This window comes from Papio anubis, chromosome 3 (assembly GCF_008728515.1).
Source record: "Papio anubis isolate 15944 chromosome 3, Panubis1.0, whole genome shotgun sequence".
Taxonomy (NCBI): domain Eukaryota; kingdom Metazoa; phylum Chordata; class Mammalia; order Primates; family Cercopithecidae; genus Papio; species Papio anubis.
In genome coordinates this window covers 126,524,222-126,731,000 of record NC_044978.1, presented here as the reverse complement: position 1 = coordinate 126,731,000, position 206,779 = coordinate 126,524,222, and the positions used below count along the sequence as shown (strand labels likewise).

General features: G+C 43.7%; 1 protein-coding gene and 2 pseudogenes across 2 annotated transcripts; 2 read left to right on the top strand and 1 right to left on the bottom strand.

Moving 5' to 3' along the window:
- Positions 1-13,029: 13,029 nt before the first annotated feature.
- On the top strand, positions 13,030-179,773 carry SCD5 (stearoyl-CoA desaturase 5). Its single transcript, XM_017958729.3, has 5 exons — positions 13,030-13,723; positions 104,398-104,528; positions 129,143-129,348; positions 174,057-174,289; positions 179,385-179,773. The coding sequence occupies exons 1-5, from the start codon at positions 13,492-13,494 to the stop codon at positions 179,573-179,575; spliced, it is 993 nt and encodes a 330-aa protein (XP_017814218.1). The 5' UTR covers positions 13,030-13,491; the 3' UTR covers positions 179,576-179,773.
- On the bottom strand, positions 117,253-123,354 carry LOC116274105 (annotated as a pseudogene).
- A 521-nt stretch (positions 179,774-180,294) lies between the features above and the next one.
- Positions 180,295-181,505, top strand: LOC103884361 (annotated as a pseudogene). The gene has a single exon (XR_004182787.1). The product of XR_004182787.1 is annotated as an uncharacterized LOC103884361 (transcript).
- The last annotated feature ends 25,274 nt before the right edge of the window (positions 181,506-206,779 follow it).

The window sequence follows — 206,779 nt, the reverse complement described above, 5'->3', positions numbered from 1 at the left end:
AGTCCCAGCGACTGGGGAGGCTGAGGCAGGAGAATCGTTTGAACGTAGAGACGGAGGTTGCAGTGAGCCAAGATCGTGCCACTGCACTCCAGCCTGGCAACAGAGTGAGACTCTGTCTCAAAACAAACAAACAAACAAACAAACAAGAAGTCATCAGGAAATGTGGGAAGGGTCTTAAGCAATAAGGCTGGTGTCTTTGTTAAAGGAAAACCCTTCGCTCTTTTTCTCATCTAGAGCAATAGAAACATTCATTTTAGAGGACCAGGTCTCCCATCATCCACTGCTATATAAACTCTCAATGGGGAATTTTTCCAATCTATTTAGTACAGAAAGAGGGACACCAACCCTCCTGGGACTGGAGGAAGCAGAGAAGACTGATTTTCTTCTAAGCCATGGTGTTGCTGTATCTCAAAACCAATCTTCCTGTAATCTTGAAGGCTAACTTCCCAACTTTATGCTTCACTGGAATCATTCTGATATAAAGCTTGTGAGTGATGATCTCACACTGTGAGCACAAAGATTGTTTAAACTTGAAGCTGTTCTTCAAACTTGAAGCTGTTCTTCATGACCCTTAACCGAGAGGCAACCTCCTTCCCCTTTAAAGTCACAAGAGCCGCAGAGCTGATTCCTTTCTTGTGCCAAAGGAGTTGCCTTTAATGATTACCTCTGTAAAACCAAAGCAGATGATTTTTTTTCACAGTTCCCTTCAAAGCATGCCAATCCTGGCCCTGCTAGAATTCATTCCTTCAAGGTCTGAATCCCTGTAGCCTACTCAGTTATGCCTCTCTTCACAGTCTGGGACCCCCAGGAGCATCCTGGCTTTCTGGTCAGGCAGGTTTTTATAACTGCATTCAGTCCATCTCTCTAGAATGATTAAAAATAATAATAAAATGGCCGGGCACGGTGGCTCATGCCTGTAATCCCAGCACTTTGGGAGGCCGAGACGGGCGGATCACGAGGTCAGGAGATCGAGACCATCCTGGCGAACACGGTGAAACCCCGTCTCCACTAAAAATACAAAAATTAGCCGTTCGTGGTGGCGGGCGCCTGTAGTTCCAGCTACACTGGAGGGTGAGGCAGGAGAATGGCGTGAACCCGGGAGGCGGAGCTTGCAGTGAGTGGAGATCACGCCACTGCACTCCAGCCTGGGCGACAGAGCGAGACTCCGTCTCAAAAAAATAAAATAAAATAAAATAAAATAATAATAATAATAATAATAATAATAATAAAATAAGTGGTTCACACTTATTAGGTACCAAACTCTACAAAGTTCTGTTCCTGTGAAATGTGTGGTATTATCTCCATTTTGCACATAAAAATACTGATGTTGAGCTTATTGGTACTTTGCATGGAAAGGATTACCAGCATAGATCTGTCTTAATTCCCAAAATATATAGGATGAAATTGAAGATCTGAAAGAGACTCATTGTCCCCAAATCACACAGTACTCAGATGTGCTGATTCAGAGTGGGAGGGCCAGACTTCAACCCAGTCTTTTTTTATTGTTAATTTTTAATTTTTGTGGGTACGTAGTGGGTATACATGTTTATGGGGTACATGAGATATTCTGATACAGGCATGCAATGCATAATAACCACATCAGGGTAAATGGTGTATCCATTACCTCAAGCATTTATCATTCTTTGTGTTACAAACAATCCAGTTATACTGCTTTAGTTATTTTTAAATGTACAATAAATTATTGTTGACTGCAGTCACCTTGCTGTGCAATCAAATACTATATATATATTTATTATTATTATTATTATTTTTGAGTTGGAGTCTTGCTCTGTTGCCCAGGCTGGAGGGTACTGGCGTGATCTCAGCTCACTGCAACTTCCGCCTCCTGGGTTCAAGCAATTCTCTGCCTCAGCCTCCCGAGTAGCTGGAATTACAGGTGTTTGCCACCATGCCTGGCTAATTTTTTAGTATTTTTAGTAGAGACAGGGTTTCACCATCTTGGCCAGGCTGGTCTTGAACCCCTGACCTTGTGATCCACCCGCCTTGGCCTCCCAAAGTGCTAGGATTACAGGTGTGAGCCACCGTGCCTTGCCAAATACTATATTGATTCTATCTATATATATATATATACACACACACACACACACACATTTCATATATATATATATATATATATATTATATTTTTTTTTTTTTTTTAAATGGAGTCTCACTCTGTCACCCAGGCTAGAGTGCAGTGGCATGATCTCGGCTCACGGCAAGCAATTCTCTGCCTCAGCCTCCTGAGTAGCTGGAATTACAGGCGCCCGCCACCACACCTGGCTAATTTTTTTTGTATTTTTAGTAGAGACAGAGTTTCACCATGTTAGCCAGAACGGTCTGGATCTTCTGACCTCATGATCCGCCCACCTCGGCCTCCCAAAGTGCTGGGATTATAGGCGTGAACCACCACGCCCGGCATATCTAACTATATTTTTGTACCCATTAACCATCCCCCTTTCTCCCCTGCCACACTTTCTTTCCCAACTGCGCTTCCCTTCCCTGGTAACCATTGTCCTACTATCTCCATGAGTTCAGTCGTTTTAATTCTTAGCTCCCACAAATGCATGACATGTCAAGTTTGTCTTTCTGTGCCTGGCTTATGTCATTTAACATAATGACCTCAAGTTTCATTCATGTTATTGCAAAGGATAGGATCCCATTCTTTTTTATGGCTGAATCGTACTCCATTGAGTGTATGTACCACATTTTCTTTTCTTTTTTTTTTTTTTGAGACGGAGTCTCGCTCTGTCGCCCAGGCTGGAGTGCAGTGGCCGGATCTCAGCTCACTGCAAGCTCCGCCTCCCGGGTTCACGCCATTCTCCTGCCTCAGCCTCCCGAGTAGCTGGGACTACAGGCGCCCGCCACCTCGCCCGGCTAGTTTTTTGTATTTTTTTTTAGTAGAGACGGGGTTTCACCGTGTTCGCCAGGATGGTCTCGATCTCCTGACCTCGTGATCCGCCCGTCTCGGCCTCCCAAAGTGCTGGGATTACAGGCTTGAGCCACCGCGCCCGGCCCACATTTTCTTTATCCATGTGGACACTTAGGTTGCTTCTAAATCTTGGCTATTGTGACTAGTGCTGCAATAAACACGGGAGTACAGATACCTCTTCCGTAGACTGATTTCCTTTCTTTTGGGTATGTACCTAGCCGTGAGATTGCTGGGTCATATAAATATATTTATATTTTATATATTATATATTTATATTTTATAAACATATATACAATAAATATTTCTGGAATATTCTATGAAGAAATGGGTGAATAAACCTTGAATACAATGCTTCAACCACTTCACATTTTTAAACTATTAGTTTTGAAGTAATTATTTATTCATATACAGTTGTAAGAAATCATAGAGAAATTGTACCTTTTACTCAGAGTCCTCAATGATATTAATAATAATTTCCATTTCCACCAACAGTGTATGAAGGTTCTCTTTTCTCCATATCCTCACCAGTATTCGTTATTGTCTGTCTTTTGGATAAAAGCCATTTTAACCAAGGTGAACTAATATGTCATTGTAGTTTTGATTTGCATTTCTCTGATGCTAATGATGTTCAGCATTGTATCATACACCTGTTTGTCATTTGTATGTCTTCTTTTGAGGAATGTCTGTTCAGATCTTTTGCCCATTTTATTTTATTTCATTTTTTTAATTTTATTTTTTTTGAGACGGAGTCTCGCTCTGTCGCCCAGGCTGGAGTGCAGTGGCCGGATCTCAGCTCACTGCAAGCTCCGCCTCCCGGGTTCACGCCATTCTCCTGCCTCAGCCTCCCGAGTAGCTGGGACTACAGGTGCCCGCCACCTCGCCCGGCTAGTTTTTTGTATTTTTTTTTTCAGTAGAGACGGGGTTTCACCATGTTAGCCAGGATGGTCTGGATCTCCTGACTTCGTGATCCGCCCGTCTCGGCCTCCCAAAGTGCTGGGATTACAGGCTTGAGCCACCGCGCCCGGCCCTGCCCATTTTAAAATCAGATATTATATTTTTTTCCTGTAGCGTTTGAACTTCTTATATATTTTGGTTATTAATCACTTGCCAGATGGGTAGTTTGCAAATATTTTCTCCCATTCTGTGGGTTGCATATTCACTTTATTGACTGTTTCCTGTGCTGTGCATAAGTTTTTTAACTTGATGTGATCCCATTTGTCCACTTTTGCTTTGGTTGCCTGTGCTTGTGGGGTATTATTCAAGAAATCTGACTGGGCACAGTGGCTCACGCCTGTAATCCCAGCACTTTGGGAGGCCAAGGTGGGCAGATCACCTGAGGTCAGGAGTTTGAGACCAGCCTGGCCAACATGGTGAAACCCTGGACCCTACTAAAAATACAAAATTAGCCAGGTGTGGTGGAGCACACTTGTAATCCCAGCTACTCGGGAGGCTGAGGCAGGAGAATCGCTGGAACCCGGGAGGCAGAAGTTACAGTAAGCTGAGATTGTGCCATTGCACTCCAGCCTGGGTGACAAGAGTGAAACTCTGTCTCAAAAAAAAAAAGAAAAAAAAGAAAAAAAGTCTTTGCCCAGTCCAATGTCCTGGAGAGTTTCTCCCAATGTTTTCTTATAGTACTTTGATAGTCTGAGGTCTTAGATTTAAGTCTGCAATCCATTTTGATTTTTTATACAGTAAGAGATAGGGGTCTAGTTTTGTTCTTCTGACTATGAATATCCAGTTTCCCCAGCACCATTTACTGAAGAGACTGTCCTTTATCTAATGTATGCCTTTGGCACCTTTGTCGAAAATGAGTTCACTGTAGATATATACATTTGTTTCTGGGTTCTCTATTCTGTTCCATTTGACTATATGTCTGTTTTTATGCCAGCATCATGCTGTGTTGGTTACTATGGCTTTGTAAGTCAAGTAATGTGATTTCTCCAGTTTTATTCTTTTTGCTCCGGATAGCTTTGGCTATTCTGTGCCTTTTGTGGTTTCATATACATTTTAGGACTGTCTTTTCTATTTTTGTGAAGAATGTCATTGGTATTTTGATGAGGATTGCATTGAACCTGTAGATTGCTTTGGGTAGTATGGACATTTTAACAGTATTGATTCTTCCAATCCATGTACATGCAAACCCAGGTTTTAGACTGCCAAGCCTAGATCATTTTCACAAGACTGTAATTTTGTCCTGTAGACAAAATCTACATTTTTTTTGAGAAATGCATAGATGTGAGAATCATTGTAAATTTTTAACTTCAAGAATGGACCTTTTCTTGCTCTTCCCTCCCTCCCTAAAACCTGCATTTTCTCCACAGGTTCTTGCTCTGTCACCCAGGCTGGAGTGCAGTGGCACAATCATGACTCACTGTAGCTTTGACCTCCCAGTCTCAGGTGATCCTCCCACCTCAGCCTCCCAAGTAGCTGGGATTACAGGTGCACACCACCACACCCAGCTAATTTTTTGTATTTCTTGTAGAGACAGACAGGATTTTGCCATGTTGCCCAGGCTAATCTGAAAGTCTTGGGCTCAGGTGATCCACCCACCTCGGCCTTCCAAAGTGCTGGGATTACAGGCGTGAGACACTGTGCCTGGCCAAAATACAACCTTATCTAAGTGCTAGGTGTTTTGCTAGGCTCATCCCCATATCTAAGCTTTTTCTTAGGCTATTATCCAAGTGGGGGTCTCTGCAAAATCACCTATCTTCCAGGGCCTTGTTTGCTGCCACCTCCTCCATGAAGCCCTCCTGATCATACCAGACCACATGCCTCATCATGTTTCTCTCTCACACACACAGTTTTTGTAGGTAGCATTAACATATAATACTTTTTGTCTTATTTCTATCCTATCTACCAGAAGCAACTTCTACTCCAAGGTATGCACTACTGGCCAGAATCCAGGAATTCTGGCTGTGATGGTCTTGTCCTCATACATCTCAGAGCTGCTAGTTTGTATTTAGAATCTTCTAACTGTTCATTGACATTTGAAAGCTGTTACTTGTCTTTCTTTAGGAAGTCCCCTTGGGCTCCCAGCTCACAATCTTCTCCAGCTAAATCCGGATGCAGCCCTATGATTTCAACCCCCTTTGGAGGTCCTGTCCATAATACTTCATCTTCCTCATTTCCAGGAACTGCCAACCCTCCACTATAATCCTGTGGCCTCACCTTGGAGCTTATCATTGGAAACTCTTTCACAACCATAGGTCTCAAGTCTCGGATCCCACTCTTGGGGCACAATGGCCATTACTTCCTTTATTCTCATTCCCTAACAAATTTTCTCTTCAATTTCTTCAAAACCTTAGTTCCCTTGATTCCTCCACTATTTATAACATCTTAGCTTCCTTCTACTCATATTTCCACAAGTACCTGGATCCTTTGTCCTCCCGTCAAACCCACCCTACAACTTCAATATGGATATTCCATCAGACCGCTGAAGGAGGCTGTGTAACCACAACAGTGCAGAGTAAGCCAGTTTAAGCTTGTGGCAACCATTCTTAGTTGGGCCCTTAATTTGGCCAGGCAACCTTTTAAATGTTCTTGATCAGCTTCCTCTCTCATTTTCCTCAACAGCTCTTGGAGGCCTTCTTCACTTTTTCCCAACTCTTTATCAAATTTCCACTCTGCTTGCCCAGCAGACACCTGATCTTCCCTTCAGAGCAAACAGGCCATCATGGCATCCTCCCTCACTTTATTGGCCCACGCTGCAAGCTCTCCTCATCCTCATTTCCTTCCAGTCTCCAAGGAAAAGCTGTTCCTCTGCTCTAAGTTAGCCCAACCATCTGTTCACCTGATCCCATCCAGCCCTAGAAAGCACACACTCAACTTTGTTTCTCTATCCCTCTCCTCTTTACTGCCAAGCACCTAGAAAAATTAACTTACATATGCATTCTATGCTTATCTCCTCCCTCTTTATCTTAAAGTCACCTCTGTGCAAGGTCTGTTCCCATCACTCGTTGAAAAGGCCTCAACAAATGTCAGCCATGACCTTTGTATACAGTGAGCTCTTCATTCCCCTTCTTTCCGGGCCTTTCCATAACATTTTCGACATTGTGAATCGTGCTCTCCCACACTCTGCTGATTCTTCCACTTCTCTCATTTTTCCTTCTCAGTTCACACCACTGGCTTCTTTTTCTTTGCTGTGTTCATAAATAGTGGTTCACTAGGATTCTATCCTGAGCCCTTTTCTCTTCTTCCCTTTCCTGGCCAACTGTTTCTACTGACATGGATTTTACTATATTGAACCATGACTAAATTGTTATTTTCAGTCTAGACTTTTTGCCAAGCTCCAGGCACCTATATATTCAAACATCCACCCAAAGTTTCACTTGAATGTCTAAAACAGGAATTCCTTTTCTTCTTTAATTTACTTATTCAGTTCCTATCTCAAAAATGATTATAATGATTATGGTGATAATACTTACTAATTCCTTACTATGTGCCAGGCACTGTTCTAATCACTTCATGGATATTGACTTTAGTTGTCACAGGAATACTATAAGGTAGGTATTATTTTCACTTTACAAGAGAGGAAATACATGCAAACTTAGTATTTCAGTGAGCGACATTGTTCTTCAGCTGAATACCCAGTCCAGAGACCCCAAAAGAATCTAGATTTTTCTTCCTCCTTCTTTATGTTTAATCCAGCATCAGATGTCTTTGACTCTTCCATTTGAGTTTCTCTGGCTTGATTCCATCCTCTCTATTTATTGTTCTCCAGAATCTGTGCCCTTGCCTTAATTCAGGCCCTCATCATTACTCAACAGATTCTTAAAATAGTGTCCTAACTGAGCTTCACATCTTCAATCTTAGCTCTCTGCACCCCCAATGCAATCATTCCCCACTCTCTTCTAGAGTGGTCTTCCTGCAGTGCAAACTTGATCCCAGTACTGTGCTACATAAAGGCTTTCTGTGGCTCCCCTCACCTACCTCATAGCTCTGTCTGCACGGCACTCAAGACACCCACCTACCCTCATCTGCTGCCCACTGCATGGCATTTCAGTTTCATCTCCCACGCTTCCCTACCTTCACTTCAGATATTCCATATACCTCCCTGAATGCCAAGTGCAAAAACTTTACTCACGCTCTTTTCTCTGCCTGGAACATCCCTTACCCTTTCTTTGAACTATTCATACTTCAACAGTGCTGTCTTATATGACAGCCATTAGCCATATGTGGCTACAAGCACTTGTCGTTAATCTGAATTAAGGTGTGTTGTGTTGTAAGTGGAAACATGGACTTTTGAGACATAGTATGAAAAAAGTATAAAATGTGTCAATAATTTTATACTGATTTTACATTGAAAAGATAATATTTTGGATATATTGAGTTAAATAAAATATATCATTAAAGTTTTTTTTTTGTTTCTTTCTACCTTTTTAATGTGGCTACATTAAAATTACACATGTGGCTTGAATTTGTGGCTCATGATATATTTTTATTAGACAACAATCTTTCAAAATCCTTACCCAGTAAATTTAACCAATAAGGCAAAAGACTTGTACACTGAAAACTACAAAATGCTGCTGAGAAATTAAGGAAGACATAAATAAGTGAAAAGATATGCTATGTTCATGGATTGGAAGACTTAATATCATTAACATGAAAATACTAATTAAAGTTATATACAGATTCACTGCAATCCCTATCAAAATCTCAATATCATTTTTTGCTGAACTAAAAAGATCCTGAAACTGGTATGGAATCTCAGTAAGCCCTGAATAGCCAAAACAATCTTGAAAAAAAAAAAAAAGAGAGAGAACAAAGTTGGAAGTCTCAAACTTCCTGATTTCAAAAGTTTTTACAAAGCTGCAATAATTTAAACAATGTGGTACTGGCATAAAGACAGACATACAGACCAATGGAGTGAAATAGCCAAAAAAAAGAAAAAAAAAAAAAACTCTTATATATACGGTCAACTGATCTTCAAACTTCCTAATATCAAAAGTTTTTACAAAGGTACAATAATTCAAACAATGTGGTACTGGCATAAAGACAGACATATAGACCAGTGGAGTGATATAGCCAAAAAAAAGAAAAAAAACCTCTCATATATGCGGTCAACTGATCTTCAACAGGGGTGCCAAGACCATCCAATGGGAAAAGGACAGTCTCTTCAACAAATGGTGCTAGGAAGACTAGATAACTACATGTAAAAGAATGAAGCTGGGCATTTACCTTATACAATACACAAAAATTAACTCAAAGTATATTGAATACCTAAATGTAAGTTGTATAGCTAAAACTGTAAAGCTCTTAAAAGAAACTATAGAGGAAAAGCTTCATGACACTGGATTTGGCAATGATTTCTTGTATATGACATCAAAAGCACAAGCACAAACAATAAAAGTAAAAATAGATAAACTGGACTACATCAAAATTTAAAATGTCAGTGCATCAAAGAACACAATCAACAGAGTGAAAAAGGAAACCTACAGAATGGAAGAAAATATTTGCAAATCATATATCTGATAGGTTGATATTCAGAATATATAAAGAACTCCTACAACTCAACAACCACAACAACAAAAACCTTATTTAAAAATAGAGGACTTGAATAGACCTTTCTTCAAAGAGGGTATACAAATGACCAACAAGCACATGAAAAGATGCTCAATATCACTAATTATTAAGGAAAGGCCATCAAAACTACAATGAGATATCACTCCTTACCCACTAGGATGGCTATTACCTAAAAAACAGAAAAAGTATCAGTGGGGATTTGGAGAAATTGGAACCCCTGGGCACTGTTGGTAGAAATATGAAACGGTGCAGCCACTATGGAAAACAGTATGACAGTTCCTCAAAAAATTAAACATAGAATTACCATAAGATCCAGCAATACCACTTCTGGATAAACATATATATCCAAAAGAATTGAAACCAGGGTCCTGAAGAGATCTTTGTACATCCATGTTCATAGCAACATTTATTTCCAGGAGCCAAAAGGTGGCGCAACCCAAATGTCCACTGATGGATGAATGGATAAATCAATAAAATTCATATCCATACAATAGAATATTATTCAGTCTTAAAAGGAAGGGAATTCTAATACATACAACCTGGATGAGCTTTGAAAACATTCTGCTAAATGCAATAAGTCAGTCACAGAAAGACAAATCCTCGGCCGGGCGCGGTGGCTCACGCCTGTAATCCCAGCACTTTGGGAGGCCGAGGCAGGTGGATCACGAGGTCAGGAGATCGAGACCATCCTGGCTAACATGGTGAAAACCCGTATTTACTAAAAATACAAAAAATTAGCCGGGCGTGGTGGCGGGCGCCTGTAGTCCCAGCTACTCAGGAGGCTGAGGCAGGAGAATGGTGTGAACCCGGGAGGAGGAGCTTGCAATGAGCCGAGATCGCGCCACTGCACTCCAGCCTGGATGACACAGCAAGACTCCATCTCAAAAAAAAAAAAAGACAAATGCTCTATTATTTCACTTATGTGATGTATCTAGAGTAGTCAAACTAATTGAAACAAAGTAGCACAGTGGTTGCTAGGGTCTGGATGGAGATTGAAAGGGGAGTTTAATGAGAATAAAGTTTCAGTTTTGCAAGATGATAAAGTCCTGAAGATGGGTTGCACAATAATGTGCATATAGTTAACACGACTGAACTGTACATTTAAAAATGGTTACAACGGTAAATTTTGTTACATATATTTTATGTTACATGTATTTTACCACAATTAAATATTTTTAAAAAATCCTTCCCCAGGTATCACTCCCCCTCCTCCCTGCTCCTGTGTGAATTAACAACTCCCTCCTTTGCACCTCTACATTATCTTGCGTATACCACCATTATGGCTCTTATCACACTTTTGGTAATTATGTGTTTGACAGGATAAGGGTTACTGTCCCATTTGCCCCCATCCTGGGACAGGTGAATACTCATTCACTCCTGGGGTCCTGACCAGAAGCTAAGAAACTATACTAGGGTCTTTGGCAAGACAGAGAAAAGAGGCAGTGACCCCGGTTGCATAATAGGCTAAAGGGGACCGTCATTATTAGCAAGAGTGTATCTTGTATCTTGCAGATGTTTCACTCTGAGGCTGGACCTGGAAGGACCATTTTTCTTCAACAATCCTTTTATAGGCAGGCTCTGAAAAACCGAAATAACACTTCTTTCCTCCCTCAACACACAGAAACATCTTCTCCATTATGAGGACAGCCAGCTGAAACGATTGGCCATACCTGGTCTGACCCACTGGAGGGAAGCAAGGAAGATGTTCATTCAAGATGGATTCAAGTTAGAGTAGCTGACCTGATAAACAAGGTTCGGGGTTGCGGGGTGAGGGGTGCAATAAAGAACTATTTTGCTGCTTCCCCTGGACTCTTTGTAAGTAAGTTTGATGCCTAATTAAATTTTTTTTTCTGATAATGGACTGTAACTTTCTGCCCTTCCAAGGTGATAGTCAAGAGGTTACATTTGTTTGATCCATCTTTGCTCCTAGATGGGAGCTCCTTTAGGGGCGGGACCATACCTCATTCTTCCTTGGATCCCCTGTGCCCACTAGTCCTGGCAAATAGCAGATGCCCAATAAATGTCAAATAAATGATTGAATGGTTAGAACGAGGGTCTTTACAGCATCGAGCCTTTCCAATAACCTGGAGAGAGGCTTTTGGCCGGGCAACTAGTCTACCACAGAGAGAAAGGACAGTCTGAACTAGAGAGCCACAGGGAGTACGAAGGTCTGCTGGGTATGGGGAGCAGAGGGAGTATGAGAAGAAAAAGTGATTAATTACATAGCCCAGGCTGAGCAGGCTGATGAAATTCGCACCCTCCAGCTTCATGTTCCATTGTCTCACTGGTCATTATATAGCGCTGACATTTATCTGGTCTCCAGGCAAATTCTATAATTTCAGCTCCATCTGAAGCAACACAGTAACACCGACTCAGTGGCCTGGATTCCACAAGTGCCACATACCTTGCTTCAGCTTAAATCGGGCATTGTTTTGTCTGGCTGCTAGGACTGGCTCAGATCTGCTAACAATAAGATGCTTATACATGGCCCTTTCATGCAGTCAGTATTTAATTTTTTTCCCCTCTCTTGAAATCCTGAAAATGATTCCTAACAACGGTTAATCTAAAAATAAGCAGGTTTTGGTCAACATAATGGCGCCCCTTCTAACTCACATTCATGGAATATGCAAGCTGGAAGTAAGAGTAGAAACTAGTTCTGCTCAGGTAAGGAAATCTGTGCCCAGAGAGTTGGGCTGGGTTCCAGCCAGTTAAAACTAGAACTCAGAGCTGCGGTCCTGAGCCCTTTTCCTTCTGCCGCCTGCCCGCAAGTGTGGTCACACCTGCTTCAGACACTTCCAGCTCAACCCTCCCTCCATTTTCTGTGCAACTAGGGTCCTCTCTGGAGAGTTCGTAAACCATCAGCTTTAGGAGAGAAGTGGGCAGACACAAATCTTTCACAGGTTAATTTTCCTTGGAACGTTCTGGGTGATTTTTTTTAAAGCCCGATTCTCAATGGTGTTGATTTCAAGGTAGTGTTCCTCACTGGGAGCTAAGGAGACGGTGCAGAAGTGCGCTGATTAGCTAGAATTGACCATAAACAGAGTGGCGCGGCTGATGGGCCGAGCGGGTTGGCAGGGCACCGATGGCAGCGAACTGGCCTAAATCATCTGTGCATCACCTAACAAGCACCAACTGAGCACTTACTGTGTGTCTGGGTCATCCACAGCTGCCTAATTCAGAACCAGCAGCTGCCCTCCAACCCTCCCCTGGCCTGAGGAGCCCTCCTAACTGGCAGACTCAGGGACTTCTGATTCTCATCGTCGGCCTGGCCTTAACTAGTGTCGCGACTCCAAGCAAGTATTTAAAATTCTCCAACCCAGGTGGCCTGAGGCTTGAGAAGAAATAAAAGGCTTCTCAAAGGGATGATAGTTTCAGGAAGTTTTTTTGTTTTGTTTTGTTTTGTTTTTTTGTCAGGGGGAGGGACTGGAAAAATACCATAAAAGGCATTTTGGGGGTCACACACACACAAAAGCAGAAGCGCTGTGAGCCGCCCTGCAGGCTCCCTGTCCCGGGAGCTACCTCCCACCCGCCCCCGGGCGGAGGCGGCCAACCCCAGCCTAATGGGCTCCCCAGTTCGGCCCAGAAGAGCCCGGCCGCGGAGGCCGGGGGGCGCCTTTCTCTTTAAGAGCCGCACGGGCGCTCCTGATTGGCTGTAGCTATGCAGGGTTTTCTTCCACGCTCCCTCGGAGCGCTCCCTTCAGCGTCACCGGTCCAGCTCCGTTTCCACAGCACCCCTCCCCGGCCGCGCGCCCTTCCCGCCCCGCGCGCGCCTGCTCTTTCTCGCCGCCGAGTTCAGCCCGGGCAGCCGTATGGGGGATACGCCAGCAACAGATGCCGGCCGCCAAGATCTGCATTCCTAGGCCACGCTAAGACCCTGGGGGAGAGTGCAGGAGTCCGGGAGAAGGGCTGGAAGGAGGGGACAGGACGTGCGGAGAATTCCCCCCTAAAAGGCAGAAGCCCCCGCCCCCACCCTCGATCTCCGCTCGGGCCGAGCGCCTGCCTGCCTGCTGCTGCTGCGGGCGCCCACCTCGCCCAGCCATGCCAGGCCCGGCCACCGACGCGGGGAAGATCCCCTTCTGCGACGCCAAGGAAGAAATCCGTGCCGGGCTCGAAAGCTCGGAGGGCGGCGGCGGCCCGGAGAGGCCAGGCGCGCGCGGGCAGCGGCAGAACATCGTCTGGAGGAACGTCGTCCTGATGAGCCTGCTCCACTTGGGGGCCGTGTACTCCCTGGTGCTCATCCCCAAAGCCAAGCCGCTCACTCTGCTCTGGGGTAAGTCCCGCCGTCGCCCCCTGCGCCCCGGGCTTAGTGGCCAGGCCGCGCTGGGGCGCGCGAGGTCGCCGCTGGCCCCTCGGCTGCGGGAGGTGCGCAGCGACCCCCGGTCTCTCCTCGCCTCCCGCTGCGCGCCCCGGGCCCCCTTGGCATCCAGTTCTCCGTCCCTTGGGACGGGCAGGTGTTTTTGTTCCGGTATTTTCAACTTCCGCGCCCCCCTACCCCGCCGCGGTCTGCGTAAGGAAGCGCATTTGCCGGCTTCCCTATGGAGAGCCTAGGGGACCCGGAGTCCTGCGGCGCCACAGCTGGCGCAGAGGCGCGCGAAAGGAGAGGCTCGGCACAGGCTGAATCGGTTCTCAGTGAGAGAGGACGGGCGGGTGGTTGTTTAACCCGTGCGGTCCATGGGTCTCTCCTATCCCCGTCTCCCTCCCCCATCACCTCCGCGGGCCACGGACCTTGGGGGCTGAGATGAGGACAAGAAAGGGAGTTGGACCAGGGAGGAGAGACCCGGCACAGGATAGAATCTTGGTTTACGCGCACCAGATGGAAGATACCGGTTCCCCTCTTGCCTCTCCAAGGCCCCTGTCCCTGCTCCCACCGCAATCTTCTATGCCCATTTGCAGTTCTTCGGAAGTTTCTCAGTGAGCAAACCGAGCCCATGGCGAGAGCGGTCTGACCCTAGCACGAAGCTCCGACTGTGGCTGTGCAGAGCCTTCTCCAAACCCTGTTACCATCTGGCCAGTGCGGGTCTGTTCCGCACCTGTGGCTCTCCTGGTACCCTCCTTCCGTACACCCCCACTCCTGCCAGTAGGGAAGGCAGCCCAGGCACCGACCACTATTCCCCTTCCCCTAGGCTCCAGGGGCTCCGTGCCCACCCTGCACGACCCCAGTCGTTGATCTTTGAACCACTTCGCAGCCGCCCTGGCCGCAATAACTGGTTTTGGCCTCCTTTACTGAAGCGGCAGTAGCCAGGACAAAAGGCACAGGCATTGATATGCTGAGTGAGAATTTGACGAGGTAATTCAAGATGCCCTTCCAGCTCCCGTTTCCCTGATCTCTAAGAAACACAACCTACTTTTATTTCCATAGGGGAAGAAGAAGAAAATAAGACCTCTTTCTACAAGGCTTTTTTTGGCATGGTGCCAGCTGCAAATGCCTAGGTAGATAATGGGGCCACTATGGTTCCAAGCCTTCCTTTGAAACCCTGCAGTCCCTGCTCTTGGAAGCAAACCCATCCAGAAGTGGGTACCTCTTAGGGGGTGTGGCTCAGGGAGGGCACAGCAGAGTTGAGGGATGGTTAGAGAGGTAGGATCTTTCGGGATCCCTAAAGCCTTTAAAGTCTCCCCAAAGCTCTGGGAAATCTGCTGCTTTATCTTTCCTTCTCTCAGTGCACCTCCTCATTTCTGTGTCCTTTTTACCATCACCTTTATGTGTTGGTTTAATTCTTCAACTGACTAGACTATGAGGTTCTGCTGTTGCTTCATGAACACTCCCACGCTGCCAACCAAAGCCCTTATTGCCCAGAGTTCTCCAGCAAGCGCCCTCCCCCCACCTCCGCCCGGGCAGGGCTGGGCTTGGTCCTCAGAGCCCGGCGGCCTCTAGGGGATTGAGGCTTATCTTTAATAGCTGTGGTGTTCAGAGAGTGCTCAGGGAACAGTGAGCACTTAAAATATTATCTTACATGCCTAGGGCTCACAGGCTCCACTCCTTACAGCCTCTGAGCCCCAAGACCCTGGCGTGGGTCCAGGAGCCACAAGGACAAGGCCCTTCTCTCCAAGTTTGCCAGGTCACCCCTTTCCGGACCGCACTCTGTGGTGAAGATAGTACCTTTGTTCTGAAAGACTGTGGCTTAGAGGACACCTCCCAGGCCCAGGTCTCCTCTAGCTTCCTTAGAGAAGTTAACAAACTGAAGGAATCCGGTTTCCCCTTTGTGATGCATGTCCCAAACCCCATCCCATACCTCCCTGGATAAATTCTGCCTTTGCTTCATCTGCTACTTCCTAAGTCTTTTTTTTTTTTTTTTTTGTTTGAGACAGAGTCTCGCTCTGTTGCCCAGGCTGGAGTACAGTGATGCGATCTCGGCTCACTGCAAGCTCCCCCTCCTGGGTTCAGGCCATTCTCCTGCCTCAGCCTCCCAAGTAGCTGGGACTACAGGCGCCCGCCACCACGCCCGGCTAATTTTTTGTATTTTTAGTACAGACAGGGTTTCACCATGTTAGCCAGGATGGTCTTGATCTCCTGACCTCGTGATCCGCCCTCCTTGGTCTCCCAAACTGCTGGGATTAAGGGCGTGAGCCACTGCGCCCAGCCCCTAAATCTTAATTCTCTCCCCACCTTCATTGCCTCCCTAAAAAAAAAGAAAAATAGCAGACAATGGTAGATATTAGAGTTTTAAGGTCCAAAATTGTGACTTAGAAACGTTCCAAACAATGGGTCTTATCTGATGAATAGCTACTGCTTCTGCTGCCTTTTTTTTTTTTTTTTTTTTGGTGAGACAGGGTCTTGCTGGAGTGCAGCGGCACGATCATAGCTCACTGCAGTCTCAGTCTCCTGGGCTCAAGCAATGCTCCCACTGCAGCCTCTCAAGTAGTTGGGACTACAGATGTGCACCACCACACCTGGCTATTTTATTTTTCATTTCTTTTTGTAGCAATGGGGTCTCACCATGTTGCCCAGGCCGGTCTTGAATTCCTGGGCTCAAGCAGTCCTCCCAAAGTACTGGGATTACAGGCGTGAGCCACTGTACCCAGTCTCATGAATAGCTCTGAGGGAAGAAATGAGGGACAATCAGAGACCAGCTAAGATCAGTTGTGCTCATGGCTAGGCTACATAGGGTAAGCAGAGGGACTAGGCAGACGACTGACTCAGGGTTATTTTCAGTGAAAGCCCTGGTGCCTTGATCCACAAATGTCCACCGCACTGAAGGCCCTTTTTCATCACCTCCCTACCAGTTATGTGTAGCATTAGAGCCAAGCTCATGCCCTAGTGGTCTGCTCATGCACTTCAAGGACCTGACTTGTAGAGGAAAAAGGTCAGCCTGTCCATTGCTTGCCACCCCCCACACCAGATGAGGTTGCGCTGGAAAGGGGAGGCCTCTATGCAGTGCACCCAGCAGGGGATGTGTTGGATGTGCAGTGTGCGGAGAGTAATTCGCGTGGTGGTAAAATGTCATCCGTGAAAGAGCCATCAAATTGTTAGTTCATCAAGTTGTTAGTTCTCCCTGGGGCCAGAGCATGTTGTTTTCCTTTTTTATCCTTTTTGTTTTATGAGTGGGCAGGCGGTCAGAACAGAATGCTCTTGGTGCCCCTAGGTCCTCAGCAATGAGTTCATGACTTTCAAGGACCGAAAGCAAACTCCAACTAGACGAAAAACCTGCATCTGAAGGCTTGAGCTCACAAAAATGCCTGCTTGGGAGTTTCTTGCCAAAGGGACAGTTAGTCAATGCCCTGAATCCCAAGATGGGTAGAGCAGGGAGTGATGCCTTGCAGTTACCGTGTGGAGGTGTGAGTCCTGGGGCTGCTTCCCAGCGGAGCCTCCCCTGATGGCCTCCAGACATCTGGCTGATGCCTCCCAGAAACATCAGGGCCTTTTCTGTTTTTTCCCTAAATGTCATCCGAGTCCCCTAAATGTGTCCCATAGTGACATCATCACTATTTTCCTCATAACTTCAGTGACAGCACCAGGCATGCAAAGCAGTAATTTTCCCTGTTTCCTTTGATAGATCAGCCATCCTTCTATCCTGTCTTGGGGCAAACGTGACTATTGTTAAGGCAGATATAGGGTTCTCTGGTGCCCTGCTGGATTCTTGGAGCATCTGCACCATCCTATGTGGGATTCAGTATATGCCAAGGAAGCTGAGAAGTGGTGGAGATTAACAAGGCAGTGTGGGGTGATGAGGTGGTCAGTAGAAGCTGGGGCTTGGAAGGTGCTGGTCCACTAGTCACATTCTGAAATGTGCCCAAAGATGAGCTGTCTTCCGTTGGGCATCAGGTAACCTGTATCTGGTCCTGATGTCTTCACTGGGTTGTGCTTCTTTTCCATCAAGTCCCTCAGGTTGTTGAGGAGCCCCAAGAATGCATGGTCATGGACTTCTGTCTTGCCCCAAGGTTTTCTAGAGTAAGCAAGGCTCAGTAGACAGGCAGATCTGAATGTGAATCCCTGCTCTTCTACTTACTTACCAGGTGAATGGCCTTGGACAAATTTACATCTCTGAAGCAGTTTTCTCACCTTTAAAATGGATATGTTAATACTGTTTGTTCCTAAAGTTGTGAGAATCAAATTAGATGATGTTTGTAAATCACTGAGCACAGTGCCTGGCTCTTGGTTGGTGTTAATTATTCACTGTCATTATTATTGGTCCTAATACTGGCCCTTTTTCTTTAGCAGAAGAAAAAAAACTCTTCCGGAAGCACAATAAATTCCACAATGCTGGCACAGAACTTGGCTTCAGTGCCTCTCTTGCATAGAAAAAAGATAGATTTGGCCTTGGAAATAAGGGCTCTTTCTCAACGTTCCAAAGAGAGATGAACACAAATCCCTTCTGTACTTCCTCCCTCCTTCATGCCCTTCTCTTTCATTCCATCTTCCTCCTATATTCCTCCAAAAGATCATTGTTTTGTAGCTGGGATCTTTTTGTTCAGCTGACAACTCAGCTGGTCTTTAGCATTTTCTTTGGGATTTTTGAGCACAGCAGTTACAATTGCTACAGAAACAGGGCCACATCATTTCTCTGAATCTCTTAGAGTCTCAGTTTTGACTTGTTTTTCTCCCTCCCTCTTCCTTTGACTCATCATTTTAAAAAATCTTTAATGCTCAATTAAACTACTAAAAATCTAAGAAAAGTGAATGACTCTTCCTTTCAAACCCTGTAATTCCAAGCCCATTGTTGTTACAACTCTTGCATTTTTAACAAATGGGCAAGCATTAAGAGCCTTACCCAAGCCTGGATTGCAGCTAGACCGCAGAGAATAGAGTGTGCTTTTGCTAATAGTCCCAACAAGTATGAACATAGATTGAGGTTAACATTATTGACTCAATTTTAAAACAAACAAACTGATCAAGGTCACTGCAGACGGCACTGTGACCATGAAATGAGAAAGAGAGCTGCAGAGTAGAAACTGGTGCGAAGCCTGACATTGCTAAGTTCAACTTCAGACTCGTTTCTTTACAGTTTGTGAGCCTCAGTTTCCTCATCTGTAAAATGGATACAGTAATACTGAGTTGACAGTTATTTGAGAATTGGGGCATATGTATTTTCTTTGAGACAAGGTCTTGCTGTGTCACTTAGGTTGGAGGGCAGCGGTGCCATCATGGCTCACTGCAGTCTCAACCTCCTGGGTTCAAGTGATCCTCCCACCTCAGCCTCCCAAGTAGCCAGGGCTAGAAATGTGTGCCACTGCACCCAGCTTTTTTGTAGAGATGGGGTCTCACTATGTTGCTAGTGCTGGTCTTGAACTCCTGGGCTCCAGCGATCCTCCTGCCTTGGCCTCCCAAAGTGCTGGGATTACAGGCATGAGCCACTGTGCCTGGATAGGGCATATGCTAAAGGCCCTGCTAAAGAGTAGACGCTCAATGCTATCTACTATTATTACCTCCCAAGGTAGGGGCCTGGTCATGAAACCTGCACTGGCTTACTGGTCTGTCTCAGACTTGGAGTACTTGTGACTCAAATGTAAGGCACAGCATTTTTTTTTCGAGATGGAGTTTCGTTCTTGTTGCCCAGGCTGGAGTGCAAGTGCAATGGCATGATTTCAGCTCACTGTAACCTCTGCCTTCCGGGTTCAAGCGATTCTCCTGCCTCAGCCTCCCCAGTAGCTGGGATTACAGGCATGCACCGCCATACCTGGCCAATTTTGTATTTTTAGTAGAGACAGGGTTTCTTCATGTTGGTCAGGCTGGTCTCAAACTCCTGACCTCAGGTGACTTGCACGCCTGGGCCTACCAAAGTGCTGGGATTACAGGCGTGAGCCACCGTGCCTGGCCAGGCACAGCTTTTAAATCCAAATATTTAATCATGACCTTGCTATTTTAGTTTTCACCTTACCTAGTTTTGTGTGTGGCATAAAATTATAATAGTTGCTTTGAAGAAGTCAGTGATAGATTTGCAAAAGGGTGACACAGCCGTGGTGTTTTTTTTTTTTTTTTTTTTTTTCTGTTGTTGTTTTAAGGATCTATAAAAGTGTCTTTGAGTAGCATTTTTTTTTCATTGAATATTTATTTTGAAATTCTGTATTCTCTGGAATGCAGTCTACCCATTCCTTTGTCCCATGTTTCTTTGGAAGTGCTACAACCTTGGGTGTAATAAGAGTACAACCAGCATTAGGCTGTACCTGGAATCAAATGAAACAGTGCAGTAAGTAGCTTGCCTGGAAGTCGGCACAGAGTAAATGTTAGCCTTCCTTTTCCATCCACACATTTCCTTAGTGTTTCTCTTCGCTCATTCCCTCTGTTCAGCTCTCTTCCTTTGGAGGGCGAGACAGTCTAGCCAGCCCACTGGATAAAGAAAGCTCCGTGGTTATCAGGAAGCCCTGGTCCTGGGTAAAGGCAGGTTTTTTTTTTTTGTTTTTGTTTTTCCCCCAATTGTATTTCCCCTGACAATGGATTGGTGGCCACAACAACAGGTACCAGCTGTTTTCCCTCACAAATGCCTGTTGTTTGTTCATTACATGTGTGAATGGCCACAAGAGAGATCCTCACAGTCGTGCATGCAGGCACATATTCATTCATCCACTAATCTTTTTTTATTTCTTTTTTTTTTGAGACGGAGTCTTGCTCTGTCGCCTAGGCTGGAGTGCAGTGGCGCGATATCGGCTCACTGCAACCTCCGCCTCCCAGGTTCAAACGATTCTCCTGCTTCAGCCTCCTGAGTAGCTGGGACTACAGGTGCATGCCACCACAGCAGGCTAATTTTTGTATTTTTAGTAGAGATGGGGTTTCACTGTGTTGGCCAGGATGGTCTCAGTCTCCTGACCTCATGATCCACCCGCCTCGGCCTCCCAAAGTGCTGGGATTATGGGCGTGAACTACCACGCCCAGCCCACTAATCATTTTTTACATTCCAATGATTGTCAGAAATAGTGGCAGATCAGAATCACTTGGGTAGCTTTTAAAATTATCAGAAGCCTGGGCCTTTCTTTACCTAGGCCTGATGAATTGGAATGTCTAAAAGAGATGCCCTGGCTTTTTCTTTATTTTAAGCTATTCAGGTGTTTCTAATGCACAGCGGGCTGAGAACCATTATTCAATTTCCTTATTCAACAGTACTTATTACTTACTCATTACCTGCCAAGTGCTGGCACCATCCTTGACTTCATGGCACTTACAGGCCAGTTGGAGAAACAGGTGCACAGGTGACACCCCTCAAGGCACCATCCATACTCGGGTGCTGTGGGACCGAGAAGCAGTGCCAGCTTAGGGGGAATTGGGAGGCTCCCCAAAGGCAGGAGCCAAGTGGAGCCTGGCAGGTACAGGGATGGTTGTGGAGAGGCTGGGTGAGCTGGCATCACAGCCTGAGCAAAGGTCCCGAGGAAAGAGAGACAGGGCAGGGCAGCTCAAGAACTCAGTTGTTCAGCATGGCTGGTGAGTAGAGTGGAGAGAGAGGAACATGACGTGGAGAGGGAGACGCGCTGGAGGTCTCTTCTCAGAGGTGAGAAGATTCAGCAGACCTCATCTGGTTTGTGGAAAGAGAGGCTGCCCAGAGCTCCCTGCAGCCTTCCCACCGGCTCTCACTTCCTCCTCTCAGCCCATTGCACGTACCCATGGTTTCTAGTGTGGAGGAACAGTCTCAAGCCCAATTTCTAGACCAGCACTTGTCGGTGGGATGTGTGAAGTTGTTCAGGAAAGACGCTGGGACAAACATGTCATTGGTTGCGAGTGTCCCTGACTCTTAAGTGGGCTTAAAGTGGGGCTGGGCGCCTGCCTCAGGCTGCATGGAGCTGAGGGGAGGCTTGGAATAAAATCTCAGTTGGGGATTTGATTTCACAGACTCAGACTCAGTCCTGGGGGAAAAATTACTAACAAACAAATACACTAACAACAACAACAAAACCCTAAGGCTATCACAAACTCAGACCAAACCCAGAGCCCGTCCTCCTTCCCCTTCCTTCCTTTATCCTGTACTCTTTCTCCTGTTTCTAAAAGGTACATGTGTGGAGAGGGGGTTGTTCCCATTCCCCTTCATTCTTTCTTTGAAACTACCTTTTAGCAGCTGATTCCCACGACCCACGTTCCAGGGAAGAAGGATCTGTCCTCCTCCATCTCGCTCCCCATTTTTGCAGGTGTTGGGGCTACTGCAGGGCCTGCTGCTTACTAGGAAGGTTGGAGGACTCTGTGGGTCTTGGCACGTTGCTGGTTTCTCTCTGGAGACATTCCAGAGCTTTAGAACAAACATGGAGACAGTCTTACAGCTGCAGTTGCCTGAGCCTTAAGGGCCTTGCTACTCAAAGTGTGGTCCTCGGACCACCAGCATCAGCATCACCTGGGAGCTTGTTAGAGAAAACAAATCCCAGACCTCACCGACCCCACAGAATCACTATCTGCATTTTAACGATATCTCCAGGTGATTCATCTGCACACGAGTTCAATCACAGGCTGACCATTTAGAGAAGCTGGACTTGAGTGGGATTTTGCAGTTTTTCCTTTTGATGGCCTCCTCCCCTTTGCTTCCCGTCCTACTCTTCTGACTTCTTGTAGCTTATTTTAGAACATGTCAGCATCCTGCTTCTCTGTCAACAAAAGGCTGTTGTTAAAATCTTTCAGCCGGCAGCAGCAATGTTTAATTCATGGACTAGAAAATTAATTTTATTTTCACGTATAGAGCTGAGGAAAAATAGCAAGGAGACTGTGCATGGCCCTTGGGAATCCAGCTTGTCTGTTTAACAGATGAACGGGCAACAGTGGGGAGGCCTGAGGGGAGGGCTGCCTTCTGCAAACTTGTGTAGCAAATTGTATTAGGATGCTTTTGGCTGCAGGTATCACAAAATTCAGCTTCAGATGGCTTAAAAGGAAAATTTCTAATTTCACTGATAAAAAATCTTGAGATAGGGCACTTTTAGGATTACCCAGCAATGCCATCAAATAGCCTGTTTGTTTTCGCCATGGTCGCTTGTCGCATTCAGTTTTCCTCATGGTTACAAGGTGGCTGCCAGAGTTCCAGGCAGCACGTGGAGTTATAACAATGCCCTATGGAAGGAGAAAGAGGTGGCCCCTTCCTGAAATTTCATTTTATCGGAGACAAAATCTTTCCTGGTTACCTCACAGCTGATCCTCACAGCTGGTGTCCTCTTAAATCTCACTTGTGGCCGGGCACAATGGCTCATGCCTGAAATCCCACCACTTTGGGAGACAGAGATGGGTGGATCACTTGAGGCCAGGAGTTCCAGACCAGCCTGGCCAATATAACGAAACCCCATCTCTACTAAAAATACAAAAATTAGCTGGGAGTGATCATGAACACTTGTAATCCCAGTTACTCGGGAGGCTAAGGCACGAGAATTGCTTGAACCCAGGAGGCAGAGGTTACAGTGAGCCGAGATCATGCCACTGCACTCTAGCCTGGGTGACGGAGCAAGACTGTCAAAAAAAGATTTTTTAAAAAAGTCTCACTTGTAGGATTGTGTCATGTGTCCCTTGTTAAACCAATTATTGGGAAGGGGATGGATTACTATGGGTGGTTCAGCCTGATCAGGGTTGGACACTTTCTTCATCTGTTCAGGATACTATAACAGAATACCACAAACTGGGTGGCTTTTAAACAGAAGAAATTTATTTCTGAGTTCTGGAGGCTGGGAAGTCCACAAACAATGCATCGGTAGATTGGTGTCTGGTAAGGACCCACTTCCTTATTCATATATGGTGCCTTCTTGCTGTGTCTTCACATGGCAAAAGGGGTGAAAGGTCTCTTCTCTCTCCAGCCTTTTAAAAATGATTGATTGATTGGTTGATTGATTGACAGGGTCTTGTTCTGTGGCCTAGGCTGGAGTACCGTGGTGTACTCACAGCTCACTCTAACCACAAACTCCTGGAATCAAGGGATCCTCCTACCCCAGCCTCCCAAGTAGCTAGGACTATAGGGGCACACTACCGTACCTGGTTAATTTTTTACGTTATTATTTTTGTAGAGAATGGGGATCTTTTTATGTTGTCCAGGCTGGTCTCAAACTCCTAGCCTCAAGTGATCCTTCCACTTCAGCCTCCCAAAGTGTTCGACTTACAGGCATGAGTCACTGAGTCTAGCTCAGCAGCCTTTCCTTAGTGCCTTAGAGGGCACTAATCCCATTCCTGATGGTTCCATCCTCATGACCTAATCACCTCCCCAAAGCCCCACCTCCTAATACCACTACCTTGAAGGTAAGGATTTCAACATAGGAATTTTGGAGGGAAGACAAACATTCAGACCATAGCAGCCACTGAGTCACATGAGGCTAGGGCAAAAGAGCCAAACGAAACAGAGGCTCTGGCTTGAAGGAAGTGGAGGGCGTGGCTGCTGAGACAGCCAACACCTCTTCTCCATGGCCTTCCTTGGTGTTGCCTCCATTCCCTGGAAAGGTCTGGCTTCTGTGTTTTACATTTCAGTGTGCTTTTCTCAGTACAGTGGTAGGTTACTCTGGGCACAGGGAATTTTTAAACACCCTTGTAAGAGGGTTCCTGGAACTGAATTAGAAAAAAAAAAAAAAAAAGAGGGAAAACCAGTGACTTAGAATGGGTTCTTTACCAAGGTTCTCCATGGTGACATACTTTCCCCAGACTGATCGTTTTCTTGGTTGGTCATTTTCCACATCTTTCAAGTGACAAAGAATCTCACTGATGAAGTCACAATCAGATTTCTGTTCTCTTGCCTCAGATTTTGCTTAAAAAGGGAGTATTTATAAGGCCAGCGCATCCTCACTTAACCTCACACAGCAGGTACTTTTTATTTGCACAAACAATCTAGGAACAAAGATCTTGCTTAGGAGGAGGGCGTACTGTGTGAAACAAAACAATAGCTTTTGGCTGGAGAGGACGGAAAACCTTACTTTAAAGGGCAGATGTCAGAAAAAATGTGTAGAGCGGGAATGTGGCATAGCCATTGTATAAAACCTTTCAGTCAAACAAAGCATGTAAAGTGCCTACTTAAGGTAATGCTTGATCTGTGTTGCTCCTGGTGGCTGTTGGGTCTTCTGGGGTGGAAGTTTTTGAATATTGCCTTTTTTTTTTTTTTTTTTTTTTTTAAGGTGAAGTCTCGCTCTTGTCCCCCAGGCTGGAATGCAATGGTGTGATCTCGGTTCACTGCAACCTCCACCTTCCGGGTTCAAGTGATTCTACTGCCTCAGCCTCCCCAGTAACTGAGACTACAGGCATGCACCACCAAGCCCGGCTAATTTTTGTATTTTTAGTAGAGATGGGGTTTCACCTTGTTGGCCAGGCTGGTCTCGATCTCCTGACCTCAGGTGATCCACCTGCCTTGGCCTCCCAAAGTGCTGGGATTACAAGCGTGAGCCACTGCGCCTGGCCAAAGATTGCCTCTTAAATAGAGAAAAAAATCAAATGCCAATGAGCTTGAAAATGAAACAAGACATGAATAGAGTTTAGAAATCAGGTTTACATTTATTTTTTTCCTGTATCCCTACCTGTTCTATGAACATTGTCACACACTTGCTATTTGGGCTGTGTTGGTTTTAGCTTGGTTCTCTGAAGAGACAATGGCTTACAAATGCAGCCTATGACCTAAGTTGGAAAGGCCATCTCTAACAGCACCCTCCTCTTTAACATCAAAAAGCATTTATTAAGCAAATATTTAATTACTTACAGCCTGGGGCACCCATTGTGTAAGAAAACAAAGAGCAGGTCTCTACCCTTCTCCCTTTCATTACTGAAAGGAACAGCTGTAATTTCCCCCAGTACCCTAACCAACTTACTGTTCTTTAGGCAGAGGTAGATAATGGAAAATATTCTTACTTTCAAACTTCCATGCATGAAGTTAGAAATGAATTTCTAAAATGTAATTGTCCCGTGGAGTAGTTTATCAACCCACTCCTCTAATAGGTTCATAAGAAGCTTTTGCAGATGGTTACAGTAAAGCTCATCTCTATTCTCAGCCTATGACTCACTTGAGTGTCCCCAGAAACATTCGTTTTGCCCTGGAGTCTCTATTAGCCAAAGGAGATATTTATTAGTAAGTGTGAATAATGCATACATATCTCCCCCCTTTCACCTCTCACCCCCAAATCCATTGTTTGGCTCTGTAGCAATTGAAAAGTGGGTGAGTCATTAGCATTTTTTTTAGCTATACTCAAGTTACTTTAGACTCTGTAGAGGGAGAAAAAATAATTTTCTCTCCACCCTTTGTCATTTTTAGCAGGGACAGACCCCCTGTAGCAAAAGACAGACTAGCAAGAGAAAAACAAATGGAAGTTTATGGACATACATACCTCAGGTATACATGAGAGAGAACCAGGGAACGAGTAATTCTCAAGGAGGTGACTTTGCATTTAGGCTTGCGTACCATTTTCAACAAAGAACAGTAAATTTATAAAGAAGTGACAGGACAAACAAAAAGGACTTTGAGTCTGGAGGGAAGGCAAATTGATAAAGGGTAGTTAGTAAGGCTTGTTATGTAGGTTCCTTTGATGTCTCAAGGCTGCTAGGGGTCTGACTTTGTCTTCCATGGTCATCCTTTGCTTTTCCTGGTAAAAAGGGGAGGAAGACCCTTTTGCCTTTGTAAATTTATGTCCCGCTTTTAGGCAAATAAGGGGAGGGCAGAGAGCTCTTCTTGTATCTGCTTCTTTTCAGTTGCTTTCAGCTCAGAATAATCCTTATGCCAGAGTAGCATATTTTGGAGCGGCATATTCTGGTTTCCTAAGCGTCATCTGGAGCTGGGAGGGGGGTGGGGGGCGGCGAGAGAAGCCACTACCCTGTAAGTATAGATGGGATCTGCACTTAACTTGGCAGAGCTCCCATGAGAGTTGGAACAAGCCACAGCTATTAGAACTACTATTCCCTACGGACAGAGCTGTGCCACTGTGTGTGCACAGTGTGTGCCACTGTGGCCCTACTAGTTGTTAAAATATTGAAATAGTGAATAGCTGCTGCCTTCCCTGGTACTCCTGGAATCGTCAACAATCCAGGAGCTAAAGGGTTAATGCCTGGACCAGCTGCAGGGCTTAAATCTACATCTGTTCTGACTGTTTTTGATTGGCTGGTGCCCTGTGGGTTGTCAAATGTTTTTAATATCACCTCTGCATTTGCATCCTCTTCTTACATAATCCATATAATCTTCAGCTTCTATCCCTTTCACAGTTCTAATTTAATGAGAACTTAAAAAAATCAGTCTGTTATTCTGGCTTAAATTTATGTCCCAAAACCATGTAAAGAAAGGCATTAGAGCACTGTCTAAATTCTGGGGCTTTCACTCACTTGTCTTAATAGAAACTCCTTTTGCGATAGAGGCAATGTGTATCTAAAATGTGATTTTATTTTCTGGTTTACAATTGCCTTTGCATAAGATTTCCTCCCCCCGAAAAGAATTGATATTAATTTTATCATCAGAGAGAAATAACACCATAAAGATAAAATGGTGAAGCTATTTCTTTTTGGTGTTAGGGGTTGGGAATATGATGTGGAAGATGGCACTGCAGATTTAGGTGTACTCCTCACTCACAATTCATTTTCCCATGAGGCTGTAAATTGTGTCTAGGTTCTCCAGCTAGCCTGGGGTGAGCATCACTCAAACCATCACCTGAAGCCTGGTATAGGTAATTTTTTTTTTAATTATAGAAAGTGTTAAACATATACAAAATAAAGAGAATAAAGTCTGTTACCGCTGCCTCACATGCACCTGGGGATTTTTTTTCTTTGTAACTGTTTTACTTTGATGTGTAATTTCAAGCTCATAGAACAGTTGTTAAGAATAGTACCAGGAACTCCCGTAGACTCTATCCACATTCACCAGTTGACATCTTGCCCCATGTGCTTTATCATTTCCTCTATGTATGTATATAGGTGTGTGTGTGTATATATATATATATATTTTTCTGAACCATTTAAGAATAAATTGGAGACATCTGTCCTTTTATCTCTAAATATTTTAGTGTATATTTTCTGAGAACAAGAATATAACCACAGCACAGTTATCAAAATCTGGACATTCTTTCTTTTTAAAATCTTTTTCCTTTTTTTAATTTTAATTTTTTTCCTTTTTTTTTTTTTTTGAGACAGAGTTTCGCTCTTGTTGCCCAAGCTGGAGTGCAATGGCGCAATCTTGGCTCATGGCAAAATCTTGGCTCATGGCAACCTCCGCCTCCCAGGTTCAAGCGATTCTCCTGCCTAGCCTCCCAAGTAGCTGGGATTACAGGCATACGCCACCATGCCTGGCTAATTTTGTATTTTTAATAGAGATGGGGTTTCTCCATGTTGGTTAGGCTGGTCTTGAACTCCCAACCTCAAGTGATCCATCCACCTCGGCCTCCCAAAGTACTGGGATTACAGGTGTCAGCCACTGCGCCTGGCCAGTTTTTTTTCCTTTTTAAATCTGGCCTTGCTGAGTAAAAAAATCTGCATATTTACTTTTGATATTCTCTACTGCACAGTGGAAAGTCTAATGCCATCAGGCATCTTTGCCATGTCCTCTTTAGCTATTTTTTTCACCCTTTGGATTAGATTGAAGCAAATTCCAGGCAATTGTATCTGTAAATTACTAAGTGTCAAGTATTGGCAGAGGTCATTCTGGCTACAATGTCCACATGGAAAACTTTGGGGGCAACATCTTCCCTACTAACTCCCTGGTCCTGGGGATAAACAGCTGTGAGAGGCTGCAGATGGGTGGAAACAGAGAAGCAGGAATTGGTCATGACTGAGTCGTACTGAAGTGCACAGTGTGGTCTATGGCTGTCTGCATCGGAGTCATCTGAGTTGCATGTTGAATATGCAGATTTCAGGGCTCCATCCAGACCTACAGAATTAGTATCTCTGGGGGCCAGACCCAGGAATCTGCATTTTATCAAGTGTTGCTGGTGGTTCTTACACTTCTTACACCCAGGGGATTAGAGACATTCAGGCCCAGGAGCAGGTGGCCTGGGAGTGATGCTGTGTCCCCATCAGTTGGACATCACCCATCTCCCACCTCAGTGTTGTGTGGCTCTCCTTAGAGTGACTGAAATTCCAGCCCAGATTCCTTAGGGTTGACGAGAGGCACAATTTTAGGAATGTGAATAGCTGTGGGTGTATTCCTTCCATAGGAATCCACACGTTGGTGTGAAGTGCTTTCAGCACCTATTTTCTTCCAACACAGGGCTGACACCTTGAGGGAATGGGAGTTTCACAGGAGCAGGGAGAGTATTAGGACCTGGAATACTTTATAGGGGTGGAGTAACTTGTTTTCTGGGGGCGCATGGGGGTGGGGAAGGGAATAGGTACTTGGATCGTCCCTTAGATGTCTGGGGAAAAGCTGTTAGGAAATAAGAGGTGAAAAAGGACCCTGGAGAAAGCCTCAAATAAGTAGCTTTGGGCAGAAAACTTAACCTGCACCTTGGGTGAGGAACAGGAAACCTTCTTTTCTAGGATTGGTGTGAGGACTAAATTAGGTGCAGCAGCTGCTTCCCAGGAAGGACCAGCCCTGCTATGGGAGCAGTTATTACCCCCAGAACCAGATAAGCACACTGGTGCTGCCATTCCACTGTATTTCTGGATTTCCGCTGTATTTCTGGATTTCTGCTGTATGTCTGTATTCTAACAAATTTGTTAATTCTAAATATGGAGGTTCATAGTGCTCTTCTCTAAGGTCCCTTTTTCTCTCTGGGGACTTTATTTTTTTTTTTTTTTTTTTTTTTTTTTTTGAGACGGAGTCTCGCGATGTGTCACCCAGGCTGGAGTGCAGTGGCGCGATCTCAGCTCACTGCAAGCTCCGCCTCCCAGGTTCACGCCATTCTCCTGCCTCAGCCTCCGAGTAGCTGGGACCACAGGCGCCCGCCACCTCGCCCGGCTAGCTTTTTGTATTTTTAGTAGAGACGGGGTTTCACCATGTTAGCCAGGATGGTCTCGATCTCTTGACCTCGTGATCCACCCGCCTCGGCCTCCCAAAGTGCTGGGATTACAGGCTTGAGCCACCGCGCCCGGCCTTCTGGGGACTTTATAATCACCTCATTTGGAGAGGAGCAGACACTTCCCTCCATCAATCGTGCCCCTTTTTCAGGCAGGCCGGAGACACAGTGCAGTTCTTTAGAGAACTAAATTGTCTTTAGGGGCATTCTAGAGCTAGTCTCCTCTGCGACCCACGATACAAGGGCCCTTTGTAAATGTTTCTGCCACTGACAAATGGGCGGAAAGACAGCCAGGCTCTAGATGTTAAATGCAACTGAGGGGTGGGGAGGACTTAATCCTCACCTGCATCCTGTCGACAGTGGCCACATGACATAGGTGATTTTGCTCACCCACAGGGTGATGAGGGCTGATGACCACCCTCACCTAGGACAGTAATCTGTCTTAGTCTGTTTTGTGCTGCTATATCAGAATACTACTGGGTAACTTAAAATGAACAGAAATTTATTTTCCATAATACTGGAAGCTGGGAAGTCCAAGATTGAGGGGCTGATATTTGGTGAGGGCCTTCTTGTTGCATCATCCTATGGTGGAAGGGCAATGAGAGGGAGAGAGAGAGAGCAAGAGGGAGCCCAACTCATCCTTTTATAACTAGTCCACTCCCGCAATAATGGCATTAATTCCGTCATAAGGGCAGTGGCCCAGTAACCCAAACACCTCCCATTAGTCCTACCTCCCAACACTGTGGCACTGGAAATCAAGTTTCCAACACATGAACTTAGGGAGACACATTCAAACCACAGCCTAACCCAAGTGGATGTTTCCATTCCTTCTGCTGTTGGATCTCTCCCCTCCCTTCTCTTGAAAAGGAGATGCACTTTCCAAGTCCTTTTTTCTTTCTTTCTTTTTTTTTTTTTTTGAGATGGAGTCTCACTCTGTTGCCCAGGCTGGAGTGCAGTGGCGTGATCCTAGCTCACTGCAACCTCTGCCTCCTGGGTTCAAGTGATTCTCCTGCCTTAGCCTCCCGAGTAGCTGGGACTACAGGTGCTTGCCACAGTGCCTGGTTAATTTTTTGTATTTTAGTAGAGATAGGGTTTCACCCTGTTGCCCAGGCTGGTGTCGAACTCCTGAGCTCAGACAATCCACCTGCCTCAGCCTCCCAAAGTGCTGGAATTACAGGCATGAGCCACCGCACCAGCGCTCAAGTCTTTTTTTCTTTTAGTGTGAATGATTCTCAAGCCCTAGCTGGTACTTGTTTAAATTTTAAGGCTTTTCCAGCCTTCCTCTGGGGGCCCTGCTCCGTTTCTCTCCCTCTCAATTATGTGAGTGTGAGGAGGCTGGTGGGAGCCCTCTAGACTTAGCCAGGGTCCACCTCTAACTGTTGGTGTCTTCATAGGGAAGAGGAAATGCAAAGCACTGTGAAAGCAAAGCCGCCCCTTGGCCCTGTGCCCAGACCTCCCAGATGCTGTGGAAGCAGCAGGCCCTGGAGAAGCAGCGGTCCAGGCTGGCCCCCTGGGGCCTCCTGGGGTGGCCAGGTGTTTCTTCGGTCTAAGGGTTGAAGGGAGAGATTTTGGACTCAGATACATTTTTGCTGAATAGCTGAAGTGTTAATTAATCTCCTAAGTCTCCCCTTGGCCAGGGCCATTTCTGGTGGATATTAATTGGGTTTATGAGACAGATGAAGTATTTTAAGGTGCCAAAGAAGTTCTCCAGGCACTGTTGTGATGATGCTGAATATGCATATTGGTGTTTTTAATCTCTGTCAAGATTCAAGGGCAGCGAGGGAGCCGTTTTTGGGATGTGCTTTTCTGCACCTGCTTGGAGACTGGCAGACTGAGAGATTTAGGTGTCTGATTAAATTCCATTTTCCACACATTTGTGGACATGGGCCCAGTGTGTGCTAAGTGCTAAGAATACACAGGTAAGCAAGCTATCATTGCTACCCACGAGATCTAGAAGGGGAGATGGACCTAGGCCAGTTATAGTTCAGTGTGATGAATGCCAGCAGAGAAGTAGGCCTGCGGTGCAGGCATGACTAGAGGAGTGGTCAAGGACACCTGCATGGTGGGGGTGACACTGAGTCACCTTTGAATAGGCAAATGGGAGTTCTCCAGGCAGAAACACCAGGGAAAATGCATTCCCAACAGCTGTAACAGCACATGCTACACAGAGAATGTGGAACTGTACAAGAAAATTGGCTACAGATGTTCCTAAACGTGCTTTCTGTGCATCAGGCATGGGCCTAAGTGCTTCCTGTATTGTAACTCTTTTAATCCACATAATAACTCTATGAAGTAATTATCAGGCCACAGTATCCTTGCTGTAGTTATGAACAACAACAATAATTTTGAGAACAAAAGTTATTTTATAACTAATTTAGATTCACTTGACCCAGTGAATCCATTTAGTGGCAAAAACTGACCTATTTAGTCTGAATAGTCGTATTGTGTTTGATGACAGACTCACTGTGGGCATTACTGTAGTGCAAATGCACTATTTAAAATCTGAAAAATTCTGCACCTTGAAGCACATCTGACCCCAAGGTTTTGGATGAGGAACTACGGCCTTGTCCTGGTGTCATCCACATTTTACATTTGAGAAAATAAAGAGACAGGGAGGAGTGATTTGCCCAAGGTCACAGAGCTGGTAAGGGGCCGTCAGGGTTTGCACAGAGGTAGTTCTGGTTCCTGAGCCCTGCCTAACTCCTTAGGCAACACAGCCCTGAAGGTTCTGACTTCCTACAGAGGAGTGATTTGAGCACTCCATGTGTGGGCAGCTCTGGGACAGCATTGCCCACTGATGCATTCCTCGTGGCTGAGCCCTGACAACTTTCAGCAGCACAAATTTATTATTTCCCACAGATTGGAAACCTGACCTAGGTTTCACTGGACTAAAATCAAAGTGTTGACATTCAGGAGGCCCTCGTGGGGAATCTGTTTCCTTGCCTTTTTCACTTGGTAGAGGCTGCGTGCTGTCCTTGGCTGATGGGCCCTTCCTCCATCTTCAAAGCCAGCAAGAGCATGTTGAGTCCTTCTCACATGACATCACACTGGCCTCCTCCTCTGCTTCTCTTTCACTTTTAAGGACTCTCATTATTACATTAAGCACACCCACATAGTTGAGGATACTATCGGTAGTTTAAGATTAGCTAGTTGGCGGCCGATCGCGGTGATGGTGGGTGGATCACTTGAGGTCGGGAGTTCGAGACCAGCCTGACCAACATGGAGAAACCCCCATCTCTACTAAAAATACAAAATTAGCTGGGTGTAGTTTCACATGCCTATAATCCCAGCTACTCAGGAGGCTGAGACAGGAGAATCACTTGAACCTGGGAGTCGCAGGTTGCCAAGAGCCAAGATAGCACCATTGCACTCTAGCCTGAGCAGCAAGAGTGAAACTCTGTCTCAAAAAAAAAAAAAAAAAAAAAAGGCCGGGTGCGGTGGCTCAAGCCTGTAATCCCAGCACTTTGGGAGGCCAAGACGGGCGGATCACAAGGTCAGGAGATTGAGACCATCCTGGCTAACACGGTGAAAACCCGTCTCTACTAAAAAATACAAAAAACTAACCGGGCGAGGTGGCAGGCGCCTGTAGTCCCAGCTACTGGGGAGGCTGAGGCAGGAGAATGGCGTAAACCCGGGAGGCGGAGCTTGCAGTGAGCCGAGATCCGGCCACTGCACTCCGCCCTGGGGGACAGAGCCAGACTCCGTCTCAAAAAAAAAAAAAAAAAAAAAAAGATTAGCTAGTTGGCAAACTTAATTCCACCGGTGAGCTTAACTACCTTCTCCTCTGTAATGTAATACATTCACAGATACCAGTATGTGGGCATCTCTGGGAGCTGTTATTCTGCTTACCATACCCAGACACTGAGGAAAGCTAATCTGCATTGGTTCCTGTAGTTATCATAGGTACTACCTGGACAGAAACGCTGTTATTTTAAAGCCTTTCTTTGAGGAGAGCTTGTTCTTCTTCTTTTTTTTTTTTTTTTTTTTTTTTAGCTGGAGTCTCGCTCTGTCGCCCAGGCTGGAGTGCAGTGGCGCGATCTCGGCTCACTGCAAGCTCTGCCTCCCGGGTTCACGCCATTCTCCTGCCTCAGCCTCCCGAGTAGCTGGGAGTACAGGCGCCCGCCACCTCGCCCAGCTAGTTTTTTGTATTTTTTAGTAGAGACGGGGTTTCACCGTGTCAGCCAGGGTCTCGATCTCACAGCCTTGTCCGCCCGTCGGCCTCCCAAAAGTGCTGGGATTACAGGCTTTGAGAGCCACAGCACTTGACCAGAGGCTTGTTGCTGAAGGGGACATCAAGGAATTATGGGTGACTTGGGGTGCCATCCTCCCCTCCCTGGGGGATGGTCTGGCCAGCTCACAGATTGAGGTCCACTGGCCAGGAATAGCCCCCAGAGCATGCGGCCCTTGTAGGGACTTTCCAAAGGTCTACTAAAAATCCAGGGATCTACTAAAAATCCTTCTAAGAATTGCAGCCCCGGCCGGTAGCGGTGGCTCAAGCCTGTAATCCCAGCACTTTGGGAGGCGAGGGCAGAGGCCCGAGATCGAGGTCAGGAGGTCCCGAGACCATCTGGCTGACAGGGTGAAACCCGTCTCTACTAAAAATGTCTAAAAAACTAGCGAGGAGGCGGTGGCGGAGCCTGTAGTCCCAGCTTCTCGGGAGGCTAGAGGCAGAATGGCGTGAACCTGGGGAGGCCCGGAGCTTGCAGTGAGCTGAGATCCGGCCACTGCCTCCAGCCTGGGCGACAGAGGCTGAGACTCCAGTCTCAAAAAAGAGAATTGCAAGCATGAAAGCCACACCTGGCTCAGGCTTCTAATCTGTAGAACTGTAATAATACATGTTTGTTGCTGTAAGTTACTAACTTTGTGACAGTTCATTACAGTAGCAATAGGTGTCAGTGTTTGAGCACAGGTCCCTGGGGTGACAGGTTAGCAAAATATGGCTGGAGGCAGGGTGGGTTCTGGAGGCTGTTGACCTATTGACCCGTCCTCTGAGTTCCTTCCCTTCACCCCCTATCCTCCAACGGGCCCTGGTGTGTGATGTTCCCCTCCCTGTGTTCATGTGTTTTCATTGTCCAACTCCCACTTACCAGTGAGAACATGTGGTGTTTGATTTTCTGTTCCTGTGTTAGTTTGCTGAGGTTGATGGTTTCCAACTTCATCTATGTCCTTGCAAAGGACATGATCTCATTCCTTTTTTTGGCTGCATAGTATTCCATAGTGCATATGTACCACATTTTCTTTATCCAGTCTATTATTGATGGGCATTTGGGTTGGTTCCATGACTTTGCTATTGTAAATAGGGGGCTAGGGTTTTGAGGGGGAAATGTCTCAAGGGCGCAGCATCAGCTTTCAAAGGGGGAGCGTTGCTCAGTGAGGAGACTTTATTGTTTAGTTGTATGAATTTGGGGCTTCTGTTTTGTTTCGGTTTCAAACACTGGCCGAGAAAACATCCCTTACTAAGACTATATGGAGTCCTGGCCCCACAGGAAGCCCCGTGGATGGGAATGGGGAATGCAGGGAGGCGACAAAGATACTTTCCCAGAAGCAGGACCAGCTACATAATTTATAGGGCCCAGTACAAAATGAAAATGTAGCACCCCTGTTCAATGATTATTAAGAATTTCAAGATGGTGATAGCAGCACATTTAACCATGCATGAGGCCCTGCTAAGGATGGGGCCCTGTGTCACTACACCAGTCACACACCTATTAAGCTGTCCTTGACCAGAAATTATGTACCCTGTGTGTGTCCTCAGCACTCTCCGATGTCATGAATGTTTTCAATGCTTGTTTCCCTGGGAATTGACTAAACCATAGGCCTCAGCCCTGAGGACTCACTTTCTTATCACAAAACTTGCGTTGATTGCACTGGATATCTGATGCTGTTTGAAAGATACTTTGCTCAATTCTTGGGGAGAAACCACATTCCAGGGTTGGGAAGGGAGAGGAGGCCGAGGAGGGGAAACTTGACACTTTCTCAGAGACTTTCTGGCTGTGTGACCTGGGACAAGCAACTTAGATTCTTGCCATCTCAGTTCTTCATCTGTACAATGGAGATCATGTTGCTGACCCCAACGTGATGTCATGGGGCTAATTAAGGTGCTCAGAGAGAGGGCCACTGTCTGGCACGTAGGAGCTAAAAGGAGGGCTCTCTGGCTCCTCATCCATCCAGTTTTCTGCCCAGAACGAGTGGTCAGAAGTCTGCAGAAGAGCATGGGTGCAGCGTGTAGTTTAGCACAGCTCCCCAGATAAGTTTGGTTTTGTGTTTTTCAGCACAATGTATGTTGTTAAAATCTCCAAGCTACAGGGTTAGCTTTAGGAAACACATATAACCTGTGTGGCAAAGTCAGCCCCAACAATCCACTCCCAAATGGATTTCTCAGATTAACATAAATATGTATCCCTAGTTAACTTTCTTATTTCTGAATTCTAGAACACATAAAACATACCATTGTCACACAGACAAAATAAAGCGTAGACTTTTCCCATACTTTGTGGAACTTCTTCCTCTTGTGAGACTCCCACAAAGTTTCTAGAAATGCCTCTGGTGTCTTGGACTTTTCTATCCATAGAGAAACGCACCAGAGAAAGATGCGCATTGGAAGAGGCTGGCTCACCGCAGGCCAACTCCAAGCAGGAGGTTGAGGATCTGCATATGAATCCTTGAGTATTCATGGCTCTTGGGTATGGCCTAGGAGGGCATTGGCATAGGTGTAGGTGAGGTGTATGTGTGTTGAGGGCAGATAAGGGAAAGCGGGGGAGTAAGAACATCTGGGGCTCAAGTCCTCACTTGCAAGATGACAGAGAAAGAGGAAACAATGGTTGGCTCGGCGTGGTGGCTCACGCCTGTAATCGCAGCACAGTGGGAGGCCGAGACAGGCAGATCACGAGGTCAGGAGATCGAGACCATCCTGGCTAACACGGTGAAACCCCGTCTCTACTAAAATTGCAAAAAATTAGCCAGGCGTGGCGGCGGACGCCTGTAGTCCCAGCTACTTGGGAGGCTGAGGCAGGAGAATGGCATGAACCTGGGAGGCGGAGCTCGCAGTGAGCCGAGATCGCACCACTGCACTCCAGCCTGGGCGACTGAGCGAGACTCCGTCTCAAAAAAAAAAAAAAAGAAACAACAGTCATGCCCAAAAGGGCCATGCCATGTGCAACCTATTTGCTGCATGAACTGCACCTGATGCATGTTCAAGGATGAGGCTATTAAGAAGTTTGTGGCCAGGTGTGGTGGCTCATGTCTGTAATCCCAGCAGTTTGGAAGGCTGAGATAGGAGGATCACTTTAGGCCAGGAGTTTTGAAGCTGTCCAGGTCATGCATTTCCTAGGAAAGCCTCCAGCAGGGGTATGAACACCTTTAAGTCACTTCCTAATGTGCTCCTCGCTCAACCATGTTCAGTTTTTCCCTAGTCTCCTAGACAATCTTCACCTATTTTTAGGATACTAACTTAAATTCGGTCAGGTCAAATTAACACAACATTCACAGATGCCTAAATGACCTTTTTTTCACACAGCTGTGCAAACTGGGGAGGTCAAGAATATATTGCAGAAGAGTTAAGGTTTAATGTTCGTGGATAAGCTTTCTTCCCCATGAAAACACTATGTGGCACTTTAGGCTAGAGTGCTTGGTCTAACACACACAAACTCCCCACCATATCTGGCACAGATACGCTCCACATGCTATATTAAGTATAATTTCCATTTTTTTCTCCCAAAAATAGTTTTTCTTTATTCCTTAAGGACTCAGCTTCATCCCAGCACTTTGGGAGGCCGAGGTGGGTGGATCATGAGGTCAGGAGATCGAGACCATCCTGGCTAACACAGTGAAACTCTGTTTCTACTAAAAATACAAAAAATTAGCCGGGCGTGGTGGCAGGCACCTGTAGTCCCAGTTACTCAGGAGGCTGAGGCAGGAGAATGGCGTGAACCCAGGAGGCGGAGCTTGCAGTGAGCGGAGATCACACCGCTGCACTCCAGCCTGGGTGACAGAGTCTCGCTCTGTCTCAAAAAAAAAAAAAAAAAAGGACTCAGCTTCTTACATGGGCTTTCATGGAGGTTGTGGAGCAGCACGTGCAGATGTAAATCGGGGTGGGGTGTTCGATTCTTGGTCCTTTCGGCCTTCATGAGATAAATTCTTGACTACCTTGCTGTGAATGGCACAATTGACACAGTGATGTAGCTTCACATACAACTTAGAAAGCACATAGGCGTCGAAGATGCTTGCTTCAGAAATGTCTCTGAAAGCTGCAGCCTCTACCATGTTTCAAATGATGAACTTTTTTTTTTTTTTTTTTTTTTTTTTTTTGACAGGGCCTCTCTCTGTCACCCAGGCTGGAGTGCAGTGGCATGATCACAGCTCACTGCAGCCTCAACCTCCCAGACTCAAGTGATCCACCAGCCTCAGTCTCCTGAGTAACTGGGACCATCGACATGTGCTACCATGCCTGGCTAATTTTTAAATTTTTTCTAGAGACAGAGTCTATGTTGCCCAGGCTGCTCTTGAACTCCTGGCCTAAAGTGATCCTCCTGTCAGCCTCCCAAACTGCTGGGATTACAGACATGAGCCACCACACCTGGCCACAAACTTCTTAAGAGCTTCCTTGAACATACATCAGGTGCAGTTCGTGCAGCAAATAGGTTGCACATGGCATGGCCCTTTTGGGCATGACCGTTGTTTCTTCTTTCTGTGTCATCTTGGAAGTGAGGACTTGAGCCCCAGATGTTCTTACTCCCCTGCTTTCCCTTATCTACCCTCAACACGCATACACCTCACCTACACCTATGCCGATGCCCTCCTAGGCCATACCCAAGAGCCACTGAACAAGCCATTGAACTGAGCTTCCATAGCCCCAGCCTTGCTCAGAATCCATGCCTACAAGCAGCTCCCAGCCAGGGTGTGAGTGAAATAAGGAGTGAACAGGGGAGGGAAGCAACTGTGGTCCAGTGAATCCGGGGGATATCCACAAACTCATCCCGACCAATGCTTGCCTCCTCTTTCCCAGCAGGCTGTTCGCTAGCAAGAGGCAGAAGCAATGGCTTTGCTTCTGTCCACCCTGTCCTGGCTGAGCTGGAGGTGCTAATTAGCAGTGAAGTGGCAGGCTGTAGGGAAGAGGAAGGGAGCCAATGGTCTGAACTCCCTGGCCTAGAGAATCTGGAACAAGCCAGAGGAAAGACTGGCCGCTGCAGAGAGTGGGTCGTTGGTGAGCTGAGGACAGTCAGGCAGGGCAGGTTTAGTTCCAGGGAATGGGTTTAAGGACTTCTCCTTCCCTGTTGGTGCCTCTAAAGCTTTGCTGATGGTCGAATTCCAAATTCCTCCATCAGTCTCAAAGCTGGTATCAGTCACTTTAATTGGAATCCGGAGAAGACAGAGTGGGTGGAAGAGAAGCGGGCAGGGTGGGAGAGAAATAGAACCGAGAGACTTTGGGTCTGTGTAACAGTTTTCTTCAGGCAGTAAGTTCCTCTTACGTGCTGGGAGGAGCAAAGGCTGGGGGAAGAGGGAAGGCCACTTTTCTCCCAGGGAGAGGTGGTTTGTGGGTTTCTGTGCTCAAAACCTGAGGCTACTCTTTCTTTTCGAGGAATTTTATCTTACATTTTATAAATTAAGCAGTACTTGTTCATTGTTGACAGCCTAGGAAACACAAGCAAGCAAAAGAAAAAGAAAAAAGTTACTTGTATCTCCCCATTTTAGAGATTGCTATTATTAACAGTTTGGGCTGTAGCCTTTCATCCTTTTTTCTCTAGGCATAATTTGTCTCTCTGTCTGCAATTATACTATGATCTTGTTATCTGTTTTTTTATTTGTATGCATCGTAGACATCTTTTCATGTCCATAGATGTGGATCATGGGTTGTTTTTTTAATGGCAGTATCATACTCCAAGGTTTAGATGTACTTAACGCCCTATTGTTGAAATTTTAGGGTTTTTTTTTGTTGTTGTTGCAGTGTTGATGTTATCAAGCTACATCCTTGTAGCTTCATCTTCATGCACATCCTTAATAATTTCCTCAGAATAAATTTCTAGATGCATTTCCATAAGATATATTTCTATGTGCTTTTTTGTTTGTTTGTTTGTTTTTGAGATGGAGTCTCATTTTATTGCCCAGGCTGGAGTGCAGTGGCATGATCTTGGCTCACTGCAACCTCTGCTGCCTGGGTTCAAGCAATTCTCCTGCCTCAGCCTCCCGAGTAGCTGGGATTACAGGGATGTGCTACCATGCCAGGCTAATTTTTGTATTTTTAGTAGAGACAAAGTTTCACCATGTTGGTTAGGCTGGTCTCAAACTCCTGACCTCAAGTGATCCACCTGCCTCAGCCTCCCAAAGTGCTGGGATGAGCCACCATGCCCGGCCTCTATGTGCATTTTCAAGGCTTTATACCGGTGCTCTCAACCAGGACTGAGCCCTCACCCCCAAAAGGCATTTGGCAATGTCTAAAAATGTGTTTGAGTGTCACAACTGGAGGGGGAGGTTGCTGCTAGCATCTAGTGAATATCACTGGGGCCATCTGTCTATGGACATCTGGGCTGTTGTGTAGATTAGAACATGCCTCAGAGGATGAGAGAATAGGAGGCATTTATCCACCCAACTCTGTCCACCATTGGCTCATGGATGCTGTCAGGGCATTATCAAACCAGCTCTCTGTTTTGCCTCCTGTACTGGGAAAAGCTCTCAGGCAGAGAATCAGAAGAGCTTGCGGTAAGAAGCCATTGGCACAGTTAGGAACGGTGAGAGCCAAGGGGACGTGTGCAGAGCCCTGGCAGCCTTGGCTACACTGCCTTTTTGCTGAAATGATATTCTTCATTCCCATACTTATTATTTCTTATACTTAACAAATATTTCTCTGAATAATGAGGATTAGAAATAAAATGCAAGTGGGCTGTTTTCTATTATCACTATGAATGGATAAAATCTCTAGAAATGCAACTGCTTGCTTACTGTACTCTGGAAGTATAGTAAGAGCAGCAACAGAACTATCAGCAGTGGTTAAGCGGATGATCAGCTGCAACTCGTCAACCCTTAGGGCTTTCGGGTACTCCTGCTCCGACAATCACAGCTATCAAAGAGAAGGGAGATGGGGAAGGGAAAAATAAGTGGGGAAAAATGTCATGAATATTCTCTTTTAAATTAGGGTGTGACAGGAAGTTTACAGAAAGGGTGTGGGAGGGAAAAACAAATGCATTTCAGTTAGGTATTTTTCTGAGCATTTTTTGGTTTGTTTCTGTAAGTTTTTATTTTGATATAGTTTTAAACTTATAGAAAAGTTGCAAGAATAGTAAAAGGAACTCTCTTATACCCAGAAACGTCCTTTATCTAGATTAACCGTCTATTTCCAATTGCCCCCCTCCCTCCCTCTCACTCTGTAGTACTTAGGTATAAATACATATTTTTAAGTCATTCAGAGTAAGTTGGAGACAATGGTAAAGACCCTTTACCATTAAATACTTACAGATGTATTTCCTAAGAGCAAGAATATTCTTTTATATAACCATATTCAGTTATTTCTGAGCATTTTTAACCACTTTGCAGTATTTTCAAGTGACTTTCAACTGCAGGAAATTCTTTACCAAAAAAGAAAAAAATGCATCAATATGGACTGAATCAGTACACTTGTCAAGTTTCCCCCAGTTCGATACTGAAAGGCAGGTTAAAGCTTATGGACTACCAAAATTTTATTGATTTTTGTATCAATTTACTAAAAAAAAAAAATCTCTAATCCTCTGTAAATTGGTGAAACATTATGGACTCTGGAAAACACTACCTACTTGGCTAATTTTTTTTCCCCGAATAGTCTACTGCAATGTGATGGCCCTTTTTAAATTATTAACTATCAGAGTCCTATTAAAGGACAGAGTATTATAGCTGGAGGGGCTCTTAGGGATTCCTCTAGTCCCACTTTACAGTTAAGCAAACTGAGGATCGCAAAGGCATTGCCCTCACAATCTCAGGGCAGTGGCTGGGAATGGAGTTCAGAGATATGCACTCTAGACTCAGAAGACCCTTCAGGGAGAATCAGTCTAATGTGCTTGAGGGGAGACCATGGGGGCTCCTAGGGACCTGCTGAGACCCAGAGTGGGAGATGGTGAGTTGGGGAGAAAGAGACCTCAGCCTCCAACCTGCAGCCCCCATCAGACAGTCCTCTTTTCTTCTCTGTTTCATATGTTGAACATAAGGTTTTCTGTGAAAAGGGGGCCTTACTACTTTAAAAAAAAAAAAAAAAAAGTCTTAGAGAGGTTTCAAGACAGGCTCGGTATTACCTGAAAAGTTGATGCCAGACCGGGGCTCAGGCCTGAGCCTTCCACCTTCACACTACACCTCTCATAATCTGCCTGCACCTCTTCTTTCAAAGGAAAAATCAATGCCCTGGGGGACTAGAGGCAAAAACTCATTTAAAAAATTCATCCTATCGGCTGGGCGCGGTGGCTCAAGCCTGTAATCCCAGCACTTTGGGAGGCCAAGACGGGCGGATCACGAGGTCAGGAGATCGAGACCATCCTGGCTAACACGGTGAAACCCCGTCTCTACTAAAAAATACAAAAAACTAGCCGGGCGAGGTGTCGGGCGCCTGTAGTCCCAGCTACTCAGGAGGCTGAGGCAGGAGAATGGCGTGAACCCGGGAGGCGGAGCTTGCAGTGAGCTGAGATCCCGCCACTGCACTCCAGCCTGGGCGACAGAGCGAGACTCCGTCTCAAAAAAAAAAAAAAAAAATTCATCCTATCAAAGGATGATTTCATTTTTCTAAAGCCCCCTCTCTACCATTCGTTCTTCTTTGACTCCCACCTTGACTTTACGCTCAGCAAGATGCCACACATAGCTCCACTGATGTTTTCCAGAGCCAGGACACTAATCTTACTCTCCCTAGATGATCAGTGGTCTTATAATTTTAATTGCAAATAATGCATTTCATTACAGATAATTCACATAACTCTAGCTCTGATTTGTAATGCCAAGATCATCAACTTTGCCTTACCTCCACCCTTCACTAACTCACTTAATAAAAGATGAGGTCTTATTTTCATTACTTTTTTGTTCCTAATTTTTGGTCAGACTTTTTTTTTTAACTTACTAGAATATTGTTCCCTATTTTGAAAATTATTATCCTATTAGTTATTTTAGGCCAATGTTATTTTTCCTCTCTCAGGCAACAGTGTTTTCAATTTATCAGATCACTCCTATGTATAATGGAGTTTAGTGCCAAACAGACTTAGGTTTCTATTTCTGTCATAAGCCAGCAAGTGTCCGTTAATAAGTCTTCAATCTCAGTTCCCTCATCTATAAGTGGGAATGATAATTGTGGTATTTATTTTATGGGATTACTTTGATTACTAAATTGTAATTTATACGAAGTACTGAGAATGAGTATCTGATATGTAATGAATATTTGCTAGTTATTATTTTTATATAGGAGAAATTTTTGATTAATTTCAGTTAGCCAAATAAATGAGACAGGTGTGATCTTTAAAATTTAGTTTTTTTTTTCTTGTAAGTTGACACTTGAGTCATATAATATGCATAAAATTATTATTATTTTCCTTCAAAAAGAGGACAAGTGGGAGTATGTTTATGCCTCATGCTGTGGGTAGCCCAGTAGAACCAGAGGGTCCTCTGTAGCATGCATGTGAACATGTCAGCCTGATCAAAGTGTCATTATTATCTTGTGATGTGGGTTTTTAGTGTGGCATTCCTTTCCATGTATCTTTAGTTTTTAGTATTTATCAAGAAATGTAGAGGAAAAGAAAATGTATCAAAGACTATTTTAAATAAAAGAAGTTAAGAGAAAAAGGGAAAAAGCCAGACACATGACAGAAAGTTGTAGAAACACTTTCCAGCAAAATTCTCTGGAGACAATATAGGTTTCTGCTTCCAGCCAAGATGGAGTAACAGGGCCTGGATTTATCATTCTGTCTGAAACAACTAAAAAAACTAGACAAAATATATGAAAGATGGGTTTTCAGATATTGGACATCAGGCAGAACAGGACAGAGACCTCCAAGAAAGGAGATGCAAACAAGGTGAGCCTACAATTGCCCTGATTGACTTCCTAGAGAGAGTTTTCAGGCTGCAATGCCAAGCAGAGCTCAGCCATGTCCTTGGGTCGAGGAGACGGAGCTAGAAGTTTGGGGAGGCCAAAATGGCTAGAGTTCACAAAGAAGAGTTCCAGAGAGAAGACAGCTGCAGAGAGAGGTGGAGAAAAGAGCTGCAGCAGATAGAGTGAGCTACAAGAGGAGACACACAGAGAGAGAGAGAGAGAGAGAGAGAGAGAGAGAGAAAGAGAGAGAAATGCTGTGGAGATGTGCAGAGAGTCTCCTTCAAGTATTTTAGGTAGTACTACTCAGTGCATGCATGTGAGAAAACTGCCCAATGTCAGGGAAATAACCATTCAAAAGGAACAGAGGGAACAACCCCACAGGACTGGGAAGATTGTATTCTCACTAGCCAGAATGGAAAAACCTCATAATTCATGGGGCATTGGATAGAGTACTCAGAAGGATATTGCCTTAGTATTTGGGTAAAATTATCCCTAGAATTGGCCAGGCATGGTGGCTCATGCCTGTAATCCCAGCACTTTGGGAGGTTGAGGTGGGCAGATCACCTGAGGTCAGGAGTTTGAGACCAGCCTGGCTAGCATGGTGAAACCCCGTCTCTACTAAAAATACAAAAATTAGCTGGGTGTGGTGGCACATGCCTGTAGTCCCTGCTACTCTGGAGGCTGAAAAAACTTTTAAAATAAGCCTTGAGAGAATCAAAGTATTTTCGAGTAACTTAACTGCATTCCAGAACAAAGCTCAACAATCTTTATAGGAACACAAAAAACATGCAGCACTCAACCATGCAAAATTCACAGTGTCTGACATCCAATAAAAAATTACAAGGTATGCAAAGAAGCAGGAAGATACAACCCATATTGAAGAGAAAAAGCAGTCAATAGAAACAGAGTCAGAAATGACACTTATGAAAAAATTAGTGGACAAGACCACTAAAGCAATTAGGATAATTATATTTTATGTGTTAAGAAAGTAGAGGAAAATTGAGCATGAAAAGTAGAGACGTGGAAGTTATTAAAAAAAAAAAAAAGACCCAAATCAAGCTTCTAGAGATGGAAAATACAATATCTGAGATGAAAATACATTGGATAGGATTTATTTACACACTGCAAAAAAAAAAAAGTTATTTTGAATACAAAGCAATAGAAATTATCTATAAAAAGCACACAGAGGGGAAAACACTGGGAAAAAAAAAAAAAAAAAAAAAACAGCAAGTACCAGTGAGCTGTGAGACAACATCAAATGGCTTAATATGAGTGTAATAGAGTCCACAGAATGGTGGTGGGAAAAAAAATATTTGAAGAAACACTGGCCAAAATATTTTCAAATTAGATTTTTAAAATTCCACTTATTCAAGAAGCTCAACAAACTACAAATACAAGTAATATGAAGAAAACCACACCAATGTACACAAGAATAAAATTGCTTAAAGCCAGTGATAAAGAGAAAATCTTAAAATAACCAGAGAGAAAAGAACAGTATAGTTGGCCCTCTGTATTCATGGGTTCTGCATCCATGGATTCAATCAACTGCAGATCAAAAATATTTGGTGGGGACATGCACAGTGGCTCATCCCTGTAATCCCAGCACTTTGGGAGGCCAAGGCAGGCAGATCATTTGAGGCCAGGAGTATGAGACTAGTCTGGCCACCATGGTGAAACCCTGCCTCTACTAAAACTACAAAAATTAGCCAGGTGTGATGGCAGTGCACACCTGTAGTCCCAGCTACTCAGGCAGCTGAGGCACGAGAATCACTTGAACCTGGAAGGCAGAGGTTGCAGTGAGCCAAGATCACACTGCTGCACTCCAGCCTGGGTGACAGAGCAAGACTCTGTCTCAAAAAAAAAAAAAAAAAAAGGAAAAATAACAATGAAACAATAAATAATATAAAAAGCAATATAGTATAACAATTATTTACATAGCATTTACATTGTATTAGGTATAAGTAATCGGGATAATTTAAAGTATATGGCAGGATGTCTGTAGGTTATATGCAAATACTATGCCATTTTATCTAAGTGATTTGGGTATCCTTAAGGAGTCCTGGAACCGATTCACTGTGGATACTAAGGGAAGACTATACTGTAGACAGAGGAAAAATACAAGGATGATGACAGCAGACTTCTTGTTGGAAACAATGCAAGCCAGAAGGCGGTGGAGTAATATCTTTAATGCACTGAAAGAAAAACATCCTATCAACTGAGAATTCTATATCCAACAAAAATATCTTCCAAAAATGAGGATAAAATCCTTTTCAGACATACAAAAATGGAAAGAATTCATTTCCAGTAGACATGCACTATAACAAACATTAAAGGAAGTCCTTCAATTAAAAGGAAAATCTACCAGCTGAAAATCTTGATCAAAATAAAGAATTAAACAGCAACAGAAATGGTAAATTGTAGATAAATATAAAATAAATTTTCGTATTTTAAAAATATCTTAGCCAGGCATGGTGGTTCATGACTGTATTCCCAGCAATTTGGGAGGCCAAGGTGGGTGGATCACCTGAGATCAGGAGTTTGAGACTAGCCTGACCAACATGGTGAAACATTGTCTTTACTAAAAATACAAAAATTAGCCAGGCCTGGTGGCACATGCCTGTAATTCCTGCTACTTGGGAGGCTGAGGTAGGAGAATTCCTTGAACCCAGGAGGTGGAGGTTGCAGTGAGCCAAGATTGCACTATTGCACTGTAGCCTGGGCAACAAGAGTGAAACTCCATCTCAAAAAAAAAAAAGAAAGAAAATCTTTAAAAGATAGTGTTTAAAGCAAAAATAGTAGCAGTGTATTTTGAGGTTTTTAGATATAAAATATTTGAAGTAATTTCACAAATGCCAAGAAGGGGAAAATGAAGTAGATTGTTGTAAGATTCTTATATGATATATGAAGTAGTATAGTATTACTTGAAGGTAGATGATAATAAGTTAAAGATACATACTATGAGCCCTAAAACAACCACTAAAAACAAAGAGTTGTCATTAATAAGCCAGTAAAGGCAATAAAATGGAATCATGAAAAATGCTCAACTAATTCACAGAAAGCAGAAAAGGATGAAGATATGAAAAAGAACAATTAGACAAAAAGAAAATATGTAGCAAAATGATAGATTTAAACAGCCATATTAATAATAGCACCAAATGTAAATGATCTAAACCAGGGCTGTCCAATAGAACTTCCTGTGATGATGTGACTGTTCTTTTTGTCTGTGTTCTTTTATACTTAGTCACATGTGGCTCTTGAGCACTTGAAGTATGGCTTGTGAACTGAATTTTTAATTTTATTAAATTAATTTAAATTTACATAGTTGTAGGAGGCTAGTGATGTAATGGACAGTAGAGTTCTAATACCCCAGTTAAAAGGCAGAGATTGTCAGCTGGTTAAAAAAGCGAGACCCAATGATAAGTTGGCAAAAGAAACTCTCTTTAAACTTAAAGACACAAACATTAAAAATAGGAGGATGGAAAAAGATACCACATGCAACATCAGTCAAAGAAGGCTGGAGTAGCTCTATTAATATCAAAGTAGATATCAAGAGGACATAACCACTCATCTGGAGATAAACATTTGATGTAGTCATCCTTGGGATTATATTGTTGCTGCTGGGGGCAGCTGAGGATAAAAGGGAATTGTATTGGTTTGCTAGGGCTACTTTAACAAAATACCACAGACTGCATGGGTTAAATAAAGAGATGTGTCTCACAGTTCTGGAGGCTGGACGTCCAAGGTCAAGATGTGGGAAGGCTGGCTTGCTGGGAGGCCTCTCCTTGGCTTGCAGATGGCTGCCCTCTTGCTGCTGCTTCATGTGGTCTTTCCTCTGTTCCTGCACACCCCTAGGTCTCTCTGTGTGTCTACATTTCTCCTCTTACAATGCCAGTCAGGTTGGGTGAGATTTCACCTTAACACCTAATTTTAACTTTTTTTTTCTTTTTTTTTTTTTGAGATGGAGTCTCGCTTTTTCACCCAGGCTGGAGTGAAGTGGCGCGATCTCAGCTCACTGCACCCTCCGCCTCCTGGATTCAAAGGATTCTCCTGTCTCAGCCTCCTGAGTAGCTGGGACTACAGGCGTGCACCACCACGCCCGGCTAATTTTTGTATTTTTAGTAGAGACAGGGTTTCGCCATGTTGGCCAGGCTGGTCTTGAACCCCTGACCTCAGGTGATCCACCTACCTTGGCCTCCCAAAGTGCTGGGATTACAGGTGTGAGTCACCACGCCTGGCCACTTAATCACTTCTTAAAAGGCCCTATCTCCAAATACAAAACAGTCACATTCTGAGGTACTGAGGTTAGGCTTCAGCATATGAGTTGGGCGGGAACACAGTTCAGCCGGTAACAGATAGGGACATTGTCTATCACAGCTGTCCTCACCAGGAATGGTGCCTTGGGGCTCCTGTGGTGTGCTGTAATTATTGGGCAGCAGGCTGTGCCTCCCCGACCTCATGATGACAGTGAGGCATGGAGAGCCCTCAGAGGGGGACCGGGAAGGCTATGGGGCTGTGCTCCACCGCTCGAGAGAGTTGTGGAGGGAAGTAGAATGGGGAGGAAGGGAATCCGCGTCCACCCAGAATCCTGAGTTGCTGCTACTGTCTCTGTTGAAACTTCTGACAACACATTCGTGCCTCTCAGATATATCCTTTTTGTTAATTAAAGTGTCACTATATGTTTTTTTCCTTTTGAATTAATGAAAGATGAACTCCAAGTAAACAGTGTTGTTTCTTCAGATACCCAGGAGAACCACTGCCTGCAAACACTGACGCTTCCTCAAACCCACCAACTCGCTCCACCCAGAAGTGGCCTCTTACTGTCATGGCAACATTTGTTTTTATCTAATGTGGAGGTCCTAGTCTGGCTTTGCTTTGCCGAACATTAGGAGACTGGACCTAAGTCATCAATTTAGCCCCTAGAGGCTGGATGCAATGGCTCGTGCCTGTAATCCCAGCACTTTGGGAGGCCGTGGCAGATGGATCACCTAAGGTTGGGCGTTCGAGACCAACCTGGCCAACATGGTGAAACCTTGTCTCTACTAAAAATACAAAAATACCTGGATGTGGTGGTGCATGCCTGCAATCCCAGCTATTTGGGAGGCTGAGGCGGGAGAATGGCTTGAACTCAGGAGGCGGAGGTTGCAGTGAGCCGAGATCAGACCACTGCACACCAGACTGGGTGACACAGTGAGACTCCATCTAAAAAAAAAATTAGCCCTTAGAGTGTAAGGTCTCTCCTCTCCTCTCCCTCTTCTGTCCTCTCCCTCTCCTCTCCCCTCCTCCCCTCTCCTCCCCTCCCCTCTCCTCTCCTCTTCTTTTGAGACAGGGTCTCACTCTCACCCAGGCTGGAGTGCAGTGGCGTGATCTTGGCTCACTGCAGCCTCCACTCCTCAGGCACAAGCAATCCTATCACCTCAGTCCCCCATGTTGCTGGGACCACAGGCACATACCACTACTCCTGGCTAATTTTTGTATTTTTTTGTAGAGATGGGGCCTTGCCATGTTGCCCAGGCTAGTCTCAAACTCCTGAGCTCTAGCAATCTGCCCTTCTTGGCCTCCCAAAATGCTGGGATTACAGGCATGAGTCACTACACCTGGCCATGGAGTGTAAAGTTTCTAGGTGAGGTTTGAAATTTGGAAGAGAGATTAGAAATGAGGCTGGGAGAAGGTGCTGTGGGAATGGAGGCTTCAGGGGCCCTGAGCTACATGATCTGTAAAAGAAGTTAGGATGAGTCTATAGAGCAATCTAAAACAGATGGCTTTCCTGAAATCACCACTGTCTCCATGGCAACAGCTCAGCTGGCTCTGTCAGTTGCTATGAAGTGTTCTCTCCTTGGTGTGGACAGAATCTTGTTGTTAGTGGAGGAAGAGGACCCAGGACAGAACATATTGGACTAACCTTAGAAGGGAGAAGACAAGATTTGGGTTAGCTATTAGAGGCTTAGAAAGATTCTCCCAAGTGTTGGGGAGATGCCAGATGTTGCCTGGTCTAATGATTTTTATGAGAATAGTGGCAGCAGTCTTGAAGTTGGAAGGCTTTGGCACCTTTCTTCCTGCTGCTAGACTTTGATAACCAGAGGACACCTGCCAACCTGTAATTGATTCCTTTGATGAAACTTTTATAGAGTACCTAGCATTGGATTATGTCAAAAGCATTCATCATGCTGGTGAAATACATGCCTGTCCCTGTGAATGTCCATTCCTTATGTTTCCTGTGATAGATTTGCCACAAATAAAGGCTAATATTCTGAATTCTCCCAATGGCCAACTGCTTATTTTCACCCACACTCTTGTTATGTGTGTGCTATGCTCAGGGCACTGTGTTAGGTGTTGAAGTTATAAAAAGGAATGAACCAGGCACAGGCCCTTCCTTGGGAAGCTGATGGTCTAGATAGGGGTATGAACTGTGGTGTGTCAAGAATGAATGGCAATACAAGGTGGCCTATGCCCCAAATTAATGGTCCAGACGATGAGCTCCACAGGAATCCAAAAGGGCAGGCTTGCTTCCAGGGATGGGGGAGGTTCTAATGGAGATCAGGCTTGAATGGGCTTGACTGAGGGCAGGACTTGGGTAGGGAGAGTGGTAGGGTCTTGAAAACAAGTGAGTTAGAGACCAGCCTGGGCAACATGGTGAAACCCTGTCTCTACAAAAAATACAAAAATTAGCTGGGTGTGGTGGTGCACCTGTAGAACCAGCTACTCGGGAGGCTGAGGTGGGAGAGTCACTTGAACCCGAGAGGCAAAGGTTGCAGTAGCCAAGATTGTGCCACTGCATTTCAGTCTGGGCAACAGACAGATTCCGCCTCAAGACAAAACAAAACGGGTGAGAAGGAGAGTGGCAGGAGAAGAAGTACAGTGACTGGAGTGAGTGTAGGTGGCTGTTCAGGGGAAAGGAGCAGACTTACTCAGGGGAAAGGAGAAGAAGGGTTCAGGGCATGGATAGTGGAAAATCAAATCAGCAAGGGAAGGTAGGGGCTCAGGTTGTCAGGACTATGAAGGTTAACACAGGGAGTTTAGACGATCCTGTAGGCAGTGGAGGACCGAGAAAGGTTTTAGAGCGGACTACAGGTGTGCACCACCATGCCTGGCTACTTTTTTTTTTAGTTTTTGGAGAGACAGGGATCTTGATATATTGCCCAGTCTGGCGTTCAACTCCTGGCCTCAAGTGGTCTTCCCACCTTGGCCCCCCAAAGTGTTGGGATTACAAGCGTGAGACACGGCATCCCACTGGTTGTAGAGTTCTGTGGGCCTCCCACTCTCCCGGGAGGTGAACAGCTTGCTCTGGATTCACTGTCATCCTCTGAACATCTCCAGAGTCCTCCAGACTGTTTCCACCTGCTCCTTACAGAGATGCACGCACTAACCCAGTCCCTTGGAAATGGGGTGCAGTCACCCCACCAGCTGATCTGTTTTCTGTTGCTTACTTTTTTGACTTCTCCAGAGCAGCCAAATGAACATCATCTTCAAAATTATCTTGGCATAGCCATTAATGGATTCTGCACTGGAAAAGTGTTAAAGCCAGTGGCCATACTTTAAAAAAATGCATCCTGTTGGTATTTTTCATTTGTTAGGACTCTCTTATCCTGAAGTTTATACAGGGCTTAGGATGTTCCAGGTACAAAGCTAAGGACCATATGTTAGTTTTGTTCATTCTTCATAATGCCTCTGACGGAGGTACTAAAATCATCCCCACTTTGCAGATGAGGCTCTACAAGATAAGTGAGTTGACCGAGGTCACATGACCAGTAAGTACGGGAGCCAGGATATGTACCCAGCACTTTCACTCCAGAGTCCATGTTCTTAACCACCTCGCCCACAATAATAGACTTGGGTTTGAATACCAGTGCAGTCACTTACTAGCTGTGTGGCTTCAGGCAGTATAATTCCTGTCTCTGGATTTTGGCTTCCTCAGCTGTAAAATGAGAATAGAAAGACCTGCCCCACGGGGCGATTCAGTTCAGTTCAACAACCCACCGCCTGTGCAGTGGCCCCATGCTAGGCACTGAGGGTCTAAAGATGTGAGAGATGAGCCCCGCCCTTAAGGCCCAGAGGGTCTCAGCGTGTTTGGGTGAGTGTGAAATGCACAGGGCTATGGGAACCCAGGGTAAAGAGCCTGCCTGGGTTTGGGGTCCTGGGAAGTCATCTGAAGGAAATTATGACTAGATTGGGACCTAAAGGACTTTTCCACAGAAGAACCACACAGATAAAGGCATAGAACTTTGCAACAGCAGGATGGAGATGGATTGCAGCTCAGTGTAACCAGAGTGTGATGGGAAAGGAGAGGGGAGAGGAGGGACTGAAAGCGAGGTTGGAGAGAGGGTGGGAAAGGCTCCTTATGTATCACACTAAGAAGTTTGGGTTTTAAACTCTGTGGAAGGTGAGGTGCCATGGAAGGGTTTTAAGAATGGGAGTGGGGTCACATGTAGTGGCTCACGCCTATAATCCCAGCACTTTGGGAGGTCAAGGTGGGAGGATGACCTGAGCCCAGGAGGCAGAGGCTGTGGTGAGCCCAGACTGCGCCACAACACTCCAGCCTGGGTGACAGAGCGAGACCCTATCTCAACAAAAACAACAACAACAGTTTGGTTTCATGTCTTGATACACTGTGGTGGCTCTGTGGAGGATGGATTTGAGAGGGGCAAGACTATAGACAAGGAGACCAAGGAGGGAGATGTTGTGTTGGTTCTAGTGAGAGATGGTGAGGGCTACAAGTAGGAAAGAGCCTGGAATGGAGAGGACTTTGAACTTGACAGGCCCTGATAATTGCATGGACGGGGGTTGGTGGGGGGCGGGTGAGGAACAGGAAGTCTTAGCTAATGCTGCCTCAGCTTCCCGAGTAACTGGGATTACAGGCGCACACCACCACACCCAGCTAATTTTGTATTTTTAGTAGAGATGGGGTTTCACCATGTTGGCCAGGCTGGTCTTGAACTCCTGACCTCAAGTGATCCACCTGCCTCAGCCTCCCAAAGTGCGGGGATTACAGGTGTGAGCCACCTTGCCTGGCCTAAAGAGGTTTTATAGATAAGAAAGTTGAGGCATAGAGAGGCTAAGTTACTTGGCCCAAGGGCACATGGCTAGCAAGTGACCAACTGGGACTTACAGCCATGTAGTTTAACTCCAGCGCCTGCTCTCATCATCACTGTGCCATGCCTGTCCTGACGGGTCCAGGGGGGCAGGAGAGGGAGTCTTGATGACCCACCATCCCCACCACTGCTGCCACCAGTGGGAATTTTACTTGGGTGACCAAGTGGGTGATGGTGCCATTGACTGAGGATTCTAGAAGGGAGTGGAGAGAGATACTGGTTTACATATTACACCTGCTTAGTGTGAGGTGCCTGTGGACACCCAGAGGAAGAAGCTTCCTCAGGCTGTGCCCTTCCTCCTGGAGCCTCTTGTCACTGAGCCACAGGGCCTCTAAACCAACACTAAATCACTATACTGCTTTCCATTTAGATGACAATTTGATTAAAACAAATTCTGGTGGTGCAAGGCCTAAAATTTTTCATAATCTAAAGTGATTTTTCTCAGTTTTCAGTCCCCTGACTGGATGGCAGATTAAAATGTAAGGGTTTGACAAAAAAATAATGGAGCTGTGCCAACCTTGAGTGTTTCAGGCATAAAATTAAATTTAACATGCTATTATGCATTTGAAGACTTGTCATCATAAGGCTGGCCAGACAAATATGATTTAGAGGGTGAGGTTTTGAGAAATGAGTAGGAGAAATAAAATATGAAATATGATAATAGTGGAGACTAGACACATTTTGAAAAGCATTATCTGATGGTGTTAAGGCACCTTTTTGAGCGCATTGTTTAATGCTGCCTTCTTTTCTGCCTGTTTGACCAAGGGATGCTGATGTGTTGGACAGGTTCCACTACTGAAATATGCAAATTTAACATTCCCTCTCCCCACACCCACACCACCACTTTCTTTCTTTCTTTTTTGTTTTTTGAGACAGAGTCTTGGCTCTGTCACCCAGGCTGGAGTGCAGTGGTGTGATCTCAGATCACTGCAACCTCCATCTCCCAGGTTCAAATGATTCCCCCACCTCAGTCTCCCAAGTAGCTGGAATTACAGGCATGTGCCACCATGCCTGGTTAATTTTTGTATTTTTAGTAGAGACTGGGTTTTCCCTTGTTGGCCAGGTTGGTCTCAAACTCCTGGCCTCAAGTGCTTTGCCCACCTCAGCCTCCCAAAGTGCTAGGATTACAGGCATAAGCCACCATGCCTGGCCCCTTTCTTTCATCTCTCCGAATTTTCTCGACATTCTCCTACCCATTTTCTCCTTTCCTGGGCTTTCAATTTGTACCCACCTCCACCCCCATCTTGTTAGTTGCATAGTTTGACCTGGCTATAGACTTTCCAAGTTCTAAAGGTAAAACTAACATCGGGTTCTTCCCATCTGGTCTACCCGAGTGCACCCTGCACCCCTCACCTAGGTACTCTGGCACCTTCTGTTTTAGCCGCTGTCTCTGTCCGTGGTGGGGGCTTGGTGTCTTCTTGCTTCTGTTGCTCTGAGTGAAGTGTTCAAAGCCTCAGACTCCTGAGGCTCAGCTCTGTGCCCTGGCCTTCGCGGCTTGTCACTTCTGTCGATAGAAGAAATGAAATATAGGTCAGCCTCACAGATCCCAGTGTTAAAAATGAAAGCTTCATCCCCCAGCTCTGCAGGCCTGTAGATTGGCATGGGTTCCCCCACTTCGCAGCAGCCACCCTTCTAAATTGCTTCTTGGAGCTCAGTACTGATGCCATCCACTCTGCAAGAGGGAACCTGAAAATAGAAGAGGAGCTGAGATGTCTCCCTTGGCAAACGCCATTCCAAAATGTGAAGAGTGCCTGAGTGAAAATTGTAAATGGCAGCACTAAGCCGGTTTCCTCCCTGTCGGGTTAGGAGGGTGGGCTGCTGGTGAGGGGAGGGTGGGTCCTGGGGGAGCCTGGAAGGAGTCCCTCTCCCTCGTAGGACCACCCAGAGCCCCCTCCTGTGGCAGCCAAGTGAGCACAGACTAAGATTCCTCAATATTTTGATGAAAGGACCCCTCCTCCATCTCTCTGCTGTCCCGTTCCTAGTCCTTGCATTTGAGCTTTCTTAGAGGATTTAGCTGCTTTTCTGTGATATGAAAACCCAGGAGGGGAAAAGCAAGGCCTTTGAATTTATTTTTAATATCCGCACATTTCTCTCCTCCTGCATTCTCTCACTTTCTTCTCTCCCTTCTGCTTTCTCTTCTGATTTCCCGCTTTCTCTCCCTGAACTGTCATTCCCTTTTGCCCTTCTTAACTCCTGCAAAACCGGGAGATAAGTTTTCCTCCACATAAGAAGCCAGGGCCTCTGAGAAGCTTGTCTTTGAACAGATGCCGCACCCTTGCCCCTTTCTCAGGTCTCACTTTTCGGGCAAGTCTGTACTTGACAAGAGACTGCGTTATCTTGTGGGAGGACCCTAAGGAGCCAGAGTACTGGACATTTAAAGCTTTTCATAAACAGTGTCTTCAGTGCCTGGCAAACCTTGAACCCTCCCAGCTGGCAGCAGCGAGGCTTTCTCATCGGGACTGGCTCAGCCTCGGATGTGACATTTTCCCAGGGCCTCAAGGAAATGGAATACACCCTGTCTGCCTTTTAATCCCTCTCAGTTGGATTTTCACAGACTTCTGTCAGGGGGGTGTGTGCTGGCTGCTTTTCCTGTACACTGGAGTCAGGGGAAAGGGGGAAGATGGCTGAGCGGGGAGGCAAATATGGATGCATTTAATACACATTTGGCAGGTCAAGCAGAAATATCATTGGTTACATAGTTTTTTGACGCTATCCTCCAGGTCACATTAAATGACTTCTTTGGGAGTAGAGAAGGGCTTAAAAACAGTGATTTGGGTGACCCCCTATGAACATTCTAACCCCTCCCCACAGGTGACTCGGCCCACAAAGAGCCACACTCCTGGCAGATGTGGCAAATGGACACTACCACTGTCAGAGTCCACCCACGTGAAGGAGCCTGGGGCACACTGCTTTGTGCCTTGAAATTCAGCCCTGCCACTGGCTTGTGTTATCACCTTGGGCTAGTTACTCAGGCTGTTTGCAAAATGGGCTAGTTGGACAGGAGCAGTGCCACTCTACTCTGGCCATAAACAGAACCTCCCACCCCCACCCCAGGGAGCTTTTAACACACATCGACATCTAGAGAATGTGGATTCATTTGGTCTCAGGTGAGGCTTGGGTGGCTGTAAAAGCTCCCCAGGTGATTCTCACGTGAAGCAGATGAGACATGCTCCCTAGACACATGTCTCTGAAACTGGAATGTGCACAGGAATCACATAGGATCTTGCTAAAATGCAGACTCCAGTCCTGTGGTTTTCAGTGGGGCTGGAGATTCTTCTCTTCCAATGTGCTCCTGGGCAAAGCTGATGGTGCGAGTCCCCAGAATACACTCTGCACAGCCAAAGCCTGGATGGTCGTTAAGGTCCCTACAGTTCTGATATTATATGGTTCCTTACTGAGTTTTCTTGGTGAGCAGAGGGCAGGGAATTAAGTAAAAGATATATTTTAATGGTAGCAGAGAGGATACCTCCCTTTTATCCCTGGGGTAAAGTGATGTCATTTTTAGGAAAATGTGATGCAGTATTTGGTGGGTAGGGTTCAATTTGTATCCATTTTCAACCCTGGAGTAGGTTTATTTAGGGAGAAAAAGGGAAACAGATGTAGCTGTGTGTGTGAAGAGTGGGGAAGAGGAGAGCACGGAAGAACTGAGTGGATGTGTGTGTGCTCACAGGGTGAGGGTTCCATGCAGACAAATACATAGGCTTCTCCAGGTCCAGTTTTGGTGAGGAGACAGGAAAAGAGGCATAATTTATTCAGCTGGGATTTAAGGTGAAGATCATGCTCCCTGGAACAACCCAAAGGCTAGAAGATTCCATCTCCTCAGCCCCATCTCATTCTGGAGCTAAGCAGCCATTTGCTCCAATTATCCTTGAATTATAGTGACAGCTTTTGGTTTATGCAGGCCTTCAAATCATCCTAACCTAGTAGAGGAAGAAAATGATGCCTTTCTCGGCCAGAACATTTCAGCTGGCTGCTTTCAAAAGACTCCCTTCTTCCCACCTATTCCCACGTCCCCACGCTTCCCCCTCACTAAAAGCCACAGACACCACTTTGGAGTGTCAAGATCTTACCTGATTCTGCATATATATATATATAAATAATTTTTAAAAATTCAAGGTCAACTTTGAGAGATATTGCTTGTATTCTGCCTTCTGCTTTCCCTAATCCTTATAGAACTACAAATTCCCATACATGAGCAGATTCTCCTGGTTTAAAATTGTATTTAACTAAAGTTAAATACTTCAGGCCTTGTGGTAGTGATTCTCCTGCCCACAGACTTACGGGGATTTCTTTTGCTTTAAAGCAGGTCTTTAACAGGGCAGTATTTCTTGCTAAAATCCACAATCCAGGATTTTGTCACTGTTCTATTTTTAGAAATTCTTCCAATTTGTAGTCTAAAGGAGAAGAATTTTTTTCTAACAAAGATATTTTCCAATCTAGAGAAAAGAGGCCGGGCGCGGTGGCTCACGCCTGTAATTCCAGCACTTTGGGAGGCCGAGACTGGCAGATCACGAGGTCAGGAGATCAAGAGCAGCCTGGTCAACACGGTGAAACCCTATCTCTACTAAAAATACAAAAACTAGCTTGGCGTGGTGGCACGTGCCTGTAATCCCAGCTACTCGGGAGGCTGAGGCAGGAGAATTGCTTGAACCAGGGAGTCAAAGGTTGCAGTGAGCCGAGATCACGCCAGTGAACTCCAGCCTGGTGACAGAGCAAGACTCCGTCTCAAAAAATAAATAACGAAATAAATAAAAGTAAAAGATTCAAAATATTTTAAAGTTACTAATCCTTGTGCTCTGTAACTTGAAAACAGCATATATAGGGACCTTACCTCCCTAACTGATGTACATAGGGTTTGGCTTTTCTCAGTCCTAAGAGATTTAAAGATTTAGTGAAACATAAAGAACATATTTTAAGCAATATCAATACGCAGGCCCAATGTAAATGTCCCCATGAAATGTTGGACACAAGTAGTCAGTCCTCAAACTCCTCTTCTCTTAGCCGGGATGGTGCATGCCTGTAGTCCCAGCTACTAAGGAGGCTGATGTGAGAGGATTGCTTGAGGCCAGGAGTTAGAGGCTGCAGTGAGCTATGATCACACCACTGCACTCCAGCCTGAGTGATAGAGTGAGACTCTGTCTCTAAAATACAAGTTAAATGAAAAACTCCTGTTCTGTGTCACACATTTGTTGATTTTGTTCATTTGTTTATTCCACTGATATTTATTATGGGCTTATTGTATGCTTTATGATGGGTTTACACAGCTCTTTGTGAAGCTCTGGAGATACCCTGGAAAACAAAAACAGACCTTGTTCTCATGAAATTGGAAGACTGGGGAGGAAGACATAGTCACAGAGGTTAATACGTAAGTGCTGTGAGAGGAGGGAACACGAATCTGAGAGCATATAACCAAGAAACCAGCCTAGCCTGGGCTGACTTGCTGAATGTTTCACTAGTCAGGGATCTCTGGGAAAGACAAGTTCTTTGGCGTTTGCTGCCAAGGTTTAGAGGAACTCTGTGCTAGAGAGCCCTTGGCAAACAATTTCACTTTGGTCTTAAACATGAGATTCACTACATGTAAAATGGACTTCTGAGCCCTCCCTACCTGTCCACATAGCAGACCATTTTGTCAGAGCTTCGTCTTCTCCTACAGTGCTTTCTTTTAAACAGACATAATGAACTGCCTTTTGGTTTCACTTTTTTTTGCTACAAGCAGCTCTCTTGCGGCTGGCAAAAGTAAAGCCGTATTCTCAAGGACTCAAAAGACTCTCTCTGACTTCCCTGGATCTTTAAGGACATTTTTCTGGAAGTAATTTTATTAGCCTGGGTGAACACTTACAGTCATTGTCACCATTACATTCTTTCTTCTTTTTTTTTTTTTAGACAGAGTCTCGCTCTGTTGCCCAGGCTGGAGTGCCGTGGTGCAGTCTTGGCTCACTGCAAGCTCTGCCTCCTGAATTCAAGCAATTCTCCTGCCTCAGCCTCCTGAGTAGCTGGGATTACAGGCACATGCCACCACGCCCAGCTAATTTTTGTGTTTTTAGTAGAGATGGGGTTTCACCGTGTTGGTCAGGCTGGTCTCAAACTCCTGACCTTGTGATCCACCCGCCTTGGCCTCCCAAAGTGCTGGGATTACAGGCGGAAGCCACCACACCCGGCCACCATTACATTCTTAATCTTTACAAAGTGTGCTTATTTGCTTCTAATTTTGAATGTCTTTTTATTCCCTTTACCGCTTGCATGTGTGAAGAAGTCATTGTTACACAGACGTTTTGGAGATAGTGTTTGGTCCTGTGTTACTCCTGCAGGGTGTAGGCAGCTCCTCCTCGTCCTCAGTCTGTTCACTCATCTACTTTAAACACAGAGGATGGGGAGATGGATCTCAAAATTATCAACGTGGGAAAACATGTCTGTAAGTGCCCCGGTCCTCCCAATGGCCATCCCATGCCAACTCTGGCTCTCAGCGTCCTTACTTGATAATATTAATGAAAGCAAATATTTTTGTGGGCAGACTGCATGCAATCCATTGAGTTGTGTACTTTATGGACTATTTTGTATAATCCCCACTACAGTTGTTCACAGTAAATCCTCTTAATATTCCCACTTTTCTCGATAAGGAAATCAAGGCACAGGGAAGTAACTTGCTACAGTTATACAGCTAATAAATGTAGAGCTGGGATTTGAACCCATGAAGTCTGATTCCAGAGTTCTTACTCTTAGCCACTATACTTAACATTGCCTCTGAAATAAATATAAAATGTGCTTGGGGTATAAAGCCTAAAGTCCTTTCAGATAAGTAACTCCCAAATCAGCATGAGACTAGTTGACAGCTTTAAACAGCATATAGTTCTTTAATGACTCTAAGGCAATGATTTCTAATGTGTTAGTATTGCAACTGTCCTTCAATGGAATCTGTGAAATAGTTGGATGATTTAGAGTGAAGTTGTATAATGTTGGCATCTGAGACTATTTCTCTGAGTCTGGTATCATGATATGGTTTCTGTCCACCAAGTGGGATGTGTGTTTTTGTAATATGAAGACACTAAGCTGTTTCTAAGAAGGAACATTGCCCATTTGGCCCAACTTGTGTTGTTGTTTACTTTTCTATTTATGTAGATGTTTTACTTCTTAAATAGTAAAGGAGTGAAGGATGTGTCATCTCCAAATATCCCATTTGGTGTATTCATTATTTTGATCTAAAAACATTGGAGAAATTGTAGTTTTTAAGAAAAGGCTAGCTGGCCTATATTTTCCTGCCTGTAGCCATAAAGATTCTTTTGGGAGGGGTACCTTTTCCCTGCCAGGGTGAGAGACTATTCCTAATCACCTGGGACTGGGATTTGGTGTTGCAACAGGCCTGAATAAATAGACTTTCTGAAGTAACCCCTGTATTCCACTAGCTTTATACCCTCCATATAGCTCCTAGTGACTCCCTAGAGCTTACTGTCTCTATCCAGAGCCCCTTGTCATTTCCTCACAAATGTATCATTCTTTGTCTCAGAAGTATAAAACTAGCTTGCCTTGGTCACTTCTTTGGACTTTGCTGTCTTGTGAAGAGCCTCATGTACAAGTAAAACTAATAAATACTTGTATGCTTTTCTCGTTCACCTGCCCTGTGTCAGGCTGGTTCCCAGACCTAGATGAATTGCCCCCATGAGAGCTCAGGGGAGAAGGAGGTGATCTTTTTCTCCCCCACAGTACACTGTAAGCTGCTTGAACATGGTGTCATTCAGGGACTCACACACTGTGGTGAAGAATACTCATCGGTGATGGTGACAAAGATAGAGCCACTGCTGTCTTCTTCCCCTGGCCTTTTCCACTGAAGTTCAGAGTACATGACTGGATGCCCCACTAAACCGGACCAGTTCTGCAGTCTCCTGATCAATGTAGCAAATTGAATTCTTTGTTTCTCCTCATTTTGTTTTCTTCTTCCCCTAACTTCTGTAAACTCACTTGTACCGTTTCTTGGGCCTCAGGGTTGTTTAGGACCATCCATAGTGGGTAACCATCTGCAGACTTAAGAACATACTCTTTAATTCCTCTTTTCTGGAGTAATAAAGATGCTTTGCAACTTTTTTGCCCTTGTGCCTCAGGGATTGCAGCAGATGTGTCAAGTCTCAGCTGGGCAGGTGTTAAGACTAAACACCATTGCCCATTGATTATTTAAACTTACATTTAAAATCCTGGCATGCTTGGCTTGGCTAAGTAGAAATAAACACAGCTGAATGGATGTCCTCATCCAGCTGGTCCGAAGAAACACTGGGTAGAAATAGTGAAGCTTCTTTTGAGTGTCCCCTCCCCCATGTCTCTCCTGTGCCCTGTGCTTGCTCAAAGTCGAGACACGCTTAGGCCTGAGCCTGTCATTTCTCCCAGGGGCGAGTGTTTCCCTCTTGTTTCTGGACAGTGGATGGGCCCTTTTCATCGTTTCCCTTTCCCTGCTTTGACTCTGTTGAGATTCTAGTTCCCATTTAAGACTTGAAATTAATTGATTCTCTTTTAGGTTAAAATGGGCTCAAGGAACTGATTAAATTCCTCCCAGCCCTAAGTCCTCTGCTCTTCTGTGGGACTACTGCTTCATACAGCAACATGAACAAAGGCTTTCACTTAAATCCCCCAAGTAATTCATTTTTTCCTCAGCAGTAATCTTCCTGCCTTCCACAGTTGATTAAATTTGTCCTTTTTGAGAATAGCTCAACTGTGGTCTCAAAAATCAGCTCTTCCTCTCTCTTCCTGATTCCATAGATCTGAACCGCAGCCTTTCTGTGGCTGCTGGTTTCCTTGTTTTAACCCTACTATTCCAAGCTTTTGCCCTCTGTGATTCTTGTTTTCTCCTAGTGCCAATGGCAGGAATGAAGTACTATGGGAAATCCTTTTTAGAAAGAGAAGTGCAAAGACAGTTGGCCAATGGCGTATTGATGACTGCCTGATCTGCTGATTGTAATCCATAATGTTTGCAATTATAGGAAGCCTTGCAAGGGCTGGCATAACAAAAATAACAGCTGGTATCTATTTGATCACTTACTATGTGCCAGCCGCAATTTTAAATACCTTAATAAATATCTCATTTAATTTTCACAAAATCCTGTGAGGAAGCTACTGTTATCACTCCCATTTTATGTAAGAGGAACATAAGTGAGGTTTGGAGAAGTTAAGTAGTTAATATGTGGTAGAGCTGGAATTTAGACCCAACGGGTCTTGTTCTAAAACCTTTGTAGCAGTGGGTAAGAGAAAGGGATGAGCTTTGGAGCCAGGAGTCTAAGTCTGAGCGCTGGCTCTAACATTTATTAGCTGTGAGACTGAGGCAGGCTTTAACTTTCCCAAGTGCCAGTTTCCTCATTTGCATTTATAAAGAATATCATCTATCCTTCAGAGTCCTTTTCCCCCTCGCAGGGAGTGTGACAGGAGTGATGGACAGTGAGACGGATGGGGAGCCAGAAGCAGGACATGGAGTGGGAAGGTGGTCTTCCCTGGAGTCAGGCTGCTAGGCGGCCAGACTCTTCTCTGACTGCCCCCAGTCGAACTCTCCTTGGCACCTGTGTCGTTCTGCCGTTGTTGGTCTGCTGGTATCTGTTGGTGTCTTCCTCTGTTCCTCTTGATGCCCAGCCTCTTGTGTCTGTGTCCGCTTAAGGTCTCGGGTTTATATGGGCACAGGATTGGGGGTGTGGCAGGCCAGAGTGGTCTTGGAAAATGCAACATTTGGGTGTAAGAGCAGGAGTGCCTGTTCTCACTTGGGTCCATGGGGCACAGGCCTGAGGGTGGAGCCCTTGCCAGGGACCCCGCTTTTCTCTACTCAGCACTTCCTTTGCTCTTTCTCGTATCAGTGTTACTTCTGCTTGGATATTGACTCTTTCCATTTACTCTATCATATCTTCTTCAAATGTCTTCAAAACCTTTAGTCTCTTGCCTCTACCTCATCAGTCACCTTTTGTTTGTCCAGACTTCGGTGGAATAGAGAAAAATATCTGAAGGAAGGGCTTGTGGTATGGGATGCAATAATCAATTGGTGCAGCTGATACGCTTCAAGAAATTAAGACAAGGACCTGATTGATCTGAAGAGAGAAAATTCAGGTTTAACTAGAGGACAAAAATATGTCATCATGGTCTCAGATGAAAGCCAAAGAGAGAAAAAAAGGCAAAGTGTACATCAGACAATGAGAATTCTCTCCGGGAAAGACGTATTTATGGCGTCTCATCTCATCAAAAACACTTTTCCTCTTAATTGGCTGAAAACCACTCCTCAGCCTAAGAGAGCTCTAGCCTGGTCATCTGGGATGTCCTTTTGAATATTTTCCTCTGGTTCCCGTTTTCCTGCAATCTGGTATTGCTTCCATAATTTTTTAATTCAGTGACACTGGAAACCATTCAGTCCTCCACTTTCTCTCCTGTACTGCTCAGCATGTGTGACTCCAGTTGTCATAGCGTCTCAGTTCTGGTATTTTGGACTGTGGGTAACAGTTTCATAAAGCAATTTTAAGAAAAATGAAAACTCATATAGCACTTATTGTGAGCCAGGCACTGCTCTATGCCCTTTATAGATATTAAGTCATTTAATTTTTAGAACAACCCTAGGAGACGGGTACTATACTTTTTGCCATTTTGCAAACAAAGAAACTGAAGCATGGAGAGATTCAATAACTTGCCCAAGGTGATATGGCCAGTATTTGGCAAAGTGAGAATTTGACTCTACTTAGCCCGCATTTAGTGTCCAGTCTCTTAACCACCACTCTCTACTGCCTCTTACCTACCTCAGTGATATGCAGTATTCTCTGATACTTTCTATTCTAGTCCATACTCTATACTTTTAATTTTTAAAATGGTATCTGGGTGTGATTCATGAAATGATCTCACCGCTTTATAATGGGTACCAACACAAAGTTTAAAAATCATTGGGCAGGAGTGGGAGGAGGGAGAGGATTGGGAAGGATAGCTAATGGGTGCTGGTCTTAATACTTAGGTCATGATCTGTGCAGCAGACCACCATGGCACACATTTTAACTATGTAACAGACCTGCACATCCTACACATGTACCCCTGAACTTAAAGTTGGGAAAAAAAACAAACATTGGGTTAGACCCTCTCTGTTGTGAGATGGACACATCAGCCTGCCTTTGTCTAGTGCCTGAAACATTCCATTCATGTCTCTCCTTGTTCTGAGCCATGCTCACCCAGCAAGTCAGTGCTTAGGATTTGGCCTCGCACTGAGGACTGCCTGCAGGGTAATAATGCATTGGTTACATGGACTTTTGAGTCTCCTGGTGAATTCGAAAACCATCTCTCTGGTTTAGGCTGTGAGGCTGGATAATGTGAATCTGCCCCAAGAAATGGCTCCTTGAGAAATGGAGTCACCTGATCAGACATCATTGCCAGTGAGGCTAAGGACTGTGAGGACCTTGAAGATTTTGTCAAGGTCCACCCTGTGACATCTTTTGTAGGATAGCTTGCAAGATTTCTTCCTGGGGTGGTGAATCCTAGCCCTGAGGACTGACTGTGGGAGCATGATTTAAATGACTACAGCACTTAGCATTTGCTCCATAGCCAGAAATAGGGCTCAATACTCCTGTTTTTTCTCCCTGTCCTCGTTTACTCACGTATCTTTCTACAGAAAAGAAATTGGTGTTACTTTCCCACCTCAGCTTTATTATACTGCATGAATAAATGCAACACATCACCTCCAAATAATTGATTGAAATGCAATCCTTTTCCCTCTCACTCCAGCCAGTCTCTCTCCTAAGATGGTATCTGGTGGGGCCATGTCTTCACGCATTATGCATCTCTATGATTATGCATTAACTTCTCGAGAACTAGCAAGTGATACCTAAATTCTTCAAGCATGTTTGGTTATGCTAAATAATTGATTACATCTTTTATTTATAAAAATTTGCTTCCTGGAAGTTCAGACATAAGTTCTGCCAATGCATCTTATCTATCAGATTTCAACTTCCCAGCATGAAGTCTGAAAACTCACCTACAGATTTCAGTCTATGAAAGCCCTTAGGCAGGCAGCCAGAATGAAGTTGGGCATTCCAGACAAGTGACACTGGCTTTAAGCCAACAGGTACCTGTACTGACCTCTTCCCACGGTCGTGGAGATACAGCTTGCCAAGGCCTTAAGTGCCTGGGGAAACCTATTTCCAATTTCAAGGCCTTAGTAACTGCTGTGTCCTAAATGATAAGCAGTTAGGGACTCTTTGTACCTGAGTAAATGTAATCAGGTGATTGGAGAAGTTATTAAACCCTCCTAGTTTGTATGAGTGGGAGGATAATATCAGTAAAAAGAATTATGCGTAACCGTCTGGGGAACAGACTGCACAATGAAAACATTTTGTTTTGTCTTTTAAAACATATTTGGGGTAAATTACAAACAGACAAAATAAATGTAACTATCATGGTCAACAAACACAATTATTGATGTAATCAAGATACAACTTTTTTCAGCCAGGCGCCATGGCTCACACCTGTAATCCCAGCAATTTGGGAGGCTGAGGCAGGTGGACCAGTTGAGCTTAGAACTTTAAGACCAGCCTGGGCAACATGGAGAGACCCCGTCTCTACTAAAAATAGAAAAATTAGCCAGGTGTGGTGGTGCGTGCCTGTAGTCGCAGCTACTCAGGAGGCTGAAGTGGGAAGATGGCTTGAACCTGGGAGTGTTGCAGTGAGCCGAGATGGTGCCACTGCAACCCAGCTTGGGTCACAGAGCCAGACCTTGTCTCAACAATGACAGCAACAACAAAGAAGTTAGTGGCCGGGTGTGGTCATGCCTGTAATCTCAGCACTTTGGGAGACCAAGGCGGGGTATTGCTTGAGGCTAGGAGTTCAAGACCAGCCTGGGCAACATAGTGAGACCCTGTCTCTACATAAACATTTAAAAATTAGCCAGGCATGGTGGCACGTGCCTGTAGTCCCAGCTACTTGGGAGGCTGAGGTGGGAGGGTCTCTCAAGCCTGGGAGGTAGAAGTTGCGGTGAGCCCATGATTGCACCACTGCACTCCAGCCTGGGTGACAGATTGAGACATATCTAAAATATATATATATATATAAAACTTGTTTCCTGTTGCCCTTTTATACTTTAATAGGCTGGAATGCAGTGGCATAATCACAGCTCACTGCAGCCTTGACCTCCTGGGCTCGAGAGATCCTCCTGCCTCACCCTTCTGAGTAGCTGGGACTACAGGTCTGAGCCACTATACCCCACTAATTTTTATTTTTTAATTTTTGTAGATACGGGCATCTCACTGTGTTGCCCAGGCTGGTCTTGAACCCCTGACTTCAAGCAGTCCTCCCACCTCGGCCTCCCAAAGTGCTGGGAGTGCAGGTGTGAGCCACTGAGCCTGGCTCAACTCTTTTTTAGGAAATAAACTATCCTCCTGTCACTCTAAGTTATAAGCTCAGTCTCAGTCCAGAAATTAGAATGACCAGCCCAAGCTGATAATCCAGCCTTTGAACTTGATTTAGTGTTTATCATCCCCTTTCTCATCTCAGGCCTGGATCCGACTGGGAGTCTCAGTGGGAAGGGCTGGGGGCTAAGTGGGAGGCTCTCTGTAGCTTCTCTCTGTTTATGCATGTTTCTCTCCTTACACATTCTCAGTGTGCTAGCTAGTTTCTGAATCCTCAGGATTCAAGTAGGTAGGGAGTTAGGGATAAGGGAACTAGAAAGGTTGGCTTTCCACTCCCTGAGCCTGGCCGGCGTTTGACATGTTGGACATTGTGGTGGGTTCTTCAGAGACCCCCATCATTGGTGATCTCTCGTCTGTAATTGTCTGGACATATAAAGATGTGTGTTGCGTGTTTTTTTGTTTGTTTGTTTTCTGTTTTGTTTTGTTTTGTTTTGAGACAGAGTCTCACTGGAGTGCAGTGGCACAATCTCGGCTCACGGCAACCTCCGCCTCTTAGGTTCAAGAGATTCTCATGCCTCAGCCACCTGAGTAGCTGGGATTACAGGCATAAGCCAGCACGCCCAGCTAATTTTTGCATTTTTAGTAGAGGTGGGGTTTCGCCATGTTGGCCAGGCTGTTCTCGAACTCCTGGCCTCAAGTGATCCACCCACCTTGGCCTCCCAAAGTGCTGGGATTACAGGTGCAAGGCACCATGCCTGGCCAGAAAGATGCATCTTTATTTCAGTGGTCTCTGGGGATTTATTCTAAGACCCCAGCAATCCTGTGCCCACCTCAAGTTCTTGCTGCTGGGGTCTCTCTTCCCCTCCAGTAGGTGGCCCTGTGAGACAGGATCCAGTCTGACCTCACATTAGCTCTCTGTTCTGAGTGGCCACCTTTGGTGCCCACAGTACACTCTACTCAGGAAAACCCAGAAAGGCAGACTAGCTCCCGCATGCCCCTCTATCCTGCTGTCATGGCCCACTCTGGGTGTCACAGGCTTGCCTCTGGGACCTGTATGTCTGCTGGTTCCAGCTGTAGTGAAACTGCTTTAAAGCTCTCCAAGTGGTCCACACAACCTGCCTGACTGGACTTGGAACGAAGAAGATACAACTTTTGCCCATCTTTCTTTTTTTTTTGAGGCAGAGTCTCGCTCTGTCACCCAGGCTGGAGTGCAGTGGGGTGATCTCGGCTCACTGCAAGCTCCGCCTCCCGGGTTCATGCTGTTCTCCCACCTCAGCCTCCCGAGTAGCTGGGACTACAGGCGCACCCATCTTTCTTTGGGGGATTTTAAGGGGGACACTACAGCTCATTAACAGCTCCCCCAACAAAAGTTCTTCACGTATCTGCCCCCCACTCCCCACACTCTGACCCCTTTTCATATCCTTGATCTGGAGGAGACATCCAAGAGTGACGGAGCCAGGTCTCAATAATTTCCTTTGTGAATTCTGTGTAAGGGGGTCTGTTTCACAGTCATGTGGGTATCTGATATCTATCATATTGGTGCCTCAATTGAAATGGAGGCAGAAAGAGTCCCATTCTAATATCTCATTCCATAAACAATAGAGAAAAGCAAAAGTGTGTGCTTTAGTTCTCTCTTGTTGTCTACCAGCCAGAAATGGAGTGGTTTAAAACACATTGATAGACTATTTCTCATGATTCTTTGCTGGCTGGTCAGCTTCTCTGCTGGTCTCACCTGGGCTGGCTGGCACAGCTGCCGTCACTCACACGGCTGGGGGTCGGCACTGACTGTTGGTTGGGCGCCTTGGTTTTCTTTCTTATGGCTTCTCATTCCCTGGTAGGCAACAATGGTTTCCTTTCAGAACAAGCATGGCAGTGTTTCAAGGGACCAACGTGCAAGCTCCAAGGCCTCTCAAGGCCCAGGCTCTGAAAGTTACACAGCATCACTTTCATACAGTCTATCAGCCGAACAAAACCACAAGACCAGCCTAGATATAAGAAGTGGGAAAAGAGGCTGGGCACAGTTGTTCATGCCTGTAATCCCAGCACTTTGGAAGCCGAGGCGGGCAGATTGCTTGGGCCCAGGAGTTTGAGACCAGCCTAGGCAACATGGCAAAACTCTCTACCAAAAAAAAAAAGATTAGCTGGCACACACCTGTAGTCCCAACTACTTGGGAGGTTGAGGTGGGAGGATGACTTGGGCCTGGGGCCTGGAAGGCAGAGGCTGCACCACTGCACTCCAGCCTGGGTGACAGAGACCCTGTCTCCAAAGGTAAAGAAAGAGAATTGGGAAAAGAGACTCCACCTTAGTCTTAGTCTTTCACCCTCCCCTGTAGTTTACAACACAGAATTCTGCCTCTGTCAGTTCTGATTCTAGACTTTTTCTGAGCAGATTTGGGGTAAAGGATTAGGGGAAGAATTAAAAGTTATCTCTACATTGGTTTACATTTTGCTTACATTTGGAAGGGTAGAAGGAAGAGAAAAGAAAGTTTCAGAAGTTGAGAGAAGGGAGGAGAGAAAGTAGAGCAAACTGTGGCTGACCTTGGAAAAGCACTCCAGGGGACAGACCACAGATTGGGAACTGGGAGTCCTTGGTTTACAGAATAGGGTTCCAGGCCAGGCAGGTGCTTTCATTAATGAAGTTATGAGTAAGTCAATATGTCTGTCTGAGTTGGGTGAATGACACCCTCCAAAGCTTATCGTGAAAATGAACTTCACTATAGATTGGTTTCCCCCTTGGGGCCTGGCTAAAGCCACACTATGAGATGTTAGCCTGATACTGCTCCATAATGCCCAAACCCAGCCTGAGATCCTCCCCGTCCACCTGCCCCAGCGGACAAACCTTGCACTCCCATCCTTTCTCCTCTCTGACGTTTGTGCTCCTAGGAAAGGTGATCAACAGCAAGGCAAGGTGCTGGTTGCTGGCAAAACAACCTCGCCTTCAGGTTCCAGGTTTTTGAAAGAGTGACAGAAGCAAGGGAATCAAGTTGATTATTTCCTCCATGTCTCTGCTCTGCTTTGGGCTCTACATTCAAAGCTTAGGTTTTTCATTTTTAAAATAATTGCTAAAGTCCTTAGGGGGTGGATGCTTTATGTGTGTTTATCTTGAGTTTAAGTTGAAAGGACCTGTGTTTCCCATCAGATGCCCCCAGCAGGAATGGCATTGGAGGCTGGTGATATTGGAAGGGCAGGTCAGATTGCTGAAACATGAAGTGCTCGGGGCTGGTGTTGAGCCGACACAGGTGAGCAGGCTCAGGCTGCAGATTGTTGAAGCAGATAAGCACGTGGTGGGGATGGAGAGGGGTTGGGACCTGCGCTCACTTTAGATTTTAAACACATCAAGTCCAAGGAAGAATTTATTTTCTACTTTCAGAGAACTGATATATGCCTCTCTTTAAGAGAATATTCTGTGCTAAAAAAATTATTAAGTTTTCGTTGTGGCTTTTCATGATCAACATGGCTAAAGCAGTAGAAGGCTGTCCAGGCGTGTCTAACTCTACGTACTGTAATCCTCTTGTCTTCTTACAAGCCTTGGCCCATCTGAATCCTAGTGCATTTCTTTCAGCACACACATGGCAATAGATACTTTAGAACAGGGTTGGGGTGAGTTTGGGGTGCGTGGAAGCCTGTGCCCTGGCCTGGGCCACCCCCGCATAGGACCAACAGGCGGAGTGCGGCTCTACCAGCCACGACCTCCTTCCAGGGCAGTGCAGGGAGGCCACCGGCAGGGGGTGCTGCGCCCACACCGCTGGCACCAGTACGTGGGCATTATCAGGCTTCATAAATTGCTGGAAATTTAAAGCTGGAGGGGATGTTAGAAACCGTATCATCCACTGGTTTCCATTTGCTCGTGAGGAATCTATGATCCCAAGAGTTGAGTTTGTGGTGGAAATGGAGCTAAAATAGAGCCTTCTCAGCTTCCAGGCCAGGACCTCCACCTTTCACATCCCCACTGCCTTCTCCTGGCGTGACTACAAATGTCTTCCCAGTGTTGAGAGGGAAATGATTTGCATGTAGAAGAATCAGCAAGAACAAGAACAGGTACTTAGTGCTATTTGCCTGGAAAATCGCAGATTCAGGCTTTTTGCATTTGGCCCCAAATAACAGTCAACTCGCAACTAATAGGGGTAAGATGATTATTTTTTAATGATATTTAAAAATAGCACACTTGTGGATAAAATTACAATTTGCTACAAATCATCAAAACATTAGCCCATCCTCTGAGAGGCCATATGTTGTAGTGTCAGTCCTCACCTCTGTTATTACTAACTGGGTGATCTTGGCCAAATTTCCAAACTCCATTTTGCCTCATCTGTAAAATGGGATTGGTGAAGAGCAAATGAGATAAGACATAGAAAGTGCTTTTTTGGGTCACAGCATATCCGAAGTACTCAACAAGTGCCAACTGTAATACTAATAGGAGCCAATTGGCATTTATAACTTGGAACTGCCATGTAGTTGTATCTGCTACAATGGAGAAATGTTCTGTCTCACCAGTTGGATATGTAGCTGTTGGGTGTAGCTTCTCTATGGTCTACCAGGATCCTCTCCAGAGACCATAGTCGGGGTTTCACTATGTCGGCCAGGATGGTCAGTCTCCATCTCTTGACCTTGTGATCCACCCGCGTAGGCCTCTCAAAATGCTGGGACTACAGGCGTGAGCCACTGGGCCCAGCTGTGATAACTTTTTTTAAGGTAGAAATCTTTTGGTTCTTTTTTTTTTTACCAAGTATTTTATATGATGCTTACAGAATACATTTATTAAGTATTTTGTATGGCTCTTACTTTTTGTTGTAGTTTTACAATTTGGGTGATGCGTGCAAAAGGTAGATATAATTCTAGATAGTAGATTTTTTTTTTAGCTAATTAGATTGGCCTCAGGTCCAATCTGTAATGTGTTTCAAATACTTAAATTTTGTTTAGATTTGTTTAATCTTATCCATGACCTTTTTTGCCCCCCAGCCCTCCTAACTCATTGTGCCATTGATATCAACTTGACTTTGGTTTCTTCTCTTTTCATAGTTTGATCCAGTGGTTGTAAAATGCTTTCAGATCACGACATGAAACTCTGTCTTAACAGAAAGGCACAATATAAATCAGAGATGGCCAGAAAGGCAAGCATGAAAATAGTATCCCTGATTTTTTTTCCAGTAGCACATGATACAAAATTGAATAATTGCTGGGTATATTTGACAAATTGGGAATACAGTTCATTAGGGAGCTGGGGAACTTAAAAATCAGCCTGTCTTCAGGAAAATTGATGAGGGGATTACAGTGTGCAGCCACCAGAAAATGGGGCAGCAGGAACCTCGGCTGGATTGATGATCTGCCTGAGTGGGAGCTGCATCCATTGAGCAAAACTTTCTTTAGTCAAAGTGACTTAGAAGGAAAATTGTGATCAATAGCATGAATGAAAAAAAATTAACATCCTGAATATCTAGAGAATGGAATTAAATCCACAAGGGCAATACTATTTCTACTGCATTAATAGGCAAAAATAATCTGAACATGTTCTTCACATAAGCAACATTACAACTAGAAAACAAATCCTTGGAAAAGGACTCAGCCTCCTTAGTAATTATAAGAAGTTAAAACACAAAACCATGCAATGCCGTCAAACTGGCAAATTATAATTATAAAATCAAAGCCTGGCAAGGCTTTTGAGAAATGTATATCCTCATACTAACATAAATTAGTACAATATTTCTGGAAAGCAACATGGAAAAGTGTAATAAACCATGAAACATCATATCCTTTGAGCTAGTGTATGTTTGAGACTACATCCTGGAGAAACAAAGAAAGAAAAATGGAAAAAAAAAAACCCTAAAAATTATTTTAAAAAATTAAAAACAAACTATGGTCTGGCATGGTGGCTTACACCTGTAATCCCAACACTTTGAAAGGCTGAGGTGGGAGGATCACTTGAGCCCAGGAGTTTTGAGACTAGCCTGGGCAACATGGCAAGACCTCATGTCTACAAAATTTTTTTTAAAAATTGGCTGGGCACGGTGGCATACACCTGTAGTTCTAGCTGCTCAGGAGGCTGAGGTGGGAAGATCTCTTGAGCCCAGAAGGTCGAGGCTACAGTGAGCTGAGGGCATCACTGCACTCCAGCCTGGGCAACAGAGCAAGACCGTGTCTCAGAAAAAAAACCCAAAATTACGGTGTAAAATGAACTATAATATTACTATTAAGAATGATTTTTTTTTTTTTTTTTTTTGAGGCAAAGTCTCACTCTTGTCCCCCAGGCTGGAGTGTAGTGGTATGATCTTGGCTTACTGCAACCTCTGCCTCCCGGGTTCAAGCGATTCTCCTGCCTCAGCCTCCTGAGTAGCTGGGATTACAGGCACCTGCCACCATGCCCGGCTAATTTTTGTTATTTTCAGTAGAGACGGAGTTTCACCATGTTGACCAGGCTGGTCTTGTACTTCTTATCTCAGGTGATCCACCACCTTGGCCTCCCAAAGTGCTGGGATTGTAGATGTGAGCCACCGCGCCCGGCTGAGAATGATAGTTGTTGTTGTTTTTTGTTTTTTTTTTCTTAGACAGAGTCTCACTCTGTCACCCAGGCTGGAGTGCAGTGACACAATCTCATCTCACTGCAACTCCTGCCTCCTGGGCTCAAGTGATCCTCCCACCTCAGCCTCCAGAGTAGCTGGGACTTCAGGTGCACACCACCACGCCCTGCTAATTTTTAAATATTTTTTGTAGAGATGGTGTTTCGCTATGTTGCCCAGGCTGGTCTCGAACTCCTGGGATCAAGTGATCTGCCCACCTTGGTCTCCTAAAGTGCTGGGATTACAGGCCTGAGCCACTGTGCATGGCCAAGAATGATAAATTTGTGTGTTAAAAAAACAAGTAGAAAGGTTGATATTGACAAGTTCTTGGAAACTGTGCCTTTAAGTGAAACGATGGATAGTGAAGCCAGTTTAACGAAGGGCTAATTGATGTAAATACAGAAATAAATTCCTACGACTATTTCTAGTCAGGAAAACATCACCACATTTCTAGATTAAGACCCAAAACACTTCTATTAAAAATGGAAATAACTGTGAGCTATACATGCATTTCAGAAAGATTAATAAAAACAAGTAAGATAATTTTTTACCCAGTTTTTGGTGAATCAGTGAGTGACAGCAGTCACGTGGTGGATAAGTCAAGGAATAAGTGTTTGCGATGAGAAAACTGTCAGGAGCCCTTCTTCCACCATGCAGTTGAAAAACGAGCAGTAACAAATGTGGTGGCTCCTTGAGCACTTTCGCACTGCATCGTTTATTGTCGTGTATCTGTAGAATTATTCCCTACCTTACACATTTTTATTTTCCTGTAATTTGTATTCATTTATTACCCAACCAGCTTATTCCACTTCAGAGTGGGAGGTAGGCAGAGCCTATCCCCAGAAACTCAAGGCACAAGGTGGTACCCAACCTTGGACAGGACGCCGTTCCACCATAGGGCCCACACACTCACACACACACAGTCGCTCGGATCTGGACCGTGTAGACACGCCAACATGTACAACACACGTCTTTGGGATGTGGAAGGAAACCAGAGTTCCCAGGGAAAGCCCACACAGACATGGGGAGAACTTGCAAACCGCACAGACAGTGGCCCCGGCTGGGAATCAATTTTTTAAAATCTCATCAACATTATAACAAAACCATGTTGATCAAAATGACACTTTTTTGAGGACCTGCTATAATGCTAAATGAAAAATAGTTGAGCTCAGGCTGGGCGTGGTGGCTCACGCCTGTTATCCCAGCACTTTGGGAGGCTGAGGCAGGCGGATTGCCTGAGCTCAGGAGTTCGAGACCTGCCTGGGCAACATGATGAAACCCAGCCTGGGCAACATGATGAAGTCTCTACTAAAAAAAATACAAAAAGTAGCTGGGTGTGGTGGCACACACCTGTAATCCCAGCACTTTGGGAGGCTGAGGCACAAGGATTGCTTGAGCCCAGGAGGCAGAGGTTGCAGTGAGCCGAGATCATGCCACTGCACTCCAGCCTGAGCATTAAAGTGAGACCCTGCCTCAAAAAAAAAAAAAAAAAAAAGTTGAGCTCAACTTTATAAATATTGACTATAGGCTTGTTTAAAAAAAAAAAAAGCACAAGCAACAATACAGCTAAAAAGAGATAATTTGTTACATGGCAGGATGAGAGGTTAATTTGATTTTTCTGTTGCTTTCATGTTTTGTATTTATCTCTCATTACAAAATTGGTTAAAAGCACAGTTTTAAAGGCAGCACTATATATTGTTAAACATCAAGGACAGAAAAAAGGTAAACCCTTGCATCCCCATTGTGTGGTTTCTCACAGCTGTGCGGATCTGAAACACAAGCTAGAACAGCACAAAAACTGCATCTCGGAGCTGCGCAAATTTCCTCCCAATTATACTTAGAGGAAAAGTGTGATTACCAAGAGCTTTGAGTGGATGTCAGAGAAAATCATGTCGGGTTAACTATGTGGTTGGCTCGTCTGATGACAGAGCTTTACCCACTTGGATCTGATGCTGGGATTGTTTTGTTTTGTTTGGGTTTCTTTGGAAGTGAGGGAGGCCAGTATCGGATACAGGAAAGAGGCAAAGCATTGACTCCTTTCCACTAGGAAGCATTTACTTTCTTCATCAAGCCAATGCCACATTTCCACATCCTTCAGCTTCCTTCTTCTGGTCTGATCCTTCTTGCCCCATAAGCTTGGCATTCTCTGATGGTTTTTTTTTTTTTTTTTTTTTTGGCTGTGTTATCTACCTCTAACAGCAATAGTAATCTTAATAAAATATAGTCTCGCATTTCCTCCAAGTAGCTAGATGTTCTTAAGGCTTTAGACACAGCCTTCATTGTATGTAATAGTAGCCGTTTTTCTTTTTGTCCTTGCACCTGTGTAAGCAGAACACTAAATCTAGTAAGTCTCGCCCCGATCTGCCTCTTTACAGCAGCAAAGACACCTGAGTCTCTGTACTTTGACACAGATTTCTGCTTACATCGGGCAGTTGTGAGTCAGAGGGTGGTGGGCCTGAGTCAACACCATCTGCTTTCATCAACCATGTTCCCGAGACCCAGAGTGGGGAGCTTCCCGTGGCCCCATTGAGGCACACACAGAGGCTTCATGAGCATGTGCTTCCCCAGCAGAGGTGAGAATGGCACAGGGACCCTTGTGAATTTTTACTGGAGAAACGGTTACAGAATTCGCAGGCTGTTGTTGCTGAATTCTTTCTTCCCTCTCTTCTCTTTCCCGTATTTTTCTTTGTTCCCCTCCAGACATTAGAAGGCTTCAAGATAATAAGGTAATATTCATTGGGCACATGATGTGTATCAGGCACACTTATGCATATTAACCTGTTTAATCTTCACAACCACCCTATGAGGTAGTTGGATACAGCTATTATCCTCATTTTACAGCCAGTGAAATAGGCAGAGAGGGTAACTTCTCCGAGCTCACCACATGGGAGAAGCAAGCTTCAAACCCAAGGAGTTGGCCCAGAGTGCAGGCTGTGGGCCACTGTGCTCTGTGCATCGTAACAGGGAACCAGGCCTAGCTTGCCTGTGCTCTGGGGAGGGCGCTGATGTGAAGGAGACCACAGCTAGAGTGAAGAGTGAGGTGTGGGAGTGCGTGCTGGTGGTGTGTGGGGCATGTGCGTGGAGAGCCTGACCTGTTGTCCTGTCATCCTGTCATTTACTCTGTGAATATGCCCAGTTACTTAACCTCTTTGCTTCTCAGTTTCCTCGTTCGTAAAATTTCAGGAATATGAATAGCGCTTAACCCCTCATAGGGTTGTTGTGATGATTAAATGTGTTAATGAAGTCCCTAGGACAGTGGCTGGTCCATGAATGTTAACCATTATCATCAGCATCATCATTAATTTGGGAACCACTCTACCTCCTCTTTCTCCTAGACTGGTAGTGACAAAAATAGCATTTCTAGCAAGTTCCAGGTGGTGCCGATGCTTCCTGTCTGGGAATCACACTTTGAGAACCACTGAGGTGGAGGATCTGGAAGTTCTTCCTTTCTTAGCACCCCACATTCCATTTCTTTCCCTGAGCTCTGTCCCTGGGTTATTTTCACTTTCTGTCTTTACCTAGAGTGGCCAGCTTGCATGGCAATCAATAACCAGTGAGAGGAACGTCCCTGGAACCTCGCATTGACTCCTTTCAATGAATACTGTAATTTGTATTCATTTATTACCCAACCCGCTTATTCCACTTCAGGGTGGGAGGTAGCCGGAGCCTATCCCCAGCAACTCAAGGCACAAGGTGGTACCCAACCTTGGACAGGACACCGGCTTTCAGCAGGATCTGATGGGTAGGCCTGTTTCCACGAGAGACAGATGCAAGCCAGTGAAAAGACAGAGGTTAGCAAGTGTTGAATGCGTAGTAGGCACAGAAACATACCTGAGTGAGTGGATCCATGAATAAAGACAGCAGATGATTTTGAAAGTAATAGAAGGCCAGGCGTGGTGCCTCATGCCTGTAATCCAAGCACTTTGGGAGGTCAAGGTAGGCGGATTGCTTGAGGTTGGGAGTTTGAGACAGGTTTGGCCAATTTGGTGAAACCCTGTCTAAAAAATACAAAAATTAGCCAAACATATAGTTGTAGTCCGAGCTACTCAGGAGGCTGAGGCAGGAGAATCACTTGAACTCAGGAGGCAGAAGTTGCATTGAGCTGAGATCACACCACTGCACTTCAGCCTGGGTGACAGAGCAAGACTCCATCTCAAAAAAAAAAAAAAAAAAAAAGTAATAGAAAAGTAGAGAAAAGAATCTTCCTCCCTGGAAGAATGCGACCTTTGAGCAAAGGTAATGGAGGAAAGTGGGGAGAAGAGAGAAAGGGGCCCTAATGATCACGTTCATGGTTGGAATTGTGAGGTTGTAAGAAGCAAAGGCTACAGGCACCCTGGTCTGACCCAGACAGATGACAGCTTGCCTTTCACAAAGTAAAAGGTAATAGTGTATAAATGAGGACAAAGTATGAGTTCCAGTCACTTTACTACCTCTGGGGAGGGGAGGGAATGGGGAGCAGGCCTGGGGTTCAGTATTCGTGTGACTGCTGACTTCAGAGGTCTGAATTCTGTCCAGCTCACTTGCTGTCTCAGTGGGTGGGGTGTGAGGGGACTTCCCCTCCAGGACCCTAAACTCTAGAATCCATCCTCATAAGAACTGTGCTGCTTCTGAGCACCTGGGCAAGCTCTGTGTGGGATGCAGGTACTCTGCGAAATAAGGGCTCTGCATCTTTTAGGCTGCAAGAGCAGAACTGGGATGTGAATTCAAGCCCAGGGCATTTTGTACCCTGAATCTGGTTTATGCTCTTACTTGCTACAACTGTGATGGTGACTATTTCCCCGGGGTCTCCCAGCCCAAGCCTGGTCCCGGAGACTTGCTCACACCAAGTCTCATTGCCCCGAGGCAGGAAGGCTGCAGAGAAAGTTACCCCTGGAGTAGGGAGAGAGGAGGGGAAGCCAGTGCTCTCTTCAAGTGGCCTGCTCTGTGTTCACAGGCCCAATGGGCTCCCCAAGGCTGTCCTGGCTGGGCTGGATCTGTGCCAGGCGTTGGCCCAGCAGCTGTGTTCCATACGTTGGATTCCTGACAAAGGCAAAATAATTGCTGCTTCCAGCTACAACCAGCTGGCTACCAGGAGAAGTCACCAGGGAGAGCTCTGCTATATCCTCTCTGCCCCTACCCCCAGCTTGCTGTTCTCAAGAATGACACTTTGTTGGTCCTCTGCATGTCAGTCCCAGAGTTGGAAATGAAAACAGGAATTGAAAAAAACTAAAATATCATAATGAGGTGGTGCATTTCAGAATGGTTGTTGATGAGTCTGGGGGTTTCCTGTGCACCCCAAGCAGGAAGTTTCGACTTGTTTTGAGACTGTCAGCTCTTGATTGGAGCCTTCCCTGGAAGAAGCAGTCGTTCAAGAGTGTGAGCTCTTTGTGTTTGTGGAAGAGAAAAAAATACGTATATTTTCCTTTGGGAGGCCAGAGTGGGCAGATCACAAGCAGGAGATCGAGACCATCTTGGCTAACACGGTGAAACCTCGTTTCTACTAAAAATACAAAAAATTAGCCGGGCATAGTGGCACGCACCTGTAATACCAGCTACTCGGGAGTCTGAGGCAGGAGAACTGCTTGAACCCGGGAGGTGGAGGTTGCAGTGAGCCAAGCCACTGGACTCCAGCCTGGGTGACAGAGTGAGACTCCGCCCCAAAAAATACATACATATAAATATATATTATTAATATAAAAATATAATATAATATATAAAATATATAATACATATTATATTATATAAAATATATAAATATATAATATATATTATATAAAATATATATATATTATATTATATAAAATATATAAATATATAATATATTATATTATATAAAATATATAAATATATAATATATATTATATTATATAAAAATATAAATATATAATATATATTATATTATATAAAATATATAAATATATTATATATTATATTATATAAATATATAATATATATTATATTATATAAAAAATATATAAATATATATTATATTATATAAAATATATAAATATATATTATATATTATATAAAATATATAAATATATAATATATATTATATAAAAATATATATTATATTATATAAAATATATAAATATATATTATATTATATATAAAATATATAAATATATATAATATATTATATTATATAAAATATAAATATATAATATATATTATATTATATAAAATATAAATATATAATATATATTATATTATATATAAAATATATAAATATATAATATATATTATATATAAAATATATAAATATACAGGAGTATATAAAATAGGCAGGTACAGGAAATAAGCAGGTGGCCTTTCCCTTTATCCTCCTAGGTTCCCTCAGCTGGAACTTGTAAACTGGGGATTGACAAAAGATACTAATAAGAGAAGCATAAACAAGTTTATTAACATGCACATCACAAATACACACGGGGGCACTCAGAGATGAGTAACTCAAAGGGGTGGTTACACCTTGGCTTATATAGCATCTTAAAAGAACAGTAAAGTTTTAGAGAAATGACAAAGACAAAGGAAAAGGACTTTGAGTTTCTAAGGCAGCAAGTTGTGGGAAGGTAAATATGTGGGGGAGCTAATGGAAGATAAGGGCTAGTTGGGAAGGTTAGTTGTACAGATTCCTCTGGTGCCCTCTCTGGGCTGATAAGGGTCTAGAGTTATCTCTGGTGATTCACTTCTGTCCTTCCTGGTAGAGAGGGGAGGACAGACACATTTACGGATTTATGTTCTGCTTTTAGGTAAATAGGGGGAGGGCCAAGAGCTCTTTTGTGTCTGCTGCTGTGTATTGCCTTCAGCTCAAAATAATCTTTACCCTAAAAAGGCATATTTTGCGGTAGCATGTTCTGCTATCCTTCATGTTCAAGAAGATATGTTAAAAATTCTTTCTCTTAAACATATCCCTTCCCCCTTTTCCATCAATTCAGAAAATATTTACTATTCCATTGACAAACTTGTATTTGGTTAGACTTATGGGATGCAGAGCTGTGTGCTGGGGGATACTGCGGGGAGGGTGAAATCCAGAGCTGAGTGCTGCTCTCAGGAGGCTTATAGTTGAGCTTCTCAGTCAAGGTGTAAACACAAGAAAGCATCACTGACTGTAATCCTCACCAGCCCAACCTCTAGCTCCAGGCCAGCCTCCCTTCTCCTCCAGAAGTCCTTGGCCCTCCTCACCACCATAGGTACAACCACTCCTTCCTTCTGGGGAAACCCTTCCTGACCCTTCCATCCCAAAACGTTTGCCTTCTCAGCAACCTACTTGTCTTCACAGACTTTGTAGTTTACCACAAACCCTTGGAATGCCTCTTGGTGACTTGGAGTCTTTAATTTTGGTGTTGCCATTTCAACTTTTGGAGGCTCAAAGAAGGCTTCTTCAACTTGTGAGGTGGTTTGGTGAGGCTGGCCACACATAGAACTTCTGTCCTTTCTCCAAATACTTCTATACCTTTCTCCCTCTCCTCTGCCTGGAAAATTCCTATTCCTTCTTAAAAATCCAGGTCAGAAATTACATCTTCTTTGCAGCCCTCCAGACTCCTTCAGAGAGGCAAAGTCACCATAGCCTGTAGCCCTTCATTCTCCTGTAATTGGCTGGTGGGTTCTTCCTGCCCACTGCACAGACAAAATCAATCCACTGAGACAACAGCATTGCGGTAGAGAAGGAGTTTAATTGACATGAGGTAGCCCACATGGGAGAATCAGAGTTGTCATTCACATTGGTCTCCCTGAAGGCTTGGAGGTTAGGGTTTTTATGGGTAATTTGGTAAGCAGTGGTTGGGGGCTAGGGAATGGGTGCTGCTGTTGGTTGAGGATGAAATCATAGGGGAGTGGAAAATGATCCTTGTGCACTGAGTCTGCCTCTGGGTGGGGCCACAGGATCAGTTGAGTCATGAGTTGCGAGTCTGAATGGGGTCAGTCTGAAAGATATTTCTAAAAACCAATCTTAGGTCCTACAGTAGTGATGTTATCTATAGGAGCAATTGGGGAAGTTAGAAATCTTGTGACCTCTGGCCACATGACTCCTGAGCAGTAAGGGATTGTAGAAACTATGCTATCTTATTAGAATTCAGGCCCCTCTCCTAATCCTAACCTTGTGACCTTTCCCTAGTTTTACAAAGACAATTTAGTTTTGGGAAGGGCCATTATCATCTTTGCTTTAAGGTAAAACTAGAAACTAAATTCCTCCCAAAGTTAGCTTGGCCTACATGTGGCCAGGAATGACCAAGGATAGCTTGGAGGTCAGAAGCAAGATGGAATCAGCTGTGTCAGAATTCTAGTATTACTGTCATAACTTTGCAAAGGCAGTTTCGCTCCTTTATGACATCTTTATTTTTATTTTTAAATTATTTATTATTATTTTTAGAGATAGGGTTTCACTCTGTCACCCAGGCTGGAGAGCAGTGGCACAATCATAGCTCACTGAAGCCTTGAACTCTCGGGCTCAATTGATGCTTCTGCCTCAGCCTCCTGGGTAGCTGGAACTATAGGCATGCACCACCATGCCTGGCTAATTTTTAAATATTTAAAATTTTAAATATTTTAAATACCAGCCTGTTCCTCAGGCTGGTATTGAATAACGGGGCTCAAGCAATCCTCTTGCCTCAGCCTCCCAAAGTGCTGGGATTGCAGTTGTGAGCCACCACCCCCAATTTTGTTTAACATCTTAATCCTGGTGCCCTAAGGGTCTGGTCATCAGTGACAAAATCTCCTGGGTGCCAGAGCTTCCAATGCTGGAGCACAGGCTGGGTCCTCTTTGAGAGTGACACCTTCATGCTGAAAGTTGGAGCTTCTGCTGTCCCATTGGTTGCAGAAGTGTCTTAAACATGGAAACATATTCCGTAAATGGGAGTAATAATGGGTTTCAAGCTTGGCTGCGTCTTGTAGTTACCTGGAGGGCTTTGAAAATAGCAACACTGGGTCCCCCCTCCAAGAGACCCTGATTTAATTGGTCCGAGAGCAGCCTGGGTTTAAAGCTCCCCAGGTGATTCTAATGTGCCACCCAGTTTGAGAACAGCTGCTTTGATGGGCTCCCTGACCACTGTCTGAGGAAAGGAAGAGACTCGTACTTGGTAATGCTGGGGAACATGCAATGTAAGAGAAGACTGTGAGAACTAAAATACACTTGTTTAAAAAAAAAACAAAGACAAAACCAAGACCTGCAGAAGTAAATTTAGGATGTAATTATAAAATGGCCTAACATACAGACTCACTTAAGACAGGAAAAGGATACAGAAGAGACAAGAGCTAGTCTTGCTCATTGAAAGGCTCTAGACTAGAGGTGGGGCATGGTGGCTCACGCCTATAATCCCAACACTTTGGATGCCGAGGCGGGCAGATCACTTGAGGTCAGGAGTTCGAGACCAGCCTGGCCAACATGGTGAAACCTCGTCTCTACTAAAAACACAAAAATTAGCTGGGTGTGTTGGTGTGTACCTGTAATCCCAGCTGCTTGGGGGGCTGAGGCATGAGAATCACTTGAACCGGAGAGGCGGAGGTTGCAGTGAGCTGAGATCACGGTCACTGCACTCCAGTCTGGGCAACAGAGCGAGACACTGTCTCAAAAAACAAAATGAAACAACAAGGCTCAAGGCCAGAAAGGGGAGACCAGGAGAAGCTAGACTTTCCTAGAGTCAGGGAAACACGAGTTGTAAGGGATTTAGCTATGAAGTCAGAACAGTTTTGACCGCCTGACAATAGGAGTGTCCAAGGAGAAGACAGGAAAGACCCTTGTTTCTGAAAAGACCTAAAGAGAACCGAAGCGTGGAGCAGCAGCTGTCTCTGGGAGACAAAGGGAAGAAACTTTACGGAGGCTGGGACTGATGGATGGACCATAACCTCTCATTTGGAGACATAATTCCAGGAGTGGGACCTGTGTACTCACAGAGGGTGAGGATGAGTATGTTTCTGAATGTTTGAAATATGTTTAACTCCACAAGGGTAGGCCAGGGTACATACCTTTAAGGAGCATACATACTCTCAGTATAGTGTTCTATGCAGGTGGCATCCCTTAGTGACCTTTTCCAGAGACAATGTAGGTGGTGCAGTTGTACAGGACCAAGGCCTTGTCCACTGCCTATCATTGTTACACCCGAATCCTTACATCCTAAAGTCAAGTTTGGGGTTTCATTTGAACCTGAGTGGAGGAGAAATGAATACAGAATCTGATGGACCTTTCTGGTGGGGAAATCTCTCCTTACTTAGATATGAACCCAGGAGCCTCAAGATGTGAGATGGGGTGGCCTTTTCTGTAGCACACCTCCATATTATCCTGTGATGATTATTTTAAAAAGAAGCTTCATCCTATTAGAGGTGGAACAGCCCCCACTCTGCAGGATGAGCTTGGGCAGCAATTGACATGTGCCCTTCAGAACTTAGAAAATGTAAAGGAGAAAGGAGATGTGTCTCCTTTTCTTGACCAATTAGGATAACTTTGTGACAGCTCCAGGGGAAAGGAACACGACGAAGAGAACTGTGTATGAGACAGGAACGTGCCAAGAAGCGTAGACTTTATGCAGTCCAGCGTGTCTCACACTGCACACTGTGGCCTCGCAGGGCGTGTAGAACACTTCAGTTTGGATCGTGACCAACATTTAAAGCATAATAAAATAGAACAGAAAGTGTCAGTGCATTGAATTTAGTAAGGATTAAATATTGTTTATGAAAAGTGTAGTTCAGTCATATTTGTGTGTGTTCTAGGTTGCAACGTATATTATATTGCTTAGTGCAGGTCTCTATTTTTAAAAAAAAACAAAAAACCAGCCGCTTCCTTAACAAGCAGAATGAAAATAGTCTTTTGATCTCAATGTCTGGCTAACTCAAGTTTGCCCAGTTGATAAAGTCCCAATTCATCTTGCTGTAAAAATCCAAGGTTTTAAATTTATTTTATTTTATTTTTTTGAGACGGAGTTTCGCTCTTGTTACCTAGGCTGGAGTGCAGTGGCGCAATCTCGGCTCACCACAACCTCCGTCTCCCGGGTTCAAGCGATTCTCCTGCCTCAGCCTCCCAAGTAGCTGGGATTACAGGCACGAGCCACCATGCCCAGCTAATTTTGTATTTTTAGTAGAGATGGGATTTCTCCATGTTGGTCAGGCTGGTCTCGAACTCCCGACCTCAGGTGATCTGCGTGCCTTGGCCTCCCAAAGTGCTGGGGTTACAGGTGTGAGCCTCTGCGCCTGACCCAAGGTTATTGTTTAGTAACAAACATGCTGGGAGCAAGAAGTTGTTGGATGTGCCTCTGTTTAAGAGCCTTCTGGAAAGACAGAGTCTCCACCGGGCTAACACAGAGCCTCTGCGGCCTCTGTGGCCTGTCAGTGGAGACCCTCCAGGTGGTGTTTTCTCACTTAGGTTCCGTGACTCACCTTGTCACTTGAAATCCTGCTTCTTATGGGATTGGGCCAAAATCAAATGCTTCTTCCCAGAGCTTTCTTTTCTTTTTTCTTTTCTTTTCTTTTTTTTTTTTTTGAAACAGGCTGGAGTGCAGAGGCATGATCTCGGCTCGCTGCAACCTCTGCCTCCCAGGTTTAATTGATCCTCCCACCTCAGCCTCCTGGGTAGCTGGGACTACAGGCAGATGCCAGCACGCCCAGCTAATTTTTGTATTTTTTTGTAGAGGTAAGGTTTCATCATGTTGCCTAGGCTAGTCTTGAACTCCTGGTCTCAAATGATCTGCCTACCTCAGCTTCCCAGAGTGCTAGGATTACAGGCCTGAGCCACCATGCCCGGTCCAGAGCTTTATTTTCGAAAGGTATCATGTTTTAGAATGTCCATGGGTGAGCTAATGCTGTGACAGTAACACATGGAAGAAAAAGTACACTCATGCTACCCATAGCTGTCATTTTTGTTTGTTTGGTGAGACAAGTGGAAGCTGCTGGTACAGTACTGTGAGTGGCTAACAGTGAAATGAAAATAAAACTCAGGTATGGCTTTTACCCTCTGGAAGTTAGTGTGGACGGTGCTGACAGAGTGATAGCTTTCTTTGGGCTTGAACTGAATTCACATTCAAAGTTTTATTCTAACCATCAGGAGCCTGTACCCTTGAGCCCCGTTAGCCCTTAGGAAAGCCTAACACCTTCTACATTGCATATCAGCTGGAAAGGTTTATTTCTAAAGTTCAGGGGAGTTATTTATGAAAGCCACAAAATATTCCGAGGATATAGATTACGGGAAAACTTTGGGCTCCTTACTGTGGAACTATTCCGACTTGGTTTTCCTTTTTTGTTGTATTTGGCCTTCAGAAAACCCTTCCTGAATTCTTCCTGTTATCATCCAGGTTGATAACCTTGTTGGTATTTAAGTGTGCAATTTGAAATATAATCAACATATGTCTACCATTTTCTTTGCGTGAGAGAGAGTGAAAATTGTTTCTTATTAATAGTTACCTTTATTATGCTCATTAGGAAAAACAAAATGCCATGTTCACTTGCTCTCAGAGGCAGTGGAGGACGGGGCCTGGGGCCAAAATGTCTAGGTTCGTATCTTCCTGCTGCCACTAGCAAGCCCCACTGCTCACAGGCACAACAACAGCAGTTTTCAGGGTATATATCACCTACCCACCGCTTACCAGGCACTTGACATTTCTTATCTTTAATCCTAAAAACAGTTCTTCCAGCTTTGTTTTGTTCTTCCCATTGTACAGATGAGGAAACAGACTCAGAAAGCGTTAGGGAAGAGCTAATCACGGCTACCATGTATATCATTTTATATTATTCTTTTAATTTGATATTGTCTTTCCCACTTGCTCTAGGGCCTACTTATTTGTGGGCAGGAAGAGGACGTATGCATGTATTTAAGTTTAATTAGTTTGGTATTAGAAAGCCTGTACAACGCAAGGTCTATTTTATTTATTTATTTTTTCTAAAGATTGGGGGTCTCACTATCTTGTCCAGGCTGGTCTCAAACTCCTGGGCTCCAAGCAATCCTCCTGCCTCGGCCTCCCAAATTGCTGGGATTATAGGTGTGAGCCACCATGCCTGGCCCAAAACAAGGTGTAGCCCGTACTTTCTCGTGCTGGCAATCTGTGTTCTGGTTCTGACATTTGTGTGGTTGGTGTTAATTTTAGATCTAAAAAGAGAAAGATGAAATTCGGTATTTGTTATCAACTGTCGGAGACACTTATTTTCCCCAAACTTTTATTATGTACATTTTCAAACATACAGAATTTTAAAGAATAATACAGTAAACACCCACATATCCACCACTAGATTCAATAGTTATTAACATTCACCATATTTGCTTTATCTACGTGTAACTTTTTTTCTCAGCCATTTGAAAGTAAGTTGCAGATGTTGTGGCCATTTACACCTAAATGATTCCATATGCATCCCCTAAAAATAAGGATATTATCGTAACCTAATCTAATATCTTGTCCATATTCAGATTTCTTGTGTCCTCAGACTATCTTTTGTAATTGTTTTTTGTTTTGAACTAGGAGCTAGTCAGGCTTATCACATTGTATGTGATTGTTATTTGTTTTTATTGTCTTTGGAACAGACCCTCACCTTTGACATTGACTTTTTGTTTTAGTTTTCTGTAGAATGTCCCACATTTTTGTGTGATTGTTTCTACCTTCCCTCTGTGTTCTGTAAACTGCGAGGTCAGTCTTACCAGCATGCTTAGGTTGAAGTTAAGCTAATTTGGCAAGAATGCCTGAAAGGTGATGCTGTGTGCTTCCTATTTATCATCAGAAGGTGTCGGTTGCCTGCTTGTTCCACTTTAAATTTTTTTTAAAATTTTTAAGCTTTATCACTCTTATCAAACATATTGGCGCATCTTATGGTAATTGACAAAACTGAGCAAGGTAATTTTGTTTACAGAAAAAAAATTTAGCAAAAAAGTATATAGTACAGTCAATTGAAATGCAGTGTTCATACTTCTTAGGTATACAAGAAAATAGAAAATAAAAGTTCTCTGCTGCCCAATAAGAAAAAACAAGTCTTTTAGAGGACTTGAATGGAAATCAGAAATTTAGGGATTTGTGAAAAGAACTTCTTGGTGCAGATCCACATCTACATTTAGAGTTCCACTTGGTTATTTTTAAAAATAAATAAACCTCACAAACAAGACATCACAAAGAACAGAGAGCCCTACTGCCAATAATTGCCAGGACCAATATGCTATTGAAACAACTGGTAGAAATGTTACAGACACCTCTTCACTATGTAATGTTCCTGTAGTTCTGAGGTGAAGGTAAACCAACAGGAGAGAATCCTTTTTTTGAGACAGAGTTTCACTGTTGTCACCCGGGCTGAAGTACAATGGCGCGATCTTAGCTCACTGCAACCTCTGCCTCCCAGGTTCAGGCGATTCTCCTGCATCAGCCTCCTGAGTAGCTGGAATTACAGGTGTCTGCCACTATGCCCCGCTAGTTTTTGTAATTTTTGTATTTGTAGTGGTGACGGGGTTTCACTATGTTGGCCAAGCTGGTCTTGAACTCCTGACCTCAGGTGATTTGTCCGCCTCAGCCTCCCAAAGTGCTGGGATTACAGGCATGAGCTACTGAGCCCAGCCGAGAATACTTTTTTTTTTTTGAGATGGAGTTTCACTCTTGTCACCCATGCTGGAGTGCAATGGCACAATCTCAGCTCACTGCAATCTCCGCCTCCTGGGTTAAAGTGATTCTCTTGCCTCAGCCTCCCGAGTAGCTGGGATTAGAGGCACCTGCCACCACATCTGGCTAATTTTTGCATTTTTAGTAGAGACCCAGGGTTTCACCACATTGGCCAGCCTGGTCTTGAACCCCTGACCTCAGGTGATCCTCCCGCCTCGGCCTCCCAAAGTGCTGGGATTACAGGAGTGAGCTACCACGCCCAGCTGGGAATACTTTTTATAAGTAGCTTTGGATTAAGTGATCTTTCACATTTTTTTCTAACTATACCATCTTATCGAAAACATAATAATTACTTATTACTGAGTAAAAATAGTAGTAGGTTTTAATATTCACAACCAACCACTCTAGTGCTAACATAGGAGGGTACAAACTGTTAAAAATTTTTGATCATAACTAGATGATCAAGATGGAACCCTTTTTGGCGGAAAAAATTCCTTCTACTCCAAATTTGACACTGTTAAGAGGATATAAAGGAAAGTTAAATTATTTAAGATTTTTCACAAAAGATTTAAGAATGAAAGAATAAATCCTGCTGAAAAAAATATGACAGCCATACCATCTGCAAAGTAAGTCTTCTACAGAGGTGGAGCTTGACTCTTTTTGTTGTAATAAATAAACACTGCTTAGTTCCATAGGTGCTGTCACTGCAGCTAGTGCACGCTAGTGCCACCCACTGTCCCCAGTGTGCAAAGAGAAGGGTGGAGGTGTGTTCCAGTATTACTGACGCTAAGCTGCATCTCTTGGTTAAGTGGTGGCTTCCAGATGCTTCCGTTGTAAGATTCTATTTTCCCCTTTGCAGTTAGGAAGCGATTTAAGAGGTGATACTTCTCCCAAATCCTTTCATCTAATGATTTTAGCATTTGTATTCGTTTGCTGCTATAACAATGTACTACAGATGGGGTGGCTTAAGCAACAGAAATGTGTTGTCACACAGTTCCAGAGGCTAGAAGTCCAAGATCCAGGTGTGGGGAGCTTCCTTTGAAGGCTGTGAGGGAAGGACTTGTTCTAGGCCTCTCTCCTTCACTTATAGATGGTTACCTTCTCCCTGTGTCTCTTCACAGTGTTTTCCCTTTGTGCATATCTGTGTCTAAATTTCCTCTTCCTATGAGGACACCAATTACACTGGACTAGTCAACCCTTGCCTCCCCGTGACCTCATTTTAACTTGATTACCTCTGTAAAGACCCGACCTCCACGTCAAGTCACATTCTGGGGCACTGGGGGTTAGGATGTAAACTTTTAAATTTTGGGGGGACACAATTGTGATTCTTGCCTGAATCTGTTATTTATTGGGGTCTTTAGATTTCTGTGAAACAGATTCTGAGATGCAGATTTGTGTGCTGGCATATCTAGTACTGTGCTTGGAAACATCTGTGGGGGAATAAGAAGCAGAATTGGACAGAGGGAGAAGCTGAATTGCAGCGCAGTTGCAACAGAGGCCTCAGCCTATATGCTACAGGGAGCTGCGAAACTGGGCAGTCCTTTGAGTTTGTTTGTTTTTGTTTTTGTTTTTGTTTTAAGATGGGATCTCGCTCTGTCACCTAGACTGGAATGTAGTGCCATGGTCACAGCTCACTGCAACCTCAAAATCCTGGGCTCAAGAGATCCTCCTACCTCAGCCTCTCTGAGTAGCTGGAACTACAGGCATGTGCCACCACACCCAGCTTTTTTATTTTTAATCATTTTGTAGAGATGGGGTCTCGCCATTTTGCCCAGGTTGGCCTAGAACTCCTGGGCCCAAGAGATCCCCTCACCTCGGTGTCCTGAAGTGCTGGGATTACAGGCATGAGTGACTGTGCCTGGCCTGGACAGTCCTTTGGAGATGTTCCAAATTGAGACAAAAGGCCAGATTTTGTATCCCTTTATCTACTAAGCACTGAATGCAGCCTGCCGCCAGGGAGGAGGCAAGTCTTGGGCTGTGCAGCTTCCCGGGTAGGGCAATGCCTCAGGAGAGACTCAGTTGTGAGCTATTAGACACCAACAGTCCCAGTATTGGGGAACGAGTGCCTGAACCTACAGAGGGTTGGGGCAGTGCTCAACAGCATCAGACACAATTGGGGATTGCAGAAGCGTGGTTTCCCCTCTAACCTGCATTAATTATTAGGTGGCACCTTTCTGAAAAGAAGCTCTTTCCTTCATCAACTAGGAATGGATTATAGTTCTAAAAAGACAGGATAAATACTTCCTTGTCTTTTGCCTTTTTTTTTTTTTTTTTTTTTTGTATTTTTGCCTTTTTTGAGGCAGCATCTCACTCTGTCACCCAGGCTAGAGTTCATGATTACAACTCACTGCAGCCCCGACCTCCTGGGCTCAAGTGATCCTGCCACCTCACCTTCCTGAGTAGCTGGGACTACAGGCATGCACCACGACACCCAAGTAATTTTTAAAATTTTTTTTGTAGAGATGGTGTCTCACTATGTTGCCCAAGCTGGTCTCAAACTGGGGCACAAGCGATCCTCCCTCCTAGGCCTCCCAAAGTGCTAGGATTACAGGCATGAGCCACTGTGCCTGGCCATTTCTCTTTTAATTACAATTTTCCAAGTCATGAACGATGTTAATTCATTTATACTCAGGGTTGCATTATGACTTTTGCCTTCGTAGGCCCCTTCTCTATAAAAATATATAAAAAATCATTTTACAACTACCAGCCTGGCCAACATGGCGAAACCCCATCTCTACTAAAAATACAAAAATTGGCCAGGCATGGTGGTGTGCACCTGTAATCCCAGCTGCTCAGGAGGCTGAGGCATGAGAATTGCTTAAACCCAGGAGGCTGAGGTTGCAGTGAACTGAGATTGCACCACTGCACTCCAGCCTGGGTGACAGAGCAAGACCCTGTCTCAAAAAAAAGAAAATCATATTTTACAACTGTATTGGTATAAAGACAACTATAATCTAGGCTAGATTCATGATTATATACTTATTACTATATTCTCTTTTTTTCTTTTTGAAGAAAACATATTGTGGGCTGTCAGCACTGTGCCTACTGTATCTAGTGGGTAAGTTAGCCCTGGTAATGCCCTAGATTGAGGCCAGGCAGGTAATACATGAAGAGGGTTGATTCAGAGTGCATGTACTACTGTATGGGGTAAGCAGGGGTGTCATGTGTAACTGTCTCAGTGGAAGGGGTATGTAGTTCCTGGAAATAGTTGCCATGCAAGAAAGAGAGGTGGCCTGATGTTGCCAGATCTTTCCATGTTTCAGGAGAAGCCAGAAAAAGAGATTTTAAAATTTGAAATTCCCTATTTTAAATTGTTGGATCAGTTTTTTAAAAAATCCATGAGTTGGTTGTGGCCTGGAGGCTGCCAGTTTGGGAACTCAGCTAGCAGCAAGCCCCCTGGGAGGGAGGCTGCCCACCCTGATACGCCGCACCATGGAGGAAACTGGTACGTGGAAGGCGCTCGTACATGCTTGAGAAGGAATGAATGAATAATTGGATTTTGATAAGTCAACTCATTAAAATTAGGTTGGAATTTATGCATAAGAACCAAGTGAAGGTCAGAAAACCAAGCCCTGGAATATGCTGCAAAGAAAAAAAAAAGTCTGCCTTGGGGTTATTCAGAGCAACTTAAAGCGATTTGGCAAGAATAAAAATGTGTGAAGAAACCTCTTGAAACTGGAGTTTGTGAACTAGGTCAGGCTGCCTGAATGATGCAGTCCCTAATTAAAGAGTTGAAGGGGGTTTCTTGGTATCGTGAAAGAATATTGCATTACGAAATTTTATCTTTTATTTTTTTCTGTTTAAGCCAGAAACATTGTGATAACAACAACTTTGAAAAAAATGTGTTTCTTAACTTTTTGGTAGGGGAAGCAGCAAGTATACCTCGCTGCCAAATAATTCTTCATGTTTGTCCGTGGCCTGTGGCTGCCAGATAGAGGAGCGTTTGGTTGGAATCCACTGGGTTCACACCGATCACCGTGGTGAGGGAGGGTCTGAGTCAGAAAAAAGGACGAGAGGAGGATGAAGAAATCAGGACGGAGAGATGAGGATGGAGAGAAAGAGTGCTTCCCAAGAGGCTTTCCCGGACTTTTCACTTTAATTTTCAGCTCTTTTGGCTCAGAAATAAAAGCAACAGTGATGGCTAGGGCCTCTCTCCATAGAATGTGCCCAAAGATGTGCCTCCAGAGCACAGTGCTCAGCCCTCTGAGGGTCTGGTTATTGTGGTCTTTGTGCTTCATTGCTGCAAAGGTGCCTGCCAGCTCTTCTGTGAAACCTTGGATTCCTGGACTTTGACCAGCAACTGTCTTTACTCCCTTAGAGAGACTGCTTATTTGAAAAACAAAAACAAAAACAAAAAAAGGTGATAATGACCCATAACTACTCAGTTCAGATGATGATAGCAGAAATTATTCTTTTTTTTTTTCCCACTTCCCTGAAATTGACCAGTTTTGGTACTGTTTTTAATTTTTATCTTCCTTCAGAGGGACCAACTTTTTTTTTTTTTTTTTTTTTTTGAGAGGGAATCTCACTCTGTTGCCCAGGCTGGGGTGCGGTGGCACCATCTCGTCTCACTGCAACCTCTGCCTCCTGGGTTCAAGCGATTCTTGTGCCTCACCCTCCCAAGTATCTGGGATTACAGGTATGCACCATCCCGCCAGGCTGACTTTTGTATTTTTAGTAGAGATGGGGTTTCACCATGTTTGCCAGGCTGGTCTCGAACTCCTGACCTCAAGTGATCTGCCTGCCTCGGCCTCCCAAAGTGCTGGGATTACAGGTGTGAGCCACTGCACCAGGCCAAAGGACCAACATTTTTTATATTAGTTTCCTATTTACAGGCAGAGATATTAATGAGCATGCAAATAGCTATTGCAATATAAAATGTATGCACATCTTCCTGTAACACACACAAACTTACTGCCCAAGATAAAATAAAAACTGAATAATTAATGAAAAGGAAATTCAGTGTGTCCGTAGTACAGTAAATTATTCACTTTGTTCTCAATTATCTTTAATTGTGATTTCGATAGTTGTATAAGATGGAGAGAGAGAGGTTGTGATGGGAGTTATCCTGAATCAGAAACAATGAATGTGTTTGCCCTTCCCCATTTCACCTCAGAGAACCTGAGCAGTCTGAGGACCAGGTTCAAAAAAAAGTCTCTGTTGAGATCTGGGTCATCTTTTCCCTAGAGCCTCTGCTTCCTAGTCACCCAGCCTCAACCTGGCAATGTCTGCCTAGTAATAAAAATAATGGTGTTTGCAGTAATATTTATTGAAATATTGTTATGTGCTAAATACCCTATACAGTGATCCTTCAGTATCTGTAGGGGGTTGGTTACAGGAACCCTCCATGGCTACTAAAATTCACAGATTCTTGAGTCCCTTATATGAAATGGCATAGTATTTGAATATAACCTTTGCACATCCTCCCATATACTTTAAATCATCTCTAGATTACTTGTAATACCCAAAACAATGTAAATGCTATATAAGTAGTTGTTATAGTTATTGTTTAGGGAATAATGATAGGAAAAAAGGCCTGTACATATTTAGTGTAGACATAAATATCCATTTTGCTTCCTCAGGTATTTTCTTTCTTTCTCTTTCTTTCTTTCTTTCTTTCTTTCTTTCTTTCTTTCTTTCTTTCTTTCTTTCTTTCTCTCTCTCTCTCTCTTTCTTTCTTTCTTTCTCTTTCTTTCTTTCTTTCTTTCTTTCTCTCTTTCTTTCTCTCTCTTTTTCTTTTCTTTCCTTTCTTTCCTTTATTTTCTTTTCTTTTTCCTCCCTTCCCTCCCCTCCCCTCCCCTCCCTCTGAGTCTAGCTCTGTTGCCCAGGCTGGAGTGCAGTGGCAAGATCTTGGCTCACTGCACCCTCTGCCACTCAGGTTCAAGTGATTCTCCTGCCTCAGCCTTTTGAGTAGCTGGGATTACAGGCGTGCACCACCGTGCCTGGCTAATTTTCGTAATTTTAGTAGAGACGGGGTTTCGCCATGTTGGCCAGGCTGGTCTTGAACTCCTGGCCTCAAGTGATCCGCCCGCCTCGGCCTCCCAAAGTGCTGGGATTACAGGCATGAGCCACCGTGCCCAGCCTTCTTGCTCAAATATTGTCAGCCCACAGTTGAATCCACAGATGTGGAACTCGTGGATAAGGAGGGCTGACCGTATGCATTTTCACTTTAGGCCTCCAACAACACTTTGACGTAGTCTTTTGTTTGTTTGTTTGTTTGTTTGTTTACAGATAAAAGAACTGAGACTAAGAGAGAGAGTAAGTTGGTATCACCCCAGCTGGGAAATGGCAGAGGGGCAGTTCCAGATTCCCTGTGAGCTCCCTCCCTTCTGTGTGGAAGGAGCTGACATTCTCCATGGGTTCTTCCAGGGAGCTTTGATTCCCATGCCTGGTAAATGATCTCCCCCACACCCGGAAGGGAAGCTTTGTGTTATTTGAGGGAAAGGAAGAGGCTTCGAAGAAGAAAGGAAGAAGCCACAGGGGAAATCATGGAAAGCTCTCAGGCTGAACTAGTTTATGCTATCAAATAGTTTTTTCTCAAGAGCTTGCCTTGGTATCATTGTACTGAACAAATATTAGCAGATTAAAAAAATGATAACATTGACCTTTTTTTTGTAAAATATTGCACCATTGACAGCTCCAAATATAGCTCTTCTTATACTTGCATGGCCACAAGTACCAGTTGCCAAACATTTTCAAAAGTGGACTGGAAGCAGAACAGCCTTAGTCTTTGTCATTTTCTTAAAAACAAAAGAAAACACCCTTCTCCTGCCTTCCCCAAACCATTCAGTTGAGTCACCTTGTTTTACGTGCTGTTGGCCAAGAGCTGGGCTGTCAGCATCATCCTGTGACAACTAAGAGTTCTTAACTTTCTGGCCATCAGGTTTTTCCTCTCATCACTGCATCTCTTCTCCTTCACAAGACCTCATTTCCCACACCAAGGCATGAAGGTACAAGCCAGAGTTATGACCCATGTCTTGTCAGTGTGAAGTTCTAGAATATATGTATGTATTTTAAAGCTCCTCAGGTAATTATGATACAGGTAACCTGGCGCCAGAATGGTGTTTGGGACATCCTTGTTTTTTTTATTAATGAGGAAATTGAGGCCCAGAGTGATAAGTAACTTGTCAAGGGCCTTCCAGTTCCTAATCTAGGCTCTGGATGCTGAAAATAACCCAGATAGAAGCCAGAGGAAGCCCATCGGTTCGGCATAGGCCGGCCTGCTGGGGCACAGAGCAGCATGAGAAGGGAGGGTGTGTGTCTGCCGGGGGTGCGTGGAGAATACTCAGCCCAACGTCTTCTATTTCTGTTCATTATCACCCATCTTCCACAGCCTTCAGATCTGTCATAATCTGATCACATGATTTTTTTTTTCAGATGGAATCTCGCTCTGTTACCCAGGCTGCAGTACAGTGGCGTGATCTTGGTGCATTGCAACTTCTGCCTCCTGGGTCCAAGCAATTCTCGTGCCTCAGCCTCCCTAGTAGCTGGGATTACAGGCATGTGCCGCCACACCTGGTTAATTTTTGCATTTTTGGTAGAGGCGGGGTTTCATCATGTTGGTCAGGCTGGTCTCGAACTCCTGACCTCAAGTGATCTGCCTGCCTCAGCCTCCCAAAGTGCTGGGATAACAGGTGTGAGCCACTGCGCCTAGCCTCACATGAAATTCTTTATGGTATCCTATTGTTCTCAAGATCAATTCTCTCTCTCTAGCATTATATACAGGTTGAGTATCCCTTATCCAAACTGCTTGGGTTCAGAGTGTTTTAGATTTTATATTTTTTCGAATTTTGGAATATTTGCCATATACTTACTGGTTGAACATCCCTAATTCAAAAATCTGAAATCCAAAATGCTCCAGTGAGCATTTCCTTGAGCATCATGTGGATGCTCAGAAAATTTCAAATTTTAGAACATTTCAGATTTTCAGATTCAGGATACTCAACCTGTATGAGTCCCTTCCAGACCTGGCTCCTTGCCTGTTTTACTCCCTTCATTTTACCCCCACAGCCCCCCGCCCCGAAGCCAAACCAAACCACTTGCTCCTGCTTGAACACACACAGCCTTCACACCTCCATACCTTGCTCACAGCAGTCCCTCCTTCATGAGCTCATGCTTCAGGTGCTCCTGTAGTACCTGGGTCTCTTCTTTAGAGTCCCTGTCATCCAGTAATGATTTGTTCAGTGTTTACCTAGAGATTGCCCACAAGTAAAGGGGCTACACCTGTCTTGTCTGGACCTGGATAAGAGCAGTTTTGATTGGGTTAGCTATGAGGGAGAAAGACCAAAACCTGATTGAGGGGGTTTAAGAGAGAATGGAAAGAGAACTGCAACCAGTGATTAGAGACAATATTCAGTAAGTTTCACTGTAAAGGGGAACAGGGAAATGGAATAGGATCCAGATGGGGAAGTGGGGTCAAGAGAGGTTTTTAAATTTTGCTTTTTAACATAAGAGAAATAACAGCATGGCTGTAGGTTCGTGGGAATAATGTAAGTATGTGGAGCAGTGTTGATGATACAGATGGGAATTTCTGAGTAATGTATGAGTAGGATGAGTGGATATGATGCACAAGGGAAGGGCCAGACTTAAAGAGAGTGTGGCTTGGCCATGTGCAGTCATGTAGCGATCATAGAGTACCCAGGCTCAAATGCTGGATGGTAGGTAGAGGTGGCGGAGCCTGGGGAAGTTCTGATATTCTTACTGAAATCAGAAGCAAAGTTACCAGGTGAGTAGGGGAGGGAGGTGTCAGGGGTGAGGTGATTGGAGCAGGTGTGAGGTCAATGTCTAGGACAGAGGGACCGCATATGGATCAGGGAAATGTAATATGGTTGCTGGGTAATATTAAAGCCCAAATGAGGTTAGTGGTCATGATTTTAAAGTGAGACCAATCAACATGGTTGAGTGTTTTTCTCTGGTTGAGTTAGTTGCACAGATGCCAGCTGAGAATACATGGAAACACAGACAGACAAAATCCCTGCCCTCGTGGAGATTATGTTTCAGTAAGGGCAGATAGCACTGGACCAATAATTCCTTATTTAATAACAACATGATGATTGCTGTATTGGTCAACACAGAGGGTAACAGAGCATCTAACAGGGGTGCCTGTCTGAAGTGAGCCATGTATATACTGAATGAAGTCCTGAAAGGATCGAAAATCTTGCCTTCTTTTTTGTTTGAATTGCAAACTGTGTGGTGCAGTAGCAGAGCAGTAACAACATATGCTATAATTTTGTGTTTCTTAGTGATCTGCTATGACTTTCATGCTTATTGCTATATAAGCTGTAAAGCAACCAGGAAAAGTAGCAATTGCCCAGTATGTGAGAACCATGTAAATGGACTTAACCCAAGGCAGGACGGACACTTGAGGAAAGTAAGCAGTATGTATAAAAGGCATGAAATATATCCACTCTCTCTCCTGTTCTATCCCCTTGTCATTTAATCTTCCTAGATGTGGGCAGTTGCTTAAAGATTCATGCTGTGGGATGAGAGAACATATCTTTCTGCAGCTCATATGCAGCACAATAGATGGTGGCTTAGTGGAGGAAGGTAGATGGCAGAGAGGAGCTGCTGGTTATTTTAAGTATAATAGAATTTAGAAGATTTTAATAGTAAGAAGAAACCCTTTGCTTCTCAGCTTGCAGTCTCCAACACCCTTGAAAATGTTCTGATTTTGAAAGAATTGTGGAAACAGTACCTACGTGGAAATCACCTCTGAATCTTGAACCTTGTATACCCAAACTTTTCAAGGGAAGATGTAAGATTTAACTGAGGTTCTTTGTGGTGCTATTCCATGAGATAAGTAGCCGTAGAGGTCCTTGCCCTGTCACTGGCAGCCCTTAATCAGACACACATACATGTGCGCGTGCACACACACACACACATTCATTCTCTCTCTCTGTCTCTCTGATCTGGCTGGTCAGAGAAACACTCGGACTCTGGGCCAGCAGCATTAGCACCTGCCACAAGCTCGTTAGAAATACAAGTTGAGGTCAGGCGCGGTGGCTCATGCCTGTAATCCCAGCACTTTTGGAGGCCAAGGTGGACAGCTCACAAGGTCAGGAGTTCGAGACCAGCCTGGCCAACATGGTGAAACCCAGTCTCTACTAAAAATACAAAAATTAGCTGGACATGGTGGCACACGCCTGTAATCCCAGCTACTCAGGAGGCTGGGGTGAGAGAATGGCTTGAATCCCGGAGGCGGAGGTTGCAATAAGCTGAGATCACACCATTGCTTGTACTTCACCCTGGGCAACAGAGCAAGACTTCATCTCAAAAAAAAAAAAAAAAAAAATTATGTATATAAAGTTAGTTGGTCCCTCCCCAGACCTATTGAATCAGAATCTCTTGGGCTGGGGTCCAAACTTTACTAAGATCCCCTTCCTTAGATTGTATCCTGGCTCTATCACTGTCAAGTTTTCTTCATCTGTAAGATGGAGATCATAATGGTACCTACCCCCTACCTACACTTGTGGTGAGTATTAAATGAGTTACTGTGTATCAAGTGCTTAAAGAGGGCCTGGCACATAGAAAGCTCTTAGTCAATGGTAGCTCTTATTGTTATAGGGCACATGAAAATGTGAGAATCAGTGATGCTATTGATCTCACACCATAGTCCTTTGTTTCCAGCTTATTTATGAAATAATATCAGAAATAAATTACTCCTGCTTCTGCAGCTCCCCATGAAACTAGAGAGGTGTGAAGAAGCAAGGACAGCTGCAGTCAAACCCAGAGAATGAACAAGGCTTGGTTTCAAGAAGAGCTTTCCTAAGAATTTAGAGATTCTCTACCTTGTCACTATTGACATGTTTGACATTTAGGGCTGGATTGTTTTTGTTTTTGTTTTTTTTAAGGCGAGGTCTTACTTTATCACCCAGGCCAGAGAACAGTGGTGCGATCTTGGCTCACTGCAGCCTCCACCTCCTGGTCTCAAAAGATCTTGCTACCTCAGCCCCACAAGTAGCTGGAACTACAGGCACATGCTACCACGCTTGGCTAATTTTTTGTAGATACAGTGTTTTGCCTTGTCATCCAGGCTGGTCTCAAACTTCTGAGCTCAGGTTATCCACCTACCTTGGCCTTCCAAAGTGCTGAGATTACAGGCGTGAGCTACCGTGCCGTCCTGGATATTCTGTACATAGGCAGTTTCCGTGCATTGTGGGATGCTGAGCAGCATACCTGGCTTCCACCCACTAGATGCCAGTAACATCCTTCAAGTTTTGGGTTGCAACGCTCAATAATGTCTGAAAACATTGCCAAATGTAGGGGGTCAGAGTGGGGAGGGGAGGCAAAATCTCTACCTCCTCATCAGAACCACAAGTTTATAGTGATGAAAAGTGTGGGTGTCTTCAGAGGGGGTTATCAGGGAGGGGACCTTTTCAGAAACAGAGCATGGCATTCATGCATGGGGCAATAATATGTGCCAATGCTTACTGCTTGTCAGGCACAGTTCCAATTTTGCATGCAGTACCTCTTTTAATCTTTACAACAAACCTAGGGGGCAGGTACTATTTTCCCTACTTTATACATGAAGAAACCAAGCTTTAGAGAAATTGTCACAGTGGTAAGTGATTTAACAGGGATTCAGTCCCAGGGCCATTTTAGCCATTATGCTGTATTGCTGAGCCCTACATATATGTGCTTCTCTCTCTCTCTCTCTCTCTCTCTCTCTCTCGTTTTCTCTCTCTCTCTCATTTTCTCTCTCCCTCTCTCATTCTCTCTCCCTCCCTCCCTCCCTCCCTCTCTCCCTCTCCATCAATGGGGCTGTAGGCCTTTCCCTATCTATCTTCAGAACCTGGGAAGGACTAGAGAGGAGAAACAGTCACTAATTGGCCAGAGCCCAGAACTGACTTTCAAAACACTTGAGCTGACTGCAAAAGCAGACATGAAAGCACAGTGCCTTCTTCCATGTTCTCTCTCCTCACCCCAGGTGTCACCCTCTCCCAAGAAGCCTTCACCCTGTGTTGGCTTCCCCCTCCTCCCCTCAGTTCCCTGGGGGAAAATCGCTCCCCACTGCACACCCTGAGCCACAGTCCAGCACCCAGATATCAAAGACTCTGCAGCTGAGAGACTAGGGGGCAGTTCTCACCATCAAAGGGAGCTGGTGGGGAGGTGGGGCAGGTGGAGTGTGAACAGGACCCTGAGTTCACTGACAGGATGACATTGTCTCCTGATCCGAGGGTCACTTTGCATTTACTGAGGCCCTATGGAGAGTCAGCAACTGGCGGTGGGTTGTAGAGAGCAGTGCTCTCTGGATCTCATCTCTCTGTTTGTAAATTGAGAGGGTGGGGCCACATGGTGTCTAAGAGAGGGTGTACCTTACGAGGCAGGAGTTTCTCAGCCTGGTTTTGCATCAGAATCATCTGCTGAGAGAGAGATGCCTGCTGTCTGGCCCCCATTTCTGATGCAGTCGGATGTTTAAGATCTCAGGTGACTGCAGTGCGCAGCCGGGGTGGAGAACCACTGCACTTGCCTGAAAGGGCTTGGGGTTGGACTGATCTGGTGTTGGAGTTCTGGCTTTATCACTTGGAAGTCCCAAGGCATTTATTTAATGTCTCTGGGTCTCAGTTTTGCAAATCTGTAAAATGGAAATTATGACATCTACCTCATAGGAGTAAAAGAGGAAAATTAGGTACATTGGTAAAGTGACACCCAGGGCAGGCTGTCAGTGAGTCTCCACTCCCTTCTGACTTTCTGTTAGGCAGGGATGTTCCTCACCTGTTGATGGACACGTGGATTATTTCTGCCTTCTGGCTATTGTGAATAATACTGCTATGAACATGGATATCTAAGTATCTGTTGAGTCCTATCACTGCTCTCAATTCTTTTGGATAAACACCTAGAAGTGGAATTGCTAGAACAAATAAGTTTATGTTTAATGTTTCCTTCTGTCCATCACATCCTCTTTTCCACCCACAGGGCTTTGCATCTGTGAGTCCCTCTGCCTGATCTTGCCTCCTCTGAACCTTGCTCAGTTGACTTCTTATCGTTTAAGTGTTAGCCTAAATTCTTGCTTCTTCTGCAAAGCCTTCTCTGGTCCCCCAAACTAAATTACCCACTTTTTAATCTCGCTTATATTATTGCGTTCATTTTCTCTGTAACACTTTCCATACTTTGTCATTGTATAGCAAGTAACTTACTTTTCAAATTCCTGTTAAACTCCTGGTTCTGAGCTCAGTGGCTGGTACATAATAGCAGCTCAATGAAACTGTCTCATAAAGTCTCAGCTCTCCTGACACTCACGTTTATGACAAGCCGAGGCTGAATGGGATGCAGAATGATGGTGTAGGTACTACCGGCAAGGGAGTAACTTGGAAGGGGAGAAAGGAAAACCAGAGTTTTGACTTTCAGCTTGTGTTTTGATCTGGCTAAAAGGACGTGATTCATTCAAGTTCCTCCTGATAGGATGAACTCTGCTTCCAGGGCACAGGCAGTCAGCAGGGGCATTTAGAATGTGGGCCCTTCCTGCCTCAGATTGTATCCTGGCTCTATCACTGTCTAGTTTTCTTCATCTGTAAGATGGAGATCATAATGGTACCTACCCCCTACACTTGTGGTGAGTATTAAATGAGTTACCATGTATAAAGTGCTTAAAGAGGGCCTGGCACATAGAAAGCTCTCAGTCAATGGTAGCTCTTATTATTATTATTTATTAACGTTCACTCTGATGCCATAGAGATATAGATTATAAGCGAGGGTTAAAGAGCTCTGCCAAGTGCTTCCTTCTGTCGAGCACTCAGGGATGGCTCTTGAAGGGGGCTGTCCATCTCTGTCTCTGATCAGGTCCAGGATTAAGGGAGTTTTACTTTTTGCTTTTTAGCATCCTTCTAGGACTGTTCTCTGTCATATAGTTAGGAGGGGGTCACTACAATCATTATCAAAACAGTGTACCAAACAGGGAAATCAGGACAGATAGGAGGTTGTGTCTTCCACACAGAAGCCAAAGGAGCTCTGGACTCTGCCTCTTCCCATCCCTGGCTGCTCGAGCTTGGGTTTGTGATCCAAGCATGGGCAACAAGGTACTTCCGCCATGGAATCCTGGGTGGTCTTGATAGCTTCAGGCATAGGTGTAGGGTCATATAGAGGTTCTTCTTGGCCTCTGTGGAAGATTCAAGGGTCCAAGTTATGACACATATCTGGTGGTGGCAAGTATCCAGGAGTGGTGATGCCTGTGGGAGCATCCTAGGCCAATGGTTGGTTTTTGATTGCTTTGTTCTGTTTTGGGATGGGTCTATTTTATTTTACAGTAAGAAAATATATATAGTAACAAAATCCAATAGGAATTCAGTAATTGTTTCTTTAAATAATGCATTTTTGAGCTCTAACTCATACTGTACAACTCACCTATTTAAGGTATACAAGTCATTTGTTTTTAGTATATTTGCAGAATTGTGCAACTATCCCTAAAATAAATTTTAAAACATTTTTATTCATAGAACCCATTAGCAGTCAGTCGCCTCTTCCCCTTGCCTCCACTCCCTACCCCATGCAACACCAGCCTGTTTACTTTCCCTATAGATGATAAACTATTCTGCAATCAGGATTTAAGATGTACCTTCCTTCCATGAATGAAAGGTTCCTGCTTATGTTTTGTATTCAGGTTATCTATTGTTGCATAACAAATGACCCCCAAATTTAGCAGTGTAAAACAAAACGTATTTATTTTCTTATAGTTTTTGTGGGGCAGGAGTCCAGGTACAGCTTAGCTGGATCCTCTGCCCCGAGATCTCTCACGAGGCTGCAGTGTGTTGGTCAGGGCTACGATCTTGCTTGAAGGCTCGACTGAGGAAGGATCTGCTTCCAAGCTCACTCATGTAGTTGTTGGTAGAATTTGGTTCCTTGAGAGCTGTTGGACTGGGGGCCTCATTTCCTTACTGACTGTTGGCTGGAGGAATCCTCAATTCTTTGCTATGTGGGCCTCCCCAACATGGCAGCTTGCTTTATCAAAGCCAGCTCAAGAGAGAATCTGCTAGCAAAACAGAAGTCACAATATTTTGTACACTAATCATGGAACTGACATTCCCTCAATATTGCTATATTCTTTTGGTTAGAAGCAAGTTACTAATAGGGAAGAGACTACACAAGGCCATGCGTGCCAGAAGGTGGGGAGCACATGGACCGTCTTGGAGGTGGCATAGCCTGTCCTGCAGGACCATCCCTGAGTTCTCTAGGCTGCTCCATATATTTTTTAATTCCTGCTTTTGTTTTTGTTTTTGGCTTGAGCTAACCAGAATCAATGACTCTTTGCATCCACACTGCCATACTTGTTTGTTGCTTATGATTCTGTCATCTTGTGATTCTGGTTTCTATTGATTTAGCACCTTTCTCTGTGAGGTATGAGTTACTTGGTAAAGTATTTGGCATTACCCATTACTCCTTTTATCCCCTCAAAGTCACCAGTTCTGTGTCTGAATATTTCATTACCTCAGAACCAGCTGGTAAGCATCCATCTGAACACTTGTTTGAATATGAGTCTTCACAAAGATCATAGAAGAAAATTTAAGAACAGAATTAGCACTGTCAAAATAGGAAAACTGAATCCTGTTAATGGGAGAGCCCATAAATCCTCACATTCATCCCAGAATGTGTTTTTGTGGTTTTTCCTCATTTAAGTCATGACCAGAGGGTTGGTTTCTTCCCCAGAGCTTCAGCAGAATTTAAGCATCAGAAATCCAGTGCAAGCTAGTTTAAGCAAGAAAATGAAGTCTGTTGGCTCTGCTAACTAGGACATACTGTGGAGGCTCCCAGGATCAAAAGAAGAATGACAGAGCTCCTAGGTCAGCAACCAGTGACTCAAGACAGGTTTAGCTCTTGTGGGCATCTTCATTGTCTTCATGTCTCACTTTCTTGGCCTCAAGATTTGCTGTTGTAATCAGGTTTTCTCAGCTTGGTAATATGTAATGTTTGGTAAACCCTAGCTTAGACTTTGAGCCAGAAGAGAGAAAATCATTGGTTCAGGTGTTTATTCTCATGTCCCGGAAGACAGGGCACTATGCTAGGCAAGGGCCAGGTCACATGGCCAAACTCCAGTTGTTAGAAGAAGGACCATGGGAAACCAACAGCCACTACTGCACAGTACAGGCGCTGCTGTGAACCATTGTCGGTGCCATAGGGATAGACAGAGAACCATGCAAATGACCCCTAAATTATTGGAGATTCCCAAAAGGACAAGACAATGTCAGTGGTAAAGGCCTGACTGGCAAATGTAGATTAGAGTGATCCTATTTTAGACAATTGTTTTCATGGAGTCTTGGAATTAATTTTATTGCACCCAAGGTCCAGCCTACTGGTGAAATAGAATCACACTGAATTTTTCCATTCTAGATTTTACTTGTTTCCTGACTACCTGATAGTTAAAACAGAGACAAGAAGGCCAGGGATGACAAGGAAAATGACTGTCCATTTCATGGACTCATGACCAAGGTTAAATTACAGTAACAAAGGAGGCCAGAGCTTTTTATTTGCTGCTGCTTTCTGTGATTTGTGGGCAGATTGTTGTTTGTTTTTTGCTTTTAACCTTTCAAGTAAGGAATGATTTGTCATGTTCATGAAACCCACATATATTCAGGGACCGCTTATTCTTACAGTTAAGGGTAAATCTTGTTTTTAGAACCAAATCAATATAGATTGAGATCAAGATTGGTCAAACACTACTGGAAGATGTAATATTGTGCTCTCTTTAAATATGTTTATTGACACCAATAATGGGCACTGCCACTTAGAAATATGCTCTTCATATATCTCTCACCCTTTAATGGGTGCCAATTAAGTGGTGACGTAGAGCTCAATCTCCGCCCTGCCGAGAGTGTACGTGTGAGATTGAATTGCGAATGTACATTGACATGGTTGTGACTTTGCATCAAGACTGGCAAGAAACATTAGCAAATAAAAGATTTGCTGTAGGGAAAAATATTCAAAGGTCAAAGTTTGCTGAAGAAAGTTCTTTGCTTATGCATGGTACTGGGATGCTACAAATCAAAAAGGCTGCCTCCTCTCAAGTTATTGATTCTTCATGTCGCAGATTTCTCCCCTGACACCATTTCACATGTGTCCCTGTTCAGGAGAGAAAAAACATGGGGGGTGTTTGAAAGTTCGGGGACCATTGCTGATGTTTTCCCTGCTTGTGTCTTGCAGCCTACTTCTGCTTCCTCCTGGCCGCTCTGGGTGTGACAGCTGGTGCCCATCGCTTGTGGAGCCACAGGTCCTACAAGGCCAAGCTGCCTCTGAGGATATTTCTGGCTGTCGCCAACTCCATGGCTTTCCAGGTGAGGATGGAGGGTCCTCTCTGTGTTGGGGGACCCAGTGCAGATGGCAGTATGGGAGGAGGGGAAAGATGGGCTGACACCCCTCCATCCCCATCCTAGACTCAGTGTTCAGGCCCCAAGCACGCCCAGTCTGTCCCAAGTTTTTATCTCTTTGTAGCTTTTAGATACAGTTAAATGTCCCCTGGGGGGTTTTGTGCCCTAAGGCATGCTGAACTACTGAGGGGAAGGGAGACTCCTCTATCCAGAGCCCATGCTGTGAACATACCCTGAAAGCCTCAACATTTGTCCAGCCCTAACCAGGGGCCAAGTTCTGTGATAAGCACACTGGTATGCATATAGTATTTGATCCACACAGTAGCCCTGTGAGCTAGATGCTACACATCTCCATTTTACAGATGAGGAGAATGAGGTTCAGTGACGTAAAAGAACCTGCCCAAATCATATACCTAAAAAATAGTACATTCAGGGCTAGGCGAATGCAGGCCAGCCTGACTCCAAGTTATTGCTTTTCCAAAACCTAGTCCTGAGGTAGCCCTGCGAGGTCCTGGTGGAAAGACTATTCCATCTGAAGTTTGAAGACTCAGGGATTTTACTCTGATGGGTGCTAGCTGTGAATCACTTCCTCAACCTCAGTTTCTTTATCCATAAAAATAAGAACAAAACTTCATTCTCAGGGTTGTTATAAACTCAATGAAAACTACAAGGGGCTATAAAAATGTAAGAGACGGTCATCACTGTACTAGGATTGGGCCATATTCTTTAGGACTATTCCAGTCCTAGGCCATTCCCCACCTCCTTGGGTACTTTCCTTGGGTACTTTCGGTTTGGTCATGGATCTCTGTTTTCCCAATTCCTAATCTGAGTGAGAACAACTTGTTTTCAAAATTTCTGCCCACATATGAGTGTAGATGATTCTGGGCCCCGTGCATTTTCACTCATTGGGAAGGAATCGTGATTGCCAAAAGTGCTCTAGAGTCCAGGGAAACAGGTGACCCAGGAGCTTCAGACACACAGCTCACGTGGCCACGTCTGCCATGGGCTTCCCACTCCTATGAGACAACCTGATGTGAAATATTTCTCTAAGTGCTCTTGTAGCTCAGAATTCATTTCCTTATTTTAGGCTTCTCTCATACAGTTTGACTTTTCATAAGGTAAATAGGATATAACACAATAGGTCAATTAGGGAACACAATTGGTGATGTGTATATATACTGCTTGTAATTCAAGCACAGTCAGGAATTAGTACTGAGGTTCTAGGAAATAAGCTATTAAGCATAAGGGAGCAGTTGGCAGCTTCCTGGTTCCATGTCCATGTGTTCACCACCGGCAGTGTGAACTATGCTGTACTTTATTTTGACTTCAACCATCTTATTTCAGTGTTGTGCTTTCAAAATAATAATTGACTTAGGCCTTAGATGACGTTCAGGACCTAACTTGATAATTTTCATTTCTTGTGTTCAAGCAATCCTTTCTTAATAGCCTCCAATGACACACTCATGTAGTTATAAAACATTTCATTATTGGACTTTTTTTCCAAGATAAGTAACTTGTAGCTGAAGCTTAAAACTCTGATTTTTTTTTTCTCATGAAACTATTTGTTTATAACTCAAAATTTGAAAACCTAAGTTTTCTTAACAAAACACCACGTAACAGAATATTAGACTGTGATTTAAAATTTATTTTAAGGAGAAAGTACACTGTAGATGGAAGTACTCAGGTCCTAGAATAAATTCTTGGCTCTGCCATTTGCTAGATGTGAGCCTTTCTGCAAGTATCAGTTCCTTTATCTGCAAGGGGGGCGATAATAATATTTGCCTCACAGAGTTGCTGGGAAGATAAAATAATGAATAAAAAGTACCAAGCTTATGGTAGCACCTGGTGAATATTGTTCTCACTTTCTCTTTTATGAGAATTGATATATTGTTTAATTGGTTTCTGTATGCTAATGTCTGTCATATAGAAAACAATACATGATTGTTAGGTAAATTAAAAAAATGAACAGCTTTAAAATGTGGTGTTAGAAACCATCAAATTTGAACTATGCATACTTTTTCAAGGCCCACATTTGTAGTGGATTTTTAAAATTCATTCAACAAATACTTATTGAGCACCTACTATGGGGCAGGCACTGAGAAGGCACAGTGAGAATAACAATGAGCAAAGAGTCACAAGCCTCGCCTCCATGGAGCTTTTCTGTCTAGCAGGATATTAGAATCCCCACAGTTTCCCAGTGGAAATTTCAGTGTTTCATGGGCCTGGGGTTTTATAGCAATGTCACGTAGACCTAGGTGGAAGGTACCTCTGTAAGGTCAGCATAGGGCCAGTTTCCATAACATGCAGAACTGTGTCAGTGGGAGAGCACCAGAACAGAACTAGAACTAGTCAGTGTCTAGAACAGTTTCTTTAAACCACTTAACCCTGTGAGGAGAACAGCCTGGGGAAGTGAAAAAATGCTATGATCTGCCAGTGTAGGGTGGTGACTTATAACCCTGACTTAATGCAGTCGTTGATTTAGTTGCCCTTTGATAATCCATGGGTTTTTAAAGATAGTTTCAAAGATTCTCTCTCTTCTCTCCTTCAACAGAATGGTCATGCCATTGGCCAAAATGGACAAGTCATGCCATAGCTGTCTCTGTTTGGGAGCAGCAGGGCTTTTGCTAGATGCTACAAACAAGACCTTGAGCATTAAGAACAGTGTTCTTAAAGTTGAGACTTAAACATTTTAAATTCCTTTTCTTTTTCTTCTATAGAAGATGTATGTGTGGGGCTGAGAGGCAACAGTAGGAAAGGTGGAGATACTTTTAGTCTAAAAAGATGATGATGGGCTGGGCGTGATGGCTCATGCCTGTAATCCCAGTACCTTGGGAGACCAAGGCGAGTGGATCACCTGAGATCAGGAGTTCAAGAGCAGCCTGGCCAACATGGCAAAACCTCGTCTCTACTAAATACAAAAGTTAGCCGGGCATGGTGGTGCATGCCTGTAGTCCCAGCTACTTGGGAGGCTGAGACAGGAGAATCACTTGAACTCAGGAGGCAGAGGTTGCAGTGAGATGAGATCATGCCACTGCACTCCAGCCTGGGTGATAGAGTGAGACTCCATCTCAAAAAAAAAAAAAAAAAAAAAAAAAAAAAAAGATGATGAGGCAGGAATGCCTGACAAGGAGCTATATAAAATCCTCTGTCCCCTCTGAACCCTTGTATTCAGCAAAGATCCCCTGAGTTCCTCTCTGGTCTATCCTCCTTCCTTGCCAGTAGGATGAAGTCAACCTAAAGACTGCTTGCAACTTCCTTATAATTTGCTCCAAGTCAAAGATGGACCCAGGTGACATATTCCTGTTCTCCAAGAGTTAAGTTTTCACAGGCAAGAGCCAGGATTCGGATTTGTGCTGTCACGCTCATGCATCTGCTCCTGCTGGCTGCATCTGGGTCTCTCACGGACCCAGTCCAATCAAAAGCACCTACTAGAGGCTTCAGCCCACTCCCTCATGGCTCATATTTCCTCATCAAGTCATGGTAATGAGGCATTGGATTGAGAGCTGGAAGAGAACTAAAGGGATTTAGCTTAAATTGTGTATTTTGCAGAGGAGTAAACAGAGAATACCAGTGACTTCTCAAAGTTCACACAGCTAATTAGTGGATAGACTGAAAGCCCACTCTCCTGATTCAGGCCACCCATTAGATATTCTTATATGCTGTCCTACAGCGTGATTTCTAAACAATACAGAATTGAGTCTTTTTTTTTTTTAATCCTCTCTGACAGTCTGTCTTTTAATTGGTGTATTTAGACCATTCACACTTAAAGGAATTATTGATATAGTTGGAGTAATATCTACCAAGTTACCAATTACTGATATAGTTGGATCAATATCTACCAAGTTTCTGTTTTCCGTTTGCTGCCCTTTTTCTTACTTTTAATTTGTGTATTCTACTCTTTTTCTATTTTCTATTTCTATGTGGTTTCAATGCACCGTTTTGTATAAGTCTATTTTCTCTCCTCTCTTTTTTTTTTGAGACGGAGTCTCGCTCTGTCGCCCAGGCAGGAGTGCAGTGGCCAGATCTCAGCTCACTGCAAGCTCCGCCTCCTGGGTTTACGCCATTCTCCTGCCTCAGCCTCCCAAGTAACTGGGACTACAGGCGCCCGCCACATCGCCCGGCTAGTTTTTTTGTATTTTTTTAGTAGAGACGGGGTTTCACCGTGTTAGCCAGGATGGTCTCGATCTCCTGACCTCATGATCCACCCGTCTTGGCCTCCCAAAGTGCTGGGATTACAGGCTTGAGCCACCGCGCCCAGCGTCTCCTCTCTTAACATATCAATTATACTTCTTTTTAAAAAATTTTTATGGATTGCCCTAGAATTTGTAATACACACTTACAGCTAATCTAAACCCACTTTCAAATAACAACTATACCACTTCATAATAGTATCTGTAGTAACACAAGGACCTTATAACAGTCTATTCCCAATTTCTCCCTCCTGTCTTTTAAGACATTGTTGTCATTCATTTTACGTATCCATAAGCTATAATGACTAAACAAATTGTTACTATTCTTATTTTGAACAAATTGTTATGTGTTAGATTAAGAATAAGGAAAATAAAAGTTTCTATTTTACCTTCACTTATGTGGATCCGGGTTTCTGATATAATTTTCCTTCTCTCTGAAGAACTCCTTTTACCATTTTCTGCAAGGCAAGTATACTGATGACAAATTCCCTCAATTGTGGTTTGTCTGAGAATGTCTTTTTTTTTTTTTTTTTTTTTTTTTTTTTTTTTAGAGATAGGATCTCACTCTGTCACCCAGGCTGGAGTGCAGTGGAGCAATCATGGCTCACTGCAGCCTTGAACTCCTGGGCTTAACCACCCCTCCCACCTCAGCCTCCCTAGTAGCTAGGACTACAGGCACATAGCACCACACCCAGCTTGAGAAAGTCTTTATTTCTACTTCATTTTCAAAGAGTAATTTTGCTGAGTACAGAATTCTAGGTGGGTGGATTTTTCTGTTTTAATATTTAAATATTTTATTTCACTTTCTTCTTGCTTGCACGGTTTCTGAAGAGAAACCTAGTATAATTCTTCTCCTCTCTCCTCTATAGGTAAGGAGGGATTTTTTCTGCTCTGGCTTCTTTCAAGATTTTCTCTTTGTCTTTGATTTTCTGCAGTTTGAATATGATAATACCTAAGTACCAGCCAGGCATGGTATAAACCCTAAGTGTAGGGTTTTTTGGTGTGTATCCTGTTTGGGGTTTTCTGAGTTTCCTGGATCTATGGTTTGGTGCTTGTCACTAGTTCGGAAAATTCTCAGCCATTATTACTTAAATATCTTCTTTTTCTTTTTTATCTTTTTTGAGATGGAGTCCCACTCAGTTGCACATGCTGGAGTGCAGTGGTGTGATCTTGACTCACTGCAACCTCTGCCTCCCAGGTTCAAGCGATTCTCTTGCCTCAGCCTCCCAAGTAGCTGGGATTACAGGTGTGCGCCACCACACCCAACTTATTTTTCCATTTTTAGTAAAGACAAGGTTTCACCATGTTGACCAGGCTGGTCTCGAACTCCTGTCATCAAGTGATCCACCTGCCTAGGCCTTCCAGAGTGCTGGGATTGGGCCAGGCGTGGTGGCTCAAGCCTGTAATCCCAGCAGTTTGGGAGGCTGAGGCCAGTGGATTACGAGGTCAAGAGGTCGAGACCATCCTGGTCAACATGGTGAAACCCCGTGTCTACTAAAAATACAAAAATTAGCCAGGCATGGTGGTGCACACCTGTAGTCCCAGCTACCTGAGAGGCTGAGGCAGGAGAATTGCTTGAACCTGAGAGGCGGAGGTTGCAGTAAGCTGAGATCATGCCACTGCACTCCAGCCTAGTGACAGAGCAAGACTCTGTCCCAAAAAAATAAAATAAAATACAAAGTGCTGGGATTACAGGCATGAGCCATTGGGCCATTGCACTCCAGCCTGGGGAACAAGACTGAAACTGTCTCAAAAAAAAAAAAAAATTAGCCAGGCATGGTGGCACGTGCCTGTAGTCCCAGCTACTTGGGAGGCTGAGACATGATAATTGCTTGAACCTGGGAGGCTGAGGTTGCAGTGAGTTGAGATTGTGCCACTGCCCTCCAGCCTGGGCGACAGAGCAAGACTCCGTCTCAAAAAAAAAATAAAAGTCATTGATAATGCCCCTACAAAGTAGGTACTATTATTTTCCTCATTTGATAGGCTAGAAAACAGAAAAATGGTTATATAACCTGTCCAAGGACATTCGGATTTATGTGACAGTTTTATGTGACAGAAGAGGGGTTGAAATGTAAGCATCTGGACTCCAGAAGTCACCCTGTTACTGCTGTGCTGTAATGCAATAGTCCTCAGCCTTTGTGGCACTAGGGACCAGTTTCGTGAAAGACAATTTTTCCATAGATGGTGGGGTGTGGGGATGGTTTCAAGATGATTCAAATACATAACATTCATCATTAGATTCTTATACCAGTCCGTGGCCTGGGGGTTGTGGACCCTGCTCTAATGCCTCTCCCATTTATCCTTTCATTCAGCAAATACATGTGTTAAGCATTGTTCCAGGCACAGGAGAACAAGACAGACAAGGTCCCTGTCCTCATAACGTGTATACTACAGTAGGAGAGAGCGCAAATGAACATGTGAGCAAATGAACAAACAAATGTATTCAGAGAGAGAAGAGTATAAAGAATTAAACAGAGTAACGTCACATGGAGGGCACCTTTAGAAAGTGTGATCAGAGAAGACTTTGCTGAGGAGGTGGCATTAGTGCTGAGACCTGAAGGAGAGGAGGTTAGAGGGAGAGCATCCAGAGGGAGGAGTCAAAGCAAATGTAGGAACTAGGATGCTGTGTTCAAGGAGCAGAAAGATGGCCAGCATGGCTGGTCCATGTGAGTGCAAGGCCAGAGTGGGGGATGGGGGCCACATCAGTGCAGGGCTTTATCAGGCAGAGTTCAGATATTGTTCTACATATCACGGGAAGGCACTGCCAGGTCTTAGGCAGGGAGTGACATGGCCTCATGCATTTCCATGGCTTGAGTAAGCCTCAGACCACAGTCAGGAGACCCCAAAGAGTTTGTGCCAGGTTCAGGATCATAGGCCATCCCCCAAGGCTGGGTCTCTGTGGGGTGTGCCTGTCAAGGAGGGAGACTTGTATGCGAGGCAGCATCCTCAAGTACAGCTCGTGCTGTTAGCAGCAGCATGCAGTGGCAGTTGTGTAGAAGAGAACAAAGCACCAGAACTTTAGTGCAGCTCAGGAATCCTTAACCTTATGTGGCTCTCTGTGGCTTCTAAGTCTCCCTTCAGAAATCCTGTGTCAGTATTGCCACCTTTCCTAGCCATGAGCCCAAGCTTCAGAAGTGGTCCTGACCTGGATGTCCTGACAGGTTTTCCTGGTGTGATTTTGGAAGGTGATTTGCACATCATGCCTCACATTGTCTTCTTCCACAGCATTTCACCGTCCTAGGCACATTTGGGACATTTGGAAGTCATGTGCAAAGAGCAAATAGCTTGGTGGTCTCTAAGCAATGATGCCGTACGGTGATTTATCAGTTCATTAAAGCATTGTCATTCCATGCATGCTGCATTGTAACCCCTTCCATCACGCGGAATACTCCGACAGCCAAAGTGGTGCAGGTGGGAGGTGGCCTAGCGAGTGAGTGAGAGAGCAAGGAAGAGAGAGAGAAAGGAAACCAGGAAACTCTCCAGAGGCTGCTGAGTGGGGTACGGCATTTTCTTTCTGCACTTACCTGGTGGGATTAATTATACTTTCTACCAACAAAAATGAACCAATTTTTAAGGTGGAAAATAAAAAGTGAACCGATTTTTAAGGTGGAAAATAAAATTTCCCTACCCCTAAGATGCCTTACTTGCTTATTTGTTGGGGATCTAGGTCAGTGAAAGTAGGTGAGATGAGAGAAATCACCTAAGAAAATGAACCTCAAGGGGATGAAAATGTGACAGTCTGAGCAAGAGGGTGATTAGACAGATGGACAGACCAACCAACGGGGCTGGTCTGTTTCTCACAGCACCATCTCCAGATACGCTGGGAACTCTTTAATGCAGACCGTACCTGCTTTGTACAATGGGTATATTTCTAACCACTTTAAGGCGATTAGATTTTTGTAAACCAAAAAAACCACAATACTTTAAAGAGTTTTTATTTAAAGAAATATTTGGTTGAGATAATTTTTATAAACAAATACTATCAGATTTTATGTTAATTTAGCCTGGCATCTGTATTGGAAGAAAGATACTGTTGTTGAAGGTGAACTCCGCATGCTGTCCTGTCGATGGGGAATCTATTTGGAAACACATTTTCAAGCTTTGTGTTTCATTCTGTCTGCTCTTCCTGAAGATCTTCAGAAGTGCTGCACGCAGTGAACCTCCTTCATCATGTATTTTCTCCCAACCTTTCTTTGTCTTGGAACCACAGAAGGTTAGAGCTGGGATCACAGGCGGTTAGAATTGGGGAACCTTAGAAGCCACGAGTCTAATTCTTTTCCAACAGCTGAATAAACTAAGGACCAAATGTCTGAGCTTATTTTGTTTATTTTTCCCAAACCATCTCCAAAAATGTTTATGGACATTGAAGAACACTGTATTGCAATGCAATTCTTTGACAGGTCATTTCTCCCTGTACCTGTCACTAGCCATTTGGGCTGAGACAGCACAATGTCATTGCATATTTTTTATTCCATTGCTAGCCTGCCAGACACTCTTACGTTGCTGCTTTCTAGATTTCCCAACCCACTGATTATTTTGCATTTTGGATGATTTCTCCCCCAGCTGCCTTCATTTGCATTTTTCCGAAATCAAAACTCATTGTGATAATTTCTATTCATACTTCTAACCTCTTTAGATCCATCTGTGTTATTCCTCTGTCCTCAATGATGTCTGCAGCACCTCCTAATTTAGTACCAATCAGAAATGTTATTAACAAAATGTGTAAGCTTTGTTCCCAGACATTAATGAAGATATGAAATGAAACAGATCTAACAGACACAGTGAGGCCTTCTGTTAGTGGCCTCTTCCCCACCCCCTTATTAGATATTGAACTGTTTTTCATCATTGGTCCTTATTTATCAAAGTTCAGGCTTTTCAATCATCGTGTTCCAATTCCTATTAATGCCAGCCAGCGCTCTTGTCACAGGATTATCTCAGGAATGCCGCCTCAATGCCGTATCAAGCTCCAAAGATACATGTCTACAGAAGTCATTGAATCAGCAGTTTTAATTAATGATAATATTTATGGAGTTTCAGATGCCAAATGGAAATTTCTAGCTTTGTTTTTAAAAACTCTTTTAGAAGGCAGAAACATTTGATTATTTTTACCTTCTTCCATTTGAATCTTTCATAGCGTTTCATGTAAATCTGCTGTTTAATTACCATTACATTTAAAAGTGCGTAAGCCACTATGTGCTTGTGAGGAACACAAGTAATATCTAAGAAGTGGCCCTTGGATGAGGAGCTTATAATCTGAAAGAGCTGGCTAGACTTGTGTGCAATAAAGACTCTTATAAAAAGACAACGTGGAGTTAAATTGCTCAAAAGTGTCACACTGACTCTTAGGGCTGCAGAAATTTGAATATGGGCTAGGGTCGTTGGACAAAGCCTACTGCAGAAGGGGAGATTTGAGCTGCACGTGAAAAGGATTTGTCTAGGCAGAGAAGAAAAGGAGGGTAGGGACACATCTGAGCAAAGGTAGGGAGAGAGGAATGATTAGAATATACTGTAGGAGGTCACAGCATAGTTAGAAAATCACCCAGATTGAAGAAGTAAGCTGACAGGGTATAGTGTGTTACAAATCTGGCTACCTGTGTGACGTGTCTCATTGGATGTCTCTTAGGCTTCTCAAACTCAGCATGCCCCAATTCAAAGTTGTGACTCTACCTTCTCCCCGAAACTGTTCTTCTGTTCTTCTCCTAGCTTTCCCACCAGAAGTCTGGGTGTCATCCATGATTTCTCCATTTCCCTAATTATCCCTCACCAATTTTTAAGCCAATCCCTTCAGTTCTACCTCTAAATTACATCTTTAGTCTGCACACTTCTCATTTTTACCACCTTTTAGTTCAAGATCAACTTTTTCCTAGGCTACTGCAAAAGCCTCCTGAACTGGTCTTCCTGATTCAATGCTTGCCCCTCTCTATATTGCAGCCAGAGAGAGCTTATTGGAAATTAAACTACTCTCCAGCAAAATAAATAAATAAATATTTCAGTGGCTTAGCATTGTATTTGGAATGAAATCCAACCTCATTATTATGTTCTATGGGGCCCTGCGTGATCAGGGCCTTGCACACCAGTTCTCCGTGTCCACCCCAAGTTGGTGTACTTCAGTGTAATTCTGACTATAACCACCCAGGGTGAACATCAGATCCCACAAGTTAAAGGCTGAGTGCTCCACATGGCTGCCCCCGCTTCAGACGCCTGCTGCAAGGGTTGCAGGACAGTAGTGGGGTCCCCAGGCTACCTGTACTTCTGAATGACCAGTGGTAAGTTTGGGGTTTCCACAATCTCCTTAGGTTTGATAATTCACTGAAACAACACACAGAACTCAAGAAAGTGCTATACTTACAATTACAGTTAACCCTTGAACAGAATGGGTTTGAACTGTGCAGCTTCACTTAAACGCGTGGATTTTCTTCTGCCTCTGCCACCTCTGAGACAGCAGGACCAGCCCCTCTTCCTGTCAGCCTACATTCAATGCGAAGATGATGACGATGAAGACCTTTATGATGACCCACTTCCACTTAATGAATAGGAAATATATTTTCTCTTCTTATGATTTTCTTTTTTTTTCCCCTGGATCTGCAAAGAGTTATTGATTCAAAGTTGCCACATGGTGGGGGTACAAACATTCATCAGTCACTGTGCATGCAATTGGTGACATTTTCATGTGGAGGCAATTACCACCACAGATATCTTCTTTCATTAAAAAATAAAGTAAAATTTTCAAAGCCTCTTACAGGCCAAAGGGCTAAGGACAAGATCCTCACTCAAATACTCAAGAGTTTTCCTGAGGAAAACTCAGGAGTTGGAAACAGCCTTGAACATTTTCTCACTGGCCACAGCAAATAACGCTAAAGTCATAGAGCTTTGGCACCAACAGCATCAACATCTGCACAGAAAAGTGGCCCCTCTGCCCAGCAGAAGGGAACATGATGCCTGTGGGAGCCGCGGGGAAGCATCTGAGAACTCCAGGGCCTGGAGTCAGCACAGAGCTGCTAAGCACGGTGTGGGCTTGTGTTAAACTGAAAAGGTGGGGAGTGGAGATTTGGGGTGACCAGTGGTTCCCACCACAGCCAGAGGCAGCAGACTCAGAACTGTGGGACCCAACATGCCTGGGTGGACAGTGGACAGAGGACGGTGGCAGAGGCGCCTGTGGCTAGGCTGCTGCCCATGCTCTGGAGGTTGCCTCGGACCCGAGACCCCAGGACAGCAGTAGCAGAGTGTGAGATGGGCCATCCCAGCAGCCAGACCCTGCATAGGGTGCCACGCACCCTGCCCTCCACATCCCGTCTTATGACTGGAGGACGCCTCTGTGTCCTGGACGATGGACATCAAAACTGTGTCCGGCCAGTGTGTGCAATATCCAGAGGAAAAGGACTCTTCCCAAATGGAATCCTCCTCAGGGATGTGGCAGGGCTGTGTCTATACAGCCTCTGCCCTCAGCCCCCTCAGCCTTCCCATGCACCCAGGAGGACCTCTGTGTCTGTCTGGGGGACCCCTAGCACTCGAAGAGAACCAGAGGCTCTGGCTGGAACACCCCCAAGCATGCTCTGGACAATACCCAGCAAGCTCAGACATGGGCCTGCCTCTCACCCCAGGGGTGTTCCAACACAGGGCCCTGTAGAACATAATAATGGGGTTGGATTTCATTCTAAATATAATGCTAAGCCACTGATTTATTTATTTATTTTGCTGGAGAGTAGTTTAATTTCCAATAAGCTCTCTCTGGCTACAATATAGAGAGGGGCAAGCATTGAATCAGGAAGACCAGTTCAGGAGGCTTTTGCAGTAGCCTAGGAAAAAAGTTGATCTTGAACTAGAAGGTGGTAAAAATGAGAAGTGTGCAGATTCAAGATATAATTTAGTGGTAGAACTGAAGGCATTGGCTTAAGGATTGGTGAGGGATAATTAGGGAAATAGGGACACCCAATGAGAGATGTCACACCAGCATCTCCCAGGAAGAGGCCAGCCTAGAAGCTAGGCACGCAGATCCCACTGTTGGGCAAGGTCAGAGGCACCAGAGCCGAGTATCAGGAGGCACTCATTCTGCAGGCCCTTGAGATGCCAACTCTGGCCAGAAAACCCAGAGCACAGGTGCCACTGCATCCCTACAATCGGGAGCAGAGCAGACTCAGCCCTGCCCTCTGTGCCCACCCCACTGGGCAGCAGAGGCCATCCCCATCCTACCAGGGTGTCTGATCAGGGTCACACTGAGTCCAAAGTCTCTTCTCCCAGGACTTTCAGGGTCTCCTGATACCGGGTCTCCTGATACCAGGTCTCCTCCTCACTGCCCCAGCCCCAGCCCCAGCCTTGAGGCTTGCCTGGGCCCGCCCTGGCACGTGGATCCTACTTATCCCCAGCTGCAGCCTCTCCCCCAGGGAAGCCGTCTTGTGAGCTGAGGCAGATCTGAGAGGCTGGGACCAGGACTTGAATAAGATTGGAGAAGGTTCCTGAGGGCTGCTGTTCCTCAGCGGACTGGAGTTTGCCTTCTGGTGTGTTTATGAACACATCTCAGGTTCAGGCTGGGTGGTTTTTGAGAGGAAGTGGGAAAAGACATTTGCCTTTTCCATCACCTTAAAATCACCGGAGACCCAGCCCTTGGGTGTGAAATCCACTGTGGCCGCCCCCAGCAGTGGTGAGCCAAGTGTCGGCCTGGCTGCCCTGAGAGCCCCACACAGCCGCTGATGGAGAGCCTGACACGGGTTACTGCCTCTCCACTCAGGGGCTGCGATGCCTGCTCTCCACATAGGGAGAACAGACGCCAGCTGGCAGCCACACATCTGTTTCCTCCCTGGCCAGCTCAGAAGTGCTTTGGCCGTGGTGGGGTGTGTTGCATGGAGCGCTGGCTTCTCAGGGTGGTAGGTGAAGGGTCCCAGGAACTAAGAAAAGGCCATTGTGTAGGTAGCATGGTGCTAGGACAAGCCTGGTACGAGATGAGGTCTGAGACACATGATGCTATAATAAAGAATATATCTGGTCTTCATGCCTGGATGGCAGGTCCACCAGCACCTGCAGCAGGCACAGACCAAGAGCTGCATGGGCAGCTCTCAGCAGGAAGTAGGTGGTCCTGAGGGCACTGCCCTTGTCCTCATGAGTGCTCTGGATGCTCATGTCCTCAGGACCCGTGGCAGTGGTTGCAATAGAGCTGGGGCAGGTCCATCATGGCCTCGGTCAGCACGAACAGGAAGCCCAGAGTCTCCACAAACAGGGCCCAGTCGATGGACCGGTCCTCATCTAGCCTGCCATGTCGGCAAGACACACTCCACATAGTCCGGGAAACTGCTCCGGTGCCAGGAGTGGTGAAGATCCAAGGATTTTATGCTCAGCTCCTTTGCCATGTGGATCTCAGGGCAGAGTTTCACCATCAGCAACATGGACAACATGATTATGCTCTGCTACAAGAGAGGTGACTCAAAATGCCCTCCAAACCAGAAGAGTGTCAGTAAAATATTAGCCACCAGTAGCACCAGACACACCTAGATAGAGAAGCCAGCGGCATTCCGAGTCCTCTGGATGTGCCTGCACTGCGGGATCTACAGGACCACCCCTCCGAAGACCATGGCCCCAGCTTCCCCCCAGGAAACCAGCTGGTGCAGTGGCACCAGAAGCCAATCTAGGTCTCTGCTTCTATCCGGAACACTTGTGTTGCCCTGTTGGCTAGCCAACGCCCACCTCTCTAATCACATGGCTGGTCTTTCTGGTGATCTGCTCCCATCCTGAGGCTATCTAGGGGCCCATGAAAGTCACCGCTAGCATAAGAGTGGAGGAATTTCCTATCACTCAGGAAATTCCAGGAGTTTTTAAAGCTCTGTAGCAAGAACCAGACACAAAGACCAGATATATTCTTTATTATAGCATAATGTGTCTTAGACCTCATCTCGTACCAGGCTTGTCCTAGCACCATGCTACCTACACAATGGCCTTTTCTTAGTTCCTCAATTGTTACAAGTCCTTCCCTCTACCTGTGACAATTCCCCTCTTCCTCCCACACTTCTGCCACTAACTCCTCTCAACCTGAAGATGACCCAGTTAAGAATGGCCTTGCTGGCCAGACGCAGTGACTCACAGCTGTAATCCCAGCATTTTGGGAGGCCGAGGCAGGTGGATCACCTGAGGTCAGGAGTTCGAGACCAGCCTGACCAACATGATGAAACTCCGTCTCTACTAAAAATACAAAAATTAGCCACACCTGGTGGCAGGTGCCTGTAATCCCAGCTACTCAGGAGGCTGAGGCAGGAGAATCACTTGAACCTGGGAGGCAGAGGTTGCAGTGAACCGAGATCACACCACTGTGCTCCAGCCCGGATGACAAGAGTGAGATTCCGTCTCAAAAACAAAAACAAAAAACAAATGGCCTTGCCTATATTAAGGTCCTTTTTTGTTCAGCTCCTTTATTGGCTTCACAGCTCTAATCCCAGTCTAAAATTATTTCACTTATGTTGACTTGATTTACTTTATGTTTAGTATTTGTCTCCTCCATAAACTATAAACTCTTTGAGGACACAGCCTCAATTGTCCTGTTTGTTCTTTATATTCTAGTGCATACCGGTCAGTAAATATCAGTCAAATTAAGGATAAAATGCGGGAAAGATAAGGTTTCTTCCAGCCGAAGAAACCTGTCTGATTTTCAAGAAGAGGAAAAGTTTAGATTTTATAAGAAAAGTAATACACAGAGATTGTCAAATAATAAGCAAAAGAATGATATATTTTGGGGAGCATGAATGGAAAGAGGATGTTACCAGTATGCCGAATGTATTGTGGAGAGGAAAATTACTGCAAGTGGGAGGCAGTTAGAAGGTTATTACAGAATCCAAGCAAATTGATACAAGCCTGAACAAGGGTGGTAGAGTAGAAATGGAGCGGAAGGGGAAAAGCTGAGATTGTAAAGAAGAGTGCCCATGAAATTTTTGTTTCTAGCTTTCACTTTTATTTTGAAATAATTTTTTCAGGTCTTTTATTTTGAAACTTAGAGAAAAGTTGCAAAAAATCATGAGCTTGTGTATAGCCTTCGTGTAGATTCACCAACTCTTAGAGTACTGCTCATTTGCTTTATTCCCTTGCTCTTTCCTCTGTACATGCATGTGCATTCTTATGTATTCTTTTTTTATGAATCATTTGGGAGTAAGTTATAGACATCATGCCCCTTTATTCCCAAATACCTCAGTGTGTATTTCCTAATGACAAAGACACTTTCACATAGACAGAGTACACTTACCAAAGTCAGGGATTTAATGTTCATACCATGCTGTATCCAGGATTCTATAATAGTTCAGGGTCCAATTGAGGATTATGCATTACAATGAATTATAATGTCTCTTTAGATTCCATTCATCTGGAATAGTTCCTTGTTTTTTTAATTTTATGCCATCGATATTTTTGAAATGTACTGGCCAATTAAGTTGTAGAATGTTCCTCCATTTGGGTTTGCTCATGTGATTAGACTCAAACTCTGCGTTTTTGGTGGGAGTACTACATTAGCATTCTTGTGTCCTTCTCAGCATTGAAAAAGAGGCACATGACATCACTTTGTCACATTATTGGAGGTATGAACTTTGATTATTCAGTTAAGGTGGCATCTGCTAAGTTTCTCCACTGTAAGATTGCTATTTTTATTTTGTAATTATTGAACTAATTTATGCAAAGATTACGAGCCTATATAAATATTTTATCTTCATCAAACTTTTACCCAATGGTTTTAGCAAACATTGGTGATTCTTGCCTGAATCAGTTATTGCCATGACAGCTGCAAAATGGTGATTTTGTAACTCTATTATTTCTTCTACATTTGTCAATTGGTATTTTACTGTAAAGAAAAGTGTTTGCTTCTTCCCATGTATTTATAACCTATGGACTCTTTTTTGATTACATGGATTATAATCCATTACTGTCATTATTCATTTTAATGCCCAAATTACCCCAGTTTGTTCAGTGGGAGGCACTACAAATGGACTCCTCTTTCTTTTTAGTATGGTGTGTTGCTGTGTTGCCCAGGCTGGTCTTGAACTCCTCAGCCTCCTGAGTAGCTGAGATTACAGATGCACACCACCACACCTGGTTCCTCTGTCATTTCGACATGCTCCATCATTTTTTAAGCACTTCCTTTCCCACACAACAAAATATACTGAGCTCCCTGTGTACTTTTCCTACCCCAGTCCTGGCACCAGCCATTTCTCCACAGTCCTGATTCCTTTTAGTGGAGAATGGTATTTTAAAAACAAGTTGTGGGAACTAAATATGTTCATTGCTATTGGGTTATCATTGTTTTCTAGGCCCTTTCTTCCCCCTCAATTTTTAACTCATGGAGTAAAGGAGATCTAGTTCAGGAGACTAGAATAATGGTCACATCACTGACCAAAAACCCTCCAAAGCCCAAGTTGAAAAGATTTCCAGAAGACCAACTTATTTACCAAGATTACTGTCTATGCCATTTTAAAAGTGTATGTTAAATGTATGTTTTTTTTAAAAGTGAAAAGTCTTATTTGAATACATTCTCGTTGTTAAGAGATTTAAACAAAAGAGTAATAGAAGAAAATATTAAACACTTCTTTCCTTATTTTAAAACTTTAAGTTTTATTGGCACTTTTTAAACTACTAAGGTTGACTTTTCAACACTTACCCAGCTTCTAAGACCTATGTAGACCAAGTGCTACATGAAGGCAAGGCAGCAGGTGGCAACTTGTCCTCTCAAAGCCACAATTTGCCAGGTGGTGTGAACTGCTGCCAGGCCACTCTTGGGGACTTTCTGGGCCATTCTTACAGATTAGCCTATTGTCTGGAGAGAAATAAGTACTGACCTAGTATCAACAATGGGGAAAGCACCCAACGTTGTTTTTCGGTCTGAACTGGCGTCTGAACAGGAGGAGATTAAGGTTAGGCTCTGGAGACAGAGATAAAGCCTATTTTTGATGAGCCTTACAGTTTCTAAGGAGTGGAGCCATCAGTATCTTTTTCTGTTTGACCCTCTTGATAGAACAGCTCCTTTCCCAGAAAGGATGCCATTCAGACACACACATACCACATGCACGCACACGCACATGCACATGCATATGCATGCACACACATATTTTCTACTCTAAAACCTGCCTGTTCAAGCTGACATGTTGACATGTTGGTCCTGGTTTCTTTTTCACTACTGACTGGAAACGAAGATGTGTTATGAATACAAGTGGAATTCCCTTTGACTTTGTTTTGAGACTGCTTGGGAAGTTTTTTGTTCTGGAACTTTAAACAGCCACAAAATTGAAATAACGGACAGAAAGACCATCTTGGTGTCTGGTTGGGAGCAAGCATCTGTTTCCAGCTAGGCTAGGGGAAAACCAATCAATGATTCTGGTTTCAGATCTGCTGAATGGGACAAGCTAAATGCTGTTTACATTTAGCCTTCATCTTGCTAACCAGTGGAAATTATGTGAACCTTAAAAGACAGTGTCCTCTATTGCCATTTAGATGACTGGATTCAAGAATTTATTTTGAAGATAAAAGGACGCTGAGGAGTAGTTCTGAGGGAGCAGGTTGCTTCATATCTCACTTCAGTGGACTCTTGAGATTGATGACTTTTGCTCAAGTCACAGATAACACTCAGGGGCTGGGCATGTGGAGAAAAATCACCTCATGATCAATTTCAGTTTCTGCAGTCTCAGTGGAGACCCCACTTAGGGACATTATCAGTGATGGATAGTGAAGTAATGGAGGCACAAAAGACAGAATGGGTTCAAGCGAGGGCACTGCCACACCACTTGAGGTCTGACTGGTTGATTAGTTGCTAATGAGAATAAAGATAGACGGGTGACATAAAGGTATATTAACAGACAGGATTGCCAGATGAATCTTACTGCTTCATCGAGCAGAAGCTGGGTTGTTTTCATTCAGGAATATAGAAATGTTTTCAAAAATAACTTGTTTATCCTGTATTGCAAAAGAATAATCTGTTTATTATAAAAATTTACAAAACACAGACAAAATAAAAAAGAGTCACCCACAGTCCCAATTCCTAGAGAGAACCACTGCAAACAGTTTGGCTAAGATATTTCCTTTGTTTTCCCATGCTTAAACATACTTTTTTTTTTTAATTAAAAATGGATTGATAGTGTTTTGAGAAGTACTTTTCTTTTCTCTTCTTTTTTTTTTTTTTTTTTTTTTTTGCAGCAAGGTCTCACTCTGTTGCTTAGGCTGGAGTGCAGTGACACAATCTCAGCTCCCTGCAACCTACACCTCCCAGGTTCAAGCGATTCTCCTGCCTCAGCCACCCAAGTAGCTGGGATTACAGGTGCCCACCACCATGTCCAGCTAATTTTTGTACCTTTAGTGGAGACAGGGTTTCACCATATTGGCCAGGCTGGTCTCAAACTCCTGATCTCAAGTGATCCTCCTGCCTTGGCCTCCCAAAGTGCTAGGATTACAGGCGTGAGCCACCGCGCCCGGCCAAGTACTTTTCTTTTAACTACTTTTACCTTCATCTTTCTAGGTCAATACTACAATAGCCTTTTTTTGTTAATTAGTTTTTAATACAACACTAATAGAATTATTTTTAATAGTTTCAGAGTATAGGATCAAGCATAAAAGTATTTCTCCTCATTCCTACCTTCCAATTTCACTCCCATGAGGTAACTCTAAGACTTTTTCTCTTACTATTTCTTTCATGTATATATAAACTTTTACTGTGTGTATTTACACACACAAGTAGTATTTAATTAATTTATCACAAAATATTTAATCAAATCCTGTTATGGGGAAATGCAGGGTCTTTCCAAGTTTTTATTGCGGTTAGCATCCTTGTGGTTAAATCTCTGCACACAACCATGATTTCCTTAAGATAAATTCCAGAAAATGAATTGTTAGATTAAAAGATATGCACAGTTTTAGGGTTTTTGATATGTAGTGCTCATTTGCGCTTCACAAACTTTCTGCCCATTTCACATTCTCACCAGTAGGCAGCACTGAATTCTTAATTCTTCAAACTTTTAAATTTGAAGTAAATGCACACATTGAAAAACGTACAAGTGGCTGGGTGCAGTGGCTTACGCCTGTAATCCCAGCACTTTGGGAGACTGAAGCAGGAGGATCCCTTGAACCCAGAAGTTTGAGACCATGGGAGACTGAAACAGGAGTATCCCTTGAACCCAGAAGTTTGAGACCAGCCTGGGTAACATAGTGAGACCCCATCTCTACAAATAATAAAAAAATTAACTGGGCATAGTGGCATGTGCCTGTGGTCCCAGCTACTGGGGAGGCTGAGATGGGAGAATCGCTTGAGCCCAGGTGGCTGAGGCTGTCATGAGTCATGAGTGAGTCATGATCACACCACTGCACTCCAGCCTGGGTGACAGAGAGAGACCTTGTCTCAAAAAAAAAAAAAAAGTATGTGAGCCATGAGTTAGACTTGCACTGCTCAATGTGGTAGTCACTAGCTACATGTGGCTACTGAGCACCTGAAATGCGACTAGCCCATGGAGGTGTGCTGCAGGTGAAAAATTTCTAAGACTTGGTACAGAAAAAAAAATAATGTACAGCATCTCAGTAATTTTTGTACTGATTATATATTGAAATGATAATATTTGGGTATGTTACACTAAGTAAAATATATTATTAAAATTAATTTTACTTGTTTCTTTTCACTCTTTTTTTTTTTTTTTTTTGAGACAGAGTCTTGCTGTGTCACCTAGGCTGGAGTGCAGTGGTGTGATCTCAGCTCACTGCAACCTCTGCCTCGCAGGTTCAAGTGATTCTCGTGCCTCAGCCTCCCGAGCAGCTGGTATTACAGCCGCACACCACCATGTCCGGCTAATTTTTGTATTTTTAGTAGAGATGGGGTTTCACTATGTTGGCCAGGCTGGTCTCGAACTCCTGTCCTCAGGTGGTCCGCCCATCTCGGCCTCTCAAAGTGCTGGGATTACAGGCATGAGACACCGCACCCAGCCTCTTTTCACTTTTTATTTTATTTATGTTTTTCTGTAGCCCAAGTTCAGTCAAGGGTCATTTCACTTTTTTAGTGTGGCTACTAAGAAACTATTAGTTATATTATGTGGCTTGCGTTATATTTCTGTTGCAAAGTAGGACTATAGTATGGTGTCTCTGATAATGAAGCCTACCACCTGAGCTGTACACTCCGGATTTGTTCTGTTCCTACTCCTGTCTTGCTCGCCCACCTACCTGTGCCTCATTTATGCCCAGCGTTCTTAGAACTAATGTAGCTCCCTTCAACATTCCAATTTTTGATCAGGAATAATCAATTAACATGTGGCGAGAGTGCACTTTTGATGGATTGCCGAGTAAGACTGTGATCTACTGGAACCTACAATTCAGTATAAACTCTAAGTTGCAAATTTAATACAATGATTTGTTAATTGATTTGTTTGAATGTTTAAGTATTTGGCTTCAGGCATTACTGCTGATTTCAACATCATGTCCCTACCAGAATATGTACATGGAACATGAACAGACGGATTACCTATACTTGACAGTCAGTTCATGATGGGCATATGTCATCTCTGTATGCCTTAATATTGTTTTTGTTAACTGTGCAGCAAAGGTGATGGAGTGGCACACATAGTTTTAGACAAGAGCTATCAAACACTAAGAGGAAGAGAGATTATCAGATTATACCGCTGGGGGTACAGCTTCCAGCACAGTCGATCTCCATTCACTCCCCGCCTCCTGAGGTTGAGACGGTTGGGCCATCTCTCCCTCCTCATTAATCCTCAGCTTTCCCCTCTGCTTGTTGCTAAAGCAGATACTGACTGTACGAAAATGAGCTCTAGGTCCCCACACCTTTTCAACACAAGTGTATTCACAGGTAGGTTCTTTCCCTTGCCCATCCACTCCCAATCACTCCAGAGCAGACACAAGTGCAGGTAAGTAGGGAAAAAAGGTGATTGGGTAAGCAAATAAATCTTTCTCTCTTTCTGCTCTATTGTTGACACACAGCTTGTTCTTTAATTTCTTTTTTAAAGAAATTATTGCCAAGTTCCCACGAACTAGAAAACACATCTTATTCTTTGAGTCACTTTTTCACTGGACTCAGCTTTACACTTGAAAACACAGCAATAACAAAGGATTAAAAAATACATCAAAGTATTTTTGGCTTGATTATGTGCTTGATTATTTGGAATGTGGCCAAAACCCTTGCTGCATTCCACTATTGCAGTCAAGTGGCTTCTGTTGGAAACGTATCCAGGTGAAAGGAATGAAAATAAATATCTCTGTTTCAACTCGTCTTCATCATCATGGGTCTTTTTGTTGTTGTATTATAATTAATTTTGTGAGAATAATGTTTCTAGCTATTTGAAACTCTTCACGTAGAGTTTCTACAAGATTGCATGGCATTGAATTAAACAGGCATGTATTAGTTCATGATCACGCTGCCATAAATAACTACCTGAGACTGAGTAATTTATGAAGAAAAGAGATTTAATTGACTCACAGTTCCGCGTGGCTGGGGAGGGCTCAGGAAACTTCCAATCGTGGTGGAAGGGGAAGGAGAAGCAAGGTATGTCTTCCTATGGTGGAGCAAGAAAGAGAGTGAAGGGGAAACTGCCACACACTTTTAAACCATCAGATCTCGTGAGAACTCACTCACTATCATGAGAACAGCATGGAGGAAACTGACCCTATGATTCAGTCACCTCCCACCAGGTCCCTCCCTCAACACGTGGGGATTACAATTACAGATGAGATTTGGGTGGGGACACAGTGCCAAACCATATCAGGCCAATATAACCTTTTAACAAGATGAATGAAAGTTTTCTATAAAAGACCCCTCCCTGCAACATTTGGAGAATAAGGGAAATATCTTGTTGATAGGAATGTGAACTGAGAACCAAGGAAGTGCCATATATATTCTATTATTGTTTTGATTTGTTATATGAGCTTGTATAAATGTCCTCTAAGCTTTAATTTTGCCATCTGTGAATAGGGGACAGAGTGTTCTTTCTATGTTATGTTCACATGGGCACTACAATAAAAGCAATAAACCAATGCAAAAGGAAGACATTATTTCTTAGACCACAGTAGTCTTGATTGACATTTGAAATTCTTTTACAGCTCCAATTTCTGTGATTCTAAATAATAAAATGTTTTCACTCTTTCCAACCACCATGTTTAAATACACTGTAAAATCTAAAGACCTCTTTCATCTTACAGTAAGCCAGGCTATAATTTTTGATATACATAAACTGCCAGGCTCCTGTTTTCTCTCTTTATAGTCAAAGCTGAACATATACTTCTTGGAACTTTCTGCCTCCTCTCTCTCTCCCCCAAAACCCAAGGATTAGGTGGATTTTTAAAATTTTCAACCAGCCTGGCCAATGTGGTGAAATCCCGTCTCCACTGAAAATGGAAAAGTTAGCTGGGATTGTTGGCGCATGCCTATAATCCCAGCTATTCGGGAGGCTGAGGCAGGAGAATTGCATGAACTCAGGAGGCGGAGGTTGTAGGGAGCGAAGATCACACCACTGTACTCCAGCCTGGGTGACAGAGCAAGACTCCATCTCAAAAAAAAAAAAAAATTAGCTGGGCATGGTGGCATACACTTGTAGTCCCAGCTACTTGGGAGGCTGAGGTGGGAGGATCACTTGAGCCCAGAAGGTCAAGGCTACAGTGAGCTATGTGATTGTACCACTGTACTTCAACCTGGGCAATAGAGCAAGACTGTCTCGAAAAACAAACAAAAACAAAACAATTTCTTCCCTTCTCATCAGAAGGATGAAGCCAATCTCTATGAAATGGTAGACTCCTAATGAGAACATTACCCAGTATTGAATATTATGGTATAGAACATTATTACTGTTGTCATAAAAAGAAAAGGCTAATGCAATATAATACGTAAATTTATTTTTATTTTCAGATTTTCCTATCGAAAGCAGTACTCCCCAATTTAATTCGTCTTCTCAAAGCTTTGAAAGCATCATCAGATTAAAAAAAAATTAGTGTAAATTGAATGTTTGTAGATCTCACTGACCCATTGCTATAGCTAAGTTCTCATTAATTGTAACAGACTAAATGCCATCAATTCTTGCCCCTGATAGCTCAGCCCCCTGACACCTTCCCGTGTCTCCCATTACGAGAGGTCCAATAGGGTGTGCTCCCCACGTGCGCTGAGCCCTACTTCAGCTCTGTGGGCTGGGCAGACTCTGCTGCCTGTCCTTCTAGGGGTACCAGAGTCTGTCTTGGGGCTCCAGTGAGTGTTGTCCCGCTCCTCAGTCACTGCTGCCTCTCCACTTGGTGGATTGCCAATACACCCAAGGAGCCAAAGTTGTCCCCCTTCCGTTTCTGTTATACTCTGTTAGAGCAGTCCTAAAATGATGCCACTGGTGCCTTGGTATTTTGCAGAGATTTGGGGAAGTAGCCATTTGGTTTTTTTTTTATCTGCTGGCTTCCTGATCTATGGGAGTCACACATGAAGAACATCAAAGTAGGGAGAGAGGCAGAGACATCTGGGCCAAGAACCGGCACCCTTCATACTCAGGACTGCCCCTCTCTTCTGACAACCAAGATTTCATCCTAAGAAGATGTCTCCCTCATTTTTTTAAATTTTTAACTTCAGGGGTACATGTGCAGGTTTGTTACATAGGTAAACATGTGTCATGGGGGTGTGTTGTACAGATTATTTCACCACCCAGGTATTACGCCTAGTACCCATTGGATATTTTTCCTGATCTTTTCCCTCCTCCCACCCTCCGCCCTTGATAGCCCCAGTATGTTTTTTTCCCCATGGGTCCGTGTGTTCTCATCATTTAGCTCCCACTTGTGAGAACAGTGGTATTTGGGTTCCTGCATTAGTTTGCTAAGGATAATGACCCCCAGCTCCATCCATGTCCCTGCAAAGATCTCGACAGAACTATAGTTCAACCCAGCAATCCTATTACTGGGTATATGCCTGAAGGAATATAAATCATTCTATTATAAAGACATAGGCACATGTATGTTCACTGCAGCACTATTCACAATAGCAACATGGAATCATCCTAAATGTCCATCAGTGATAGACTGGATAAAGAAAATGTGGTATATTTACACCATGGAATACGGTGCAGCCATAAAAAAGATCTCTCTTTTCTTGACACAAATGATCTAGGAGACTTCAGTCACCCCCACCAGAGCTTTCCTTCAGGTCTCTGCACTAATTCACCCAACAAGCCTGAACTTCCTGCAGTGGGTACGTCCCACACATAAGCTGAGATCCCTGCTAAGTGAAGATTTACTCTTGTTCTAATGAAAACCACTCCAGACCACAGGGGATTGAACTTGAGGTTGAGGAACTGTGGGTTGAAGATAGGAGGAATGTGAAACCAGCAGTGAGGACTGGTCGGGGAGGGGAGGCTGGGAAGATTCCCAGGAGGACGCCTGGCGGTGCGGTTCCTCTCTTCACTCAGGCTCTCATTCTCTCTGCAGAATGACATCTTCGAGTGGTCCAGGGACCACCGAGCCCACCACAAGTACTCAGAGACGGATGCTGACCCCCACAATGCCCGCCGGGGCTTCTTCTTCTCCCATATCGGGTGGCTGTTTGTTCGCAAGCATCCGGATGTTATTGAGAAGGGGAGAAAGCTTGACGTCAGTGACCTGCTTGCTGATCCTGTGGTCCGGATCCAGAGAAAGTAAGTGAATGGGCATGACAGAGAGCTGTCCCTCAGGGGCCAGGACATAGAAACAGCACAATGAGGTGGACTCATAACCCCATAGCAATCTTCTCAAGCATTTGCCCTAACAATTTGACCATATTTATATGATTTATCTCTATTTATTAATTTCCTTTTGCTCATTAAATTTTGCCCATTGGCACATTTGTTTTGAGTTATAAGTTTCATTTGTAATGGATTTTCTTTAAGCCCAGTGTCATTACCTTCAGACTAATCTTGCATGGCTGATTTCATGGAATCTGTTTCTGTGTTTCCCCACTGCCCCATTCGTGATTCTCTGGAGTAGCAGAAGAGGGACTTGCTTCATTTTAGTGACACACTTGACTCTACTTGACTCCAAAAGGACTGGACTCTCTCCAGGTATCCTACTCCTGTTCTGAAATTCTCTTGTAGTGAAACCTCTCCCCCGCCCATCACTCATGGAAACGTTACACTGGTAGGTTTCTGTGCAGAGAAAATGAGACCACTCAACAGAGGGCCTCAAAGCACTCATATGCCCTGATGGTGTCGGCTGAGCATATTGAGTTGGCCAGCATTTGCAGGATGAAACTGCTTTCTATAAGCACATGAAGAAAGAGTGCCTATAATCGTGCTGGCAAGTAGAGAGTGACCTTTGTTCTCAGGTTGGTCTGGGTCTGCAAAGTTTGGCTATGATGAGCTTTTAGCACCTAAAGCAATAGATTTATGTGCAAAGATGGGCAACATGTGAACCACGCTCTAATTAGAGCCTTGAGACAACATGTTGAATAAGCGGTTCCTAGTGACCATCTCCACTGATGGGTAGGAGTCATCCGAGGACTTACCTAAACAGAATCTCCTTTTCAGTCTGAAAATAGACATGGAGGCCATGCCTTTGTTCAACACAAGAATCTTTGCGTGAAAGGAAGAATGGCTTAGGACTGTGCTCTTTTCCCCCAAAGCCTCTGCTTTTACACTGGAGGGAGCAGTAGACATAGTGAGAAACTGGCAGACCATGGAGACAGACTGCTGGAATCAAAGTCTCTGACTCCTCCACTTACTAGCAATGAATTAACCACTCTAAGTCTCAGCTTCATCTATACAATGCGAGTGACAGTAATACCTATCTCCTACAGCTTTTATGAAGATATTTTAAAAATGTATGGAAGATGCCTGGCATATAGTAAGAGCTTAGTGAATGTCAGCGATTATTATTATTACACAGGCAGTTGCTAGACTAGAGAATTCTCTGTGTTTCCATCACTGCTTTCTGCTGGTTTCACTGTAGGGTTTTCTCTGTACATCTCAATACAGCTCTTTTAGGTGAAAACACCCAGTATCAATTCAGCTCTTTTAGGTGAAAATACCCAGTATCAAGTTTTTTTTTTTTTTTTTTTTTTTTTGAGACGGAGTCTCGCTCTGTCGCCCAGGCTGGAGTGCAGTGGCGCGATCTCGGCTCACTGCAAGCTCCACCTCCCGGGTTCACGCCATTCTCCCGCCTCAGCCTCCGAGTAGCTGGGACTACAGGCGCCCGCCACCACGCCCGGCTAGTTTTTTGTATTTTTAGTAGAGACGGGGTTTCACCATGTTAGCCAGGATGGTCTCGATCTCCTGACCTCGTGATCCACCCGCCTCGGCCTCCCAAAGTGCTGGGATTACAGGCTTGAGCCACCGCGCCCAGCCAGTATCAAGTTTTAAAGCAGAAAATAACAATATGTTGTTTTTTTCTTTTTTTTTCTGGAAATGGAGTCTTGCTCTGTCACCCAGGCTGCAGTGCAGTGGTATGATCTTGGCTCACTGCAACCTCTGCCTCCTGAGTTCAAGCGATTCTCCTGCTTCAGGATCCCAAGTAACTGGGACTACAGGCATGCACCACCATGCCTGGCTAATTTTTGTATTTTTAATAGAGACGGGGTTTCACCATATTGGCCAGGCTGGTCTTGAACTCGTGACCTCAAGTGATCCGCCCTCCTTGGCCTCCCAAAGTGCTGGGATTACAGCCATGAGCCACCGCGCCCAGCCAACAAGATGTTTTCAATTAACAATTCAATGATTTATTGATGTTGATTTTCATTGTGAGTGTAAAATATTAAAGGTCATTAGAGAAAAAGCTGAAAAATTCAGAGAAGTAGAAAGAAAATCATTCACAGTCTTAACAGATAAACAGACACTATTAATATTCAGTAGTATCTCTTTCTATTTCATATATGTTGCATGATGGCAGTCATATCACATATGTAATTTTATGTTTCACTCTTAACCTCAGATTGTATTGTAGACACCATTGTCAAAGGCTGCAGAAGATTCCATCAGTTGAGCATGTCATAGTTTATTTAACCATCACTCTGGTTAGCTATGTATGTCATTTCCAATTCTGTGATACAAATGATGTTGCTGTATATAGTAATGCTTTGGGACAATCAGACCTTAGATTAATTTGAAGAGTTCAGATGAGAAGGCAAAAGATTTTCTGTTTTATTAATGAGAAATGAGCCGGGTATAATAGTCTGGGTTTCTCTGACCATAAAAATGGAAGACTTTTTTCATCTTTTCTCATAAAAAAATGTAATCTGATTCATTATGTGTGTACTGGCAGCACATATGTCTAAAGACTATTTCTAAATGCAGGAAGAAGAACAAAGACTATTTCAGCAAGTTCCCTGAATAGTCATCTGAGAACATCTTTCATCACAGTTCAGTGACTAAAGGAGGCTTTGGCTATCAGAAACCATTCATTCATATCATCATGTCACATATATCATTGAGCTCCTGCTGGGAATCAGTGCTAAGGATACAGCCTAAAATTTAGAACACATTCTAAACTATAGAGGTCACCCCTAGTTGCCTGGTCTAGCCCCAGAATGATTAAGGTAGAGGAATACTGCTCTTTGAGAGTACAGGCCAAACAGGGGAGATATGGCTCTGGATCATGTAGTTTGCATGTTAAAGGCATGCTCCTGGCGGGACCCTTTATTATCTCTAAGAATTGCCTAGGCCCAGGAAGGCCAGGCTTTCCCCAGCCAGAAAGGTTTTTAAGATGTCAAAACGTCCTAATATGTATGTGTGTGTTTGTGTAATACATCCTGTGAGCAAACTAGTAAAATGTAGATAGAAAGATGAAGCTAGAAGTACATGCATCTTAGATTATTCACTCAATGTTCTTGTGATTATACTTTACTGTTTGAAAGGGGCTCCAGCAGTCCTCAGATGTGTGGGTGAGCACTTAAGTCCTGTGGTAATTATACAGTGTAGAGAACATAGAGATCTGTAATCCAAAATAAGGTTTAGAATCACTGAACTAAATGAAGCAAGTTTCCAACATACACAGAGGCAGTCAACTGTTCAGATATTTTCATGTTTGTGAAGCTGGCTTTACCGGTCCTGTCAGTTAGGCGGTGGAGAAGAGAGAGTCCTCACAGGAATTGAAGTCATTATATGTGGGGATATGAGCTGAAGGGGTGGATCCTGGTGTCAGGCACTGTCACAGCAGATCTCAGTTCTTGCTACCCTGGGCTGAGTGGAGAGCTTCCTGAGTAACAGAAAAAGGTATCCAGCTGCATTTGGGGCCCAGACTTGGGTCATTTCAGTGGCACACTTCTCGTGGGCTGAATCTCCACCTGCTCCTGTATGATTTTCCTAGAGGAACCGTCCCTATTCCAGTTGGAGGCAATCAGAATTCATAGCTGACTCTACCGGACTCCCAGGGCGCAATGCTTGTGCAGATCAATCAGCTAAGTGCCTCTTGGAGAGTTTACTCAAACAGGTGATAGGGACTGAGGATTTGGAGACTCCTCCTTCAGTCCACTCAGGACACTTACACTGATATTGCAGTTGATTGATAAACTTTTGCTGAGCCATCCTAATAACAACTTACTAAAGAAAAGCTTGGCAGAGAGTCATTCTTAATCAGCTTCCCATTGTACTGTCTTATGGAAGAGAGAAGGTAGGAGCAGGAAAACAACACATTTCAAACTATACTTCCAGACCCTAAAAGATAATCTTACCAAGGCTGTCATAACAAGTAGTTAACTGGACTAAACCACATTTTGCTGCACTGTCAATGTGTAAATTGTGTAAAGGCAGCCATTAGGAGGTGCAAGGGAGAGAAGCCAGTGGTATTGCCTCTAGGCTCTGACAACTAGGGCCCCTGTCCTAGGTCTTATGACTTAAAGGGCCACACTTCTTTCCACAGAGTGAGGAGATCACAGGGCCAAAGGAACATGCCACCTGCCTAAACCTTCCTTGACTTCTGGGCCATACCCTGGATTCCTAGGGTCCTCGATTCCTGCCTAAATGCTCTGAGCTCACTTCTAGAGCCTATAGCTGCCTCCTCCTGGGATGCGTCCTCCCAACAGGACATACATAGAGCCTAGGCCTGAAGAGTGGCCAAGGGGCAATGTTAGCACAGGGACTTAAGCTTAAAAGTGTGAGCTCAGATATCCACCTAATGGGACAGAGCAAAAGGGGAAAGGAAAAGGAATGAACCACAGACTGGGGATTTCCACCTATACTCCTGGCCTGAACCCTGCAAATGTTGGGGTGAACCTATCAGTGAGCCATTCATAAGGTTGAGCGTGGATCCATCAAGAATTGTGTTTGGTTTAAACGAGACAGAAGGTTATTTCTCTTATATATAAAAGAATTCTGGAGACAGGCAGTCCCGGGAGGACATGGCAGCACTGCAGGGTCAGTAGAGAACTGGGATTCCTTTATCGTTTTGCTCTACCATCCTTAGCAGGGGACTTTCATTCTCAGTGTCATTTGATGGTGCAAACTGATCACTAAAGCTCCAACCAGAAGGGGAATCAGGGAGGCCAAAGGGAACACATTGCTGAGTTGAGTCGGTCGCCTTTAAGGAGTCTTCCTAGAAAATACAACCTATCCACGTGTCTCTCATTGACCGTATCTGTACCCAAGGAAAACAGGGAATGCATTGTCTTGGTTAATACATTGGACCCTTGAATAAAATCTTGGTTTTGTTTCTAAGGAAGGAAGGGTGAATAGATAAGGGGTGAACAATTAGCAGTCTCTGCCATAGCCACACAGTTGTTCTGCCTTAAGCAAAGCAATTAGTCATCTCATATTCCTCAGTCATATTTTGTGAACCAAGTGGGTAGCCTGCCTGTCTCCATTAATGAATAGAAACTGGAGTCTCAAATCATCTTTCTCAGATGGCAAAATGAAGATAAAATCCAGAGACTGTTTCTCCTAATGCTTTGCTTATTCCATTGAGTCCCATTTTAGGGAAGACATTCCTCTAGAGGTTACATGTAAACACTGTCATGCCTTTTTAAAGTAACCAGGGAGGATGCTAGTCCAGACACATAAAAACAAGGTCCTTGCCTCATTGCCATGGTGATGAGATAAACTGAGAGAAAATGGATGGAATGGTTCAAAAGAGCAAATCACTTCTGTCCTGGTGCCTTGGGAAGAGATCAAAATGTATAAATATTGCCATTCCAAGAAGAAAGGCACTCGAATATCTAGAATCTTTTTGAGGCCTGTTTCACCTCAATTCGTCCCCTAGTTTGTTACCACTAGTCCTCTCTCCTGCCTCCCAAGAATGAGCATCACATCTCTCAGTGATACCCTCTTTTTTGTTGTTTTTAAAGGCTCATTTTTTTAAAGAGCAGTTTTAGGTTCAATTTAGCAAAATTGAGAGGAAGGTTCAGAGATATCCCATGTACCTCCTGCCCACACACATGCATAGCCTCTCTCATTATCAGCATTCCTTACCAGAGTGAATATTTGTTACATCTGTTGAACCTACATTGACACCTCACTGTCACCCAAAGTCCATGGTTTCCATGAGGATTCACTGTTGGTGTTGTATAGTCCGTGGGTTTGGACAAATGTATAATGACAAATGTATCCATGATTGTAGTATCATACTGAGTATTTTCACTGCCTAAAAATGCTCTGTTCTCTGTCTGTTCATCACTCCCTTGCCCCAAGCCCTGACAACCACTAATCTTTCCACTATCTCTATAGTTTTGCTTTTTCCAGAATGTCATATAGTTAGAATCATACTGTATGTAGCCTTTTCAGATTGGCTTCTTTCACTTAGCAATATGTATTTGTGCTTCCTCCATGTCTTTTCATGATTTCATAGCTCATTTCTTTTTAGTGCTGAATAATGACCAAAATGTGGTCTAGATCTGTTGAAGTTTATTTATCCATTCACCCAGTGGAGGATATCTTGGTTGCTTCCCAGTTTGGTAATAATAAAGCTACAGTAAACATCCATGTGCAGGTTTTTGTGTGGACATAAGTTTTCAGCTCCTTTGGGTAAATAACAAGGAACACAATTGTGGGATTGTACAGTGAGAATATTTTTAGTTTTGTAAGAAACAGCCAAATTGTCTTCCAAAGTGGCTGTATCGTTTTGCATTCCCAGCAGCAATGAATGAGAATTTCTGTTGCTCCAAAACCTTGCCAACATTTGTTGTTGTCTGTGTTCTGGATTTTGGCCATTGTAATTAATATGTAGCGGTATCTCAATGTTGTTTTAGTTTGTATTTCCCTGATGACATACGCTTATTGTTCCATCTATATATTTTCTTTAGTAAGATGTTTGTCAAGATCTTTGGTCCATTTTTAAATCAGATGGCTTTCTTATTGTTAAGTTTTCAGAGTTCTTTGTATATTTTGGATAACAGTCTTTTATCAAATATGTCTTCTGCAAATATTTTATTCCTGTCTGTGGCTTGTCCTTTTGTTGTCTTGGCAGTATCTTTTGCAAAGTAGAAATTTTAAATTTTAATGATGTACAGATTATCAATTCTTTCTCTCACGAATCATGCCCTTTGATGTCATATAGAAAAGTCATTGTCAAACCTAGAGTCATCTAGATTTTCTATGTTATCTTCTAGAAGTTTTGCAGTTTTGTGCCTTACATTTAGAATTATGATACATTTTGAGTCACTTTTTGTGAGGTGTGTGAAGTCTGTGTTTGAATTCATTTTTTTTGCACGCAAATGTCCAGTTGTTCCAGCACCATTTGTTAAAAAGACTACCTTTTCTTCATCGTATTCCCTTAGTTCCTTTGTCAAAGATCAGTTGAGTATATTTATGTGGGTCTGTTTCTAGGCTCTCTGTTATAATCCATTGATCAATTAGTCTGTTCTTGTGCCAGTACCACACTGTCTTGATTACTTTAGCTTTATAATAAGTCCTGAAGTCAAGTAGTGTCAGTCTTCCAACTTTGTTCTGCTCCTTCAATATTGTGTTGGCTATTTTGAGTCTTTTGCCTCCACGTATAAACCTTGCAATCAGTTTGTCAGTATCTGCAGAATAACTTGCTGGGATTTTGATTGGAATTGCATTGAATATAGATAAAGTTGAGAAAAGCAGACATTGACAATATTGAGTCTTCCTATTTATGAGCATGGGATAACTCTTCATCTATTTAGTTCTTCTTTGATTTCTTTCATCAGTGTTTTATGATTTTCCTCACACAGATCTTGTACGTGTTTTGTTAGATTTACACTTGTTTCATTTTTATGGTGCTAATGTAAATGGTATTGTGTTTTTAATTTCAAATGCCACTCATTCATTGCTGGTATGTGGGAAAGCAAATCGACTATTGTATATTAACCTTGTATCTGGCAACCTTATTATAATAGCTTATTAGTTATAGGAATGGTTTTTTATTTTCAATTCTTTCAGATTTTCTGCAAAGACAATCATGTCATCTGCAAACAAAGACAGTTTTATTTCTTCCTTCCCAATCAGTGTACCTTTTACTTCCTTTTCTTACCTTATTGCATTAGGTAGGACCTCCATATAATGTCAAAAGGGAATGATAAGAGGGTACATCCTTACTTTGTTCCTCATCTTAGGGGAAAAGCATATAGTCTCTCACCATTATGACATTAGCTGTATATTTTTTGTAAATATTCTTTATCATTGAGAATTTACTGAGAGATTTTATCATGAATGGGTGTTGCATTTTGTCAGATGCTTTTCCTGCATCTATTGATATGGTCATGTGATTTCTCTTCTTTAGCCTGTAATGTGGTAGATGACATTAATTGACTTTCAAATTTTGGTGTTTTTGTTTGTTTGTTTGACTTTCAAATTTTTAACCAGCCTTGCATACCGAGTATAACTCCAACTTAGTTGGAGTGTATAATTCTTTTTATACGTTGTTGGATTTAATTTGCTAACATTTTGTTGAAGATTTTTAGCATCTGGCTCATGAAAAATATTGGTTTGTTGTTTTCTTTTCTTATAATATCTTTGTCTTGTTTGGGTATTATGGTGATACTTCATAGAATGAGTTAGGAAGTATTCCCTCTGCTTTTATTTTCTAAAAAAGAGAGTTTCTCTTTTAGAAATTATACCAATTATCATAGAGAATTAAATATGTGGTCAAATTCACCAGTGAACCTATCCTGGCCTGGTTCTGTCTATTTTGGAAGGGTATTAATTATTGATTCAATGTACTTAATAAATATAGGCCTATTTAGATTGTCTATTTTTTCTTGTGTGAGTTTTGGTAGATTGTGCCTTTCAATGATTTGGTCCATTTCATCTAGGTTATCAATTTTGTGGGCACAGAGTTGTTCATACTATTTCTTTATTATCCTTTTAGTATCCATGGGATCTGTAGGGGTGTCCCCTCTTTCGCTTATGATATTAGTAATTTGTGCCCTACCTCTTTTTTCTTAGTCTGGCTAGAGGCTTATCAATTTTATTAATTGATTCAAAGAACCAGTTTTTTGTTTCATTTATTTTTAAAATTGATTTCCTGTTTGTAATTTCATTGCTCTCTGCTCTAATTTTTATTATTTATTTTCTTCTTCTTACTTTGGATTTAATTTGCTCTTCTTTTTTTAGTTTCCTAAGGTGGAAGCTTAGTTAATTGATTTTAGATGTTTTTTTCCTAACGTACGTAGTTATGCTGTAAATTTTCCTCTAAGCACTGCTTTCATGGCATTCCACAAATTTTGATAAGTTTTGTTCTTATTTTAACTTAGTTAAAAATATTCTTAAATGTCTCTTGAGATTTTTTTCTTGGCCCATGTGTTATTTAGAAATGTGTTGTTTGATTTCCATGTATTTTGGGGTTTTCCAGTAGTCTTTTTTTTTTTTTTTTTTGAGACAGAGTCTCGCTCTGTTATCCAGGCTGGAGTGCAGTGGTACAATCTCAGCTCACTGCAACCTCTGCCTCCCAGGTTCAAGTGATCCTCCTGCCTCAGCTTCCTGAGTAGCAGGGATTACAGGAGCACACCACCACGCATGGCTCACTTTTGTGTTTTTAGTAGAGACAGGGTTTCACTCTGTTGGCTACGCTGGTTTCGAACTCCTGATCTCAGGTGATCCGTCCACCTTGGCTTCCCAAAGTGCTGGGATAACAGGTGTAAGCCACTGCACCCGGCCTCCAGTTGTCTTTTATTATTGATTTCTGGTTTAATTCCATTGTGGTCTGAGAGCAAACATTGTATAATTTCTATTCTTTTAAATTTGTTAAGGTGTTTTTTATGGCCCAGAATGTGTTCTATCTTGGTGAATGTTCTATGTGAGCTTGAGCAGAATGCATATTCTGCTATTGCTGGATGAAGTAGCCTATAGATGTCAGTTATATCCTGTGGATTGATGATGTTGTTGAATTTAACTGTGTCCTTACTGATTTTCTACCTGCTGGGTCTGTTTGTTTCTGATAGCAGGCTGGTGACATCTCCATTTATAATTATGGATTCATCTATGACTCCTTGCAGTTTTATCAGTTTTTGCTTTGCATATTTTGACACTCTGTAGTTAGGTGCATACACATTAAGGATCATTATGTCTTCTTGGAGAATTAACCCCTATATCATTATGTAATGTCTCTCTATCACTGATAACTTTTTTTGTTTTGAAGTCTGCTCTGTCTGAAATTAATATAGGTACTCCTACCTTCTTTTGATTATTATAAGAATGGTATATCTTTCTCCATTCATTTAGTTTTAATCTGTATGTATCTTTATATTTAAAGTGGGTCAGTTTCTTGTAGACAACATATAGTTGGGTCTTGTTTTTTGATCCACTCTGATAGTCTCTGTCTTTTAATGGATACATTTAGACCATTGATGGTCAAAGTTTTTATTGGTGGAAATAAATTGATATTTCCATCCAATTGATATTTACCATATCAATTGATATGGAATTGATATTTACCATATCAATTGATGTGGAATTGATATTCCATCCAGTTGATATTTACCATATTTGTTACTATTCCATTCAATTGATATTTACCATGTTTGTTACTATTTTCTATTTGTTGCAATTTTTCCTTTTTTCTATTTTTGTCTTTTATTCTTTTTCTGCCTTTTGTGGTTTTATTTGAGTATTTCTTCTCATTGATTTTTAGTTTTGGAAGTTTCTATTCATATTTCCTCAAACTCAGATTCTTTCCTCAACCATGTCCAGTCTACTTATAAACCTATCAAAGGTATTTTTCACTTCTGTTACAGTATTTTTTATCTCTATCATTTCTTTGTGGTTCTGTCTTAGGATTTTCATCTTTCTGCTTATATTGCCCATATGTTTTTGCATGCTAACTACTGTATCCATTACAGACCTTAGCACGTTAATCATAGTTATTTTAAATTCCTGTGTGACAATTCCAAGGTCCTTGCTGTGTCTCTTCAAGCTGTGTTTTGTTTTGCTTGGGTTTTTGCCTTTTATTATGCCTTGTAATTTTTTCTTGATATCTGGACATGATATCCTGAGTAAAAGGAACTGCTGTATATAGGTCTTCAGTAGTGTGGTGGGAGGTGTGTCGGGGGAGGAGATGCATACTAGAGCCCTGTGATTAGGTCTCAGTCGGTTAATGAAGTTATGCCTCCAGACTGTGAACTTCACAAGTGTTTCTTAATTTCTTCTCTCCTCATTTAGGTGGAACAAGATGGCTAGAAAGGGGTGGAGTTGGGTATTTTCCCTCCCCCAGGTTGGTTAGGCTGTAAGTAAAACCCCAGCAGGTCAGGCTCTGGCCTACTAGTTTCTCCTGAAGGTAGATCTTGTTAAGAACAGAATACTCTGGTGTATGTTGAAGTGGTTCTTTTCCCCTCCTCCTGGTGGAAATACAAGGGAATTTCTTTTTCTGATATCTGAGAGCCTGGTCAAGCTCCTGGAAGGAAAAGTCACAAAAGCATGGGGGACTCCCTATGACTAGATCCCCCTTGGTGATTTTAACCTTCAGACTTGTCCACACCTAGCCTCCAGCAATTCATCAATTAAGGTCAGGTTTTCCTAACACACCACTAGTTCCTGTGAAGGTTTCTGCTCCCTATGTTGTGATTCTCTGTATCTACCTGTCTGTCCAATTTTGGGAACAGTGGTTTTCCCTGTAATCTCACATCTCTTACTAATGTAAGAGTTGCTGAGTTTTTTTCAGTTTGTTCAGCATTTTACTTCTTGTCAGAATGAGTGGCAACTTCTGAGCTCTTCATGTGGAACCAAACACTGGAAATTGATACTTTCCTTTTTTTTTTTTTTTTTTTTTTAAACTTTATGTAACCATGTCTGACTAACCCCTAAGTGTATTTTCCCATTTTGAGCGTCATATATCTATCCAGGGCAGGGTGGTTAGACAAGACAATATTTGACTCATCTTTGCTTCTCTACCCCACCTTCATCTTCCACTTTAGGGATTCTCAATGAAGTGAGATGAATCGTCTGGGGATTTGCAACCAACCTGACTCCATCTCCCTTGACTGAATCCATTGCTCTTTGATCATGGTTTTATGTAGGGCTTTGGGGAGTCTCTTTTTGTTTTGAGTCCATTTGCCATGAAGACCCCTCTACTTGTTGCTAATAGAACAATTCCTCCCTAGATTTTAGTGATGTTGAGCACATTCAAAGCCTTGGTTGGTTATTTGTATTTTGTGAAAAACTCTGTAGAAATCATCTCAAAGGAGAGACCCTAGATGATGAGACATTCAAACATCTAAACATGTGTTTGGAATTTGGGGAGAGACATGGAGACAGGGGCTTTTAAGTACAACCACGCTCAGCCACCCTCTTACTACTCAGTTACCCTGGGTTTGGTGACTGCCTGTTTTACTCAGGTTCTTTACTGGTCCTGCAACAGGGAAACCAAAGTTGGCCCTAAGGTAAGCATCACTTGGCCATGCTATAAGCAGAGGTCAGTTCTTTGGTATTCTTTCTGCCAACTCACAGTTTAATAACAGATGCCATGAGGCATGTGGCATTTTCTCAGCTGATTCAGCTTCTTTCTCTTTTCCACATGTATCATTTATTCATTTGACAAATATGTCAGGCAATGTTAGATGCTGGAGATTGAACAGTGAAAAAAAGAATAAGATTCTGGAGAGTGCTTGCCCTATCTTTCTAGAGCTCCCCAATTTGGGTCTGGGAATGTGGGAAGAGGAAACTCCAGCACACATCTGCCCACTGCCTGACTGGGCCCCTCTCTCTACAGCCACCTTTGCTCCTCCCCATTCAATCTCTCCTGTTACTCAATCTCCGTTCCATTGATCTGTTTTTTGGTTCACTCCCCCTTGTTTATTTGCCTCTTTCTCTCCCTATAGTCTTTGTCTTTTCACCTGCCAGACAGCTTTGTTCCGTTTTTTGTCCCCTTCTCTGCATGGGGACACTTTGCCTCATGTATCACACTGTGTTCTTAATGCCATGATGTTCTTCTTCTCTCACAGTTTTATAAGAGAACAAAAGCTATTTAACCTATCCCTCAGCAAGACTCTTTTTGTTGTTGTTTTTGGTGGGGAAGTGAGGAATTTTGTCCTCTTATATTCTCTCCTTACTTCATCATCCTGCTTTGATTTATTCTTTTCAAACATTCCTTGTGAATGTAAATATTTCCTCTCCTTGAATCTTACCTCCCATTTTTGAGAGGCAGTATATCTTTGGTTAACAGCTTGAGCCCTGGAGTCTGTTACTCTGCCCTCACCTCAAACCACTACATCTTATCCTGGCTCTGCAAAAATTTTGAGAGTGTCCCTGAAAATGAAAGCTACTGTTAAACAAACAAACAAAAAATTGAGAACAAATTATTTTTTTTCTTTGAATGATTCTCCCTGCCTCCAGCTGTAGTAGGCAAAAATTAAAATTCTGAATCTTCCAGTTTCAAGAACTTGGTAAAATCAACTAAAGAGGTGTGAGCTGTGTTTAATTTGATACCTTTTGTTAAAAGTAAATGCAAAAGGTAAAATATCCTTTAACTATTTTTATTACACTTTTGACCTTTCTAAAGAGACATGACTGTTGTAGCCAAACAGCTGAATTATATTCTGGGATACAAGACAGAGATGATTCAATATTGAGGTTACAGCATCAACACCAAAATTTCCCTAATGTAGTGGTTAAAATATTGGGTGGGGGAAAAATCAGTGTGGTACATAATTCAATAGCTTTTTATGACTTTTAAAAATTTTCCAAGTCAAAATGTCCATTTTTTTTGCCTCTGTAAGAGGTACTTTTCCTACTAGAACTTTAGGAGAATTTGCATGTGTGTGTGTGTGTGTGTGTATGTGTGTGTGTGTGTATAAAAATACACCAACTGCATTAGCAGTCATTTTTCTTTCCCCACTTTGACCATCCCATTTCTATGTGCAAGAAATTCCCCTGGCAAGATGAGGAGACAGTTGCTCAAAGTGCTGGAACCTGAGTACTTCACTCACTAGTGTGGTAAACATGTTAGTAAACAGGTGTCAATGGATTCTGGACTGCTGTTTGTAAAGTATTAACTTGTTGATGGCAATAAAGGCATCCTCATGCATCTTTGATTCACTTCAGTAGCCAAGAATAGCTGTTATTTTAAAAATACATTTATTTACTTTCCCCAGATTGCTATAGTTGCTATTTATTAACTGCTTACTATGTACTTACATTATGTCTTTACACACATTGTCTCTTATCCTTTCAGTAACTGTCGTATAGATGGTGGTACCTGGATTCTGGACTTGAATTCTAAATCTTGGCTTCCCATAGTCTTGATTAACCAAGTCAAAAGAAGAACAGTGTATGTTTGCGCTAAATTGTTCTTTCTGTAGTAAAATGCTACTTTACTACCAAAGCTAAGGAGAAAACCTAGCTAGTTTTTATGCAACATTTAAATATTTATGTAGAAGTCAAAGCAAGGTTAAATTTTACAAAAGAGATTTTGATGCAAATAGATATTGTTCTCACTAATATTTAGATATTGTCGATTCCTGGTTCTCTTTCTAGGCTATGTAGAGAGTAATCTTTTAATCTACCCTGGACATTTTCTTAAAATAAAGAGACTTTCAAGAAAAGTTTATGGCTCTAGCTCCAGGGCATCACCCAGTAATCAACAGTACTATAAAAGATTTTTATTCAGTCGTTATTCATGTTCGAAAGAATTCAATCTATTATTATTGGTTTATGCGTCAGAGAAAACAGCTCTTCTTGTCTTTTTAGTGTCTCTTCTTCTTTCCCATATGGTAAGACATAAAAAGTAGAGAAAGCTTTTCATAACAGAAAATTCATTTTCTAGGTATTATTTCCTCTAACAATTAGCTTATAAAATTTCTGTAACCCCACAGCTCTTGAAATCTGTATGATAGAAACAGAATGTAAGAATAAAATTAGACTTTTTAGCATAAAATGTAATATAGGTTCATTGTAGAAAAATTTTTAAATGCAAATCAGCATCAAGATTAAAATGAAATAATTTGCAATCCTTCTACTTAGAAAAAAGATCAGTTAAAATGTTGCTGTATGTTTTTCTAAAGTTTTTTATGTATCATGCTAGCTTTTAAAAAAAGTATGCATATCCTATATACTATTTAAAAGTGATTAAAGAAATATACATTTAATATTTACCTTTATTATTTCATTTCCAGCTTCTTTATTTTTGTATGTGTGTATCCTAATTTCCACTTGATATCTTCCTTCTGCCTGAAGAACTTCCTTTACGTTCCTTGTAACACAGGTTTATGGGCAATAAATTCTCAGCTTTTGTTTGTCTGAAGGTCTTTATTTTACCTTCATTTTTGAAAGGTATCAGGTTTTTTCTCTTGGTATTTTAAAGATGTCAGTACCTTGTCTTATGCTTTACATAGTTTTTGATTTGTATCACTGTGTGATTTGTCTTATTGTCCCTCTGCACATAATGTTTCCTTTCTTCTCACTGACTTCAGTATATTTTCTTTATCTTCAGTTTTCAGCAGTTTGATTGTGATATATCTAGATTCTTTTTTTTTTTTTTTCCAAGGAGAGAGGTATTCTTGAGACTCTGGGCTTCTTAGATCTGCAACTTGTCTTTCATTAATTTTGGAAAATTCTTAGCCATTATCTTTAATTTTTTTTAACCTGTTTCTCTTTTTCTTTGGAACTTTTTTTTTTTTTTTTTTTTTTTTTTTTTTGAGACAGGGTCTTATCACTCAGGCTTCAGTGCAGTGACATGATCATAGCTGCTTACTGTAGCCTCAAACTCCTGGCTCAAATGATTCTCCTGCCTCAGCCTCCTGAGTCAGACTATAGGTACACACCACCATGCCTGGTTAATTTAAAAAAAATATATATATAAAAATATATATATATATATATATATATATAGAGAGAGAGAGAGAGAGAGAGAGAGAGAGAGAGATGGGGTCTTGCTGTGTTGCCCAGGCTGGTCTTGAACTCCTGCCCTCAAGTGATCCTCCTTCTTTGGCCTCCCAGAGTGCTGAGATTACAGGCATGAGCCACAATGCCTGGCTTCTTCTGGGACTCCAATTACATTTTATTTTATAGCATTTTATGTTATCCCACGGATACTGGATGTGCTTCACTCCTTTTTATCTTTATGTTTTGGTTTGGATAATTTCTATTGGCATATCTTCGAGTTTACTAATTCTTTCCTCAGCTATATCTAGACTGCAAATGAACCCATCAAAGGTGCTCTTCATGTCTGATTTTGTTTTTATTTACCAGATTTGCATTAGACATTGATAAAATCTCCCATCTGTTCATGCATGTTCACCTTTTCCATATCCCTTTAACATGTTCATTGTAGTTACTTTAAAGTCCCTACCTGATAGTTGTAATATCTGGGCCATTTCTGAGAATGGTTCTATTAATTACTTTATCTCTTGACAATGATTTTTGTTTCCCCCACTTTCACTTTTTTTTTTTTTTTTGAGACGGAGTCTGGCTCTGTTGCCCAGGCTGGAGTGCAGTGGCGCGATCTCAGCTCACTGCAAGCTCTGCCTCCTGGGTTCACACCATTCTCCTGCCTCAGCCTCCGGAGTAGCTGCGACTATAGGCGCCCGCCACCACGCCCGGCTAATTTTTTCTATTTTTTAGTAGAAATGGGGTTTCACCATGTTAGGCAGGATGGTCTCGATCTCCTGACCTTGTGATCCGCCCGCCTTGGCCTCCCAAAGTGCTGGGATTACAGGCGTGAGCCACCGTGCCCGGCCCCCTTTCACTTTTGTGTGACTCAATTTTAATTGAATGCTAAACAGTATTTCTGTAAGAACAGAAAGACCAAGGTAAATATTATGTATGCTTGAGAATAGGCACATCTCTTCCTCTTTCAGGCCTTCAGTATGTGTGGGTGGAAGAGGTTGGGGCTGGGTCAATTAATCAGAAGTTGAGCTGAGTTTAGATTTTACTGTTGCTATTACTATCCTTGGTGCACCACAGACTTCAGTGGATGACTGCCCTTGCTATGTGCTTAGAGCCTGATGTGCCAGAGGAGTTTTCTAAGTATTCATTCTGTACCCTCAGCTTTTAGCTGTCCCTGCACACCTGTGTCACAAAGTAGATCTTTCTCTATGCTCTTACTCCTACACTAAGGATGGACTTCTATTGCTTGTTTCTCTGTGCATGGCTCTTTATAAGAGTATAGGGTTTCTTCATTGTCCTGGTCCAGTATCAGTCTTAGGCAAGGCTCCTGTGCCTGAACCTTGGGGGGTCAAGGGTTTCTCAGCATTCCTGCAGTAGCCGACCTCTGCTTTTGAGCAGTGCAAGATCCTGGGCACAAGCAGGTTTCCTGCTCCTCCTCTAGGGGGCAGAAGATTTTTGCTTGTATCTCTCCCTCAGCAGCAATGTTTCTTTGCCTATGTCTGGGGGTGAGGGTTTCCCAACACCTCCCCCAGAGACAGTTTTGCTTCAGTTGCTCTCCCAGAGCAATAGACTTTTGACCAGTCCTAGGGGCCAGAAGGTGTTCTATATTCCTCCAGCAGCTTAAACACATTTATGCCTCGTGTTCCATTATTGGAACGCTAAGCATGTGGAAGTTATTTATATCCTACTGCTCAAGGTCATCACCAAGGTCTGATTGCAAAAATTCAAAACATTACAACCTCAGGCATAAATGGGTTAAGACTTTGCTTTGTAAGAGAGGGTCTTGGGGAAGAAGGCAAGGCTTTGTTCTTGTTCCCAGTAGCAGCTGATCAACTCCTCCATGTCTATGTGGCAGAGAGGGTCCTGGGTCTCCTACCCTGTCCCCAGCCTTCCTTGTGAGCACCCAGTGAGGGGCCCTAAAGAAAAGCTTGAGAGTGAGTACAAAATCCTTTCTGTCTGAGGCTTGAGGCTATCCCATATTGACCTTCAAGGATTTGTTAAATTTTTAGCTGACTTCTTCTTATCTACTTGTGTGGTAGTCATCTCTTTCTCCTTGCTTTGACGAAATTGAAGCCATTCATATTCATGTGTACTGTCTCTCCTTGGATGGGTGTATGACTCTGTGGAATTCAGATTACTTAGTTGCCTTGTGACCTTAGCTCTTGATGAGTTAAAGTAAAGTTATGGTTGTGTGTATTAATCAGCTTTTTCTCATTGTTGGGGTGAGAGCAATATTCCCTAGTGACTTTCTACATCTAAGCAGACACAGAGCTCTGCATCTTGTTTTATAGTCTGCATTTTTGATCTAACAGAATACCGTAAAATCTTTCTAGTTTAATGGTTGCTTAATATTTCATTGTGAGGATGCATCATAATTATTTTTGATGAACACTGAAGGATTTCTACCTTTTTTTTTTTTGAGATGGAGTTTTGCTCTTGTTGCCCAGGCTAGAGTGCAATGGCATGGTCTCGGCTCACTGCAATCTCTGTCTCCCACGTTCAAGAGATTCTCCTGCGCCAGCCTCCCAAATAGCTGGGATTATAGGCACCCATCACCGTGCCCAGCTAATTTTTGTGTTTTTAGTAGAGACAGGGTTTCACCATGTTGGCCAGGCTGGTCTCGAACTTCTGACCTCAGGTGATCCACCTACCTCAGCCTCCCAAAGTGCTGGAATTACAGTCATGAGCCACCATACCCGGCCCCATCTTTTTTTTTTTTTTTTTTTTTTGATCATTATAATAGTGGTACGATGGTCAACTTTGTATATAAATCTTTGACCACAGCTATGATACTTTCCTTCAGCTAAAATCAGAATTGCCAAGTCAAATAATACATAAAACTCTTGGCTTTTGATACCTGTTTTCATATGAATTTCAAAATCTTTGATTACAGTTTTATGTTTTGGGCCATTTGTAGCATTGCCTTTTAAAACAGATAGCTGGGTGTGGTGGCTCATGCCTGTAATCCCAGCACTTTGGGAGGCCGAGTTGGGAGAATTGCTTTAAGCCAGGAGTTTGAGACCAGCCTCGGCAACAAAGAGAGCTCCTGTCTCTACCAAAAATAAGAAAATTAGCTGAGCGTGATGGCATGTGCTTATAGTTCCAGCTACTTAGGAGGCTGAGGCAGGAGGATTGCCTCAGCTCAGGAGTTTGAGGCTGCAGTGAGCTGTGATTGAGCCACTGCACTGCAGCCTGGGTGAGTGACACAGGGAGACCCTGTTTCATAAATAAATAAATAAATAAATAAATAAATAAATAAATAAGATACACTGTTCTATTCTATACCCATGGCCAAAGTCAAAGACACTGTCTCTTCATTTCCCTCCTTTTTTGTTGAAGAGAAAAATCTGACGTAGTGGAAACATCCCCACGTCCCTGTCCAGAATCCTCCCGCCTCTCAGTGGAAGAAGAAGGTAGAATGGTCACAAAATCTGGTGTCTACGTAGATAAATTAACAGATGGGGTATGTTGCGTATTTCTCATGTTTACTCTCTCCAGCTCTCTGTGCTAGGACATATGACTCCATAATGCATGAATGTCATCTTAGTCCTGGTTTACAACATGACTCTTTGTCTAAAGAATCTAGTTAATGCTGGGCTAAAAAGAGAGTGGCGTAGGAGAAATATTTGTTTAAACAAGAGGCATCTGAAGCCATAAATGCATGTACTTAAGGCAAGACATGGAGTGATTAACTAGAAACACATCCATTACTTTTGCTGTCCAAATTGTTCTTTCCATAAGATGATTTGTGAGGTTGATGTCCTTGTGACAGCAATTTTCTGAAAATATTAAATAAGGCTGAGTCCCTGTTAAAAATCGAGAGCATGATTCATACATATTTGTGAAATGTGAGTACCTTTTCTCTCTTACTGCTGCAAACTGCTGACAGCGATGTATTATGGAGACCCCTTGTCAGTTGACAGTTGAAGTGGAAATATTGTTGTAAGTAATGAATTTGTTGATAGCTGTTCCATTACCCAGAATGAATATTTAGATTAGTCATGTGCAGGCTGTCATGTCAGAACTACCAGGAGCTTTTCCTTTTATCTAATTTACTCTAATTCCTCAGTCCCCATCTCAGCATGTTATATCCTATTGAATGTGTCAAGGGATGATTAGATTGAGAGATGCGAGGTTTTGTTATCGACACAATTTCTACAGGAGCACTGGAGAAATTAAACCCTTGCTGAACAAACCTGGGTGGAACTCTCAGCCATTTTCTTTCTTTTTTTTTTTTTATCAGTACATAGCACATCCAGAGACAAGGAAGAGCCCTCAGTCGAGAGGCCGCATGTAGGCCGCATGTGAGATGCTTCGTGAATGGCACCAAGGGCATATATTGAAAGTCACCCTTCCCGGATTACACATTTTAGCTTTGTTACATACTCATTGAAACCACTCTGAAAAGTGCTGCTTGATGCTGCTTGCCCTTTCTGTGTCCCTGGAGGTATTCTGAAGGTCAGAAGAGAGATATACAACAGTGAGGCTTGGTGATACCATATAGAGTAACAGACGGGATTCCACACCCAGGCATTTTTTAACGGTGTGAAGCATAGACAGAACTGCAGTCTGTGCTAACATTAGATTATTTATTCATTCAGTCAGTTGACACAAGGAGGCAGCTACGGGGGGTAAAATACGGTCCTAAAATCAAAACGATTTCAGTTTTGTCATTCTGTCTCTGAGATTCTGACTCCACATCTAGAGCAGGGTAATGATGATACCTATCTTACAAAATTATTGGGAAAATACATTAGTTAATATATGTGAAAGTACAGAGGAGATGTGCAATAAATATTTGTGTTATTAACTACACATACAGCACTCTATAGGAGCTATTCCATTTATAAAGACTTTAGGTTCTAAAAGGCTGTACAGGTGTTGATTATTTTTATAAGTCAAAAGTGACTAAGTGGAATTTAAGCTATCATTTCCAGATGCATTTCTATAAATAAAAACATAAGTATATTCTGTTGATTTGGAGTGGAGAGTTCCATAGATGTCTATTAGGTCCACTTGGTCCAGAGCTGAGTTCAAGTCCTGAATATCCTTGTTAATTTTGTCTTGTTGATCTAATATTGACAGTGGGGTATTAAAGTCTCCCACTATTATTATGTGAGAGTCTAAGTCTCCTTGTAGGTCTCTAAGAACTTGCTTTATAAATCTGGGTGCTCCTGTATTGGATGCATACATATTTGAGATAGTTAGCTCTTCTTGTGGCATTGATCGCATTACCATTATGCAATGCCCTTCTTTGTCTTTTTTGACCTTTGTTGATTTAAAGTCTGTTTTATTAGAGACTAGGATTGCAACCCCCCCCTTTTTTTTTTTTTTTTTGCTTTCCATTTGCTTGATAAATATTCCTCCATCCTTTTATTTTGAGCCTATGTGTGTCTTTGCACATGAGGTGGGTCTCCTGAATACAGCACACCGATGGGTTTTGACTCTATCTAATTTGCCAGTCTGTGTCTTTTAATTGGGGCATTTAACCCATTTACATTTAAGGTGAATATTGTTCTGTGTGAAAGTCAACAGAATATACATTCTTCTCAGCACCACATCGCACTTATTCTAAAACTGACCACATAATTGGAAGTAAAACACTCCTCAGCAAATGCAAAAGAACAGAAATCATAACAAACAGTCTCTCAGACCACAGTGCAATCAAATTAGAACTCAGGATTAAGAAACTCACTCAAAACTGCACAACCACATGGAAACTGAACAACCTGCTCCTGAATGACCACTGGGTAACAAAATTGAGGCAGAAATAAGTAAGTTCTTTGAAACCAATGAGAACAAAGACACAACATACCAGAATCTGTGGGACACAGCTAAAGCAGTGTTTAGAGGGAAATCTATAGCACTAAATGCCCACAGAAGAAAGCAGGAAAGATCTAAAATCGACATCCTAACATCACAATTAAAAGAACTAGAGAAGCAAGAGCAAACAAATTCAAAAGCTAGCAGACGATAAGAAATAACTAAGATCAGAGCAGAACTGAAGGAGATGGAGACACGAAAAACCCTTCAAAAAATCAATGAATCCAGGAGCTGTTTTTTTGAAAAGATTAACAAAATAGACCACTAGCCAGACTAATAAAGAAGAAAAGGGAGAAGAATAAAACAGACACAATAAAAAATGATAAAGGGGCTATCACACAGAAATACAAACTACCATCAGAGAATACTATACACAAATAAACTGGAAAATCTGGAAGAAATGGATAAATTCCTAGACAGATACACCCTCCCAAGACTAAACTAGGAAGAAGTCGAATCCCTGAATAGACCAATAACAAGTTCTGAAATTGAGGCAGTAATTAATAGCCTACCAATCAAAAAAAGCCCAGAACCAGAGGGATTCACGGCTGAATTCTACCAGAGGTACAAAGAGGAGCTGGTACCATTCCTTCTGAAAGTATTCCAAGCAATAGAAAAAGAGGGACTCCTCCCTAACTCATTTGATGAGACCAGCATCATCCTGATACCAAAACCTGGCAGAGACACAACAAAAAAAGAAAATTTCAGGGCAATATCCCTGATGAACATCGATGCAAAAATCTTCAATAAAATGCTGGCAAACCAAATCCAGGAGCAGATCAGGAGATCAAGACCATCCTGGCCAACATGGTGAAACCCCATCTCTACTAAAATAAAAAAAAAAAAAAAAAAAAATGCCGGGTGTGGTAGCGCGTGTCTGTAGTCCCAGCTACTCGGGAGGCTGAGATGGGTGAATCACTTGAACCCGGGAGGTGGAAGTGGCAGTGAGCCGAGATGGCGCCACTGCACTCCAGCCTGGTGACACAGCAAGACTCCATCTAAAAAAAAAAAAAAAAAGGCTTATCCACCATGATCAAGTCGGCTTCATCCCTGGGATGCAAGCCTGGTTCAACATATGCAAATCAATAAACGTAATCCATCACATAAACAGAACCAATGACAAAAACCACGTAACTATCTCAATAGATGCAGAAAAGGCCTTCAATAAAATTCAACACCTCTTCGTGCTAAAAACTCTCAATAATATAGGTATTGATGGAACATATCTTGAAATAATAAGAGCTATTTATGACACACCCACAGCCAATATCATACTGAATGGGCAAAAGCTGGAAGCATTCCCTGTGAAAACCGGCACAAGACAAGGATGCTCTCTCTCACCACTCCTATTCTACATAGTATTGGAAGTTCTGGCCAGGGCAGTGAGGCGAGAGAAAGAAATAAAGGGTATTCAAATAGGAAGAGAGGAAGTCAAATTGTCTCTGTTTGCAAATGACATGATGGTATATTTAGAAAACTGCATCGTCTTAGCCCAAAATCTCCTTAAGCTGATAAGCAACTTCAGCAATGTTTCAGGACACAAAATCAATGTGCAAAAATCACAAGCATTCCTGTACACCAATAATAGACAAACAGCCAAATGATGAGTGAACTCCCATTCACAATTGCTGCAAAGATAATGAAATACCTAGGAATAAAACTCACAAGGGATGTGAAGGACCTCTTCAAGGAGAACTACAAACCACTGTTCAAGGAAATAAGAGAGGACACAAACAAATGGAAAAACATTCCATGTTCATGGATAGAAAGAATCAATATCAGCCAGGCGTGGTGGCTCACGCCTGTAATCCCAGCACTTTGGGAGACCGAGGTGGATGGATCACAAGGTCAGGAGATCGAGACCATCCTGGCTAACATGGTGAAACCCTGTCTCTACTAAAAATACAAAAATTAACCTAGCGTGGTGGCAGGCACCTGTAGTCCCAGCTACTTGGGAGGCTGAGGCAGGAGAATGGTGTGAATCCGGGAGGCAGAGTTTGCAATGAGCCGAGATCGCACCACTGCACTCCAGCCTGGGTGATAGAGCAAGACTCTAAAAAAAAAAAAAAAAAAAAAGAATCAATATCATTAAAATGGCCATACTGCCCAAAGTAATTTATAGATTCAGTGCTATCCCCATCAAGCTACCACTGACTTTCTTCACAGAATTAGAAAAAACTAGTTTAAATTTCATATGGAACCATAAAAGAGCCCATATAGCCAAGACAATCCTAAGCAAAAAGAACAAAGTTGGAGGCATCACACTACCTGACTTCAAACTATACTACAAGGCTACAGTAACTGAAACAGCATGATACTGGCACCAAAACAGACATACAGACCAGTGAAACAGAACAGAAGCCTCAGAAATAACACCACACATCTACAACCATATGATCTTTGACAAACCTGACAAAAAACAAGCAATAGGGAAAGGATTCCCTGTTTAACAAATGGTGTTTAGAAAACTGGCTAACCAAATGCAGAAAACTGAAACTGGACCCCTTCCTTACACCTTATACAAAAATTAACTCAAGATGGATTAAAGACTTAAATGTAATACCTAAAACCATAAAAACCCTGGATGAAAACCTAGGCAATACCATTCAGGACATAGTCATGGGCAAAGACTTCATGACTAAAACACAAAAAGCAATGGCAATGAAAGCCAAAATTGACAAATGGAATCTAATTAAACTAAAGAGCTTCTTCACAGCAAAAGAAACTATCATCAGAGTGAACAGGCAACCTACAGAATGGGAGAAAAATTTTGCAACCTATCCATCTGACAAAGGGCTAATATCCAGAATCTACAAAGAACTTAAACAAATTTATAAGAAAAAAACAACCCCATCAAAAAGTGGACAAAGGATATGAACAGACATTTCTCAAAAGAAGACATTTATGCATCCAAGAAACATATGAAAAAACGCTCATTATCACTGGTCATTAGAGAAATGCAAATCAAAACCACAATGAGGTACCATCTCACGCCAGTTACAATGGTGATCATTAAAAACTCAGGAAACAACAGATGCTGGAGAGGGTATGGAGAAATAGGAACGCTTTTACACTGTTAGTGGGAGTGTAAATTAGTTCAACCATTGTAGAAGACAGTGTGGTGATTCCTCAAGGATCTAAAATCAGAAATACCATTTGACCCAGCAATCCCATTACTGGGCATATACCCAAAGGATTAGAAATCATTCTACTATAAAGACACATGTACACGTGTGTTTATTGCAGCACTATTCACAATAGCAAAGACTTGGAACCATCCCAAATGCCCATCAATTATAGACTGGATAAAGAAAATGTGGCACATGTACACCATGGAATACTATGCAGCCATGAAAAAAGGATGGGTTCACGTCCTTTGCGGGGACATGGATGAAGCTGGAAACCATCATTCTCGGCAATCTAACACAGGAACAGAAAACCAAAACACTACATGTTCTCCCTCATAAATGGGAGTTGAGCAATGAGAACACATGGACACAGGGAGGGGAACATCACATACCCTGGTCTGTCCGGGGGAGTAGGGGGGTTAGGGGAGGGATAGCATTAGAAGAAATACCTAATGCAGGTGACGGGTTGATGGGTGCAGCAAACCACCATGGCACATGTATACCTATGTAACAAATCTGCACGTTCTGCAATGTATCCCAGAACTTAAGGTATAATAATAATAATAATAATAATAATAATAATGAAAAAATACATAAGTAGTCTTTATCAAAGCTTTAAAACCAAGAGTACTCGTCTCTTCCTTACATTCTATTAAACATTTTCCCCCATCGTGGACCTCTGATGTCTAGTGTTTTCATTTGCCACCCACTGACCAGCTGATGTTCTGCTGATTTGGGTGGTCTCTGAACACAGCAACTTGGAACTCATAGAGCCACCCTTGGCTTACAGCAGACATGTCGGCAACAGCTGTTTCACTGTGCTTAGGCTTAAGTTCCCTTATAAACTCCTGGCCTTCACCAGCATTAACAAAGTGTAGGCCCAGAGGGTAATGATGATATCTATCTTACAAAATTATTGGGTGACTAAAGTAGTTAGTACATGTGAAAGTTAATTGTTGCTAACATCTAGCTCCAGTCTCAAAAAGTTTCCTTTTTCATTTTGCCAATCCCTGTTCCTTCCTCTTTGATCACTATTCACTCCTTAGCCTTAAGAATTCTTCCTGCTGTGCCATGAGCCCCCTGCAACACTTGGCATTCTATCATGCTTTCAGTTTGAAAAACTATTTTTACTTTTGTTTTCATCCTGATTATGTGCCTCTTTTTAGCAGCATCTTAAAGACACTCACTACTTTTATACTTTTCTAACTGATGATGTTACTGCTGTTCATAAAATATCTCAGAACTTTAGCACAAACCTAGCTAACACACCCCTGACTAATGAACAAAGCGGCCACATGCTTGCTTGTGGCCACTAATACCATCTACTGGTGATAGGTAAAAAGGTTAAGCCTTTTTCCACCCTGCTTTGTTCATACCTGTGAACTTCCTTAAATGGAAAATTTATAAGTAGAGGCATTTCTATAATGAGGGGTATGGAAGATACAAAGGGAAAAAAAGAGAGTCCTTGCCTTTATATATCTTGTAATTTAATTGGGAAGAAAAGGCACACACTTATGAAATAGCCAGGGACTCCCAAATTTGTATATGAAAGTGATACTGTAGTAGATGAGGATATTAAGAACCAAAGGGGATTCACAATTTCGGAGGGAATGATAGGATGAGGTCCTACATGAAGTGATGGTTCTTTCTGACTGGCAGGGTGAGAGCCTTCTGACAGCTCTCATTCTTCAGGAACAGAGTTTATTCTCAGTTAAGACTTCTTTTATATATCTCAGTAAATGCTAAAAATTCTCTGTGTGTAGGTCTTACATGTTTCTTTTTTGGTTTATTTCTAGACATTCTGCAATTTTTGTCATTATCATCAACAGGAATCGCTGAATTTTTATCACAGACAGTGAGAGGGACTGTGAGTGGATGCCCAGACATCCAACCTTCCCTCCCTCGGTATCCTAGGCTAACAGCGGGAAGTATCACGTTGACCAGACAAGTTTCAGAGTGCCACTGGGAGCCACCTACCTGGAGAGGACATTATCTCGGTTGTTGCCCACGGGCATGCTGGCCAGAGGCAGGGGGTCCTGATGGAGAGCCAATGTCCAGATATTTTATGTAATCCCACCTTGGAAATTAGAAGTTCACATTCTCCCCTTTTTGCTTTTCTTAAAGAAATGCTTTCATGGTTTCAAAAAAAAATTTTTTTTTAAAGTAAAGCATAGACTAGCTCCCGTCTTGCGGAAAGCTATCTAACTGCAAAGGGTGGTCTAAGAGTCAAATTCTTAATCTAAAATATGAAAATTACCAAGAGTAAAAGGAATGAATTCCCAGTGAAATAGAGACCAAAGAAATCATTGTCAACCTACCAGCCGAAGAAAATTCTTGTCAGAAATTGGCTTTGGACAGGCTCCCTGTCTGAGTCACTTACTTCTCTTCACACTGCCTGTTTTCCTATAAAACAATAATAAAACTGTCACACCGATAAGATCCTAGTGCTGAGATAATGTGATTTGTCAAAACATGCTCATTCACTTTGGGAGGCCGAGGTGGGCAGATCACCTGAGGTCAGGAGTTCAAGACCAGCCTGACCAACATGGCGAAACCCCATCTCTACTAAAAATACAATAATTAGCCAGGGTGGTGGCAGACCCCTGTAATCCCAGCTACTTGGGAGGCTGAGGCAGGAGAATTGCTTGAACTCGAGAGACAGAGGTTGCAGTGAGCTGAGATTGCGCCATTGCACTCCAGCCTGGGTGACAGAGCAGGACTCTGTCTCATTAAAAAAAAAAAAAAATGCTCATTGACTCAACTGAAATGTGCTGACTCTTCTGCCATTTGACTTTCTTTTATAAACCTACTGTTATTAGTCTTCCATTTTATTTTATTTTGTTTTATTTTATTTATTTATTTTTTTTTTTGAGAAGGAGTCTCACTTTGTCACCCAGGCTGGAGTGCGGTGGCGCTATCTCGGCTCACTGCAAGCTCCGCCTCCCGGGTTCACGCCATTCTCCTGCCTCAGCCTCCCAAGTAGCTGGGACTACAGGCGCCCGCCACCACGCCCGGCTGATTTTTTGTATTTTTAGTAGAGATGGGGTTTCACCGTGTTAGCCAGGATGGTCTCGATCTCCTGACCTCGTGATCCACCCACCCGGCCTCCCAAAGTGCTGGGATTACAAGCGTGAGCCACCACGCCCGGCCTAGTCTTCCATTTTAAAGAAGAGAAAAGCAATTACTCAGATGTCCTAACTGTCAAGAGATTTGGAGAAACTATATACATATATAGTTCTTAGCTGGGCATAATTTGAAAGCCTATCTATTATCTAGCTAGCTAGCTAGCTATCATCAACTTTCAAATTCTGTCCAACTAGTTCTGCCCCACTGAGAACATGGATTTCTGTGATAATGAAAACTTTCTCTTACAATCAGAGGGCCAACAATTGTTGTAAAGGACTGAGAGAGCTACATGTCATATGTGACTGTAATAACCAACATTTTAGGGGGAAAATGTGATGTTAAGAGTCTTAGAATCCCAGGTGGTGGTGAGGGGATTTCTGGATCCTGAAGGTCAAGTGTTTCCAGAGAAAAAGAGGAATAGAGATTAGGAAACACCTTCTAATGTGGGAGCTCGAGCAGGGAGAGATTCTACAACTGTGGTAGCTCTATTTAATATGATAATGCATTTCTTTTTCTTTGTGCCCTTTGTGTGTTTGCTGATTATTAACTGTACCAACTACCAGGAAAAGAGAAGAGGGTGTGGGGGACCAAGATTTAAACCATTCAAACTTCATATTGAAAGTCTGGGTACAAGTTATATTAGAAGAAGGGATGATTAACTTGAGGGGTCTGAGGTCTTTCTCTCTCTCTCTCTTTTTTTTTTTTTGCGACAGGGTTTCACTTTGTTGCCAAGGGTGGAGTGCAGTGACATGAACAGGGCTCATTGGAGCCTCGACCTTCCGGGCTCAAGTGATCCTCCTGTCTCAGTCCTCCCAAGTAGCTGGGACTACAGGCACATACCACTACACCCAGCTAATTTTTGAATTTTTAGTAGAGACAGGATTTTGTCATGCTGCCCAGGCAGGTCTTGAACCCCTGAACTCAAGGGATCTGCCCGCCTCAGCTGCCCAAAGTGTTGTGACTACAGGTGTGAGCATGCCTGACTGAAGTCTTTCTCTTCTAATTGTCACCAGCATCTAATGTGTCTCCATCTCCTCTGTTACTGTGGACAATTATGAGCTGACATTGCCTTGCATATACATAGGCAAAACATTTACTTTGAAGTGATCCCCCTCAGGTATTCTTTTTACTCTTGAAAATTTAAAATTCTAATAAGCCCAGTGTAAGTCTATATCTAGTCTTAGAATAACAATAACAGCTTCCAGTTGTTATTTTTTATAATTTCTATAACATTCTTTATCGTGTTGATTTTAGCGTATTGAGGACCTGTTGTGCACCAGACACTTCCTTGTGCATATGAAATTCCTCTTCCTTATCTCTATGCATGGTAGACTCTGAGGCTCTGAGAAGTTGACTCGGTAATATTTTGTAAACGGTAGAATTGGAATCTGAACCCAACTCTGTCTTGGTCCAAAGTGCATGCTCTTTCTACTGAGTTACACTGTCATAGTATTTATAGGGAATAATGTCTTTCTTCTTCCTCCACTTCACCCTATTGCCTGCTTACTTTGCTGGTATGTTTTATATTTTATTTCATTTCTGAGTTATTCAGAATAAGAAACTGTGCTTGCTTAATTATGAGTCAGAGCTGTCTCCTGCATAAAACTTTTTAACAACTTCCTCTTGGGAAAAAAAAATTGCAACTGTTATGTCAATGCCATGGCCACGGTTACCCTATCTCTTGGTTTCTGTTTTGTACCTCACTTCCTACTAATGCCATTCCCCTCACACTTCAGGCTATTTCGTGACACTGTGCTTTTGCTCATGTTTCTTTGGCTTAGATCCTCACTCCTCGAAATGTAGTTCCAGGACCAGCAGCATCAATGTCACCCAGGAGCTTGTTAGAAAGGCAGGATCTCATGCCCCACTCCAGACCCCAGGTGATTCAAATGCACAGTAATGGTTTTGAGAAGCACTGACGTAGAATGTTCTTATTATGTTTTTCACCTAGTTAATTTTTTCTTACATTTTATTATATTTTGTTTTGTTTTCGCTCTTGTTACCCAGGCTGAAGTGCAATGGCACAATCTCAGCTCATGCAACCTCCGCCTCCTAGGTTCAAGCAATTCTCCTGCGTCAGCCTCCCAAGGAGCTAGGACTACAGGCTTGTGACAAAATGCCTGGCTAATTTTGTATTTTTTGTAGAGACGGGTTTTCACCATGTTGGCCAGGCTGGTCTCAAACTCCTGACCTCAGGTGATCTGCCCACCTCAGCCTCCCAAAGTGCTGGGATTATAGGCGTGAGCCACCACACCTGGCCAATTTTTTAATTTTTTATTTCAATCGGTTTTTGGGAAACGGGTGGTGTTTGGTGACATGAATAAGTTCTTTAGTGGTGGTGATTTCTGAGACTTTGGTGCACCCATCGCCCAAGTAGTGTACACTGTACTTAATGTGTGGTCTTTTATCCCTCACCACCCCCCACCCTTTCCCCCAAGTCCCCAAAGTCCAGTGTATCATTCTTATGCCTTTGTGTCCTCATAGCTTAGCATCCACATATGAGCGAGAACATACGATGTTTGGTTTTCCATTCCTGGGTAACTTCACTTAGAGTAATAGTCTCCAATTCCATCCAGGTTGCTGTGGATGCCATTCTTTCTTTTTTACACCTAGCTAACTCTTAATCATTCTTCAAAACTCGCCTCTAAGAAGCTAAGGTCAGTAGTTCTCAAAATATAGTCCAAAGAGTCTTGGTCAGGGGGTCCCCAAGACCCTTTCAGAGGGTCTGTAAGGTCCTCTTGTCCAGCTACACATCTGTGCGAGACAGACTTTCTTCATAGACTTCAACCAAAACAACATATTGCAACAGACTGCCTGCAGCAGCAGAGAGGTGAATCCAGCTGCCTTTCATAAAGCCCGACTTCCAGAAGATCTGCAAAGATACCACACAGTGTCATTCTTCACACTGAATCTTTTTGTTGCATGGAAAAATACAGTTATTTTTCCTAAAAATATGTAATTTATTTAGCATGTAATAGGTTTATTATTTTAATGAATTGATATATTTAATATTAATTTTATATTAACAAATACACATATATTTTATATGTAATCTTTTAGATATAATTTTATATAATTAACATATTAACATTTGATATTTAATGAAGTAATAAAACATTTCCCAGTTTTAATTTCCCATACAGTAAATAGCAATAGCTCTAACCCCCGTAAACAAAAGGTCTTTGGCGTTCTCAATAATTTTTTTTTTTTTTGACACAAGTTCTCACTGTGTCACCCAGACTGGAGTGCAGTGGCACACTCACAGCTCACTGTAGCCTCAACTTCCCCAGGCTCAGGTGATCTCCTACCTCAGCCTCCAGAATAGCTGGGACCACAGGTGTGTACCACATTCCTGGATAATTTTTGTATTTTTTGTGGAGACGCAGTTTTGCCATGTTGCCCAAGCTGGTCTTGAACTCCTGGGCTCAGGTAATCCACTGGCCTTGGCCTCCCAAAGTGCTGGGATTACAGGCATGAGCCACTGTGCCTGGCCTCAATATTTTTTTAATGTAAAAGGGTCCTGAGACCAAAGAGCTTTGGATCAATTTTCCGGGGGGTGAAGGAAGTGCCCTCCTTAGCAGGTCTATGATATCATGGGCATAACTCACCGTTACGCTTATCATTTTATATTAAAATAATCTGCTCATAGAGCTCTCTCATTAGACAATAAGCTTCATGAGGACTATGTGCTATTCATCTTTCCATTTACTGAACCTGACGAACTACCTAACAACCCCTCCCACTCCCATCCAAAAATAATTGAGGACCAAGGAGTATGTCTACTATCTAGTTTATAGAGAACACTAGACAACCTACAGCTGAGACCTGCAGCTTTAGCAGGGATGAACTGTGCATGATGCTGAAGGAAGCAGCACATGGACATCACCACTCGTGGAGTTTCATCCCCTCAAAGTGTCTTTCACCAGCCTGGAGTTCTGTCTCCCGGGACGAGGCAGGGAAGCTCTGTGAGCATACTACCCATTCATGCACCGTCATGCCAGATGAACAGTAATCTCCAGTATTCATGGTGCCTTCAAAGGCCTGGTGACCCTCAAAGATGCAGGGAGAGGACTACCTACAAAGATGTGGATGTTTCAACAGGAGATCCATTTGACCATGTCTTCTGTCAATTACCTTGGCCAACTCCAGTGTGAGAGGAGGAAGGCATGGGTCTTCCCTACACCAGAATCCCATGTTGTCAGACCAAATTCTACCACAAGTAGCAGTGTGAGACTTGATGAAGACCTACCTCTGCCCTTTGGACACCCTGACAGCCCCTTGCATGGAAGTCATGATAACGGTAGTCTCCTGAGGGCACACACAGCTCACCTTCTATTCAGAATCCAGCCGCAGAATCCTGTCAGTGGTGGGGCACAGGATGGAGCAAGGCCCTAGGTAATGCCCCTCTGAAAAATGTTTGCTACTGGGAGGTACCCTTACAGTATTTTTAGCCAGTCCAAATATTTTGAACACCCTTATTTTACCAGTGAAAATTCATTTCCCTTATTCTAATTACAAATTCTTTAGGGGTGATTAGAGATAAAAATAGTTGGAGCCTTGTAACAGACCTCTGGTATGTGAACTGATTAGCTCACCAGGTGCTCGCTAAGCATACCCGAAATATGGATTTTTTTGTTACAGTACTTCATATTTTAATGAATGCCACTAAGGTGAAGAATCACACACACACACACACACACACACACACACACACACCCCTCTCACCCTATTTATGCTGGAGAATCTTCAAGTAAATCACAAGCAGTATAACAATATCATTAAGTTCAAATACACATAGCGGAGCGAAAACTAAATAGTGTCTCACTACTCAGCTATCTAGGAGTTTCATTTAACTGGAATAAACCAAGGACCCGTAAATAAACGAAGAGAACCATTATTAGACACTATATACATTATTGCATGGAATCCTTGAAACTCCAAAGCACATGTTCCACCCTGCAGCTCCGTATAAAGAGATCTTCAAATCTATGTCACAATCCTCCTAGGTTTTCATTCTTAGTCTCGGCACGACCGACTCCTTCAGGTCGCACCCAGAACCCAGGTGTTCTTGATTTGCACACAAATTGAGTAGTCTTAGTTGTCTGGTTTACAAACCCTTCACAGATAAAGATAAGTTAGAAGGAACAAAGAAGCAACTGCTGGTGGCAACACTGACAGAAATGACAGCTGCTCAGGGTAGACCTGAAATTAAGGGATGGGCCAGCAAAATTTAGTAAGTAAATATAAGAACCCAGTTCTTACAGTAACTGACTCATATATAATGACTCAGATAAGATCGAGACTCATACCTCAATAGACCCTGCTGGCAAAACACAGAGCATCCACTGTTGTTTCTCAAGATCATGCTCATGCCATGAGATACCTCTTAGGCACCACTGCAGACTCTCTCTGGACTTCCTCTGTCCTAAGGCATTTGGCCATTTGCTCTGAGCAGCTCTCTGTGCACTCCAACTGGCTTTGGTAGGTTCATCCCAAGACACCCTCTTCACACCTGCACATGTGGGCCTCCTGCCTTGGGACTGCTCTGTTGGTGCTGGAGCCTGAGGCACCTCTCAGCCTCCAGGTTTGCAATCCAGAAGTTTGCATGTGGTGGAGGGGCTGGGATGAAAGGCGGGAGCTGGTGAGACATTCTTCCCCCAAACATCTCCCAAAGGGAATGTCCTGAGGTTCAGTGGCTCAGATGGCCTCTTGGAAGATGGTCCAGCCCGACTGAGATAGCAAATAGTGGCTAGTGCAGTAACACACTCTCCTGTTAGCTGCCCCACCTCCCCTGCCTCCCACACTCTTGCCCTGGACTTGAGCTTTGTTTATAAAATAATAGCACATAAGCTTTTGCCTCGAGTCCTGCTGTCTGGGGAACCCAGGTTAAGACATTCCTCACTATCAAGGAAGGTCAAGTTTGTTTCATAATCTCTGATTAAGAAGGCAAAAAAAAATGAGTAATGATTTCCATATACAGTTTCTGTATTTATCTTCTCCTCTTACTATCATTCCCAATATGAACAGTTTTTCTTTAAGTCCAGGCAATCGAACATGTATATCTTCAACTAGGAAGAAAACTCAGCTGCGTGAAATGATTATCTTCCTGAGTTTTTACAGCACGGTTGTACTGAAGGGACATCAAATGATGTGATAATCATAGTTGAGAGGAGATCTATCAGGGTAGGCGGTCTGGAGAAAATCAATCGCGAGCTGATTTCTGAAGACTAGAGAGCATGAGGAGGACAATGCAGCTTGAACACAGGGAGGGAACCCATGTAACCTTTAGAGCACATTGTTGTGCACAAGGGTCATATCTTTTACGTGAGAAACGAAGACGCTGTGTTATATCAGCCTGTTCATTTTTACCCTCAACAAGAAAACTGGTCAGCCCACCTAATCCATTCAGCTACCTCAGCTGATATTGATCGTGAAGGTGGCTAAAATAACTCCACTGGCTCTTTTCCCCAGTGGAGGCTGACTGGCTGCTGGTGTGTAGCTTATTATTGATAGTTGTTAGAGTTTTGGAATTAAACTTGCTCCCTTGAATGGGGTGGAGGATTGTACTCTGTCTGTTGTCCTTTCAGCAAAAGATCTACATATATGTAGGCTAAAACAATCAGGGGAGCACACCTGCACACATACATGAACACACAGGCACACATGCACATGTGTACAGGCACTACTATCTAGTGTCACTGTCATTCCTTTAAAAATTTTCCTACCAAAAAAAGTAGAGATGGCTGGGTGTGGTGGCTCATGCCTGTAATCTTAGCACTTTGGGAAGCCAAGATGGATGGATCACTTAAGACCAGGAGTTCAAGACCAACCTGGCCAACATGGTGAAACCCTGTCTCTTCTAAAAATACAAAAAAATTAACTGGGCATGGTGTTGCATGCCCGTAATTCCAGCTAATGGGGAGGCTGAGGCAGGAGAATCACTTGAACCCAGGAAGCAGAAGCTGCAATGAGCTGAGATTACACCACTGCACTCCAGCCTGGGTGAACAGCGCAAGACTCCATCTGAAAAGGGGCAAAAAAAAAAAAAAATGCCGAAGCCAGAGAAAAATATCTTTTCTCTGCTGCATTTCAAGGTTGCGAAGAAGATGCTTTTGTGAAGCAGTGGTCTGCCCTCTGCTTCCTCCACAGGGAAGGAGATGCATCCAGAAGATGCAGGCCATGCATCTGGATGATCCAAGTAAAAGGTTTTCTTCCACAGAATGCTTATCATGGAGTAGCACAGGGGAGGAGATGTCAAGACTAATTCAGGGTCAAAGTCAGCTCTGGAGTAGTTCGATTACAACTTTCAGAGAATACTTCAAGCACAGCAGTCCTAAGTGCTTTCACTTAAAGACACTGCACACAGGAGAGACAAAACCCATGTTCAACTTAAACAATTCAAATAGCTTGGAAGATTTTCGGCAAAATTCCGTAGAGCTACCCCCAAAATGGGCTTCCATTTTCAGATGTTCATCCACGTGCATCGCATATTTCACCTCCCTGTGGGCAATGCCAGAGGAGACAAAGGAAGGGGGAGAGAATGTTCCATGCATTTGCAAACTGTCAAGGCATATCATTTGTCCTCTAAATAAGTGTTTACTAAGCATCCACATGATTTTTCTTTGTCCCCTACAAGATGCAAAAATTGTGGGGAAAATGAATTTCTGCCCAGGCTTTATGTGAAATAAAAAACCAAACATGTTTAATCAAGATGCCAGTGACAGCTCATTGCTCATCATTACGGTGCATTTGTGGGGCTGTAAGTTCTTTCTCACCCATTGTGGTGTTTGCTTCTTTTCACATTTCCTTAGGCTGGCCCCCTTGGAAGTCAGCAGGTCGTTTCCCCCGCTTCATGCCCTAATGGATTTCACTCTCGAGATCTCACACACCACCAGCTCTGGATTGCTATGTTTAGGGTTAGCAAAGCAGTAGGAAAACGCTTGCAGACAGAGAACGGTGATTCCTTTTTCATCCGAAGAAAAATGAGAGTTTGAAGATGCTTATCACACTCAGATTTGGGGAAATAAAAAGAAATTCCAAATTCTTTCTTCTCTACAAAACACATTTTTTGTTTCAAGGCTATTCTTAGTGTTTCAGTGCTCTTTATCGATCCAGTTTATTGGAGTTGAAGAAATTGAAAGGTTAGCACCCATATCTGGATTTGTGTTCTGTGTTCAAGGCTTACTTGGATTGGGGTGCTGTTGTGTGCAATGCCTTTTGATTGTGTAAAAATGGACTCCTTGTCCAGAACTAAATGCTGAGGAATGTCTTCCCAATTGTGGTTTTGGTGCAATGAGAATTCGGGAGGGGTGGGCAATGGAAAGGCTTTCAGCATCCGTTGTGGACCTGTCCTTATCAGTTGTCACCTTCAAGCTATAGAAAGCTGCTCTAGAAATACCTGTAAAGTAAGTTTGACTGCTTTTGCCTTTGTGTTTTTGACAAATATTTGGGTCTATGGTGTCAAATCTGTGGAGGAGAGCCAGTCTATTTTTTGGGTCATTCTTGGGTTGATCCCACCCCTTCCCTCTAGTTCTTCCTCTTTCTTTTGCCCTCTTTTTTTTTTTTTTTTTTTTTTTTGAGACAGGGTCTTACTCTGTCACCCAGGCTGGAGTGCAGTGGTGCGATATCGGCTCACTGCAATCTCCACCTCCCAGGTTCAAGCGATCCTACTGCCTCAGCCTCTCTAGTACCTGATACTACAGATGTTCACCTCCACGCCCAGCTAGTTTTTGTATTTTTAGTAGACATGGGGTTTCACCATGTTGGCCAGGCTGGTCTTGAATTCCTGACCTCAAGTGATCCTTCCACCTTGGCCTCCCAAAGTGCTGGAATTATAGGTGTGAGCCACTGGCACCTGGCCACTCTTTTGCTGTCTTGATGAGTTTAGGCACCTTCTCCTATCCCAGGGTCTGAGTGTTCATAGGTAGGCAGAGAGGAAGTCGCTCACATTCCAAACCAAGACCGAACCTGTTAAAGTGGCTGTTAATCTTAAATATTGTCAAAATTTTACCATAATTGGAAGCTCAGGGAATGACCTAAAAGCTCAAGCTCAGAAATTGTTCATTTAAACTGGGGGTAGAAACCCTCACAGTGAAATCTGTTGCTACCTGGGAGTTGGGTCCTGATAAGCAAGAATGTCTTTAATTAAGTTCTTGGCTTTATGTACACAATCCTACATGGGCACCAATCCAAGAGGCAAGCATCTTATGAAGAACCTAAAAGCAGTCTGCACAGTTATCACATGGTTGTGGTTTTTGGGAAACCTTGGGATTGTATCTCTCATACTCCTTACCTTACTGAAATCACTGTAGTGTTTTTATTTTCTTGGGAAACCAAGACTCATCATTTGTTAACCAAAATATCATTCAGTTAGTTATTCTACAAATATTTAGGAGTGCTTGCCATGTGGGATTCTCTCTGTGAGACCTTGGGGAGTTGTCCTTTCTGCTGAATTCTGCCAGCCCAGCAGTGTATCCATGTCATAGGTCTGATTACCCTAGAAACTGGCTCTGAGATGGATATTACACTGTAGAAAGTTTACTGGAGCAGGTCCTTGGGATCAATACCTGTGGAAGAAGGGGCAAAAGCAAGATGGGTAAAGGGAAGAAGCTGGGCTTTGAACAGTCTCAGTGGAGACATTAGTCAGCCCAGTGGGGACCAGGCCTGGACAATGGGCTCCTCTGGTCAGTCACCGATGTGCAGTCATTAGGGGAGGGGCATGACCTCGGGCAAGGCAGCTGTCCACCAGAGGCGGCACTGCCAGCTACTGGGAGAGTAAGTCCTTTAATCCTAAGTGGCGACCTGGGTGGCACATCACAATGTCCACTATGGTGTGCTAAGATGCTTTTAGCTACTCTACAGAAAATCTTGACTCAACTGGCTTCAACAATAGGACATTCCTTGCATCTCAAAGTAAGACATCAGGGATAAAGCACCTCTAGGATTGGTTAGTTCCGTGGCTCACCAGCTTATCTAAGGAGCTCTCCATCCATCTGCTCTGTCAGCCTGAAGAGGCAACTTGGCTTCTCAGGCTTCTTCCTTTCATAGTCACAGATGGCTGTTGCCGGACTGGGTGTCACTGCAGGAAAGAGAAATGATTTCTGCCCTTGTGCTCTTTCTATTGTTGAGGAAGATATTTCCTTGTATTTCTCTTTCTTTATTGTGGTGAAATATACAAAACATAAAATTCATCATTTTAACCATTCATAAGAGTGAAATTCTGTGGCATTAAGTACACTAATGATAATGTATAACCATCACCACTATACACAAAACTTTGTCATCATTCCCAATAAAAACTCTGTTCTTATGAAATAATAACTTTCTCTTTACCCTCAGCTCCTGGTAATTTCTATTCTCTTTTCTGCCTCTATGAATTTTCCTATTGTAGGTGCCTCAAGTATAAGCATACAGTATTTGTCCTTTTTGTCTGGTTTATTTTACTAATCTTAATGTTTTCAAGGCTTATCCATGTTGCAGCATATATGAAAATCTCATTCCTCTTCATGGCTGACTACTGTTCTATTGTATATATGTACAACATTGTTTGTCTACTCATCCACTGAATAACGTTGCTACCAACATGGGCATACAGATATCTGTTCGTGTCCCTGCTTTTTATTCTTTTGGATACATACCTGGGAGTGAAAATCCTGTGTCATATGATAAGTTGATATTTAGCCTTTGGAGAAACCATCAAACCATTTCCTGCAGTGGCTGTGCCACTTCACATTCCTCCATCAGTGCATGAGGAGTCCAGTATTTCTACATCCTTGCTAACATTTACTTCCCTTTTATGAGGTACGGCCATCCTTTCCCTCGAGTCTTATTGGCCTCTATTGTGTCACATGCCCACTCCTAAATTAATTATTTGCAAAGTGAAGGAGATTACCAAAATTGCTTTAAACCAATCAGGACCAGGGCCCTGGGTAGGGTCTACATTCCCCTAAAGGAGGACAGTTAGATACCTGAAGAAAATCCAGACATTCCAGCAAGAAAGAAAGGATGGGACGAGGAAGAATAAAGCGAAGCTACCATCAATGTTTGCAACAGGGTGGCTTTAAAAATAGAAATGCCCAGACCAGAGATTCTGGTTCACTTGGTCTGCAGTGGGTGCTCAGCATCAGTCACTTTTAAATGTTCCCAATTGATTCTAATGTGCAGTCAGGGCTGCGAGCCCTGATCTAGCAAGTTAGGCTGCCCATTAAGCCAGCAGAAGGACAACATGCTACAGGAACGCTGTGCAGTGCACCTTGCCTGGTCCAGGGGGACTGAGGAAAACCCCTGAGAGGAAGTGATGTTCAGACTGATACTTGGAAGAGGCAAGTCAGCCAGGGCTGGGGAAGAGTGTCATAGACACAGGGCAGCGTGTGGTCCAGTTTAAGAACAGGAAGAAGCTCAGTCTATCTAGAGTGTACACAGTGTCCACTTCTAACCTTGAGGGGACAATATTTTTACTCAAATATGTGCAACTCATGGGGCAAGGTCTATGTTCAACACTCTAGCTGCATTTATCTCTGGTAAGTTTCCCACTCTCTGTGCCATGTTCTTGGTTGGCTGAGTGAGCAGCAGGTTATACCAGAGGCAGCAGACATTCAGGGTTTAAGAATTGAGTTTGAAACCTTCCCATGCTCTATATATCCGGTGTGGCTGTGGGGAAGGCCCATGATCTCTCTGGACCTCTGCACAGTTCCTGCAAAAGAGGTTATAAAAACTACGTCATAGGGCCGTTATGGAACTCATTAAAAAATGTATGTGAGCGACATCATAAATATGCTGATGAGTTGCAAACTTCTACTCCCATCCCCACCTCTCTCTAGGGCACATCTCGACTCCAGACCTATATGTTGATATCCCCTACCTGGCAGCCCCATTTGGAAGTACATTGGGCATCTCCCGCTTACCGTGTCCAAGACGGAGCTCTTCATATGCCACTCCAAACCAGCTCCTCCTCTGTTCTCCCCTACATAGGCTTAGGGCATCTTCATCCTTGGTGTCATCCTTGACTCCACTCTTTCTCTCTAACATGGAGTCTGTTAACAAGTCCTACCACTCTACGTTAGAAATATACCCAGATTCTGACCATTTCTTACCACCTCCATGACTATCCAGGTTCAGGCCACCATATTCTTTAACCTGGATCATGTGACAGCCTCCTACAAAGCCCTCCAAACTTGATCCCCCATCATTCCTACTTTATCTCCTACAGCCCTCCCTCTTGTTCATTTGCTCCAGCTCCAAGTCTCATGCAGCCCCAGTCTGCATGACTTCAGGGCCTTGCTATTTGTGGGTACCCTGCCCCCAATTAGCCAGATGGCTAACTTCTCACTTCCTCAAGCCTTTAGTCAAAAACCATAGTGTCGGCAAGCCCTCCCATAGACACACTATTTAAAATTTCAGTGCCTGCCCTTAATATGTCATATTCTCCTTCTCTGCTTTGTTTTTTTCTTCCTGGTATTTACCACTAATGTGCGTTACAATTTGCTTACTTATATTGTTCATTGTCTGTGTTCCCTGCCAGAATATACCAGATATAGAGATCTCTGCCAGTATACCCCTGCTCCACAAAGCCGGGGATTGTCTGTTTTATTCACCTTCTTTTTTTTTTTGACATGGAGTTTCGCTTCTTCGCCTGGGCTGGAGTGCAATGGCATGATCTTGGCTCACTGCAACCTCTGCCTCCTGGGTTCAAGCAATTCTCCTGCCTCAGCCTCCCCAGTACCTGGAATTACAGACATAAGCCACCACGCCTGGCCTTGTTCACCTTCTGTCTCAGTTCTAGGGCAGTACCTGGCGTGTAGTAAGCACCCAATACATTTATTAGTACAGCATTTTATAGAAGAGAAACCTGAGGCTCAGTGCGATTAAATAATTCATTCAAGGTCACACAGCTAGAAGGCATTGTGTAGTTAAATGTTCTGTGATGCTTTTCAACAATAACAAAAAACCCATTTAGCAAAAAGACAGGGCAGCATCAATGACTCCTCTCCAGCCCTCCTCGCTAGCACCAGATGAAGAAAGGAAATCTAAAAGAGGGCGCTGTGGAGTTGCTCTGTGGCCCCTTGGCGAGACCATTCAGGTTTGAGTGTTACTAGATGAGGAAGCTGGGGAGCCATCTCAGCACTTCTTCCGAAGCACAAAGGCCAGTGACTGTTATTAAAAGGAGACCAGCTGCTGGAGGCTAAAAGTGCACAGGAGGAAGGGGTACTCCCTACTCAGGAAGGATTTGCTAAGTCGGTTTGAGATGGTCAGGGAGGATTTTTAGACCGTTTTCAGCATCAAGACTCATCTCACTGGCTATCCTACACAGACTTACTGTGCCCCCTAAAAATTCCTTCTTTCATCCATTCTACTGAACATACAAAGAGGAATCCTAGCCGATTACAGGGAGGACAATCAGGGAACAACTCTAGAAGTAGATCTCTGCAGCATCATTGGAATGAGGACAGGGATTATTATTTTTTTTTAAGAATGTCTTTTTTGAGGAAGAGGAAATGTGCCTGGACCATGGGAGTTCTAGTTGGGGAAGCCCGGGCCTTTTTCCTCCTTACCCTTGGGAAATCACATTGCTATTGCTCTCTGTTCACAGGGACCCACCCGCTTGGCAGGGTAGAGCTTCTAGAAGCAGAGCCAAGGCAGGCAGGAGGCTCTTTAAACAGTTCAGAGGGAGGAGGCAGGGGCAGGGTCTGAGTGGAAGCTGGGTGCTACAGGCTGGGGTCAGACTAGAGAAGGCCAGTTCCACAGGACTGGGGTCAGACAGCAGGAGCCAGAGCAGGGCCTCGGTCTCTCCCTGGGAGGCCACGGCACCTCCCTCCGCCTGGGGCCTTCATTACTGGAGGGTGTCTACTCCAAACCTGCTGCAAACATTCAGAGAGAGAAGTGCCCAGGGCCCGGCAGAGAGCAAGCCCTCCACACCTGTTTCTCTCCCTCTTCTTTCAGAAGCAAGATGGGAGTGGGGACAATGGCTCAGAGCAGGACTGGGAGAGGCTCCCTTGAAAGGCCTGGCTTGTAATCCAGAGAGCGGAGGAAGGAGAGGAAGCGGCTGGAGTTGCAAGATGGCTTCTGTTGCCATTGTTCAGTTGCTTTCTTTCCTCCTCAGAGGTGCGAACAAGAAGTAACAGAGCCAAGTCTCTGGGTACCTCTTCCATGTTCCCTCCGTAGCCCCTTCCTCCTTACATGCTCACCACCAGCTCCCAGGTCCTTGGCCTGTGCAGGGCCTGTGCACTCCACACAGACATCCTCTTCGATAATGCTCCCAGGTCTTGGCTGTGGTCCTTTCTGGAAATTGCCCTTGGCCACAGACAGCTGCCTCGCCCAAACATTTGCCCTCCCAGGGGCTCCCTGAGGCCAATGCCCAGATGATGCAAGGATAATACCTTTCAATTTCATACAGGTCTTAAGATCATCTGGCCCAGAACGCCCCATCGGATCTGCTGAAACTCACTGTGGGTGACCTCCCTCCGCCCAGTGCTGCCTTCCTCCCTTACTCACAGATCATCTGGAGAGAACTCCCTAAGAGCCTTCTGCCCATGACTCTAGAAAGCCACCTCTAAGGCGCCGAGTCCCTTAGTTGTCTTTGGTCTTTGCCCCTCCAAACACAGCCCCCTCATTTGACTTCCTTGGGCACCCACTATCCACTAAAATGCAGCCATCCTGTATCCCAGTGACTGGAAAATGGGTGCTGATGGGTTAATATGGTGCCCAGTAAAAATTTTTACCATGATGGGAGCTGACACACGCACAGCTAGCAGTCTGCAAAGCACATTGAAGTACGTTATTTCAATTGCAAGGCAGAATAGCATGGTGGTCTCTGAAGTGACTCTGCCTGAATTTGAATTTCTGTCCCACTGCTTATGAGTCTTGCGACTTTGGGCCAGCTACCCCTTTCTGTTGCTCAATTTCCCTATCTGTAAAATGGGTATAATAGTCCCATCTTCAGAGAATGTTTGTTAGAATTAAATGAGTCAATACATATAAAGGTCTCAGAACTGCCCTAGCATATGGCAAGCACATAGTATGCCTTAGCTATTAGTATTTGATCATCACAACAACCCTGCAGTACTACAATTTCTACCTGTGTTGGGTACGTCTCAAGACACTCATATTCTCCGCCCAGCTTTTCACTCCAGCTGTTTGTTCAGCCACCTGCTGGCACGGGTGTAACAGCACCTTGCTGAGCTGTGCGGCTTCTCTTACTTCCTGCCTGAGATGTCTGCAGAGCCCACTTGTCTGTTCTGACTCAAGCAAACCTGGAAGTGTGAGGGAGCTAATATCCCATGTGGCACCCTTTGATGCCAAGGAAGTATTGGAGCCAATGGAAAAACAGTCCCTTCTTTTATTCCCTGAGAGGATAATCTAGAGGTATGTTGTGTCCCATCAAAATCCAAGTTCAGTTGCCCCAGCAGTAGCCACTCCAGTAATGCATGCAGTCACCACCCTCCCCCATTCCCCATTTCCTTGAGCCCATTTGCCCATCCATGCCTGTCAATGGAGCTCACATCCCAGAGTAAACTGCCCAGACACAGGCCATTGCCTCGTGGGGGGGGAGGTGGGGCAGGGCAGGGGGCAGGGCATCTAATTGTGCATAGGAGAAGAGTGAAAGAATAAAAAGAAGCACGTTCTAAACACCATGGAATACTATGCAGCCATAAAAGGGAACAAGATCATATCCTTTGCAGGGACATGGATGGAGCTAGAAGCCATTATCCTCAGCAAATTAACACAGGAACAGAAAACCAAACACCGCATGTTCTCACTTATAAGTGGGAGCTGAACAATGAGAACACATGGACACAGGAAGGGGAACAACACACACGGGGGCCTGTTGGTGGGGCAGGGAGGGGAAAGCATCAGGATAAATAGGCGATGGGTTGATAGGTGCAGCAAACCAGCACGGCACACGTTTCCCTATGTAACAAACCTGCACGTCCTGCACATGTGTCCTGGAACTTAAAATAAAAAAATTTTTAAAAAACCATACAATAGAAGAAAGAAAGAAAGAAAAAAAGGCATGTTCAACATACATCATCAGATCTGGACTCAAGTCAGAGTCTTCCACCTACCAAATTTCATGCCCTCACACTGTGCCTGCACTCCTCACACTGTGCTGCACATCTGTTAAGATGCATAAGATACATATGCATCTTAACAGAGGCCTTCTAGAAGCTTGATTAGGCTGCTGGAGGCCGAGGAGGAACACGCTATGAACAGGTAGCTTCAGATACTTTCATGTTCCAGCCCTTCTCCTGCCCCTGCATAGAGGCAATCCTGCATGGTAAGAGGGTGTTGAGCAGTGGCTCCACTTGGCTGAAGCCTGGGGCGGGGGCTGCACCACCTAACTTGTCTTTGTATCGCCGGCACTTAGCTCATGTATCAGTAACACTCAGGGTCTGGCACATAGCAGGTACTCAGTAAATGTTTGCTGGATGCATAGGTCCAGAACTCAAACTATGGGTGATTTGCTTCTTAATGATTACTTTCTATGTGGCCACGCCTGTTTCTATATTTATTTTTTTGTTGTTGTTTGTTTTTTTGGTTTTTTGGGGGGGTATTTTTGCTGGTTTGGAATGTATATCTCTGATGGACAGAGAACTTTTTTGGAGTGGAAGATTGTCTACCTTTTTACCAAGGTGAGTTAGTACAGAATTATGTACCTAAAATTATTTAAGAAGCATTAAATATTTCTCAAAATTATCTGAGAAAACCTGAATATCAGGTTGATTGAAGAAAGGAATCTCTAGGTGCTATCCGAACTGGTGCCTGTGGGATAAATGTCGCTCTAAGATACATGGGTTTGGCCAGCACAGTGTTGATTATACTGAAATTCTTCTGAAGTATGCCACAGGGCCTACCACTTCCTATAGCATTCTACCTGTCCCAACTCTCAAATTTGTGTCACCTGCTTAGCCCTTGCAGGTATATGAGTCCTGTGAGCCCCACACAACAGGCTTCCGTATATAGAAAGTGTTGAAGGAGCTGACTGGCACACTTCCCTCCTTGGGCTTTTTTCTGACTTTCCCTGTGACTTGCCCAGCCCATCCTCTGTCCCATCAGCGGGTCCTCGTGGTGATACAGTGTCTTGCCCTGTAGGTACTATAAGATCTCCGTGGTGCTCATGTGCTTTGCGGTCCCCACGCTGGTGCCCTGGTACATCTGGGGAGAGAGCCTGTGGAATTCCTACTTCTTGGCCTCTATTCTCCGCTATACCATCTCACTCAATGTCGCCTGGCTAGTCAACAGCGCCGCCCACATGTATGGAAACCGGCCCTATGACAAGCACATCAGCCCTCGGCAGAACCCACTCGTCGCTCTGGGTGCCATTGGTAAGTAGGGGTGGTGAGGGCCAGTGGGGAGAATGGTGGCCCAGGTTTTCTTGGCCTCTCAGTAGTTTTGTGGAATCAGTAAAGAGAACCAGTGGAGTGGAGTTCAGTGAACTTGAGCTTTTATTTTTTTCCGAAACGGAGTCTCACTCTGTTGCCCAGACTGGAGTGCAGTGGTACAATCTCGGCTGACTGCAGCCTCTGCTTCCTGGGTTCAAGCAATTCTCCTGCCCCAGCCTCCTGAGGAGCTGGGATTACAGGCATCCACCACTATTCCTGGCTATTTTTTTTTTTTTTTTTTTTAGTAGAGACGGGGTTTCACTATGTTGGCCAGGATGGTCTCGAACTCCTGACCCCCAAGTAATCCACCCTCCTTGGCCTGCCAGAGGAGCTTTGGCTTTAGGATCCTGACTCTTGGACAAGTCATATGATCTCTCTGATTTACAGTTGTCCTATCTGTGAAATGGGACTAGCAGTGCTTCATAGGAATATGTAAACCGCTTAGTACAGTGCCTGGCATGTAGCAGGTAATCAGTAACTACTAGTTATTCATCATGACCATGGAAATGTTCTAAAGGAGAAGCAGCAGTTGACTCTTCTCTCAAATTGCCCTGACCATTCTGGCCTCAGCTGTCCAATCATTTGGCAGAGCTTAAGAAAAAAGGCCTTCAAGCAAAGACGTGGGAAGGAATGAGACTTGGCATTTCACAGGACCATAAAACAGTTACGAGCGAGGCCTCTGGAGTCAGTGACTTTGGTTGAGTCCTGTTTCCTCCACTTACTCTCTGGGCAAGTCACCTGTTCTTCTACCTTTTGCGTCCCCATCTGTAAAGTGGGGGTAATATTAGCACTTACCTCCTCCTGGGGTCATTAGAGGGCTAGATGAGTCGATACAGAGATACAGAGTGTTCCTGCCAGTGCTTGTATGAAACAAGCCTTCATGATGTTACTTTTTTTTTTTTTTTTTGAAATGGAGTCTTGCTCTGTCGCCCAGGCTGGAGTGCAGTGGCACAATCTCAGCTCAGTGCAAGCTCCGCCTCCCAGGTTCACACCATTCTCCTGCCTCAGCCTCCCAAGTAGCTGGGACTACAGGTGCCCGCCACCGCGCCTGGCTAATTTTTTGGTATTTTTTAGTAGAGACAGGGTTTCACCGTGTTAGCCAGGATGGTCTCGATCTCCTGACCTCGTAATCTGCCCGCCTCGGCCTCCCAAAGTACTGGGATTACAGGCGTGAGCCACCACGCCCAGCCCGTGATGTTGTTTTTATTGCCAGTCATGTGTTCTTAGGCACTTACTTGTCCCTTCTGTGCATTTATGTCCTCGTTTTAATCATAGCAGGAATAATCATAGCAGTTACTTCGGAGACCTCAGGCTAGAAGGAGTTAACACCTGTTAAAGCACTTAGCACTGTGCCTGGCACATGACAGGTGATTAAGAAATATTAGCTCTACCTTTGTAGAAGCAACTCAGACTTGTTGGTAAGCTGAGCCTTGAGCACAGAGATCAAACACAGGAAAGTTCCTACTGTTAAGTAGAAATGGTCTCTGTGTCACTCAGTGATGAGATGCTGCATCACTTCATTAGGGCCATCTGTTTTTCAGACCCCAGGGATCCCAAAGTTCTTGTCAACTTGCACTGATGGCAGCAATAGATGGTGGAGCAAACACTACATTTAGCCAGGGAATAACTGCATAAGCAAGGAGAAAGTACCTTGGAAAACAGGAGGAGTGGTGCCCCGATCCTTTCTATAGCTTTCCCCTCCTCTTGCCCTGCATCTTCTGAAAGGACTGTAATGCAGGGAGCTGTGGGCAGTGTTGATTCTGTGAGTAGACAGAAATGGGGACAAGATGGACCGTCATCATGTAGGGATGGGTGAGCCGGGAGACTCAAGCAGTGTGGCCATGACACGAGCCCAAAGGAGCTGGGCATTGGTTATAAGTCTATCCAGGTCAACACTGGACTCCCAGACAGTTTGCCTCCCAAGAGTCCTTAGAAAGCTCTTGCCATACCCAACTGTGCAGTAGAGTGGGGAATACATCATAGTGCCTATTTCTGAAAATAGGGTGAAGAAACTTTTCCATACTGCTCTTTAATCCAGGAAAAACACTAAAAATGATGAGGCGGGGAGGTGGTGTGCAGGGTAGGGATGTCCTAAATTTAAAAGAAAATTGCACACCACGCATGGATCCATCTTGAGGTACTCATTATAGAACAAAATCTTCCAAACAGGATCAATAGGAGAACTATATGATGACTAGTAGCCACTTAAGAAGTAAGAGAAGAGTCTGACAGTTTCTCAAACAGTTAAGAATAGTTACTGTATGATCCAGCAACTCTACTCCTACATTTATACCAAAGAGAAATGAAAACATATGTCCACACAAAAACTTGTATATGAATGTTCATAGCAACATTATCCATAATAGCTGAAAGTGGAAACAACTCAAATGTCCATCACTGATGAATGGATACGCACGATGTTGTACATCCATATAATGAAATACTGTTTGGCAATAAAAAGAATGAAGAGCTGATCCTTGATACAACATGAATGAACCTTGAAAACATTTTTTAAGTGACAGAAGCTAGTCACAAAGGACTACATATTGTATGATTTTATTTATATGAAATGTCCAAAATAGGCAAATCTACACAGATAGAAAACAGTACTGGGAGGGAGTAGGAGGCGGTTGGGGGTGATGGTTAAGGCATGTGGGTCTTTTTAGAGAGTAATGAAAATGTTGTAAAATTCATTGTGGTGATGGATGCATAACTGTGAATATATTAAAAGCCATTAAATTGTATACTTCAAGAGGGTGAATTATACAGTAAGTGAATTTTATCTCAATAAAGCTGTTTATGAAAATCAAATGAACTAATTCATTAGAGAAATGCAAATTAAAGCCACAATGAGATATTACCTCACACTTATTTGAATGACTATTATCAGGATAAAATACAACAAGTGTTGATGAGGATGTGAAAAAAGGGAACCCTTGCACACTGTTGGTTAGGATGTAAATTAGTATAGCTATTATGGAAAACAGTATGGAGGTTGCTCAAAAAATTAAAAATAGAGCTACCATATGATCTAACAGTCCTACTTCTGGGTATATATCCAAAGGAAATGAAATCAGGATGTTGAAGAGATATCTACACTCCCATGTTTAAACAGGATTATTCACAGTAGCCAAGATGTACAGTCAAATTAAGTGTCCATCAACAGAGGAATGGATAAAGAAAATGTATCACATATGCATCATGGAATACTATTCAGCCTTAAAAAAGAGAGAATCCTGTTATTTGCAACAACTTGAATGAACCTGGAGAACATTATGCTAAGTGAAGTAAGCCAAGCACAGAAAGACAAACGCTGCACAATCTCACTTCTATGTGGAATCCAAAAAACTTGAACTCATAGAAGTAGAGTAGAATGGTGGTTACCAGAGACTGGGGCAGGGGGGTTGTTGAGAGAGATTGGTCAAAGGGTACACATTTACAGTCTGACTAGAGGAACAAGTTCAAGAGGTCTATTGTAAAACATGGCGATAGTGACTACAGTCAATAACAATGTATTGTATTATTGAAAATCACTGAGAGAGTAGATTTTAAGTGGTCTTACCACAAAAACAAAAGTATGTGAGGTAATGCACATGTCACTTGGCTCAATTTAACTATTCCAAAATTTATACATATCTCAAAACCCCATGTTGTACATGATAAATATATACAAATTTTATTTGTCAATTAAAAAATAAGTAAAAGAAATTTTAAAAATCAAATCAGAGAAGCCATGAGAGCTCTCATGAGTACATCTTTTAAAAGAAGTGAGAGAGTAATGCAAATCAAAACCACAATGAGATACCATCTCACACCAGTTAGAATGGTGATCATTAAAAAGTCAGGAAACAACGGGAGCTGGAGAGGATGTGGAGAAATAGGAACACTTTTACACTGTTGGTGGGACTGAAAACTAGTTCAACCATTGCGGAAGACAGTGTGGCGATTCCTCAAGGATCTAGAACTAGAAATACCATTTGACCCAGCCATCCCATTACTGTGTATATACCCAAAGGATTATAAATCATGCTGCTATAAAGACACATGCACACGTATGTTTATTGCGGCACTATTCACAATAGCAAAGACTTGGAACGAACCCAAATGTCCATTAATGATAGACTGGATTAAGAAAATGTGGCACATATACACCATGAAATACTATGCAGCCATTAAAAAGGATGAGTTCGTGTCCTTTGTAGCGACATAGATGAAGCTGGAAACCACCATTCTCAGCAAACTATCACAAGGACAGAAAACCAAACACCACACGTTCTCACTCATAGGTGGGAACTGAACAATGAGAACACCTGGACACAGGGTAGGGAACATCACACACCGGGGCCTGTCATGGGGTGGGGGGAGTGGGGAGGGATAGCATTAGGAGATACACCTAATGTAAATGATGAGTTAATGGGTGCAGCACACCAACATGGCACATGTATACACATGTAACAAACCTGCATGTTGTGCACATGTACCCTAGAACTTCAAGTATAATAAATAAATAATAATAATAGTAATAAAGAAAAGCTACATTAAAAAAAGCACTGACCACTGGAAAGGGTAGAATAATATATAATTACATTCTAGATACTTAAAGATATTTAATTTAGTTACCTTTTTGAATGATTCTCATTTCTCTCTCCTAAGCTCTTCCAAAAAAAGATTTTTAAATCACTCCAGCCCACAGAGACTATTTTTTAAAAACAATTGTACATCAAAATGATGATATGTTATCAGCCATTTAGCATTTACCTTAAGAAGGATAGCTCTGAGGTCGTAGCATCATGTCTACAGTTCACACAGGAAAGTTAATCTTGTGGCGATGTGCTGACTTTATTGCTATTTTTTCTGTTCATGTTGTTTGTCTAGCTAACTAAGTCAATGCCTTTGGAGGCAGTAACCAAGTCTTTTGCTCCTCACCGAGCCTGACACCATGTCCTGCACATGGTAAACCCTGAAAAAATAAGTGATGCAAAAAATCTATGCAGAGAGGTGGTGACTGAATTATTTCAATGCCCGCTTTGTCTTCCAGGTGAAGGCTTCCATAATTACCATCACACCTTTCCCTTTGACTACTCTGCGAGTGAATTTGGCTTAAATTTTAACCCAACCACCTGGTTCATTGATCTCATGTGCTGGCTGGGGCTGGCCACTGACCGCAAACGGGCAACCAAGCCGATGATCGAGGCCCGGAAGGCCAGGACTGGAGACAGCAGTGCTTGAACCTGGAACAGCCATCCCACATGTCTGCCATTGCACCCTCGGTTCATGGCTTTGGTTACAATAGTTCTCTTGTACATTGGATCGTGGGAGGGGCAGAGGGTGGGGAAGGAATGGAATTATGTGGCTTGGGAATTTTTTTGTTTCTCTCAAAATAATGTTGAAATACAATTATCAATGAAAAAACTTTTTTTTTTTTTTGAGACAGAGTCTCACTCTGTCACCCAGGCTGGAGTGCAGTGGCGCGATCTCGGCTCACTGCAGCCTCCACCTCCCTGGTTCAAGCAATTACCCTGCCTCAGCCTCTGGAGTAGCTGAGATTACGGGAGCCTGCCACCATGCCCAGCTAATTTTTTTGTATTTTTAGTAGAGACGGGGTTTCATCATGTTGGCCAGACTGGAGACCAGTCTGACCTCAGGCAATCCACCCGCCTCGGCCTCCCAAAGTGCTAGGATTACAGGCGTGAGCCACCGCGCCCGGCCGAAAAACTTTTTCCTTTTTTTTTTTTTGAGACGGAGTCTCGCACTCTCACCTAAGCTGGAGTGCAGTGGCTGGATCTCCGCTCACGGCAAGCTCCACCTCCCGGGTTCACGCCATTCTCCTGCCTCAGCCTCCCAAGTAGCTGGGACTACAGGCGCCCGCCACCACGCCTGGCTAATTTTTTGTATTTTTTTAGTAGAAACGGGGTTTCACCGTGTTAGCCAGGATGGTCTCGATCTCATGACCTTGTGATCCACCCGCCTCGGCCTCCCAAAGTGCTGGGATTACAGGCGTGAGCCACCGCGCCTGGCCGAAAAAACTTTATAAGTCAATATTACTATAGTTTAACATTAGAATGTGGACATGTGATTTAATCGCTGTAGCTAAAATACGTCAAATATACATTGTCATGTGCTTAAACATGATGCTAACCCTGACAGGAGGAAGGAAAGTAATATTCTTTCAGTGTGGTTCCGGAGAGCATTTCTTTTATTTTCTACCAATTAACCCAGCATTGCTTTTAAACAACCATCTGAAGGAGCAGAGAGGCAGGGTAGAAGACAGAAAGGGGGTCCATGTGGTAACTAAAGAATGTTTCTGTTTTGTAATTATTGTGTGTGTGCGTGTGGTTTTTTTTTTGTTTGCTTAAGAGAATCAAAAACTGAAAAAAATGAGAATACAGGAAATGGCTCTTGTATATATTTTTTTGCCATGTTTACCACTTGTGAATGCTCTGCTGTCTTTGCTTCAAGAGAGATTTGTTCACTGCCCAGCTCGTTTTGTGTCCTGAGCCCTATGCCCAGCCCACCTTATAAATCATGCCTGTTTAGATGTTTGATTTTGTTCTGTGTGCCATTGTCATCTTAAGGGTGTATAACTCAGACATGCCAGACATCAAATTAAGCTCAAATTAAGCTCTCGTTTAAATGTTTAAACACCTAATTTATATTCTAATTGATCCCAGCCACTGATGCATGTACTTTAGCTACTTCTGCTAAATAAGCATATTAATTTTCCACATCAGACCATCAGATCTTAAGAACCAACAGTTATCTAGAATTCCGTGTCTACTAATGTTTCATCTGCATGCAGCCTTTATTGATTTTGTAGCAAAATATAAAGTGATCATTATGTAGCTTCTAGATTAAAAACTTTTGTGCGTGAAGTTGCTTTGTAAAGAGCATGTGAAATTAATGGGACAGCGTGTCCTTTGTGTTAGATGTTAGAGCAAAAGAAAGGGCTTATAGTATTAGTATTGGAGCACTTTGAAGATAGGTATTTTCAGAAACGATATAGGAGTTAAAAGTTACATTTTAAATTTTGGAAAAAGATATGATGGCAATTGGAAATAGTCACAATGAAGTTCTTCATCCAGCAGGTGTTTAACAGTGTTATTTTGCCATTGATAATGTGTAAACTGTGAGTGATTTACAATAAATGATTAAGAATTCATTGGTGTTCTTGTCCAGATACTTCAATGCTGTTTAGAGGGTGTTCTTTCCAAGTGCTTGATGCGTTCTGATGATTGTATGACTCGCATTGGGATTTGGGCTCTGGGCTAACAACAGCCCCTGAGACCAGGCCTGTCCTATCCTATCGGCCTTAGGCAACAGCCAGGGGAAGCCAGCAAGTTTTATTTGGAATGTAGAACTCCTAGTGGTGGTGTTCCCCGATTCTCACTCACCAGCAGTCACTGGGAGTGCTTAGAGATGATAAATGGGAATCTACTCCTATATGTCACCCAAAGGAGCGTGAAGGACACCTTCCCCTCTCCAGGCCCCACCAATAGTTCCCAGAGCTGGGGGAGATGGACTCCTGTTTTCACTCTACTGCTGCCTCTCTCAACCTCACATCTGCACCATCAAAGTCTCTACCCATCTTTTGCCCCAAAGCAGCTGTGGCCCTGCTGTCAGGTAGAACTTTCTTAACCTGTCTGCAGTTGAGTGGGATTCTAGCCATTGACAGGTACCAGGCCAGATTTCACCATGTAAGGACCCTTTGGATGTGACCATAGCATTTTTCAGCTGCTTCATATCCCAGTCACACATTGCTAAGACCTTGTATAGAGTGCAGGTGGAGGGTAGTCATATTCCAAGACAAGTTTGTATCAGCATGATGTGAAATGGCCCTTCATTGGGAATGTATATCTTTGACTCCTAAAAGTACTAAACTTACTTACTTGTCCATTAGTCAAAAAGATGACATTTGGAACAGCTATTTGGAATCTTTTCACAAAAGGAGGGTATTTCCCAGCTAGACCAAATAAATCTAGAACCTCCCCCCTCTGAACCTGAGTGCCATCTTTTTTTCTGCAGCAGAGCCCATGAATGACCTCGGATTGGAATGATTTGGAGGAAGAAGTGGACAAAGGTTAGATTACACTAGTGTCTTCCCTGTCAACGTTCCTTTCAGGTCTCAGCAGCGTCTTAACAGAAAGTAACTCTGGGAGTTATTTCCCAAACCTATCCAAGGTAGCCTTAGACTGATACACTGTTTGAAAGTTTCAGTTTAAGATAAGAAAATGATCCCCCCATGTCCAGTCTTTAATCTCCTCATCCCCACAAGGCTTATTTCAGAAGCACCCACCCCTGCATCTAGGTGAGGGGAGCCCAGGGAAAGCAGTTCCAATAGCATGTGTCCCACAGGCGTCATGGCAGACTCATGGAGCCAGCTTGGGACAGTAGAACCAACTCAGGTTCACCTGGAGTCCCCAGCTCTGCTACTGGCCAGCTCTGTGGCCTTGAGAAACATCAGCCTTTCTGGATTCAGTTTCCTTCTCTGAAAAGAGAGGACTCTTCTCTAAGTTCCCCTTCAGCCCTAACATTCGACCACAGCAAGAGATGTGTGAATCCACCTCTCAAGTTAGCACTCATCCTTTCTGGACATAGAAGGTCAAAAATTGGGAGTGGGAGGGAATAAATGCATCTGAATGGGAGAACACAGACCGAGGCTGGAAGGATAGAATGTTCTTGGTTTTAAAAAATCTGCATGTATTTTGCACATTCCCAAAATGCAATGAAGCCATTAAATATAACCCATCATGAAAAACAATTTAATGAGAGAAATTATTACAGAAAGCTCTATGGCTTAATGGGGTAGTAGAAATAGCACTGGACTTGGAGTCCTGAGACCTGGATTTGAACTCTAACTCTTGATCTGACTGGCTGTGTTACCGGGGACCCAGGTTAAGTCTGAAATATGACATATGAAATTGTCATTTACTAGCCTACAGAGCCTCTCTGAGCCTCAGTGTCCTTGTCTACACAACAGGAAGAGCAACATTTATGTGTATTAGATGAATCTAGAAGCCTCATCCCAGTGCCTGGGGCATTGCAGAGCCCCAGGAGACATCAGTTGAGGATGAGTAGCGTGCCCCGCACACAAGCCAGAGACTGCGATATGGTGCAGAGTGCCAGAGACCAGAAGTGAGCCAGCTTCTGGGCCTGGTTCTGCTAACTAACCAGATGACTCTAACCTCTGGGAACTTCGGTTTCACTTTCCGTAAAGGAACCAACTGGATTGGATTAACCTGTCCAGCTCTGCCGTTCTGGGGAGTCTTTGCAACCGTGTGCCTCCCTCAGTTCCAGGCCTCTGCGTGGCCCTCTGCACCCCTGGCCTCCTTCTGTGCCTCGCACCTCTATCAAAGGACGGGTCTGGCCTGCAATGTCCCTACACTTCAGTCAGCTTATCAGGACTTGGAATAGAAGATTTGTGGAGGGGAAAGGTTGAAACTCATGGATGAGAGTAAGCTTTGGGGATTATCTGTGAGGTTCGTTTGTCCATTTCACTCCTGTCCCCAATTACAATGGGGACTGAAAGCCAGTTGTGTTGTCAGTGGCTGAAAGAAATCTCTTAATCTTTATAATCCTTTAAAAAATTCTCCCATTTTTGTCTGGGCGTGGTGGCTCACGCCTGTAATCCCAACACTTTGGGAGGCCGAGGTGGGTGGATCATGAGGTCAGGAGATCGAGACCATCCTGGCTAACAGGGTGAAACTCCATCTCTACTAAAAATACAAAAAACTAGCCGGGCGTGGTGGTGGGCGCCTGTAGTCCCAGCTACTCTGGAGGCTGAGGCAGGCGAATCACTTAAACCCAGGAGGCGGAGCTTGCAGTGAGTTGAGATTGTGCCACTGCACTCCAGCCTGGGCAACAGAGTGAGACTCCGTCTCAAAAAAAAAAAAAAACAAAAAAACAAAAGACTCCCATTTTTAGCTTAAGGTGTTAATCAAACTCCTTCCCCTTCCTCTACGTCAAGGATGTGCTATAAATGAACTGGAAACTCCTTTCCTTGTTCCCTCTGCTATTTCCCTGTGGACTGTAGAGTCCGAAGCCCCCATCCCACCCCAAGGATATTCCTGACTTCAACATTTGCAACAGGAGGGAAGACCTGTCTCAGGGCAACAAGCCTGGCTGCCCCAGCAGCTTCTGTGGGCTCCGACGCAGCCTTCTTTCCCTCTCCTTTCACCGCCCGCCCCCCGCACCACCCCGTGGTGCCACGACTTCCCATCTGGAAGAGCAGTCAGCCACATCCTGCCCGTGACTACTTCACACGATGCAAAAGGAAAATATCAGCCAACAGCAGCCTGGGCTAGCTGGGGCTGTGAAGGCTTCGCCCTGGAAAAGAGTACCCTTCCTTACAGCTCCTGGCCTACGTTTACTATGGAAAAAAGATGGCATTACCTTCAACCAGCCATCTGAATCCCTCACATAGCTGCCCTCTTCCCCACTTGTTCTCAATCCTCTGTGGGGCAACTCTCAATGTTACCATTGAGAGGAATCTCAGAAGTTGCTTGCTTGCTTTCTTTTCGTTCTTTCTTCCTTTCCTTTTTTCTTTCTTTCTTTCTTTCATATAAGGTCTCGCTCTGTCACCCAGGCTGAAGTGCAGTGGCGTGATCTCACCTCATTGCAACTTCCCCTCACTGTAACCTCCACCTCCCAGGTTCAAGCAATCCTCCCACCTCAGCCTCCCCAGTAGCTTGGATTACAGCTGCATGCCACCACACCCAGGTTTTTTTTTTTTTTTTGGGTGGAGATGGGGTTTCACCATGTTGGCCAGGCTGGTCTTAAAACTCCTGACCTCAGGTGATCCGCCCGCCTTGGCCTCCCAAAATGTTGGGATTACAGGCGTGAGCCACCATGCCCAGCCAGAAGTCTCAGAAGTCGCTTTCTTCTAGAGGCCCCCACTGTGAGACAGAGGCAGCAGCCCCTGTGCTGCGGGTGGACAAAATGACTGGGCCCACCACAGCAAGGGTGTGTTTGTAGTTTTATGACCAGATTTCACATAAGCCTGTGCTCACAGCACATGTATCGCAAAACACGGGAGCTGTGTGTAAGGGTGCGTCCTTATTCTGAGCTGTGTGGCAAAACTGCTGCGTGGGGTGGGGGAGCTCCCTATAAGGTACATGATGTGAGCATTGGTGATGAACCCGGCTAACTGGGATCTCCGATGTCTCAAAGACAGATGGAATGGTCATGTAGGCAATGTCTTCCAGTTCCAGTAAACGGGTTCTGACACCCGAGGCAGAGGGATAGGGAAGATTCACTTCAGCTCCTTCCTGGCCCTGCAGTTGCTGCCCATGAATCCAAGAACGACTCTGTTAGAACTGACTGAGTGCCTTCTATTTCCTCCTCGGAACTAAAGGGCACTTTCATTTCTAGCATCGTAAAGTGCTTATTTCAGATGTACCAACCAATGAGCACATCTATTTGCACTGTTGTTCACAGCTCCGGCTGGACTGCACTATTTGCAACACACGGGATCCAAACTCTTAAAGTCAGTGTGTTAGAATGTGCACGCAACTGCACCATGGCCAACCAGTGGATGAAGGATCTCAAAGTGAGCACTTTGGCCTGGATGATTTCAAATAATTAACAGTGAATTTTTTTTTTTTTTTTTGAGGTGGAGTTTCGGTCTTGTTGCCCAGGCTGGAGTACAATGGCACAATCTCGGCTCACCACAACCTCCGCCTCCTGGGTCCAAGCGATTCTCCTGCCTCAGCCTCTGGAGTAGCTGGGATTACAGGCATGCGCCACCATGCCCAGCTAATTTTGTATTTTTTGTAGAGACGGGGTTTCTCCATGTTCGTCAGACTGGTCTTGAACTCCCAACCTCAGGTGATCTGCCCGTCTCGGCCTCCCAAAGTGCTGAGATTACAGTCATGAGCCACCACGCCCGGCCAACAGTGACTATCTTGATTTTGCCTCTATGTAGAAAATCTTTAAGCAATGGCCCTTTTCACCACCTTTTCAATCCATTTGAAGTCAGAGGCTTGGGTCAGTCTTAAGACACTGAAATGGACAGGCCTTTTTGATGTGGTTTTATGTATACATTACCTGATTCTTTGGCCTACCTCTATACCACAGAGGAATATTCAGATTGTTACCTTGTTGGGAGACAAACCGCCAAAGGAAAAATACTGAAAACTTCTGTTCCGTCATCTATATATGTAAGAACTAGAACCAGTGACTGCTTTGGTCTCTTCTATCAAAAACTATGGGAATCAGTAGCAAACAAGCTCAGAAAATGCAAGCTTCTGCTTTACCCAAGCAAAAGATATGGCCAGAGGCTATACTAGCGTTATATCCCATAAAAGAAAAAAACCGGCCAGGCGCAGTGGCTCACGCCTATAATCCCAGCACTTTGGGAGGCCAAGGCAGGTGGATCACTTGAGGCCAGGAGTTGGAGATCAGCCTGGCCAACATGGTGAAACCCCGTTTCTAGTAAAAATACAAAAATTAGCCGGGTGTGGTGGTGGGCACCTGTAATCCCAGCCACTGGAGAGGCTGAGGATGGAGAATCACTTGAACTGGAAGGCAGAAGTTGCTGTGAGCCAAGATCGCACCACTGCACTCCAGCCTGGGCAATAGGGTGAGACTCCATCTCAAAAAAAAAAAAAAGAAAGAAAGAAAAGAAAAAAAGAAAAAGAAAGAAAAAGAAAGAAAAGCAGGGAAGAGGCTCAAGGCCAGAATGTTAAGGGTTGTTCAGCTAATCGGCCCCATGGCGAAGGTTTTCTTTATGTAAACAGCTGTAGGTTGACATATAATCATGAAGCTGGTAGATATTCATGGCATGCCATTTGGATGGCTAGATAGTTCTAAACAATGTCACCTTTTTGTTTTTGTTTTGCTTTGTATTGTTTTGTTTCTTAAATTTCTATCTAAAAGATGTCCTTAAAATGAGCATTGTTATGTCCAAAAAGTTGCAGCATTATAATTCTTGGAAGTAATAATTTGCTTCAAAGTAAGGTCAGTCACCGTCAGATGCTATAGTGATTTGTCTGCCAAAGTTCTATGCACCATGTTAGAACTTGGCTGAGTGTGCACAAAGCTCAGCTAATTAAAACCTTCCCAACAAACTTGTCTTGGTTAGTTTGTTTGATACAATATATTTTGTTGTAACATTCAGTCTGTTGTTTTTCCATTTGCTTTAAATTTAGCACTGCCACATAAAAAAGAGACAGAGAAAATAGGACAGCTTGAAGAGGTGTAAAAATATAATTACTCTTTTGAAAGTATGCATATTTATCTATTTTTTGCTAACCCCCATCTCACTTATCTTTCCACTTGGCTAAATAGACGAATGTTCCTGGCTCATGGATATATAGCACTTATGGGTTACTTCAAATTGAGAACACCCCTTACTGCAATTTCTATGCCACTGATTTTAGTACATTTTTAAAATTTCTTTTGCATCAAAAAGGAAATCAAATGAAAGCATATCAGGCTTGAAAGACCACTGGTGGTACTGTAGAACTTCCACAAGCCAATCTGCAATAATAATCTGCAATCTGCAATAAGGAAGGAAGGAAGGAAGGAAGGAAGGAGGGAGGGAGGGAAGGAAGGAGGGAAGGAAGAAACGAGGGAGATTCATCAAGAAGCATTTTCCCAAACTACACCTAGTTGTGACAATATTTGGCTCAATTTTATAAATCTATTACAGCTGCATCTACAAAACAATAGGCTAATAATTCACAACTCATATGTAAGAGCCATGCAGACCATGACTGTCTTCTTCACCAGTGTTTTCCCTGCCCACATGACAAGGCCTGAGAGGTGGGATGTGCTCACTAAAAAGTTACTGAATGAGCCGGGTGCGGTGGCTCACGCCTGTAATCCCAGCACTTTGGGAGGCCGAGGCAGGTAGATCATGAAGTCAGGAGATCGAGACCATCCTGGCTAACACGGTGAAACCCCGTCTCTACTAAAAAATACAAAAAATTAGCCAGACGTGGTGGCTGGCGTCTGTAGTCCCAGCTACTCGGGAGGCTGAGGCAGGAGAATGGCATGAACCCAGGAGGCAGAGCTTGCAGTGAGCCGAGACTGCGCCACTGCACTCCAGCCTGGGAGACAGAGCGAAACTCCGTCTCAAAAAAAAAAAAAATTTACTGAATGAATGAATGAGTGAATGAATGGGTAGGTGCACTGTACTATAATGCAGAAAGAAAACTCTGCCAGTCCTGGTGGCTCACACCTGTAATCCTAGCACTTCGGGAGGCCAAGGTGGGAGGATCACCTGAAGTCAAGAGTTCGAGACCAGCCTGGGCAACATAGCAAGACCCCATCTCTAAAAAAAAGAAAAGAAAAGAAAGAAAAGTCCATTTAGTATTTCTGTGTCACATCTTCTGTTTGCCCTGTTAAATATGAAACTGCAAGCAGGCAGGGCCCGCGTTTGTCCTGTGCACAGTTGTATCCTAAGCTCCCAGCAGCAAGAGATTACCATGTAGCAAGACCTCCAAAATTTTTGTTGAGCTGTTGGTGTTTAGGAATATGGATAGGCCCTTCTCTTGGAAAATTGTTGACCCAAGCTGGGCACGGTGGCTCATGCCTATAATCCCAGCACTTTGGGAGGCCGAGGAGGGCGGATCACCTGAGGTTGGGAGCTCGAGACCAGCCTGACCAAAGTGGAGAAACCCCGTCTCTACTAAAAATACAACAGTAGCCAGGCGTGGTGGCTCATGTCTGTAATCCCAGCTACTCGGAAGGCTGAGGCAGGAGAATTGCTTGAACCTGGGAGGTGGAGGTTGCAGTGAGCCAAGATCACGCCATTGCACTCCAGCCTGGGCAACAAGAATGAAACTCCGTCCCAAAAAAAAAGAAAAGAAAAAAGAAAATTGTTGATCCAGAAATCTGAATTTACCAAAGTAAATAAATTAGAAGACAATTCTGAATTTTACAAAGTATTTATTACGGGTTTCCTTTCATAAGCAGGCCTTGAAAATATGCCTTAACTGTAAAGTCTTCATGTAACTTTTAAGAAGCACATGTGCCATAGGATGCAAGATACGGCTGACTCTGCCAGGACTGTGCAGTCACAGCGCCACTTCCAGACGGTCAGAGTTAGAAGGCTGCGCCTCCCTGCCACTAGATCAACCACTAAGCCACAAACAAAAAACTGTGCTAAGAAGTGAAACAGGCAATGGCAGTGTTACGGGCTGGATTTTGTCCCCTCAAATTCTTATGCTGAAGTCCTAACCCCTGGTACCTCAGAATGTGAATGGAGATAAGGTATTTAAAGAGGTAATTAAGTTAAAAAGAGTTCATTAGGATGGGTGCTAATCCAATCTGACAGGTGACCTCACAAGAAAAGGAGATTAGGGCACAGATACACACACAGGGAAGAATGCATGAAGTCCCTAGAAGGCAGCCATTTACAAGCCAAGAGAAAGACCTCAGGAGAAACCAGTCCTGCCGACGGCGTGATCTCTCGTCCTCAGAACTGGTAGGAAATACATCTGCGTTGTTTCAGCCGCTCAATTTGTGATCTCTATTATAGCAGTCCTTGGCAAACCGGTGTAGACAGATACGTGGAAATGTCTTCTTTTAGACTCCCTTCTACTGTTTTATAGACTAGAAGGATAATGCAGAAGTGTCCAAGTCCCAGACAAGACTATCAGAAGGCAAAAGCAAATGCTGCCTCCTGCTCTGTCCCCTCCCACTCCCCGGCCCTGTAACTGTCATCTCGGCTGGGTCTCTGTCTCCACTGTGACTGTATTAATTCTCCGTGGATGGGAGGTGGTGATTCCGCAGAGAGAGCTGCCTTACAGATGAGCATCACGTCAGTGTCCCAACAGAAAACAACACTGGAAAATGTTTTGCCTTTCCTTTTTACAATCAACAAGAATTCACTTAGCTTGAAGGCAGAGGACCGAAACTAGCAGGGAGCTGGGTATTGTTTCTGACCCTTAAGAAGGAAACCCATCTCCCTTCCCGTTGTCCGAATACACTCATGTCATTTAGACATTTTTCACCAATTACTTTTGCAAACATTGTGGCAAAATAAGTGACTTAGTAAGTCCTGAGCCTTCACTTAAGAAATTGGCCTGGGCCTAATTGAATAGCGGGTAGAAGAAGGAAATGATCCATGTATATACTCTTTCATAGACAAAAAGAGTTACATTCTTTCACTGAAAGAAGGCCAATCATCATCAAAACAATTTAATACATTCTACCTCTTTAATGGAAGCTCAAATCAAACGTCTCACTCAGTCAAACTGAGTTAGGAGAGAAGCCGTCTGCTGGCTCCCAGTTCAGCTCCAGCAGGCCTGTTTTGAACACCATCGGCTGAGTCCTGTTCGTATCATTAAAAAATTATCTTAACTGCTCGCTGCCAAAAGTAATTTGCCCAGCATTGTCCATTCCTCGGAAACAGAACTAATGTTTCCTGTGGCTGTGAATGGCTGTGAAACAAGATAAATGCCTACAGGCAGCTGGAGAAAGTAAGCCGCCATCAGAGAGGAGTCCTCTGTCGGAAGTGGTGAGACCTAAGGGTCACATGCACAGATGGCCACAGGCCACTCTGCAAAGCATCAAGACCCTGAAAGAGGGACAGTTCTGGGAAGTTTGGACTGCATAGGCAGGTGCATAAGGAGTCTCAGGAATGCTGCTGGCTTCAGATTCTGATCCCTGTGTCACCTCTCACCCTCATGTGTAAGACCCAGGAAAGTAGAATGTGGTGTGCGTGCATGTGTGTGGTGTATGTGAGTGGGCACTCCACTTTGAAGTGTCCCCTACCCTTCCCCCTTCCCTCCTCTCCCCTTCTCTCTCTCTGTCTCTGCAGTCATTCCTAAGGCCCCTGATTTGGCAGTGGACCTACTGAGGGGTGGAGAGTGATCCTTTGTTAGCTGGGCAGTGACTCTGGGATGCAGACAGCTGAGGAGAAGCTTGGCAAGACAAAGAAACATCTCTGCCTGCCTCAGGCCTTCCCCGCCGCTGGATTCTCTCTCCCTGGGAGACTTTGCTCCTTCTCCAAGGCTGCGCTGTGTGCCACCTGTGTTTGCTGAGCCCCTCCACCTTGCTGTACGCCCTGGGAGGCTGATGGGCATGCATTAGACCAACAAGCTGGTCGGGATGAAGAACGGAGAGCACTGGCAGGATGGAGGGAGGAGGGTGAGGCGCAGGTGCTTATCCCCAACTCCCTCCCTTCAGGGTGGCTGCATCCCCACCCGACATACTGTACTCAGGGCTGATGAGGCCAGTGGGGCCCCTCTCTGCCTCGTCTGCTCTGTGGCTTGGGTGCTCTACCCACTACCTGTGCGTTCGGGAGGAGCCTGCGTGGCAGCCATGGAGGTGCACCTCTCAGATCTTCTTGCATGGAAGAACTTGCCATTCAGCTGCAAGGCTGCAGTGAATTGACTGCCTTCAGCCTTCAAGATCGATTTTATGGCTGTTCTTGCTGCTGCTGCTGCTATTTGCCATGCTATTTCTAAACAGCCCTAGCTAATGACGGAACATGATGGGGATACCAGGGCCGGGGGTCCTGACCATTTCTGTGTGACAACAGAGACTCCTCTAACTGGCTGTCCTTGCTCCTGCTCCCGACTGGGTTGGTTAAGACTCAGTCAGATCAGACTCATGCTCTGAGCTTCCCTGGCCCAGTCCTGCTTTGTCCCTTCTTTTTTATTACAGGTGATTTGCATCAAGACTGAAGGTTTTCCCTGTTCATTCCTGCTTGCTGCTCCTTTTATCTTCCATAGACTATAACCCCTAATAAATCCTAACTTCTAACTAACTCCACACTCCTAACTCGGTCCCAGCATCTGCTTCCCAGAGAATCCAACTAGCACGTGGTTTGATTAAACTCTACTCAAATCACCCAATTTGATGGTACCGTCTTTCCCATCAGACCCCTGACTGACGCACCTGGACATTCACTTAGTGAAATTCCACATGGGTTAACATATTGACTTGGGGAGAAGAGTCTCCTGAACCCTCCCAGGCTATCCTGTCATGCTTGTGGACAAAGAGGAATGGAGCTCCTGGACCACAGTTCCTGTGGGTTCCTGGCTTTCCTACCAGCCTTCCTCATCACCCACATCCAGACTCCCAGCCGGTTCCTCCAGGCCTGTGATGGGATCCTGAGATAACAGGCAACGCCGGAGAAAGGGGCAGAGGCTGCTGGACTGTGGGGAACGAGCAGTGACAGTCATGAGAACCACATGTCTCAACAGGAGCTTAGAAAAGCACATTTAATCCTAATCAATCAGAAGAAAATGTCCAAAGTCACTGAAGCAGTGAGGCAAAAATAGTATTGAGAAGGTTCAAAGTCCACTCAGAACCCGTGAAATCCAAACTTGTCGCTCACTGGGAACTGGGCTTGCTGGCCTTCCCAGGCCTGATGTGTGCTCTGAAGAAGAGAAGATTAAGAAGCGGGCTCTCTGCAGGCAGGATGGCTGTGAATTGCTTGGCTTAGGACACGGGATGTCTAACGCACTTTTGGGAAATATCTAGGTTGATAATTCCCAAACCTAGTTTTGCAACACCCTGAGAATTTTCTAATTCTCACCGGCTGAGATGGGTGCCACAAAATCCTAAAAATGAAACTGACTTAGTTATAAAAAGTGAATATGTCCTAAAGAGTAGGAAGACAGCCTGCATTTTTTGAGGGCTCTTCTAATTTCAAAAATGCTGGCCTGTTAACAAAAAATATACTTGTTATCAAACGGTGTATCTTCTTTGAGGTTCAGAAAATTGGGTCCTATTGTCCATGCAGCATTTTTAGCATAGATAAAGGGAGAAGGGGAAGTATGACTGAACTTGAAGTTCTCAAACTTCAAAAATGCTAAGATTCATTCCATTCATATGGGTTCTTGGTTCTTTCGTGTAACACATGAAACCCAGTGATCTTCACTTAATGTCCCCCACCCCCAAATCCTTGGAGTTGTCATGATTTGTTGATTCGCGTGGGGAACATAGGGAAATGCCAAGTGGGGCAGAAACAGCTCCAGTCCTCAGACAGCAAAGCGAACCCTAATTACCAGGCACTTTGGCCCAGGCAGCTTTCAGACTCCGAGCTCCTTCACCTGGGAGCTTGTTTCTCACCTTCAAATGGAGCTGAACTGTAATTGTAACTGTATGTGAGTCAGGATCCACATTTGTGACGAGGACTCATTCCTGCCTTACGCAAATTTGTCCCTGAACAGCAGCAAAAACTTAGGAAATCTGCAGGCTGCACTGCTCTTCCCCCTCCCCACTCCCCTTCCATGGGACCTGGGTCTGCCACTGCAGGAGGCTCTGTCAGGGGCCGAAATGTGGGTGCAAGCCAATGCCTCCAGGCTTCTGCTCTCTGCAGTCTTTAGCCACCTCCCCAAAGGCAAAGCTCCACTCCCCGCGGCACCCTCGCCTCTCTGCTTGCCTCAGTGTTCTTTTGTGATTTATTTCCTCTGACTCTTCCCTTCACTGAATACAGCTCCCCTGTCCATTCTGATTGTTTTCTAAACTCCCATTGGAAACAAACACTTTATTTCAGCCTTCCAGGGTAGAAGCTGCTCCACTCCATCACCCCACAATCATCTAGGGTCAGGGAGGGGAGATAAATATTCTCCTGCTGGCCACTTCTCATCGATATTTCTAATCCAGCACGTCTCCATTCTCAGGCGAGAACGTCTGCCCTTTGGCCCTCCTCCCCTGACGTGTACATGTTCGCATACATGCCATTTTCTTCTTGTTCCTCTCACCCTTAGCCTCCAAAACATTCCCCCTTCGACACTATGCATCTTTCCATCTGACTTATATACATCCTCTCTACCTCAACCTCCAAGAGAAAGTTATGTCTGCTCTTCTCTCTCCCCACTCCCCTTCCATGGGACCTGGGCTTGACACTGCAGGAGGCCCTGTCAGGGGCTGAAACGTTGGTGCAATAAATTTATCCGTACCAGTTAGAATTGGTTTGACTGTACATGAAATACCCAGCAAAGTGGCTTAAATAATACAACCCTCCCATATAGTCGAATCAGGACTAGAATGGTGATTCCATATTGTTTAGGGATCCCTGTCTTTCTGCTCCACCATCCTAGCCTTGGTTTCTGTCCTTAAAGTGGTTGGTTCATGGTCCAAACTGGCTGAAAGGCTGGAAGAAGAAAGGAGAAGAAATGGCAAATGGGCATACCTTCTAGGTGATTGCTCACTTTTTTCCTTGCGTCCCCCCTCCCCTTCCCCAGCCAATGATTTTTACTTACACATTTTTGGCCACCCCTAACTGCAAAGAAAACTGAGAATTGTCAACTGGGTCCACTGCTGTTCTGAATAAAATCAGGGTTCTATTAGTAACGAATAGGCAACTAACATTCTTGCCTTGTAATTCCAGACCAGTATCATTGACCCTCATCTCTCCTCCAGCAACCTATTCCTACAGCCATTTTCTGCACTCAGCTCCCCCAAGCCCTTTTACATCCTGATCTGTCTAATCTTCTCTCCAGCCCTCACCACCAACCCTTGCAATTCCCATGCTCTCCTTCCCTCTACGTCTGTTCTTCCATCATACGGAGAAACCACACTGAGTCCCTTCAGCCTTCCATTTTCCCCCACTTATAAGATGTGGTATCAATTTGCGTCCTCTGAGAGGCAGACACCAAGCAGGAATTCTCTGTTCAAGAGGTTTGTTGAGGGAAATGCCTGTGAGGACAAAGGGCGAGGGAGCAAGGGTAATTAGGCAAAATCTTTTAACCACGGTGCAGGTCTACATCTGCGGAAGGAGAGCGGGAAGGGAAGGAGGGATGGAATGGGAAGAGCCTCAAACCTCAGCAGAAGTTCAAGAAAATCTCAGTCAGGTCTCTGGAGAGTCCCTGAGCCAAAGTTTCCCATTAGAGGAATGCTGTGTTGGGCAGAACTGGCCCAGATCCAATGCTCCCTCTGTGTTCCACATGTGGCCCTTTCTACCACCACCATGTTTACCTACATCACTGATCATCCACACAGCTCTCCTGCAGTCTCAGCAGAGGTTCTCTTGCCTTCCTGCCTGTATCCTTGATTGCCTGCTTCATATTTGCTCCAGGTCCTTACTTCATTAATTAGTCCATTTGCTCCTACTTCTTTCACTCTCTCAGGAAGGGGTAACAGCAGGCAGACGCAACAGTGTAATGGGCTCAGGGAATGACAAGGGATTTGATACGGCTGGAGCAAAATGTGGGAGGCACATAATAAATGCTCAATAAATATGTATTGAATGAATAAATACACATTTTGTCTCTTCCAGAAGACCTCAAGCTTTTTGACTATGTCACATTCATCTCTATATTCTACCTAATAACTCACAGGTATTAATACAAAGTTGTCAGGAAAGTCCATCTACTAATTTCTTACTGTATTAGAAACAAAATTATTTTTCCAAATTCCTCATTTCATTGACTGCCTGGTATGGAACCTATCAGACAATAGGTGCTTAATGAATAAACGTTTGTGTAATTAAGCTGAATGGGAAATAAATCTTTCACTCTCTGGGTATCACATGCATATTAGTGGCATTGGACAAAGGGAAATGAACAGGGGGAAGCCATGATTTTTGCTCCTAAACCTCTTCTCTACCTCTGGTATATCCACCTTTCAATACTTTATGATCTTGAACTGATCTTATCTATCCCATAAATACATTATGTCAGAACTGATTGTAACCAGCACGATATTACTGAACTGCATGTCGTCAGATCACAGTGTTTCTCTCTTTGGATGATGATTTTCAGGGCTTTGGATGCCAAACAGAAGAAGCTGTAGGAATTGGCACAGATCCAGAGCATGGACAAAGACTTACACTTCTGCTGAAGGCAAAGGAGAAAGAGCATTATCTAAAAAGCAACCAAGACTTCATGGGGGAGCAGTAAACGGGGCCAGAGTCAGGGACCCCTCTCCCTCAAACACGGAATAAGGAACACTTTTCAGAATCGAACTATAGAAATGCATCCTGCAAGGGTGGAACCAAAAGATTCTTTCAATCAAGTATCAGGGAATAGTTTTGGGTGAAATCAGGCTCGATTTGTGTGTAAAGTTGCAATAGACACTCTACAAGACATTAGTGTATCTGGCTAGGCGCACTGGCTCACGCCTGTAATCCCAGCACTTTAGGAGGCCGAGGCAGGTGGATCACCTGAGATCAGGAGTTTGAGACCAGCCTGGCCGACATGGTGAAACCCTATCTCTACTAAAAATACAAAAACTAGCCAGGCATGGTGGCACATGCCTGTAGTTCCAGCTACTCGGGAGGCTGAGGCATAAGAATCTCTTGAACCTGGGAGGCAGAGGTTTCAGTGAGCCGATATCGTGCCACTGTACTCCAGCCTGGGGAGAGCAATACTCAGTCTAAAAAAAAAAAGTTATTAGTGTATCCAAAGAGAGAAAGGCAAAGGGAGATTCATCAGAGGGAAGGTGGACAACATGAACTACAGGGTCTGCTATGCGGATCTTGTTTTATCTGTGTGGTGTATGTACACTAGCCTATGGCTTCCCTCTGCAGTCCCAGGGGCCATACTCCTATCCTAGATGTCCCCCATCAAACTCTCAGAACCTAATGCCAGTGGATATGTGGACTGTCATTTCCCTTGCTCTGATTCATGCTCAACATCCACTCTTGTCATTATAATTTGATTTCTCCTATAGGATGAGAACCCACTAAGTATTACAATCCATGTGTCAGTCGCATTTCTCATTGTGATTAACACCCCAGCCATCTGTCTTGCTCTTCAGTGTCTTGTGAGCAAGGCTACTGTGACTCTTTCCTCAGGAGTACAGATGGAGTCACGTTTCTGAGCCTACAGAGCTGAGGGCAAGACCTGAGAATGGTGATGTCAAAATGCCAACCAGCAAGACCTCTTGGTGGGCAGTTATCAGCCAGCCTTTTCTTGTGCCGTTCCACAGTCTTGATTGAGACCTTTTTTAGATGTCACCTTGAGATGAGCTGTGTGAATATCCAATTTAAAAAGGTGCAGAAGGAAACTCTGTGAGTATATGTGTGTGTGTGTGCATGCATGCGTGCTTGTGTGTATACACGCATGCCTGTCCAGAGAATTGTAGCTTCTTAACAACATTAGGAAGCTCAAATAGAATGGTTGTGATGGTTAATATGAGGTGTCAACTTGATTGGCTAGAGGGATGCCTGGATGGGTGGTGAAGGATGGTTTCTGAGTGTCCGTGAGGGCGTTGCCAGAGGAGATTGACAAATGAGTCTGTGGACTAGGAGAGGAAGACCCACCCTCAGTGTGGGAGGGCACCATCCAATCGCCTGCCGGCATGGCTAGATCAAGGCAGGTGGGAGAAGGTGGGATCGGTTTGCTTGCTGAGCCTTCTGGCTCTTTCTTCTTCCCGTGCCAGGTGCTTGCTTGTGCTCCTCCTGTGCTTGGACATCAGACTCCAGGTTCTTCAGCCTTTGGACTCTAGGACTTGCACCAGCGGCTTCCTAAGGGCTCTCAGGCCTTAAGCCACAGACCGACGACTGTATTGTCAGCTTCCCTGGTTTGAGGCTTTTGGACTTGGACTGAGCTGCTACTGGCTTCTCTCTTTCCCAGCTTGCAGACAGTCTATCGTAGGACTTTGCCTTGTAATCGTGTGAGCCAATTCTTCCTAATAAACTTCCTTTTACATATACATATATCTTATTGGTTCTGTCCCTCTGGAGAACCCAGACTAATACAGTAGTCAATTCAACCTGATCTATCACATGGTCTTTCATTAAACTTACACCTTTTATTATTAGAGGTTTCCTCAAAGTAAATGTTGGGTGAATGAGTAGGATGGATGGAGAATGGAGAATGGATGGATGGAATGAAAACAAAGCTATTTAGTTTTGGCTTTGAATTTAATAGCTCATGGGTATTAGTACAAGTTGCTGAGTTAGGACAGATAATATGCCAATTTCTTACAGTATTGGAAGCAAAATTATTTTTCCAAGCGCCTCATTTCATTTAAACGGTGATTTTAGAGAATAGCTAAATTTAAAATAGAGCCAAATAATAGACTCTCACGGATTTTCCCTAAACAAAACAAATGAGAAATTATCTCATTTGTTTACAACATCTCAGTGTTTACAACCCTTACACTAGAAGACAGTGGCTTAAGTAAAGGAAAATCTGAAAGCTGTGTTGAAGCATTTAAAGATTCAAACAGAGAGGGTGAGGATTCTCTTAATCCATGAGCCTTATGTTGATACCTGTAGGGAAATGGAGGCTAAGGATGATATTTAGACCTCAATTCACATTTTCACAGAATTGGAAGTCTAGGCAGTATTTATGGCTCATACTTGTGTTAGGACGTTATTTTAAACCCACATATAAAAGTATCTGGGGGTGGTAAATTATACTCAATATTAGTGAATTTTGTTAGGAGGCACATCAGCTAAGCCCCAGTTGGAGAACAAAATGACAGCCACGTTTTTTTCAATTCTTTACCACAAACTATAAAAAAATTTCTTCAAGTCACCAAGTGACTGATGATCGTTCATATTAATCAAGATAAAACTAAAATAAGCTACAGAAAAGCCCACCGCACACCCATGCTGCAGAGTGGGGGACCCGCCAAATGAACTGGCAGAAGAGCCACGCTGTACACGTTTCCTTGACAACTGTTCCCATAGAGCCAGTGTTCAAAGAGCGGTTCGAGCAAAGCAGCTAGAAAGACGAATTGGTGATCATGCTCCAATATCTAAAGTGGATCGAGATTCGATGATATTGTGTGAGCTACTTCTAAATTTTGGTGTGTTTTCTCCTTTCACTGTTATTTTTAGTGGAATTTCTCTTTCATTTGTTTCTTTCCAAATTAAGAAACCCCTTTTATAAAAGGATAACAACCACAGTTAAATTGCTACCTTGGAAAATATAACCTACAAAATAATTTTGTCTCACTTAAAAACATTTTTCTGAGATAGGGTCTCACTCTGTCACGCAGGCTGGATGGAGTATAGTGGTGTGATCATAGCTCACTGCAGTTTCCAGCTCCTTGGCTCAAGTGACCCTCCCTCTTCAGCCGTCTGAGCAGCTGGTACTACAGGTACACATCACCACACCTAAAAGAATAGCACCATGCTAATTTTTTATTGTTTGTAGAGACAAGGCCTCATTATGTTGTCCACGCTGGCCTTGAACTCCTGGCCTCAAGAGATCCTCCCACCTCAGCCTCACAAAGCACTGGATTACAGGCTTGAGCCACTGCACCTGGCCCCTTTCTCATTTGATCCAGCAATCCCACTAAAGGGGCAGCAGCTGAGCCACACAAAGGTGACTATAGATGGGAGGTAGTTCTTAGAGATTTAATCACAGCTTTTATAAAGTGTCCTTATGGATGTAGGTCTGAGGCACACCCCAACAGTCCTAGTGTGCTGCCAAACACTAGGATGTGAATTCATAACCCAAACTGTCATGAAAATTCAAGGGCACTCTGAGAAAGAGAAGACACAATTCCACTGTGTCAGCCTCTTTCCCTTTTGCTGGCAGAAGAGAGACATCTTGGCAAGAAATTCCAGGTGAGAAAGGAAACCTGTCTGCAAACAGTGAAAAATTTGAAAAGGGCTGGGGATGGAGCAGTGAGCACAACAATGGGATAAACAAACCAAAAAAAAAACACCCCATTATGTTGCAATAAAAGAAATCTGTGAGGTGTTCAAACAGCATTACTAAGCCAATTCTGGTCACCCAAATAAGAGAAATCAGAAATGCAATTACTCCAACCCTGAAGAGTAAATACATAAGTAAGAAGTCGAAGCAAAAGCAATCAGAATAAAGACTGAAATTCATCAAAGCACCTTAAGAAAAATTGCCTTTTTCTTTTCTTATTTTCTTGGTGATATTTTAGATGCTTTTTCCCAAATGTGCAATTATCACAGCAGAGTGAAGTAAATAAATGAAATTGCAGTGTACACATACTAGAGTGGATGAAGGGAAACGCACAGATGGAGGACTGTCAGCAGTGGCTGGGCACAAACTTGGTCGGCCACCTGTGTGACCTCCAGTACAGAAAATCCCGCAAGTGCTTGAGATGCTGGTCCTAAGAAAGGCACTTAGGAATTATTTCATCTTGAGTAAAACAAACCACTGGGCCAGGTGCGGTGGCTCACACCTGTAATCTCAGCACTTTGGGAGGCTGAGGTGGGCGATCATTTGAGTCCAGGAGTTCGAGACCAGCCTAGCCAACATGGTGAAACCCCGTGTTGACTAAAAATGCAAAAATTAACCAGGCATGGTGGTGTATGCCTGTAATCCCAGCTACTGGGGAGGCTGATTCAGGAGAATCACTTGAACCCTGGAGACGGAGGTTGCAGTGAACTGAGATAGCACTACTGCACTCCAGCCTGGGTGACAGAGCAAGACCCTGTCTCAAAAAAAGAAAAAGAAAAACAAACAAACAAACAACTGCTCCCCAATTTCAGCAACAAAACAACAGCAAATCTACTAGAAGTTATACTCCTCTCATTGTAGGAAGAAGAAGTGGCATGGCCAGGGTGGTGAGCCACTCCCACTTTGTGATTTGACCCTGTCTCTTACCTAAGTGGTTTGGTATGATGATCGGACGTGTCTTCATACAATCGCCAACGTCAGCCTGGCTGTTCACCTGTCATGTTGTCCCTTTCTCAGCCAGAGGCACTTTCTCCTGATCTCAATAGAAGGATTTGTATATAGAAACAGATTCCAGCTCACGACCCCTCCCCTCTAAGAGAGGGATTCTCAACTCCAAGGCATGTCTTGTGTCAGTCACCACAGGAAATTATTTATTCCCTTAGAGAGAAATAATTAGAATTAACTTTTGTTTTTAACTAAGCAACTAAGTAGTACAGCCTTAGCCATGGCATTGACACCACTCTGTGACTTTTGAAGTATTATGATTTGTATATTCTTATTTATTGCTTTCATTAATTGTAAACTTTTTTTTCTTTTTTGAGACGGAGTCTTGCTCTGTTGCCCAGGCTGGAGTGCAGTGGTATGATCTCGGTTCACTGCAACCTCCACCTTCTGGGCTCAAGCGATTCTCCTGCCTCAGCCTCCCGAATAGCTGGGACTACAGGCGCCTGCTACCACGCCCTGCTAATTTGTGTATTTTTTGGTGGAGACGGGGTTTCACCGTGTTGCCCAGGCTGGTCTTGGACTTCTGATCTCAAGTGATACGCCTGCCTCGGCCTCCCAGAGTGCTGGGGTTACAGGCGTGAGCCACCGCGCCTGGCCAATTGTAAACTTCTTAAGCCCAAAGTGTACGTGTGGTGGAAGGCGGTGAATCTGCTATTTCTCTTTGTCTGTCTGGCGGTCAGAAATTTAGTCAACAAATACTTCCGGCCTGTGTGCCGGACGCCCATTCAGCACGGTGGAGAAGACGGACTTCACACCAGAGCGGGGAGTGTTAGGAAGGAGGAGCAGGCAGGGCCCGGAGCTTGTGGAACGGAGGGACTAACCTCTCGGAGGGCCCCGGGCTGGCAAGGGTCAAGAAACAGCTAGGACCTGTGATTTCACTCTGGAGTTTTCCTGGCAAAGGCGATGGGGAAGGGAGGACCCCTCGGGCAGAGAGAACAGCACAGGCAGGAAAAGCCCCAAAGTAGCAGAAAGGATGACATGTTCCAGAAGCAGGAAGAAAGCCCTTAAGACCTGAAAGGTGGGCACAGTCTTGGAGCCCTTGTGAGGACAGTTAGACTAGATCCTCAGGGCACAGAAAGGCAATGAAGGGTTTTAAGTCAGGCATCGGTTTGATCCGCGTACTGTGATCAGTCACTGTAGCCTTTTGATTTTCAGACCATGTTGGAAATGGTCTGAAAATCAGACCATTGCCTAACTGCTGCACTGTTAGGTAAGAGCAATTCCACGCTCCACTTCCAGGACCGTCAGGGAACCCATCACATCCGTTTTACTTTCTCTCATGCTTGTTTGTGGGATATAAAATAGATTTTAAATAACAACTAAACAACATGAAGAGTAATTAGGAGAAAACGTTCTATTTCATTTGTAATATTTATACTGCTCCATATTCCCCTACCACACTCAAAGGTGAGGCAGTATGGCCTAGTATCTTAAAGAGTGTGGACTCTGGGGCCTGGGTTCAAATCCCAGCTCTGGCACTTACTTCTTTGTGTGAACTTGGGCAGATTACTTATTTTCTCTATTCCTTGGTTTCCTCATTTGTAAAATGGGGAATAATAGTAGGACCTCAATAGGCAGAGTGATCACTTAATTTATCAGACAAAGCGGACATTTTGGAGATAGAAGGGGGTTCTAGCACAGGTTGATGTAAATAAAGTGCTTAGAATAGTACCTGGCACATAGTAAGGGCTGCTTGCTATCATTATTAGGAAGCTTTCATTTACTCCTTAGAAGATGAGAACCACCACCAAGTTTTAAACATCAACATGGGCCAGGTGCAGTGGCTTACACCTATCATCCCAGCACTTTGGAACGCTGAGTGGGGGGGATCACCTGAGGGCAGGAGTTCGAGATCATCCTGGCCAACATGGTGAAACCCCATCGCTAGTTAAAATACAAAAATTAGCCGGGTGTGGTGGTGGGTGCCTGTAATTCCAGCTACTAGGGAGACTGAGGCAGGAGAATCACTTGAACCTAGGAGGTGGAGGTTGCAGTGAGCCGAGATCGTACCACTGCACTCCAGCCTGGGCGACAGAGTGAGACTCTGTCTCGAGAAAAAAAAATTTTTTTTAAATCAACATTGTTGGAAGACAGAATTGAGAAATATATTTAGAACTCCATGGTACTGTAGCAAACTTGACAGTATTTTAATTTGATAAAGATTATCTTTTGACAGAAAACTAAGCAAAGAAGTAAAAAACTAAATAAAAAACCATAGGTGGGCTTGGAAAGACAAGTCCTTTTGGTGGGCGATACTGGTTTAATGCCAATGTAAGTACTTTTTCAAATAGGTTTACAACAATCTGATTTACAGATTTGGGTGTTAATCTGCCAGAAGCATCAACTAGATGAGCATTTAATTCAGTTCTGATTATTAAAATAATAAGCGCTAGTTATAGATAATTTGAAGGAGAAAATGAAAGTCATTCATTCCCCCACCACTAAAAACAACCAGCATTTACATTTAGCTACATGCTGTAGTATGCAGCATGCCACTTTCTGCATGCTTTCCGCCATGCATTCATATATGTGTATATGTGTGTGCCTATGTCCGTTAAAATTTTTTCAAAATCAAGATCACTCTATAAATGCATATACATTGGTTTGCTAGGGCTGCTATTAGCAAAGTACCACAAACTGGGTCACTTAAACAGCAGAAGCAGAAACGTATTGTCTCATAGTTCTGGAGGCCAGAAGCCTGATAGCAAGTTGTCAGCAGGGCTATGCTCTCTCTGAAGGTTCTAGGGGAGGATCCTTCCATACCTCTTCTAGCTTCTGGTGGTTGCTGGCAATCGTTGATGTTACTTGGATTGTTGAAAACATCACTCCAACCTCTGCCTCTGTCTTTACATGGCCTTTCTCCCTGTGTATCTTTGTCTCTATATGTTCACAGGGCCTTCTTATGAGGACATCAGTCATTGGATTTAGGGCCCACCCTAATCCAGTATGACCTCATTAGCTTCACTAATTATAGGTGCAGATACCCTATTTCTTTTTTTTTTTTTTTTTTTTTTTTGAGACGGAGTCTCGCTCTGTCACCCAGGCTGGAGTGCAGTGGCCGGATCTCAGCTCACTGCAAGCTCCGCCTCCCGGGTTCACGCCATTCTCCTGTCTCAGCCTCCCGAGTAGCTGGGACTACAGGCGCCCGCCACCACGCCCGGCTAGTTTTTTGTATTTCTTAATAGAGACGGGGTTTCAGAGTGTTAGCCAGGATGGTCTCGATCTCCTGACCTCGTGATCCGCCCGTCTCGGCCTCCCAAAGTGCTGGGATTACAGGCTTGAGCCACCGCGCCCGGCCTCAGATACCCTATTTCTAAACAGAGTCACATCCTGAGGCTCCAGGTGGACATGAATATTTGGGAGTCATCATTGAACCCAGTAGAGCATGTAATGAAGATAGCTGACGTCACAGTGTAAGATACTATACTATGCCTACAACCTAGAGTGCCCCGAAGTGTAGCATTTGAATCCCCTCTTGCTAAGAAGTACTGCTAATCTTTGAAAAGAGATTCAAAAACTGTACTTTGGGATACTCTAGGTTTTAGGGTATCCTGAAGTGAGCGGGGGCTTCTGACATCATCGGGGCCCCAGGGAGGAAAATCCAGTCTCCCTAGAATCACAGACACTACACCCTGGACGTGGCCACTTCGCAGGGAAGCCACCTCAGTGTGAGCCACCATGCTGAGCAGGGCCATCGTAATGTCAGCACTCGCATAGCCACTGCCTGGGCGCACACCTGCCTCCCGAGGCGCTGCCCTAGAGGAGACCAGTGTTTCCTCGCTCACGGACCACAGCGATCGCTGACACCATTTTTCCTTTTGACTCCAGGGTACAGCAGAGCACCAGTCCCATCTCTTTCCACACTCAAGATAATCATATTTTAAATGACACTTTGCCTGATACTGTTGGTGAGCCTTATTAGGCCCTCTCAATCCACCCCAAAAAGTTATCCAACTTTGAGTTTCAGTGAGAGGTTACTGAGAGGCTCCGTCACTTCCCCCTCAGAAGGCCCCTGGGCTCCTTAGGCAAGTGAGACCACTTCCTCCCTAGAACAATTTGTACTAAGAAGCACTGGGAGCAATACCTTGGTTCAGCCCAGAAAAGGTACTGTCCTTCCCTTAGGCCACAGGTGCCTAACTGCCTCTGACATTTCAGAACAAGTACATAACTATTAAGGTGTTCTTCCCACGAGAAGGAAAGGAAGTTGGGAGGCTGGTAGTCTCCTCCTACAGACCTAGAGGTGTCTGGCATCATTTGAAAGTCCACTGGCCATGTCCTACTTTGAAATTTAGCATCATTGCCATAAGCTCCATAGCGTCCTATCACATGGATATAACATACTGTAACTTATTTAACTTTTCCCATATTTTGATACTTTTAGGTGATTTCCTACTATAAATTAACTGAGATAAAAATCCCCATTCAGGGCTGGGTGTGACGGCTCATACCTGTAATGCCAACACTTTGGAGGCTGAGGCAGGAGGATCACTTGAGGCTAGGAATTTGAGGCGGGCCTGGGCAACATAGGGAGACGGCATCTACAAAAAAATTTTTAAATTAACCAGGTGTGGTGATGTGCACCTGTGATCCCAGCTGCTGGGGAGGTTGAGGTGGGAGGATCACTTGGGCCCAGGAGGTTGAGGCTGCAGTGAGTCGTGATCATGCCACTGCACTCTAGCCTGGGTGACAGAGCAAGACCTTGTATCAAAAAAGGGGGAAAAAAATCTTCATTCATTCATTCATTCATTCATTCACTCTGTAAATATTTGTTAAGCATCTACTATATGCTAGTCATTGTGTTAGGTCCAGCAGGATCTAAAGGTCTTATTCTCAAAGAGCTTATGTTGTAGTGACAGGAAAAGAGGATTGCAAAAGACCATAAAATGGAATGCCTTCATACTTACAAGGAAGAAAAATAAAATGGCACAAGACTGTAGAGCTACAGGAGTTGCTATTCCAGATAGGGTGAGCAGGAGGGCTTGTGGAAAAGCTGATGTTTGATACAACCTATCCAATCTGGCAAATTGGGAAAGGTGCTCTATAAAGCACAACAGCATCCACGTGAAGTTTTGTCTCTTTTGTTTTCTTTCATTGTTGTTTTGCTAATAGTATCACATATGAAAATAAATAAAACAAGAGATCGCTTGATTAAGTGACATTACCACTGAAATCAACACAAGTGCAGCTTGTACAAGTAAATGATGAGTCTACTGGATTTTTAAAAATCAGTGGCTGTTCAAAAAAAACACAATTAATATCATCTACTCTATGAAATATGTGTGCTTTTAAATGAAAGGACAACATTGAAAACTTTGAAAAGCAGCCATCAAAACATGCTCCCTTGAAATGTGACTGGATATGTTTGTAATGGTTTCTTTCTTCTTAAGAGATTTGAGGGTGTTTTGCCCCTCAATAGTTTTGTCAACAACTAAATTGGCACCAAATAAAGAGTACAAGACCTACTCAGACTCTGAAAGTAAATCTTTCACAACCTACTATTGCAATTTACTTTGTTAAAAAGACCCTCTCTGCCTTTAAAATACTACCGTAAATTTCAAATACTTGAATATCTTTGTCCCACTGATAACCAAGTTCTTCCTAATTTTATACTTTAGTTTTATCACACTGCAACATTTTAGGTAGCCAGATGTCCAAATGTTTTCAAACTAAATTCCTGCTGTTGCTGTTTAAAATGTGTATGTGTGCATGTGTATGTTTGTGCACGTGTGTGTGCACGTGAATGTGTGTGCATGTGTGTCTGGGTGTGTGTACACGTGTATGTGTGTGCATGTGTGTCTCATTGTGTGTACAGGCGTATGTGTGTGCACATGTGTGTACGTGTGTGTGGGTGTGTGTATGTGAGTGTGTGCATGTGTGCACATGTGTGTGTGCAGCATGTGTATTCTGATTA

Coding starts and splice junctions, on each gene's coding strand:
- SCD5 (XM_017958729.3), top strand. CDS start 13,492: ATGCCAGGCCCGGCCACCGACGCGGGGAAGATCCCCTTCTGCGACGCC. Junction 104,529..129,142: donor CCAACTCCATGGCTTTCCAG/GTGAGGATGGAG, acceptor TTCTCTCTGCAG/AATGACATCTTCGAGTGGTC. Junction 129,349..174,056: donor GTGGTCCGGATCCAGAGAAA/GTAAGTGAATGG, acceptor CTTGCCCTGTAG/GTACTATAAGATCTCCGTGG.